Consider the following 288,358-nt stretch of genomic DNA (forward strand, 5'->3'; position numbering starts at 1 on the left):
GGTTTATTTGACTATTTCTGTGTGGCACCACAATACTACGTGATACAATCCAGAAAAGGACCAGGATCTGGCCAACAAGAATGCGAGAAATGCGATTGTATGAGCCTGATGAGGGCAAATCCCAGACCTAACCTAGACCTAACATACGTTATCTTCTAAAATATTAATCGAAACCAGGTTTAATCGACTCTTTCAGTGTGGTACCACATTACTACGTGATACAATCCAGAAAGGGACCAGGATCTGTTCAAAAAGTATGTGAAGAATGCGAAAGTATGAGTCTGATGATGGCAAATCCCAGACCTAACCTAGACCTAACATGCGTTATCCTCTAAAATATTGATCGTGGCCAGGTTTAATTGACTGTTTCTGTGTGGTACCACGTTGCTACGTGATTCACACCAGAAGAAGACCAGCATCTGTTCAACAAGTATGCGAGAAATGCGATTGTATGAGCCTGATGAGGGCAAATCCCAGAGCTAACCTAGACCTAACATGCGTTATCCTGTAAAATGTTGATCGAAACCAGGTTTAATCGACTCTTTCAGTGTGGTACCACATTACTACGTGATACAATCCGGAAAAAGATCGGGATATGGCCAACAAGAATGCGAAATATGCGATTGCATGAGTCAGATGACGGCAATTCCCAGACCTAACCCAGACCTAGCATGCGTTATCCTCTAAAATATTGGTCGTGGCCAGGTATAATTGACTATTTCTGTGTGGTACTACAATACTACGTGATTCGAACCAGAAGAATACCAGGATCTGGGCAACAAGAATGTGAAATATACGATTGTATGAGCCTGATGGGGGCAAATCCCAGACCTAACCTAGACGTAACATGCGTTATCCTCGAAAATGTTGATCGAAACCATGTTTAATCGACTCTTTCAGTGTGGTACCACATTACTACGTGATAAAATACAGAAAAGGACCAGGATCTGGCCAACAAGAATGCGAAATATGCGATTGCATGAGCCTGATGAGGGCAAATCCCAGACCTAACCTAGACCTAACATGCCGTATCCCCTAAAATATTGATCGAAACCGGGTTTTATCGACTGTTCCAGTGTGGTACCACATTACTACCTGATCCAAACCAGAAAAAACCCAGGATCTGTTCAACAAGTATGTGAAGAATGCGGAAGTATGAGCCTGGAGAGGGCAAGTCCCAGATCTAACCCGGACCTAGCATGCGTTATCCTCTAAAATATTGATCGTGGCCTGGTTTAATTGACCGATTCTGTGTGGTACCACAATACTACGTGATACAATCCAGAAGAGGAACAGGATCTGGCCAACAAGAATGCGAAATATGCGATTGTATGAGGCTGATGAGGGCAAATCCCAGACCTAGCCTAGACCTAACATGCGCTATCCTCTAAAATATTGATCGAGACCAGGCTTAATCGACTGTTTCTGTGAGTTACCACAATACTACGTGATTCAAACCCGAAGAAGACCGGGATCTGGCCAACAAGAATGCGAAATATGCGATTGTATGAGCCTGATGAGGGCAAATCCCAGACTTAGCCTAGACCTAACATGCGCTATCCTCTAAAATATTGATCGAAACCAGGTTTAATCGACTGTTTTAGTGTGGTACAACATTACTACGTGATCCAAACCTGAAAAAACCCAGGATCTGTTCAACAAGTATGTGAAGAATGCGAAAGTATGAGCCTGATTAAGGCAAGCCCCAGACCTAACCCAGACCTAACATGCGTTACCCTCTAAAATATTGATCGTGACCAGGCTTAATCGACTGTTTTAGTGTGGTACCACATTACTACGTGATCCAAACCAGAAAAACCCAGGATCTGCTCAACAAGTATGCGAAGTATGCGAAAGTATGAGCATCATGAGAGCAAATCCCAGAACTAACCCAAACCTAGCCTGCGTTATCCTCTAAAATATTGATCGGAACCAGGTTTAATCGACTGTTTCAGTGTGGTACCACATTACTACGTTATACAAACTAGAAAAAACCCAAGATCTGGTTAACATGTTTGTTAGATATGCGAATGTATGAGCCAAACGAAGGCAAATCCCAGACCTAGCCCAGACCTAGCATGCGTTATCCGCTAAAATATTGATCGAGACCAGGCTTTATCGACTGTTTTAGTGTGGTACCCGATTCCTACGTGATCCAAACCATACAAAGCCCAGGATCTGGTTAACAAGTATGCAAGAAATGCGAAAGTATGAGCCTGATGATGGCAAATACCAGTCTTAACCCAGACCTAACATGCGTTATCCTCTAAAATATTGATCGAGACCAGGCTTAATCGACTGTTTTAGTGTGGTACCACATTACTACGTGGTACAAACCAGAAAAAAACCAGGACCTGATCATCAAGTATGTGAAGAATGCGAAAGTATGGGTCTGATGGGGGCAAATGCCAGACCTAACCCAGACCTAACATGCGTCATCCTCTAAAATATTGATCGAAACCAGGCTTAATCGACTGTTCCAGTATGGTACCATATTACTACCTGAACCAAACCAGAAAAAACCCAGGATCTGTTCAATAGGTATTTGAAGAGTGCGAAAGTATGAGCTTGATAAGGGCAAATCCCAGAACTAACCCAGACCTAACATGCGTTATCCTCTAAAATATTGATCGCAACCAGGTTTAATCGACTGTTTTAGTGTGGTACCACATTACTACGTGATACAAACCACACAAAGCTCAGGGTCTGGCCAACAAGTGTGCGAAATATGCGAAAGTATGAGCCTGATGGGTGCAAATCCCAGACCTAACCCAGACCTAACATGCGTTATCCTCTAAAATATTGATCGAGACCAGGCTTAATCGACTGTTTCAATGTGGTACCACATTACTACGTGATCCAAACCAGAAAAAACCCAGGATCTGTTCAACAAGTATGTGAAGAGTGCGAAAGTATGAGCATGATGAAGGCAAATACCAGACCTAACCCAGACCAAACCGGTGTTATCCTCTAAAATATTGATCGAAACTAGGTTTAATGGACAGTTTCAATGTAGTACCAAATTACCACGTAATCCAAACCAGAAAAAACCCAGGATCTGCTCAAAAAGTATGTGAAGATTGCGAAAGTATGAGTCTGATGCGGCCATAAACCAGACCCAACCCAGACAGAACCGGTGTTATCCTCCAAAATATTGATCGAAACTAGGTTTAATTGACCATTTCAGTGTGGTACCACATTACTACGTGATCAAAACCAGAAACAACCCACGATCTGGACAACATGTTTGTTAAAAATGCGAAAGTATGAGTCTGATGATGGCAAATACCAAACTTAACCCAGCCCTAGCATGCGTTATCCTTTAAAATATTGATCCAGACCAGGCTTTATCGACTGTTTCAGTGTGGTACCACATTACTACGTGATCCAAACCATACAGAGCCCAGGATCTGGCCAACAAATATGCGAGAAATGCGAAAGTATGAGCCTGATGATGGCAAATACCAGACTTAACCCAGACCTAACATGCGTTATCCTCTAAAATATTGATCCAAACCAGGTTTAGTCGACTGTTTTAGTGTGGTACCATATTACTACGTGATCCAAACCAGAAAAACCCAGGATCTGCTCAACAAGTATGCGAAGTATGCGAAAGTATGAGCATCATGAGAGCAAATCCCAGAACTAACCCAAACCTAGCCTGCGTTATCCTCTAAAATATTGATCGGAACCAGGTTTAATCGACTGTTTCAGTGTGGTACCACATTACTACGTTATACAAACTAGAAAAAACCCAAGATCTGGTTAACATGTTTGTTAGATATGCGAATGTATGAGCCAAACGAAGGCAAATCCCAGACCTAGCCCAGACCTAGCATGCGTTATCCGCTAAAATATTGATCGAGACCAGGCTTTATCGACTGTTTTAGTGTGGTACCCGATTCCTACGTGATCCAAACCATACAAAGCCCAGGATCTGGTTAACAAGTATGCAAGAAATGCGAAAGTATGAGCCTGATGATGGCAAATACCAGTCTTAACCCAGACCTAACATGCGTTATCCTCTAAAATATTGATCGAGACCAGGCTTAATCGACTGTTTTTGTGTGGTACCACATTACTACGTGGTACAAACCAGAAAAAAACCAGGACCTGATCATCAAGTATGTGAAGAATGCGAAAGTATGGGTCTGATGGGGGCAAATGCCAGACCTAACCCAGACCTAACATGCGTCATCCTCTAAAATATTGATCGAAACCAGGCTTAATCGACTGTTCCAGTATGGTACCATATTACTACCTGAACCAAACCAGAAAAAACCCAGGATCTGTTCAATAGGTATTTGAAGAGTGCGAAAGTATGAGCTTGATAAGGGCAAATCCCAGAACTAACCCAGACCTAACATGCGTTATCCTCTAAAATATTGATCGAGACCAGGCTTAATCGACTGTTTCAATGTGGTACCACATTACTACGTGATCCAAACCAGAAAAAACACAGGATCTGTTCAACAAGTATGTGAAGAGTGCGAAAGTATGAGCCTGATGAAGGCAAATACCAGACCTAACCCAGACCTAACATGCGTTATCCTCTAAAATATTGATCGAAACTAGGTTTAATGGACAGTTTCAATGTAGTACCAAATTACCACGTAATCCAAACCAGAAAAAACCCAGGATCTGCTCAAAAAGTATGTGAAGATTGCGAAAGTATGAGTCTGATGCGGCCATAAACCAGACCCAACCCAGACAGAACCGGTGTTATCCTCCAAAATATTGATCGAAACTAGGTTTAATTGACCATTTCAGTGTGGTACCACATTACTACGTGATACAAACCAGACAAAAACCAGGATCTGATCAACAAGTATGTGAAGAATGCGAAAGTATGGGTCTGATGGGGGCAAATGCCAGACCTAACCCAGACCTAGCATGTGTTATCCTCTAAAATATTGATCGTGGCCAGGTTTAATCGACTGTTTCAGTGTGGTACCACATTACTACGTGATCCAAACCATACAGAGCCCAGGATCTGGCCAACAAATATGCGAGAAATGCGAAAGTATGAGCCTGATGATGGCAAATACCAGACTTAACCCAGACCTAACATGCGTTATCCTCTAAAATATTGATCCAAACCAGGTTTAGTCGACTGTTTTAGTGTGGTACCATATTACTACGTGATCCAAAACAGAAAAAGCCCAGGATCTGGCCAACAAGTATGCGAAATATGCTAATGTATGAGTCTGATGAGGGCAAATCACGGACCTAACCCAGACCTAGCATGCGTTATCCTCTAAAATATTGATAGTGGCCAAGCTTAATTGACTGTTTCTGTGTGGTACCACATTACTACGTGACACAATCCAGAAAAGGTCCTGGATCTATTCAAAAAGTATGTGAAGTATGCGAAAGTATGAGTCTGATGATGGCAAATACCAGGCATAACCCAGACCTAGCATGCGTCATCCTCTAACATATTGTTCGTGCCAAGATTTAATTGACTGTTTCTGTGTTGTACCACAATCCTACGTGATTCCAACCAGAAGAAGACCAGGATCTGGCCAACAAGTGTGCGAAATATGCGAAAGTATGAGCCTAATGAGAGCAAATTCCAGACCTAACCCAGACCTAACATGCGTTATCCCGTAAAATGTTGATCGCAACCAGGTTTAATCGACTGTTTTAGTGTGGTACCACATTACTACGTGATACAAACCACACAAAGCTCAGGGTCTGGCCAACAAGTGTGCGAAATATGCGAAAGTATGAGCCTGATGGGATCAAATCCCAGACCTAACCCAGACCTAACATGCGTTATCCTCTAAAATATTGATCGAGACCAGGCTTAATCGACTGTTTCAATGTGGTACCACATTACTACGTGATCCAAACCAGAAAAAACCCAGGATCTGTTCAACAAGTATGTGAAGATTGCGAAAGTATGAGTCTGATGCGCCCATAAACCAGACCCAACCCAGACAAAACCGGTGTTATCCTCTAAAATATTGATCGAAACTAGGTTTAGTTGACTATTTCAGTGTGGTACCACATTACTACGTGATCAAAACCAGAAACAACCCACGATGCGGACAACATGTTTGTTAAAAATGCGAAAGTGTGAGCCTGATGATGGCAAAAACCAGACTTAACCCAGACCTAACATGCGTTATCCTCTAAAATATTGATCGAAACCAGGTTTAGTCGACTGTTTCAGTGTGGTACCACATTAGTACCTGATCCGAACCAGAAAGAACCCAGGATCTGTTCAACAAGTATGTGAAGAATGCGAAAGTATGAGTCTGATGTGAGCAAATCCCAGACCTAGCCTCGACCTAACATGCGTTATCCTCTAAAATATTGACCGTGGCCTGGTTTAATCGACTATTTCTGAGTGGTACCACAATACTACGTGATTCAAACCGGATGAAGACCAGGATCTGGCCCACAAGGATGCGAAATATGCGATTGTATGAGCTTGATGAGGGCAAATCCCTGACGTAACCTAAACATAACATGCGTTATCTTCTGAAATATTAATCGAAACCAGGTTTAATTGACACTTTCAGTGTGATACCACATTACTACGTGATACAATCCAGAAAAGGACCAGGATCTGTTCAAAAAGTATGTGAAGAATGCGAAAGTATGAGTCTGATGAAGGCAAATACCAGACTTAACCCAGACCTAGCATGCGTCATCCTCTAAAATATTGATCGAGACCAGGCTTAATCGACTGTTTCAGTGTGCTACCACATTACTACGTGATCGAAAACATACAAAGCCCAGGATCTGGCCAACAAATATGCGAGAAATGCGAAAGTGTGAGCCTGATGATGGCAAATACCAGACTTAACCCAGACCTAACATGCGTTATCCTCTAAAATATTGATCGAAACCAGGTTTAGTCGACTGTTTTAGTGTGGTACCATATTACTACGTGATCCAAACCAGAAAAAGCCCAGGATCTGGGCAACAAGTATGCGAAATATGATAAAATATGAGCCTGATGAGCGCAAATCCCAGAACTGACCTAGTCCTTACATGCGTTATCCTCTAAAATATTGATCGTGGCCAGGCTTAATTGACTGTTTCTGTGTGGTACCACATTACTACGTGATACAATCCAGAAAAGGACCAGGATCTGTTCAAAAAGTATGTGAAGAATGCGAAAGTATGAGTCTGATGAAGGCAAATACCAGACTTAACCCAGACCTTGCATGCGTCATCCTCTAAAATGTTGATCGAGACCAGGCTTAATCGACTGTTTCAGTGTGGTACCACATTACTACCTGATCCAAAACATACAAAGCCCAGGATCTGGCCAACAAATATGCGAGAAATGCGAAAGTATGAGCCTGATGATGGCAAATACCAGACTTAATCCAGACCTAACATGCGTTATCCTCTAAAATATTGATCGAAACCAGGTTTAGTCGACTGTTTTAGTGTGGTATCATAATACTACGTGACCCAAATCAGATGAAGCCCAGGATCTGGGCAACAACTATGCGAAATATGCGAAAGTATGAGTCTGATGTGGGCAAATCCCAGACCTAACCTAGACCTAACATGCGATATCTTCTAAAACATTAATCGAGACCAGGTTTAATTGACTCTTTCAGTGTGGTACCACATTACTACGTGATACAATCCAGAAAAGGTCCAGGATCTATTCAAAAAGTATGTGAAGTATGCGAAAGTATGAGTCTGATGATGGCAAATACCAGACATAACCCAGACCTAGCATGCGTTACCCTCTAAATATTGATCGATACCATGCTTAATCGACTGTTTCAGTGTGGTACCACATTACTAAGTGATCCAAACCATACAAAGCCCAGGCCATACAAAGATCTGGCCAACAAGTATGCGAGAAATGCGAAAGTATGAGCCTGATGATGGCAAAAACCAGACTTAACCCAGACCTAACATGCGTTATCCTCTAAAATATTGATCGAAACCAGGTTTAGTCGACAGTTTTAGTGTGGTACCATATTACTACGTGATCCAAACCAGAAAAAGCCCAGGATCTGGGCAACAAGTATGCGAAATATGCGAAAGTATGAGTCTGATGTGGGCAAATCCCCGACCTAGCCTCGACCTAGCATGTGTTATCCTCTAAAATATTGATCGAAACCGAGTTTAATCGACTGTTCCAGTGTGGTACCACATTACTACCTGATCCAAACCAGAAAAAACCCAGGTTCTGGCCAACAAGTATGTGAAGAATGCGACATTATGAGCCTGATGAGGGCAAGTCCCAGACCTAACCCAGACCTGGCATGCGTCATCCTCTAAAATATTAATCGTAGTCAGGTTTAATTGACTATTTCTGTGTGGTACCACAATACTCTGTGATTCAAATCAGAAGAAGACCAGGATCTGGCCAACATGAATGCGAAATATGCGATTGTATCAGCCTGATGTGGGCAAATCCCAGACCTAACTCAGACCTAGGCATGCGTCATCCTGTAAAATATTGATCGAAACCGGGTTTAATCGACTGCTCCAGTGTGGTACCATATTACTACCTGATCCAAACCAGAAAAAACCCAGGATCTGTTCAACAGGTATGTGAAGAATGCGAAAGTATTTGCCTGATCCCCTCAGGGGCTGCCAGCCTTTCAGCTGCAGTACGGGCTTAACGAACCCGGGGTACCCGAGTCATACACACACCGTATGCCTCCTGTTGGTCGTCACAACGACCCATTCACAATTCCCTATTGGTTTTGTGAATGGTACGTGACGGCAGGAGGAAGGGGGGTCTTGGCTTAACCGCCTGGGCCACGAGTATGGCGACTCTATAAAATCGCCCTCCAATCCTAAGCTATGGTGCGCGGCGATGGGATGCATGGTTGGGGGAGAAGGCCCAATCCTAAGCGACCACCTCCGGGGAACCTGCCGAACCCCCGGAGTATATAGGCTTACCCGGGTAAGGCGGCTCTGCCCGGGCGGACCTTTTCTTCCGACCTGCTCGTGGGAATATTATGGAGTTCAATATTAAAACGGGGATGGGACGGGGTAAGTCAGAGGGGGAGGACGAAGGCGGTGTTGGGACTGGAGTGACGGCGCTCGCGCCGCCTCCAGCGCCTGGCCCGGCTTCGTGGAAGGTGGAGGAGGACGACGAGACTGCGTCAGTCTCGTCCTTCTCCTCCACCAGGAGCCACATAGGCTCTAAGAGGAAGAGGACGGGGCAGGCCGTCGTCGAGGTGGGCGGGGCGATGAGCCCGTCGGTGAGGCTGAGTTGCCTCAGGGACGAGGTGACCGAGGAGATATCGGAGAGGATCTCCTCGTCCCTGAGGCGGGTGGAGAAAGTCGCCGCTGCCTGCGCCTTTAAGGGGCAGAAAAGCGGTGGCGCGGAGGCCCTGAAGGCCGCGGCGGAGGAAATGAGGGAGGCGGCGCGGGAGCTCAGAGGGCGGAACGCCCGTCTGCAGCTCCTATTGGAGGAGGAGCGACAGGGGAGGAGGAGGGCAGAGGCGCTGTGGAACAGCGCGGCCCTCCCTCCCATCCTCCCTCCTCCTCCACCGCCGCGTCCCTCGGCGGAGGTAAATAAGCGGAGTGCGGCGGCAGTGGTGCGGGGCACCGCGGGCCCCTCCACCCGCACTCCGCCCGTGAAGAAGTCCCCGTTCTCCTCAGAAGACGATCTTCTGAGGAGGATTGGGGACATGATTGATGGCAAGCTGGCCGCCTTCCGGGAGGAGCTCCTCGCCGGAAGAGTGGTCAGCAGGAAGGCGGTGCCTCCCCGACCTGTTCCGGTACAGTCGGGGAAGGCAAAGAAGGGCGGAGTGAAGGCTCCGCCCAGCGTTGCGGCACCAGGGCCCCGGGTCGCGACCCCCAAGGGGGGTGGTGTACCCGTGGTCGCGGTGGTCGCGTCCTCCACAGCACCCTCCCAAGGGGGGGTGGCGTGGAGTGAGGTGGTGGGGCGGAAGGCGAAGCGGGCGGCGAGGAAGGCCTCGCAACCGCAGCCTCCGCCTCCGCCGCCGGCGGCCAAGGTAAAGGCCGCGAAGGTCGGGAAGGCGCGACCAGGTCGTCCCCCAAAAACGGCAGCGGTGACGCTGACCGTTGCGCAGGGGGGCGACCTGACCCTCGCGGAGGCGATGCGGCTCGCCAGGGAGAATATCTCCCTGGAAGAGCTGGGCATCGCCTCCGTGAGGGCGAAGAGGGCCGTGACCGGGGGTCTCTTGCTGGAGATCCCCGGTGCAGAAGGCGGCGCGAAGGCGGATCGTCTCGCCCAGAGGCTCCGGGAGCAGCTGGGCGAGCGAGGTGTCCGGGTCGCCCGGCCCACGAAGCGCACGGAGATGCGCGTTTGTGGGCTGGACGACTCGGTCAGCGCACAGGATGTGTCCCGTGCCCTTGCGAGGGCGGGGGACTGTCCTGTGGAGGACCTGCGGATCGGAGAGATCCGCAGGTCGCCCTCCGGCCTCGGGTCGGTGTGGGCCCGGTGCCCCCTCTCCGCCGCCCGTAAGGTGGCGGAATCCGGGAGGGTGTTGGTGGGGTGGGTTTCGGCGCGAGTGGAAATCCTCGCGCCGCGCCCGCTCCAGTGTCACCGCTGCCTCGAATTGGGGCACGTGAGGCAGTGGTGCACCTCGCCGGTGGACCGCAGCGGTCAGTGTTACCGCTGCGGTGCCAAAGAGCACCGTGCGAGCCAGTGCTCGGCGGCCCCCCACTGCCCGCTGTGTGCGGACATGGGGAGGCCAGCCGATCACAGGGTGGGGACCAAGAAGTGCTCCCCCCCCCCCTCCTGGAAGGAGAGGAAGAGGCGGGCTGCACCGGCTCCGGTGCCGAGGGCGGTGGCATCGTCCTCCATGGAGGTGGACGGTGCTACGGGGACGGACGGCCGGGAGGAGGCTGGCGCGGCCATTAATTAATGCCGCCCCGCCTCCTCCTCCAGGCCAACCTCAACCACTGCCGCGCGGCACAGGACTTGATGTCCCAAGTCCTCGCGGAGTGGGGGGTTGGCCTGGCGGTCGCCGCCGAGCCGTACCGCGTCCCTGATCACCCTCATTGGGTGGGCGACGCGGACGGCTTGGTGGCGACGGTATGGGGAGGGGGCGACGGGTCCCCACCGTTCTCCTTGTTGGAGCGCGGTCGGGGATTCGTCGCCGTGGACTGGGGGGGAGTCGCTGTGGTGGGGTGCTACATTTCGCCCCGTAGCGGTCACGCTGCGTTCGAGCTGTACTTGGCCGAGGTCGCGGCATGCGTGCAGCGCTACGCGGCCCGGCCGGTGCTGGTCCTGGGGGATTTTAATGCCAAGTCGGTGGCTTGGGGATCCCCCAGGACCTCCGTTCGCGGCGGGATCCTGGGCGATTGGGCGGCGGGGCTCGACCTCCGGGTACTGAACCGGGGGTCGGAGCACACATGCGTGCGGCGATATGGGGGGTCCATCGTGGATGTTGGATTCGCGACCCCCAACGCCGTGCGCATGGTGTCAGGTTGGCACGTGGTCGCGGGGGCAGAGACACTCTCCGATCACCGGTACATCCGGATGGAGGTCTCTGCCGCCGCGAGTGCATCCCGACACGGCCGCCTGCGTGGCACCCCACCACGCCGCTGGGCGCTTCGGCGCCTGGACATGGACGCCTTGATGGCAGCTGCCCTCGCTGCAACTTGGTCGCAGGGAGCGGCCGAGTTGCCGAGCATAGAGGAGGAGGTCGCCCGGCTCGGAGCATTGGTCGCGGGTATTTGCGACGCGGCGATGCCTCGGGTCGGGCGGGCTTCTCCTCGCCGGGCGGTGTACTGGTGGTCGGACGCGATCGCGGAGTTGCGAGTCGCGACTGTCCGCGCCCGACGCCAGTACACCCGCGCGCGCCGTCGTCAACGTACAGGCGACGGCGTGGCGCGAGCGAGGGCAGCTGTAGACCTGTATGGAGCATACCGCGTGGCGCGGGTTGCTCTGCAGGTCGCCATCAAACGGGCCAAGACCCAGGCATGGAAGGAGCTCCTCCAGACCCTTGATGACGATCCATGGGGGCGCCCATATATGGTGGTGCTGAATAAGCTCCGTCCGTGGGCGCCCCCCGTCACCGAGGGTCTTGACCCCCGGCTGCTGGAGGACGTGGTCAATACACTCTTCCCAATTGGGGAGAGGGGACCGCGTCCTCCGGCGGCGGCGGCTGTCCCAGTGGAGTGGACGGCCGAGCTGGGGGTCACGCAGGAGGAGCTGGCAGCGGCCGTCAGACGGCTCGGGGTTCGTAACACGGCCCCGGGTCCGGATGGTGTGCCCGGCCGGGTTTGGGTCTTGACCCAGGGCGTCCTTGGGGCCGACCTCAGGCGGTTGTTCGACCGCTGCCTGAGGGACGGGCGATTCCCCTCCAGTTGGAAGGTGGCGAGGATGGTCCTCCTCCGGAAGGAGGGTCGGCCCGCGGAGTCTCCCTCCGCATACCGGCCCATTTGTCTCCTCGACGAGGTGGGCAAGCTCTTCGAGCGTGTGATTGCTGCCCGCCTCGTCGAGCACCTGTCGCGGGGTGATCCCGGTCTGGCCGACTGCCAGTTCGGTTTCCGGGGGGGCCGATCGACTATCGACGCGATAGGTCGTGTGAGGGCCCTCTCGGAGGCGGCCGTCTCCCGGGGAGGGGTGGCATTGGCAATATCCTTGGATATTGCCAATGCCTTTAACACCCTCCCCTGGGAAGGGATAAGGAGGGGACTTGAATATCATCGAGTCCCCCCTTGTCTCAGGGCGGTCGTCGGGGATTATCTCCGCGGCAGGTGGATCGAGTATCCGGGCCGGGATGGTGATATGCGGAGGGAGGTGTACTGCGGTGTTCCGCAGGGGTCGGTCCTCGGGCCACTCCTGTGGAACATCGCGTACGACTCGGTGTTGCGGGCCGGCCTCCCCGACGGCGTCAGCACGGTGTGTTATGCGGATGACACACTGGTGCTGGCCGTCGGGGCGCACTGGGGGAGGGCCATGCGTCGCGCGGAGGAGGGGTCGCAACGCGTCGTCGACCGGATCAGGGGGATGGGGATGACGGTGGCGGTCCATAAGACCGAGGTGATTGCGTTTCATTCACCTCGGCAGGATCCGCCACCCCCTCTGATCCGGGTGGGTGGGGCTGACATCGAGGTGAAGCCCCAGATCAGGTATCTGGGGCTGATCCTCGATAGCCACTGGCGTTTCGAGAAGCATTTCCGCTGCCTGGTCCCCCGGTTGGAAAGGATGGTTGCGGCTCTGGGCCGGATCCTGCCCAACCTGGGGGGCCCGGCGGGCCGAGTTCGTCGCCTCTATGTGGCAATGGTCCAGTCGGTGGCCCTATACGGGGCCCCCGTCTGGGCGGACGACCTGGCTGCCTCCCGGCGCAGCATGACTATGCTGCGTCGGGTGCAGAGGCGCATGGCGCTCAGGGTCGTCCGCGGGTATCGGACCATGTCACATGAGGCGGCGACTGTTCTAGCGGGGATGCCGCCCATGGACCTGCTCGCGCGGTCGCACGCGGTGATGTACCGGCACCGCGTCGACCGTCGCGCGGGGGTGGGGGCGGTCCCGGGCGGGCAGGAACCTGCTTGGGGCGATTTGAAGCGCCAGGCCCGGCAGTCCGTGTTGCTCGCGTGGCAGGAGCGGCTGGCTCTGCCAACCGCGGGGCACCGGACTGTCGGGGCTGTTCGGCCACTCCTGAAGGAGTGGCTGGACAGAGGCCATGGCAGCCTCACCTACCGGCTGGCACAGGTATTTTCCGGGCATGGCAGCTTCGGAAGATACCTGTGCCGGATAGGGAAGGAGCCGACGGCGCGTTGCTGCCACTGCGACGCTGAGCAGGACACGGCGGATCATACCCTGGAGGTATGCCCCGCGTGGGAGGGGGAGCGACGTGTCCTGGTCGGTGTCGTCGGGCGGGATGTCTCGCTGCCGGGCGTGGTGCGCGCCATGCTCGGCAGCGAGGAGAAGTGGAGGGCCGTGGCCTCCTTCTGCGAGAACGTAATGTTGCAGAAGGAGGCCGCGGGGAGGGAGCGCGAGCTCCAGCGGCGCGCTGAAGCTCGCGCTCGTGCGGTGGCCCGAGGTCGTCGCCCGGTCGCGAGGCGTCGCGGGCGGCCGCCTCGGCGTGGCGGATGACCTAGGCTGGGAGGAGGGTCCTGAGGGGACCCTCCTCCCGTCAGGCGGCGCCGGGTCGGACCGGTTGGGGGTAGGAGTGCCTCCCCCTACCGGTCCGACGCAAGGGGAGGCACCCTCGGCGGTCTGGTGCGGCCATGAACGCCCGGCCGCCGAGGGGTGGAAACGGGGTCGCGGGCGGTTGCGAGTTGGGGCTCGCAGCCGCCACTAGACGCGGCCCCGGGACGGATAGCGGCGGGATGGAGTGGCCCCGTCCCGCCGCTATGAGGCAGTGTGTCTACTGGGGGGACCGATTGTCCCCCCGGGGGAAGGGCGCGCAAGCGCGGGCACGGGGAGGATACCGGAAGAATGCTTTGAGCGATTCCCGGTATCCTCCCAAAGCGTGCCGAAGGGTCACCGTGGGGTTTTTAGTGGGTAGGTCCCGCGCCTGTCGTTGTACGGGCGCGGGGAATCCCACACACCCCTCCCACCTCTCCCCAAGGAGGTGGGTGGGAGTCTTTCGAAGATTTTCCACACGACAAAAAAAAAAAAAAAAAAAAAAAAAAAAAAAAGTATTTGCCTGATGAGGGCAAATCCCAGTCCCAACTCAGACCTAGCATACGTCATCCTCTAAAATATTGATCGCGGCCAGGTTTAATTGACTATTTCTGTGTGGCACCACAATAATACGTGATACAATCCAGAAGAGGAACAGGATCTGGCCCACAAGAATGCGAAATATGCGATTGCATGAGCCAGATGACGGCAAATCCCAGACCTAACCTAGACCTAACATGCGTTATCCTCTAAAATATTGATCGTGGCCATATTTAATTGACTGTTTCTGTGTGGTACCACAATACTACGTGATTCAAACCAGAAGCAGACCAGGATCTGTTCAACAAGTATGTGAAGAATGCGAAAGTATGAGCCTGGTGAGGGCAAGCCCCAGACCTAACCCAGACCTAGCATGCGTTATCCTCTCAAATATTGATCGTGGCCAGGTTTAATTGACTGTTTCTGTGTGGTACCACAATAATACGTGATACAATCCAGAAGAGGAACAGGATCTGGCCCACAAGAATGCGAAATATGCGATTGCATGAGCCAGATGACGGCAAATCCCAGACCTAACCTAGACCTAACATGCGTTATCCTGTAAAATATTGATCGTGGCCATATCTAATTGACTGTGTCTGTGTGGTACCACAATACTACGTGATTCATACCAGAAGAAGACCAGGATCTATCCAACAAGAATGCGAAATATGCGATTGTATGAGCCAGATGAGTGCAAGTCCCAGACCTAACCCAGACCTAGCATGCGTTATCCTCTAAAATATTGATCGTGGCCAGGCTTAATTGCCTGTTTCTGTGTGGTACCACAATACTACGTGATTCAATCCAGAAGAAGACCAGGATCTGGCCTACAAGAATGTGAAATATGCGATTGTATGAGCCTGATGAGGGCAAATCCCAGATCTAACCTAGACCTAACATGCGTTATCCCCTACAATATAGATCGTGGCCAGGCTTAATTGACTGTTTCTGTGTGGTACCACAATACTACGTGATTCAAACCAGAAGAACACCAGGATCTGGCCTACAAGAATGTGAAATATGCGATTGTATGAGCCTGATGAGGGCAAATCCCAGATCTAACCTAGACCTAACATGCGTTATCCTCTAAAATATTGATCGAAACCAGGTTTAATCGACTCTTTCAGTGTGGTACCATAGTACTACGTGATACAATCCGGAAAAGGATCAGGATCTGGCCAACAAGAATGCGAAATATGCGATTGCATGAGCCAGATGACGGCAAATCCCAGACCTAACCTAGACCTAACATGCGTTATCCTCTAAAATATTGGTCGTGGCCAGGTATAATTGACTATTTCTGTGTGGTACTACAATACTACGTGATTCAAACCAGAAGAAGACCAGGATCTGGGCAACAAGAATGTGAAATATACGATTGTATGAGCCTGATGGGGGCAAATCCCAGACCTAACCTAGATGTAACATGCGTTATCCTCTAAAATGTTGATCGAAACCATGTTTAATCGACTCTTTCAGTGTGGTACCACATTACTACGTGATACAATCCAGAAAAGGACCAGGATCTGGCCAACAAGAATGCGAAATATGCGATTGCATGAGCCTGATGAGGGCAAATCCCAGACCTAACCTAGACCTAACATGCCGTATCCCCTAAAATATTGATCGAAACCGGGTTTTATCGACTGTTCCAGTGTGGTACCACATTACTACCTGATCCAAACCAGAAAAAACCCAGGATCTGTTCAAAAAGTATGTGAAGAATGCGAAAGTATGAGTCTGATTATGGCAAATCCCAGACCTAACCTAGACCTAACATGCGTTATCCTCTAAGATATTGATCGTGGCCAGGTTTAATTGACTGTTTCTGTGTGGTACCACGTCGCTACGTGATTCACACCAGAAGAAGACCAGCATCTGTTCAACAAGTATGCGAGAAATGCGATTGTATGAGCCTGATGGGGGCAAATCCCAGACCTAACCTAGACGTAACATGCGTTATCCTCTAAAATGTTGATCGAAACCGGGTTTTATCGACTGTTCCAGTGTGGTACCACATTACTACCTGATCCAAACCAGAAAAAACCCAGGATCCGTTCAACAAGTATGTGAAGAATGCGGAAGTATGAGCCTGGAGAGGGCAAGTCCCAGATCTAACCCGGACCTAGCATGCGTTATCCTCTAAAATATAGACCGTGGCCAGGTTTAATTGACTATTTCTGAGTGGTACCACAATACTACGTGATTCAAACCAGAAGAAGAGCAGGATCTGGCCAACAAGAATGCGAAATATGCGATTGCATGAGCCAGATGACGGCAAATCCCAGACCTAACCTAGACCTAACATGCGGTATCCTCTAAAATATTGATCGTGGCCGGGCTTAATCGACTGTTTCAGTGTGGTACCACATTACTACGTGATCCAAACCATACAAAGCCCAGAATCTGGCCAACATGTGTCCGAAATATACGAAAGTATGAGCCTGTTGAGAGCAAATTCCAGACCTAACCTAGACCTAACATGCGTTATCCTATAAAATATTGATCGTGGCCAGGTTTTATTGACTGTTTCAGTGTGGTACCACATTACTGCGTGATCCAAAGCAGAAAAAACCAACGATCTGGTCAACAAGTGTGCGAAATATACGAAAGTATGAGCCTGATGAGAGCATATTCCAGACCTAACCTGGACTTAACATGCGTTATCCTCTAAAATAGTGGTCGAAACCGAGTTTAATCGACTGTTTCAGTGTGGTACCACGTTACTACCTGATCCAAACCAGAAAAAACACAGGATCTGTTCAACAAGAATGCCAAATATGGGATTGCATGAGCCTGATGACGGCAAATCCAAGACCTAACCTAGACCTAACATGCGTTATCCTCTGAAATATTGATCGTGGCCAGGTTTAATCGACTGTTTCAGTGTGGTACCACATTACTACCTGATCCAATGCAGAAAAAACCCAGGATCTGTTCAACAAGTATGTGAAGAATGCGAAAGTATGAGCCTGATGAGGGCATGTCCCAGACCTAACCCGGACCTAGCATGCGTTATCATCTAAAATAGTGATCGAAACCATGTTTAATCGACTCTTTCAGTGTGGTACCACATTACTACGTGATACAATCCAGAAAAGGACCAGGATCTGGCCAACAAGTATGCGAAATATGCGATAGCATGAGCCTGATGAGGGAAAATCCCAGACCTAACCTAGACCTAACATGCGTTATCCTCTAAAATAATGATCGAAACCATGTTTAATCGACTGTTTCAGTGTGGTACCACATTACTACGTGATACAATCCAGAAAAGGATCAGGATCCGGCCAACAAGTATGCGAAATATGCGATTGCATGAGCCAGATGATGGCAAATCCCAGACCTAACCCGGACCTAGCATGCGTTATCCTCTAAAATATTGATCGTGGCCAGATTTAATTTACAGTTTCTGTGTGGTACCACAATACTACGTGATTCAAACCAGAGGAAGACCAGGATCTGGCCAACAAGAATGCGAAATATGCGATTGCATGAGCCAGATGACGGCAAATTCCAGACCTAGCCTAGACCTAACATGCGTTATCCTCTAAAATATTGATCGTGGCCAGGTTTCATTGACTGTTTCTGTGTGGTACCACAACACTACGTGATTCAAACCAGAAGAACACCAGGATCGGTTCAACAAGTATGTGAAGAATGCTAAAGTATGAGTCTGATGAGGGCAAATCCCAGACCTAACCCGGACCTAGCATGCGTTATCCTCTAAAATATTGATCGTGGCCAGGTTTAATTTACAGTTTCTGTGTGGTACCGCAATACTACGTGATTCAAACCAGAGGAAGACCAGGATCTGGCCAACAAGAATGCGAAATATGCGATTGCATGAGCCAGATGACGGCAAGTCCCAGACCTAACCTAGACCTAACATGCGTTATCCTCTAAAATATTGATCGTGGCCATATTTAATTGACTGTTTCTGTGTGGTACCACAATACTACGTGATTCAAACCAGAAGCAGACCAGGATCTGTTCAACAAGTATGTGAAGAATGCGAAAGTATGAGCCTGGTGAGGGCAAGCCCCAGACCTAACCCAGACCTAGCATGCGTTATCCTCTCAAATATTGATCGTGGCCAGGTTTAATTGACTGTTTCTGTGTGGTATCACAATAATACGTGATACAATCCAGAAGAGGAACAGGATCTGGCCCACAAGAATGCGAAATATGCGATTGCATGAGCCTGATGACGGCAAATCCCAGACCTAACCTAGACCTAACATGCGTTATCCTCTAAAATATTGATCGTGGCCATATCTAATTGACTGTGTCTGTGTGGTACCACAATACTACGTGATTCAAACCAGAAGAAGACCAGGATCTATCCAACAAGAATGCGAAATATGGGATTGTATGAGCCAGATGAGTGCAAGTCCCAGACCTAACCCAGACCTAGCATGCGTTATCCTCTAAAATATTGATCGTGGCCAGGCTTAATTGCCTGTTTCTGTGTGGTACCACAATACTACGTGATTCAATCCAGAAGAAGACCAGGATCTGGCCTACAAGAATGTGAAATATGCGATTGTATGAGCCTGATGAGGGCAAATCCCAGATCTAACCTAGACCTAACATGCGTTATCCCCTAAAATATAGATCGTGGCCAGGCTTAATTGACTGTATCTGTGTGGTACCACAATACTACGTAATTCAAACCAGAAGAACACCAGGATCTGGCCTACAAGAATGTGAAATATGCGATTGTATGAGCCTGATGAGAGCAAATCCCAGAGCTAACCTAGACCTAACATGCGTTATCCTCTAAAATATTGATCGAAACCAGGTTTAATCGACTCTTTCAGTGTGGTACCATATTACTACGTGATAGAATCCGGAAAAGGATCAGGATCTGGCCAACAAGAATGCGAAATATGCGATTGCATGAGCCAGATGACGGCAAATCCCAGACCTAACCTAGACCTAACATGCGGTATCCTCCAAAATATTGATCGTGGCCAGGCTTAATTGACTGTTTCTGTGTGGTACCACGTTGCTACGTGATTCATACCAGAAGAAGACCAGCATCTGTTCAACAAGTATGCGAGAAATGCGATTGTATGACCCTGATGAGGGCAAATCTCAGAACTAACCTAGACCTAACATGCGTTATCCTGTAAAATGTTGATCGAAACCAGGTTTAATCGACTCTTTCAGTGTGGTACCACATTACTACGTGATACAATCCGGAAAAAGTTCGGGATCTGGCCAACAAGAATGCGAAATATGCGATTGCATGAGTCAGATGACGGCAATTCCCAGATCTAACCCGGATCTATCATGCGTTATCCTCTAAAGTATTGATCGTTGCCTGGTTTAATTGACCGATTCTGTGTGGTACCACAATACTACGTAATACAATCCAGAAGAGGAACAGGATCTGACCCACGAGAATGCGAAATATGCGATTGCATGAGCCTGATGACGGCAAATCCCAGACCTAACCTAGACCTAACATGGGGTATCCTCTAAAATATTGATCGTGGCCAGGCTTAATCGACTGTTTCAGTGTGGTACCACAATACTACGTGATTCAAACCACAAGAAGACCAGGATCTGTCCAACAAGAATTCGAAATATGCGATGGTATGAGCCAGATGAGTGCAAGTCCCAGGCCTAACCCAGACCTAGCATGCGTTATCCTCTAAAATATAGACCGTGGCCAGGTATAATTGACTATTTCTGTGTGGTACTACAATACTACGTGATTCAAACCAGAAGAAGACCAGGATCTGGGCAACAAGAATGTGAAATATACGATTGTATGAGCCTGATGGGGGCAAATCCCAGACCTAACCTAGATGTAACATGCGTTATCCTCTAAAATGTTGATCGAAACCATGTTTAATCGACTCTTTCAGTGTGGTACCACATTACTACGTGATACAATCCAGAAAAGGACCAGGATCTGGCCAACAAGAATGCGAAATATGCGATTGCATGAGCCTGATGAGGGCAAATCCCAGACCTAACCTAGACCTAACATGCCGTATCCCCTAAAATATTGATCGAAACCGGGTTTTATCGACTGTTCCAGTGTGGTACCACATTACTACCTGATCCAAACCAGAAAAAACCCAGGATCTGTTCAAAAAGTATGTGAAGAATGCGAAAGTATGAGTCTGATTATGGCAAATCCCAGACCTAACCTAGACCTAACATGCGTTATCCTCTAAGATATTGATCGTGGCCAGGTTTAATTGACTGTTTCTGTGTGGTACCACGTCGCTACGTGATTCACACCAGAAGAAGACCAGCATCTGTTCAACAAGTATGCGAGAAATGCGATTGTATGAGCCTGATGGGGGCAAATCCCAGACCTAACCTAGACGTAACATGCGTTATCCTCTAAAATGTTGATCGAAACCGGGTTTTATCGACTGTTCCAGTGTGGTACCACATTACTACCTGATCCAAACCAGAAAAAACCCAGGATCCGTTCAACAAGTATGTGAAGAATGCGGAAGTATGAGCCTGGAGAGGGCAAGTCCCAGATCTAACCCGGACCTAGCATGCGTTATCCTCTAAAATATAGACCGTGGCCAGGTTTAATTGACTATTTCTGAGTGGTACCACAATACTACGTGATTCAAACCAGAAGAAGAGCAGGATCTGGCCAACAAGAATGCGAAATATGCGAAAGTATGAGCCTGATGAGAGCATATTCCAGACCTAACCTGGACTTAACATGCGTTATCCTCTAAAATAGTGGTCGAAACCGAGTTTAATCGACTGTTTCAGTGTGGTACCACGTTACTACCTGATCCAAACCAGAAAAAACACAGGATCTGTTCAACAAGAATGCCAAATATGGGATTGCATGAGCCTGATGACGGCAAATCCGAGACCTAACCTAGACCTAACATGCGTTATCCTCTGAAATATTGATCGTGGCCAGGTTTAATCGACTGTTTCAGTGTGGTACCACATTACTACCTGATCCAATGCAGAAAAAACCCAGGATCTGTTCAACAAGTATGTGAAGAATGCGAAAGTATGAGCCTGATGAGGGCATGTCCCAGACCTAACCCGGACCTAGCATGCGTTATCATCTAAAATAGTGATCGAAACCATGTTTAATCGACTCTTTCAGTGTGGTACCACATTACTACGTGATACAATCCAGAAAAGGACCAGGATCTGGCCAACAAGTATGCGAAATATGCGATAGCATGAGCCTGATGAGGGAAAATCCCAGACCTAACCTAGACCTAACATGCGTTATCCTCTAAAATAATGATCGAAACCATGTTTAATCGACTGTTTCAGTGTGGTACCACATTACTACGTGATACAATCCAGAAAAGGATCAGGATCCGGCCAACAAGTATGCGAAATATGCGATTGCATGAGCCAGATGATGGCAAATCCCAGACCTAACCCGGACCTAGCATGCGTTATCCTCTAAAATATTGATCGTGGCCAGATTTAATTTACAGTTTCTGTGTGGTACCACAATACTACGTGAATCAAACCAGAGGAAGACCAGGATCTGGCCAACAAGAATGCGAAATATGCGATTGCATGAGCCAGATGACGGCAAATTCCAGACCTAGCCTAGACCTAACATGCGTTATCCTCTAAAATATTGATCGTGGCCAGGTTTCATTGACTGTTTCTGTGTGGTACCACAACACTACGTGATTCAAACCAGAAGAACACCAGGATCGGTTCAACGAGTATGTGAAGAATGCTAAAGTATGAGTCTGATGAGGGCAAATCCCAGACCTAACCCGGACCTAGCATGCGTTATCCTCTAAAATATTGATCGTGGCCAGGTTTAATTTACAGTTTCTGTGTGGTACCGCAATACTACGTGATTCAAACCAGAGGAAGACCAGGATCTGGCCAACAAGAATGCGAAATATGCGATTGCATGAGCCAGATGACGGCAAGTCCCAGACCTAACCTAGACCTAACATGCGTTATCCTCTAAAATATTGATCGTGGCCATATTTAATTGACTGTTTCTGTGTGGTACCACAATACTACGTGATTCAAACCAGAAGCAGACCAGGATCTGTTCAACAAGTATGTGAAGAATGCGAAAGTATGAGCCTGGTGAGGGCAAGCCCCAGACCTAACCCAGACCTAGCATGCGTTATCCTCTCAAATATTGATCGTGGCCAGGTTTAATTGACTGTTTCTGTGTGGTATCACAATAATACGTGATACAATCCAGAAGAGGAACAGGATCTGGCCCACAAGAATGCGAAATATGCGATTGCATGAGCCTGATGACGGCAAATCCCAGACCTAACCTAGACCTAACATGCGTTATCCTCTAAAATATTGATCGTGGCCATATCTAATTGACTGTGTCTGTGTGGTACCACAATACTACGTGATTCAAACCAGAAGAAGACCAGGATCTATCCAACAAGAATGCGAAATATGGGATTGTATGAGCCAGATGAGTGCAAGTCCCAGACCTAACCCAGACCTAGCATGCGTTATCCTCTAAAATATTGATCGTGGCCAGGCTTAATTGCCTGTTTCTGTGTGGTACCACAATACTACGTGATTCAATCCAGAAGAAGACCAGGATCTGGCCTACAAGAATGTGAAATATGCGATTGTATGAGCCTGATGAGGGCAAATCCCAGATCTAACCTAGACCTAACATGCGTTATCCCCTAAAATATAGATCGTGGCCAGGCTTAATTGACTGTATCTGTGTGGTACCACAATACTACGTAATTCAAACCAGAAGAACACCAGGATCTGGCCTACAAGAATGTGAAATATGCGATTGTATGAGCCTGATGAGAGCAAATCCCAGAGCTAACCTAGACCTAACATGCGTTATCCTCTAAAATATTGATCGAAACCAGGTTTAATCGACTCTTTCAGTGTGGTACCATATTACTACGTGATAGAATCCGGAAAAGGATCAGGATCTGGCCAACAGGAATGCGAAATATGCGATTGCATGAGCCAGATGACGGCAAATCCCAGACCTAACCTAGACCTAACATGCGGTATCCTCCAAAATATTGATCGTGGCCAGGCTTAATTGACTGTTTCTGTGTGGTACCACGTTGCTACGTGATTCATACCAGAAGAAGACCAGCATCTGTTCAACAAGTATGCGAGAAATGCGATTGTATGACCCTGATGAGGGCAAATCTCAGAACTAACCTAGACCTAACATGCGTTATCCTGTAAAATGTTGATCGAAACCAGGTTTAATCGACTCTTTCAGTGTGGTACCACATTACTACGTGATACAATCCGGAAAAAGTTCGGGATCTGGCCAACAAGAATGCGAAATATGCGATTGCATGAGTCAGATGACGGCAATTCCCAGATCTAACCCGGACCTATCATGCGTTATCCTCTAAAGTATTGATCGTGGCCTGGTTTAATTGACCGATTCTGTGTGGTACCACAATACTACGTAATACAATCCAGAAGAGGAACAGGATCTGACCCACGAGAATGCGAAATATGCGATTGCATGAGCCTGATGACGGCAAATCCCAGACCTAACCTAGACCTAACATGGGGTATCCTCTAAAATATTGATCGTGGCCAGGCTTAATCGACTGTTTCAGTGTGGTACCACAATACTACGTGATTCAAACCACAAGAAGACCAGGATCTGTCCAACAAGAATTCGAAATATGCGATGGTATGAGCCAGATGAGTGCAAGTCCCAGGCCTAACCCAGACCTAGCATGCGTTATCCTCTAAAATATAGACCGTGGCCAGGTTTAATTGACTATTTCTGAGTGGTACCACAATACTACGTGATTCAAACCAGAAGAAGAGCAGGATCTGGCCAACAAGAATGCGAAATATGCGATTGTATGAGCCTGATGAGGGCAAATCCCAGATCTAACCTAGACCTGACATGCGTTATCCTCTAAAATATTGATCGAAACCAGGTTTAATCGACTCTTTCAGTGTGGTACCACATTACTATGTGATACAATCCAGAAAAGGATCAGTATCTGGCCAACAAGAATGCGAAATATGCGATTGCATGAGCCAGATGACGGCAAATCCCAGACCTAACCTAGACCTAACATGCGGTATCCTCTAAAATATTGAGCGTGGCCCGGCTTAATCGTCTGTTTCAGTGTGGTACCACATTACTACGTGATCCAAACCATACAAAGCCCAGAATCTGGCCAACATGTGTCCGAAATATACGAAAGTATGAGCCTGTTGAGAGCAAATTCCAGACCTAACCTAGACCTAACATGCGTTATCCTATAAAATATTGATCGTGGCCAGGTTTTATTGACTGTTTCAGTGTGGTACCACATTACTGCGTGATCCAAAGCAGAAAAAACCAACGATCTGGTCAACAAGTGTGCGAAATATACGAAAGTATGAGCCTGATGAGAGCATATTCCAGACCTAACCTGGACTTAACATGCATTATCCTCTAAAATAGTGGTCGAAACCGAGTTTAATCGACTGTTTCAGTGTGGTACCACATTACTACCTGATCCAAACCAGAAAAAACACAGGATCTGTTCAACAAGAATGCCAAATATTGGATTGCATGAGCCTGATGACGGCAAATCCGAGACCTAACCTAGACCTAACATGCGTTATCCTCTGAAATATTGATCGTGGCCACGTTTAATCGACTGTTTCAGTGTGGTACCACATTACTACCTGATCCAATGCAGAAAAAACCCAGGATCTGTTCAACAAGTATGTGAAGAATGCGAAAGTATGAGCCTGATGAGGGCATGTCCCAGACCTAACCTGGACCTAGCATGCGTTATCATCTAAAATAGTGATCGAAACCATGTTTAATCGACTCTTTCAGTGTGGTACCACATTACTACGTGATACAATCCAGAAAAGGACCAGGAACTGGCCAACAAGTATGCGAAATATGCGATAGCATGAGCCTGATGAGGGCAAATCCCAGACCTAACCTAGACCTAACATGCGTTATTCTCTAAAATAATGATCGAAACCATGTTTAATCGACTGTTTCAGTGTGGTACCACATTACTACGTGATACAATCCAGAAAAGGACCTGGATCTGGCCAACAAGTGTGCGAAATATGCGATTGCATGAGCCTGATGAGGGCAAATCCCAGACCTAACCTAGACCTAACATGCGGTATCCTCTAAAATATTGATCGTGGCCAGTCTTAATGGACTGTTTCAGTGTGGTACCTCATTATTACGTGATACAATCCAGAAAAGGACCTGGATCTGGCCAACAAGTGTGCGAAATATGCGATTGCATGAGCCTGATGAGGGCAAATCCCAGACCTAACCTAGACCTAGCATGCGTTATCCTCTAAAATATAGACCGTGGCCAGGTTTAATTGACTATTTCTGAGTGGTACCACAATACTACGTGATTCAAACCAGAAGAAGAGCAGGATCTGGCCAACAAGAATGCGAAATATGCGATTGCATGAGCCTGATGAGGGCAAATCCCAGACCTAACCTAGACCTAACATGCCGTATCCCCTAAAATATTGATCGAATCCGGGTTTTATCGACTGTTGCAGTGTGGTTCCACATTACTACCAGATCCATAGCAGAAAAAACCCAGGATCTGTTCAACAAGTATGTGAAGAATGCGAAAGTATGATCCTGATGAGGGCAAGTCCCAGACCTAACCTAGACCTAACATGCGGTATCCTCTAAAATATTGATCGTGGCCAGGCTTAATGGGCTGTTTCAGTGTGGTACCTCATTATTACGTGATACAATCCAGAAAAGGACCTGGATCTGGCCAACAAGTGTGCGAAATATGCGATTGCATGAGCCTGATGAGGGCAAATCCCAGACCTAACCTAGACCTAACATGCGGTATCCTCTAAAATATTGATCGTGGCCAGTCTTAATGGACTGTTTCAGTGTGGTACCTCATTATTACGTGATGCAATCCAGAAAAGGATCAGGATCTGGCCAACAAGAATGCGAAATATGCGATTGCATGAGCGAGATGACGGCAAATCCCAGACCTAACCTAGACCTAACATGCGGTATCCTCTAAAATATTGATCGTGGCCAGGCTTAATCGACTGTTTCAGTGTGGTACCACATTACTACGTGAACAATCCAGAAAAGGACCAGGATCTGGCCAACAAGTATGCGAAATATGCGATTGCATGAGCCTGATGAGGGCAAATCCCAGACCTAACCTAGACCTAACATGCGTTATTCTATAATATATTGATCGTGGCCAGGTTTTATTGACTGTTTCAGTGTTGTACCACACTACTACGTGATCCAAACCAGAAAAAACCAACGTTCTGGTCAACAACTGTGCGAAATATACGAAAGTATGAGCCTGATGAGAGCATATTCCAGACCTAACCCACACTTAACATGCCGTATCCCCTAAAATATTGATCGAAACCGGGATTTATCGATTGTTCCAGTGTGGTACCACATTACTACCTGATCCAAACCAGACAAAACCCAGGATCTGTTCAACAAGTATGTGAAGAATGCGAAAGTATGAGCCTGATGAGTGCAAGTCCCAGACCTAACCCAGACCTAGCATGCGTTATCCTCTAAAATATTGATCGTGGCCAGGTTTAATTGACTGTTTCTGTGTGGTACCACAATACTACGTGATTCAAACCTGAAGAACACCAGGATCTGTTCAACAGGAATGTGAAGAATGCTAAAGTGTGAGTCTGATGAGGGCAAATCCCAGACCTAACCTAGACCTAACATGCGGTATCCTCTAAAATATTGATCGTGGCCAGGTTTTATTGACTGTTTCAGTGTGGTACCACATTACTACGTGATTCAAACCAGAAGAAGACCAGGATCTGTTTAACGAGTATGTGAAGAATGCGAAGGTATGATTCTGATGAGGGCAAATCCCAGACCTAACCTAGACCTAACATGCGTTATCCTCTAAGATATTCATCGAAACCATGTTTAATCGACTCTTTCAGTGTGGTACCACATTACTACGTAATAGAATCCGGAGAAGGATCAGGATCTGGCCAACAAGTATGCGAAATATGCGATTGCATGAGCCTCATGAGGGCAAATCCCAGACCTAACCTAGACCTAGCATGCGTTATCCTCTAAAATAATGATCGAAACCAGGTTTAATTGACTGTTTCTGTGTGGTACCACAATACTACGTGATTCAAACCAGAAGGAGTCCAGGATATGTTCAACAAGTATGTGAAGAACGCGAAAGTATGAGCCTGATGAGGGCAAATCCCAGACCTAACCCAGACCTAGCATGCGTTATCCTCTAAAATATTTATCGTGGCCAGGTTTAATTGACTGTTTCTGTGTGTTACCACATTACTACGTGATCCAAACCAGAAAAAACCCAGGATCTGCTCAAAAAGTATGTGAAGAATGTGAAAGTATGAGTCTGATGCGGTTATATCCCAGACCAAACCCAGACCAAACCGGTGTTATCCTCTAAAACATTGATCGAAACTAGGTTTAATTGACAGATTCAGTGTGGTACCACATTACTACGTGATCCAAAGCAGAAAAAAACCCACGATCTTGTCAATATATTTGTTAGAAATGCGAAAGTATGAGCCAAATGAGGGCAAGTCCCAGTCCTAACCCAAATCTAGCATGCGTTATCCACTAAAATATTGATCGAAACCGGGTTTAATCGACTGTTCCAGTGTGGTACAGCATTACTACGTGATTCAAACCAGAAGGAGACCAGGATCTGTTCAACAACTATGTGAAGAATGCGATTGTATGAGCCTGATGAGAGCATATTCCAGACCTAACCCAGACCTAGCATGCGTTATCCTCTAAAATATTGATCGTGGCCAGATTTAATTGGCTGTTTCTGTGTGGTACCACAATACTACGTGATTCAAACCAGAAGAAGACCAGGATCTGGCCACCAAGAATGCGAAATATGCGATTGCATGAGCGAGATGACGGCAAATCCCAGACCTAACCTAGACCTAACATGCGGTATCCTCTAAAATATTGATCGTGGCCAGGCTTAATCGACTGTTCCAGTGTGGTACCACATTACTACCTGCTCCAAACCAGAAAAAACCCAGGATCTGTTCAACAAGTATGTGAAGAATGCGAAAGTATGATTCTGATGAGGGCAAATCCCAGACCTAACCTAGACCTAACATGCCGTATCCCTTAAAATATTGATCGAAACCGGGTTTTATCGACTGTTGCAGTGTGGTACCACATTACTGCCTGATCGAAACCAGAAAAAACCCAGGATCTGTTCAACAAGTATGTGAAGAATGCGAAAGCAGGAGTCTGATGCGGTTATAACCCAGACCTAACCCAGACCTAGCATGCGTTATTCTCTAAAATACTGATCGTGGCCAGGTTTAATTGACTATTTCTGTGTGGTACCACATTAGTACGTGATCCAAACCAGAAAAAACCCAGGATCTGCTGAAAAAGTATGTGAAGAATGCGAAAGTATGAGTCTGATGCGGGTATAACCCAGACCTAACCCAGACCAAACCGGTGTTATCCTATAAAATATTGATCGAAACTAGGTTTAATTGACTGTTTCCGAGTGGTACCACATTACTACGTGATCCAAACCAGAAAAAGCCCACGATCTGGCCAACATGTTTGTTAGAAATGCGAAAGTATGAGCCAAATGGGGGCAAGTCCCAGACCTAACTCAGACCTAACATGCGTTATCCTCTAAAATATTGGTCGTGACCAGGTTTAATCGACTGTTTTAGTGTAGTATCACATTACTACGTGATCCAAACCAGAAAAAACCCAGGATCTGCTCAACAAGTATGTGAAAAACGCGAAAGTATGAGCCTGATGAGGGCAAGACCCAGACCTAACCCCGACCTAGCATGCATTATCCTCTAAAATATAGATCGAAACCGGGTTTAATCGACTGTTCCAGTGTTGTACTACATTACTACCTGATCCAAGCCAGAAAAAACCCAGGATCTGTTCAACAAGTATGTGAAGAATGCGAAAGTATGATTCTGACGAGGGCAAATCCCAGACCTCACTCATACCCAACATGCGTTATCCACTAAAATATTGTTCGAGACCAGGCTTAATCGACTGTTTTAGTGTGGTACCACATTACTACGTGATCCAAACTAGAAAAAACCCAGGATCTGTTCAACAAGTATGTGAAGAATGCGAAAGCAGGAGTCTGATGAGGGCAAATCCCAGACCTAACCCAGACCTAGCATGTGTTATTCTCTAAAATACTGATCGTGGCCAGGTTTAGTTGACTGTTTCTGTGTGGTACCACAATAGTACGTGATTCAAACCAGAAGAAGACCAGGATCTGGCCACCAAGAATGCGAAATATGCGATTGTATGAGCATGATGAGTGCAAGTCCCAGACCTAACCTAGACCTAACATGCGTTATCCTCTAAAATATTGATCGAAACCAGGTTTAATCGACTCTTTCAGTGCGGTACCACATTACTAGGTGATACAAACCAGAAAAAACCCAGGATCTGCTCAAAAAGTATGTGAAGAATGCGAAGACATGAGTCTCAATAGGGCAAATCCCAGACCAAACCTAGACCAAACATGCGTTATCCTCTAAAATATTGATCGAAACCAGGTTTAATCGACTCTTTCAGTGTGGTACCACATTACTACGTGATCCAAACCATACAAAGCCCAGGATCTGGCCAACAAGTATGCGAGAAATGCGAAAGTATGAGCCTGATGGTGGCAAATACCAGACTAAACCCAGACCTAATATGCGTTATTCTCTAAAATATTGTTCGAGACCAGGCTTCGTCGACTGTTTCTGTGTGGTACCACAATACTACGTGATTCAAAGCAGAAGAAGTCCAGGATCTGTTCAACATCTATGTGAAGAATGCGAAAGTATTAGTCTGATGAGGGCAAATCCCAGTCCCAACCCAGACCTAGCATGCGTGGCCAGATTTAATTGGCTGTTTCTGTGTGGTACCACAATACTACGTGATTCAAACCATACAAAGCTCAGGATCTGGCCAACTAGTTTGCGAGAAATGCGCAAGTATGAGCCTGATAATGGCAAATACCAGACTTAACCCAGACCTAACATGCGTTATCCTCTAAAATATTGATCGAGACCAGGCTTAATCGACTGTTTCAGTGTGGTACCACATTACTACGTGATTCAAACCAGAAGAAGACCAGGATCTGGCCACCAAGATTGCGAAATATGCGATTGTATGAGCCTGATGAGGGCAAATCCCAGACCTAACCCAGACCTAGCATGCGTTATCCTCTAAATTATCGATCGTGGCCAGGTTTAATTGACTGTTTCTCCGTGGTAGCACAATACTACGCGATTCAAACCAGAAGAAGACCAGGATCTGGCCACCAAGAATGCGAAATATGCGATAGTATGAGCCTGATGAGGGCAAATCCCAGACCTAACCTAGACCTAACATGCGTTATCCTCTAAAATATTGATCGAAACCAGGTTTAATCGACAGTTTCAGTGTGGTACCACATTACTACGTTATACAATCCAGAAAAGGACCAGGATCTGGCCAACAAGAATGCGAAATATGCGATTGCATGAGCCTGATGACGGCAAATCCCAGACCTAACCCAGACCTAGCATGCGTTATCCTCTAAATTATTGATCGTGGCCATGTTTAATTGACTGTTTCTGTGTGGTACCACAATACTACGTGATTCAAACCAGAAGGAGTCCAGGATATGTTCAACAAGTATGTGAAGAACGCGAAAGTATGAGCCTGATGAGGGCAAATCCCAGACCTAACCCAGACCTAGCATGCGTTATCCTCTAAAATATTTATCGTGGCCAGGTTTAATTGACTGTTTCTGTGTGTTACCACATTACTACGTGATCCAAACCAGAAAAAACCCAGGATCTGCTCAAAAAGTATGTGAAGAATGTGAAAGTATGAGTCTGATGCGGTTATATCCCAGACCAAACCCAGACCAAACCGGTGTTATCCTCTAAAACATTGATCGAAACTAGGTTTAATTGACAGATTCAGTGTGGTACCACATTACTACGTGATCCAAAGCAGAAAAAAACCCACGATCTTGTCAATATATTTGTTAGAAATGCGAAAGTATGAGCCAAATGAGGGCAAGTCCCAGTCCTAACCCAAATCTAGCATGCGTTATCCACTAAAATATTGATCGAAACCGGGTTTAATCGACTGTTCCAGTGTGGTACAGCATTACTACGTGATTCAAACCAGAAGGAGACCAGGATCTGTTCAACAACTATGTGAAGAATGCGATTGTATGAGCCTGATGAGAGCATATTCCAGACCTAACCCAGACCTAGCATGCGTTATCCTCTAAAATATTGATCGTGGCCAGATTTAATTGGCTGTTTCTGTGTGGTACCACAATACTACGTGATTCAAACCAGAAGAAGACCAGGATCTGGCCACCAAGAATGCGAAATATGCGATTGTATGAGCCTGATGAGGGCAAATCCCAGAACTAGCCTAGACCTAACATGCGCTATCCTCTAAAATATCGATCGAGACCAGGCTTAATCGACTGTTTCACTGTGGTACCACAATACTACGTGATTCAAACCAGAAGGAGTCCAGGATATGTTCAACAAGTATGTGAAGAACGCGAAAGTATGAGCCTGATGAGGGCAAATCCCAGACCTAACCCAGACATAGCATGCGTTATCCTCTAAAATATTTATCGTGGCCAGGTTTAATTGACTGTTTCTGTGTGGTACCACAATACTACGTGGTTGAAACCAGAAGAAGAGGAGGATCTTGTCAACAAGAATGCGAAATATGCGATTGTATGAGCCTGATGAGGGCAAAACCCAGAGCTAACCTAGACCTAACATGCGTTATCCTCTAAAATATTGAGCTATACCAGGTTTAATTGACTCTTTCAGTGTGGTACCACATTACTACGTAATAGAATCCGGAGAAGGATCAGGATCTGGCCAACAAGTATGCGAAATATGCGATTGCATGAGCCTGATGAGGGCAAATCCCAGACCTAACCTAGACCTAACATGCCGTATCCCCTAAAATATTGATCGAATCCGGGTTTTATCGACTGTTGCAGTGTGGTTCCACATTACTACCAGATCCATAGCAGAAAAAACCCAGGATCTGTTCAACAAGTATGTGAAGAATGCGAAAGTATGATCCTGATGAGGGCAAGTCCCAGACCTAACCCGGACCTAGCATGCGTTATCCTCTAAAATATTGATCGTGGCCCGGTTTAATTGACTGTTTCTGTGTGGTACCACAATACTACGTGGTTCAAACCAGAAGAAGAGGAGGATCTGGCCAACAAGAATGCGAAATTTGCGATTGTATGAGCCAGATGAGTGCAAGTCTCAGACCTAACCCAGACCTAGCATGCGTTATCCTCTAAAATATTGATCGTGGCCAGGCTTAATTGACTGTTTCTGTGTGGCAGCACAATACTACGTGATTTAAACCAGACGAAGACCAGGATCTGGCCAACAAGAATGTGAAATATGCGATTGTATGAGCCTGATGAGGGCAAATCCCAGAGCTAACCTAGACCTAACATGCGTTATCCTCTAAAATATTGAGCTATACCAGGTTTAATTGACTCTTTCAGTGTGGTACCACATTACTACGTAATAGAATCCGGAGAAGGATCAGGATCTGGCCAACAAGTATGCGAAATATGCGATTGCATGAGCCTGATGAGGGCAAATCCCAGACATAACCTAGACCTAACATGCCGTATCCCCTAAAATATTGATCGAATCCGGGTTTTATCGACTGTTGCAGTGTGGTTCCACATTACTACCAGATCCATAGCAGAAAAAACCCAGGATCTGTTCAACAAGTATGTGAAGAATGCGAAAGTATGATCCTGATGAGGGCAAGTCCCAGACCTAACCTAGACCTAACATGCGGTATCCTCTAAAATATTGATCGTGGCCAGGCTTAATGGACTGTTTCAGTGTGGTACCTCATTATTACGTGATACAATCCAGAAAAGGACCTGGATCTGGCCAACAAGTATGCGAAATATGCGATTGCATGAGCCTGATGAGGGCAAATCCCAGACCTAACCTAGACCTAACATGCGGTATCCTCTAAAATATTGATCGTGGCCAGTCTTAATGGACTGTTTCAGTGTGGTACCTCATTATTACGTGATACAATCCAGAAAAGGATCAGGATCTGGCCAACAAGAATGCGAAATATGCGATTGTATGAGCCAGATGAGTGCAAGTCTCAGACCTAACCCAGACCTAGCATGCGTTATCCTCTAAAATATTGATCGTGGCCAGGCTTAATTGACTGTTTCTGTGTGGCACCACAATACTACGTGATTTAAACCAGACGAAGACCAGGATCTGGCCAACAAGAATGTGAAATATGCGATTGTATGAGCCTGATGAGGGCAAATCCCAGAGCTAACCTAGACCTAACATGCGTTATCCTCTAAAATATTGAGCTAAACCAGGTTTAATTGACTCTTTCAGTGTGGTACCACATTACTACGTAATAGAATCCGGAGAAGGATCAGGATCTGGCCAACAAGTATGCGAAATATGCGATAGCATGAGCCTGATGAGGGCAAATCCCAGACCTAACCTAGACCTAACATGCCGTATCCCCTAAAATATTGATCGAATCCGGGTTTTATCGACTGTTGCAGTGTGGTTCCACATTACTACCAGATCCATACCAGAAAAAACCCAGGATCTGTTCAACAAGTATGTGAAGAATGCGAAAGTATGATCCTGATGAGGGCAAGTCCCAGACCTAACCTAGACCTAACATGCGGTATCCTCTAAAATATTGATCGTGGCCAGGTTTAATTGACTGTTTCATTGTTGTACCACATTACTACGTGGTTGAAACCAGAAGAAGAGGAGGATCTTGTCAACAAGAATGCGAAATATGCGATTGTATGAGCCTGATGAGGGCAAATCCCAGACCTAACCTAGACCTAACATGCGTTATCCACTAAAATATTGATCGAAGCCAGGTTTAATCGACTCTTTAGGTGTGGTACCACATCACTACGTGATACAATCCAGAAAAGGACCAGGAACTGGCCAACAAGAATGCGAAATATGCGATTGCATGAGCCTGATGACGGCAAATCCCAGACCTAACCTAGACCTAACACGCGCTATCCTCTAAAATATTGATCGTGGCCAGGTTTAATTGACTGTTTCTGTGTGGTACCACAATACTACGTGGTTGAAACCAGAAGAAGAGGAGGATCTTGTCAACAAGAATGCGAAATATGCGATTGTATGAGCCAGATGAGTGCAAGTCTCAGACCTAACCCAGACCTAGCATGCGTTATCCTCTAAAATATTGATCGTGGCCAGGCTTAATTGACTGTTTCTGTGTGGTACCACAATACTACGTGATTTAAACCAGACGAAGACCAGGATCTGGCCAACAAGAATGTGAAATATGCGATTGTATGAGCCTGATGAGGGCAAATCCCAGAGCTAACCTAGACCTAACATGCGTTATCCTCTAAAATATTGAGCTAAACCAGGTTTAATCGACTCTTTCAGTGTGGTACCACATTACTACGTGATACAATCCAGAAAAGGATCAGGATCTGGCCAACAAGAATGCGAAATATTCGATTGCATGAGTCAGATGACGGCAAATCCCAGACCTAACCTAGACCTAACATGCGTTATTCTATAATATATTGATCGTGGCCAGGTTTTATTGACTGTTTCATTGTTGTACCACATTACTACGTGATCCAAACCAGAAAAAACCAACGTTCTGGTCAACAAGTGTGCGAAATATACGAAAGTATGAGCCTAATGAGAGCATATTCCAGACCTAACCTAGACTTAACATGCCGTATCCCCTAAAATATTGATCGAAACCGGGATTTATCGACTGTTCCAGTGTGGTACCACATTACTACCTGATCCAAACCAGAAAAAACCCAGGATCTGTTCAACAAGTATGTGAAGAATGCGAAAGCATGAACCTGATGAGTGCAAGTCCCAGACCTAACCTAGACCTAGCATGCGTTATCCTCTAAAATATTGATCGTGGCCAGGTTTAATTGACTGTTTCTGTGTGGTACCACAATACTACGTGATTCAAACCTGAAGAACACCAGGATCTGTTCAACAAGTATGTGAAGAATGCTAAAGTGTGAGTCTGATGAGGGCAAATCCCAGACCTAACCCGGGCCTAACATGCGGTATCCTCTAAAATATTGATCGTGGCCAGGTTTTATTGACTGTTTCGGTGTGGTATCACATTACTACGTGATTCAAACCAGAAGAAGACCAGGATCTGGCCAACAAGAATGTGAAATATGCGATTGTATGAGCCTGATGAGGGCAAATCCCAGAGCTAACCTAGACCTAACATGCGTTATCCTCTAAAATATTGAGCTAAACCAGGTTTAATCTACTCTTGCAGTGTGGTACCACATTACTACGTGATACAATCCAGAAAAGGACCAGGATCTGGCGAACAAGTATGCGAAATATGCGATTGCATGAGCCGGATGACGGCAAATCCCAGACCAAACCTAGACCTAACATGCGGTATCCTGTAAAATATTGATCGTGGCCAGGCTTAATCAACTGTTTCAGTGTGGTACCACATTACTTCGTGATCCAAACCATACAAAGCCCAGGATCTGGCCAACAAGTATGCGAAATATACGAAAGTATGAGCCTGGTGAGAGCAAATTCCAGACCTAACCTAGACCTAACATGCGTTATCCTATAAAATATTGATCGAAACCAGGTTTAATTGACACTTTCAGTGTGGTACCACATTACAACGTGATACAATCTAGAAAAGGACCAGGAACTGGCCAACAAGAATGCGAAATATGCGATTGCATGGGCCTGATGACGGCACATCCCAGACCTAACCTGGACCTAACATACGCTATCCTCTAAGACATTGATCGTGGCCAAGTTTAATTGACTGTTGCAGTGTGGTACCACATTACTGCCTGATCGAAACCAGAAAAAACTCAGGATCTGTTCAACAAGTATGTGAAGAATGCGGAAGCAGGAGTCTGATGCGGTTATAACCCAGACCTAACCCAGACCTAGCATGCGTTATTCTCTAAAATACTGATCGTGGCCAGGTTTAATTGACTATTTCTGTGTGGTACCACATTAGTACGTGATCCAAACCAGAGAAAACCCAGGATCTGCTGAAAAAGTATGTGAAGAATGCGAAAGTATGAGTCTGATGCGGGTATAACCCAGACCTAACTCAGACCAAACCGGTGTTATCCTATAAAATATTGATCGAAACTAGGTTTAATTGACTGTTTCAGAGTGGTACCACATTACTACGTGATCCAAACCAGAAAAAGCCCACGATCTGGTCAACATGTTTGTTAGAAATGCGAAAGTATGAGCCAAATGGGGGCAAGTCCCAGACCTAACTCAGACCTAACATGCGTTATCCTCTAAAATATTGGTCGTGACCAGGTTTAATCGACTGTTTTAGTGTAGTATCACATTACTACGTGATCGAAACCAGAAAAAACCCAGGATCTGCTCAACAAGTATGTGAAGAATGCGAAAGCAGGAGTCTGATGAGGGCAAATCCCAGACCTAACCCCGACCTAGCATGCATTATCCTCTAAAATATAGATCGAAACCGGGTTTAATCGACTGTTCCAGTGTTGTACTACATTACTACCTGATCCAAGCCAGAAAAAACCCAGGATCTGTTCAACAAGTATGTGAAGAATGCGAAAGTATGATTCTGACGAGGGCAAATCCCAGACCTCACTCAGACCTAACATGCGTTATCCACTAAAATATTGTTCGAGACCAGGCTTAATCGACTGTTTTAGTGTGGTACCACGTTACTACGTGATCCAAACTAGAAAAAACCCAGGATCTGTTCAACAAGTATGTGAAGAATGCGAAAGCAGGAGTCTGATGAGGGCAAATCCCAGACCTAACCCAGACCTAGCATGTGTTATTCTCTAAAATACTGATCGTGCCCAGGTTTAGTTGACTGTTTCTGTGTGGTACCACAATAGTACGTGATTCAAACCAGAAGAAGACCAGGATCTGGCCACCAAGAATGCGAAATATGCGATTGTATGAGCATGATGAGTGCAAGTCCCAGACCTAACCTAGACCTAACATGCGTTATCCTCTAAAATATTGATCGAAACCAGGTTTAATCGACTCTTTCAGTGCGGTACCACATTACTAGGTGATACAAACCAGAAAAAACCCAGGATCTGCTCAAAAAGTATGTGAAGAATGCGAAGATATGAGTCTCAATAGGGCAAATCTCAGACCTAACCCAGACCTAGCATGCGTTATCCTCTAAAATATTGATCGAAACCAGGTTTAATCGACTCTTTCAGTGCGGTACCACATTACTAGGTGATACAAACCAGAAGAAACCCAGGATCTGCTCATAAAGTATGTGAAGAATGCGAAAGTACGAGCCAAATGACGGCAAATCCCAGACCTAACCTAGACCTAACATGCGGTATCCTCTAAAATATTGATCGCGGCCAGGTTTATTTGACTGTTTCTGTGTGGTACCACAATACTACGTGATTCAAACCAGAAGAACACCAGGAGCTGTTCAACAGGTATGTGAAGAATGCTAAAGTGTGAGTCTGATGAGGGCAAATCCCAGACCTAACCTAGACCTAACATGCGGTATCCTCTAAAATATTGATCGTGGCCAGGTTTTATGGACTGTTTCAGTGTGGTACCACATTACTACGTGATTCAAACCAGAGGAAGACCAGGATCTGTTTAACAAGTATGTGAAGAATGCGAAGGTATGATTCTGATGAGGGCAAATCCCAGACCTAACCTAGACCTAACATGCGTTATCCTCTAAGATATTGATCGAAACCATGTTTAATCGACTCTTTCAGTGTGGTACCACATTACTACGTAATAGAATCCGGAGAAGGATCAGGATCTGGCCAACAAGTATGCGAAATATGCGATTGCATGAGCCTCATGAGGGCAAATCCCAGACCTAACCTAGACCTAGCATGCGTTATCCTCTAAAATAATGATCGAAACCAGGTTTAATTGACTGTTTCTGTGTGGTACCACAATACTACGTGATTCAAACCAGAAGAAACCCAGGATCTGCTCATAAAGTATGTGAAGAATGCGAAAGTACGAGCCAAATGAGGGCAAATCCCAGACCAAACCTAGACCTAACATGCGTTATCCTCTAAAATATTGATCGAAACCAGGTTTAATCGACTCTTTCAGTGTGGTACCACATTACTACGTGATCCAAACCATACAAAGCCCAGGATCTGGCCAACAAGTATGCGAGAAATGCGAAAGTATGAGCCTGATGGTGGCAAATACCAGACTAAACCCAGACCTAATATGCGTTATTCTCTAAAATATTGTTCGAGACCAGGCTTCGTCGACTGTTTCTGTGTGGTACCACAATACTACGTGATTCAAAGCAGAAGAAGTCCAGGATCTGTTCAACATCTATGTGAACAATGCGAAAGTATTAGTCTGATGAGGGCAAATCCCAGTCCTAACCCAGACCTAGCATGCGTGGCCAGATTTAATTGGCTGTTTCTGTGTGGTACCACAATACTACGTGATTCAAACCAGAAAAGGACCAGGATCTGGCCACCAAGAATGCGAAATATGCGATTGCATGAGCCTGATGACGGCAAATCCCAGACCTAGCCCAGACCTAACATGCGTTATCCTCTAAAATATTGATCGTGGCCAGGTTTTATTGACTGTTTCAGTGTGGTACCACATTACTACGTGATCCAAACCATACAAGGCTCAGGATCTGGCCAACTAGTTTGCGAGAAATGCGAAAGTATGAGCCTGATAATGGCAAATACCAGACCTAACCCAGACCTAACATGCGTTATCCTCTAAAATATTGATCGAGACCAGGCTTAATCGACTGTTTCAGTGTGGTACCACATTACTAGCTGACCCAAACCAGAAAAAACCCAGGATCTGTTCAACAAGTATGTGAAGAATGCGAAAGTATGATTCTGATGAGGGCAAATCCCAGACCTAACCTAGACCTAACATGCGTTATCCACTAAAATATTGATCGAAACCAGGTTTAATCGACTCTTTAGGTGTGGTACCACATCACTACGTGATACAATCCAGAAAAGGAACAGGATCTGGCCAACAAGTATGCGAAATATGCGATTGCATGAGCCTGATGACGGCAAATCCCAGACCTAACATAGACCTAACATGCGTTATCCTCTAAAATATTGATCGTGGCCAGGTTTAATTGACTGTTTCTGTGTGGTACCACAATACTACGTGGTTCAAACCAGAAGAAGAGGAGGATCTGGCCAACAAGAATGCGAAATATGCGATTGTATGAGCCAGATGAGTGCAAGTCTCAGACCTAACCCAGACCTAGCATGCGTTATCCTCTAAAATATTGATCGTGGCCAGGCTTAATTGACTGTTTCTGTGTGGTACCACAATACTACGTGATTTAAACCAGACGAAGACCAGGATCTGGCCAACAAGAATGTGAAATATGCGATTGTATGAGCCTGATGAGGGCAAATCCCAGAGCTAACCTAGACCTAACATGCGTTATCCTCTAAAATATTGAGCTAAACCAGGTTTAATCGACTCTTTCAGTGTGGTACCACATTACTACGTGATACAATCCAGAAAAGGATCAGGATCTGGCCAACAAGAATGCGAAATATGCGATTGCATGAGTCAGATGACGGCAAATCCCAGACCTAACCTAGACCTAACATGCGGTATCCTCTAAAATATTGATCGCGGCCAGGTTTATTTGACTGTTTCTGTGTGGTACCACAATACTGCGTGATTCAAACCAGAAGAACACCAGGAGCTGTTCAACAGGTATGTGAAGAATGCTAAAGTGTGAGTCTGATGAGGGCAAATCCCAGACCTAACCTAGACCTAACATGCGGTATCCTCTAAAATATTGATCGTGGCCAGGTTTTATGGACTGTTTCAGTGTGGCACCACATTACTACGTGATTCAAACCAGAGGAAGACCAGGATCTGTTTAACAAGTATGTGAAGAATGCGAAGGTATGATTCTGATGAGGGCAAATCCCAGACCTAACCTAGACCTAACATGCGTTATCCTCTAAGATATTGATCGAAACCATGTTTAATCGACTCTTTCAGTGTGGTACCACATTACTACGTAATAGAATCCGGAGAAGGATCAGGATCTGGCCAACAAGTATGCGAAATATGCGATTGCATGAGCCTCATGAGGGCAAATCCCAGACGTAACCTAGACCTAGCATGCGTTATCCTCTAAAATAATGATCGAAACCAGGTTTAATTGACTGTTCCTGTGTGGTACCACAATACTACGTGATTCAAACCAGAAGAACACCAGGATCGGTTCAACAAGTATGTGAAGAATGCGAAAGTATGATCCTGATGAGGGCAAGTCCCAGACCTAACCCGGACCTAGCATGCGTTATACTCTCAAATATTGATCGTGGCCAGGTTTAATTGACTGTTTCTGTGTGGTACCACAATACTACGTGATTCAAACCTGAAGAACACCAGGAGCTGTTCAACAGGTATGTGAAGAATGCTAAAGTGTGAGTCTGATGAGGGCAAATCCCAGACCTAACCTAGACCTAACATGCGGTATCCTCTAAAATATTGATCGTGGCCAGGTTTTATGGACTGTTTCAGTGTGGTACCACATTACTACGTGATTCAAACCAGAGGAAGACCAGGATCTGTTTAACAAGTATGTGAAGAATGCGAAGGTATGATTCTGATGAGGGCAAATCCCAGACCTAACCTAGACCTAACATGCGTTATCCTCTAAGATATTCATCGAAACCATGTTTAATCGACTCTTTCAGTGTGGTACCACATTACTACGTAATAGAATCCGGAGAAGGATCAGGATCTGGCCAACAAGTATGCGAAATATGCGATTGCATGAGCCTCATGAGGGCAAATCCCAGACCTAACCTAGACCTAGCATGCGTTATCCTCTAAAATAATGATCGAAACCTTGTTTAATTGACTGTTTCTGTGTGGTACCACAATACTACGTGATTCAAACCAGAAGAACACCAGGATCGGTTCAACAAGTATGTGAAGAATGCGAAAGTATGATCCTGATGAGGGCAAGTCCCAGACCTAACCCGGACCTAGCATGCGTTATCCTCTAAAATATTGATCGTGGCCAGGTTTAATTGACTGTTTCTGTGTGGTACCACAATACTACGTGATTCAAACCAGAAGAACACCAGGATCGGTTCAACAAGTATGTGAAGAATGCTAAAGTATGAGTCTGATGAGGGCAAATCCCAGACCTAACCCGGACCTAGCATGCGTTATACTCTAAAATATTGATCGTGGCCAGGTTTAATTTACAGTTTCTGTGTGGTACCACAATACTACGTGATTCAAACCAGAGGAAGACCAGGATCTGGCCAACAAGAATGCGAAATATGCGATTGTATGAGCCAGATGAGTGCAAGTCTCAGACCTAACCCAGACCTAGCATGCGTTATCCTCTAAAATATTGATCGTGGCCAGGCTTAATTGACTGTTTCAGTGTGGTACCACAATACTACGTGATACAAACCAGAAGAAACCCAGGATCTGCTCAACAAGTATGTGAAGAATGCGAAAGTATGAGGCTGATGTGGGCAAATCCCAGACCTAACCTAGACCTAACATGCGTTATCCTGTGAAATATTGATCGAAACCGGGTTTAATCGACTCTTTCAGTGTGGTACCACATTACTACGTAATAGAATCCGGAGAAGGATCAGGATCTGGCCAACAAGTATGCGAAATATGCGATTGCATGAGCCTGATGAGGGCAAATCCCAGACCTAACCTAGACCTAACATGCCGTATCCCCTAAAATATTGATCGAATCCGGGTTTTATCGACTGTTGCAGTGTGGTTCCACATTACTACCAGATCCATAGCAGAAAAAACCCAGGATCTGTTCAACAAGTATGTGAAGAATGCGAAAGTATGATCCTGATGAGGGCAAGTCCCAGACCTAACCCGGACCTAGCATGCGTTATCCTCTAAAATATTGATCGTGGCCCGGTTTAATTGACTGTTTCTGTGTGGTACCACAATACTACGTGATTCAAACCAGAAGAACACCAGGATCGGTTCAACAAGTATGTGAAGAATGCTAAACTATGAGTCTGATGAGGGCAAATCCCAGACCTAACCCGGACCTAGCATGCGTTATCCTCTAAAATATTGATCGTGGCCAGGTTTAATTTACAGTTTCTGTGTGGTACCACAATACTACGTGATTCAAACCAGAGGAAGACCAGGATCTGGCCAACAAGAATGCGAAATATGCGATTATATGAGCCTGATGAGGGCAAATCCCAGACCTGACCTAGACCTAACATGCGTTATCCTCTAAAATATTCATCGAAACCAGGTTTAATCGACTCTTTCATTCTGGTACCAGATTACTACCTGATCCAAACCAGAAAAGAACCCAGGATTTGTTAAACAAGTATTTGAAGAAAGCGAAAGTATGAGTCGGATGAGGCCAAATTCCAGGCCTAACCCAGACCTAGCTCGCGTTATCCTCTAAAATATTGATCGTGGCCAGGTTTAATTGACAGTTTCTGTATGGTACCACAATACTACGTGATTCAAACCGGATAAGACCAGGATCTGGCCAACATGAATGCGAAATATGCGATTGTATGAGACTGGTGAGGGCAAATCCCAGACCTAACCTAGACCTAACATGCGTTATCCTGTAAAATATTGCTCGATACCGTGTTTAATCGACTCTTTCAGTGTGTTACCACATTACTCCGTGATCCAACCCAGGAAAAACCCAGGATCTGTTCAACAAGTATGTGAAGTATGCGAAAGTATGAGCCAAATGAGGGCAAATCCCAGACCTAACCCAGACCTAGCATGCGTTATCCTCTAAAATATGGATCGAAACCGGGTTTAATCGACTGTTCCAGTGTGGTAACCCATCACTGCCTGATCAAAACCAGAAAAAACCCGGGATCTGGCCTACAAGTGTGCGAAATATGCGAAAGTATGACCCTGATGAGGGCAAGTCCCAAACCTAACCCAGACCTAACATGCGTTATCCTCTAAAATATTGATCATGGCAAGGTTTAATTGACTGTTTCAGTGTGGTACCACATTACTCCGTGATCCAACCCAGGAAAAACCCAGGATCTGTTCAACAAGTATGTGAAGTATGCGAAAGTATGAGCGAAATGAGGGCAAATCCCAGACCTAACCTCGACCTAACATGCGCTATCCTCTAAAATATTGATCGCAACCAGGCTTAATCGACTGTTTCATTGTGGTACCACATTACGACGTGATCCAAACCAGAAAAAACCCAGGATCTGGCCAACAAGTGTGCGAAATATGCGAAAGTATGAGCCTGATGAGGGCAAGTCCCAAACCTAACCCAGACCTAACATGCGTTATCCTCTAAAATATTGATCGAAAATAGGTTTAATTGACTGTTTCAGTGTGGTACCAGATTACTACGTGTTCCAAACCAGTTTAAACACACGATCTGGTCAAAATGTTTGTTAAAAATGCGAAAGTGTGAGCTAAATGGGGGCAAATCCCAGACCTAACCCAGACCTAGCATGCGTTATCCTCGAAAATATTGATCGAAGCCGGGTTTAATCGACTGTTCCAGTGTGGTACCATATGACTACCTGATCCAAACCAGAAAAAACTCAGGATCTGTTCAACAAGAATGTGAAGTATGCGAAAGTATGAGCCAAATGAGGGTAAATCCCAGACCTAACCCAGACCTAGCATGCGTTATCCTCTAAAATATGGATCGAAACCGGGTTTAATCGTCTGTTCCAGTGTGGTACCCCATTACTGCCTGATCCAAACCAGAAAAAACCCAGGATCTGGCCAACAAGTGTGCGAAATATGCGAAAGTATGAGCCTGATGAGGGCAAGTCCCAAAACTAAACCAGTCCTTACATGCGTTATCCTCTAAAATATTGATCATGGCCAGGTTTAATTGACTGTTTCTGTGTGTTACCATTATACTACGTGACTCAATCCAGAAGAAGACCAGGATCTGGCCAACAAGAATGCGAAATATGCGATTATATGAGCCTGATGAGGGCAAATCCCAGACCTGACCTAGACCTAACATGCGTTATCCTCTAAAATATTCATCGAAACCAGGTTTAATCGACTCTTTCATTCTGGTACCACATTACTACCTGATCCATACCAGACAAAAACCCAGGATCTGGCCAACAAGTGTGCGAAATATGCGAAAGTATGAGCCTGATGGGAGCAATTCCCAGACCTGACCTAGACCTAACATGCGTTATCCTGTAAAATATTGATCGCAAATAGGTTTAATTGACTGTTTCAGTGTGGTACCAGATTACTACGTGTTCCAAACCAGTACAAACACACGATCTGGTCAACAGGAATGCGAAATATGCGATTGCATGAGCCTGATGAGGGCAAATCCCAGACCTAACCCAGACCTAGCATGCGTTATCCTCTATAATATTCATCATGGCCAGGTTTAATTGACTGTTTCTGTGTGGTACCACAATACTACGTGACTCAATCCAGGAGAAGACCAGGATCTGGCCAACAAGAATGCGAAATATGCGATTATATGAGCCTGATGAGGGCAAATCCCAGACCTGACCTAGACCTAACATGCGTTATCCTCTAAAATGTTCATCGAAACCAGGTTTAAACGACTCTTTCATTCTGGTACCACATTACTACCTGATCCAAACCAGAAAAAGCCCAGGATCTGGCCAACAAGTATGCGAATTATGCGAAAGTATGAGCCTGATGGGAGCAAATCCCATGCCTAACCCAGACCTAACATGCGTTATCCTCTGAAATATTGATCGAAAATAGGTTTAATTGACTGTTTCAGTGTGGTACCAGATTACTACGTGTTCCAAACCAGTTTAAACACACGATCTGGTCAACATGTTTGTTAAAAATGCGAAAGTGTGAGCCAAATGAGGGCAAATCCCAGACCTAACCCAGACCTAGCATGCGTTATCTTCTAAAATATTGATCGAAGCCGGGTTTAATCGACTGTTCCAGTGTGGTACCATATAACTACCTGATCCAAACCAGAAAAAACTCAGGATCTGTTCAACAAGTATGTGAAGAATGCGAAAGTATGAGGCTGATGTGGGCAAATCCCAGACCTAACCCAGACCTAGCATGCGTTATCATCTAAAATATTGATCGTGGCCAGGCTTAATTGACTGTTTCTGTGTGGTACCACAATACTACGTGATACAATCCCGAAAAAGACCAGGATCTGGCCAACAAGTGTGCGAAATATGCGAAAGTATGAGCCTGATGATAGTAAGTGCCAGACCTAACTTAGACCTAACAGGCGTTATCCTCTAAAATATTAATCGAAACCGGGTTTAATCGACTGTTCCAGTGTGGTACCATATTACTACCTGATCCAAACCGGAAAAAAACCCAGGATCTGTTAAACAAGTATTTTAAGAAAGCGAAAGTATGAGTCGGATGAGGCCAAATCCCAGGCCTAACCCAGACCTAGCACGCGTTATCTTCTAAAATATTGATCGTGGCCAGGTTTAATTGACTGTTTCTGTGTGGTACCACAATACTACGTGACTCAATCCAGGAGAAGACCAGGATCTGGCCAACAAGAATGCGAAATATGCGATTATATGAGCCTGATGAGGGCAAATCCCAGACCTGACCTAGACCTAACATGCGTTATCCTCTAAAATGTTCATCGAAACCAGGTTTAAACGACTCTTTCATTCTGGTACCACATTACTACCTGATCCAAACCAGAAAAAGCCCAGGATCTGGCCAACAAGTATGCGAATTATGCGAAAGTATGAGCCTGATGGGAGCAAATCCCATGCCTAACCCAGACCTAACATGCGTTATCCTCTGAAATATTGATCGAAAATAGGTTTAATTGACTGTTTCAGTGTGGTACCAGATTACTACGTGTTCCAAACCAGTTTAAACACACGATCTGGTCAACATGTTTGTTAAAAATGCGAAAGTGTGAGCCAAATGAGGGCAAATCCCAGACCTAACCCAGACCTAGCATGCGTTATCCTCTAAAATATTGATCGAAGCCGGGTTTAATCGACTGTTCCAGTGTGGTACCATATAACTACCTGATCCAAACCAGAAAAAACTCAGGATCTGTTCAACAAGTATGTGAAGAATGCGAAAGTATGAGGCTGATGTGGGCAAATCCCAGACCTAACCCAGACCTAGCATGCGTTATCATCTAAAATATTGATCGTGGCCAGGCTTAATTGACTGTTTCTGTGTGGTACCACAATACTACGTGATACAATCCCGAAATAGACCAGGATCTGGCCAACAAGTGTGCGAAATATGCGAAAGTATGAGCCTGATGATAGTAAGTGCCAGACCTAACTTAGACCTAACAGGCGTTATCCTCTAAAATATTGATCGAAACCGGGTTTAATCGACTGTTCCAGTGTGGTACCATATTACTACCTGATCCAAACCGGAAAAAAACCCAGGATCTGTTAAACAAGTATTTTAAGAAAGCGAAAGTATGAGTCGGATGAGGCCAAATCCCAGGCCTAACCCAGACCTAGCACGCGTTATCCTCTAAAATATTGATCATGGCCAGGTTTAATTGACTGTTTCTGTGTGTTACCACAATACTACGTGACTCAATCCAGAAGAAGAGCAGGATCTGGCCAACAAGAATGCGAAATATGCGATTATATGAGCCTGATGAGGGCAAATCCCAGACCTGACCTAGACCTAACATGCGTTATCGTCTAAAATATTCATCGAAACCAGGTTTAATCGACTCTTTCATTCTGGTACCACATTACTACCTGATCCATACCAGACAAAAACCCAGGATCTGGCCAACAAGTGTGCGAAATATGCGAAAGTATGAGCCTGATGAGAGCAAATCCCAGACCTGACCTAGACCTAACATGCGTTATCCTGTAAAATATTGATCGCAAATAGGTTTAATTGACTGTTTCAGTGTGGTACCAGATTACTACGTGTTCCAAACCAGTACAAACACACGATCTGGTCAACAGGAATGCGAAATATGCGATTGCATGAGCCTGATGAGGGCAAATCCCAGACCTAACCCAGACCTAGCATGCGTTATCCTCTATAATATTCATCATGGCCAGGTTTAATTGACTGTTTCTGTGTGGTTCCACAATACTACGTGGCTCAATCCAGGAGAAGATCAGGATCTGGCCAACACGAATGCGAAATATGCGACTATATGAGCCTGATGAGGGCAAATCCCAGACCTGACCTAGACCTAACATGCGTTATCCTCTAAAATGTTCATCGAAACCAGGTTTAAACGACTCTTTCATTCTGGTTCCACATTACTACCTGATCCAAACCAGAAAAAACTCAGGATCTGTTCAACAAGTATGTGAAGTATGCGAAAGTATGAGCCAAATGAGGGCAAATCCCAGACCTAACCCAGACCTAGCATGCGTTATCCTCTAAAATATGGATCGAAACCGGGTTTAATCGACTGTTCCAGTGTGGTACCCCATTACTGCCTGAACCAAACCAGAAAAAACCCAGGATCTGGCCAACAAGTGTGCGAAATATGCGAAAGTATGAGCCTGATGAGGGCAAGTCCCAAACCTAAACCAGTCCTAACATGCGTTGTCCTCTAAAATATTGATCATGGCCAGGGGTAATTGACTGTTTCTGTGTGGTACCACAATACTACGTGATACAATCCCGAAAAAGACCGGGATCTGGCCAACAAGTGTGCGAAATATGCGAAAGTATGAGCCTGATGATAGTAAGTGCCAGACCTAACTTAGACCTAACAGGCGTTATCCTCTAAAATATTGATCGAAACCGGGTTTAATCGACTGTTCCAGTGTGGTACCATATTACTACCTGATCCTAACCGGAAAAACACCCAGGATCTGTTAATCAAGTATTTTAAGAAAGCGAAAGTATGAGTCGGATGAGGCCAAATCCCAGGCCTAACCCAGACCCAGCATGCGTTATCCTCTAAAATATTGATCGTGGCCAGGTTTAATTGACTGTTTCTGTGTCGTACCACAATACTGCGTGACTCAATCCAGGAGAAGACCAGGATCTGGCCAACACGAATGCGAAATATGCGATTATATGAGCCTGATGAGGGCAAATCCCAGACCTGACCTAGACCTAACATGCGTTATCCTGTAAAATGTTCATCGAAACCAGTCGTTTAAACGACTCTTTCATTCTGGTACCACATTACTACCTGATCCAAACCAGAAAAAGCCCAGGATCTGGCCAACAAGTATGCGAATTATGCGAAAGTATGAGCCTGATGGGAGCAAATCCCATGCCTAACCCAGACCTAACATGCGTTATCCTCTGAAATATTGATCGAAAATAGGTTTAATTGACTGTTTCAGTGTGGTACCAGATTACTACGTGTTCCGAACCAGCATAAACACACGATCTGGTCAACATGTTTGTTAAAAATGCGAAAGTGTGAGCCAAATGAGGGCAAATCCCAGACCTAACCCAGACCTAACAGGCGTTATCCTCTAAAATATTGATCGAAACCGGGTTTAATCGACTGTTCCAGTGTGGTACACCATTACTGCCTGATCCAAACCAGAAAAAACCCGGCCTCTGGCCAAAAAGTGTGCGAAATATGCGATTGCATGAGCCTGATGATGGCAAATCCCAGACCTAACCTAGACCTAACATGCGTTATCCTCTAAAATATTGATCCTGGCCAGGCTTAATTGACTGTTTCTGTGTGGTACCAAATTACTACGTGATTCAAACCAGAAGAAGACCAGGATCTGGCCAACGTGAATGCAAAATATGCGATTGTATGAGACTGGTGAGGGCAAATCCCAGACCTAACCCAAACCTAGCATGCGTTATCCTCTCAAATATTGGTCGAGACCAGGATTCATCGACTGTTCCAGTGTGGTACCATATTACTACCTGTTCCGAACCAGAAGACACCCAGGATCTGTTCAACAAATATGTGAAGAATGCGAAAGTATGAGCCTGATTGGTCCCCCGGTTGGAAAGGATGGTTGCGGCTCTGGGCCGGATCCTGCCCAACCTGGGGGGCCCGGCGGGCCGAGTTCGTCGCCTCTATGTGGCAATGGTCCAGTCGGTGGCCCTATACGGGGCCCCCGTCTGGGCGGACGACCTGGCTGCCTCCCGGCGCAGCATGACTATGCTGCGTCGGGTGCAGAGGCGCATGGCGCTCAGGGTCGTCCGCGGGTATCGGACCATGTCACATGAGGCGGCGACGGTTCTAGCGGGGATGCCGCCCATGGACCTGCTCGCGCGGTCGCACGCGGTGATGTACCGGCACCGCGTCGACCGTCGCGCTGGGGTGGGGGCGGTCCCGGGCGGGCAGGAACCTGCTTGGGGCGATTTGAAGCGCCAGGCCCGGCAGTCCGTGTTGCTCGCGTGGCAGGAGCGGCTGGCTCTGCCAACCGCGGGGCACCGGACTGTCGGGGCTGTTCGGCCACTCCTGAAGGAGTGGCTGGACAGAGGCCATGGCAGCCTCACCTACCGGCTGGCACAGGTATTTTCCGGGCATGGCAGCTTCGGAAGATACCTGTGCCGGATAGGGAAGGAGCCGACGGCGCGTTGCTGCCACTGCGACGCCGAGCAGGACGCGGCGGATCATACCCTGGAGGTATGCCCCGCGTGGGAGGGGGAGCGCCGTGTCCTGGTCGGCGTCGTCGGGCGGGATGTCTCGCTGCCGGGCGTGGTGCGCGCCATGCTCGGCAGCGAGGAGAAGTGGAGGGCCGTGGCCTCCTTCTGCGAGAACGTAATGTTGCAGAAGGAGGCCGCGGGGAGGGAGCGCGAGCTTCAGCGGCGTGCTGAAGCGCGCGCTCGTGCGGTGGCCCGAGGTCGTCGCCCGGTCGCGAGGCGTCGCGGGCGGCCGCCTCGGCGTGGCGGATGACCTAGGCTGGGAGGGGGGTCCTGAGGGGACCTTCCTCCCGGCAGGCGGCGCCGGGTCGGACCGGTTGGGGGTAGGAGTGCCTTCCCCTACCGGTCCGACGCAAGGGGAGGCACCCTCGGCGGTCTGGTGCGGCCATGAACGCCCGGCCGCCGAGGGGTGGAAACGGGGTCGCGGGCGGTTGCGAGTTGGGGCTCGCAGCCGCCACTAAACGCGGCCCCGGGACGGATAGCGGCGGGATGGAGTGGCCCCGTCCCGCCGCTATGAGGCAGTGTGTCTACTGGGGGGACCGATTGTCCCCCCGGGGGATGGGCGCGAAAGCGCGGGCACGGGGAGGATACCGGAAGAATGCTTCGAGCGATTCCCGGTATCCTCCCAAAGCGTGCCGAAGGGTCACCGTGGGGTTTTTAGTGGGTAGGTCCCGCGCCTGTCGTTGTACGGGCGCGGGGAATCCCACACACCCCTCCCACCTCTCCCCAAGGAGGTGGGAGGGAGTCTTTCGAAGATTTTCCCCACGACAAAAAAAAAAAAAAAAAAAAAAAAAAAAAAAAAAAAAAAAAGTATGAGCCTGATGAGGGCAAGTACCAGACCTAACCTAGACCTAACATGCGTTATCCTGTAAAATATTGATCGAAACCGGGATTAATCGACTGTTCCAGTGTGGTACACCATTACTGCCTGATCCAAACCAGAAAAAACCCGGCCTCTGGCCAAAAAGTGTGCGAAATATGCGATTGCATGAGCCTGATGATGGCAAATCCCAGACCTAACCTAGACCTAACATGCGTTATCCTCTAAAATATTGATCCTGGCCAGGCTTAATTGACTGTTTCTGTGTGGTACCAAATTACTACGTGATTCAAACCAGAAGAGGACCAGGATCTGTTCAACAAGTATGTGAAGAATGCGAAATTATCAGCCTGATGAGGGCAAATCCTAGGCATAACCCGGACCTAGCATGCGTTATCCTCTAAAATATTGATCGTGGCCAGGTTTAATTGACTGTTTCTGTGCGTTACCACAATACTACGTGATTCAAACCAGAAGAAGACCAGGATCTGGCCAACAAGAATGCCAAATATGCGATTGTATGAGCCAGATGAGGGCAAATTCCAGACCTAACCCAGACCTTACATGCGTTATCCTCTATAATATTGATCGAAACCAGGTTTAATCGACTGTTTTATTGTGGTACCACATTACTACGTGATACAAACCAGAAAAAACCCAGGATCTGCTCAACAAGTATGTGAAGAATGCGAAAGTATGAGGCTGATGTGGGCAAATCCCAGACCTAACCTAGACCTAACATGCGTTATCCTGTAAAATATTGATCGAAACCGGGTTTAATCGACTGTTCCAGTATGGTACCATATTACTACCTGATCCAAACCAGAAAAAACCCAGGATCTATCCAACCAGTTTGTTAAAAATGCGAAAGTATGAGCCAAATGAGGGCAAATACCAGACCTAACCTAGACCTAACATGCGCTATCCTCTAAAATATTGATCGCAACCGCGTTTAATCGACTGTTCCAGTGTGGTACCACATTACTGCCTGATCCAACCCAGAAAAAACCCAGGAGCTGTTTAACAACTAGGTGAAGAATGCGAAGGTATGAGGCTGATATGGGCAAATCCTAGACCTAACCCAGACCTAGCAAGCATTATCATCTAAAATATTGATCGAAAATAGGTTTAATTGACTGGTTCAGTGTGGTACCACATTATTGCCTGATCCAAACCGGAAAAAACCCAGGATCTGGCCAACAAGTATGCGAAATATGCGATAGTATGAGCCTGATGAGGGCAAATACCAGACCTAACCCAGGCCTAGCATGGGGTATCCTCTAAAATATTGATCGAAACCGGGTTTAATCGACTATTCCAGTGTGGTACCAGATTACTACGTGTTCCAAACCAGTTTAAACACACGATCTGGTCAACATGTTTGTTAAAAATGCGAAAGTGTGAGCCAAATGAGGGCAAATCCCAGACCTAACCCAGACCTAGCATGCGTTATCTTCTAAAATATTGATCGAAGCCGGGTTTAATCGACTGTTCCAGTGTGGTACCATATAACTACCTGATCCAAACCAGAAAAAACTCAGGATCTGTTCAACAAGTATGTGAAGAATGCGAAAGTATGAGGCTGATGTGGGCAAATCCCAGACCTAACCCAGACCTAGCATGCGTTATCATCTAAAATATTGATCGTGGCCAGGCTTAATTGACTGTTTCTGTGTGGTACCACAATACTACGTGATACAATCCCGAAAAAGACCAGGATCTGGCCAACAAGTGTGCGAAATATGCGAAAGTATGAGCCTGATGATAGTAAGTGCCAGACCTAACTTAGACCTAACAGGCGTTATCCTCTAAAATATTAATCGAAACCGGGTTTAATCGACTGTTCCAGTGTGGTACCATATTACTACCTGATCCAAACCGGAAAAAAACCCAGGATCTGTTAAACAAGTATTTTAAGAAAGCGAAAGTATGAGTCGGATGAGGCCAAATCCCAGGCCTAACCCAGACCTAGCACGCGTTATCTTCTAAAATATTGATCGTGGCCAGGTTTAATTGACTGTTTCTGTGTGGTACCACAATACTACGTGACTCAATCCAGGAGAAGACCAGGATCTGGCCAACAAGAATGCGAAATATGCGATTATATGAGCCTGATGAGGGCAAATCCCAGACCTGACCTAGACCTAACATGCGTTATCCTCTAAAATGTTCATCGAAACCAGGTTTAAACGACTCTTTCATTCTGGTACCACATTACTACCTGATCCAAACCAGAAAAAGCCCAGGATCTGGCCAACAAGTATGCGAATTATGCGAAAGTATGAGCCTGATGGGAGCAAATCCCATGCCTAACCCAGACCTAACATGCGTTATCCTCTGAAATATTGATCGAAAATAGGTTTAATTGACTGTTTCAGTGTGGTACCAGATTACTACGTGTTCCAAACCAGTTTAAACACACGATCTGGTCAACATGTTTGTTAAAAATGCGAAAGTGTGAGCCAAATGAGGGCAAATCCCAGACCTAACCCAGACCTAGCATGCGTTATCCTCTAAAATATTGATCGAAGCCGGGTTTAATCGACTGTTCCAGTGTGGTACCATATAACTACCTGATCCAAACCAGAAAAAACTCAGGATCTGTTCAACAAGTATGTGAAGAATGCGAAAGTATGAGGCTGATGTGGGCAAATCCCAGACCTAACCCAGACCTAGCATGCGTTATCATCTAAAATATTGATCGTGGCCAGGCTTAATTGACTGTTTCTGTGTGGTACCACAATACTACGTGATACAATCCCGAAATAGACCAGGATCTGGCCAACAAGTGTGCGAAATATGCGAAAGTATGAGCCTGATGATAGTAAGTGCCAGACCTAACTTAGACCTAACAGGCGTTATCCTCTAAAATATTGATCGAAACCGGGTTTAATCGACTGTTCCAGTGTGGTACCATATTACTACCTGATCCAAACCGGAAAAAAACCCAGGATCTGTTAAACAAGTATTTTAAGAAAGCGAAAGTATGAGTCGGATGAGGCCAAATCCCAGGCCTAACCCAGACCTAGCACGCGTTATCCTCTAAAATATTGATCATGGCCAGGTTTAATTGACTGTTTCTGTGTGTTACCACAATACTACGTGACTCAATCCAGAAGAAGAGCAGGATCTGGCCAACAAGAATGCGAAATATGCGATTATATGAGCCTGATGAGGGCAAATCCCAGACCTGACCTAGACCTAACATGCGTTATCGTCTAAAATATTCATCGAAACCAGGTTTAATCGACTCTTTCATTCTGGTACCACATTACTACCTGATCCATACCAGACAAAAACCCAGGATCTGGCCAACAAGTGTGCGAAATATGCGAAAGTATGAGCCTGATGAGAGCAAATCCCAGACCTGACCTAGACCTAACATGCGTTATCCTGTAAAATATTGATCGCAAATAGGTTTAATTGACTGTTTCAGTGTGGTACCAGATTACTACGTGTTCCAAACCAGTACAAACACACGATCTGGTCAACAGGAATGCGAAATATGCGATTGCATGAGCCTGATGAGGGCAAATCCCAGACCTAACCCAGACCTAGCATGCGTTATCCTCTATAATATTCATCATGGCCAGGTTTAATTGACTGTTTCTGTGTGGTTCCACAATACTACGTGGCTCAATCCAGGAGAAGATCAGGATCTGGCCAACACGAATGCGAAATATGCGACTATATGAGCCTGATGAGGGCAAATCCCAGACCTGACCTAGACCTAACATGCGTTATCCTCTAAAATGTTCATCGAAACCAGGTTTAAACGACTCTTTCATTCTGGTTCCACATTACTACCTGATCCAAACCAGAAAAAACTCAGGATCTGTTCAACAAGTATGTGAAGTATGCGAAAGTATGAGCCAAATGAGGGCAAATCCCAGACCTAACCCAGACCTAGCATGCGTTATCCTCTAAAATATGGATCGAAACCGGGTTTAATCGACTGTTCCAGTGTGGTACCCCATTACTGCCTGAACCAAACCAGAAAAAACCCAGGATCTGGCCAACAAGTGTGCGAAATATGCGAAAGTATGAGCCTGATGAGGGCAAGTCCCAAACCTAAACCAGTCCTAACATGCGTTGTCCTCTAAAATATTGATCATGGCCAGGGGTAATTGACTGTTTCTGTGTGGTACCACAATACTACGTGATACAATCCCGAAAAAGACCGGGATCTGGCCAACAAGTGTGCGAAATATGCGAAAGTATGAGCCTGATGATAGTAAGTGCCAGACCTAACTTAGACCTAACAGGCGTTATCCTCTAAAATATTGATCGAAACCGGGTTTAATCGACTGTTCCAGTGTGGTACCATATTACTACCTGATCCTAACCGGAAAAACACCCAGGATCTGTTAATCAAGTATTTTAAGAAAGCGAAAGTATGAGTCGGATGAGGCCAAATCCCAGGCCTAACCCAGACCCAGCATGCGTTATCCTCTAAAATATTGATCGTGGCCAGGTTTAATTGACTGTTTCTGTGTCGTACCACAATACTGCGTGACTCAATCCAGGAGAAGACCAGGATCTGGCCAACACGAATGCGAAATATGCGATTATATGAGCCTGATGAGGGCAAATCCCAGACCTGACCTAGACCTAACATGCGTTATCCTGTAAAATGTTCATCGAAACCAGTCGTTTAAACGACTCTTTCATTCTGGTACCACATTACTACCTGATCCAAACCAGAAAAAGCCCAGGATCTGGCCAACAAGTATGCGAATTATGCGAAAGTATGAGCCTGATGGGAGCAAATCCCATGCCTAACCCAGACCTAACATGCGTTATCCTCTGAAATATTGATCGAAAATAGGTTTAATTGACTGTTTCAGTGTGGTACCAGATTACTACGTGTTCCGAACCAGCATAAACACACGATCTGGTCAACATGTTTGTTAAAAATGCGAAAGTGTGAGCCAAATGAGGGCAAATCCCAGACCTAACCCAGACCTAACAGGCGTTATCCTCTAAAATATTGATCGAAACCGGGTTTAATCGACTGTTCCAGTGTGGTACACCATTACTGCCTGATCCAAACCAGAAAAAACCCGGCCTCTGGCCAAAAAGTGTGCGAAATATGCGATTGCATGAGCCTGATGATGGCAAATCCCAGACCTAACCTAGACCTAACATGCGTTATCCTCTAAAATATTGATCCTGGCCAGGCTTAATTGACTGTTTCTGTGTGGTACCAAATTACTACGTGATTCAAACCAGAAGAAGACCAGGATCTGGCCAACGTGAATGCAAAATATGCGATTGTATGAGACTGGTGAGGGCAAATCCCAGACCTAACCCAAACCTAGCATGCGTTATCCTCTCAAATATTGGTCGAGACCAGGATTCATCGACTGTTCCAGTGTGGTACCATATTACTACCTGTTCCGAACCAGAAGACACCCAGGATCTGTTCAACAAATATGTGAAGAATGCGAAAGTATGAGCCTGATTGGTCCCCCGGTTGGAAAGGATGGTTGCGGCTCTGGGCCGGATCCTGCCCAACCTGGGGGGCCCGGCGGGCCGAGTTCGTCGCCTCTATGTGGCAATGGTCCAGTCGGTGGCCCTATACGGGGCCCCCGTCTGGGCGGACGACCTGGCTGCCTCCCGGCGCAGCATGACTATGCTGCGTCGGGTGCAGAGGCGCATGGCGCTCAGGGTCGTCCGCGGGTATCGGACCATGTCACATGAGGCGGCGACGGTTCTAGCGGGGATGCCGCCCATGGACCTGCTCGCGCGGTCGCACGCGGTGATGTACCGGCACCGCGTCGACCGTCGCGCTGGGGTGGGGGCGGTCCCGGGCGGGCAGGAACCTGCTTGGGGCGATTTGAAGCGCCAGGCCCGGCAGTCCGTGTTGCTCGCGTGGCAGGAGCGGCTGGCTCTGCCAACCGCGGGGCACCGGACTGTCGGGGCTGTTCGGCCACTCCTGAAGGAGTGGCTGGACAGAGGCCATGGCAGCCTCACCTACCGGCTGGCACAGGTATTTTCCGGGCATGGCAGCTTCGGAAGATACCTGTGCCGGATAGGGAAGGAGCCGACGGCGCGTTGCTGCCACTGCGACGCCGAGCAGGACGCGGCGGATCATACCCTGGAGGTATGCCCCGCGTGGGAGGGGGAGCGCCGTGTCCTGGTCGGCGTCGTCGGGCGGGATGTCTCGCTGCCGGGCGTGGTGCGCGCCATGCTCGGCAGCGAGGAGAAGTGGAGGGCCGTGGCCTCCTTCTGCGAGAACGTAATGTTGCAGAAGGAGGCCGCGGGGAGGGAGCGCGAGCTTCAGCGGCGTGCTGAAGCGCGCGCTCGTGCGGTGGCCCGAGGTCGTCGCCCGGTCGCGAGGCGTCGCGGGCGGCCGCCTCGGCGTGGCGGATGACCTAGGCTGGGAGGGGGGTCCTGAGGGGACCTTCCTCCCGGCAGGCGGCGCCGGGTCGGACCGGTTGGGGGTAGGAGTGCCTTCCCCTACCGGTCCGACGCAAGGGGAGGCACCCTCGGCGGTCTGGTGCGGCCATGAACGCCCGGCCGCCGAGGGGTGGAAACGGGGTCGCGGGCGGTTGCGAGTTGGGGCTCGCAGCCGCCACTAAACGCGGCCCCGGGACGGATAGCGGCGGGATGGAGTGGCCCCGTCCCGCCGCTATGAGGCAGTGTGTCTACTGGGGGGACCGATTGTCCCCCCGGGGGATGGGCGCGAAAGCGCGGGCACGGGGAGGATACCGGAAGAATGCTTCGAGCGATTCCCGGTATCCTCCCAAAGCGTGCCGAAGGGTCACCGTGGGGTTTTTAGTGGGTAGGTCCCGCGCCTGTCGTTGTACGGGCGCGGGGAATCCCACACACCCCTCCCACCTCTCCCCAAGGAGGTGGGAGGGAGTCTTTCGAAGATTTTCCCCACGACAAAAAAAAAAAAAAAAAAAAAAAAAAAAAAAAAAAAAAAAAGTATGAGCCTGATGAGGGCAAGTACCAGACCTAACCTAGACCTAACATGCGTTATCCTGTAAAATATTGATCGAAACCGGGATTAATCGACTGTTCCAGTGTGGTACACCATTACTGCCTGATCCAAACCAGAAAAAACCCGGCCTCTGGCCAAAAAGTGTGCGAAATATGCGATTGCATGAGCCTGATGATGGCAAATCCCAGACCTAACCTAGACCTAACATGCGTTATCCTCTAAAATATTGATCCTGGCCAGGCTTAATTGACTGTTTCTGTGTGGTACCAAATTACTACGTGATTCAAACCAGAAGAGGACCAGGATCTGTTCAACAAGTATGTGAAGAATGCGAAATTATCAGCCTGATGAGGGCAAATCCTAGGCATAACCCGGACCTAGCATGCGTTATCCTCTAAAATATTGATCGTGGCCAGGTTTAATTGACTGTTTCTGTGCGTTACCACAATACTACGTGATTCAAACCAGAAGAAGACCAGGATCTGGCCAACAAGAATGCCAAATATGCGATTGTATGAGCCAGATGAGGGCAAATTCCAGACCTAACCCAGACCTTACATGCGTTATCCTCTATAATATTGATCGAAACCAGGTTTAATCGACTGTTTTATTGTGGTACCACATTACTACGTGATACAAACCAGAAAAAACCCAGGATCTGCTCAACAAGTATGTGAAGAATGCGAAAGTATGAGGCTGATGTGGGCAAATCCCAGACCTAACCTAGACCTAACATGCGTTATCCTGTAAAATATTGATCGAAACCGGGTTTAATCGACTGTTCCAGTATGGTACCATATTACTACCTGATCCAAACCAGAAAAAACCCAGGATCTATCCAACCAGTTTGTTAAAAATGCGAAAGTATGAGCCAAATGAGGGCAAATACCAGACCTAACCTAGACCTAACATGCGCTATCCTCTAAAATATTGATCGCAACCGCGTTTAATCGACTGTTCCAGTGTGGTACCACATTACTGCCTGATCCAACCCAGAAAAAACCCAGGAGCTGTTTAACAACTAGGTGAAGAATGCGAAGGTATGAGGCTGATATGGGCAAATCCTAGACCTAACCCAGACCTAGCAAGCATTATCATCTAAAATATTGATCGAAAATAGGTTTAATTGACTGGTTCAGTGTGGTACCACATTATTGCCTGATCCAAACCGGAAAAAACCCAGGATCTGGCCAACAAGTATGCGAAATATGCGATAGTATGAGCCTGATGAGGGCAAATACCAGACCTAACCCAGGCCTAGCATGGGGTATCCTCTAAAATATTGATCGAAACCGGGTTTAATCGACTATTCCAGTGTGGTACCCCATTTCTGCCTGATCCAAACCAGAAAAAACCCACGATCTGGCCAACATGTGTGCGAAATATGCGAAAGTATGAGCCAAATGAGGGCAAATAGCTGACCTAACCCAGACCTAGCATGGGTTATCCTCTAAAATATTGATCGAAACCGGGTTTAATCGACTGTTCCAGTGTGGTACCCCATTTCTGCCTGATCCAAACCAGAAAAAACCCACGATCTGGCCAACATGTGTCCGAAATATGCGAAAGTATGAGCCAAATGAGGGCAAATACCAGACCTAACCCAGACCTAGCATGGGTTATCCTCTAAAATATTGATCGAAACCGGGTTTAATCGACTGTTCCAGTGTGGTACCCCATTTCTGCCTGATCAAAACCAGAAAAAACCCACGATCTGGCCAACATGTGTGCGAAATATGCGAAAGTATGAGCCTGATGTGGGCAAGTCCCAAACCTAACCCAGACCTAGCATGCGTTATCCTCAAAAATATTGATCGTGGCCAGGTTTAGTTGACTGATTCTGTGTGGTACCATGTTACAACGTGACACAATCCAGAAAAAACCCAGGATCTGTTCTTCAAGTGTGCGAAATATACGAAAGTATGAGCCTGATGAGGGCAAATCCCAGACCTGACCTAGACCTAACATGCGTTATCCTCTAAAATATTCATCGAAACCAGGTTTAATCGACTCTTTCAGTGCGGTACCACATTACTACCTGATCCAAACCAGAAAAAGCCTAGGATCTGGCCAACAAGTATGCGAATTATGCGAAAGTATGAGCCTGATCGGTGAAAATCCCATGCCAAACCTTGACCTTACATGCGTTATCCTCTATAATATTGATCGAAACCAGGTTTAATCGACGGTTTTAGCGTGGTACCACATTGCTACGTGAACCAAACCAGAAAGATCTCCGGATCTGCTCAACAAGTATGTTAAGAATGCGAAAGTATGAGGCTGATGTGGGCAAATCCCAGCCCTAACCCAGACCTAGCATGCATTATCATCTAAAATATTAATCGTGGCCAGGCTTAATTGACTGGTTCTGCGTGGTACCACATTACTACGTGATACAATCCAGAAAAAAACCAGGATTTGTACAACAATAGTGCGAAAGATGCGATTGCATGAGCCTCTTGAGAGCAAATCCTAGACCTAACCTAGACATAACATGCGTCATCCTCTAAAATATTGATCGAAACCGGGTTTAATCGACGGTTTTATTGTGGTACCACATTGTTACGTGATCCAAACCAGAAAAAATCCAGGATCTGCTCAACAAGTATGTGAAGAATGCGAAAGTATGAGTCTGATGTGGGCAAATCCCAGACCTAGCCCAGACCTAGCATGCATTATCATCTAAAATATTGATCGTGGCCAGGGTTAATTAACTGTTCCTGCGTGGTACCACATTACTACGTGATACAATCCAGAAAGAGACCAGGATCTGGGCAACAAGAATGCGAAATTTGCGATTGCATGAGCCTAATGAGGGCAAATCGTAGACCTAACCGGGACCTAACATGCGTTATCCTCAAAAATATTGATCGTGGCCAGGTTTAGTTGACTGATTCTGTGTGGTACCATATTACTACGTGATACAATCCAGAAAAAAACCAGGATTTGGCCAACAATAGTGCGAAAGATGCGATTGCATGAGCCTCTTGAGAGCAAATCCTAGACCTAACCTAGACATAACATGCGTTATCCCATAAAATATTGATCGAAACCGGGTTTAATCGACTGTTCCAGTGTGGGACCACATTACTACCTGATCCAAACCTGAGAAAACCCAGTATCTGTTCAACAAGTATGTGAGGAATGCGAAAGTATGAGCCAAATGAGGGCAAATACAAGACCTATCTCAGACCTAGCATGCGTTATCCTGTAAAATATTCATCGAAACCAGGTTTAATTGACTGTTTCTGTGTGGTACCAGATTACTACGTGACACAATCCAGAAAAAACCCAGGATCTGGCCAACAAGTGTGCGAAATATGCGAAAGTATGAGCCAAATGAGGGCAAATACCAGACCTAACCCAGACCTAACATGCGTTATCCTCTAAAATATTGATCGCAACCGAGTTTAATCGAGTGTTCCAGTGTGGGACCACATTACTACCTGATCCAAAACAGAAAAAACCCAGGATCTGTTCAACAAGTATGTGAGGAACGCGAAAGTATGAGCCAAATGAGGGCAAATACAAGACCTAACCCAGACCTAGCATGCGTTATCCTGTAAAATATTGATCGACACCAGGTTTAATTGACTGTTTCTGTGTGGTACCAGATTCCTACGTGATGCAATCCGGAAAAGGACCAGGATCTGGCCGACATGAATGCGAAATTTGCGATTGCATGAGCCTGATGAGGGCAAATCCCAGACCTAACCCAGACCTAGCATGGCTTATCCTCTAAAATATTGATCGAAACCGGGTTTAATCGACTGTTCCAGTGTGGTACCCCATTACTGCCTGATCCAAACCAGAAAAAACCCAGGATCTGGCCAACAAGTGTGCGAAATATGCGAAAGTATGAGCCAAATGAGGGCAAATACCAGACCTAACCCAGACCTAACATGCGTTATCCTCTAAAATATTGATCGCAACCGAGTTTAATCGACTGTTCCAGTGTGGGACCACAATACTACCTGATCCAAACCAGAAAAAACCCAAGATCTGAACAAAAAGTGTGCGAAATATGCGAAAGTATGAGCCTGCTGAGAGCAAACCCTAGACCTAACCTAGACCTAACATGCGTCATCCTCTAAAATATTGATCGAAACCGGGTTTAATCGACTGCTCCAGTGTGGTACCATATTATAGCCCGATCCAAACCAGAAGAAACCCAGGGTCTGGCCAAAAAGTGTGCGAAATATGCGAAAGTATGAGCCTGATGAGGGCAAATCCCAGACCTAACCCAGACCTAGCATGGGTTATCCTCTAAAATATTGATCGAAACCGGGTTTAATCGACTGTTCCAGTGTGGTACCCCATTACTGCCTGATCCAAACCAGAAAAAACCCAGGATCTGAACAAAAAGTGTGCGAAATATGCGAAAGTATGAGCCTGCTGAGAGCAAACCCTAGACCTAACCTAGACCTAACATGCGTCATCCTCTAAAATATTGATCGAAACCGGGTTTAATCGACTGCTCCAGTGTGGTACCATATTACTACCTGATCCAAACCAGAAAAAACCCAGGATCTGTTCAACAAGTATGTGAAGAATGCGAAAGTATGAGCCAAATGAGGGCAAATACCAGACCTAACCCAGACCAAGCATGGGTTATCCTCTAAAATATTGATCGAAACCGGGTTTTATCGACTGTTCCAGTGTGGTACCCCATTACTGCCTGATCCAAACCAGAAAAAACCCAGGATCTGTTCAACATGTTTGTTAAAAATGCGAAAGTATGAGCCAAATGAGGGCAAATACCAGACCTAACGCAGACCTAGCATGGGATATCCTCTAAAATATTGTCCGAGACCAGGCTTAATCGACTGTTTCATTATGGTACCACATTACTACGTGATCCAACCCAGAAAAAACCTAGGATCTGTTCATCAAGTATGTGAAGAATGCGAAAGTATGAATCTGATGAGGTCAAATCTCGGTCCTAACCCAGACCTAGCACGCGTTATCCTCAAAAATATTGATCGTGGCCAGGTTTAGTTGACTGATTCTGTGTGGTACCATATTACTACGTGACACAATCCAGAAAAAGACCAGGATCTGGCCAATATGAATGCGAAATATGCGATTGCATGAGCCTGATGATGGCAAATCCCAGACCTAACCCAGACATAACATGCGTTATCCTCAAAAATATTGATCGTGGCCAGGTTTAGTTGACCGATTCTGTGTGGTACCATATTACTACGTGACACAATCCAGAAAAAGACCAGGTTCTGGCCAACAAGAATGCGAAATATGCGAAGGTATGAGCCTGATGAGGGCAAATCCCAGACCTGACCTAGACCTAACATGCGTTATCCTCTAAAATATTCATCGAAACCAGGTTTAATCGACTCTTTCAGTGCGGTACCACATTACTACCTGATCCAAACCAGAAAAAGCCCAGGATCTGGCCAACAAGTATGCGAATTATGCGAAAGTATGAGCCTGATTGGTGAAAATACCATGCCAAACCTTGACCTTACATGCGTTATCCTCTATAATATTGATCGAAACCAGGTTTAATCGACGGTTTTAGCGTGGTACCACATTGCTACGTGATCCAAACCAGAAAGATCTCCGGATCTGCTCAACAAGTATGTGAAGAATGCGAAAGTATGAGGCTGATGTGGGCAAATCCCAGCCCTAACCCAGACCTAGCATGCATTATCATCTAAAATATTGATCGTGGCCAGGCTTAATTGACTGTTTCTGCGTGGTACCACATTACTACGTGATACAATCCAGAAAAAGACCAGGATTTGGCCAACAATAGTGCGAAAGATGCGATTGCATGAGCCTGTTGAGAGCAAATCCTAGACCTAACCTAGACATAACATGCGTCATCCTCTAAAATATTGATCGAAACCGGGTTTAATCGACGGTTTTATTGTGGTACCACATTGCTACGTGATCCAAACCAGAAAAAATCCAGGATCTGCTCAACAAGTATGTGAAGAATGCGAAAGTATGAGTCTGATGTGGGCAAATCCCAGACCTAGCCCAGACCTAGCATGCATTATCATCTAAGATAATGATCGTGGCCAGGCTTAATTAACTGTTCCTGCGTGGTACCACATTACTACGTGATACAATCCAGAAAGAGACCAGGATCTGGGGAACAAGAATGCGAAATTTGCGATTGCATGAGCCTAATGAGGGCAAATCGTAGACCTAACCAAGACCTAACATGCGTTGTCCTCTAAAATATTGATCGAAACCGGGTTTAATCGACTGTTCCAGTGTGGTACCCCATTTCTGCCTAATCCAAACCAGAAAAAGCCCAGGATCTGGCAAACATGTGTGCGAAATATGCGAAAGTATGAGCCTGATGAGGGCAAGTCCCAGACCTAACCTAGACCTAACATGCGTTATCCTCTAAAATATTGACCGAGACCAGGCTTAATCGACTGTTTCATTGTGGTACCACATTACTACGTGATCCAACCCAGAAAAAACCCAGGTTCTGCTCGAAAAGTATGTGATGATTGCGAAAGTATGAGCGAAATGAGGGTAAATCCCAGGCCTAACCCAAACCTAGCATGCGTTATCCTCTAAAATATTGATCGAAACCGGGTTTAATCGACTGTTCCAGTGTGGTACCCCATTACTGCCTGATCCAAACCAGAAAAAACCCAGGATCTGTTCTACAAGTATGTGAAGAATGCGAAAGTATGAGCCTGATGAGAGCAAATCCCAGATCTAACCCAGACCTAACATGCGTTATTCTCTAAAATATCGTTCGAGACCAGGATTAATTGAATGTATTAGTGTGGTACCACGTTACTACGTGATCCAGACCAGTAAAAGCCCATGGATCTGGCCAACAAGTATGCGAAATATGCGCTAGCATGAGCCTGATGATGGCAAATCCCAGACCTACTCTAGACCTAGCATGCGTTATCCTCTAAAATATTGATCGAAAATGGGTTTAATTGACTGTTTCAGTGTGGTACCAGATTACTACGTGTTCCAAACCAGAAAAAACCCATCATCTGGTCAACATGTTTGTTAAAAATGCGTAAGTATGAGCCAAATGAGGGCAATTACCAGACCTAACCCAGACCTAGCATGCGTTATCCTGTAAAATATTGATCGAAACCGGGTTTAATCGACTGTTCCAGTGTGGTACCATATTACTACCTGATCCAAACCAGAAAAAACCCAGGATCTGGCCAACAAGTGTGCGAAATATGCGAAAGTATAAGCCTGATGAGAGCAAATCCCAGACTTTAACCTAGACCTGACATACGTAATCCTCTAAAATATTGACCGAGACCAGGCTTAATCGACTGTTCCAGTGTGGTACCACATTACTATCTGATCCAAACCAGAAAAAACCCAGGATCTGCTCGAAAAGTATGTGATGATTGCGAAAGTATGAGCGAAATGAGGGTAAATCCCAGGCCTAACCCAAACCTAGCATGCGTTATCCTCTAAAATATTGATCGAAACCGGGTTTAATCGACTGTTCCAGTGTGGTACCACATTACTACCTGATCCAAACCAGAAAAAGCCCAGGATATGGCCAAGAAGTATGCGATTTATGCGAAAGTATGAGGCTGATGTGGGCAAAACCCAGACCTAACCCAGGCCTAGCAAGCGTTATCATCTAAAATATTGATCGTGGCCAGGCTTAATTGACTGTTTCTGCGTGGTACCACATTACTACGTGATACAATCCAGAAAAAGACCAGGATCTGGTCAACATGTTTGTTAAAAATGCGAAAGTATGAGACAAATGAGAGCAAATCCCAGACATAACCCGGACCAAGCATGCGTTATCCTCTAAAATATTGATCGTGGCCAGGCTTAATTGACTGTTTCTGTGTGGCACCACATTACTACGTGATTCAAACCAGAAGAAGACCAGGATCTGGCCAACAAGAATGCCAAATATGCGATTGTATGAGCCAGATGAGGGCAAATTCCAGACCTAACCCAGACCTAGCATGTGTTATCATCTAAAATATTGATCGTGGCCAGGCTTAATTGACTGTTTCTGCGTGGTACCACATTCCTACGTGATACAATCCAGAAAAAGGCCAGGACCTGGCCAACAAGAAATCGAAATATGCGATTGCATGAGCCTGATGAGGGCAAATCGCAGACCTAACCTAGGCCTAGCCTGCGTTGTCCTCTAAAATATTGATCGAAACCAGGTTTAATCGACTGTTTTAGTGTGTTACCACATTGCTACGTGATCCAAACCAGAAAAAACCCAGGATATGCTTAAAAAGGTATGTATTGATTGCGAAAGTATGGGCGAAATGAGGGTAAATCCCAGACCTATCCCAAACCTAGCATGCGTCATCCTCTAAAATATTGATCGAAACCAGGTTTCAGTATGCTACCGCATTACTACGTGATCCAAACCAGAAAAAGCCCAGGATCTGGCCAACAAGTGTGTGAAGAATGCGAAAGTATGAGCCTGATGAGGGCAAATACCAGACCTAACCCAGACCTAACATGCGTTATCCTCTAAAATATTGATCGAGACCAGGCTTAATCGACTGTTTTAGTGTGGTACCACATTGCTACGTGATCCAAACCAGAAAAAACCCAGGTTCTGCTCGAAAAGTATGTGATGATTGCGAAAGTATGAGCGAAATGAGGGTAAATCCCAGGCCTAACCCAAACCTAGCATGCGTTATCCTCTAAAATATTGATCGAAACCGGGTTTAATCGACTGTTCCAGTGTGGTACCACATTACTAGCTGATCCAAACCAGAAAAAGCCCAGGATATGGCCAAGAAGTATGCGATTTATGCGAAAGTATGAGGCTGATGTGGGCAAAACCCAGACCTAACCCAGGCCTAGCAAGCGTTATCATCTAAAATATTGATCGTGGCCAGGCTTAATTGACTGTTTCTGCGTGGTACCACATTACTACGTGATACAATCCAGAAAAAGACCAGGATCTGGTCAACATGTTTGTTAAAAATGCGAAAGTATGAGACAAATGAGAGCAAATCGCAGACATAACCCGGACCTAGCATGCGTTATCCTCTAAAATATTGATCGTGGCCAGGCTTAATTGACTGTTTCTGGGTGGCACCACATTACTACGTGATTCAAACCAGAAGAAGACCAGGATCTGGCCAACAAGAATGCCAAATATGCGATTGTATGAGCCAGATGGGGGCAAATTCCAGACCTAACCCAGACCTAGCATGTGTTATCATCTAAAATATTGATCGTGGCCAGGCTTAATTGACTGTTTCTGCGTGGTACCACATTCCTACGTGATACAATCCAGAAAAAGACCAGGATATGCTTAAAAAGGTATGTATTGATTGCGAAAGTATGGGCGAAATGAGGGTAAATCCCAGACCTATCCCAAACCTAGCATGCGTCATCCTCTAAAATATTGATCGAAACCAGGTTTCAGTATGCTACCCCATTACTACGTGATCCAAACCAGAAAAAGCCCAGGATCTGGCCAACAAGTGTGTGAAGAATGCGAAAGTATGAGCCTGATGAGGGCAAATACCAGACCTAACCCAGACCTAACATGCGTTATCCTCTAAAATATTGATCGAGACCAGGCTTAATCGACTGTTTTAGTGTGGTACTACATTGCTACGTGATCCAAACCAGAAAAAACCCAGGATCTGCTCGAAAAGTATGTGATGATTGCGAAAGTATGAGCGAAATGAGGGTAAATCCCAGGCCTAACACAAACCTAGCATGCGTTATCCTCTAAAATATTGATTGAAACCGGGTTTAATCGACTGTTCCAGTGTGGTACCACATTACTAGCTGATCCAAACCAGAAAAAGCCCAGGATATGGCCAAGAAGTATGCGATTTATGCGAAAGTATGAGGCTGATGTGGGCAAAACCCAGACCTAACCCAGGCCTAGCAAGCGTTATCATCTAAAATATTGATCGTGGCCAGGCTTAATTGACTGTTTCTGCGTGGTACCACATTACTACGTGATCCAAACCAGAAAAAACCCAGGATATGCTTAAAAAGGTATGTATTGATTGCGAGAGTATGGGCGAAATGAGGGTAAATCCCAGACCTATCCCAAACCTAGCATGCGTCATCCTCTAAAATATTGATCGAAACCAGGTTTCAGTATGCTACCACATTACTACGTGATCCAAACCAGAAAAAGCCCAAGATCTGGCCAACAAGTGTGTGAAGAATGCGAAAGTATGAGCCTGATGAGGGCAAATACCAGACCTAACCCAGACCTAGCATGCGTTATCCTCTAAAATATTGATCGAGACCAGGCTTAATCGACTGTTTCAGTGTGGCACCACATTACTACGTGATTCAAACCAGAAGAAGACCAGGATCTGGCCAACAAGAATGCGAAATATGCGATTGCATGAGCCTGATGAGGGCAAGTCCCAGACCTAACCCAGACCTAGCATGCGTTATCCTCTAAAATATTGATCGAGACCAGGCTTAATCTACTGTTTCAGTGTGGTACCAGATTACTACGTGATCCAAACCATACAATGCCCAAGATCTGGCCAACAAGTATACAAAAAATTCGAAATTATGAGCCAGAGGAGGGCAAATCCCAGACCCAACCCTGTCATAACCAGCATTATCCTCTAAAACATTGATCGAGACCAGGATTAATCCACTGTGTCAGTGTGGCACCACATTACCACGTGATCCAAACCGGAGAAAGCCCATGGATCTGGCCAACAAGTATGCGAAAACTGCGAAAGTGTGAGCCAGAGGAGGGCAAATCCCAGACCTAACCCAGACCTAGCCTGCGTTATCCTCTAAAATATTGATCGAAAATGGGTTTAATTGACTGTTTCAGTGTGGTACCAGATTACTACGTGTTCCAAACCAGAAAAAACCCATCATCTGGTCAACATGTTTGTTAAAAATGCGTAAGTATGAGCCACATGAGGCCAAATCCCAGACCTAACCCAGACCTAGCCTGCGTTATCCTGTAAAATATTGATCGAAACCAGGTTTAATCGTCTGTTTCAGTATGCTACCACATTACTACGTGATCCAAACCAGAAAAAGCCCAGGTTCTAGACAACAAGTATGCGAAAAATGCGGAAGTGTGAGCCAGATGAGGGCAAATCCCAGGCCTAACCCAGACCTAACCGGTGTTATCCTCTAAAATATTAATCGATGCCAGGTTTAATTGACTGTTCCTGTGCGGTACCACGTTACTACGTGGTCCACACCAGAAAAAACCCAGGATCTGGCCAACAAGCATGCTTAAAAACGCAAAAGCATGAGCCAGATGCGGTTATAACCCCGACCTAACCCCGACCAAACCGGTGTTATCCTCTAAAATATTGATCGTGTCCAGGTTTAGTTGACTGTTCCAGTGTAGTACCACATTACCACGTGATCCAAACCGGAGAAAGCCCACGGATCTGGCCAACAAGTTTGCGAAAACTGCGAAAGTGTGAGCCAGATGAGGGCAAATCCCAGACCTAACCCTGTCATAACCGGCATTATCCTCTAAAACATTGATCGAGACCAGGATTAATCCACTGTCTCAGTGTGGTACCACATTACCACGTGATCCAAACCGGAGAAAGCCCATGGATCTGGCCAACAAGTATGCGAAAACTGCGAAAGTGTGAGCCAGATGAGGGCAAATCCCAGACCTAACCCAGGCCTAGCCTGCGTTATCCTGCAAAATATTGACCGAAACCAGGTTTAATCGTCTGTGTCAATGTGCTACCAGATTACTACGTGATCCAAACCAGAAAAAGGCCAGGATATGGCCAAGAAGTCTGCGATTTATGCGAAAGTATGAGGCTGATGTGGGCAAAACCCAGACCTAACCCAGGCCTAGCATGCGTTATCATCTAAAATATTGATCGTGGCCAGGCTTAATTGACTGTTTCTGCGTGGTACCATATTACTACGTGATACAATACAGAAAATACCAGGTTCTGGTTAACAAGTGTGCGAAATATGCGATTATATGAGCCTGCTGAGGGCAAATCCCAGACCTGACCTAGACCTAACATGCGTTATCCTCTAAAATATTCATCGAAACCAGGTTTAATCGACTGTTCCAGTGTGGTACCACATTACTATCTGATCCAAACCAGAAAAAGTCCAGGATCTGGCCAAGAGGTATGCGAATTATGCGATAGTATGAGCCAGATGGGAGCAAATCCCGTGCCTAACCTAGACCTTACATGCGTTATCCTCCATAATATTGATCGAAACCAGGTTTAATCGACTGTTTTAGTGTGGTACCACATTGCTACGTGATCCAAACCAGAAAAAACCCAGGATCTGCTCGAAAAGTATGTGATGATTGCGAAAGTATGAGCGAAATGAGGGTAAATCCCAAGCCTAACCCAAACCTAGCATGCGTTATCCTCTAAAATATTGATCGAAACCGGGTTTAATCGACTGTTCCAGTGTGGTACCACATTACTACCTGATCCAAACCAGAAAAAGCCCAGGATATGGCCAAGAAGTATGCGATTTATGCGAAAGTATGAGGCTGATGTGGGCAAAACCCAGACCTAACCCAGGCCTAGCAAGCGTTATCATCTAAAATATTGATCGTGGCCAGGCTTAATTGACTGTTTCTGCGTGTTACCACATTACTACGTGATACAATCCAGAAAAAGACCAGGATCTGGTCAACATGTTTGTTAAAAATGCGAAAGTATGAGACAAATGAGAGCAAATCCCAGACATAACCCGGACCAAGCATGCGTTATCCTCTAAAATATTGATCGTGGCCAGGCTTAATTGACTGTTTCTGTGTGGCACCACATTACTACGTGATTCAAACCAGAAGAAGACCAGGATCTGGCCAACAAGAATGCCAAATATGCGATTGTATGAGCCAGATGAGGGCAAATTCCAGACCTAACCCAGACCTAGCATGTGTTATCATCTAAAATATTGATCGTGGCCAGGCTTAATTGACTGTTTCTGCGTGGTACCACATTCCTACGTGATACAATCCAGAAAAAGACCAGGACCTGGCCTACAAGAAATCGAAATATGCGATTGCATGAGCCTGATGAGGGCAAATCGCAGACCTAACCTAGGCCTAGCCTGCGTTGTCCTCTAAAATATTGATCGAAACCAGGTTTCATCGACTGTTTTAGTGTGTTACCACATTGCTACGTGATCCAAACCAGAAAAAACCCAGGATATGCTTAAAAAGGTATGTATTGATTGCGAAAGTATGGGCGAAATGAGGGTAAATCCCAGACCTATCCCAAACCTAGCATGCGTCATCCTCTAAAATATTGATCGAAACCAGGTTTCAGTATGCTACCGCATTACTACGTGATCCAAACCAGAAAAAGCCCAGGATCTGGCCAACAAGTGTGTGAAGAATGCGAAAGTATGAGCCTGATGAGGGCAAATACCAGACCTAACCCAGACCTAACATGCGTTATCCTCTAAAATATTGATCGAGACCAGGCTTAATCGACTGTTTTAGTGTGGTACCACATTGCTACGTGATCCAAACCAGAAAAAACCCAGGTTCTGCTCGAAAAGTATGTGATGATTTCGAAAGTATGAGCGAAATGAGGGTAAATCCCAGGCCTAACCCAAACCTAGCATGCGTTATCCTCTAAAATATTGATCGAAACCGGGTTTAATCGACTGTTCCAGTGTGGTACCACATTACTAGCTGATCCAAACCAGAAAAAGCCCAGGATATGGCCAAGAAGTATGCGATTTATGCGAAAGTATGAGGCTGATGTGGGCAAAACCCAGACCTAACCCAGGCCTAGCAAGCGTTATCATCTAAAATATTGATCGTGGCCAGGCTTAATTGACTGTTTCTGCGTGGTACCACATTACTACGTGATACAATCCAGAAAAAGACCAGGATCTGGTCAACATGTTTGTTAAAAATGCGAAAGTATGAGACAAATGAGAGCAAATCCCAGACATAACCCGGACCTAGCATGCGTTATCCTCTAAAATATTGATCGTGGCCAGGCTTAATTGACTGTTTCTGCGTGGTACCACATTCCTACGTGATACAATCCAGAAAAAGACCAGGATCTGGCCAACAAGAAATCGAAATATGCGATTGCATGAGCCTGATGAGGGCAAATCGCAGACCTAACCTAGGCCTAGCATGCGTTGTCCTCTAAAATATTGATCGAAACCAGGTTTAATCGACTGTTTTAGTGTGCTACCACATTACTACGTGATCCAAACCAGAAAAAGCCCAGGATCTGGCCAACAAGTGTGAGAAGAATGCGAAAGTATGAGCCTGATGAGGGCAAATACCAGACCTAACCCAGACCTAACATGCGTTATCCTCTAAAATATTGATCGAAACCAGGTTTAATCGACTGTTTCAGTGTGGCACCACATTACTACGTGATTCAAACCAGAAGACCGGGATCTGGCCAACAAGAATACGAAATATGCGATTGCATGAGCCTGATGAGGGCAAGTCCCAGACCTAACCCAGACCTAGCATGCGTTATCCTCTAAAATATTGATCGAGACCAGGCTTAATCTACTGTTTCAGTGTGGTACCAGATTACTACGTGATCCAAACCATACAATGCCCAAGATCTGGCCAACAAGTATACAAAAAATTCGAAATTATGAGCCAGAGGAGGGCAAATCCCAGAACTAACCCTGTCATAACCAGCATTATCCTCTAAAACATTGATCGAGACCAGGATTAATCCACTGTCTCAGTGTGGCACCACATTACCACGTGATCCAAACCGGAGAAAGCCCATGGATCTGGCCAACAAGTATGCGAAAACTGCGAATGTGTGAGCCAGAGGAGGGCAAATCCCAGACCTAACCCAGACCTAGCCTGCGTTATCCTGTAAAATATTGATCGAAACCAGGTTTAATCGTCTGTTCCTGTGCGGTACCACGTTACTACGTGGTCCACACCAGAAAAAACCCAGGATCTGGCCAACAAGCATGCTTAAAAACGCAAAAGCATGAGCCAGATGCGGTTATAACCCCGACCTAACCCCGACCAAACCGATGTTATCCTCTAAAATATTGATCGTGTCCAGGTTTAGTTGACTGTTCCAGTGTAGTACCACATTACCACGTGATCCAAACCGGAGAAAGCCCATGGATCTGGCCAACAAGTTTGCGAAAACTGCGAAAGTGTGAGCCAGATGAGGGCAAATCCCAGACCTAACCCTGTCATAACCGGCATTATCCTCTAAAACATTGATCGAGACCAGGATTAATCCACTGTCTCAGTGTGGTACCACATTACCACGTGATCCAAACCGGAGAAAGCCCATGGATCTGGCCAACAAGTATGCGAAAACTGCGAAAGTGTGAGCCAGATGGGGGCAAATTCCAGACCTAACCCAGACCTAGCATGTGTTATCATCTAAAATATTGATCGTGGCCAGGCTTAATTGACTGTTTCTGCGTGGTACCACATTCCTACGTGATACAATCCAGAAAAAGACCAGGATATGCTTAAAAAGGTATGTATTGATTGCGAAAGTATGGGCGAAATGAGGGTAAATCCCAGACCTATCCCAAACCTAGCATGCGTCATCCTCTAAAATATTGATCGAAACCAGGTTTCAGTATGCTACCACATTACTACGTGATCCAAACCAGAAAAAGCCCAGGATCTGGCCAACAAGTGTGTGAAGAATGCGAAAGTATGAGCCTGATGAGGGCAAATACCAGACCTAACCCAGACCTAACATGCGTTATCCTCTAAAATATTGATCGAGACCAGGCTTAATCGACTGTTTTAGTGTGGTACCACATTGCTACGTGATCCAAACCAGAAAAAGCGCAGGATCTGGCAAACAAGTATGCGAAAGGCGGAAGTGTGAGCCACATGAGGCCAAATCCCAGACCTAACCCAGACCTAGCCTGCGTTATCCTGTAAAATATTGATCGAAACCAGGTTTAATCGTCTGTTTCAGTATGCTACCACATTACTACGTGATCCAAACCAGAAAAAGCCCAGGTTCTAGACAACAAGTATGCGAAAAATGCGGAAGTGTGAGCCAGATGTGGGCAAATCCCAGGCCTAACCCAGACCTAACCGGTGTTATCCTCTAAAATATTAATCGATGCCAGGTTTAATTGACTGTTCCTGTGCGGTACCACGTTACTACGTGATCCAGACCAGTAAAAGCCCATGGATCTGGCCAACAAGTATGCGAAATATGCGCTAGCATGAGCCTGATGATGGCAAATCCCAGACCTACTCTAGACCTAGCATGCGTTATCCTCTAAAATATTGATCGAAAATGGGTTTAATTGACTGTTTCAGTGTGGTACCAGATTACTACGTGTTCCAATCCAGAAAAAACCCATCATCTGGTCAACATGTTTGTTAAAAATGCGTAAGTATGAGCCACATGAGGCCAAATCCCAGACCTAACCCAGACCTAGCCTGCGTTATCCTGTAAAATATTGATCGAAACCAGGTTTAATCGTCTGTTTCAGTATGCTACCACATTACTACGTGATCCAAACCAGAAAAAGCCCAGGTTCTAGACAACAAGTATGCGAAAAATGCGGAAGTGTGAGCCAGATGAGGGCAAATCCCAGGCCTAACCCAGACCTAACCGGTGTTATCCTCTAAAATATTAATCGATGCCAGGTTTAATTGACTGTTCCTGTGCGGTACCACGTTACTACGTGGTCCACACCAGAAAAAACCCAGGATCTGGCCAACAAGCATGCTTAAAAACGCAAAAGCATGAGCCAGATGCGGTTATAACCCCGACCTAACCCCGACCAAACCGGTGTTATCCTCTAAAATATTGATCGTGTCCAGGTTTAGTTGACTGTTCCAGTGTAGTACCACATTACCACGTGATCCAAACCGGAGAAAGCCCACGGATCTGGCCAACAAGTTTGCGAAAACTGCGAAAGTGTGAGCCAGATGAGGGCAAATCCCAGACCTAACCCTGTCATAACCGGCATTATCCTCTAAAACATTGATCGAGACCAGGATTAATCCACTGTCTCAGTGTGGTACCACATTACCACGTGATCCAAACCGGAGAAAGCCCATGGATCTGGCCAACAAGTATGCGAAAACTGCGAAAGTGTGAGCCAGATGAGGGCAAATCCCAGACCTAACCCAGGCCTAGCCTGCGTTATCCTGCAAAATATTGACCGAAACCAGGTTTAATCGTCTGTGTCAATGTGCTACCAGATTACTACGTGATCCAAACCAGAAAAAGCCCAGGATCTGGCCAACAAGTATGCGAAAAAAGCGGAAGTGTGAGCCAGATGAGGGCAAATCCCAGACGTAACCCAGACCTAACCGGTGTTATCCTCTAAAATATTGATCGTATCCAGGTTTAATCCACTGTCTCAGTGTGGAACCACATTACCACGTGATCCAACCCGGAGAAAGCCCAGGATCTGGCCAACAAGTATACAAAAACTGCGAAAGTGTGAGCCAGATGAGGGCAAATCCCAGACCTAACCCAGGCCCAGCCTGCGTTATCCTGCAAAATATTGATCGAAACCAGGTTTAATCGTGTGTGTCAATGTGCTACCAGATTACTACGTGATCCAAACCAGAAAAAGGCCAGGATATGGCCAAGAAGTCTGCGATTTATGCGAAAGTATGAGGCTGATGTGGGCAAAACCCAGACCTAACCCAGGCCTAGCATGCGTTATCATCTAAAATATTGATCGTGGCCAGGCTTAATTGACTGTTTCTGCGTGGTACCATATTACTACGTGATACAATACAGAAAATACCAGGTTCTGGTTAACAAGTGTGCGAAATATGCGATTATATGAGCCTGCTGAGGGCAAATCCCAGACCTGACCTAGACCTAACATGCGTTATCCTCTAAAATATTCATCGAAACCAGGTTTAATCGACTGTTCCAGTGTGGTACCACATTACTACGTGATACAATCCAGAAAAAGACCAGGATCTGGTCAACATGTTTGTTAAAAATGCGAAAGTATGAGACAAATGAGAGCAAATCCCAGACATAACCCGGACCAAGCATGCGTTATCCTCTAAAATATTGATCGTGGCCAGGCTTAATTGACTGTTTCTGTGTGGCACCACATTGCTACGTGATCCAAACCAGAAAAAACCCAGGTTCTGCTCGAAAAGTATGTGATGATTTCGAAAGTATGAGCGAAATGAGGGTAAATCCCAGGCCTAACCCAAACCTAGCATGCGTTATCCTCTAAAATATTGATCGAAACCGGGTTTAATCGACTGTTCCAGTGTGGTACCACATTACTAGCTGATCCAAACCAGAAAAAGCCCAGGATATGGCCAAGAAGTATGCGATTTATGCGAAAGTATGAGGCTGATGTGGGCAAAACCCAGACCTAACCCAGGCCTAGCAAGCGTTATCATCTAAAATATTGATCGTGGCCAGGCTTAATTGACTGTTTCTGCGTGGTACCACATTCCTACGTGATACAATCCAGAAAAAGACCAGGACCTGGCCAACAAGAAATCGAAATATGCGATTGCATGAGCCTGATGAGGGCAAATCGCAGACCTAACCTAGGCCTAGCCTGCGTTGTCCTCTAAAATATTGATCGAAACCAGGTTTCATCGACTGTTTTAGTGTGTTACCACATTGCTACGTGATCCAAACCAGAAAAAACCCAGGATATGCTTAAAAAGGTATGTACTGATTGCGAAAGTATGGGCGAAATGAGGGTAAATCCCAGACCTATCCCAAACCTAGCATGCGTCATCCTCTAAAATATTGATCGAAACCAGGTTTCAGTATGCTACCGCATTACTACGTGATCCAAACCAGAAAAAGCCCAGGATCTGGCCAACAAGTGTGTCAAGAATGCGAAAGTATGAGCCTGATGAGGGCAAATACCAGACCTAACCCAGACCTAACATGCGTTATCCTCTAAAATATTGATCGAGACCAGGCTTAATCGACTGTTTTAGTGTGGTACCACATTGCTACGTGATCCAAACCAGAAAAAACCCAGGTTCTGCTCGAAAAGTATGTGATGATTTCGAAAGTATGAGCGAAATGAGGGTAAATCCCAGGCCTAACCCAAACCTAGCATGCGTTATCCTCTAAAATATTGATCGAAACCGGGTTTAATCGACTGTTCCAGTGTGGTACCACATTACTAGCTGATCCAAACCAGAAAAAGCCCAGGATATGGCCAAGAAGTATGCGATTTATGCGAAAGTATGAGGCTGATGTGGGCAAAACCCAGACCTAACCCAGGCCTAGCAAGCGTTATCATCTAAAATATTGATCGTGGCCAGGCTTAATTGACTGTTTCTGCGTGGTACCACATTACTACGTGATACAATCCAGAAAAAGACCAGGATCTGGTCAACATGTTTGTTAAAAATGCGAAAGTATGAGACAAATGAGAGCAAATCCCAGACATAACCCGGACCTAGCATGCGTTATCCTCTAAAATATTGATCGTGGCCAGGCTTAATTGACTGTTTCTGCGTGGTACCACATTCCTACGTGATACAATCCAGAAAAAGACCAGGATCTGGCCAACAAGAAATCGAAATATGCGATTGCATGAGCCTGATGAGGGCAAATCGCAGACCTAACCTAGGCCTAGCATGCGTTGTCCTCTAAAATATTGATCGAAACCAGGTTTAATCGACTGTTTTAGTGTGCTACCACATTACTACGTGATCCAAACCAGAAAAAGCCCAGGATCTGGCCAACAAGTGTGAGAAGAATGCGAAAGTATGAGCCTGATGAGGGCAAATACCAGACCTAACCCAGACCTAGCATGCGTTATCCTCTAAAATATTGATCGAGACCAGGCTTAATCGACTGTTTCAGTGTGGCACCACATTACTACGTGATTCAAACCAGAAGACCGGGATCTGGCCAACAAGAATACGAAATATGCGATTGCATGAGCCTGATGAGGGCAAGTCCCAGACCTAACCCAGACCTAGCATGCGTTATCCTCTAAAATATTGATCGAGACCAGGCTTAATCTACTGTTTCAGTGTGGTACCAGATTACTACGTGATCCAAACCATACAATGCCCAAGATCTGGCCAACAAGTATACAAAAAATTCGAAATTATGAGCCAGAGGAGGGCAAATCCCAGAACTAACCCTGTCATAACCAGCATTATCCTCTAAAACATTGATCGAGACCAGGATTAATCCACTGTCTCAGTGTGGCACCACATTACCACGTGATCCAAACCGGAGAAAGCCCATGGATCTGGCCAACAAGTATGCGAAAACTGCGAATGTGTGAGCCAGAGGAGGGCAAATCCCAGACCTAACCCAGACCTAGCCTGCGTTATCCTGTAAAATATTGATCGAAACCAGGTTTAATCGTCTGTTCCTGTGCGGTACCACGTTACTACGTGGTCCACACCAGAAAAAACCCAGGATCTGGCCAACAAGCATGCTTAAAAACGCAAAAGCATGAGCCAGATGCGGTTATAACCCCGACCTAACCCCGACCAAACCGATGTTATCCTCTAAAATATTGATCGTGTCCAGGTTTAGTTGACTGTTCCAGTGTAGTACCACATTACCACGTGATCCAAACCGGAGAAAGCCCATGGATCTGGCCAACAAGTTTGCGAAAACTGCGAAAGTGTGAGCCAGATGAGGGCAAATCCCAGACCTAACCCTGTCATAACCGGCATTATCCTCTAAAACATTGATCGAGACCAGGATTAATCCACTGTCTCAGTGTGGTACCACATTACCACGTGATCCAAACCGGAGAAAGCCCATGGATCTGGCCAACAAGTATGCGAAAACTGCGAAAGTGTGAGCCAGATGGGGGCAAATTCCAGACCTAACCCAGACCTAGCATGTGTTATCCTCTAAAATATTGATCGTGGCCAGGCTTAATTGACTGTTTCTGCGTGGTACCACATTCCTACGTGATACAATCCAGAAAAAGACCAGGATATGCTTAAAAAGGTATGTATTGATTGCGAAAGTATGGGCGAAATGAGGGTAAATCCCAGACCTATCCCAAACCTAGCATGCGTCATCCTCTAAAATATTGATCGAAACCAGGTTTCAGTATGCTACCACATTACTACGTGATCCAAACCAGAAAAAGCCCAGGATCTGGCCAACAAGTGTGTGAAGAATGCGAAAGTATGAGCCTGATGAGGGCAAATACCAGACCTAACCCAGACCTAACATGCGTTATCCTCTAAAATATTGATCGAGACCAGGCTTAATCGACTGTTTTAGTGTGGTACCACATTGCTACGTGATCCAAACCAGAAAAAACCCAGGATCTGCTCGAAAAGTATGTGATGATTGCGAAAGTATGAGCGAAATGAGGGTAAATTCCAGGCCTAACACAAACCTAGCATGCGTTATCCTCTAAAATATTGATCGAAACCGGGTTTAATCGACTGTTCCAGTGTGGTACCACATTACTAGCTGATCCAAACCAGAAAAAGCCCAGGATATGGCCAAGAAGTATGCGATTTATGCGAAAGTATGAGGCTGATGTGGGCAAAACCCAGACCTAACCCAGGCCTAGCAAGCGTTATCATCTAAAATATTGATCGTGGCCAGGCTTAATTGACTGTTTCTGCGTGGTACCACATTACTACGTGATACAATCCAGAAAAAGACCAGGATCTGGTCAACATGTTTGTTAAAAATGCGAAAGTATGAGACAAATGAGAGCAAATCCCAGACATAACCCGGACCTAGCATGCGTTATCCTCTAAAATATTGATCGTGGCCAGGCTTAATTGACTGTTTCTGTGTGGCACCACATTACTACGTGATTCAAACCAGAAGAAGACCAGGATCTGGCCAGCAAGAATGCCAAACATGCGATTGTATGAGCCAGATGAGGGCAAATTCCAGACCTAACCCAGACCTAGCATGTGTTATCATCTAAAATATTGATCGTGGCCAGGCTTAATTGACTGTTTCTGCGTGGTACCACATTCCTACGTGATACAATCCAGAAAAAGACCAGGATCTGGCCAACAAGAAATCGAAATATGCGATTGCATGAGCCTGATGAGGGCAAATCGCAGACCTAACCTAGGCCTAGCATGCGTTGTCCTCTAAAATATTGATCGAAACCAGGTTGAATCGACTGTTTTAGTGTGTTACCACATTGCTACGTGATCCAAACCAGAAAAAACCCAGGATATGCTTAAAAAGGTATGTATTGATTGCGAAAGTATGGGCGAAATGAGGGTAAATCCCAGACCTATCCCAAACCTAGCATGCGTCATCCTCTAAAATATTGATCGAAACCAGGTTTCAGTATGCTACCACATTACTACGTGATCCAAACCAGAAAAAGCCCAAGATCTGGCCAACAAGTGTGTGAAGAATGCGAAAGTATGAGCCTGATGAGGGCAAATACCAGACCTAACCCAGACCTAGCATGCGTTATCCTCTAAAATATTGATCGAGACCAGGCTTAATCGACTGTTTCAGTGTGGCACCACATTACTACGTGATTCAAACCAGAAGAAGACCAGGATCTGGCCAACAAGAATGCGAAATATGCGATTGCATGAGCCTGATGAGGGCAAGTCCCAGACCTAACCCAGACCTAGCATGCGTTATCCTCTAAAATATTGATCGAGACCAGGCTTAATCTACTGTTTCAGTGTGGTACCAGATTACTACGTGATCCAAACCATACAATGCCCAAGATCTGGCCAACAAGTATACAAAAAATTCGAAATTATGAGCCAGAGGAGGGCAAATCCCAGACCTAACCCTGTCATAACCAGCATTATCCTCTAAAACATTGATCGAGACCAGGATTAATCCACTGTCTCAGTGTGGCACCACATTACCACGTGATCCAAACCGGAGAAAGCCCATGGATCTGGCCAACAAGTATGCGAAAACTGCGAAAGTGTGAGCCAGAGGAGGGCAAATCCCAGACCTAACCCAGACCTAGCCTGCGTTATCCTGTAAAATATTGATTGAAACCGGGTTTAATCGTCTGTGTCAATGTGCTACCAGATTACTACGTGATCCAAACCAGAAAAAGCGCAGGATCTGGCAAACAAGTATGCGAAAGGCGGAAGTGTGAGCCACATGAGGCCAAATCCCAGACCTAACCCAGACCTAGCCTGCGTTATCCTGTAAAATATTGATCGAAACCAGGTTTAATCGTCTGTTTGAGTATGCTACCACATTACTACGTGATCCAAACCAGAAAAAGCCCAGGTTCTAGACAACAAGTATGCGAAAAATGCGGAAGAGTGAGCCAGATGTGGGCAAATCCCAGGCCTAACCCAGACCTAACCGGTGTTATCCTCTAAAATATTAATCGATGCCAGGTTTAATTGACTGTTCCTGTGCGGTACCACGTTACTACGTGGTCCACACCAGAAAAAACCCAGGATCTGGCCAACAAGCATGCTTAAAAACGCAAAAGCATGAGCCAGATGCGGTTATAACCCCGACCTAACCCCGACCAAACCGGTGTTATCCTCTAAAATATTGATCGTGTCCAGGTTTAGTTGACTGTTCCAGTGTAGTACCACATTACCACGTGATCCAAACCGGAGAAAGCCCACGGATCTGGCCAACAAGTTTGCGAAAACTGCGAAAGTGTGAGCCAGATGAGGGCAAATCGCAGACGTAACCCAGACCTAACCGGTGTTATCCTCTAAAATATTGATCGTATCCAGGTTTAATCCACTGTCTCAGTGTGGAACCACATTACCACGTGATCCAACCCGGAGGAAGCCCAGGATCTGGCCAACAAGTATACAAAAACTGCGAAAGTGTGAGCCAGATGAGGGCAAATCCCAGACCTAACCCAGGCCCAGCCTGCGTTATCCTGCAAAATATTGATCGAAACCAGGTTTAATCGTCTGTGTCAATGTGCTACCAGATTACTACGTGATCCAAACCAGAAAAAGGCCAGGATATGGCCAAGAAGTCTGCGATTTATGCGAAAGTATGAGGCTGATGTGGGCAAAACCCAGACCTAACCCAGGCCTAGCATGCGTTATCATCTAAAATATTGATCGTGGCCAGGCTTAATTGACTGTTTCTGCGTGGTACCACATTACTACGTGATACAATCCAGAAAAAGACCAGGATCTGGTCAACATGTTTGTTAAAAACGCGAAAGTATGAGACAAATGAGAGCAAATCCCAGACATAACCCAGACCTAGCATGCGTTATCCTCTAAAATATTGATCGTGGCCAGGCTTAATTGACTGTTTCTGGGTGGCACCACATTACTACGTGATTCAAACCAGAAGAAGACCAGGATCTGGCCAACAAGAATGCCAAATATGCGATTGTATGAGCCAGATGGGGGCAAATTCTAGACCTAACCCAGACCTAGCATGTGTTATCATCTAAAATATTGATCGTGGCCAGGCTTAATTGACTGTTTCTGCGTGGTACCACATTCCTACGTGATACAATCCAGAAAAAGACCAGGATATGCTTAAAAAGGTATGTATTGATTGCGAAAGTATGGGCGAAATGAGGGTAAATCCCAGACCTATCCCAAACCTAGCATGCGTCATCCTCTAAAATATTGATCAAAACCAGGTTTCAGTATGCTACCAGATTACTACGTGATCCAAACCAGAAAAAGCCCAGGATCTGGCCAACAAGTGTGTGAAGAATGCGAAAGTATGAGCCTGATGAGGGCAAATACCAGACCTAACCCAGACCTAACATGCGTTATCCTCTAAAATATTGATCGAGACCAGGCTTAATCGACTGTTTTAGTGTGGTACCACATTGCTACGTGATCCAAACCAGAAAAAACCCAGGATCTGCTCGAAAAGTATGTGATGATTGCGAAAGTATGAGCGAAATGAGGGTAAATCCCAGGCCTAACCCAAACCTAGCATGCGTTATCCTCTAAAATATTGATCGAAACCGGGTTTAATCGACTGTTCCAGTGTGGTACCACATTACTAGCTGATCCAAACCAGAAAAAGCCCAGGATATGGCCAAGAAGTATGCGATTTATGCGAAAGTATGAGGCTGATGTGGGCAAAACCCAGACCTAACCCAGGCCTAGCAAGCGTTATCATCTAAAATATTGATCGTGGCCAGGCTTAATTGACTGTTTCTGCGTGGTACCACATTACTACGTGATACACCCCAGAAAAAGACCAGGATCTGGTCAACATGTTTGTTAAAAATGCGAATGTATGAGACAAATGAGAGCAAATCCCAGACATAACCCGGACCTAGCATGCGTTATCCTCTAAAATATTGATCGTGGCCAGGCTCAATTGACTGTTTCTGTGTGGCACCACATTACTACGTGATTCAAACCAGAAGAAGACCAGGATCTGGCCAGCAAGAATGCCAAATATGCGATTGTATGAGCCAGATGAGGGCAAATTCCAGACCTAACCCAGACCTAGCATGTGTTATCATCTAAAATATTGATCGTGGCCAGGCTTAATTGACTGTTTCTGCGCGGTACCACATTCCTACGTGATACAATCCAGAAAAAGACCAGGATCTGGCCAACAAGAAATCGAAATATGCGATTGGATGAGCCTGATGAGGGCAAATCGCAGACCTAACCTAGGCCTAGCATGCGTTGTCCTCTAAAATATTGATCGAAACCAGGTTTAATCGACTGTTTTAGTGTGTTACCACATTGCTACGTGATCCAAACCAGAAAAAACCCAGGATATGCTTAAAAAGGTATGTATTGATTGCGAAAGTATGGGCGAAATGAGGGTAAATCCCAGACCTATCCCAAACCTAGCATGCGTCATCCTCTAAAATATTGATCGAAACCAGGTTTCAGTATGCTACCACATTACTACGTGATCCAAACCAGAAAAAGCCCAAGATCTGGCCAACAAGTGTGTGAAGAATGCGAAAGTATAAGCCTGATGAGGGCAAATACCAGACCTAACCCAGACCTAGCATGCGTTATCCTCTAAAATATTGATCGAGACCAGGCTTAATCGACTGTTTCAGTGTGGCACCACATTACTACGTGATTCAAACCAGAAGAAGACCAGGATCTGGCCAACAAGAATGCGAAATATGCGATTGCATGAGCCTGATGAGGGCAAGTCCCAGACCTAACCCAGACCTAGCATGCGTTATCCTCTAAAATATTGATCGAGACCAGGCTTAATCTACTGTTTCAGTGTGGTACCAGATTACTACGTGATCCAAACCATACAATGCCCAAGATCTGGCCAACAAGTATACAAAAAATTCGAAATTATGAGCCAGAGGAGGGCAAATCCCAGACCTAACCCTGTCATAACCAGCATTATCCTCTAAAACATTCATCGAGACCAGGATTAATCCACTGTCTCAGTGTGGCACCACATTACCACGTGATCCAAACCGGAGAAAGCCCATGGATCTGGCCAACAAGTATGCGAAAACTGCGAAAGTGTGAGCCAGAGGAGGGCCAATCCCAGACCTAACCCAGACCTAGCCTGCGTTATCCTGTAAAATATTGATTGAAGCCGGGTTTAATCGTCTGTGTCAATGTGCTACCAGATTACTACGTGATCCAAACCAGAAAAAGCGCAGGATCTGGCAATCACGTATGCGAAAGGCGGAAGTGTGAGCCACATGAGGCCAAATCCCAGACCTAACCCAGACCTAGCCTGCGTTATCCTGTAAAATATTGATCGAAACCAGGTTTAATCGTCTGTTTCAGTATGCTACCACATTACTACGTGATCCGAACCAGAAAAAGCCCAGGTTCTAGACAACAAGTATGCGAAAAATGCGGAAGTGTGAGCCAGATGAGGGCAAATCCCAGGCCTAACCCAGACCTAACCGGTGTTATCCTCTAAAATATTAATCGATGCCAGGTTTAATTGACTGTTCCTGTGCGGTACCACGTTACTACGTGGTCCACACCAGAAAAAACCCAGGATCTGGCCAACAAGCATGCTTAAAAACGCAAAAGCATGAGCCAGATGCGGTTATAACCCCGACCTAACCCCGACCAAAGCGGTGTTATCCTCTAAAATATTGATCGTGTCCAGGTTTAGTTGACTGTTCCAGTGTAGTACCACATTACCACGTGATCCAAACCGGAGAAAGCCCACGGATCTGGCCAACAAGTTTGCGAAAACTGCGAAAGTGTGAGCCAGATGAGGGCAAATCCCAGACCTAACCCTGTCATAACCGGCATTATCCTCTAAAACATTGATCGAGACCAGGATTAATCCACTGTCTCAGTGTGGTACCACATTACCACGTGATCCAAACCGGAGAAAGCCCATGGATCTGGCCAACAAGTATGCGAAAACTGCGAAAGTGTGAGCCAGATGAGGGCAAATCCCAGACCTAACCCAGGCCTAGCCTGCGTTATCCTGCAAAATATTGACCGAAACCAGGTTTAATCGTCTGTGTCAATGTGCTACCAGATTACTACGTGATCCAAACCAGAAAATGCCCAGGATCTGGCCAACAAGTATGCGAAAAAAGCGGAAGTGTGAGCCAGATGAGGGCAAATCCCAAACGTAACCCAGACCTAACCGGTGTTATCCTCTAAAATATTGATCGTATCCAGGTTTAATCCACTGTCTCAGTGTGGAACCACATTACCACGTGATCCAACCCGGAGAAAGCCCAGGATCTGGCCAACAAGTATACAAAAACTGCGAAAGTGTGAGCCAGATGAGGGCAAATCCCAGACCTAACCCAGGCCCAGCCTGCGTTATCCTGCAAAATATTGATCGAAACCAGGTTTAATCGTCTGTGTCAATGTGCTACCAGATTACTACGTGATCCAAACCAGAAAAAGCCCAGGATATGGCCAAGAAGTATGCGATTTATGCGAAAGTATGAGGCTGATGTGGGCAAAACCCAGACCTAACCCAGGCCTAGCATGCGTTATCATCTAAAATATTGATCGTGGCCAGGCTTAATTGACTGTTTCTGCGTGGTACCACATTACTACGTGATACAATCCAGAAAAAGACCAGGATCTGGTCAACATGTTTGTTAAAAATGCGAAAGTATGAGACAAATGAGAGCAAATCCCAGACATAACCCGGACCTAGCATGCGTTATCCTCTAAAATATTGATCGTGGCCAGGCTTAATTGACTGTTTCTGGGTGGCACCACATTACTACGTGATTCAAACCAGAAGAAGACCAGGATCTGGCCAACAAGAATGCCAAATATGCGATTGTATGAGCCAGATGGGGGCAAATTCCAGACCTAACCCAGACCTAGCATGTGTTATCATCTAAAATATTGATCGTGGCCAGGCTTAATTGACTGTTTCTGCGTGGTACCACATTCCTACGTGATACAATCCAGAAAAAGACCAGGACCTGGCCAACAAGAAATCGAAAGATGCGATTGCATGAGCCTGATGAGGGCAAATCGCAGACCTAATCTAGGCCTAGCATGCGTTGTCCTCTAAAATATTGATCGAAACCAGGTTTAATCGACTGTTTTAGTGTGTTACCACATTGCTACGTGATCCAAACCAGAAAAAACCCAGGATATGCTTAAAAAGGTATGTATTGATTGCGAAAGTATGGGCGAAATGAGGGTAAATCCCAGACCTATCCCAAACCTAGCATGCGTCATCCTCTAAAAGTGAACGAAACCAGGTTTCAGTATGCTACCACATTACTACGTGATCCAAACCAGAAAAAGCCCAGGATCTGGCCAACAAGTGTGTGAAGAATGCGAAAGTATGAGCCTGATGAGTGCAGATCCCAGACCAAAGCTAGACCTAACATGCGTTATCCTCTAAAATATTGATCGAAACCAGGTTTAATCGACTCTTTCAGTGTGGTACCACATTACTACATGATACAAACCAGAGAAAACCAAGGATCTGCTCAACAAGTATGTGAAGAATGCGAAAGTATGAATCTGATGAGGTCAAATCTCGGTCCTAACCCAGACCTAGCATGCGTTATCCTCTAAAATAAGGATCGAAACCGGGTTTAATCGACTGTTCCAGTGTGGTACCCCATCACTGCCTGATCCAAACCAGAAAAAACCCAGGATCTGGCCAACAAGTGTGTGATATATCCGAAAGTATGAGCCTGATTAGGGCAAATCCCAGACCTAACATGCGTTATCCCCTAAAATATTGATCGTGGCCAGGTTTAATTGACTGTTCCAGTGTGATACCATATTACTACCTGGTCCAAACCAGAAAAAAACCAGGATCTGGCCAACAAGTGTGCGAAATATGCGAAAGTATGAGCCTGATGAGGGCAAGCCCGAAACCTAACCCAGACATAACATGCGTTACCCTCTAAAATATTGTTCGAGACCAGGCTTAATCGACACTTTCAGTGTAGTACCACATTACTACGTGATACAACACAGAAAAGGAACAGGATCTGGCCAACATGAATGCGAAATATGCGATTGTATGAGACTGGTGAGGGCAAATCCCAGACCTAACCTAGACCTAACATGCGTTATCCTGTAAAATATTGCTCGAAACCGGGTTTAATCGACTTTTTCAGTGTGTTACCACATTACTACCTGATCCAAGACAGAAAAACCCAGGATCTGTTCAACAAGTATGCGAAGAGTGCGAAAGAATGAGTCTGACAAGGTGAAATCCCAGACCTAACCCAGACATAGCCTGCGTTATCCTGTAAAATATTGACCGTGGTCAGGCTTAATTGACTGTTACTGTGTGGTACCACATTACTACGTGACAGAATCCAGTAAAAGACCAGGCTCTGTCCAACAAGAATGCGAAACATGCGATTGCATGAGCCTGATGAGGGCAAATCCCAGACCTAACCCAGACTAGACCGGTGTTATCCTCTAAAATATTGATCGAAACTAGGTTTAATTGACTGTTTCAGCGTGATGCCACGTTACTACGTGATCCAAAGCAGAAAAATCCCACGATCTGATCAAAATGTTTGTTAAAAATGCAAAAGTATGAGCCTGATGAGGGCAAATCCCAGACCTAACCCAGACTAGACCGGTGTTATCCTCTAAAATATTGATCGAAACTAGGTTTAATTGACTGTTTCAGTGTGGTGCCGCATTACTACGTGATCCAAAGCAGAAAAATCCCACGATCTGATCAAAATGTTTGTTAAAAATGCGAAAGTATGAACCTGATGAGGGAAAATCCCAGACCTGACCTAGACCTAACATGCGTTATCCCCTATAATATTCATCGAAACCAGGTTTCATCGACTCTTTCAGTGTGGTACCACATTACTACCTGATCCAAACCAGAAAAAACCGAGGATATGCTAAAAAAGTATGTGATGATTGCGAAAGTATGAGCGAAATGAGGGTAAATCCCAAACCTAACCCAAACCTAGCATGCGTTATCCTCTAAAATACTGGTCGAGACAAGGATTCATCGACTGTTTTAGTGTGGTACCACATTACTACGTGATCCAAACCAGAAAAAACCTATGATCTGGTCAATATGTTTGTTATAACTGCGAAAGTATGAGCCAAATGAGGGCAAATCCCATACCTAACCCAGACCTAGCATGCGTTATCCTCTAAAATATTGATCGTGGCCAGGTTAAATTGACTGTTTCTGTGTGGTACCACAATACTACGTGATTCAAACCAGAAGAAGACCAGGATCTGGCCAACAAGAATGCCAAATATATAAATGTATGAGCCTGATGAGGGCAAATCCCAGACCTAACCCAGACCTAACATGCGTTATCCTCTAATATATTGATCGAGACCAGGCTTCATCGACTGTTTTAGTGTGGTACCACATTACTACGTGATCTAAGCCATACAAAGCCCAGGATCTGGCCACCAGGTATGCGAGAAATGCGAAAGTATGAGCCTGATGAGGGCAAGTCCCAGACCAAACCCAGACCTTGCATGCGTTGTCCTCTAAAATATTGATCGAAACCGGGTCTAATCGACTGTCCCAGTGTGGTACCACATTACTGGCTGATCCAAACCAGAAAAAAACCAGGATCAGGCGAAGAAGTGTGCGAAATATGCGAAAGTATGAGCCTGATGAGAGCAAATCCTTGGCCTAACCTAGAGATAACATGCGTTGTCCTCTAAAATATTACTCGAAACCGGATTTAAACAACTGTTCCAGTGTGGTACCACATTACTACCTGATCCAAATAAAAAAAAACCCAGGTTCTGGCCAACTAGTGTGCGAAATATGCGAAAGTATGAGCCTGATGAGAGCAAATCCCAGACCTAACCCTGACCTAGCATGCGTTATCCACTAAAATATTGATCGTGGCCAGGTTTAGTTGACTGTTCCTGTATGGTACGACAATACTACGTGATTCAAACCAGAAGAAGACCAGGGTCTGACCAACAAGAATGCCAAATATGCGATTGTACTAGCCAGATGAGGGCAAATCCCAGACCTAGCGTAAACCTAGCATGCGTCATCCTCTAAAATACTGATCGTGGTCAGGGTTAATTGACTGTTCCTGTGTCGTACCACATTACTACGTAATTCAAACCAGAAGAAGACCAGGATCTGTTCAACAAGTATGCGAAGAATGCGAAAGTATCAGTCTGATGAGGGCAAATCCCAGACCTAACTCAGACCTAGCATGCGTTATCCTCTAAAATATTGATCGTGGCCAGGTTAAATTGACTGTTTCTGTGTGGTACCACAATACTACGTGATTCAAACCAGAAGAAGACCAGGATCTGGCCAACAAGAATGCCAAATATGTGATTGTATGAGCCTGATGAGGGCAAATCCCAGACCTAACCCAGACCTAACATGCGTTATCCTCTAAAATATTGATCGAGACCAGGCTTCATCGACTGTTTTAGTGTGGTACCACATTACTACGTGACCTAAGCCATTCAAATCCCAGGATCTGGCCACCAGGTATGCGAGAAAGGCGAAAGTATGAGCCTGATGAGGGCAAGTCCCAGACCTAACCTAGCCCTTACGTGCGTTATCCGCTAAAATATTGATCGTGGCCCAGTTTAATTGACTGTTTCTGTGTGGTACCACAATACTACGCGATTCAAACCAGAGAAAGACCAGGATCTGTCCAACAAGAATGCGAAATATGCGATTGCATGTGCCTGATGAGGGCAAATCCCAGACCTAACCCAGACCTAGCATGCGTTATCCTCGAAAATATTGATCGAAACCGGCTTTAATCGACTGTTCCAGTGTGGTACCATATTACTACCTGATCCAAAACAGAAAAAAGCCAGAATCTGTTCAACAGGTATGTGAAGAATGCGAAAGTTTGAGCCCGATGAGGTCAAATCTCAGACCTAGCACAGACCTAACATGCGCTATCCTCTAAAATATTGGTCGAAACCAGGTTTTTCCGACTGTTCCAGTGTGGTACCACATTACTACCTGATCCAAACAACAAAAAACCCAGGATCTGTTCAACAAGTATGTGAACAATGCGAAAGTATGAGCCTGATGAGGGCAAGTCCCAGACGTAACCCAGACTAGACCGGTGTCATCCTCTAAAATATTGATCGAAACTAGGTTTAATTGACTGTTTCAGTGTAGTGCCACATTACTACGTGACCCAAACCAGAAAATCCCACGATCTGATCAAAATGTTTGTTAAAAATGCAAAAGTATGAGCCAAATGAGGGCAAATCCCAGACCTACCCCAGACCTAGCATGCGTAATCCTCTAAAATATTGATCGTGGCCAGGTTTAATTGACTGTTTCTGTGTGGTACCACATTACTACGAGATGCAATCCCGAAAAGGACCAGGATCTGGCCAACATGAATGCGAAATATGCGATTGCATGAACCTGATGAGGGCAAATCACAGTCCTAACCTAGGCCAAACACGCGTTGTCCTCTAATATATGGATCGAATTCGGGTTTAATCGACTGTTCCAGTGTGGGACCACATTACTACCTGATCCAAACCAGAAAAAAGCCAGGATCTCTTCAACAAGTATGTGAAGAATGCGAAAGTATGACTCTGATGAGGGCAAATCCCAGACCTAACCCTGACCTAGCATACGTTATCCTCTAAAATATTGATCGTGGCCAGGTTTAATTGACTGTTTCTGTGTGGTACCACAATACTACGCGATTCAAGCCAGAGGAAGACCAGAATCTGGCCAACAAGTATGCGAATTATGCGAAAGTATGAGCCTGATGGGAGCAAATCCCATACCTAACCTAGACCTTACATGCGTTATCCTCTATAATATTGATTGAAACCAGGTTTAATCGACTGTTTCAGTGTAGTGCCACATTACTACGTGACCCAAACCAGAAAATCCCACGATCTGATCAAAATGTTTGTTAAAAATGCAAAAGTATGAGCCTGATGGGAGCAAATCCCATACCTAACCTAGACCTTACATGCGTTATCCTCTATAATATTGATTGAAACCAGGTTTAATCGACTGTTTTAGTGTGGCACGACATTACTACGTGATACAAACCAGAAAAAACCCAGGATCTGCTCAACAAGTATGTGAAGAATGCGAAAGTATGAGTCTTATGTGGGCAAATCCCAGACCTAACCCAGACCTAGCATGCGTTATCCTCTAAAATATTGATCGTGGCCAGGCTTAATTGACTGTTTCTGTGTGGTACCACATTACTACGCGATACAATCCAGAAAAAGACGAGGATCTGGCCAACAAGAATGCGATATATGCGATTGCATGTGCCTGATGAGGGCAAATCCCAGACCTAACCCAGACCTAGCATGCGTTATCCTCGAAAATATTGATCGAAACCGGCTTTAATCGACTGTTCCAGTGTGGTACCATATTACTACCAGATCCAAAACAGAAAAAAGCCAGAATCTGTTCAACAGGTATGTGAAGAATGCGAAAGTTTGAGCCCGATGAGGTCAAATCTCAGCCGTAGCACAGACCTAACATGCGTTATCCTCTAAAATATTGGTCGAAACCAGGTCTTTTCGACAGTTGCTGTGTGGTACCACATTACTACCTGATCCAAACGACAAAAAAGCCAGGATCTGTTCAACATGTATGTGAAGAATGCGAAAGTATGACCCTGATGAGGGCAAGTCCCAGACCTAACCCAGACTAGACCGGTGTTATCCTCTAAACTATTGATCGAAACAAGGTTTAATTGACTGTTTCAGTGTAGTGGCACATTACTACGTGACCCAAACCAGAAAATCCCACGATCTGATCAAAATGTTTGTTAAAAATGCAAAAGTATGAGCCAAATGAGGGCAAATCCCAGACCTACCCCAGACCTAGCATGCGTAATCCTCTAAAATATTGATCGTGGCCAGGTTAAATTGACTGTTTCTGTGTGGTACCGCATTACTACGTGATGCAATCCCGAAAAGGACCAGGATCTGGCCGACATGAATGCGAAATATGCGATTGCATGAACCTGATGAGGGCAAATCACAGACCTAACCTAGGCCAAACATGCGTTGTCCTCTAAAATATGGATCGAATTCGGGTTTAATCGACTGTTCCAGTGTGGGACCACATTACTACCTGATCCAAACCAGAAAAAAGCCAGGATCTGTTCAACAAGTATGTGAAGAATGCGAAAGTATGACTCTGATGAGGGCAAATCCCAGACCTAACCCTGACCTAGCATGCGTTATCCTCTAAAATATTGATCGCGGCCAAGCTTAATTGACTGTTTCTCTGTAGTACCACATTACTATGTGATTCAAACCAGAAGAAGACCAGGATCTGTTCAACAAGTATGTGAAGAATGCGATTGAATGAGCCTGATGAGGGCAAATCCGAGACCTAACCCAGACCTAACATGCGTAATCTTCTAAAATATTAATCGAAACCAGGTTCAATCGACTCTTTCAGTATGGTACCATATTACTACGTGATACAATCCAGAAAGAACCAGGATCTGGCCAACAAGAATGCGAAATATGCGATTGTATGAGCCTGATGAGGGCAAATCCCAGACCTAACCCAGACCTAGCATGCGTTATCCTCTAAAATATTGATCGTCGCCAGGTTTAATTGACTGTTACTGTGTGGTAGCACAATACTACGCGATTCAAACCAGAAGAAGACCAGGATCTGGCCAACAAGAATACGAAATATGCGATTGTATGAGGCTGATGAGGGTAAATCCTAGACCTAACCTAGACCTAACATGCGTTGTCCTCAAAAATATTGATCGAAACCAGGTTTAATCGACTGTTTCAGTGTGGTACCACATTACTGCGTGATCCAAACAAGAAAAAGCCCAGGCTCTGTTCTATAAGTATGTGAAGAATGCGAAAGTATGAGTCTGATAAGGGCAAATCCCAGGCCTAACCTAGTCATATCATGCGTTATCCTCTAAAATATTGATCGAAACCAGGTTTTTTCGACTGTTCCAGTGTGGTCCCATATTACTACCTGATCCAAACCAGAAAAAAGCCAGAATCTCTTCAACATGTTTGTTAAAAATGCGAAAGTATGAGTCAAATGATGGCAAATCCCAGACCCAACCCAGACCTAGCATGCGTAGTCCTCTAAAATATTGATCGAAACAGGGTTTAATCGACTGTTCCAGTGTGGTACCATATTACTACGTGATCCAAACCAGAAACATCCCGCGATCTGATCAAAATGTTTGTTAAAAATGCGAAAATATGAGCCAAATGAGGGCAAATCCCAGACCAAACCTAGACCTAACATGCGTTATCCTCTAAAATATTGATCGAAACCGGCTTTAATGGACTGTTCCAGTGTGGTACCATATTACTACCTGATCCAAACCAGAAAAAAGCCAGAAACTGTTCAACAAGTATGTGAAGAATGCGAAAGTATGAGTCTGATAAGGGCAAATCCCATACCTAACCCTGACCAAGCATGCGTTATCCTCTAAAAAATTGATCGAAACAGGGTTTAATCGGCTGTTCCAGTGTGGTACCATATTACTACCTGATCCAAACCAGAAAAAACCCAGGATATGGCCAAAAAGTGTACAAAATAAGCGAAAGTATGAGCCTAATGGGTGCAAATCCCAGACCAAACCTAGACCTCACATGCGTTATCCTCCAAAATATTGATCGAAACCGGCTGTAATCGACTGTTCCAGTGTGGTACCATATTACTACCTGATCCAAACCAGGAAAAAGCCAGAATCTGATCAACAAGTATGTGGAGAATGCGAAAGTATGAGACCGATAAGGTGAAATCTCAGACCTAGCACAAACCTAAGATGCGTTATCCTCTAAAATATTGATCGGGACAAGGTTTAAACGACTGTTTTAGTGTGGTACCGCATTACTACGTGATCCAAACAAGAAAAAACCCAGGATCTGTTCAACAAGTATGAGAAGAATGCGAAAGTATGAGTCTGATGTGGGCAAATCCCAGACCTAACCTAGTCCTAGCATGCGTTATCCTCCAAAAATATTGATCGCGGCCAGGCTTAATTGACAGTTTCTGTGTGGTACCACATTACTACATGATTCAAACCAGAAGAAGACGAGGATCTGGCCAACAAGAATGCGAAATATGCGATTGTATGAGCCTGATGAGGGCAAATGCCAGACCTAACCTAGACCAAACATGCATTATCCTCTAAATTATTGACCGAAACCATGCTTAATCGACACTTTCAGTGTGGTACCACATTACTACGTGAGACAGACCAGAAAAAATCCAGGATCTGCTCAACAAGTATGTGAAGAATGCGAAAGTATGAGCCCGATGTGGTCAAATCTCAGACCTAGCACAGACCTAACATGCGTTATCCTTTAAAATATTGATCGTGGCCAGGTTTAATTAACTATTTCTGTGTGGTACCACAATACTACGTGATTCAAACCAGAAGATGACCAGGATTTGGCCCACAAGAATGCGAAATATGCGATTGTATGAGCCTGATGAGGGCAAATGCCAGACCTAACCTAGACCTAACATGCGTTATCTTCTAAAATATTAATCGAAACCAGGTTTAATCGATTCGTTCAGTGTGGTACCGCATTACTACGTGATACAATCCGGAAAAGGACCAGGATCTGTTCAACAAAAATGCGAAATATGCGATTGTATGAGTCTGATGAGGGCAAATCCGAGACCTTACTTAGACCTAACATGCGTTATCTTCAAAAATACTAATCGAAACCAGGTTTAGTCGACCCTTTCAGTGTGGTACCACATTACTACGTGATACAATCCAGAAAAGGACCAGGATCTGTTCAACAAGGGTATGGAATATGCGATTGCATGAGCCTGATGAGGGCAAGTGCCAGACCTAACATAGACCAACATGCGTTATCCTACAAAATATTGATCGAAACCAGGTTTAACCGACCGTTTCAGTGTGGTACCACATTACTACGTGATACAATCCAGAAAAAACCCAGGATCTGCTCATCAAGTATGTGAAGAATGCGAAAGTATGAGTCCGATGAGGTCAAATCTCAGACCTAGCACAGACCTAACGTGCGTTATCCTCTAAAATATTGATCGGGACCAGGTTTAAACGACTGTTTCAGTGTGGTACCACATTACTACGTGATCCAAACAAGAAAAAGCCCAGGCTCTGTTCAACAAGTATGTGAAGAATGCGAAAGTATGAGTCTGATGAGGGCAAATCCCAGACCTAACCTAGTCCTATCATGCGTTACCCTCTAAGTTATTGATAGTGGCCAGGTTTAATTGACTGTTTCTGTGTGGTACCACAATACTACGTGATTCAAACCAGAAGAAGACCAGGATGTGGCCAACAAGTGTGCGAAATATGCGAAAGTAAGAGCCTGAGGAGAGCAAATCCCTGACCTATCCTAGACCTTACATGCGTTATCTTCTAAAATATTAATCGAAACCAGGTTTAATCGACTCTTTCATTCTGGTACCACATTACTACCTGATCCAAACCAGAGAAGAACCCAGGATCTGTCAAACAGGTATGTGAAGAATGCGAAAGTATCAGTCCGATGTGGGCAACTCACAAACCTAACCCAGACCTAGCATGCGTTATCCTCGAAAATATTGATCGAAACCGGCTTTAATCGACAGTTCCAGTGCGGTACCATATTACTACGTGATCTAAACCAGAAAAAACCCATGATCTGGTCAACATGTTTGTTAGAAATGCGAAAGTATGAGCCTGATGAGGGCAAATCCCGGACCTATCCCAGACCTAACATGCGTTATCCTCTAAAATATTGATCGAGACCAGGCTTCATCGACTGTTTCTGTGTGGTACCACAATACTACGTGATTCAAACCAGAAGAAGACCAGGATCTGGCCAACAAGAATGCCAAATATGTGATTGTATGAGTCTGATGAGGGCAAATCCTAGACCTAACCCAGACCTAACATGCGTTATCCTCTAAAATATTGATCGAGACCAGGCTTCATCGACTGTTTTAGTGTGGTACCACATTACTACGTGATCTAAGCCATACAAAGCCCAGGATCTGGCCACCAGGTATGCGAGAAATGCGAAAGTATAAGCCTGATGAGAGCGAATCCCTGACCTAACCTAGACATAACATGCGTTGTCCTCTAAGTTATTGATCGAAACCGGATTTAAACAACTGTTCCTGTGTGGTACCACATTACTACGTGATCCGAACCAGAAGAAACCCATGATCTGGTCAACATTTTTGTTAGAAATGCGAAAGTATGAGCCAAATGGGGGCAAATCCCAGACCTAACCCAGACCTAGCATGCGTAGTCCTCTAAAATATTGATCGAAACCGGGTTTAATCGACTGTCCCAGTGCCCTGGATCTGAAAGTATGGGCCTGATGGGAGCAAATCCCATACCTAACCTAGACCTAACATGCGTTATCCTATAAAATATTGATCGAAACCAGGCTTAATCGACTGTTTGAGTATGGTACCACATTACTACGTCATACAAACCAGAGAAAACCCAGGATCTGCTCTACAAGTATGTGAAGAATGCGAAAGTATGAGTCTGATGTGGGCAAATCCCAGACCTAACCCAGCCATAGCACGCGTTATCCTCTAAAACATTGATCGTGGCCAGGCTTAATTAACTGTTTCTGTGCGGTACCACAATACTACGCCATTCAAACCAGAAGAAGACCAGGATCTGGCCAACAAGTATGCGAATTATGCGAAAGTATGAGCCTGATGGGAGCAAATCCCATGCCTAACCTAGACCTAACATGCGTTATCCCCTAAAATATTGATCGAAACCGGGTTTAATCGACTGTTCCCGTGTGGTACCATATTACTACCTGATCCAAACCAGAAAAAAACCCAGGATCTGTTAAACAAGTATTTGAAAAAAGCGAAAGAATGAGTCGGATGAGGCCAAATCCCAGGCCTAACCCAGACCTAGCACGCGTTATCCTCTAAAATATTGATCGTGGCGAGGTTTAATTGACTGTTTCTGTGTGGTACCACAATACTACGTGATTCAAACCAGAAGAAGACCAGGGTCTGGCCAACAAGAATGCCAAATATGTGATTGTATGAGCCTGATGAGGGCAAATCCCAGACCTAACCCAGACCTAACATGCGTTATCCTCTAAAATATTGATCGAGACCAGGCTTCATCGATTGTTTTAGTGTGGTACCACATTACTACGTGATCTAAGCCATACAAAGCCCAGGGCCACCAGGTTTGCGAGAAATGCGAAAGTATGAGCCTGATGAGGGCAAATCCCAGACCTAACCCAGACCTAGCATGTGTTATCCTCTATAATATGGATGGAAACCGGGTTTAATCGACTGTTCCAGTGTGGTACCCCATTACTGCCTGATCCAAACCAGAAAATACCCAGGATCTGGCCAACAAGTGTGCGAAATATGCGAAAGTATGAGCCTGATGAGGGCATGTCCCAAACCTAACCCAGACCTAGCACGCGTTATCTTCTAAAATATTGATCGTGGCCAGGTTTAATTGACTGTTTCTGTGTGGTACCACAATACTACGTGATTCAAACCTGAAGAAGACCAGGATCTGGCCAACAAGAATGCCAAATATGTGATTGTATGAGCCTGATGAGGGCAAATCCCAGACCTAACCCAGACCAAACATGCGTTATCCTCTTTAATATTGATCGAGACCAGGCTTCATCGACTGTTTTAGTGTGGTACCACATTACTACGTGATCTAAGCCATACAAAGCCCAGGGCCACCAGGTTTGCGAGAAATGCGAAAGTATGAGCCTGATGAGGGCAAATCCCATTCCTAACCCAGACCTAGCATGCGTTATCCTCTAAAATATTGATCGTGGCCAGGTTAAATTGACTGTTTCTGTGTGGTACCACAATACTACGTGATTCAAACCAGAAGAAGACCAGGATCTGGCCAACAAGAATGCCAAATATGTGATTGTATGAGCCTGATGAGGGCAAATCCCAGACCTAACCCAGACCTAACATGCGTTATCCTCTAAAATATTGATCGAGACCAGGCTTCATCGACTGTTTTAGTGTGGTACCACATTACTACCTGATCCAAACCAGAAAAAAACCCAGGTTCTGCTCAACAAGTATGTGAAGAATGCGAAAGTATGAGTCTTATGTGGGCAAATCCCAGACCTAACCTAGACCTTACATGCGTTATCCTCTATAATATTGATTGAAACCAGGTTTAATCGACTGTTTTAGTGTGGCACGACATTACTACGTGATACAAACCAGAAAAAACCCAGGATCTGCTCAACAAGTATGTGAAGAATGCGAAAGTATGAGTCTTATGTGGGCAAATCCCAGACCTGGCCCAGACCTAGCATGCGTTATCCTCTAAAATATTGATCGTGGCCAGGCTTAATTGACTGTTTCTGTGTGGTACCACATTACTACGCGATACAATCCAGAAAAAGACGAGGATCTGGCCAACAAGAATGCGAAATATGCGATTGCATGTGCTTGATGAGGGCATATCCCAGACCTAACCCAGACCTAGCATGCGTTATCCGCGAAAATATTGATCGAAACCGGCTTTAATCGACTGTTCCGGTGTGGTACCATATTACTACCTGATCCAAAACAGAAAAAAGCCAGAATCTGTTCAACAGGTATGTGAAGAATGCGAAAGTTTGAGCCCGATGAGGTCAAATCTCAGACCTAGCACAGACCTAACATGCGTTATCCTCTAAAATATTGGTCGAAACCAGGTTTTTTCGACTGTTCCAGTGAGGTACCACATTACTACCTGATCCAAACAACAAAAAACCCAGGATCTGTTCAACAAGTATGTGAAGAATGCGAAAGTATGAGCCTGATGAGGGCAAGTCCCAGACCTAACCCAGACTAGACCGGTGTTATCCTCTAAAATATTGATCGAAACTAGGTTTAATTGACTGTTTCAGTGTAGTGCCACATTACTACGTGACCCAAACCAGAAAATCCCACGATCTGATCAAAATGTTTGTTAAAAATGCAAAAGTATGAGCCAAATGAGGGCAAATCCCAGACCTACCCCAAACCTAGCATGCGTAATCCTCTAAAATATTGATCGTGGCCAGGTTTAATTGACTGTTTCTGTGGGGTACCACATTACTACGTGATGCAATCCCGAAAAGGACCAGGATCTGGCCAACATGAATGCGAAATATGCGATTGCATGAATCTGATGAGGGCAAATCACAGACCTAACCTAGACCAAGCATGCGTTGTCCTCTAAAATATTGATCGAAACCAGGTTTAATCGACTGTTTCAGTGTGGTACCACATTACTACCTGATCCAAGCCAGAAAAAACCCAGGATCTGTTCAACAAGTATGTGAACAGTGCGAAAGTATAAGCCTGATGAGGGCAAGTCCCAGACCTAACCTAGACCTAACATGCGGCATCCTCTAAAGTATTGATCCTGGCCAGGTTTAATTCACTGTTACAGTGTGGTACCAAACTACTACCTGATTCAAACCAGAAGAAGACCAGGATCTGGCCAACAAGAATGCCAAATATGCGATTGTATGAGCCAGATGAGGGCAAATTCCAGACCTAACCCAGACCTTACATGCGTTATCCTCTATAATATTGATCGAAACCAGGTTTAATCGACTGTTTTGTGTGATACTACATTACTACGTGATACAAACCAGAAAAAACCCAGGATCTGCTCAACAAGTATGTGAAGAATGCGAATGTATGAGGCTGATGTGGGCTAATCCCAGACCTATCCCAGACCTAGCATGCATTATCATCTAGAATATTGATCGTGACCAGGCTTAATTGACTGTTTCTGCGTGGTACCACATTACTACGTGATACAATCCAGAAAAAGACCAGGATCTGGCCAACAAGAATACGAAATATGCGATAGCATGAGCCTGATGAGGGCAAATCGCACACCTGACCTAGACCTAACATGCGTTGTCCTCTAAAATATTCATCGAAACCAGGTTTAATTGACTGTTTCAGTGTAGTGCCACATTACTACGTGACCCAAACCAGAAAATCCCACGATCTGATCAAAATGTTTGTTAAAAATGCAAAAGTATGAGCCAAATGAGGGCAAATCCCAGACCTACCCCAAACCTAGCATGCGTAATCCTCTAAAATATTGATCGTGGCCAGGTTTAATTGACTGTTTCTGTGGGGTACCACATTACTACGTGATGCAATCCCGAAAAGGACCAGGATCTGGCCAACATGAATGCGAAATATGCGATTGCATGAATCTGATGAGGGCAAATCACAGACCTAACCTAGACCAAGCATGCGTTGTCCTCTAAAATATTGATCGAAACCGGGTTTAATCGACTGTTCCAGTGTGGGACCACATTACTACCTGATCCAAACCAGAAAAAACCCAGTATCTGTTCAACGAGTATGTGAAGAATGCGAAAGTATGAGTCTGATGCGGTTATAACCGAGACCTAACCCAGACCAAACCGGTGTTATCCTCTAAAATATTGATCGAAACTAGGTTTAATTGACTGTATCAGTGTGGCACCACATTACTACGTGATCCAAACCAGAAAAAACCCATGATCTGGCCAACATGTTTGTTAAAAATGCGAAATTATGAGCCTAATGAGGGCAAATACCAGACCTAACCCAGAACTAGCATGGGTTATCCTCTAAAGTATTGATCGAGACCAGGCTTAATCGACACTTTCAGTGTGGTACCACATTGCTACGTGATACAAACCAGAAAATGCCCAGGATCTGGCCAACAAGTATGCGAATTATGCGAAAGTATGAGCCTGATGGGTGCAAATCCCATGCCTAACCTAGACCTTACATGCTTTATCCTCTATAATATTGATCGAAACCAGGTTTAATCGACAGTTTCTGTGTGGTACCACAATACTACGTGACTCAATCCAGAAGAAGACCAGGATCTGGCCAACAAGAATGCGAAATATGCGATTATATGAACCTGATGAGGGCAAATCCGAGAACTAACCAAGGCCTAACCGGCGTTATCCTCTAAACGATTGATCGTATCCAGGTTTAATTGACTGTTTCAGTGTGGTACCAGACTACTACGTGTTCCAAACCAGAAGAAACCCACGATCTGGTCAACAAGTATGTGAAAAATTCGAAAGTATGAGCCAGCTGGGTGCAAATCACAGACGAAACTCAGACCTAACCGGTGTTATCCTCTAAAATATTGATCGTATACAGGTTTAATTGACTGTTTCAATTTGGTACCACATTACTACGTGATGGATACCAGTAAAAGCCCAGGATCTGGCCATCAAGTATGCGAAAAATGCAGAAGTATGAATTTGATGAGGGCTAATCCCAGAATTAACCAAGGCCTAACCGGTGTTAACCTATAAAAGATTGATCGCATCCAAGTTTAATTGACTGTTTCAGTGTGCTACCACATTACTTCGTGATCCAAACCTTACAAAGCCCAGGATCTGGCCTACAAGTATGCGAAAAATGCGAAAGTGTGAGCCAGTTGAGGGCAAATCCCACACCTAACCCAGTCCAAACCGGCGTTATCCTCAAAAGAATTGATCGTATCCAGGGTTAATTGACTGTCTCAGTGTGGTACAAGATTACTACGTGGTCCACACCAGAAAAAACCCAGGATCTGGCCAACAAGTATGCGAAAAATGCGAGAGTATGAGCCAGATGAGGGCAAATCCCAGACCAAACCCAGTCCTAACCGGCGTTATCCTCTAAAATATAGATCGAGACCAGGATTCATCGACTGTTTTAGTGTGATACCACATTACTACGTGATCCAAACCAGAAGCAGACCAGGATCTGTTCAATAAGTATGTGAAGAATGCGAACGTATCAGTCCGATGAGGGCAAATCCCAGACCTAACTTAGACCTAACATGCGTTATCCTCTAAAATATTGATCGAAACCAGGTTTAATTGACTGTTTCTGTGTGGTACCACAATACTACGTGATTCAAACCAGAAGAAGACCAGGATCTGGCCAACAAGAATGCGAAATATGCGATTATATGAGCCTGATGAGGGCAAATTCCAGACCTAACCCAGACCTTACATGCGTTATCCTCTATAATATTGATCGAAACCAGGTTTAATCGACTGTTTTGTGTGGTACTACATTACTACGTGATACAAACCAGAAAAAACCCAGGATCTGCTCAACAAGTATGTGAAGAATGCGAATGTATGAGGCTGATGTGGGCTAATCCCAGACCTATCCCAGACCTAGCATGCATTATCATCTAGAATATTGATCGTGACCAGGCTTAATTGACTGTTTCTGCGTGGTACCACATTACTACGTGATACAATCCAGAAAAAGACCAGGATCTGGCCAACAAGAATACGAAATATGCGATAGCATGAGCCTGATGAGGGCAAATCGCACACCTGACCTAGACCTAACATGCGTTGTCCTCTAAAATATTCATCGAAACCAGGTTTAATCGACTCTTTCAGTGTGGTACCACATTACTACCTGATCCAAACCAGAAAATGCCCAGGATCTGGCCAACAAGTATGCGAAATATGCGAAAGTATGAGCCTGCTGAGGGCAAATCCCAGACCTAACCTCGACCTAACATGCGTTATCCTCTAAAATATTGATCGAAACCGGGTTTAATCGACTGTTCCAGTGTGGGACCACATTACTACCTGATCCAAACCAGAAAAAACCCAGTATCTGTTCAAAGAGTATGTGAAGAATGCGAAAGTATGAGTCTGATGCGGTTATAACCGAGACCTAACCCAGACCAAACCGGTGTTATCCTCTAAAATATTGATCGAAACTAGGTTTAATTGACTGTATCAGTGTGGCACCACATTACTACGTGATCCAAACCAGAAAAAACCCATGATCTGGCCAACATGTTTGTTAAAAATGCGAAATTATGAGCCAAATGAGGGCAAATACCAGACCTAACCCAGAACTAGCATGGGTTATCCTCTAAAGTATTGATCGAGACCAGGCTTAATCGACACTTTCAGTGTGGTACCACATTGCTACGTGATACAAACCAGAAAATGCCCAGGATCTGGCCAACAAGTATGCGAATTATGCGAAAGTATGAGCCTGATGGGTGCAAATCCCATGCCTAACCTAGACCTTACATGCTTTATCCTCTATAATATTGATCGAAACCAGGTTTAATCGACAGTTTCTGTGTGGTACCACAATACTACGTGACTCAATCCAGAAGAAGACCAGGATCTGGCCAACAAGAATGCGAAATATGCGATTATATGAACCTGATGAGGGCAAATCCGAGAACTAACCAAGGCCTAACCGGCGTTATCCTCTAAACGATTGATCGTATCCAGGTTTAATTGACTGTTTCAGTGTGGTACCAGACTACTACGTGTTCCAAACCAGAAGAAACCCACGATCTGGTCAACAAGTATGTGAAAAATTCGAAAGTATGAGCCAGCTGGGTGCAAATCACAGACGAAACTCAGACCTAACCGGTGTTATCCTCTAAAATATTGATCGTAAACAGGTTTAATTGACTGTTTCAGTTTGGTACCATATTACTACGTGATGGATACCAGTAAAAGCCCAGGATCTGGCCATCAAGTATGCGAAAAATGCAGAAGTATGAATTTGATGAGGGCAAATCCCTGAACTAACCAAGGCCTAACCGGTGTTAACCTATAAAAGATTGATCGCATCCAAGTTTAATTGACTGTTTCAGTGTGCTACCACATTACTTCGTGATCCAAACCTTACAAAGCCCAGGATCTGGCCTACAAGTATGCGAAAAATGCGAAAGTGTGAGCCAGTTGAGGGCAAATCCCACACCTAACCCAGTCCAAACCGGCGTTATCCTCAAAAGTATTGATCGTATCCAGGGTTAATTGACTGTTTCAGTGTGGTACCAGATTACTACGTGATCCAAACCAGAAAATGCCCAGGATCTGGCCAACAAGTATGCGAAAAAAGCGGAAGTATGAGCCAGATGGGGGCAAATCACAGACCTAACTCAGACCTAACCGGTGTTAACCTCTAAAAGATTGATCGAGACAAGGTTTAATCCACTGTCTCAGTGTGGAACCACATTACCACGTGACCCAAACTGGAGAAAGCCCATGGATCTGGCCAACCAGTATGCGAAAAATGCGAAAGTATGAGCCAGATGGGGGCAAATCACAGGCCTAACTCAGACCCAACCGGTGTTATCCTCTAAAATATTGATCGTATATAGGATTAATTGACTTTTTCAGTGTGGTACCACATTACTACGTGATGGATACCAGTAAAAGCCCAGGATCTGGCCATCAAGTATGTGAAAAATGCAGAAGTATGAACCTGATGAGGGCAAATCCCTGAACTAACCAATGCCTAACCGGTGTTAACCTCTAAATGATTGATCGAGACAAGGTTTAATCCACTGTCTCAGTGTGGTACCACATTACCACGTGATCCAAACCATACAAAGCCCAGGATCTGGCCTACAAGTATGCGAAAAATGCGAAAGTGTGAGCCAGATGAGGGCAAATCCCACACCTAACCCAGACCTAACCGACGTTATCCTCAAAAGAATTGATCGTACCCAGGTTTAAGTGACTGTTTCAGTGTGGTACCAGACTACTACGTGATACAAACCAGAAGAAACCCACGATCTGGTCAACAAGTATGTGAAAAATTGCCAGATGAGGGCAAATCCCAGAACTAACTAAGGCCTAACCGGCGTTATCCTCTAAACGATTGATCGTGTCCAGGTTTCATTGATTGTTTCAGTGTGGTACCACGTTACTTCGTGATCCGAGCCACACAAATCCCAGGATCTGGCCAACAAGTATGCGAAAAATGCGAAAGTATGAGCCAGATGAGGGCAAATCCCAGACGTAACCCAGACCTAACCAGCGTTATCCTTTAAAATATTGATCGAAACCAGGTTTAGTCGTCTGTTTCAGTGTGCTACCACATTACTACGTGATCCAAACCATACAAAGCCCAGGATCTGGCCAACAAGTATGCGAAAAATGCGAAAGTATGAGCCAGATGAGGGCAAATCCCAGACGTAACCCAGACCTAACCAGCGTTATCCTCTAAAATATTGATCGAAACCAGGTTTAGTCGTCTGTTTCAGTGTGCTACCACATTACTACGTGATCCAAACCATACAAAGCCCAGGATCTGGCCAACAAGTATGCGAAAAATGCGAAAGTATGAGCCAGATGAGGGCAAGTCCCAGAGCTAACCCAGTCCTAACCAGCGTTATCCTCTAAAATATTGATCGAAACCAGGTTTAATCGTCTGTTTCAGTGTGCTACCACCTTACTACGTGATCCAAACCAGAAAAACCCCAGGACCTGGCCAACAAGTATGCGAAAAAATACGAAAGTATGAGCCAGATGAAGGCAAATATAAGACATAACCCAGACATAACCGGCGTTATCCCCTAAAATATTGATCTTATCCAGGCTTAATTGACTGTCTCAGTGTGGTTCCACATTACTACGTGATCCAAGCCATACAAAGCCCAGGATCTGGCCAACACGTATACGAAAAATGCAGAAGTATGAACCTGATGGCGGCAAATCCCTGAACTAACCAAGGCCTAACCGGCGTTATTCTCTAAAATATCGATCGAGACCAGGATTGATCGACTGTTTTAGTGTGGTACCACATTACTACGTGATCCAAACCAGAAAAAACCCATGATCTGGCCAACATGAATGCGAAATATGCGATTGCATGAGACTGATGAGGGCAAATGCCAGACCTGGCCTAGACCTAACATGCGTTATCCTCTAAAATATTCATCGAAACCAGGTTTAATCGACTGTTTTAGTGCGGTACCACATTGCTACGCGATCCAAACCAGAAAAAACCCAGGATCTGCTCAAAAAGTATGTGATGATTGCGAAAGTATGAGCGAAATGAGGGTAAATCCCAGACCTAACCCAAACCTAGCATCCGTTATCCTCTAAAATATTGATCGAGACCAGGATTCATCGACTGTTTTAGTGTGGTACCAGATTACTACGTGATACAAACCAGAAAAAACCCAGGATCTGTGCAACAAGTATGCGAAATATGCGATTGCATGAGCCTGATGAGGGCAAATCACAGACCTAACCTAGACCTAACATGCGTCATCCTCTAAAATATTGTTCGAAACAGGGTTTAATCGACTGTTCCAGTGTGGTACCATATTACTACCTGATCCAAACCAGTATAAACACATGATCTGGTCAACGTGTTTGATAAAAATGCGAAAGTATGAGCCAAATGAGGGCAAATCCCAGACCTAACCCAGACCTAGCATGCGTTATCCTCTAAAGTATTGATCGTATCCAGGTTTAATAGACTGTTTCAGTATGGTGCCACATTACCTCGTGATCCAAACCATACAAAGCCCAGGATCTGGCTAACAAGTATGCGAAAAATGCGAAAGTGTGAGCCAGATGAGGGCAAATACCAGACCTAACCCAGACCTAACGGGCGTTATCCTCAAAAGTATTGATCGTATCCAGGTTTAGTTGACTGTTCCCGTGTGGTACCAGATTACTACGTGATCCAAACCAGGAAAAGCCCAGGACCTGGCCAACAAGTATGCGAAAAAAGCGGTAGTGTGAACTAGATGAGGGAAAATCCCTGACCTAACCCAGACCAAACCGGTGTTGTCCTCTAAAATATTGACCGAAACCAGGTTTAATCGACTGTTCCAGTGTGGTACCACATTACTGCCTGATCCAAACCAGAAAAAACCCAGGATATGGCCAAAAAGTGTGCGAAATATGCGAACGTATGAGCCTGTTGAGAACAAATCCTAGACCTAACCTAGACCTAACATGCGTCATCCTCTAAAATATTGATCGAAACCGCGTTTAATCGACTGTTCCAGTGTGGTACCACATTACTGCCTGATCCAAACCAGAAAAAACCCAGCATCCGGCCAAAAAGTGTGCGAAATATTCGAAAGTATGATCCTGTTGAGAACAAATCCTAGACCTAACCTAGACCTAACATGCGTCATCCTCTAAAATATTGTTCGAAACCGGGTTTAATCGACTGTTCCAGTGTGGTACCATATTACTACCTGATCCAAACCAGTATAAACACATGATCTGGTCAACGTGTTTGATAAAAATGCGAAAGTATGAGCCAAATGAGGGCAAATCCCAGACCTAACCCAGACCTAGCATGCGTTATCCTCTAAAATATTGATCGTATCCAGGTTTAATAGACTGTTTCAGTATGGTGCCACATTACCTCGTGATCCAAACCATACAAAGCCCAGGATCTGGCTAACAAGTATGCGAAAAATGCAAAAGTGTGAGCCAGATGAGGGCAAATACCAGACCTAACCCAGACCTAACGGGCGTTATCCTCAAAAGTATTGATCGTATCCAGGTTTAGTTGACTGTTCCAGTGTGGTACCAGATTACTACGTGATCCAAACCAGAAAAAGCCCAGGACCTGGCCAACAAGTATGCGAAAAAAGCGGAAGTGTGAACTAGATGAGGGAAAATCCCTGACCTAACCCAGACCAAACCGTTGTTGTCCTCTAAAATATTGACCGAAACCAGGTTTAATTGACCGTTTCAGTGTGGTACCACACTACTACGTGATCCAAACCAGAAGAATCCCACGATATGGTCAACAAGTATGTGAAATATGCGAAAGTATGAGCCTGAAGAGGGCAAATCCCAGACCTGGCCTAGACCTAACATGCGTTATCCTCTAAAAAATTGATCGAAACTAGGTTTAATTGACTGTGTCAGTGTGGTACCACATTATTACGTGATCCAAACCAGAAAAAGCCCATGATCTGGCCAACATGTTTGTTAAAAATGCGAAATTATGAGACAAATGAGGGCAAATACCCGACCTAACCCAGACCTAGCATGGATTATCCTCTAAAATATTGATCGAGACCAGGCTTAATCGACGCTTTCAGTGTGGTACCACATTACTACGTGATACAACACAGAAAAGTACCAGGATCTGGCCAAGAGGAATGCGAAATATGCGATTGCATGAGCCTGATGAGGGCAAATCCCAGACCTAACCCAGACCTATCATGCGTTATCCTCTAGAATATTGATCATGGCCAGGTTTAATTGACTGTTTCTGTGTGGTACCACAATACTACGTGACTCAATCCAGAAGAAGACCAGGATCTGGCCAACAAGAATGCGAAATATGCGATTATATGAGTCTGATGAGGGCAAATCCCAGTCCTGCCCTAGACCTAACATGCGTTATCCCCTAAAATATTCATCGAAACCAGGTTTAATCGACTCTTTCAGTGTGGTACCACATTACTACCTGATCCAAACCAGAAAATGCCCAGGATCTGGCCGACAAGTATGCGAATTATGCGAAAGTATGAGCCTGATGGGTGCAAATCCCATGCCTAACCTAGACCTTACATGCGTTGTCCTCTATAATATTGACCGAAACCAGGATTAATCGACTGTTTTAGTGTGGTACCACAATACTACGTTACTCAATCCAGAAGGAGACCAGGATCTGGCCAACAAGAATGCGAAATATGCGATTATATGAGCCTGATGAGGGCATATCCCAGACCTGGCCTAGACCTAACATGCGTTATCCTCTAAAATATTCATCGAAACCACGTTTAATCGACTCTTTCAGTGTGGTACCACATTACTACCTGATCCAAACCAGAAAAAGCCCAGGATCTGGCCAACAAGTATGCGAATTATGCGAAAGTATGAGCCTGATGGGTGAAAATCCCATGCCTAACCTAGACCTAACATGCGTTATCCTCTTAAATATTGATCGAAACCAGGTTTAATCGACTGTTTCAGCGAGATACCACATTACTACGAGATCCAAACCAGAAAAAGCCCAGAATCTGGCCAACGAGAATGCGAAATATGCGATTATATGAGCCTGATGAGGGCAAATCCCAGATCTGACCTAGACCTAGCATGCGTTATCCTCTAAAATATTGATCGTGGTCAGGCGTAATTGACTGTTTCTGTGTGGTACCACATTACTACGTGATCCAAACCAGAAAAAACCCAGGATCTGCTCAAAAAGTATGTGATGATTGCGAAACTATGAGCGAAATGAGGGTAAATCCCAGACCTAACCCAAACCTAGCATCCGTTATCCTCTAAAATATTGATCGAGATCAGGATTCATCGACTGTTTTAGTGTTGTACCACATAACTACGTGGTCCAAACCAGAAAAAGCCCAGGATCTGTTCAACAAGTATGTGAAGAGTGCGAAAGTATGAGTCTGATGAGGGCAAATCCCAGACCTAACCCAGACCTAGCATGCGTTATCCTCTAAAATATTGATCGTGGTCAGGCTTAATTGACTGTTTCTGTGTGGTACCACATTACTACGTGACACAATCCAGAAAAAGGCCAGGATCTGGCCAACAAGAATGCGAAATATGCGAAAGTATGATCCTGATGAGGGCAAATCCCAGACCTAACCTCGACCTAATATGCGTTATCCTCTAAAATATTGATCGAGACCGGGTTTAATCGACTGTTCCAGTGTGGGACCACATTACTACCTGATCCAAACCAGAAAAAACCCAGTATCTGTTCAACAAGTATGTGAAGAATGCGAAAGTATGAGTCTGATGCGGTTATAACCGAGACCTAACCCAGACCAAATCGGTGTTATCCTCTAAAATATTGACCGAAACTAGCTTTAATTGACTGTATCAGTGTGGTACCACATTACTACGTGATCCAAACCAGAAAAAACCCTTGATCTGACCAACATGTTTGTTAAAAATGCGAAATTATGAGCCAAATGAGGGCAAATACCAGAACTAACGCAGACCTAGCATGGGTTATCCTCTAAAAAATTGATCGAGACCAGGCTTAATCGACACTTTCAGTGTGGTACCACATTACTACGTGATACAACACAGAAAAGGACCAGGACCTGGCCAACAGGAATGCGAAATATGCGATTGCATGAGCCTGATGAGGGCAAATCCCAGACCTAACACAGACCTACCATGCGTTATCCTCTAAAATATTGATCATGGCCAGGTTTAATTGACTGTTTCTGTGCGGTACCACAATACTACGTGACTCAATCCAGAAGAAGACCAGGATCTGGCCAACAAGAATGCGGAATATGCGATTATATGAGCCTGATGAGGGCAAATCCCAGACCTGACCTAGACCTAACATGCGTTATCCTCTAAAATATTCATCGAAACCAGGTTTAATCGACTCTTTCAGTGTGGTACCACATTACTACCTGATCCAAACCAGAAAATGCCCAGGATCTGGCCGACAAGTATGCCAATTATGCAAGAGTATGAGCCTGATGGGTGCAAATCCCATGCCTAACCTAGACCTTACATGCGTTGTCCTCTATAATATTGACCGAAACCAGGTTTAATCGACTGTTTTAGTGTGGTACCACAATACTACGTTACTCAATCCAGAAGGAGACCAGGATCTGGCCAACAAGAATGCGAAATATGCGATTATATGAGCCTGATGAGGGCATATCCCAGACCTGGCCTAGACCTAACATGCGTTATCCTCTAAAATATTCATCGAAACCACGTTTAATCGACTCTTTCAGTGTGGTACCACATTACTACCTGATCCAAACCAGAAAAAGCCCAGGATCTGGCCAACAAGTATGCGAATTATGCGATTGGATGAGCCTGATGAGGGCAAATACCAGACCTAACACAGACCTACCATGCGTTATCCTCTAAAATATTGATCATGGCCAGGTTTAATTGACTGTTTCTGTGTGGTACCACAATACTACGTTACTCAATCCAGAAGAAGACCAGGATCTGGCCAACAAGAATGCGAAATATGCGATTATATGATCCTGATGAGGGCAAATCCCAGACCTGGCCTAGACCTAACATGCGTTATCTTCTAAAATATTCATCGAAACCAGGTTTAATCGACTGTTTCAGCGAGGTACCACATTACTATGTGATTCAAACCAGAAAAAGCCCAGGATCTGGCCAACAAGAATGCGAAATATGCGAATATATGAGCCTGATGAGGGCAAATCCCAGACCTGACCTAGACCTAACATGCGTTATCCTCTAAAATATTGATCGTGGTCAGGCTTAATTGACTGTTTCTGTGTGGTACCACAATACTACGTGACTCAATCCAGAAGAAGACCAGGATCTGGCCAACAAGAATGCGAAATATGCGATTATATGAGCCTGATGAGGGCAAATCCCAGACCTGACCTAGACCTACCATGCGTTATCCTCTAAAATATTCATCGAAACCAGGTTTAATCGACTCTTTCAGTGTGGTACCACATTACTACCTGATCCAAACCAGAAAATGCCCAGGATCTGGCCAACAAGTATGCGAATTATGCGATTGCATTAGCCTGATGAGGGCAAATCACAGACCTAACCTAGACCTAACATGCGTTATCCTCTTAAATATTCATCGAAACCAGGTTTAATCGACTCTTTCAGGGTGGTACCACATTCCTACGTGATCCAAACCAGAAAAAACCCAGGATCTGCTCAAAAAGTATGTGATGATTGCGAAAGTATGAGCGAAATGAGGGTAAATCCCAGACCTAACCCAAACCTAGCATGCGTTATCGTCTAAAATATTGATCGAGACCAGAATTCATCGACTGTTTTAGTGTTGTACCACATTACTACGTGATCCAAACCAGAAAAAGCCCAGGATCTGTTCAACAAGTATGTGAAGAGTGCGAAAGTATGAGTCTGATGAGGGCAAATCCCAGACCTAACCCAGACCTAGCATGCGTTATCCTCTAAAATATTGATCGTGGTCAGGCTTAATTGACTGTTTCTGTGTGGTACCACATTACTACGTGATACAATCCAGAAAAAGACCAGGATCTGGCCAACAAGAATGCGAAATATGCGATTGCATGAGCCTGATGAGGGCAAATCACAGACCTAACCTAGACTTAACATGAGTTTTCCTCTAAAATATTGATCGAAACCGGGTTTAATCGACTGTTTCAGTGTGGTACCACATTACTACCTGATCCAAGCCAGAAAAAACCCAGGATCTGTTCAGCAAGTATGTGAACAGTGCGAAAGTATGAGCCTGATGAGGGCAAGTCCCAGACCTAACCTAGACCTAACATGCGTCATCCTCTAAAATATTGATCGAAACCGGGTTAAATCGATTGTTTCAGTGTGGTACCACATTCCTACGTGATCCAAACCAGAAAAGGAACAGGATCTGGCCAACATGAATGCGAAATATGCGATTGCATGAGACTGATGATGGCAAATGCCAGATCTAACCTAGACCTAACATGCGCTATCCTCTAAAATATTGATCGCAACCGCGTTTAATCGACTGTTCCAGTGTGGTACCACATTACTGCCTGATCCAAACCAGAAAAAACCCAGGATATGGCCAAAAAGTGTGCGAAATATGCGAACGTATGAGCCTGTTGAGAACAAATCCTAGACCTAACCTAGACCTAACATGCGTCATCCTCTAAAATATTGATCGAAACCGCGTTTAATCGACTGTTCCAGTGTGGTACCACATTACTGCCTGATCCAAACCAGAAAAAACCCAGCATCCGGCCAAAAAGTGTGCGAAATATTCGAAAGTATGAGCCTGTTGAGAACAAATCCTAGACCTAACCTAGACCTAACATGCGTCATCCTCTAAAATATTGTTCGAAACCGGGTTTAATCGACTGTTCCAGTGTGGTACCATATTACTGCCTGATCCAAACCAGTATAAACACATGATCTGGTCAACGTGTTTGATAAAAATGCGAAAGTATGAGCCAAATGAGGGCAAATCCCAGACCTAACCCAGACCTAGCATGCGTTATCCTCTAAAATATTGATCGTATCCAGGTTTAATAGACTGTTTCAGTATGGTACCACATTACCTCGTGATCCAAACCATACAAAGCCCAGGATCTGGCTAACAAGTATGCGAAAAATGCGAAAGTGTGAGCCAGATGAGGGCAAATACCAGACCTGGCCTAGACCTAACGTGCGTTATCCTCTAAAAAATTGATCGAAACTAGGTTTAATTGACTGTGTCAGTGTGGTACCACATTATTACGTGATCCAAACCAGAAAAAGCCCATGATCTGGCCAACATGTTTGTCAAAAATGCGAAATTATGAGCCAAATGAGGGCAAATACCAGACCTAACCCAGACCTAGCATGGATTATCCTCTAAAATATTGATCGAGACCAGGCTTAATCGACGCTTTCAGTGTGGTACCACATTACTACGTGATACAACACAGAAAAGTACCAGGATCTGGCCAAGAGGAATGCGAAATATGCGATTGCATGAGCCTGATGAGGGCAAATCCCAGACCTAACCCAGACCTATCATGCGTTATCCTCTAGAATATTGATCATGGCCAGGTTTAATTGACTGTTTCTGTGTGGTACCACAATACTACGTGACTCAATCCAGAAGAAGACCAGGATCTGGCCAACAAGAATGCGAAATATGCGATTATATGAGTCTGATGAGGGCAAATCCCAGTCCTGCCCTAGACCTAACATGCGTTATCCCCTAAAATATTCATCGAAACCAGGTTTAATCGATTCTTTCAGTGTGGTACCACATTACTACCTGATCCAAACCAGAAAATGCCCAGGATCTGGCCGACAAGTATGCGAATTATGCGAAAGTATGAGCCTGATGGGTGCAAATCCCATGCCTAACCTAGACCTAACATGCGTTATCCTCTTAAATATTGATCGAAACCAGGTTTAATCGACTGTTTCAGCGAGATACCACATTACTACGTGATCCAAACCAGAAAAAGCCCAGAATCTGGCCAACAAGAATGCGAAATATGCGATTATATGAGCCTGATGAGGGCAAATCCCAGACCTGACCTAGACCTAGCATGCGTTATCCTCTAAAATATTGATCGTGGTCAGGCTTAATTGACTGTTTCTGTGTGGTACCACATTACTACGTGATCCAAACCAGAAAAAACCCAGGATCTGCTCAAAAAGTATGTGATGATTGCGAAAGTATGAGCGAAATGAGGGTAAATCCCAGACCTAACCCAAACCTAGCATCCGTTATCCTCTAAAATATTGATCGAGACCAGGATTCATCGACTGTTTTAGTGTTGTACCACATTACTACGTGATCCAAACCAGAAAAAGCCCAGGATCTGTTCAACAAGTATGTGAAGAGTGCGAAAGTATGAGTCTGATGAGGGCAAATCCCAGACCTAACCCAGACCTAGCATGCGTTATCCTCTAAAATATTGATCGTGGTCAGGCTTAATTGACTGTTTCTGTGTGGTACCACATTACTACGTGACACAATCCAGAAAAAGACCAGGATCTGGCCAACAAGAATGCGAAATATGCGAAAGTATGAGCCTGATGAGGGCAAATCCCAGACCTAACCTCGACCTAATATGCGTTATCCTCTAAAATATTGATCGAAACCGGGTTTAATCGACTGTTCCAGTGTGGGACCACATTACTACCTGATCCAAACCAGAAAAAACCCAGTATCTGTTCAACAAGTATGTGAAGAATGCGAAAGTATGAGTCTGATGCGGTTATAACCGAGACCTAACCCAGACCAAATCGGTGTTATCCTCTAAAATATTGACCGAAACTAGGTTTAATTGACTGTATCAGTGTGGTACCACATTACTACGTGATCCAAACCAGAAAAAACCCAGGATCTGCTCAACAAGTATGCGAATTATGCGAAAGTATGAGCCTGATGGGTGAAAATCCCATGCCTAACCTAGACCTAACATGCGTTATCCTCTTAAATATTGATCGAAACCAGGTTTAATCGACTGTTTCAGCGAGATACCACATTACTACGTGATCCAAACCAGAAAAAGCCCAGAATCTGGCCAACAAGAATGCGAAATATGCGATTATATGAGCCTGATGAGGGCAAATCCCAGACCTAACCCAGACCTAGCATGCGTTATCCTCTAAAATATTGATCGTGGTCAGGCTTAATTGACTGTTTCTGTGTGGTACCACATTACTACGTGACACAATCCAGAAAAAGACCAGGATCTGGCCAACAAGAATGCGAAATATGCGATTGCATGAGCCTGATGAGGGCAAATCACAGACCTAACCTAGACCTAACATGAGTTGTCCTCTAAAATATTGATCGAAAGCAGGTTTAATCGACTGTTTCAGTGTGGTACCACATTACTACCTGATCCAAGCCAGAAAAAACCCAGGATCTGTTCAGCAAGTATGTGAACAGTGCGAAAGTATGAGCCTGATGAGGGCAAGTCCCAGACCTAACCTAGACCTAACATGCGTCATCCTCTAAAATATTGATCGGAACCGGGTTTGATCGATTGTTTCAGTGTGGTACCACATTCCTACGTGATCCAAACCAGAAAAGGACCAGGATCTGGCCAACATGAATGCGAAACATGCGATTGCATGAGACTGATGAGGGCAAATGCCAGATCTAACCTAGACCTAACATGCGCTATCCTTTAAAATATTGATCGCAACCGCGTATAATCGACTGTTCCAGTGTGGTACCACATTACTGCCTGATCCAAACCAGAAAAAACCCAGGATATGGCCAAAAAGTGTGCGAAATATGCGAACGTATGAGCCTGTTGAGAACAAATCCTAGACCTAACCTAGACCTAACATGCGTCATCCTCTAAAATATTGATCGAAACCGCGTTTAATCGACTGTTCCAGTGTGGTACCACATTACTGCCTGATCCAAACCAGAAAAAACCCAGCATCCGGCCAAAAAGTGTGCGAAATATTCGAAAGTATGAGCCTGTTGAGAACAAATCCTAGACCTAACCTAGACCTAACATGCGTCATCCTCTAAAATATTGTTCGAAACCGGGTTTAATCGACTGTTCCACTGTGGTACCATATTACTACCTGATCCAAACCAGTATAAACACATGATCTGGTCAACGTGTTTGATAAAAATGCGAAAGTATGAGCCAAATGAGGGCAAATCCCAGACCTAACCCAGACCTAGCATGCGTTATCCTCTAAAATATTGATCGTATCCAGGTTTAATAGACTGTTTCAGTATGGTGCCACATTAACTCGTGATCCAAACCATACAAAGCCCAGGATCTGGCTAACAAGTATGCGAAAAATGCGAAAGTGTGAGCCAGATGAGGGCAAATACCAGACCTAACACAGACCAAACCGGTGTTGTCCTCTAGAATATTGACCGAAACCAGGTTTAATTGACCGTTTCAGTGTGGTACCACACTACTACGTGATCCAAACCAGAAAAATCCCACGATATGGTCAGCAAGTATGTGAAATATGCGAAAGTATGAGCCTGAAGAGGGCAAATCCCAGACCTAACCCAGACCTAACATGCGTTATCCTCTAAAAAATTGATCGAAACTAGGTTTAATTGACTGTATCAGTGTGGTACCACATTATTACGTGATCCAAACCAGAAAAAGCCCATGATCTGGCCAACATGTTTGTTAAAAATGCGAAATTATGAGCCATATGAGGGCAAATACCCGACCTAACCCAGACCTAGCATGGATTATCCTCTAGAATATTGATCATGGCCAGGTTTAATTGACTGTTTCTGTGTGGTACCACAATACTACGTGACTCAATCCAGAAGAAGACCATGATCTGGCCAACAAGAATGCGAAATATGCGATTATATGAGTCTGATGAGGGCAAATCCCAGTCCTGCCCTAGACCTAACATGCGTTATCCCCTAAAATATTCATCGAAACCAGGTTTAATCGACTCTTTCAGTGTGGTACCACATTACTACCTGATCCAAACCAGAAAATGCCCAGGATCTGGCCCACAAGTATGCGAATTATGCGAAAGTATGAGCCTGATGGGTGCAAATCCCATGCCTAACCTAGACCTTACATGCGTTGTCCTCTATAATATTGACCGAAACCAGGTTTAATCGACTGTTTTAGTGTGGTACCACAATACTACGTTACTCAATCCAGAAGGAGACCAGGATCTGGCCATCAAGAATGCGAAATATGCGATTATATGAGCCTGATGAGGACAAATCCCAGACCTGACCTGGACCTAACATGCGTTATCCTCTAAAATATTGATCGAGACCAGGCTTAATCGACGCTTTCAGTGTGGTACCACATTACTACGTGATACAACACAGAAAAGGACCAGGATCTGGCCAACAAGTATGCGAATTACGCGAAAGTATGAGCCTGATGGGTGCAAATCCCATGCCTAACCTAGACCTTACATGCGTTATCCTCTATAATATTCATCGAAACCAGGTTTAATCGACTGTTTTAGTGTGGTACCACAATACTACGCGACTCAATCCAGAGGAAGGCCAGGATCTGGCCAACAAGAAAGCGAAATATGCGATTATATGAGCCTGATGAGGGCAAATCCCAGACCTGACCTAGACCTAGCATGCGTTATCCTCTAAAATATTGATCGTGGTCAGGCTTAATTGACTGTTTCTGTGTGGTACCACATTACTACGTGATCCAAACCAGAAAAAACCCAGGATCTGCTCAAAAAGTATGTGATGATTGCGAAAGTATGAGCGAAATGAGGGTAAATCCCAGACCTAACCCAAACCTAGCATCCGTTATCCTCTAAAATATTGATCGAGATCAGGATTCATCGACTGTTTTAGTGTTGTACCACATTACTACGTGATCCAAACCAGAAAAAGCCCAGGATCTGTTCAACAAGTATGTGAAGAGTGCGAAAGTATGAGTCTGATGAGGGCAAATCCCAGACCTAACCCAGACCTAGCATGCGTTATCCTCTAAAATATTGATCGTGGTCAGGCTTAATTGACTGTTCCAGTGTGGGACCACATTACTACCTGATCCAAACCAGAAAAGACCCAGTGTCTGTTCAACAAGTATGTGAAGAATGCGAAAGTATGAGTCTGATGCGGTTATAACCGAGACCTAACCCAGACCAAATCGGTCTTATCCTCTAAAATATTGACCGAAACTAGGTTTAATTGACTGTATCAGTGTGGTACCACATTACTACGTGATCCAAACCAGAAAAAACCCTTGATCTGACCAACATGTTTGTTAAAAATGCGAAATTATGAGCCAAATGAGGGCAAATACCAGACCTAACGCAGACCTAGCATGGGTTATCCTCTAAAAAATTGATCGAGACCAGGCTTAATCGACACTTTCAGTGTGGTACCACATTACTACGTGATACAACACAGAAAAGGACCAGGATCTGGCCAACAGGAATGCGAAATATGCGATTGCATGAGCCTGATGAGGGCAAATCCCAGACCTAACACAGACCTACCATGCGTTATCCTCTAAAATATTGATCATGGCCAGGTTTAATTGACTGTTTCTGTGCGGTACCACAATACTACGTGACTCAATCCAGAAGAAGACCAGGATCTGGCCAACAAGAATGCGGAATATGCGATTATATGAGCCTGATGAGGGCAAATCCCAGACCTGACCTAGACCTAACATGCGTTATCCTCTAAAATATTCATCGAATCCAGGTTTAATCGACTCTTTCAGTGTGGTACCACATTACTACCTGATCCAAACCAGAAAATGCCCAGGATCTGGCCGACAAGTATGCGAATTATGCGAAAGTATGAGCCTGATGGGTGCAAATCCCATGCCTAACCTAGACCTTACATGCGTTATCCTCTATAATATTGAACGAAACCAGGTTTAATCGACTGTTTTAGTGTGGTACCACAATACTACGTGATCCAAACCAGAAAAAACCCATGATCTGGCCAACATGTTTGTTAAAAATGCGAAATTATGAGCCAAATGAGGGCAAATACCAGACCTAACGCAGACCTAGCATGGGTTATCCTCTAAAATATTGATCGAGACCAGGCTTAATCGACACTTTAGTGTGGTACCACAATACTACGTTACTCAATCCAGAAGAAGACCAGGATCTGGCCAACAAGAATGCGAAATATGCGATTATATGATCCTGATGAGGGCAAATCCCAGACCTGGCCTAGACCTAACATGCGTTATCTTCTAAAATATTCATCGAAACCAGGTTTAATCGACTGTTTCGGCGAGGTACCACATTACTATGTGATTCAAACCAGAAAAAGCCCAGGATCTGGCAAACAAGAATGCGAAATATGCGATTATATGAGCCTGATGAGGGCAAATCCCAGACCTGACCTAGACCTAACATGCGTTATCCTCTAAAATATTGATCGTGGTCAGGCTTAATTGACTGTTTCTGTGTGGTACCACATTACTACGTGACACAATCCAGAAAAAGCCCAGGATCTGGCCAACAAGAATGCGAAATATGCGATTATATGAGCCTGATGAGGGCAAATCCCAGACCTGACCTGGACCTAACATGCGTTATCCTCTAAAATATTGATCGAGACCAGGCTTAATCGACGCTTTCAGTGTGGTACCACATTACTACGTGATACAACACAGAAAAGGACCAGGATCTGGCCAACAAGTAGGCGAATTACGCGAAAGTATGAGCCTGATGGGTGCAAATCCCATGCCTAACCTAGACCTTACATGCGTTATCCTCTATAATATTCATCGAAACCAGGTTTAATCGACTGTTTTAGTGTGGTACCACAATACTACGCGACTCAATCCAGAGGAAGGCCAGGATCTGGCCAACAAGAAAGCGAAATATGCGATTATATGAGCCTGATGAGGGCAAATCCCAGACCTGACCTAGACCTAACATGCGTTATCCTCTAAAATATTGATCGAGACCAGGCTTAATCGACGCTTTCAGTGTGGTACCACATTACTACGTGATACAACACAGAAAAGGACCAGGATCTGGCCAACAGGAATGCGAAATATGCGATTGCATGAGCCTGATGAGGGCAAATCCCAGACCTAACACAGACCTACCATGCGTTATCCTCTAAAATATTGATCATGGCCAGGTTTAATTGACTGTTTCTGTGTGGTACCACAATACTACGTGACTCAATCCAGAAGAAGACCAGGATCTGGCCAACAAGAATGCGAAATATGCGATTATATGAGCCTGATGAGGGCAAATCGCAGACCTAGCCTAGACCTAACATGCGTTGTCCTCTAAAATATTCAACAAAACCAGGTTTAATCGACTGTTTTATTGTGGTACCAGATTACTACGTGATACAAACCAGAAAAAACCCAGGATATGCTTTAAAAGTATGTGATGATTGCGAAAGTATGAGCGAAATGAGGGTAAATCCCAGACCTAAACCAAACCTAGCATGCGTTATCCTCTAAAATATTGGTCGAAACCAGGTTTAATCGACTGTTTCAGTGTGGGACCACATTACTACCTGATCCAAACCAGAAAAAACCCAGGATCTGCTCAAAAACTATGGGAAATATGCGAAAGTATGAGCCTGATTAGGGCAAATCCCAGACCTAACCCAAACCTAGCATGCGTTATCCTCTAAAATATTGGTCGAAACCAGGTTTAATCGACTGTTTCAGTGTGGGACCACATTACTACCTGATCCAAACCAGAAAAAACCCTGGATCTGCTCAAAAAGTATGGGAAATATGCGAAAGTATGAGCCTGATTAGGGCAAATCCCAGACCTAACCTAGACCTAACACGCGTTATCCTCTAAAATATTGATCGAAACCGGGTTTAATCGACTGTTTTAGTGTGGTACCACATTGCTACGTGATCCAAACCAGAAAAAACCCAGTATCTGTTCAACAAGTATGTGAAGAATGCGAAAGTATGAGTCTGATGCGGTTATAACCGAGACCTAACCCAGACCAAATCGGTCTTATCCTCTAAAATATTGACCGAAACTAGGTTTAATTGACTGTATCAGTGTGGTACCACATTACTACGTGATCCAAACCAGAAAAAACCCTTGATCTGACCAACATGTTTGTTAAAAATGCGAAATTATGAGCCAAATGAGGGCAAATACCAGACCTAACGCACACCTAGCATGGGTTATCCTCTAAAAAATTGATCGAGACCAGGCTTAATCGACACTTTCAGTGTGGTACCACATTACTACGTGATACAACACAGAAAAGGACCAGGATCTGGCCAACAGGAATGCGAAATATGCGATTGCATGAGCCTGATGAGGGCAAATCCCAGACCTAACACAGACCTACCATGCGTTATCCTCTAAAATATTGATCATGGCCAGGTTTAATTGACTGTTTCTGTGCGGTACCACAATACTACGTGACTCAATCCAGAAGAAGACCAGGATCTGGCCAACAAGAATGCGGAATATGCGATTATATGAGCCTGATGAGGGCGAATCCCAGACCTGACCTAGACCTAACATGCGTTATCCTCTATAATATTGAACGAAATCAGGTTTAATCGACTGTTTTAGTGTGGTACCATAATACTACGTGATCCAAACCAGAAAAAACCCATGATCTGGCCAACATGTTTGTTAAAAATGCGAAATTATGAGCCAAATGAGGGCAAATACCAGACCTAACGCAGACCTAGCATGGGTTATCCTCTAAAATATTGATCGAGACCAGGCTTAATCGACGCTTTCAGTGTGGTACCACATTACTACGTGATACAACACAGAAAAGGACCAGGATCTGGCCAACAGGAATGCGAAATATGCGATTGCATGAGCCTGATGAGGGCAAATCGCAGACCTAGCCTAGACCTAACATGCGTTATCCTCTAAAATATTCATCGAAACCAGGTTTAATCGACTCTTTCAGTGTGGTACCACATTACTACCTGATCCAAACCAGAAAATGCCCAGGATCTGGCCAACAAGTATGCGAATTATGCGAAAGTATGAGCCTGATGGGTGCAAACCCCATGCCTAACCTAGACCTTACATGCGTTATCCTCTATAATATTCATCGAAACCAGGTTTAATCGACTGTTTTAGTGTGGTACCACAATACTACGCGACTCAATCCAGAGGAAGGCCAGGATCTGGCCAACAAGAATGCGAAATATGCGATTATATGAGCCTGATGGGGGCAAATCCCAGACATGGCCTGGACCTAACATGCGTTATCCTCTAAAATATTCATCGAAACCAGGTTTAATCGACTCTTTCAGTGTGGTACCACGTTACTACCTGATCCAAACCAGAAAATGCCCAGGATCTGGCCAACAAGTATGCGAATTATGCGAAAGTATGAGCCTGATGGGTGCAAATCCCATGCCTAACCTAGACCTTACATGCGTTATCCTCTATAATATTGATCGTAGCCAGGTTTAATAGACTGTTTCTGTGTGGTACCACAATACTACGTGATTCAAACCAGAAGAAGACCAGGATCTGGCCAACAAGAATACGAAATATGCGATTGCATGAGCCTGATGAGGGCAAATCGCAGACCTAGCCTAGACCTAACATGCGTTATCCTCTAAAATATTCATCGAAACCAGGTTTAATCGACTCTTTCAGTGTGGTACCACATTACTACCTGATCCAAACCAGAAAATGCCCAGGATCTGGCCAACAAGTATGCGAATTATGCGAAAGTATGAGCCTGATGGGTGCAAATCCCATGCCTAACCTAGACCTTACATGCGTTATCCTCTATAATATTGATCGTAGCCAGGTTTAATAGACTGTTTCTGTGTGGTACCACAATACTACGTGATTCAAACCAGAAGAAGACCAGGATCTGGCCAACAAGAATACGAAATATGCGATTGCATGAGCCTGATGAGGGCAAATCGCAGACCTAGCCTAGACCTAACATGCGTTGTCCTCTAAAATATTCAACAAAACCAGGTTTAATCGACTGTTTTATTGTGGTACCAGATTACTACGTGATACAAACCAGAAAAAACCCAGGATATGCTTTAAAAGTATGTGATGATTGCGAAAGTATGAGCGAAATGAGGGTAAATCCCAGACCTAAACCAAACCTAGCATGCGTTATCCTCTAAAATATTGGTCGAAACCAGGTTTAATCGACTGTTTCAGTGTGGGACCACATTACTACCTGATCCAAACCAGAAAACACCCAGGATCTGCTCAAAAAGTATGGGAAATATGCGAAAGTATGAGCCTGATTAGGGCAAATCCCAGACCTAACCTAGACCTTACACGCGTTATCCTCTAAAATATTGATCGAAACCGGGTTTAATCGACTGTTTTAGTGTGGTACCACATTGCTACGTGATCCAAACCAGAAAAAACCCAGTATCTGTTCAACAAGTATGTGAAGAATGCGAAAGTATGAGTCTGATGCGGTTATAACCGAGACCTAACCCAGACCAAGCCGGTGTTATCCTCTAAAATATTGATCGAAACTAGGTTTAATTGACTGTATCAGTGCGGTACCACAATACTACGTGATTCAAACAAGAAGAAGACCAGGATCTGGCCAACAAGAATGCGAAATATGCGATTATATGAGCCTGATGAGGGCAAATCTCAGACCTGACCTAGACCTAACATGCGTTGTCCTCTAAAATATTCATCGAAACCAGGTTTAATCGACTCTTTCAGTGTGGTACCACATTACTACCTGATCCAAACCAGAAAATGCCCAGGATCTGGCCAACAAGTATGCGAATTATGCGAAAGTATGAGCCTGATGGGTGCATATCCCAGACCTGACCTAGACCTAACATGCGTTATCCTCTAAAATATTAATCGAGACCAAGCTTAATCGACTGTTTCAGTGTGGCACCAGATTACTACGTGATCCAAACCAGTAACGGCCCAGGCTCAGGCCATCAAGTATGCAAGAAATACGGAAATATGAACCTGATGAGGGCAAATCCGAGAACTAACCAAGGCCTAACCGGCGTTATCCTCTAAACGATTGATCATGGCCAGGTTTAATTGACTGTTTCTGTGTGGTACCACAATACTACGTGACTCAATCCAGAAGAAGACCAGGATCTGGGCAACAAGAATGCGAAATATGCGATTATATGAGCCTGATGAGGGCAAATCCCAGAGCTGACCTAGACCTAACATGCGTTATCCTCTAAAATATTCATCGAAACCAGGTTTAATCGACTCTTTCAGTGTGGTACCACATTACTACCTGATCCAAACCAGAAAATGCCCAGGATCTGGCCAACAAGTATGCGAATTATGCGAAAGTATGAGCCTGATGGGTGCAAATCCCATGCCTAACCTAGACCTTACATGCGTTATCCTCTATAATATTCATCGAAACCAGGTTTAATTGACTGTTTCAGTGTGGTACCAGACTACTACGTGTTCCAAACCAGAAGAAACCCACGATCTGGTCAACAAGTATGTGAAAAATTCGAAAGTATGAGCCAGATGAGGGCAAATCCCAGACGTAACCCAGACCTAACCAGCGTTATCCTCTAAAATATAGATCGAGACCAGGATTAATCCACTGTCTCAGTGTGGAACCACATTACCACGTGATCCAAACCGGAGAAAGCCCAGGATCTGGCCTACAAGTATGCGAAAAATGCGAAAGTGTGAGCCAGTTGAGGGCAAATCCCACACCTAACCCAGTCCAAACCGGCGTTATCCTCAAAAGTATTGATCGTATCCAGGGTTAATTGACTGTTTCAGTGTGGTACCAGATTACTACGTGATCCAAACCAGAAAATGCCCAGGACCTGGCCAACAAGTATGCGAAAAAAGCGGAAGTGTGAGCCAGATGAGGGCAAATCCCAAACCTAACGCAGACCTAACCGGTGATATCACCTAAAATATTGATCGAGGCCAGGTATAATTGACTGCTCCTGTGTGGTTCCACGTTACTACGTGGTCCACACCAGAAAAAAGCCAGGATCTTGCCAACAAGTATGCGAAAAATGCGAGAGTATGAGCCAGATGAGGGCAAATCCCAGACCAAGCCCAGTCCTAACCGGCGTTATCCTCTATAATATAGATCGAGACCAGGATTAATCCACTGTCTCAGTGTGGAACCACATTACCACGTGATCCAAACCGGAGAAAGCCCATGGATCTGGCGAACAAGTATGCGAAAAAAGCGAAAGTATGAGCCAGATGGGGGCAAATCACAGACGTAACTCAAACCTAACCGGCATTATCCTCTAAACAATTGATCGTGTCCAGGTTTAATTGACTGTTTCACTGTGGTACCAGATTACTGCGTGATCCAAACCATACAAAGCCCGGGATCTGGCCAACAAGTAAGCGAAAAATGCAAAAGTATGAGCCTGAAGAGGGCAAATCCCAGACCTAACCCAGACCTAACATGCGTTATTCTCTAAAATGTTGATTGAGACCAGAATTAATCGACTGTTTCAGTGTGGTACCACATTACTACGAGGTGGATACCAGTAAAAGCCCAGGATATGGCCATCAAGTATGCGAAAAATGCAGTAGTATGAACCTGATGAGGGCAAATCCCTGAACTAACCAAGGCCTAACCGGTGATAACCTCTAAAAGATTGATCGAGACAAGGTTTAATCCACTGTCTCAGTGTGCAACCACATTACCACGTGATCCAAACCATACAAAGCCCAGGATCTGGCCTACAAGTATGCGAAAAATGCGAAAGTGTGAGCCAGATGAGGGCAAATCCCACACCTAACCCAGACCAAACCGACGTTATCTTCAAAAGAATTGATCGTATCCAGGTTTAATTGACTGTTTCAGTGTGGTACCAGACTACTACGTGATCCAAACCAGAAGAAACCCACGATCTGGTCAACAAGTATGTGAAAAATTGCCAGATGAGTGCAAATCCCAGAACTAACTAAGGCCTAACCGGCCTTATCCTCTAAACGATTGATCGTGTCCAGGTGTCATTGATTGTTTCAGTGTGGTACCACGTTACTTCGTGATCCAAACCATACAAATCCCAGGATCTGGCCAACAAGTATGCGAACAATGCGAAAGTATGAGCCAGATGAGGGCAAATCCCAGACGTAACCCAGACCTAACCAGCGTTATCCTTTAAAATATTGATCGAAACCAGGTTTAGTCGTCTGTTTCAGTGTGCTACCACATTACTACGTGATCCAAACCATACACAGCCCAGGATCTGGCCAACAAGTATGCGCAAAATGCGAAAGTATAAGCCAGATGAGGGCAAATCCCAGACGTAACCCAGACCTAACCAGCGTTATCCTTTAAAATATTGATCGCAACCAGGTTTAGTCGTCTGTTTCAGTGTGGAACCACATTGCCACGTGATCCAAACCAAACAAAACCCAGGATCTGGCCAACCAGTATGCGAAAAATGCGAAAGTATGAGCCAGATGAGGGCAAATCCCAGACGTAACACAGACCTAACCAGCGTTATCATTTAAAATATTGACCGAAACCAGGTTTAGTCGTCTGTTTCAGTGTGCTACCACATTACTACGTGATGGAAACCAGAAAAAGCCCAGGATCTGGCCAACAAGTATGCGAAAAATGCGAAAGTATGAGCCAGATGAGGGCAAATCCCAGACGTAACCCAGACCTAACCAGCGTTATCCTTTAAAATATTGATCGAAACCAGGTTTAGTCGTCTGTTTCAGTGTGCTACCACATTACTACGTGATCCAAACCATACAAAGCCCAGGATCTGGCCAACAAGTATGCGAAAAATGCGAAAGTATGAGCCAGATGAGGGCAAATCCCAGACGTAACCCAGTCCTAACCAGCGTTATCCTCTAAAATATTGATCGAAACCAGGTTTTATCGTCTGTTTCAGTGTGCTACCACCTTACTACGTGATCCAAACCAGAAAAACCCCAGGACCTGGCCAACAAGTATGCGTAAAAATACGAAAGTATGAGCCAGATGAAGGCAAATACAAGACATAACCCAGACATAACCGGCGTTATCCCCTAAAATATTGATCTTATCCAGGCTTAATTGACTGTCTCAGTGTGGTACCACATTACTACGTGATCCAAGCCATACAAAGCCCAGGATCTGGCCAACACGTATACGAAAAATGCAGAAGTATGAACCTGATGGCGGCAAATCCCTGAACTAACCAAGGCCTAACCGGCGTTATTCTCTAAAATATCGATCGAGACCAGGATTGATCGACTGTTTTAGTGTGGTACCAGATTACTACGTGATACAAACCAGAAATAACCCAGGATCTGTGCAACAAGTATGCGAAATATGCGATTGCATGAGCCTGATGAGGGCAAATCACAGACCTAACCTAGACCTAACATGCGTTATCCTCTTAAATATTCATCGAAACCAGGTTTAATCGACTCTTTCAGTGTGGTACCACATTCCTACGTGATCCAAACCAGAAAAAACCCAGGATCTGCTCAAAAAGTATGTGATGATTGCGAAAGTATGAGCGAAATGAGGGTAAATCCCAGACCTAACCCAAACCTAGCATGCGTTATCCTCTAAAATATTGATCGAGACCAGGATTCATCGACTGTTTTAGTGTTGTACCACAGTACTACGTGATCCAAACCAGAAAAAGCCCAGGATCTGTTCAACAAGTATGTGAAGAGTGCGAAAGTATGAGTCTGATGAGGGCAAATCCCAGACCTAACCCAGACCTAGCATGCGTTATCCTCTAAAATATTGATCGTGGTCAGGCTTAATTGACTGTTTCTGTGTGGTACCACATTACTACGAGACACAATCCAGAAAAAGACCAGGATCTGGCCAACAAGAATGCGAAATATGCGATTGCATGAGCCTGATGAGGGCAAATCACAGACCTAACCTAGACCTAACATGCGTTGTCCTCTAAAATATTGATCGAAACCAGGTTTAATCGACTGTTTCAGTGTGGTACCACATTACTACCTGATCCAAGCCAGAAAAAACCCAGGATCTGTTCAGCAAGTATGTGAACAGTGCGAAAGTATGAGCCTGATGTGGGCAAGTCCCAGACCTAACCTAGACCTAACATGCGTTATCATCTAAAATATTGATCGAAACCGGGTTTGATCGACTGTTTCAGTGTGGTACCACATTCCTACGTGATGCAATCCGGAAAAGGACCAGGATCTGGCCAACATGAATGCGAAATATGCGATTGCATGAGACTGATGAGGGCAAATGCCAGACCTAACCTAGACCTAACATGCGCTATCCTGTAAAATATTGATCGCAACCGCGTTTAATCGACTGTTCCAGTGTGGTACCACATTACTGCCTGATCCAAACCAGAAAACACCCAGGATCTGCTCAAAAAGTATGGGAAATATGCGAAAGTATGAGCCTGATTAGGGCAAATCCCAGACCTAACCTAGACCTTACACGCGTTATCCTCTAAAATATTGATCGAAACCGGGTTTAATCGACTGTTTTAGTGTGGTACCACATTGCTACGTGATCCAAACCAGAAAAAACCCAGTATCTGTTCAACAAGTATGTGAAGAATGCGAAAGTATGAGTCTGATGCGGTTATAACCGAGACCTAACCCAGACCAAGCCGGTGTTATCCTCTAAAATATTGATCGAAACTAGGTTTAATTGACTGTATCAGTGCGGTACCACAATACTACGTGATTCAAACAAGAAGAAGACCAGGATCTGGCCAACAAGAATGCGAAATATGCGAGTATATGAGCCTGATGAGGGCAAATCTCAGACCTGACCTAGACCTAACATGCGTTGTCCTCTAAAATATTCATCGAAACCAGGTTTAATCGACTCTTTCAGTGTGGTACCACATTACTACCTGATCCAAACCAGAAAATGCCCAGGATCTGGCCAACAAGTATGCGAATTATGCGAAAGTATGAGCCTGATGGGTGCATATCCCAGACCTGACCTAGACCTAACATGCGTTATCCTCTAAAATATTAATCGAGACCAAGCTTAATCGACTGTTTCAGTGTGGCACCAGATTACTACGTGATCCAAACCAGTAACGGCCCAGGCTCAGGCCATCAAGTATGCAAGAAATACGGAAATATGAACCTGATGAGGGCAAATCCGAGAACTAACCAAGGCCTAACCGGCGTTATCCTCTAAACGATTGATCATGGCCAGGTTTAATTGACTGTTTCTGTGTGGTACCACAATACTACGTGACTCAATCCAGAAGAAGACCAGGATCTGGGCAACAAGAATGCGAAATATGCGATTATATGAGCCTGATGAGGGCAAATCCCAGAGCTGACCTAGACCTAACATGCGTTATCCTCTAAAATATTCATCGAAACCAGGTTTAATCGACTCTTTCAGTGTGGTACCACATTACTACCTGATCCAAACCAGAAAATGCCCAGGATCTGGCCAACAAGTATGCGAATTATGCGAAAGTATGAGCCTGATGGGTGCAAATCCCATGCCTAACCTAGACCTTACATGCGTTATCCTCTATAATATTCATCGAAACCAGGTTTAATTGACTGTTTCAGTGTGGTACCAGACTACTACGTGTTCCAAACCAGAAGAAACCCACGATCTGGTCAACAAGTATGTGAAAAATTCGAAAGTATGAGCCAGATGAGGGCAAATCCCAGACGTAACCCAGACCTAACCAGCGTTATCCTCTAAAATATAGATCGAGACCAGGATTAATCCACTGTCTCAGTGTGGAACCACATTACCACGTGATCCAAACCGGAGAAAGCCCAGGATCTGGCCTACAAGTATGCGAAAAATGCGAAAGTGTGAGCCAGTTGAGGGCAAATCCCACACCTAACCCAGTCCAAACCGGCGTTATCCTCAAAAGTATTGATCGTATCCAGGGTTAATTGACTGTTTCAGTGTGGTACCAGATTACTACGTGATCCAAACCAGAAAATGCCCAGGACCTGGCCAACAAGTATGCGAAAAAAGCGGAAGTGTGAGCCAGATGAGGGCAAATCCCAAACCTAACGCAGACCTAACCGGTGATATCACCTAAAATATTGATCGAGGCCAGGTATAATTGACTGCTCCTGTGTGGTTCCACGTTACTACGTGGTCCACACCAGAAAAAAGCCAGGATCTTGCCAACAAGTATGCGAAAAATGCGAGAGTATGAGCCAGATGAGGGCAAATCCCAGACCAAGCCCAGTCCTAACCGGCGTTATCCTCTATAATATAGATCGAGACCAGGATTAATCCACTGTCTCAGTGTGGAACCACATTATCACGTGATCCAAACCGGAGAAAGCCCATGGATCTGGCGAACAAGTATGCGAAAAAAGCGAAAGTATGAGCCAGATGGGGGCAAATCACAGACGTAACTCAAACCTAACCGGCAGTATCCTCTAAACAATTGATCGTGTCCAGGTTTAATTGACTGTTTCACTGTGGTACCAGATTACTGCGTGATCCAAACCATACAAAGCCCGGGATCTGGCCAACAAGTATGCGAAAAATGCAAAAGTATGAGCCTGAAGAGGGCAAATCCCAGACCTAACCCAGACCTAACATGCGTTATTCTCTAAAATGTTGATTGAGACCAGAATTAATCGACTGTTTCAGTGTGGTACCACATTACTACGAGGTGGATACCAGTAAAAGCCCAGGATATGGCCATCAAGTATGCGAAAAATGCAGTAGTATGAACCTGATGAGGGCAAATCCCTGAACTAACCAAGGCCTAACCGGTGATAACCTCTAAAAGATTGATCGAGACAAGGTTTAATCCACTGTCTCAGTGTGCAACCACATTACCACGTGATCCAAACCATACAAAGCCCAGGATCTGGCCTACAAGAATGCGAAAAATGCGAAAGTGTGAGCCAGATGAGGGCAAATCCCACACCTAACCCAGACCAAACCGACGTTATCTTCAAAAGAATTGATCGTATCCAGGTTTAATTGACTGTTTCAGTGTGGTACCAGACTACTACGTGATCCAAACCAGAAGAAACCCACGATCTGGTCAACAAGTATGTGAAAAATTGCCAGATGAGTGCAAATCCCAGAACTAACTAAGGCCTAACCGGCCTTATCCTCTAAACGATTGATCGTGTCCAGGTTTCATTGATTGTTTCAGTGTGGTACCACGTTACTTCGTGATCCAAACCATACAAATCCCAGGATCTGGCCAACAAGTATGCGAACAATGCGAAAGTATGAGCCAGATGAGGGCAAATCCCAGACGTAACCCAGACCTAACCAGCGTTATCCTTTAAAATATTGATCGAAACCAGGTTTAGTCGTCTGTTTCAGTGTGCTACCACATTACTACGTGATCCAAACCATACACAGCCCAGGATCTGGCCAACAAGTATGCGCAAAATGCGAAAGTATAAGCCAGATGAGGGCAAATCCCAGACGTAACCCAGACCTAACCAGCGTTATCCTTTAAAATATTGATCGCAACCAGGTTTAGTCGTCTGTTTCAGTGTGGAACCACATTGCCACGTGATCCAAACCAGACAAAACCCAGGATCTGGCCAACCAGTATGCGAAAAATGCGAAAGTATGAGCCAGATGAGGGCAAATCCCAGACGTAACCCAGACCTAACCAGCGTTATCATTTAAAATATTGACCGAAACCAGGTTTAGTCGTCTGTTTCAGTGTGCTACCACATTACTACGTGATGGAAACCAGAAAAAGCCCAGGATCTGGCCAACAAGTATGCGAAAAATGCGAAAGTATGAGCCAGATGAGGGCAAATCCCAGACGTAACCCAGACCTAACCAGCGTTATCCTTTAAAATATTGATCGAAACCAGGTTTAGTCGTCTGTTTCAGTGTGCTACCACATTACTACGTGATCCAAACCATACAAAGCCCAGGATCTGGCCAACAAGTATGCGAAAAATGCGAAAGTATGAGCCAGATGAGGGCAAATCCCAGACGTAACCCAGTCCTAACCAGCGTTATCCTCTAAAATATTGATCGTGTCCAGGTTTAATTGACTGTTTCACTGTGGTACCAGATTACTGCGTGATCCAAACCATACAAAGCCCGGGATCTGGCCAACAAGTATGCGAAAAATGCAAAAGTATGAGCCTGAAGAGGGCAAATCCCAGACCTAACCCAGACCTAACATGCGTTATTCTCTAAAATGTTGATTGAGACCAGAATTAATCGACTGTTTCAGTGTGGTACAACATTACTACGAGGTGGATACCAGTAAAAGCCCAGGATATGGCCATCAAGTATGCGAAAAATGCAGTAGTATGAACCTGATGAGGGCAAATCCCTGAACTAACCAAGGCCTAACCGGTGATAACCTCTAAAAGATTGATCGAGACAAGGTTTAATCCACTGTCTCAGTGTGCAACCACATTACCACGTGATCCAAACCATACAAAGCCCAGGATCTGGCCTACAAGAATGCGAAAAATGCGAAAGTGTGAGCCAGATGAGGGCAAATCCCACACCTAACCCAGACCAAACCGACGTTATCTTCAAAAGAATTGATCGTATCCAGGTTTAATTGACTGTTTCAGTGTGGTACCAGACTACTACGTGATCCAAACCAGAAGAAACCCACGATCTGGTCAACAAGTATGTGAAAAATTGCCAGATGAGTGCAAATCCCAGAACTAACTAAGGCCTAACCGGCCTTATCCTCTAAACGATTGATCGTGTCCAGGTTTCATTGATTGTTTCAGTGTGGTACCACGTTACTTCGTGATCCAAACCATACAAATCCCAGGATCTGGCCAACAAGTATGCGAACAATGCGAAAGTATGAGCCAGATGAGGGCAAATCCCAGACGTAACCCAGACCTAACCAGCGTTATCCTTTAAAATATTGATCGAAACCAGGTTTAGTCGTCTGTTTCAGTGTGCTACCACATTACTACGTGATCCAAACCATACACAGCCCAGGATCTGGCCAACAAGTATGCGCAAAATGCGAAAGTATAAGCCAGATGAGGGCAAATCCCAGACGTAACCCAGACCTAACCAGCGTTATCCTTTAAAATATTGATCGCAACCAGGTTTAGTCGTCTGTTTCAGTGTGGAACCACATTGCCACGTGATCCAAACCAGACAAAACCCAGGATCTGGCCAACCAGTATGCGAAAAATGCGAAAGTATGAGCCAGATGAGGGCAAATCCCAGACGTAACCCAGACCTAACCAGCGTTATCATTTAAAATATTGACCGAAACCAGGTTTAGTCGTCTGTTTCAGTGTGCTACCACATTACTACGTGATGGAAACCAGAAAAAGCCCAGGATCTGGCCAACAAGTATGCGAAAAATGCGAAAGTATGAGCCAGATGAGGGCAAATCCCAGACGTAACCCAGACCTAACCAGCGTTATCCTTTAAAATATTGATCGAAACCAGGTTTAGTCGTCTGTTTCAGTGTGCTACCACATTACTACGTGATCCAAACCATACAAAGCCCAGGATCTGGCCAACAAGTATGCGAAAAATGCGAAAGTATGAGCCAGATGAGGGCAAATCCCAGACGTAACCCAGTCCTAACCAGCGTTATCCTCTAAAATATTGATCGAAACCAGGTTTTATCGTCTGTTTCAGTGTGCTACCACCTTACTACGTGATCCAAACCAGAAAAACCCCAGGACCTGGCCAACAAGTATGCGTAAAAATACGAAAGTATGAGCCAGATGAAGGCAAATACAAGACATAACCCAGACATAACCGGCGTTATCCCCTAAAATATTGATCTTATCCAGGCTTAATTGACTGTCTCAGTGTGGTACCACATTACTACGTGATCCAAGCCATACAAAGCCCAGGATCTGGCCAACACGTATACGAAAAATGCAGAAGTATGAACCTGATGGCGGCAAATCCCTGAACTAACCAAGGCCTAACCGGCGTTATTCTCTAAAATATCGATCGAGACCAGGATTGATCGACTGTTTTAGTGTGGTACCAGATTACTACGTGATACAAACCAGAAATAACCCAGGATCTGTGCAACAAGTATGCGAAATATGCGATTGCATGAGCCTGATGAGGGCAAATCACAGACCTAACCTAGACCTAACATGCGTTATCCTCTTAAATATTCATCGAAACCAGGTTTAATCGACTCTTTCAGTGTGGTACCACATTCCTACGTGATCCAAACCAGAAAAAACCCAGGATCTGCTCAAAAAGTATGTGATGATTGCGAAAGTATGAGCGAAATGAGGGTAAATCCCAGACCTAACCCAAACCTAGCATGCGTTATCCTCTAAAATATTGATCGAGACCAGGATTCATCGACTGTTTTAGTGTTGTACCACAGTACTACGTGATCCAAACCAGAAAAAGCCCAGGATCTGTTCAACAAGTATGTGAAGAGTGCGAAAGTATGAGTCTGATGAGGGCAAATCCCAGACCTAACCCAGACCTAGCATGCGTTATCCTCTAAAATATTGATCGTGGTCAGGCTTAATTGACTGTTTCTGTGTGGTACCACATTACTACGAGACACAATCCAGAAAAAGACCAGGATCTGGCCAACAAGAATGCGAAATATGCGATTGCATGAGCCTGATGAGGGCAAATCACAGACCTAACCTAGACCTAACATGCGTTGTCCTCTAAAATATTGATCGAAACCAGGTTTAATCGACTGTTTCAGTGTGGTACCACATTACTACCTGATCCGAGCCAGAAAAAACCCAGGATCTGTTCAGCAAGTATGTGAACAGTGCGAAAGTATGAGCCTGATGTGGGCAAGTCCCAGACCTAACCTAGACCTAACATGCGTCATCATCTAAAATATTGATCGAAACCGGGTTTGATCGACTGTTTCAGTGTGGTACCACATTCCTACGTGATGCAATCCGGAAAAGGACCAGGATCTGGCCAACATGAATGCGAAATATGCGATTGCATGAGACTGATGAGGGCAAATGCCAGACCTAACCTAGACCTAACATGCGCTATCCTGTAAAATATTGATCGCAACCGCGTTTAATCGACTGTTCCAGTGTGGTACCACATTACTGCCTGATCCAAACCAGAAAAAACTCAGGATATGGCCAAAAAGTGTGCGAAATATGCGAACGTATGAGCCTCTTGAGAACAAATCCTAGACCTAACCTAGACCTAACATGCGTCATCCTCTAAAATATTGATCGAAACCGCGTTTAATCGACTGTTCCAGTGTGGTACCACATTACTGCCTGATCCAAACCAGAAAAAACCCAGCATCTGGCCAAAAAGTGTGCGAAATATGCGAAAGTATGAGCCTGTTGAGAAAAAATCCTAGACCTAACCTAGACCTAACATGCGTCATCCTCTAAAATATTGTTCGAAACCGGGTTTATTCGACTGTTCCAGTGTGGTACCATATTACTACCTGCTCCAAACCAGTATAAACACATGATCTGGTCAACGTGATTGATAAAAATGCGAAAGTATGAGCCAAATGAGGGCAAATCCCAGACCTAACCCAGACCTAGCATGCGGTATCCTCTAAAATATTGATCAAACTAGGTTTAATTGACTGTATCAGTGTGGTACCACATTACTACGTGATCCAAACCAGAAAAAACCCATTATCTGGCAAACATGTTTGTTAAAAATGCGAAATTATGAGCCAAATGAAGGCAAATACCAGACCTAACCCAGACCTAGCATGGGTTATCCTCTAAAATATTCATCGAAACCAGGTTTAATCGACTCTTTCAGTGTGGTACCACATTACTACCTGATCCAAACCAGAAAAAGCCCAGGATCTGGCCAACATGTATGCGAATTAAGCGAAAGGATGAGCCTGATGGGTGCAAATCCCATGCCTAACCTAGACCTTACATGCGTGATCCTCTATAATATTTATCGAAACCAGGTTTAATCGACTGTTTTAGTGTGGTACCACATTGCTACGTGATGCAATCCAGAAAAGGACCAGGATCTGGCCAACATGAATGCGAAATATGCGATTGCATGAGCCTGATGAGGGCTTATGCCAGACCTAACCTAGACCTAACATGCGCTATCCTCTAAAATATTGATCGCAACCGCGTTTAATCGACTGTTCCAGTGTGGTACCACATTACTGCCTGATCCAAACCCGAAAAAACCCAGGATATGGCCAAAACGTGTGCGAAATATGCGAACGTATGAGCCTGTTGAGAACAAATCCTAGACCTAACCTAGACCTAACATGCGACATCCTCTAAAATATTGATCGAAACCAGGTTTAATCGACTGTTTCAGTGTGGTACCACATTACTACGTGATCCAAACCATACCAAGCTCAGGGTCTGGCCAACAAGTATGGGACAAATGCGAAAGCATGAACCTGATGATGGCAAATACCAGACTTAACCCAGACCTAACATGCGTTATCCTCTAAAATATTGATCGAAACCAGGTTTAATCGACTCTTTCAGTGTGGTTCCACATTACTACGTGGTGGATACCAGTAAAAGCCCAGGATATGGCCATCAAGTATGCGAAAAATGCAGTAGTATGAACCTGATGAGGGCAAATCCCTGAACTAACCAAGGCCTAACCGGTGTTAACCTCTAAAAGATTGATCGAGACAAGGTTTAATCCACTGTCTCAGTGTGGAACCACATTACCACGTGACCCAAACTGGAGAAAGCCCATGGATCTGGCCAACCAGTATGCGAAAAATGCGAAAGTATGAGCCAGATGGGGGCAAATCACAGACCTAACTCAGACCTAACCGGTGTTATCCTCTAAAATATTGATCGTATATAGGATTAATTGACTTTTTCAGTGTGGTACCACATTACTACGTGATGGATACCAGTAAAAGCCCAGGATCTGGCCATCAAGTATGTGAAAAATGCAGAAGTATGAACCTGATGAGGGCAAATCCCTGAACTAACCAATGCCTAACCGGTGTTAACCTCTAAAAGATTGATCGAGACAAGGTTTAATCCACTGTCTCAGTGTGGAACCACATTACCACGTGATCCAAACCATACAAAGCCCAGGATCTGGCCTACAAGTATGCGAAAAATGCGAAAGTGTGAGCCAGATGAGGGCAAATCCCACACCTAACCCAGACCAAACCGACGTTATCCTCAAAAGAATTGATAGTATCCAGGTTTAATTGACTGTTTCAGTGTGGTTCCAGACTACTACGTGATCCAAACCAGAAGAAACCCACGATCTGGTCAACAAGTATGTGAAAAATTGCCAGATGAGGGCAAATCCCAGAACTAACTAAGGCCTAACCGGCGTTATCCTCTAAACGATTCATCGTGTCCAGGTTTCATTGATTGTTTCAGTGTGGTACCACGTTACTTCGTGATCCAAACCATACAAAGCCCAGGATCTGGCCAACAGGTATGCGAAAAATGCGAAAGTATGAGCCAGATGAGGGCAAATCCCAGACGTAACCCAGACCTAACCAGCGTTATCCTTTAAAATATTGATCGAAACCAGGTTTAGTCGTCTGTTTCAGTGTACTACCACATTACTACGTGATCCAAACCATACAAAGCCCAGGATCTGGCCAACAAGTATGCGAAAAATGCGAAAGTATGAGCCAGATGAGGGCAAATCCCAGACGTAACCCAGACCTAACCAGCGTTATCCTTTAAAATATTGATCGCAACCAGGTTTAGTCGTCTGTTTCAGTGTGGAACCACATTGCCACGTGATCCAAACCAGACAAAACCCAGGATCTGGCCAACCAGTATGCGAAAAACGCGAAAGTGTGAACCAGATGAGGGAAAATCCCAGACCTAACTCAGACCTAACCGGTGTTATCCTCTAAAATATCGATCGAGTCCAGGATTAATCGATTGTTTTAGTGTGGCACCACATTACTACGTGATGCAATCCGGAAAAGGACCAGGATCTGGCCAACATGAATGCGAAATATGCGATTGCATGAGACTGATGAGGGCAAATGCCAGACCTAACCTAGACCTAACATGCGCTATCCTGTAAAATATTGATCGCAACCGCGTTTAATCGACTGTTCCAGTGTGGTACCACATTACTGCCTGATCCAAACCAGAAAACACCCAGGATCTGCTCAAAAAGTATGGGAAATATGCGAAAGTATGAGCCTGATTAGGGCAAATCCCAGACCTAACCTAGACCTTACACGCGTTATCCTCTAAAATATTGATCGAAACCGGGTTTAATCGACTGTTTTAGTGTGGTACCACATTGCTACGTGATCCAAACCAGAAAAAACCCAGTATCTGTTCAACAAGTATGTGAAGAATGCGAAAGTATGAGTCTGATGCGGTTATAACCGAGACCTAACCCAGACCAAGCCGGTGTTATCCTCTAAAATATTGATCGAAACTAGGTTTAATTGACTGTATCAGTGCGGTACCACAATACTACGTGATTCAAACAAGAAGAAGACCAGGATCTGGCCAACAAGAATGCGAAATATGCGAGTATATGAGCCTGATGAGGGCAAATCTCAGACCTGACCTAGACCTAACATGCGTTGTCCTCTAAAATATTCATCGAAACCAGGTTTAATCGACTCTTTCAGTGTGGTACCACATTACTACCTGATCCAAACCAGAAAATGCCCAGGATCTGGCCAACAAGTATGCGAATTATGCGAAAGTATGAGCCTGATGGGTGCATATCCCAGACCTGACCTAGACCTAACATGCGTTATCCTCTAAAATATTAATCGAGACCAAGCTTAATCGACTGTTTCAGTGTGGCACCAGATTACTACGTGATCCAAACCAGTAACGGCCCAGGCTCAGGCCATCAAGTATGCAAGAAATACGGAAATATGAACCTGATGAGGGCAAATCCGAGAACTAACCAAGGCCTAACCGGCGTTATCCTCTAAACGATTGATCATGGCCAGGTTTAATTGACTGTTTCTGTGTGGTACCACAATACTACGTGACTCAATCCAGAAGAAGACCAGGATCTGGGCAACAAGAATGCGAAATATGCGATTATATGAGCCTGATGAGGGCAAATCCCAGAGCTGACCTAGACCTAACATGCGTTATCCTCTAAAATATTCATCGAAACCAGGTTTAATCGACTCTTTCAGTGTGGTACCACATTACTACCTGATCCAAACCAGAAAATGCCCAGGATCTGGCCAACAAGTATGCGAATTATGCGAAAGTATGAGCCTGATGGGTGCAAATCCCATGCCTAACCTAGACCTTACATGCGTTATCCTCTATAATATTCATCGAAACCAGGTTTAATTGACTGTTTCAGTGTGGTACCAGACTACTACGTGTTCCAAACCAGAAGAAACCCACGATCTGGTCAACAAGTATGTGAAAAATTCGAAAGTATGAGCCAGATGAGGGCAAATCCCAGACGTAACCCAGACCTAACCAGCGTTATCCTCTAAAATATAGATCGAGACCAGGATTAATCCACTGTCTCAGTGTGGAACCACATTACCACGTGATCCAAACCGGAGAAAGCCCAGGATCTGGCCTACAAGTATGCGAAAAATGCGAAAGTGTGAGCCAGTTGAGGGCAAATCCCACACCTAACCCAGTCCAAACCGGCGTTATCCTCAAAAGTATTGATCGTATCCAGGGTTAATTGACTGTTTCAGTGTGGTACCAGATTACTACGTGATCCAAACCAGAAAATGCCCAGGACCTGGCCAACAAGTATGCGAAAAAAGCGGAAGTGTGAGCCAGATGAGGGCAAATCCCAAACCTAACGCAGACCTAACCGGTGATATCACCTAAAATATTGATCGAGGCCAGGTATAATTGACTGCTCCTGTGTGGTTCCACGTTACTACGTGGTCCACACCAGAAAAAAGCCAGGATCTTGCCAACAAGTATGCGAAAAATGCGAGAGTATGAGCCAGATGAGGGCAAATCCCAGACCAAGCCCAGTCCTAACCGGCGTTATCCTCTATAATATAGATCGAGACCAGGATTAATCCACTGTCTCAGTGTGGAACCACATTATCACGTGATCCAAACCGGAGAAAGCCCATGGATCTGGCGAACAAGTATGCGAAAAAAGCGAAAGTATGAGCCAGATGGGGGCAAATCACAGACGTAACTCAAACCTAACCGGCAGTATCCTCTAAACAATTGATCGTGTCCAGGTTTAATTGACTGTTTCACTGTGGTACCAGATTACTGCGTGATCCAAACCATACAAAGCCCGGGATCTGGCCAACAAGTATGCGAAAAATGCAAAAGTATGAGCCTGAAGAGGGCAAATCCCAGACCTAACCCAGACCTAACATGCGTTATTCTCTAAAATGTTGATTGAGACCAGAATTAATCGACTGTTTCAGTGTGGTACCACATTACTACGAGGTGGATACCAGTAAAAGCCCAGGATATGGCCATCAAGTATGCGAAAAATGCAGTAGTATGAACCTGATGAGGGCAAATCCCTGAACTAACCAAGGCCTAACCGGTGATAACCTCTAAAAGATTGATCGAGACAAGGTTTAATCCACTGTCTCAGTGTGCAACCACATTACCACGTGATCCAAACCATACAAAGCCCAGGATCTGGCCTACAAGAATGCGAAAAATGCGAAAGTGTGAGCCAGATGAGGGCAAATCCCACACCTAACCCAGACCAAACCGACGTTATCTTCAAAAGAATTGATCGTATCCAGGTTTAATTGACTGTTTCAGTGTGGTACCAGACTACTACGTGATCCAAACCAGAAGAAACCCACGATCTGGTCAACAAGTATGTGAAAAATTGCCAGATGAGTGCAAATCCCAGAACTAACTAAGGCCTAACCGGCCTTATCCTCTAAACGATTGATCGTGTCCAGGTTTCATTGATTGTTTCAGTGTGGTACCACGTTACTTCGTGATCCAAACCATACAAATCCCAGGATCTGGCCAACAAGTATGCGAACAATGCGAAAGTATGAGCCAGATGAGGGCAAATCCCAGACGTAACCCAGACCTAACCAGCGTTATCCTTTAAAATATTGATCGAAACCAGGTTTAGTCGTCTGTTTCAGTGTGCTACCACATTACTACGTGATCCAAACCATACACAGCCCAGGATCTGGCCAACAAGTATGCGCAAAATGCGAAAGTATAAGCCAGATGAGGGCAAATCCCAGACGTAACCCAGACCTAACCAGCGTTATCCTTTAAAATATTGATCGCAACCAGGTTTAGTCGTCTGTTTCAGTGTGGAACCACATTGCCACGTGATCCAAACCAGACAAAACCCAGGATCTGGCCAACCAGTATGCGAAAAATGCGAAAGTATGAGCCAGATGAGGGCAAATCCCAGACGTAACCCAGACCTAACCAGCGTTATCATTTAAAATATTGACCGAAACCAGGTTTAGTCGTCTGTTTCAGTGTGCTACCACATTACTACGTGATGGAAACCAGAAAAAGCCCAGGATCTGGCCAACAAGTATGCGAAAAATGCGAAAGTATGAGCCAGATGAGGGCAAATCCCAGACGTAACCCAGACCTAACCAGCGTTATCCTTTAAAATATTGATCGAAACCAGGTTTAGTCGTCTGTTTCAGTGTGCTACCACATTACTACGTGATCCAAACCATACAAAGCCCAGGATCTGGCCAACAAGTATGCGAAAAATGCGAAAGTATGAGCCAGATGAGGGCAAATCCCAGACGTAACCCAGTCCTAACCAGCGTTATCCTCTAAAATATTGATCGTGTCCAGGTTTAATTGACTGTTTCACTGTGGTACCAGATTACTGCGTGATCCAAACCATACAAAGCCCGGGATCTGGCCAACAAGTATGCGAAAAATGCAAAAGTATGAGCCTGAAGAGGGCAAATCCCAGACCTAACCCAGACCTAACATGCGTTATTCTCTAAAATGTTGATTGAGACCAGAATTAATCGACTGTTTCAGTGTGGTACAACATTACTACGAGGTGGATACCAGTAAAAGCCCAGGATATGGCCATCAAGTATGCGAAAAATGCAGTAGTATGAACCTGATGAGGGCAAATCCCTGAACTAACCAAGGCCTAACCGGTGATAACCTCTAAAAGATTGATCGAGACAAGGTTTAATCCACTGTCTCAGTGTGCAACCACATTACCACGTGATCCAAACCATACAAAGCCCAGGATCTGGCCTACAAGAATGCGAAAAATGCGAAAGTGTGAGCCAGATGAGGGCAAATCCCACACCTAACCCAGACCAAACCGACGTTATCTTCAAAAGAATTGATCGTATCCAGGTTTAATTGACTGTTTCAGTGTGGTACCAGACTACTACGTGATCCAAACCAGAAGAAACCCACGATCTGGTCAACAAGTATGTGAAAAATTGCCAGATGAGTGCAAATCCCAGAACTAACTAAGGCCTAACCGGCCTTATCCTCTAAACGATTGATCGTGTCCAGGTTTCATTGATTGTTTCAGTGTGGTACCACGTTACTTCGTGATCCAAACCATACAAATCCCAGGATCTGGCCAACAAGTATGCGAACAATGCGAAAGTATGAGCCAGATGAGGGCAAATCCCAGACGTAACCCAGACCTAACCAGCGTTATCCTTTAAAATATTGATCGAAACCAGGTTTAGTCGTCTGTTTCAGTGTGCTACCACATTACTACGTGATCCAAACCATACACAGCCCAGGATCTGGCCAACAAGTATGCGCAAAATGCGAAAGTATAAGCCAGATGAGGGCAAATCCCAGACGTAACCCAGACCTAACCAGCGTTATCCTTTAAAATATTGATCGCAACCAGGTTTAGTCGTCTGTTTCAGTGTGGAACCACATTGCCACGTGATCCAAACCAGACAAAACCCAGGATCTGGCCAACCAGTATGCGAAAAATGCGAAAGTATGAGCCAGATGAGGGCAAATCCCAGACGTAACCCAGACCTAACCAGCGTTATCATTTAAAATATTGACCGAAACCAGGTTTAGTCGTCTGTTTCAGTGTGCTACCACATTACTACGTGATGGAAACCAGAAAAAGCCCAGGATCTGGCCAACAAGTATGCGAAAAATGCGAAAGTATGAGCCAGATGAGGGCAAATCCCAGACGTAACCCAGACCTAACCAGCGTTATCCTTTAAAATATTGATCGAAACCAGGTTTAGTCGTCTGTTTCAGTGTGCTACCACATTACTACGTGATCCAAACCATACAAAGCCCAGGATCTGGCCAACAAGTATGCGAAAAATGCGAAAGTATGAGCCAGATGAGGGCAAATCCCAGACGTAACCCAGTCCTAACCAGCGTTATCCTCTAAAATATTGATCGAAACCAGGTTTTATCGTCTGTTTCAGTGTGCTACCACCTTACTACGTGATCCAAACCAGAAAAACCCCAGGACCTGGCCAACAAGTATGCGTAAAAATACGAAAGTATGAGCCAGATGAAGGCAAATACAAGACATAACCCAGACATAACCGGCGTTATCCCCTAAAATATTGATCTTATCCAGGCTTAATTGACTGTCTCAGTGTGGTACCACATTACTACGTGATCCAAGCCATACAAAGCCCAGGATCTGGCCAACACGTATACGAAAAATGCAGAAGTATGAACCTGATGGCGGCAAATCCCTGAACTAACCAAGGCCTAACCGGCGTTATTCTCTAAAATATCGATCGAGACCAGGATTGATCGACTGTTTTAGTGTGGTACCAGATTACTACGTGATACAAACCAGAAATAACCCAGGATCTGTGCAACAAGTATGCGAAATATGCGATTGCATGAGCCTGATGAGGGCAAATCACAGACCTAACCTAGACCTAACATGCGTTATCCTCTTAAATATTCATCGAAACCAGGTTTAATCGACTCTTTCAGTGTGGTACCACATTCCTACGTGATCCAAACCAGAAAAAACCCAGGATCTGCTCAAAAAGTATGTGATGATTGCGAAAGTATGAGCGAAATGAGGGTAAATCCCAGACCTAACCCAAACCTAGCATGCGTTATCCTCTAAAATATTGATCGAGACCAGGATTCATCGACTGTTTTAGTGTTGTACCACAGTACTACGTGATCCAAACCAGAAAAAGCCCAGGATCTGTTCAACAAGTATGTGAAGAGTGCGAAAGTATGAGTCTGATGAGGGCAAATCCCAGACCTAACCCAGACCTAGCATGCGTTATCCTCTAAAATATTGATCGTGGTCAGGCTTAATTGACTGTTTCTGTGTGGTACCACATTACTACGAGACACAATCCAGAAAAAGACCAGGATCTGGCCAACAAGAATGCGAAATATGCGATTGCATGAGCCTGATGAGGGCAAATCACAGACCTAACCTAGACCTAACATGCGTTGTCCTCTAAAATATTGATCGAAACCAGGTTTAATCGACTGTTTCAGTGTGGTACCACATTACTACCTGATCCGAGCCAGAAAAAACCCAGGATCTGTTCAGCAAGTATGTGAACAGTGCGAAAGTATGAGCCTGATGTGGGCAAGTCCCAGACCTAACCTAGACCTAACATGCGTCATCATCTAAAATATTGATCGAAACCGGGTTTGATCGACTGTTTCAGTGTGGTACCACATTCCTACGTGATGCAATCCGGAAAAGGACCAGGATCTGGCCAACATGAATGCGAAATATGCGATTGCATGAGACTGATGAGGGCAAATGCCAGACCTAACCTAGACCTAACATGCGCTATCCTGTAAAATATTGATCGCAACCGCGTTTAATCGACTGTTCCAGTGTGGTACCACATTACTGCCTGATCCAAACCAGAAAAAACTCAGGATATGGCCAAAAAGTGTGCGAAATATGCGAACGTATGAGCCTCTTGAGAACAAATCCTAGACCTAACCTAGACCTAACATGCGTCATCCTCTAAAATATTGATCGAAACCGCGTTTAATCGACTGTTCCAGTGTGGTACCACATTACTGCCTGATCCAAACCAGAAAAAACCCAGCATCTGGCCAAAAAGTGTGCGAAATATGCGAAAGTATGAGCCTGTTGAGAAAAAATCCTAGACCTAACCTAGACCTAACATGCGTCATCCTCTAAAATATTGTTCGAAACCGGGTTTATTCGACTGTTCCAGTGTGGTACCATATTACTACCTGCTCCAAACCAGTATAAACACATGATCTGGTCAACGTGATTGATAAAAATGCGAAAGTATGAGCCAAATGAGGGCAAATCCCAGACCTAACCCAGACCTAGCATGCGGTATCCTCTAAAATATTGATCAAACTAGGTTTAATTGACTGTATCAGTGTGGTACCACATTACTACGTGATCCAAACCAGAAAAAACCCATTATCTGGCAAACATGTTTGTTAAAAATGCGAAATTATGAGCCAAATGAAGGCAAATACCAGACCTAACCCAGACCTAGCATGGGTTATCCTCTAAAATATTCATCGAAACCAGGTTTAATCGACTCTTTCAGTGTGGTACCACATTACTACCTGATCCAAACCAGAAAAAGCCCAGGATCTGGCCAACATGTATGCGAATTAAGCGAAAGGATGAGCCTGATGGGTGCAAATCCCATGCCTAACCTAGACCTTACATGCGTGATCCTCTATAATATTTATCGAAACCAGGTTTAATCGACTGTTTTAGTGTGGTACCACATTGCTACGTGATGCAATCCAGAAAAGGACCAGGATCTGGCCAACATGAATGCGAAATATGCGATTGCATGAGCCTGATGAGGGCTTATGCCAGACCTAACCTAGACCTAACATGCGCTATCCTCTAAAATATTGATCGCAACCGCGTTTAATCGACTGTTCCAGTGTGGTACCACATTACTGCCTGATCCAAACCCGAAAAAACCCAGGATATGGCCAAAACGTGTGCGAAATATGCGAACGTATGAGCCTGTTGAGAACAAATCCTAGACCTAACCTAGACCTAACATGCGACATCCTCTAAAATATTGATCGAAACCAGGTTTAATCGACTGTTTCAGTGTGGTACCACATTACTACGTGATCCAAACCATACCAAGCTCAGGGTCTGGCCAACAAGTATGGGACAAATGCGAAAGCATGAACCTGATGATGGCAAATACCAGACTTAACCCAGACCTAACATGCGTTATCCTCTAAAATATTGATCGAAACCAGGTTTAATCGACTCTTTCAGTGTGGTTCCACATTACTACGTGGTGGATACCAGTAAAAGCCCAGGATATGGCCATCAAGTATGCGAAAAATGCAGTAGTATGAACCTGATGAGGGCAAATCCCTGAACTAACCAAGGCCTAACCGGTGTTAACCTCTAAAAGATTGATCGAGACAAGGTTTAATCCACTGTCTCAGTGTGGAACCACATTACCACGTGACCCAAACTGGAGAAAGCCCATGGATCTGGCCAACCAGTATGCGAAAAATGCGAAAGTATGAGCCAGATGGGGGCAAATCACAGACCTAACTCAGACCTAACCGGTGTTATCCTCTAAAATATTGATCGTATATAGGATTAATTGACTTTTTCAGTGTGGTACCACATTACTACGTGATGGATACCAGTAAAAGCCCAGGATCTGGCCATCAAGTATGTGAAAAATGCAGAAGTATGAACCTGATGAGGGCAAATCCCTGAACTAACCAATGCCTAACCGGTGTTAACCTCTAAAAGATTGATCGAGACAAGGTTTAATCCACTGTCTCAGTGTGGAACCACATTACCACGTGATCCAAACCATACAAAGCCCAGGATCTGGCCTACAAGTATGCGAAAAATGCGAAAGTGTGAGCCAGATGAGGGCAAATCCCACACCTAACCCAGACCAAACCGACGTTATCCTCAAAAGAATTGATAGTATCCAGGTTTAATTGACTGTTTCAGTGTGGTTCCAGACTACTACGTGATCCAAACCAGAAGAAACCCACGATCTGGTCAACAAGTATGTGAAAAATTGCCAGATGAGGGCAAATCCCAGAACTAACTAAGGCCTAACCGGCGTTATCCTCTAAACGATTCATCGTGTCCAGGTTTCATTGATTGTTTCAGTGTGGTACCACGTTACTTCGTGATCCAAACCATACAAAGCCCAGGATCTGGCCAACAGGTATGCGAAAAATGCGAAAGTATGAGCCAGATGAGGGCAAATCCCAGACGTAACCCAGACCTAACCAGCGTTATCCTTTAAAATATTGATCGAAACCAGGTTTAGTCGTCTGTTTCAGTGTACTACCACATTACTACGTGATCCAAACCATACAAAGCCCAGGATCTGGCCAACAAGTATGCGAAAAATGCGAAAGTATGAGCCAGATGAGGGCAAATCCCAGACGTAACCCAGACCTAACCAGCGTTATCCTTTAAAATATTGATCGCAACCAGGTTTAGTCGTCTGTTTCAGTGTGGAACCACATTGCCACGTGATCCAAACCAGACAAAACCCAGGATCTGGCCAACCAGTATGCGAAAAACGCGAAAGTGTGAACCAGATGAGGGAAAATCCCAGACCTAACTCAGACCTAACCGGTGTTATCCTCTAAAATATCGATCGAGTCCAGGATTAATCGATTGTTTTAGTGTGGCACCACATTACTACGTGATGCAAACCAGAAAAAACCCAGGATCTGGCCAACAAGTATGCGAAAAAAGCGGAAGTGTGAGCCAGATGAGGGCAAATCCCAAACCTAACGCAGACCTAACCGGTGATATCACCTAAAATATTGATCGAGGCCGGGTTTAATTGACTGCCCCTGTGCGGTTCCACGTTACTACGTGGTCCACACCAGAAAAAACCCAGGATCTGGCCAACAAGTATGCGAAAAATGCGAAAGTATGAGCCAGATGTGGGCAAATCGCAGACCTAACCCAGACCTAACCGGTGTTATTCTCTAAAATATTGATCGTGTCCAGATTTAATTGACTGTATCAGTGTGGTACCACATTACTACGTGATCCAAACCAGAAGAAGACCAGGATCTGGCCAACAAGAATGCGAAATATGCGATTATATGAGCCTGGTGAGGGGGGAAATCCCAGACCTGGCCTAGACCTAACATGCGTTATCCTCTAAAATATTCATCGAAACCAGGTTTAATCGACTGTTTTAGTGTGGTACCACATTGCCACGTGATCCAAACCAGACAAAACCCAGGATCTGGCCAACCAGTATGCGAAAAATGCGAAAGTATGAGCCAGATGAGGGCAAATCCCAGACGTAACCCAGACCTAACCAGCGTTATCCTTTAAAATATTGATCGAAACCAGGTTTAGTCGTCTGTTTCAGTGTGCTACCACATTACTACGTGATCCAAACCATACAAAGCCCAGGATCTGGCCAACAAGTATGCGAAAAATGCGAAAGTATGAGCCAGATGAGGGCAAGTCCCAGAGCTAACCCAGTCCTAACCAGCGTTATCCTCTAAAATATTGATCGAAACCAGGTTTAATCGTCTGTTTCAGTGTGCTACCACCTTACTACGTGATCCAAACCAGAAAAACCCCAGGACCTGGCCAACAAGTATACGAAAAAATACGAAAGTATGAGCCAGATGAAGGCAAATACAAGACATAACCCAGACATAACCGGCGTTATCCCCTAAAATATTGACCTTATCCAGGTTTAATTGACTGTCTCAGTGTGGTACCACATTACTACGTGATCCAAGCCATACAAAGCCCAGGATCTGGCCAACACGTATACGAAAAATGCAGAAGTATGAACCTGATGGCGGCAAATCCCTGAACTAACCAAGGCCTAACCGGCGTTATTCTCTAAAATATCGATCGAGACCAGGATTGATCGACTGTTCTAGTGTGGTACCACATGACTACGTGATCCAAACCAGAAATAGCCCAGGATCTGGCCAACAAGTATGCCAAAAATGCGAAAGTGTGAGCCTGATGAGGGCAAATACCAGACGTAACCCAGACCTAACCGGTGTAATCCTCTAAAATATTGATCGTGTCCAGGTTTAACTGACTGTTTCAGTGTGATACCACATTACTACGTGATCCAAACCAGAAAAGGCACAGGCTCTGGCCATCAAGTATGCAAAAAATTCGAAAGTATGAGCCAGATGAGGGCAAATGCCAGACACAACCCAGATCTAACCGTCGTTATCCCCTAAAATATTCATCGTATCCAGGTTTAATTGACTGTTTCAGTGTGGTACCACATTACTACGTGATGGAAACCACAAAAAGCCCAGGATCAGGCCAACAAGTGTGCGAAAAATGCGAAAGTATGAGCCAGATGAGGGCAAATCCCAGACGTAACCCAGACCTGACCAGCGTTATCCTTTAAAATATTGATCGAAACCAAGTTTAGTCGTCTGTTTCAGTGTGCTACCACATTACTACGTGATCCAAACCATACAAAGCCCAGGATCTGGCCAACAAGTATGCGAAAAATGCGAAAGTATGAGCCAGATGAGGGCAAATCCCAGACGTAACCCTGCCTAACCAGCGTTATCGTTTAAAATATTGATCGAAACCAGGTTTAGTCGTCTGTTTCAGTGTGCTACCACATTACTACGTGATCCAAACCATACACAGCCTATGATCTGGCCAACAAGTATGCGAAAAATGCGAAAGTATGAGCCAGATGAGGGCAAATCCCAGACGTAACCCAGACCTAACCAGCGTTATCCTTTAAAATATTGATCGCAACCAGGTTTAGTCGTCTGTTTCAGTGTGGAACCACATTGCCACGTGATCCAAACCAGACAAAACCCATGGATCTGGCCAACAAGTATGCGAAAAAAGCGGAAGTGTGAACCAGATGAGGGAAAATCCCGGACCAAACTCAGACCTAACCGGTGTTATCCTCTAAAATATCGATCGAGTCCAGGATTAATCGATTGTTTTAGTGTGGCACCACATTACTACGTGATGCAAACCAGAAAAAACCCAGGATCTGGCCAACAAGTATGCGAAAAAAGCGGAAGTGTGAGCCAGATGAGGGCAAATCCCAAACCTAACGCAGACCTAACCGGTGATATCACCTAAAATATTGATCGAGGCCGGGTTTAATTGACTGCCCCTGTGCGGTTCCACGTTACTACGTGGTCCACACCAGAAAAAACCCAGGATCTGGCCAACAAGTATGCGAAAAATGCGAAAGTATGAGCCAGATGTGGGCAAATCGCAGACCTAACCCAGACCTAACCGGTGTTATTCTCTAAAATATTGATCGTGTCCAGATTTAATTGACTGTATCAGTGTGGTACCACATTACTACGTGATCCAAACCAGAAAAAACCCATGATCTGGCCAACATGTTTGTTAAAAATGCGAAATTATGAGCCAAATGAGGGCAAATACCAGACCTAACCCAGACCTAGCATGGGTTATCCTCTAAAATATTGATCGAGACCAGGCTTAATCGACACTTTCAGTGTGGTACCACATTACTACGTGATACAACACAGAAAAGGACCAGGATCTGGCCAACAGGAATGCGAAATATGCGATTGCATGAGCCTGATGAGGGCAAATCCCAGACCTAACACAGACCTACCATGCGTTATCCTCTAAAATATTGATCATGGCCAGGTTTAATTGACTGTTTCTGTGTGGTACCACAATACTACGTTACTCAATCCAGAAGAAGACCAGGATCTGGCCAACAAGAATGCGAAATATGCGATTATATGATCCTGATGAGGGCAAATCCCAGACCTGGCCTAGACCTAACATGCGTTATCTTCTAAAATATTCATCGAAACCAGGTTTAATCGACTGTTTCAGCGAGGTACCACATTACTATGTGATTCAAACCAGAAAAAGCCCAGGATCCGGCCAACAAGAATGCGAAATATGCGATTATATGAGCCTGATGAGGGCAAATCCCAGACCTGTCCTAGACCTAACATGCGTTATCCTCTAAAATATTGATCGTGGTCAGGCTTAATTGACTGTTTCTGTGTGGTACCACATTACTACGTGACACAATCCAGAAAAAGACCAGGATCTGGCCAACAAGAATGCGAAATATGCGAAAGTATGAGCCTGATGAGGGCAAATCCCAGACCTAACCTCGACCTAACATGTGTTATCCTCTAAAATATTGATCGAAACCGGGTTTAATCGACTGTTCCAGTGTGGGACCACATTACTACCTGATCCAAACCAGAAAAAACCCAGTATCTGTTCAACAAGTATGTGAAGAATGCGAAAGTATGAGTCTGATGCGGTTATAACCGAGACCTAACCCAGACCAAACCGGTGTTATCCTCTAAAATATTGATCGAAACTAGGTTTAATTGACTGTATCAGTGTGGTACCACATTACTACGTGATCCAAACCAGATAAAACCCATGATCTGGCCAACATGTTTGTTAAAAATGCGATATTATGAGCCAAATGAGGGCAAATACCAGACCTAACGCAGACCTAGCATGGGTTATCCTCTAAAATATTGATCGAGACCAGGCTTAATCGACACTTTCACTGTGGTACCACATTACTACGTGATACAACACAGAAAAGGACCAGGATCTGGCCAACAGGAATGCGAAATATGCGATTGCATGAGCCTGATGAGGGCAAATCCCAGACCTAACACAGACCTACCATGCGCTATCCTCTAAAATATTGATCATGGCCAGGTTTAATTGACTGTTTCTGTGTGGTACCACAATACTACGTGACTCAATCCAGAAGAAGACCAGGATCTGGCCAACAAGAATGCGAAATATGCGATTATATGAGCCTGATGAGGGCAAATCCCAGACCTGACCTAGACCTAACATGCGTTATCCTCTATAATATTCATCGAAACCAGGTTTAATCGACTGTTTTTGTGTGGTACCACAATACTACGCGACTCAATCCAGAGGAAGACCAGGATCTGGCCAACAAGAATGCGAAATGTGCGATTATATGAGCCTGATGGGGGCAAATCCCAGACCTGGCCTGGACCTAACATGCGTTATCCTCTAAAATATTCATCGAAACCATGTTTAATCGACTCTTTCAGTGTGGTACCACATTACTACCTGATCCAAACCAGAAAATGCCCAGGATCTGGCCAACAACAATACGAAATATGCGATTGCATGAGCCTGATGAGGGCAAATCGCAGACCTAGCCTAGACCTAACATGCGTTGTCCTCTAAAATATTCATCAAAACCAGGTTTAATCGACTGTTTTATTGTGGTACCAGATTACTACGTGATACAAACCAGAAAAAACTCAGGATATGCTTTAAAAGTATGTGATGATTGCGAAAGTATGAGCGAAATGAGGGTAAATCCCAGACCTAACCCAAACCTAGCATGCGTTATCCTCTAAAATATTGGTCGAAACCAGGTTTAATCGACTGTTTCAGTGTGGGACCACATTACTACCTGATCCAAACCAGAAAAAACCCAGGATCTGCTCAAAAAGTATGTGTAGAATGCGAAAGTATGAGTCTGATGCGGTTATAACCGAGACCTAACCCAGACCTACCATGCGTTATCCTCTAAAATATTGATCATGGTCAGGTTTAATTGACTGTTTCTGTGTGGTACCACAATACTACGTGACTCAATCCAGGAAAAGCCCAGGATCTGGGGAACAAGTATGCGTATTATGCGAAAGTATGAGCCTGATGGGAGCAAATTCCACGCCTAACCTAGACCTTACATGCGTTGTCCTCTATAATATTGATCGAAACCAGGTTTAATCAACTGTTTTAGTGTGGTACCACATTGCTACGTGATCCAAACCAGAAAAAACCCAGGATATGCTTTAAAAGTATGTGATGATTGCGAAAGTATGAGCGAAATGCGGGTAAATACCAGACATAACCCACACCTAACCAGCGTTATCCCCTAAAGTATTGATCGTTTCCAGGTTTAATTGACTGTTCCAGTGTGGTACCAGATTACTACGTGATCCAAACCATACAAAGCCCAGGATCTGGCCAACACGTATGCGAAAAATGCGAAAGTGTGAGCCAGATGGGGGCAAATCCCAGACCTAACCTAGACCTAACCGGCGTTATCCTCTAAAATATTGATCGAGACCAGGTTTAATTGACCGTTTCAGTGTAGTACCACACTAGTACGTGATCCAAACCAGAAGAATTCCACGATCTGGTCAACAAGTATGTGAAATATGCGAAAGTATGAGCCAGATGAGGGCAAATCCCAGACCTAACCCAGACCTAACCGGCATTATCCTCTAAAATATTGATCGAGACCAGGATTAATCCACTGTCTCAGTGTGGTACCACATTACCACGTGATCCAAACCGGACAAAGCCCATAGATCTGGCCAACATGAATGCGAAATATGCGATTGCATGAGCCTGATGAGGGCAAATGCCAGACCTAACCTAGAGCTAACATGCGCTATCCTCTAAAATATTGATCGCAACCGCGTTTAATCGACTGTTCCAGTGTGGTACCACATTACTGCCTGATCCAAACCCGAAAAAACCCAGGATATGGCCAAAACGTGTGCGAAATATGCGAACGTATGAGCCTGTTGAGAACAAATCCTAGACCTAACCTAGACCTAACATGCGTCATCCTCTAAAATATTGGTCGAAACCGCGTTTAATCGACTGTTCCAGTGTGGTACCACATTACTGCCTGATCCGAACCAGAAAAAACCCAGCATCTGGCCAAAAAGTGTGCGAAATATGCGAAAGTATGAACCTGTTGAGAACAAATCCTAGACCTAACCTAGACCTAACATGCGACATCCTCTAAAATATTGATCGAAACCAGGTTTAATCGACTGTTTCAGTGTGGTACCACATTACTACGTGATCCAAACCATACCAAGCTCAGGGTCTGGCCAACAAGTATGGGAGAAATGCGAAAGCATGAACCTGATGATGGCAAATACCAGACTTAACCCAGACCTAACATGCGTTATCCTTTAAAATATTGATCGAAACCAGGTTTAATCGACTCTTTCAGTGTGGTTCCACATTACTACCCGATCCAAGCCAGAAAAAACCCAGGATCTGTTCAACAAGTATGTGAAGAGTGCGAAAGTATGGGCCTGATGACAGCAAATCCCAGACATAACCTAGACCTAACATGCGTCATCCTCTAAAATATTGATCGAAACCGGGTTTAATCGACTGTTCCAGTGGGGTACCACATTACTACCTGATCCAAACCAGAAAAAACCCAGGATCTGTTCAACAAGTATGTGAAGAATGCGATAGTATGAGTCTGTTGAGGGCAAATCCCAGACCTAACCCAGACCTAGCATGCGTTATCCTCTAAAATATTAATCGAAACCGGGTTTAATCGACTGTTCCAGTGTGGTACCACATTATTACGTGATGGAAACCAGAAAAAGCCCAGGATCGGGCCATCAAGTATGCTGTTTAAAGATTTGCATAATGCCGAGCGATTGTCCTCGGCCGCGATTACCGTTTATCTTGTTAACGTACAATTCGAAGGAGATTATCTCTAATAGGATTTGTGCAGCAAACAGTGATAGAAAAACGTGTGTATTACTAGTTTTTCTGGCATCGGTAACGGCTCACTACCTTCGATTCGAGTGTGCTAACGGTGTTGATGACGTCAGTACCGTGAGAGAGTAGTGCGCTAAGAATCAGACGGAGAAAGTCTACCGAAATTTAGACAGCGCCGCGTAACGACTAATTAGAGTAACGCGGCCGCGGGTTCGGCTGTCAATCCTTGCAGTCCTACGTAGACTTCCAACTATAGCGGATCGGCTCCCGATTGCACTCGAACGGAAAGATTTACAAAAGGAAAGTTCGAATTATTTGATATTCAGAACGATTCTGCCTGTAGTTAAAGGGTGTAAAGAGTAGATGTTCAGTCTGGTGCGGGTCCACTGATTGACCTCGCACAGCTGTGAATTCGATAAAACTCGAGAAAAGTGTGGAAATAATCCGCCTTTTCCTTGACAAACGGATCGGTTTAGATTCGGTCAAGTACGCCCCGGAATCTTGTATGGGATTTCCCAAATCGAGATTCCACGAAATCAGTCCTGCGACAGGATATCGAGAAAATACACCAGCAAGGTGTTCGATATCCTGTGGAGTGATCGAGAATATACACCAGTGAGGTGTTCGATCCCTCCGTGCAGAATTGTGCGGTCGTCTCGATCGTATAAACGATCGAGGCATAAGAAAGTTGGCAAAAATTACGCTTCAATTTTCTTGTGATTACCGCCAGGCTGAGGAGACACCAAAGGAAGGCACCTACGTGGTGAACCATCCAGGTGGGTCCATTGTAGTCGAGTCGACGTCCACAAAGGACGTCTGACTTTTCCGGTCTGCGAGTCCTTACTCCTACGGATCCCGCCGGTGTAACGTTTAGAGGAGCACCTGTGCGGAGGAGTAACGGAGTCGTGGGTCAGGCCCCCACGTGGTTCGAATGCTGCTAAGTGCAACGAATAGATGTGCAACGTGCAGTGAACCACGTGCAGTCGGGCTCCGTAGTGCAACCCCTGACCAATAAGTCGTCTGTTGAAACAGCCAAGAGCAGCCACAGTTCGACGGTTGGGCTGCTGCACTGCACTGCGTTTCGGCGCATAGACTCAGTGGACAGACTCACGGGAAAAGTGCATTTGGAGCCTTACAACCTCCACTTGCAATCCCGTCCACAAGGTAATCGACTGCAAACGGCGTAGATAAGGAATTTATTCTTTATCAAAAGCCACAATTATAAATACAGTCCACTAGCGAGCTCGTATATTACGAGCGAGCGTAATTCTCCGCTCCTATACATTCGATTCCCGAAGCCAGGAGCGTGAGGACACAAACACGGCATAGATACGTATAACGTGTTTACGTGTGTCTAACACATAGCCGTGTTTTTCTGATTATAGGAACCTTGGCCTACCTCAACCCGGCGAGTTCGGCGTCCGGCAGAGACGAGGCAGGCAACGTCCCAGCACGAATATAGACAATCCTAATTTATTCTTTGGTTTCCGATTGTTATTTTTATTACAATTTTACGTTTGTAATAAAAGGTCGGCGTAGAAGGCCGACGAAAAGAAAACCAGACGTTCGTAATAATTTTCCCTGAAAACTCCTATACCTCTATCCGGAACTCGTCGTTAAAAGCATCAGCTTTTTAACATATGCAAAAAAAAAAAGTATGAACCTGATGAGCGCAAATCCCAGACCAAACCCAGACCTAACCGGTGTTATCCTCTAAAATATTGATCGTGTCCAAGTTTAATTAACAGGTTCATTGTGATACCACACGAACGTGTTCCACACCATAAAAAGCACAGGATCTGGTCAACAAGTATGTGAAAAATGCGAAAGTATGAGCCAGATGAGGGCAAATCCCATAACTAAGGCCTAACCGGCGTTATCCTCTAAACGGCTGATCGTGTCCAGGATTAATTGCATGTATTAATGTGGTACCACATTACTACGTGATCCAGACCAGTAATAGCCCAGGATCTGGCCAACAAGTGTGCGAAAAACGCGAAAGCGTAAGCCAGATGAGGGTAAATCCCAGACCTAACCCAGACCTGATCTGCGTTATACTCTAAAATATTGATCGAGACCAGGATTAATCCACTGTCTCAGTGTGGTACCACATTACCACGTGATCCAAACCGGTGAAAGCCCATAGATCTGGCCAACAAGTATGCGAAAAATGCGAAAGTATGAGCCAGATGTGGGCAAATCACAGACCTAACCTAGACCTAACATGCGTCATCCTCTAAAATATTGGTCGAAACCGCGTTTAATCGACTGTTCCAGTGTGGTACCACATTACTGCCTGATCCGAACCAGAAAAAACCCAGCATCTGGCCAAAAAGTGTGCGAAATATGCGAAAGTATGAACCTGTTGAGAACAAATCCTAGACCTAACCTAGACCTAACATGCGACATCCTCTAAAATATTGATCGAAACCAGGTTTAATCGACTGTTTCAGTGTGGTACCACATTACTACGTGATCCAAACCATACCAAGCTCAGGGTCTGGCCAACAAGTATGGGAGAAATGCGAAAGCATGAACCTGATGATGGCAAATACCAGACTTAACCCAGACCTAACATGCGTTATCCTTTAAAATATTGATCGAAACCAGGTTTAATCGACTCTTTCAGTGTGGTTCCACATTACTACCCGATCCAAGCCAGAAAAAACCCAGGATCTGTTCAACAAGTATGTGAAGAGTGCGAAAGTATGGGCCTGATGACAGCAAATCCCAGACATAACCTAGACCTAACATGCGTCATCCTCTAAAATATTGATCGAAACCGGGTTTAATCGACTGTTCCAGTGGGGTACCACATTACTACCTGATCCAAACCAGAAAAAACCCAGGATCTGTTCAACAAGTATGTGAAGAATGCGATAGTATGAGTCTGTTGAGGGCAAATCCCAGACCTAACCCAGACCTAGCATGCGTTATCCTCTAAAATATTAATCGAAACCGGGTTTAATCGACTGTTCCAGTGTGGTACCACATTATTACGTGATGGAAACCAGAAAAAGCCCAGGATCGGGCCATCAAGTATGCTGTTTAAAGATTTGCATAATGCCGAGCGATTGTCCTCGGCCGCGATTACCGTTTATCTTGTTAACGTACAATTCGAAGGAGATTATCTCTAATAGGATTTGTGCAGCAAACAGTGATAGAAAAACGTGTGTATTACTAGTTTTTCTGGCATCGGTAACGGCTCACTACCTTCGATTCGAGTGTGCTAACGGTGTTGATGACGTCAGTACCGTGAGAGAGTAGTGCGCTAAGAATCAGACGGAGAAAGTCTACCGAAATTTAGACAGCGCCGCGTAACGACTAATTAGAGTAACGCGGCCGCGGGTTCGGCTGTCAATCCTTGCAGTCCTACGTAGACTTCCAACTATAGCGGATCGGCTCCCGATTGCACTCGAACGGAAAGATTTACAAAAGGAAAGTTCGAATTGTTTGATATTCAGAACGATTCTGCCTGTAGTTAAAGGGTGTAAAGAGTAGATGTTCAGTCTGGTGCGGGTCCACTGATTGACCTCGCACAGCTGTGAATTCGATAAAACTCGAGAAAAGTGTGGAAATAATCCGCCTTTTCCTTGACAAACGGATCGGTTTAGATTCGGTCAAGTACGCCCCGGAATCTTGTATGGGATTTCCCAAATCGAGATTCCACGAAATCAGTCCTGCGACAGGATATCGAGAAAATACACCAGCAAGGTGTTCGATATCCTGTGGAGTGATCGAGAATATACACCAGTGAGGTGTTCGATCCCTCCGTGCAGAATTGTGCGGTCGTCTCGATCGTATAAACGATCGAGGCATAAGAAAGTTGGCAAAAATTACGCTTCAATTTTCTTGTGATTACCGCCAGGCTGAGGAGACACCAAAGGAAGGCACCTACGTGGTGAACCATCCAGGTGGGTCCATTGTAGTCGAGTCGACGTCCACAAAGGACGTCTGACTTTTCCGGTCTGCGAGTCCTTACTCCTACGGATCCCGCCGGTGTAACGTTTAGAGGAGCACCTGTGCGGAGGAGTAACGGAGTCGTGGGTCAGGCCCCCACGTGGTTCGAATGCTGCTAAGTGCAACGAATAGATGTGCAACGTGCAGTGAACCACGTGCAGTCGGGCTCCGTAGTGCAACCCCTGACCAATAAGTCGTCTGTTGAAACAGCCAAGAGCAGCCACAGTTCGACGGTTGGGCTGCTGCACTGCACTGCGTTTCGGCGCATAGACTCAGTGGACAGACTCACGGGAAAAGTGCATTTGGAGCCTTACAACCTCCACTTGCAATCCCGTCCACAAGGTAATCGACTGCAAACGGCGTAGATAAGGAATTTATTCTTTATCAAAAGCCACAATTATAAATACAGTCCACTAGCGAGCTCGTATATTACGAGCGAGCGTAATTCTCCGCTCCTATACATTCGATTCCCGAAGCCAGGAGCGTGAGGACACAAACACGGCATAGATACGTATAACGTGTTTACGTGTGTCTAACACATAGCCGTGTTTTTCTGATTATAGGAACCTTGGCCTACCTCAACCCGGCGAGTTCGGCGTCCGGCAGAGACGAGGCAGGCAACGTCCCAGCACGAATATAGACAATCCTAATTTATTCTTTGGTTTCCGATTGTTATTTTTATTACAATTTTACGTTTGTAATAAAAGGTCGGCGTAGAAGGCCGACGAAAAGAAAACCAGACGTTCGTAATAATTTTCCCTGAAAACTCCTATACCTCTATCCGGAACTCGTCGTTAAAAGCATCAGCTTTTTAACATATGCAAAAAAAAAAAGTATGAACCTGATGAGCGCAAATCCCAGACCAAACCCAGACCTAACCGGTGTTATCCTCTAAAATATTGATCGTGTCCAAGTTTAATTAACAGGTTCATTGTGATACCACACGAACGTGTTCCACACCATAAAAAGCACAGGATCTGGTCAACAAGTATGTGAAAAATGCGAAAGTATGAGCCAGATGAGGGCAAATCCCATAACTAACTAAGGCCTAACCGGCGTTATCCTCTAAACGGCTGATCGTGTCCAGGATTAATTGAATGTATTAATGTGGTACCACATTACTACGTGATCCAGACCAGTAATAGCCCAGGATCTGGCCAACAAGTGTGCGAAAAACGCGAAAGCGTAAGCCAGATGAGGGTAAATCCCAGACCTAACCCAGACCTGATCTGCGTTATACTCTAAAATATTGATCGAGACCAGGATTAATCCACTGTCTCAGTGTGGTACCACATTACCACGTGATCCAAACCGGTGAAAGCCCATAGATCTGGCCAACAAGTATGCGAAAAATGCGAAAGTATGAGCCAGATGTGGGCAAATCACAGACCTAACCTAGACCTAACATGCGTCATCCTCTAAAATATTGGTCGAAACCGCGTTTAATCGACTGTTCCAGTGTGGTACCACATTACTACGTAATCCAAACCTGAAGAAACCCACGATCTGGTCAACAAGTATGTGAAAAAGGCGAAAGTATGAGCCGGATGAGGGCAAATCCCAGACCTAACCCAGACCTAACCGGTGATATCCTGTAAAATATTGATGGAGGCCAGGTTTAATTGACTGTTCCTGTGCGGTTCCATGTTACTACGTGGTCCACACCAGAAAAAACCCAGGATCAGGCCAACAAGTATGCATAAAAACGCAAAAGTATGAGCCAGATGCGATTATGACCCTGACCGAACCCAGACCAAACCGGCGTTAACCTCTAAAAGATTGATCGTATCCAGGTTTAATTGACTGTCTCAGTGTGGTACCACATTACTACGTGATGGATACCAGTAAAAGCCCAGGATCTGGCCATCAAGTATGCAAAAAATTCGAAAGTGTGAGCCAGATGAGGGCAAATCCCAGACCTAACCCAGACCTAGCATGCGTTATCCTCTAAGATATTGATCGAAACCAGGTTCAATCGACTCTTTCACTGTGGTACCACATTACTACCTGTTCCAAGCCAGAAAAAAACCTGGATCTGTTCAACAAGTATGTGAAGAATGCGATAGTATGAGTCTGTTGAGGGCAAATCCCAGACCTAACCCAGACCTACCGTGCGTTATCGTCTAAGATATTGATCGAAACCAGGTTCAATCGACTCTTTCAGTGTGGTACCACATTACTACCTGATCCAAGACAGAAAAAACCCATGATCTGTTCTACAAGTATGTGAACAATGCGAAAGTATGAGTCTGATGAGGGCAAATCCCAGACCTAACCCAGACCCAGCTTGCGTTATCCTCTAAAATATTAATCGAGACCAAGCTTAATCGACTGTTTCAGTGTGGTACCAGATTACTACGTGATCCAAACCAGAAATGGCCCAGGCTCAGGCCATCAAGAATGCAAGAAATACGGAAATATGAACCTGATGAGGGCAAATCCGAGAACTAACCCAGACCTAACTAGTGTTATCCTCTAAAATATTGATCGTATCCAGGTTTAATTGACTGTTCCAGTGTGGTTCCAGATTACTACGTGATCCAAACCATACATAGCCCAGGATATGGCCAACACGTATGCGAAAAATGCGAAAGTGTGAGCCAGATGAGAGCAAATCCCAGACCTAACCCAGACCTAACGGTCGTTATCCTCAAAAGTATTGATCGTATCCAGGTTTAATTGACTGTTCCAGTGTTGTACCAGATTACTACGTGATCCAAACCAGAAACAGCCTAGGATCTGACCAACAAGTATGCCAAAAATGCGAAAGCGTGTGCCAGATGAGGGCAAATCCCAGACGTAACCCAGACCTAACCAGCGTTATCCTCTAAAATATTGATCGAAACCAGGTTTAATCGTCTGTTTCAGTGTGGTACCACATTACTACGTGATGGAAACCAGAAAAAGCCCAGGATCTGGCCATCAAGTATGCAAAAAATTCGAAAGTATGAGCCGGATGAGGGCAAATCCCAGACCTAACCCAGACCTAACCGGTGATATCCTCTAAAATATTGATGGAGGCCAGGTTTAATTGACTGTTCCTGTGCGGTTCCATGTTACTACGTGGTCCACACCAGAAAAAACCCAGGATCTGGCCAACAAGTATGCATAAAAACGCAAAAGTATGAGCCAGATGCGATTATAACCATGACCGAACCCAGACCAAACCGGCGTTAACCTCTAAAAGATTGATCGTATCCAGGTTTAATTGACTGTCTCAGTGTGGTACCACATTACTACGTGATGGATACCAGTAAAAGCCCAGGATCTGGCCATCAAGTATGCAAAAAATTCGAAAGTGTGAGCCAGATGAGGGCAAATCCCAGACCTAACCTAGACCTAACCGGCGTTATCCCCTAAAATATTGATCGTATCCAGGTTTAATTGACTGCATCAGTGTGGTACCACATTACTACGTGATGGAAACCAGAAAAAGCCAAGGATCTGACCATCAAGTATGCAAAAAATTCGAAAGTTTGAGCCAGATGAGGGCAAATACCTGACCTAACCCAGACCTAACCGGCATTATCCTCTAAAATATTGATCAAGACCAGGATTAATTGACTGTTCCAGTGTGGTACCACACTACTACGTGATCCAAAACCAGAAGAATCCCACGATATGGTCAACAAGTATGTGAAATATGCGAAAGTATGAGCCCAAAGAGGGAAAATCCCAGACTTACCCCAGACCTACCTTACGTTATCCTCTAAAATATTGAACGAGACAAGGTTTAATCGACCATTTCAGTGTGGTACCACATTACTACGTGATCCAAACCAGAAAAGGCACAGGCTCTGGCCATCAAGTATGCAAAAAATTCGAAAGTATGAGCCAGATGAGGGCAAATCCCAGACCTAACCGGCGTTATCCTCTAAAATATTGATCGTATCCAGGTTCAGTTGACTGTTCCAGTGTGGTACCAGATTACTACGAGATCCAAACTATACAAAGCCCAGGATCTGGCCAACAAGTATGCGAAAAATTCGAAAGTATCAGCCAGGCACGGTTATAACCCAGACCTAACCAGTGCCATTCGCTAAAATATCATACGAAACCAGGTTAATTGACTGTCACAGTGTGGTACCACATTACTACGTGATCCAAACCAGAAAAGGCCCAGGATCTGGTACACAAGTATGAGAAAAATGCGAAAGTATGGGCCAGATGAGGGCAAATCCCAGACATAACCCACACCTAACCAGCGTTATCCCCTAAAGTATTGATCGTTTCCAGGTTTAATTGACTGTTCCAGTGTGGTACCAGATTACTACGTGATCCAAACCATACAAAGCCCAGGATCTGGCCAACACGTATGCGAAAAATGCGAAAGTATGAACCTGATGAGCGCAAATCCCAGACCAAACCCAGACCTAACCGGTGTTATCCTCTAAAATATTGATCGTGTCCAAGTTTAATTAACAGGTTCATTGTGATACCACACGAACGTGTTCCACACCATAAAAAGCACAGGATCTGGTCAACAAGTATGTGAAATATGCGAAAGTATGAGCCAGATGAGGGCAAATCCCAGACCTAACCCAGACCTAACCGGCATTATCCTCTAAAATATTGATCGAGACCAGGATTAATCCACTGTCTCAGTGTGGTACCACATTACCACGTGATCCATACCGGACAAAGCCCATAGATCTGGCCAACATGAATGCGAAATATGCGATTGCATGAGCCTGATGAGGGCAAATGCCAGACCTAACCTAGAGCTAACATGCGCTATCCTCTAAAATATTGATCGCAACCGCGTTTAATCGACTGTTCCAGTGTGGTACCACATTACTGCCTGATCCAAACCCGAAAAAACCCAGGATATGGCCAAAACGTGTGCGAAATATGCGAACGTATGAGCCTGTTGAGAACAAATCCTAGACCTAACCTAGACCTAACATGCGTCATCCTCTAAAATATTGGTCGAAACCGCGTTTAATCGACTGTTCCAGTGTGGTACCACATTACTGCCTGATCCGAACCAGAAAAAACCCAGCATCTGGCCAAAAAGTGTGCGAAATATGCGAAAGTATGAACCTGTTGAGAACAAATCCTAGACCTAACCTAGACCTAACATGCGACATCCTCTAAAATATTGATCGAAACCAGGTTTAATCGACTGTTTCAGTGTGGTACCACATTACTACGTGATCCAAACCATACCAAGCTCAGGGTCTGGCCAACAAGTATGGGAGAAATGCGAAAGCATGAACCTGATGATGGCAAATACCAGACTTAACCCAGACCTAACATGCGTTATCCTTTAAAATATTGATCGAAACCAGGTTTAATCGACTCTTTCAGTGTGGTTCCACATTACTACCCGATCCAAGCCAGAAAAAACCCAGGATCTGTTCAACAAGTATGTGAAGAGTGCGAAAGTATGGGCCTGATGACAGCAAATCCCAGACATAACCTAGACCTAACATGCGTCATCCTCTAAAGTATTGATCGAAACCGGGTTTAATCGACTGTTCCAGTGGGGTACCACATTACTACCTGATCCAAACCAGAAAAAACCCAGGATCTGTTCAACAAGTATGTGAAGAATGCGATAGTATGAGTCTGTTGAGGGCAAATCCCAGACCTAACCCAGACCTAGCATGCGTTATCCTCTAAAATATTAATCGAAACCGGGTTTAATCGACTGTTCCAGTGTGGTACCACATTATTACGTGATGGAAACCAGAAAAAGCCCAGGATCGGGCCATCAAGTATGCTGTTTAAAGATTTGCATAATGCCGAGCGATTGTCCTCGGCCGCGATTACCGTTTATCTTGTTAACGTACAATTCGAAGGAGATTATCTCTAATAGGATTTGTGCAGCAAACAGTGATAGAAAAACGTGTGTATTACTAGTTTTTCTGGCATCGGTAACGGCTCACTACCTTCGATTCGAGTGTGCTAACGGTGTTGATGACGTCAGTACCGTGAGAGAGTAGTGCGCTAAGAATCAGACGGAGAAAGTCTACCGAAATTTAGACAGCGCCGCGTAACGACTAATTAGAGTAACGCGGCCGCGGGTTCGGCTGTCAATCCTTGCAGTCCTACGTAGACTTCCAACTATAGCGGATCGGCTCCCGATTGCACTCGAACGGAAAGATTTACAAAAGGAAAGTTCGAATTGTTTGATATTCAGAACGATTCTGCCTGTAGTTAAAGGGTGTAAAGAGTAGATGTTCAGTCTGGTGCGGGTCCACTGATTGACCTCGCACAGCTGTGAATTCGATAAAACTCGAGAAAAGTGTGGAAATAATCCGCCTTTTCCTTGACAAACGGATCGGTTTAGATTCGGTCAAGTACGCCCCGGAATCTTGTATGGGATTTCCCAAATCGAGATTCCACGAAATCAGTCCTGCGACAGGATATCGAGAAAATACACCAGCAAGGTGTTCGATATCCTGTGGAGTGATCGAGAATATACACCAGTGAGGTGTTCGATCCCTCCGTGCAGAATTGTGCGGTCGTCTCGATCGTATAAACGATCGAGGCATAAGAAAGTTGGCAAAAATTACGCTTCAATTTTCTTGTGATTACCGCCAGGCTGAGGAGACACCAAAGGAAGGCACCTACGTGGTGAACCATCCAGGTGGGTCCATTGTAGTCGAGTCGACGTCCACAAAGGACGTCTGACTTTTCCGGTCTGCGAGTCCTTACTCCTACGGATCCCGCCGGTGTAACGTTTAGAGGAGCACCTGTGCGGAGGAGTAACGGAGTCGTGGGTCAGGCCCCCACGTGGTTCGAATGCTGCTAAGTGCAACGAATAGATGTGCAACGTGCAGTGAACCACGTGCAGTCGGGCTCCGTAGTGCAACCCCTGACCAATAAGTCGTCTGTTGAAACAGCCAAGAGCAGCCACAGTTCGACGGTTGGGCTGCTGCACTGCACTGCGTTTCGGCGCATAGACTCAGTGGACAGACTCACGGGAAAAGTGCATTTGGAGCCTTACAACCTCCACTTGCAATCCCGTCCACAAGGTAATCGACTGCAAACGGCGTAGATAAGGAATTTATTCTTTATCAAAAGCCACAATTATAAATACAGTCCACTAGCGAGCTCGTATATTACGAGCGAGCGTAATTCTCCGCTCCTATACATTCGATTCCCGAAGCCAGGAGCGTGAGGACACAAACACGGCATAGATACGTATAACGTGTTTACGTGTGTCTAACACATAGCCGTGTTTTTCTGATTATAGGAACCTTGGCCTACCTCAACCCGGCGAGTTCGGCGTCCGGCAGAGACGAGGCAGGCAACGTCCCAGCACGAATATAGACAATCCTAATTTATTCTTTGGTTTCCGATTGTTATTTTTATTACAATTTTACGTTTGTAATAAAAGGTCGGCGTAGAAGGCCGACGAAAAGAAAACCAGACGTTCGTAATAATTTTCCCTGAAAACTCCTATACCTCTATCCGGAACTCGTCGTTAAAAGCATCAGCTTTTTAACATATGCAAAAAAAAAAAGTATGAACCTGATGAGCGCAAATCCCAGACCAAACCCAGACCTAACCGGTGATATCCTCTAAAATATTGATCGTGTCCAGGTTTAATTGACAGGTTCATTGTGATACCACACGAACGTGTTCCACACCATAAAAAGCCCAGGATCTGGCCAACAAGTACGTGAAAAATGCGAAAGTATGAACCTGATGATGGCAAATACCAGACTTAACCCAGACCTAACATGCGTTATCCTCTAAAATATTGATCGAGACCAGGCTTAATCGACTGTTACAGTGTGGTACAACATTACTACCTGATCCAAGCCAGAAAAAACCCAGGATCTGTTCCACAAGTATGTGAAGAATGCGATAGTATGAGTCTGTTGAGGGCAAATCCCAGACCTAACCCAGACCTAGCATGCGTTATCCTCTAAAATATTGATCGAAACCGGGTTTAATCGACTGTTGCAGTGTGGTACCATATTACTACCCGTCCAAACCAGAAAAAGCAAGGATCTGTTCAACAAGTATGTGAAGAATGCGAAAGTATGAGCCCGATGAGGTCAAATCTCAGACCTAGCACAGACATAACATGCGTTATACTCTAAAATATTAATCGGGACCAGGTTTAAACGAGTGTTTCAGCGAGGTACCACATTACTACGTGATCCAAACAAGAAAAAGCCTAGGATTTGGCCAACAAGTATGCGAAATAAGCGAAAGTATGAGCCTGATGGGAGCAAATCTCATACCTAACCTAGACCTTACATGCGTTATCATTAATAATATTGATCGAAACAAGTTTTAATCGACTGTGCCAGTGTGGAACCACATTACTACCTGATCCAAGCCAGAAAAAACCCAGGATCTGTTCAACAAGTATGTGAAGAATGCGATAGTATGAGTCTGTTGAGGGCAAATCCCAGACCTAACCCAGACGTAGCATGCGTTATCCTCTAAAATATTGATCGTAGCAAGGCTTAATTGACTGTTTCTGTGTGGTACCACATTTCTACGTGACACAATCCAGAAAAAGACCAGGACCTGGCCAACAAGAATGCGAAATATGCGATTGCATGAGCCTGATGAGGGCAAATCCCAGACCTAACCCAGACCTAGCATGCGTTATCCTCTAAGATATTGATTGAAACCAGGTTCAATCGACTCTTTCAGTGTGGTACCACATTACTACCTGTTCCAAGCCAGAAAAAAACCAGGATCTGTTCAACAAGTATGTGAAGAAAGCGATAGTATGAGTCTGTTGAGGGCAAATCCCAGACCTAACCCAGACCTAGCATGCGTTATCCTCTAAAATATTGATCGTAGCAAGGCTTAATTGACTGTTTCTGTGTGGTACCACATTTCTACGTGACACAATCCAGAAAAAGACCAGGACCTGGCCAACAAGAATGCGAAATATGCGATTGCATGAGCCTGATGAGGGCAAATCCCAGACCTAACCCAGACCTAGCATGCGTTATCCTCTAAGATATTGATTGAAACCAGGTTCAATCGACTCTTTCAGTGTGGTACCACATTACTACCTGTTCCAAGCCAGAAAAAAACCAGGATCTGTTCAACAAGTATGTGAAGAAAGCGATAGTATGAGTCTGTTGAGGGCAAATCCCAGACCTAACCCAGACCTAGCATGCGTTATCCTCTAAAATATTGATCGTAGCAAGGCTTAATTGACTGTTTCTGTGTGGTACCACATTTCTACGTGACACAATCCAGAAAAAGACCAGGACCTGGCCAACAAGAATGCGAAATACGCGATTGCATGAGCCTGATGAGGGCAAATCCCAGACCTAACCCAGACCTAGCATGCGTTATCCTCTAAGATATTGATCGAAACCAGGTTCAATCGACTCTTTCAGTGTGGTACCACATTACTACCTGATCCTAGACAGAAAAAACCCATGATCTGTTCTACAAGTATGTGAACAATGCGAAAGTATGAGTCTGATGAGGGCAAATCCCAGACCTAACCCAGACCCAGCATGCGTTATCCTCTAAAATATTAATCGACACCAAGCTTAATCGACTGTTTCAGTGTGGTACCAGATTTCTACGTGATCCAAACCAGAAATGGCCCAGGCTCAGGCCATCAAGAATGCAAGAAATACGGAAATATGAACCTGATGAGGGCAAATCCGAGAACTAACCAAGGCCGAACCGGCGTTATCCTCTAAACGATTGATCGTATCCAGGTTTAATTGACTGTTTCAGTGTGGTACCAGACTACTACGTGATCCAAACCAGAAGAAACCCACGATCTGGTCAACAAGTATGTGAAAAATTCGAAACTATGAGCCAGATGGGGGCAAATCACAGACGTAACTCAGACCTAACCGGTGTTATCCTCTAAAATATTGATCGTATACAGGTTTAATTGACTGTTTCAGTTTGGTACCACATTACTACGTGATGGATACCAGTAAAAGCCTAGGATCTGGCCATCAAGTATGCGAAAAATGCAGAAGTATGAACTTGATGAGGGCAAATCCCTGAACTAACCAAGGCCTAACCGGTGTTAACCTATAAAAGATTGATCGTGTCCAGGATTAATTGAATGTATTAATGTGGTACCACATTACTACGTGATCCAGACCAGTAATAGCCCAGGATCTGGCCAACAAGTGTGCGAAAAACGCGAAAGCGTGAGCCAGATCACCTCAGGGGCTGCCAGCCTTTCAGCTGCAGTACGGGCTTAACGAACCCGGGGTACCCGAGTCATACACACACCGTAAGCCTCCTGTTGGTCGTCACAACGACCCATTCACAATTCCCTATTGGTTTTGTGAATGGTACGTGACGGCAGGAGGAACGGGTGTCTTGGCTTAACCGCCTGGGCCAGGAGTATGGCGGCTCTATAAAATCGCCCTCCAATCCTAAGCTATGGTGCGCGGCGATGGGATGCATGGTTGGGGGAGAAGGCCCAATCCCAAGCGATCACCTCCGGGGAACCTGCCGAACCCCCGGAGTATATAGGCTTACCCTGGTAAGGCGGCTCTGCCCGGGCGGACCTTTTCTTCCGACCTGCTCGTGGGAATATTATGGAGTTCAATATTAAAACGGGGATGTGACGGGGTAAGTCAGAGGGGGAGGACGAAGGCGGTGTAGGGGCTGGAGTGACGGCGCTCGCGCCGCCTCCAGCGCCTGGCCCGGCTTCGTGGAAGGTGGAGGAGGACGACGAGACTGCGTCAGTCTCGTCCTTCTCCTCCACCAGGAGCCTCATAGGCTCTAAGAGGAAGAGGGCGGGGCAGGCCGTCGTCGAGGTGGGCGGGGCGATGAGCCCGTCGGTGAGGCTGAGTTGCCTCAGGGACGAGGTGACCGAGGAGATATCGGAGAGGATCTCCTCGTCCCTGAGGCGGGTGGAGAAAGTCGCCGCTGCCTGCGCCTTTAAGGGGCAGAAAAGCGGTGGCGCGGAGGCCCTGAAGGCCGCGGTGGAGGAAATGAGGGAGGCGGCGCGGGAGCTCAGAGGGCGGAACGCCCGTCTGCAGCTCCTGTTGGAGGAGGAGCGACAGGGGAGGAGGAGGGCAGAGGCGCTGTGGAACAGCGCGGCCCTCCCTCCCATCCTCCCTCCTCCTCCACCGCCGCGTCCCTCGGCGGAGGTAAATAAGCGGAGTGCGGCGGCAGTGGTGCGGGGCACCGCGGGCCCCTCCACCCGCACTCCGCCCGTGAAGAAGTCCCCGTCCTCCTCAGAAGACGATCTTCTGAGGAGGATTGGGGACATGATTGATGGCAAGCTGGCCGCCTTCCGGGAGGAGCTCCTCGCCGGAAGAGCGGTCAGCAGGAAGGCGGTGCCTCCCCGACCTGTTCCGGTACAGTCGGGGAAGGCAAAGAAGGGCGGAGTGAAGGCTCCGCCCAGCGTTGCGGCACCAGGGCCCCGGGTCGCGACCCCCAAGGGGGGTGGTGTACCCGTGGTCGCGGTGGTCGCATCCTCCACAGCACCCTCCCAGGGGGGGGTGGCGTGGAGTGAGGTGGTGGGGCGGAAGGCGAAGAGGGCGGCGAGGAAGGCCTCGCAACCGTAGCCTCCGCCTCCGCCGGCGGCGGCCAAGGTAAAGGCCGCGAAGGTCGGGAAGGCACGACCAGGTCGTCCCCCAAAAACGGCAGCGGTGACGCTGACCGTTGCGCAGGGGGGCGACCTGACCCTCGCGGAGGCGATGCGGCTCGCCAGGGAGAATATCTCCCTGGAAGAGCTGGGCATCGCCTCCGTGAGGGCGAAGAGGGCCGTGACCGGGGGTCTCTTGCTGGAGATCCCCGGTGCAGAAGGCGGCGCGAAGGCGGATCGTCTCGCCCAGAGGCTCCGGGAGCAGCTGGGCGAGCGAGGTGTCCGGGTCGCCCGGCCCACGAAGCGCACGGAGATGCGCGTTTGTGGGCTGGACGACTCGGTCAGCGCACAGGATGTGTCCCGTGCCCTTGCGAGGGCGGGGGACTGTCCTGTGGAGGACCTGCGGATCGGAGAGATCCGCAGGTCGCCCTCCGGCCTCGGGTCGGTGTGGGCCCGGTGCCCCCTCTCCGCCGCCCGTAAGGTGGCGGAATCCGGGAGGGTGTTGGTGGGGTGGGTTTCGGCGCGAGTGGAAATCCTCGCGCCGCGCCCGCTCCAGTGTCACCGCTGCCTCGAATTGGGGCACGTGAGGCAGTGGTGCACCTCGCCGGTGGACCGCAGCGGTCAGTGTTACCGCTGCGGTGCCAAAGAGCACCGTGCGAGCCAGTGCTCGGCGGCCGCCCACTGCCCGCTGTGTGCGGACATGGGGAGGCCAGCCGATCACAGGGTGGGGAGCAAGATGTGCTCCCCCCCCTCCCGGAAGGAGAGGAAGAGGCGGGCTGCACCGGCTCCGGTGCCGAGGGCGGTGGCATCGTCCTCCATGGAGGTGGACGGTGCTACGGGGACGGACGGCCGGGAGGAGGCTGGCGCGGCCATTAATTAATGCCGCCCCGCCTCCTCCTCCAGGCCAACCTCAACCACTGCCGCGCGGCACAGGACTTGATGTCCCAAGTCCTCGCGGTGTGGGGGGTTGGCCTGGCGGTCGCCGCCGAGCCGTACCGCGTCCCTGATCACCCTCATTGGGTGGGCGACGCGGACGGCTTGGTGGCGACGGTATGGGGAGGGGGCGACGGGTCCCCACCGTTCTCCTTGTTGGAGCGCGGTCGGGGATTCGTCGCCGTGGACTGGGGGGGAGTCGCTGTGGTGGGGTGCTACATTTCGCCCCGTAGCGGTCACGCTGCGTTCGAGCTGTACTTGGCCGAGGTCGCGGCATGCGTGCAGCGCTACGCGGCCCGGCCGGTGCTGGTCCTGGGGGATTTTAATGCCAAGTCGGTGGCTTGGGGATCCCCCAGGACCTCCGTTCGCGGCGGGATCCTGGGCGATTGGGCGGCGGGACTCGACCTCCGGGTATTGAACCGGGGGTCGGAGCACACATGCGTGCGGCGATATGGGGGGTCCATCGTGGATGTTGGATTCGCGACCCCCAACGCCGTGCGCATGGTGTCGGGTTGGCACGTGGTCGCGGGGGCAGAGACACTCTCCGATCACCGGTACATCCGGATGGAGGTCTCTGCCGCCGCGAGTGCATCCCGACACGGCCGCCTGCGTGGCACCCCACCACGCCGCTGGGCGCTTCGGCGCCTGGACAAGGACGCCCTGATGGCAGCTGCCCTCGCTGCAACTTGGCCGCAGGGAGCGGCCGAGTTGCCGAGCATAGAGGAGGAGGTCGCCCGGCTCGGAGCATTGGTCGCGGGTATTTGCGACGCGGGGATGCCTTGGGTCGGGCGGGCTTCTCCTCGCCGGGCGGTGTACTGGTGGTCGGACGCGATCGCGGAGTTGCGAGTCGCGACTGTCCGCGCCCGACGCCAGTACACCCGCGCGCGCCGTCGTCAACGTATAGGCGACGGCGTGGCGCGAGCGAGGGCAGCTGATGACCTGTATGGAGCATACCGCGTGGCGCGGGTTGCTCTGCAGGTCGCCATCAAACGGGCCAAGACCCAGACATGGAAGGAGCTCCTCCAGACCCTTGATGACGATCCATGGGGGCGCCCATATAAGGTGGTGCTGAATAAGCTCCGCCCGTGGGCGCCCCCCGTCACCGAGGGTCTTGACCCCCGGCTGCTGGAGGACGTGGTCAATACACTCTTCCCAATTGGGGAGAGGGGACCGCGTCCTCCGGCGGCGGCGGCTGTCCCAGTGGAGTGGACGGCCGAGCTGGGGGTCACGCAGGAGGAGCTGGCAGCGGCCATCAGACGGCTCGGGGTTCGTAACACGGCCCCGGGTCCGGATGGTGTGCCCGGCCGGGTTTGGGTCTTGACCCAGGGCGTCCTTGGGGCCGACCTCAGGCGGTTGTTCGACCGCTGCCTGAGGGACGGGCGATTCCCCCCCAGTTGGAAGGTGGCGAGGATGGTCCTCCTCCGGAAGGAGGGTCGGCCCGCGGAGTCTCCCTCCGCATACCGGCCCATTTGTCTCCTCGACGAGGTGGGCAAGTTCTTCGAGCGTGTGATTGCTGCCCGCCTCGTCGAGCACCTGTCGCGGGGTGATCCCGGTCTGGCCGACTGCCAGTTCGGTTTCCGGGGGGGCCGATCGACTATCGACGCGATAGGTCGTGTGAGGGCCCTCTCGGAGGCGGCCGTCTCCCGGGGAGGGGTGGCATTGGCAATATCCTTGGATATTGCCAATGCCTTTAACACCCTCCCCTGGGAAGAGATAAGGAGGGGACTCGAATATCATCGAGTCCCCCCTTGTCTCAGGGCGGTCGTCGGGGATTATCTCCGCGGCAGGTGGATCGAGTATCCGGGCCGGGATGGTGATATGCGGAGGGAGGTGTACTGCGGTGTTCCGCAGGGGTCGGTTCTCGGGCCACTCCTGTGGAACATCGCGTACGACTCGGTGTTGCGGGCCGGCCTCCCCGACGGCGTCAGCACAGTGTGTTATGCGGATGACACACTGGTGCTGGCCGTCGGGGCGCACTGGGGGAGGGCCATGCGTCGCGCGGAGGAGGGGTCGCAACGCGTCGTCGACCGGATCAGGGGGATGGGGATGACGGTGGCGGTCCATAAGACCGAGGTGATTGCGTTTCATTCACCTCGGCAGGATCCGCCACCCCCTCTGATCCGGGTGGGTGGGGCTGACATCGAGGTGAAGCCCCAGATCAGGTATCTGGGGCTGATCCTCGATAGCCACTGGCGTTTCGAGGAGCATTTCCGCTGCCTGGTCCCCCGGTTGGAAAGGATGGTTGCAGCTCTGGGCCGGATCCTGCCCAACCTGGGGGGCCCGGCGGGACGAGTTCGCCGCCTCTATGTGGCAATGGTTCAGTCGGTGGCCCTATACGGGGCCCCCGTCTGGGCGGACGACCTGGCGGCCTCCCGGCGCAGCATGACTATGCTGCGTCGGGTGCAGAGGCGCATGGCGCTCAGGGTCGTCCGCGGGTATCGGACCATGTCTCATGAGGCGGCGACGGTTCTAGCGGGGATGCCGCCCATGGACCTGCTCGCGCGGTCGCACGCGGTGATGTACCGGCACCGCGTTGACCGTCGCGCGGGGGTGGGGGCGGTCCCGGGCGGGCAGGAACCTGCTTGGGGCGATTTGAAGCGCCAGGCCCGGCAGTCCGTGCTGCTCGCGTGGCAGGAGCGGCTGGCTCTGCCAACCGCGGGGCACCGGACTGTCGGGTCTGTTCGGCCACTCCTGAAGGAGTGGCTGGACAGAGGCCATGGCAGCCTCACCTACCGGCTGGCACAGGTATTTTCCGGGCATGGCAGCTTCGGAAGATACCTGTGCCGGATAGGGAAGGAGCCGACGGCGCGTTGCTGCCACTGCGACGCTGAGCAGGACACGGCGGATCATACCCTGGAGGTATGCCCCGCGTGGGAGGGGGAGCGCCGTGTCCTGGTCGGCGTCGTCGGGCGGGATGTCTCGCTGCCGGGCGTGGTGCGCGCCATGCTCGGCAGCGAGGAGAAGTGGAGGGCCGTGGCCTCCTTCTGCGAGAACGTAATGCTGCAAAAGGAGGCCGCGGGGAGGGAGCGCGAGCTTCAGCGGCGCGCTGAAGCTCGCGCACGTGCGGTGGCCCGAGGTCGTCGCCCGGTCGCGAGGCGTCGCGGGCGGCCGCCTCGGCGTGGCGGATGACCTAGGCTGGGAGGGGGGTCCTGAGGGGCCCTCCTCCCACCAGGCGGCGCCGGGTCGGACCGGTTGGGGGTAGGAGTGCCTCCCCCTACCGGTCCGACGCAAGGGGAGGCACCCTCGGCGGTCTGGTGCGGCCATGAACGCCCGGCCGCCGAGGGGTGGAAACGGTGTCGCGGGCGGTTGCGAGTTGGGGCTCGCAGCCGCCACTAAACGCGGCCCCGGGACGGATAGCGGCGGGACGGAGTGGCCCCGTCCCGCCGCTATGAGGCAGTGTGTCTACTGGGGGGGCCGATTGTCCCCCCGGGGGATGGGCGCGAAAGCGCGGGCACGGGGAGGATACCGGAAGAATGCTTCGAGCGATTCCCGGTATCCTCCCAAAGCGTGCCGAAGGGTCACCGTGCGGTTTTTAGTGGGTAGGTCCCGCGCCTGTCGTTGTACGGGCGCGGGGAATCCCACACACCCCTCCCACCTCTCCCCAAGGAGGTGGGAGGGAGTCTTTCGAAGATTTTCCCCACGACAAAAAAAAAAAAAAAAAAAAAAAAAAAAAAAAAAAGTATGCGAAAAATGCGAAAGTATGAGCCAGATGAGAGCAAATCCCAGACCTAACCCAGACCTAACCGGTGTTATCATCTAAAATATTGATCGCATCCAGGTTTAATTGACTGCTCCAGTGTGGTACGAGATTACTACGTGATCCAAGCTATACAAAGACAGGATCTGGCCAACACGTATGCGAAAAATGCAAAAGTGTGAGCCAGATGAGGGCAAATCCCAGACCTAACCCAGACCTAACATGCGTTATTCTCTAAAATATTAAACGAGACCAGAATTAATCGACTGTTTTAGTGTGGTACCACATTACTTCGTGATCCAAACCATACAAAGCCCAGGATCTGGCCAACACGTATGCGAAAAATGCGAAAGTGTGAGCCAGATGGGGGCAAATCACAGAACTAACCCAGACCTAACCGGTGTTATCCTCTAAAATATTGATCGCATCCAGGTTTAATTGACTGCTCCAGTGTGGTACCAGATTACTACGTGATCCAAACCATACAAAGCCCAGGATCTGGCCAACACGTATGCGAAAAATGCAAAAGTGTGAGCCAGATGAGGGCAAATCCCAGACCTAACCCAGACCTAACATGCGTTATTCTCTAAAATATTGATCGAGACCAGAATTAATCGACTGTTTTAGTGTGGTACCACATTACTACGTGATCCAAACCAGAAAAATCCCAGGATCTGATCCACAAGTATGTGAAAAATGCGAAAGTATGAGCCAGATGAGAGGAAATCCCAGACCTAACCCAGACCTAACCGGTGTTATTATCTAAAATATTGATCGCATCCAGGTTTAATTGACTGCTCCAGTGTGGCACGAGATTACTACGTGATCCAAGCTATACAAAGACAGGATCTGGCCAACAGGTATGCGAAAAAAGCGAAAGTGTGAGGCAGATGGGGGCATATCATACACCAAACCCAGTCCTAACCGGCGTTATCATCTAAGATATTGACCGAGACCAGGATTAATCCACTGTCTCAGTGTGGAACCACATTACCACGTGATCCAAACCAGAAAAATCCCAGGATCTGGCAAACAAGTAAGCGAAAAATGCGAAAGCATGAGTCAGATAAGGGCAAATCCCAGTCCTAACCGGTGTTATCCTCTAAAATATTGATCGCATCCAGGTTTAATTGGCTGTTCCAGTGTGGTACCAGATTACTACGTGATCCAAACCATACAAAGCCCAGTATATGGCCAACACGTATGAGAGAAATGCTAAAGTGTGAGCCAGATGGAGGCAAATCACAGACCAAACCCAGTCCTAACCGGCGTTATCCTCTAAAATATTGATCGAGACCAGGATTAATCCACTGTCTCAGTGTGGAACCACATTACCACGTGATACAAACCTGAGAAAGCCCATGGATCTGGCCAACAAGTATGCGAAAACTGCGAAAGTATGAGACAGATGGGGGCAAATCACAGACCTAACCCAGACAAAACATGCGTTATTCTCTGAAATATCGATCGAGACCAGGATTAATCGACTGTTTTAGTGTGGTGCCACATTACTACGTGATCCAAACCAGAAAAAGCCCAGGATCTAGCCAACAAGTATGCGAAAAATGCGAAAGCATGAGCCAGATAAGGGCAAATCCCAGTCCTAACCGGTGTTATCCTCTAAAATATTGATCGCATCCAGGTTTAATTGGCTGTTCCAGTGTGGTACCAGATTACTACGTGATCCAAACAATACAAAGCCAGGATCTGGCCAACACGTATGCGAAAAATGCAAAAGTGTGAGCCAGATGGGGGCAAATCACAGAACTAACCCAGACCTAACCGCTGTTATCCTCTAAAATATTGATCGCATCCAGGTTTAATTGACTGCTCCAGTGTGGTACCAGATTACTACGTGACCCAAACCATACAAAGCCCAGGATCTGGCCAACACCTATGCGAAAAATGCAAAAGTGTGAGCCAGATGAGGGCAAATCCCAGACCTAACCCAGACCTAACATGCGTTATTCTCTAAAATATTGATCGAGACCAGAATTAATCGGCTGTTTTAGTGTGGTACCACATTACTACGTAATCCAAACCAGAAAAATCCCAGGATCTGGTCCACAAGTATGTGAAAAATGCGAAAGTATGAGCCAGATGAGAGCAAATCCCAGACCTAACCCAGACCTAACCGGTGTTATCCTCTAAAATATTGATCGCATCCAGGTTTAATTGACTGCTCCAGTGCGGTACGAGATTACTACGTGATCCAAGCTATACAAAGACAGGATCTGGCCAACACGTATGCGAAAAATGCAAAAGTGTGAGCCAGATGAGGGCAAATCCCAGACCTAACCCAGACCTAACATGCGTTATTCTCTAAAATATTGAACGAGACCAGAATTAATCGACTGTTCTAGTGTGGTACCACATTACTTCGTGATCCAAACCATACAAAGCCCAGGATCTGGCCAACACGTATGCGAAAAATGCGAAAGTGTGAGCCAGATGGGGGCAAATCACAGAACTAACCCAGACCTAACCGGTGTTATCCTCTAAAATATTGATCGCATCCAGGTTTAATTGACTGCTCCAGTGTGGTACCAGATTACTACGTGATCCAAACCATACAAAGCCCAGGATCTGGCCAACACGTATGCGAAAAATGCAAAAGTGTGAGCCAGATGAGGGCAAATCCCAGACCTAACCCAGACCTAACATGCGTTATTCTCTAAAATATTGATCGAGACCAGAATTAATCGACTGTTTTAGTGTGGTACCACATTACTACGTGATCCAAACCAGAAAAATCCCAGGATCTGGTCCACAAGTATGTGAAAAATGCGAAAGTATGAGCCAGATGAGAGCAAATCCCAGACCTAACCCAGACCTAACCGGTGTTATCATCTAAAATATTGATCGCATCCAGGTTTAATTGACTGCTCCAGTGTGGCACGAGATTACTACGTGATCCAAGCTATACAAAGACAGGATCTGGCCAACACGTATGCGAAAAAAGCGAAAGTGTGAGGCAGATGGGGGCATATCATACACCAAACCCAGTCCTAACCGGCGTTATCCTCTAAGATATTGACCGAGACCAGGATTAATCCACTGTCTCAGTGTGGAACCACAGTACCACGTGATCCAAACCAGAAAAATCCCAGGATCTGGCAAACAAGTAAGCGAAAAATGCGAAAGCATGAGCCAGATAAGGGCAAATCCCAGTCCTAACCGGTGTTATCCTCTAAAATATTGATCGCATCCAGGTTTAATTGGCTGTTCCAGTGTGGTACCAGATTACTACGTGATCCAAACCATACAAAGCCCAGTATATGGCCAACACGTATGAGAGAAATGCTAAAGTGTGAGCCAGATGGAGGCAAATCACAGACCAAACCCAGTCCTAGCCGGCGTTATCCTCTAAAATATTGATCGAGACCAGGATTAATCCACTGTCTCAGTGTGGAACCACATTACCACGTGATACAAACCTGAGAAAGCCCATGGATCTGGCCAACAAGTATGCGAAAACTGCGAAAGTATGAGACAGATGGGGGCAAATCACAGACCTAACCCAGACAAAACATGCGTTATTCTCTGAAATATCGATCGAGACCAGGATTAATCGACTGTTTTAGTGTGGTGCCACATTACTACGTGATCCAAACCAGAAAAAGCCCAGGATCTAGCCAACAAGTATGCGAAAAATGCGAAAGCATGAGCCAGATAAGGGCAAATCCCAGTCCTAACCGGTGTTATCCTCTAAAATATTGATCGCATCCAGGTTTAATTGGCTGTTCCAGTGTGGTACCAGATTACTACGTGATCCAAACAATACAAAGCCAGGATCTGGCCAACACGTATGCGAAAAATGCAAAAGTGTGAGCCAGATGGGGGCAAATCACAGAACTAACCCAGACCTAACCGCTGTTATCCTCTAAAATATTGATCGCATCCAGGTTTAATTGACTGCTCCAGTGTGGTACCAGATTACTACGTGACCCAAACCATACAAAGCCCAGGATCTGGCCAACACCTATGCGAAAAATGCAAAAGTGTGAGCCAGATGAGGGCAAATCCCAGACCTAACCCAGACCTAACATGCGTTATTCTCTAAAATATTGATCGAGACCAGAATTAATCGACTGTTTTAGTGTGGTACCACATTACTACATAATCCAAACCAGAAAAATCCCAGGATCTGGTCCACAAGTATGTGAAAAATGCGAAAGTATGAGCCAGATGAGAGCAAATCCCAGACCTAACCCAGACCTAACCGGTGTTATCCTCTAAAATATTGATCGCATCCAGGTTTAATTGACTGCTCCAGTGCGGTACGAGATTACTACGTGATCCAAGCTATACAAAGACAGGATCTGGCCAACACGTATGCGAAAAATGCAAAAGTGTGAGCCAGATGAGGGCAAATCCCAGACCTAACCCAGACCTAACATGCGTTATTCTCTAAAATATTGAACGAGACCAGAATTAATCGACTGTTCTAGTGTGGTACCACATTACTTCGTGATCCAAACCATACAAAGCCCAGGATCTGGCCAACACGTATGCGAAAAATGCGAAAGTGTGAGCCAGATGGGGGCAAATCACAGAACTAACCCAGACCTAACCGGTGTTATCCTCTAAAATATTGATCGCATCCAGGTTTAATTGACTGCTCCAGTGTGGTACCAGATTACTACGTGATCCAAACCATACAAAGCCCAGGATCTGGCCAACACGTATGCGAAAAATGCAAAAGTGTGAGCCAGATGAGGGCAAATCCCAGACCTAACCCAGACCTAACATGCGTTATTCTCTAAAATATTGATCGAGACCAGAATTAATCGACTGTTTTAGTGTGGTACCACATTACTACGTGATCCAAACCAGAAAAATCCCAGGATCTGGTCCACAAGTATGTGAAAAATGCGAAAGTATGAGCCAGATGAGAGCAAATCCCAGACCTAACCCAGACCTAACCGGTGTTATCATCTAAAATATTGATCGCATCCAGGTTTAATTGACTGCTCCAGTGTGGCACGAGATTACTACGTGATCCAAGCTATACAAAGACAGGATCTGGCCAACACGTATGCGAAAAAAGCGAAAGTGTGAGGCAGATGGGGGCATATCATACACCAAACCCAGTCCTAACCGGCGTTATCCTCTAAGATATTGACCGAGACCAGGATTAATCCACTGTCTCAGTGTGGAACCACATTACCACGTGATCCAAACCAGAAAAATCCCAGGATCTGGCAAACAAGTAAGCGAAAAATGCGAAAGCATGAGCCAGATAAGGGCAAATCCCAGTCCTAACCGGTGTTATCCTCTAAAATATTGATCGCATCCAGGTTTAATTGGCTGTTCCAGTGTGGTACCAGATTACTACGTGATCCAAACCATACAAAGCCCAGTATATGGCCAACACGTATGAGAGAAATGCTAAAGTGTGAGCCAGATGGAGGCAAATCACAGACCAAACCCAGTCCTAGCCGGCGTTATCCTCTAAAATATTGATCGAGACCAGGATTAATCCACTGTCTCAGTGTGGAACCACATTACCACGTGATACAAACCTGAGAAAGCCCATGGATCTGGCCAACAAGTATGCGAAAACTGCGAAAGTATGAGACAGATGGGGGCAAATCACAGACCTAACCCAGACAAAACATGCGTTATTCTCTGAAATATCGATCGAGACGAGGATTAATCGACTGTTTTAGTGTGGTGCCACATTACTACGTGATCCAAACCCGAAAAAGCCCAGGATCTAGCCAACAAGTATGCGAAAAATGCGAAAGCATGAGCCAGATAAGGGCAAATCCCAGTCCTAACCGGTGTTATCCTCTAAAATATTGATCGCATCCAGGTTTAATTGGCTGTTCCAGTGTGGCACCAGATTACTACGTGATCCAAACAATACAAAGCCAGGATCTGGCCAACACGTATGCGAAAAATGCAAAAGTGTGAGCCAGATGAGGGCAAATCCCAGACATAACCCACACCTAACTGGCGTTATCCCCTAAAATATTGATCGTATCCAGGTTTGATTGACTGTTTCAATGTGATACCACAATAATTCGTGATCCAAACCAGAAAAAACCCTGGGTTTGGGCAACAAGTTTGCGAAGTATGCGAAAGTATGAGCCAGATGAGGGCAAATCCCAGACATAACCCACACCTAACCGGCGTTATCCCCTAAAATATTGATCGTATCCAGGATTAATTGACTGTTTCAGTGTCGTACCACATTACTTCGTTATCCAAACCATACAAAGCCCAGGATCTGGCCAACAAATATGCGAAAAATTCGAAAGTGTGCGCCAGATGAGGGCAAGTCCCAGACCTAACCCAGACGTAACCTGCGTTATGCTCAAAAGTATTGATCGTATCCAGGTTTAATTCACTGTTCCAGTGTGGTACCAGATTACTGGGTGATCCAAACCATACAAAGCCCAGGATCTGGCCAACAAGTATACAAAAAATGCGAAAGTATCAGCCAGACATGGTTATAACCCAGACCTAACCGGTGTTATCATCTAAAATATTGATCGCATCCATGTTTAATTGACTGCTCCAGTGTGGTACGAGATTACTACGTGATCCAAGCTATACAAAGACAGGATCTGGCCAACACGTATGCGAAAAATGCAAAAGTATGAGACTGATGAGGACAAATCCCAGATCTAAACCAGACCTAACATGCGTTATTCTCTAAAATATCGATCGAGACCAGGATTAATTGACTGTATTAGTGTGGTACCACATTACTACGTGATCCAAACCATACAAAGCCCAGGATCTGGCCAACAAGTATGCAAAAAATGCGAATGTGTGAGCCAGATGAGAGCAAATCCGAGACCTAACCCAGACCTAACCGGTGTAATCCTCTAAAATATTGATCGCATCCAGGCTTAATTGACTACTCCAGTGTGGTACAAGATTAATACGTGGTCCAAGCCATACAAAGACCAGGATCTGGCCAACACGTATGCGAAAAAAGCGAAAGTGTGAGCCAGATGGGGGCATATCACATACCAAACCCAGTCCTAACCGGCGTTATCCTCTAAGATATCGACCGAGACCAGGATTAATCCACTGTCTCAGTGTGAAACCACATTACCACGTGATCCAAACCTGCGAAAGCCCATGGATCTGGCCAACAAGTATGCGAAAACTGCGAAATTATGAGCCAGATGAGGGCAAATCCCAGACCTAACCCAGACATAACATGCGTTATTCTCTAAGATATTGACCGAGACCAGGATTAATCCACTGTCTCAGTGTGGAACCACATTACCACGTGATCCAAACCTGAGAAAGCCCATGGATCTGGCCAACATGTATGCGAAAACTGCGAAATTATGAGCCAGATGGTGGCAAATCCCAGACATAACCCACACCTAACCTGCGTAATCCCCTAAAATATTGATCGTACCCAGGTTCAATTGACTGTTTTAGTGCGGTACCACATTACTTCGTGATCCAAACTGGAGAAAGCCTATGGATCTGGCCAACAAGTATGCGAAAAATGCGAAAGTATGAGCCAGATGAGGGCAAATCCCAGACCTAACCCAGACCTAACCGGCGTTATCCTCTAAAATATTGATCGAGACCAGGATTAATACACTGTCTCAGTGTGGTTCCACATTACTACGTGATCCAAACCAGAAAAATCCCAGGATCTGGCAAACAAGTATGCGAAAAATGCGAATGCATGAGCCAGATAATGGCAAATCCCTGTCCTAACCGGTGTTATCCTCTAAAATATCGATCGCATCCAGGTTTAATTGACTGTTCCAGTGTGGTACCACATTACTTCGTGATCCAAACTGGAGAAAGCCTATGGATCTGGCCAACAAGTATGCGAAAAATGCGAAAGTATGAGCCAGATGATGGCAAATCCCAGACCTAACCCAGACCTAACCGGCGTTATCCTCTAAAATATTGATCGAGACCAGGATTAATCCACTGTCTCAGTGTGGAACCACATTACCACGTGATCCAAACCTGAGAAAGCCCATGGATCTGGCCAACAAGTATGCGAAAACTGAGTAAGTATGAGCCAGATAGGGGCAAATCACAGACATAACCCAGACCTAACCGGCGTTATCCTCTAAAAGATTGCTCGTGTCCAGGTTTAATTGACTGTTTCAGTGTGGTACCACACTACTACGTGATGGAAACCAGAAAAACGCCAGGATCTGGCCATCAAGTATGCGAAAAATGCGAAGGTATGAGCCAGACGAGGGCGAATCCCAGACCTAACCCAGACCTAACCGGCGTTATCCTCTAAAATATTGATCGAGACAAGATTTAATCCACTGTCTCAGTGTGGAACCACATTACCACGTGATCCAAACCGGAGAAAGCCCATGGATCTGGCCAACAAGAATGCGACAAATGCGAAAGTATGAGCCAGATGAGGGCAAATCCCAGACATAACCCAGACCTAACCGGCGTTATCCCATAAAATATTGATCGTATCCAGGTTTAATTGACTGTTTCAGTGTGGTACAACATTAATTCATGATCCAAACCACAAAAAACCCTGGGTCTGGTCAACTAGTATGCGAAAAATGCGAAAGTATGAGCCAGATGAGGGCAAATACCAGACATAACCAAGACCTAACCGGCGTTATCCCCTAGAATATTGATCGTATCCAGGTTTAATTGACTGTTCCAGTGTGGTACCAGATTACTACGTGATCCAAACCATACAAAGCCCAGGATCTGGCCAACAAGTATACAAAAACTGCGAAAATATGAGCCTGAAGAGGACAAATCCCAGATCTAAACCAGACCTAACATGCGTTATTCTCTAAAATATCGATCGAGACCAGGGTTAATTGACTGTTTCAGTGTGATACCACATTAATTCGTGATCCAAACCAGAAAAAACCCTGGGTCTGGTCAACAAGTATGCGAACAATGCGAACGTATGAACCAGATGAGGGCAAATCCCAGACCTAACCCAGACCTAACCGGCGTTATCCCCTAGAATATTGATCGTATCCAGGTTTAATTGACTGTTTCAGTGTGGTACTACATTAAATCGTGATCCAAACCAGAAAAAACCCTGGGTCTGCTCAACAAGTATGCGAAAAATGCGAAAGTATGAGCCAGATGAGGGCAAATCCCAGACATAACCCAGACCTAACCGGTGTTATCCTCTAAACTATTGATCGCTACCAGGTTTAATTGACTGTACCAGTGTGGTACCAGATTACTAGGTGATCCAAACTATACAAAGCCCAGTATCTGGCCAACACGTATGCGAAAATCGCGAAAGTGTGAGCCAGATGAGGGCAAATCCCAGACCTAACCCAGAGCTAACCAGCGTTATCCTCTAAAATATAGTTCGAGACCAGGATTAATCCACTGTATCAGTGAGGAACCACATTACCACGTGATCCAAACCGGAGAAAGCCCATGGATCTGGCCAACAAGTATGCGAAAAATTCGAAAGAATGAGCCAGATGAGGGCAAATCCAAGACCTAACCCAGACCTAACCTGCGTTATCCTCAAAACTATTGATCGTATCCAGGTTTAATTGACTGTTTATGTGTGGTACCACATTAATTCGTGATGCAAACCAGAAAAAACCCTGGGTCTGCTCAACAAGTATGCGAAAAATGCGAAAGTATGAGCCAGGTGAGGGCAATCCCAGACCTAACCCAGACCTAACCTGCGTTATCCCCTAAAATATTGATCGAAACCAGGTTTAATGGACCGTTTCAGTGCGGTACCACATTACTTCGTGATCCAAACCAGAAAAAACCCTGGGTCTGGTCAACACGAATGCGAAAAATGCGAAGGTATGAGCCAGACGAGGGCGAATCCCAGACCTAACCCAGACCTAACCGGCGTTATCCTCTAAAATATTGATCGAGACAAGGTTTAATCCACTGTCTCAGTGTGGAACCACATTACCACGTGATCCAAACCGGAGAAAGCCCATGGATCTGGCCAACAAGAATGCGACAAATGCGAAAGTATGAGCCAGATGAGGGCAAATCCCAGGCATAACCCACACCAAACCGGCGTTATCCCCTAAAATATGGATCGTATCCAGGATTAATTGACTGTTTCAGTGTGGTACCACAATACTACGTTATCCAAACCAGAAAAAACCCAGGATGTGGCCTACAAGAATGAGAAAAACGCTAAAGCGTGAGCCAGATGAGGGCAAATCCCAGACCTAACCCAGACCTAACCGGCGTTATCCCCTAAAATATTGATCGCACCCAGGTTTAATTGACAGTTTCAGTGTGGTACCACATTAATTCGTGATCCAAACCCGAAAAAACCCTGGCTCTGGTCAACTAGTATGCGAAAAATGCGATAGTATGACCCTGATGAGGGCAAATCCCAGAACTAACCATGGCCTAACCGGCGTTGTCCCCTAAAATATTGATCGAGACCAGGATTAATCCACTGTCTCAGTGTGGTACCACATTACCACGTGATCCAAACCGGAGAAAGCCCATGGATCTGACCAACAGGTATGCGAAAAATGCGAAAGTATGAACATGATGAGGGCAAATCCCAGACCAAACCCAGACCTAACCGGCGTTATCCTCAAAACTATTGATCGAATCCAGGTTTAATTGACTGCTCCAGTGTGGTACCACATTACTACGTGATGGAAACCAGAAAAAGCCCAGGATCTGGCCATCAAGTATGCAAAAAATTCGAAAGAATGAGCCAGATGAGGGCAAATCCAAGACCTAACCCAGACCTAACATGCGTTATTCTCTAAAATATTGATCGAGACCAGAATTAATCGACTGTTTTAGTGTGGTACCACATTACTACGTGATCCAAACCAGAAAAATCCCAGGATCTGGTCCACAAGTATGTGAAAAATGCGAAAGTATGAGCCAGATGAGAGCAAATCCCAGACCTAACCCAGACCTAACCGGTGTTATCATCTAAAATATTGATCGCATCCAGGTTTAATTGACTGCTCCAGTGTGGCACGAGATTACTACGTGATCCAAGCTATACAAAGACAGGATCTGGCCAACACGTATGCGAAAAAAGCGAAAGTGTGAGGCAGATGGGGGCATATCATACACCAAACCCAGTCCTAACCGGCGTTATCCTCTAAGATATTGACCGAGACCAGGATTAATCCACTGTCTCAGTGTGGAACCACAGTACCACGTGATCCAAACCAGAAAAATCCCAGGATCTGGCAAACAAGTAAGCGAAAAATGCGAAAGCATGAGCCAGATAAGGGCAAATCCCAGTCCTAACCGGTGTTATCCTCTAAAATATTGATCGCATCCAGGTTTAATTGGCTGTTCCAGTGTGGTACCAGATTACTACGTGATCCAAACCATACAAAGCCCAGTATATGGCCAACACGTATGAGAGAAATGCTAAAGTGTGAGCCAGATGGAGGCAAATCACAGACCAAACCCAGTCCTAGCCGGCGTTATCCTCTAAAATATTGATCGAGACCAGGATTAATCCACTGTCTCAGTGTGGAACCACATTACCACGTGATACAAACCTGAGAAAGCCCATGGATCTGGCCAACAAGTATGCGAAAACTGCGAAAGTATGAGACAGATGGGGGCAAATCACAGACCTAACCCAGACAAAACATGCGTTATTCTCTGAAATATCGATCGAGACCAGGATTAATCGACTGTTTTAGTGTGGTGCCACATTACTACGTGATCCAAACCAGAAAAAGCCCAGGATCTAGCCAACAAGTATGCGAAAAATGCGAAAGCATGAGCCAGATAAGGGCAAATCCCAGTCCTAACCGGTGTTATCCTCTAAAATATTGATCGCATCCAGGTTTAATTGGCTGTTCCAGTGTGGTACCAGATTACTACGTGATCCAAACAATACAAAGCCAGGATCTGGCCAACACGTATGCGAAAAATGCAAAAGTGTGAGCCAGATGAGGGCAAATCCCAGACCTAACCCAGACCTAACATGCGTTATTCTCTAAAATATTGATCGAGACCAGAATTAATCGACTGTTTTAGTGTGGTACCACATTACTACATAATCCAAACCAGAAAAATCCCAGGATCTGGTCCACAAGTATGTGAAAAATGCGAAAGTATGAGCCAGATGAGAGCAAATCCCAGACCTAACCCAGACCTAACCGGTGTTATCCTCTAAAATATTGATCGCATCCAGGTTTAATTGACTGCTCCAGTGCGGTACGAGATTACTACGTGATCCAAGCTATACAAAGACAGGATCTGGCCAACACGTATGCGAAAAATGCAAAAGTGTGAGCCAGATGAGGGCAAATCCCAGACCTAACCCAGACCTAACATGCGTTATTCTCTAAAATATTGAACGAGACCAGAATTAATCGACTGTTCTAGTGTGGTACCACATTACTTCGTGATCCAAACCATACAAAGCCCAGGATCTGGCCAACACGTATGCGAAAAATGCGAAAGTGTGAGCCAGATGGGGGCAAATCACAGAACTAACCCAGACCTAACCGGTGTTATCCTCTAAAATATTGATCGCATCCAGGTTTAATTGACTGCTCCAGTGTGGTACCAGATTACTACGTGATCCAAACCATACAAAGCCCAGGATCTGGCCAACACGTATGCGAAAAATGCAAAAGTGTGAGCCAGATGAGGGCAAATCCCAGACCTAACCCAGACCTAACATGCGTTATTCTCTAAAATATTGATCGAGACCAGAATTAATCGACTGTTTTAGTGTGGTACCACATTACTACGTGATCCAAACCAGAAAAATCCCAGGATCTGGTCCACAAGTATGTGAAAAATGCGAAAGTATGAGCCAGATGAGAGCAAATCCCAGACCTAACCCAGACCTAACCGGTGTTATCATCTAAAATATTGATCGCATCCAGGTTTAATTGACTGCTCCAGTGTGGCACGAGATTACTACGTGATCCAAGCTATACAAAGACAGGATCTGGCCAACACGTATGCGAAAAAAGCGAAAGTGTGAGGCAGATGGGGGCATATCATACACCAAACCCAGTCCTAACCGGCGTTATCCTCTAAGATATTGACCGAGACCAGGATTAATCCACTGTCTCAGTGTGGAACCACATTACCACGTGATCCAAACCAGAAAAATCCCAGGATCTGGCAAACAAGTAAGCGAAAAATGCGAAAGCATGAGCCAGATAAGGGCAAATCCCAGTCCTAACCGGTGTTATCCTCTAAAATATTGATCGCATCCAGGTTTAATTGGCTGTTCCAGTGTGGTACCAGATTACTACGTGATCCAAACCATACAAAGCCCAGTATATGGCCAACACGTATGAGAGAAATGCTAAAGTGTGAGCCAGATGGAGGCAAACCACAGACCAAACCCAGTCCTAGCCGGCGTTATCCTCTAAAATATTGATCGAGACCAGGATTAATCCACTGTCTCAGTGTGGAACCACATTACCACGTGATACAAACCTGAGAAAGCCCATGGATCTGGCCAACAAGTATGCGAAAACTGCGAAAGTATGAGACAGATGGGGGCAAATCACAGACCTAACCCAGACAAAACATGCGTTATTCTCTGAAATATCGATCGAGACGAGGATTAATCGACTGTTTTAGTGTGGTGCCACATTACTACGTGATCCAAACCCGAAAAAGCCCAGGATCTAGCCAACAAGTATGCGAAAAATGCGAAAGCATGAGCCAGATAAGGGCAAATCCCAGTCCTAACCGGTGTTATCCTCTAAAATATTGATCTAATCCAGGTTTAATTGGCTGTTCCAGTGTGGCACCAGATTACTACGTGATCCAAACAATACAAAGCCAGGATCTGGCCAACACGTATGCGAAAAATGCAAAAGTGTGAGCCAGATGAGGGCAAATCCCAGACATAACCCACACCTAACTGGCGTTATCCCCTAAAATATTGATCGTATCCAGGTTTGATTGACTGTTTCAATGTGATACCACAATAATTCGTGATCCAAACCAGAAAAAACCCTGGGTTTGGGCAACAAGTTTGCGAAGTATGCGAAAGTATGAGCCAGATGAGGGCAAATCCCAGACATAACCCACACCTAACCGGCGTTATCCCCTAAAATATTGATCGTATCCAGGATTAATTGACTGTTTCAGTGTCGTACCACATTACTTCGTTATCCAAACCATACAAAGCCCAGGATCTGGCCAACAAATATGCGAAAAATTCGAAAGTGTGCGCCAGATGAGGGCAAGTCCCAGACCTAACCCAGACGTAACCTGCGTTATGCTCAAAAGTATTGATCGTATCCAGGTTTAATTCACTGTTCCAGTGTGGTACCAGATTACTGGGTGATCCAAACCATACAAAGCCCAGGATCTGGCCAACAAGTATACAAAAAATGCGAAAGTATCAGCCAGACATGGTTATAACCCAGACCTAACCGGTGTTATCATCTAAAATATTGATCGCATCCATGTTTAATTGACTGCTCCAGTGTGGTACGAGATTACTACGTGATCCAAGCTATACAAAGACAGGATCTGGCCAACACGTATGCGAAAAATGCAAAAGTATGAGACTGATGAGGACAAATCCCAGATCTAAACCAGACCTAACATGCGTTATTCTCTAAAATATCGATCGAGACCAGGATTAATTGACTGTATTAGTGTGGTACCACATTACTACGTGATCCAAACCATACAAAGCCCAGGATCTGGCCAACAAGTATGCAAAAAATGCGAATGTGTGAGCCAGATGAGAGCAAATCCGAGACCTAACCCAGACCTAACCGGTGTAATCCTCTAAAATATTGATCGCATCCAGGCTTAATTGACTACTCCAGTGTGGTACAAGATTAATACGTGGTCCAAGCCATACAAAGACCAGGATCTGGCCAACACGTATGCGAAAAAAGCGAAAGTGTGAGCCAGATGGGGGCATATCACATACCAAACCCAGTCCTAACCGGCGTTATCCTCTAAGATATCGACCGAGACCAGGATTAATCCACTGTCTCAGTGTGAAACCACATTACCACGTGATCCAAACCTGCGAAAGCCCATGGATCTGGCCAACAAGTATGCGAAAACTGCGAAATTATGAGCCAGATGAGGGCAAATCCCAGACCTAACCCAGACATAACATGCGTTATTCTCTAAGATATTGACCGAGACCAGGATTAATCCACTGTCTCAGTGTGGAACCACATTACCACGTGATCCAAACCTGAGAAAGCCCATGGATCTGGCCAACATGTATGCGAAAACTGCGAAATTATGAGCCAGATGGTGGCAAATCCCAGACATAACCCACACCTAACCTGCGTAATCCCCTAAAATATTGATCGTACCCAGGTTCAATTGACTGTTTTAGTGCGGTACCACATTACTTCGTGATCCAAACTGGAGAAAGCCTATGGATCTGGCCAACAAGTATGCGAAAAATGCGAAAGTATGAGCCAGATGAGGGCAAATCCCAGACCTAACCCAGACCTAACCGGCGTTATCCTCTAAAATATTGATCGAGACCAGGATTAATACACTGTCTCAGTGTGGTTCCACATTACTACGTGATCCAAACCAGAAAAATCCCAGGATCTGGCAAACAAGTATGCGAAAAATGCGAATGCATGAGCCAGATAATGGCAAATCCCTGTCCTAACCGGTGTTATCCTCTAAAATATCGATCGCATCCAGGTTTAATTGACTGTTCCAGTGTGGTACCACATTACTTCGTGATCCAAACTGGAGAAAGCCTATGGATCTGGCCAACAAGTATGCGAAAAATGCGAAAGTATGAGCCAGATGATGGCAAATCCCAGACCTAACCCAGACCTAACCGGCGTTATCCTCTAAAATATTGATCGAGACCAGGATTAATCCACTGTCTCAGTGTGGAACCACATTACCACGTGATCCAAACCTGAGAAAGCCCATGGATCTGGCCAACAAGTATGCGAAAACTGAGTAAGTATGAGCCAGATAGGGGCAAATCACAGACATAACCCAGACCTAACCGGCGTTATCCTCTAAAAGATTGCTCGTGTCCAGGTTTAATTGACTGTTTCAGTGTGGTACCACACTACTACGTGATGGAAACCAGAAAAACGCCAGGATCTGGCCATCAAGTATGCGAAAAATGCGAAGGTATGAGCCAGACGAGGGCGAATCCCAGACCTAACCCAGACCTAACCGGCGTTATCCTCTAAAATATTGATCGAGACAAGATTTAATCCACTGTCTCAGTGTGGAACCACATTACCACGTGATCCAAACCGGAGAAAGCCCATGGATCTGGCCAACAAGAATGCGACAAATGCGAAAGTATGAGCCAGATGAGGGCAAATCCCAGACATAACCCAGACCTAACCGGCGTTATCCCATAAAATATTGATCGTATCCAGGTTTAATTGACTGTTTCAGTGTGGTACAACATTAATTCATGATCCAAACCACAAAAAACCCTGGGTCTGGTCAACTAGTATGCGAAAAATGCGAAAGTATGAGCCAGATGAGGGCAAATACCAGACATAACCAAGACCTAACCGGCGTTATCCCCTAGAATATTGATCGTATCCAGGTTTAATTGACTGTTCCAGTGTGGTACCAGATTACTACGTGATCCAAACCATACAAAGCCCAGGATCTGGCCAACAAGTATACAAAAACTGCGAAAATATGAGCCTGAAGAGGACAAATCCCAGATCTAAACCAGACCTAACATGCGTTATTCTCTAAAATATCGATCGAGACCAGGGTTAATTGACTGTTTCAGTGTGATACCACATTAATTCGTGATCCAAACCAGAAAAAACCCTGGGTCTGGTCAACAAGTATGCGAACAATGCGAACGTATGAGCCAGATGAGGGCAAATCCCAGACCTAACCCAGACCTAACCGGCGTTATCCCCTAGAATATTGATCGTATCCAGGTTTAATTGACTGTTTCAGTGTGGTACTACATTAAATCGTGATCCAAACCAGAAAAAACCCTGGGTCTGCTCAACAAGTATGCGAAAAATGCGAAAGTATGAGCCAGATGAGGGCAAATCCCAGACATAACCCAGACCTAACCGGTGTTATCCTCTAAACTATTGATCGCTACCAGGTTTAATTGACTGTACCAGTGTGGTACCAGATTACTAGGTGATCCAAACTATACAAAGCCCAGTATCTGGCCAACACGTATGCGAAAATCGCGAAAGTGTGAGCCAGATGAGGGCAAATCCCAGACCTAACCCAGAGCTAACCAGCGTTATCCTCTAAAATATAGTTCGAGACCAGGATTAATCCACTGTATCAGTGAGGAACCACATTACCACGTGATCCAAACCGGAGAAAGCCCATGGATCTGGCCAACAAGTATGCGAAAAATTCGAAAGAATGAGCCAGATGAGGGCAAATCCAAGACCTAACCCAGACCTAACCTGCGTTATCCTCAAAACTATTGATCGTATCCAGGTTTAATTGGCTGTTTATGTGTGGTACCACATTAATTCGTGATGCAAACCAGAAAAAACCCTGGGTCTGCTCAACAAGTATGCGAAAAATGCGAAAGTATGAGCCAGGTGAGGGCAATCCCAGACCTAACCCAGACCTAACCTGCGTTATCCCCTAAAATATTGATCGAAACCAGGTTTAATGGACCGTTTCAGTGCGGTACCACATTACTTCGTGATCCAAACCAGAAAAAACCCTGGGTCTGGTCAACACGAATGCGAAAAATGCGAAGGTATGAGCCAGACGAGGGCGAATCCCAGACCTAACCCAGACCTAACCGGCGTTATCCTCTAAAATATTGATCGAGACAAGGTTTAATCCACTGTCTCAGTGTGGAACCACATTACCACGTGATCCAAACCGGAGAAAGCCCATGGATCTGGCCAACAAGAATGCGACAAATGCGAAAGTATGAGCCAGATGAGGGCAAATCCCAGGCATAACCCACACCAAACCGGCGTTATCCCCTAAAATATGGATCGTATCCAGGATTAATTGACTGTTTCAGTGTGGTACCACAATACTACGTTATCCAAACCAGAAAAAACCCAGGATGTGGCCTACAAGAATGAGAAAAACGCTAAAGCGTGAGCCAGATGAGGGCAAATCCCAGACCTAACCCAGACCTAACCGGCGTTATCCCCTAAAATATTGATCGCACCCAGGTTTAATTGACAGTTTCAGTGTGGTACCACATTAATTCGTGATCCAAACCCGAAAAAACCCTGGCTCTGGTCAACTAGTATGCGAAAAATGCGATAGTATGACCCTGATGAGGGCAAATCCCAGAACTAACCATGGCCTAACCGGCGTTGTCCCCTAAAATATTGATCGAGACCAGGATTAATCCACTGTCTCAGTGTGGTACCACATTACCACGTGATCCAAACCGGAGAAAGCCCATGGATCTGACCAACAGGTATGCGAAAAATGCGAAAGTATGAACATGATGAGGGCAAATCCCAGACCAAACCCAGACCTAACCGGCGTTATCCTCAAAACTATTGATCGAATCCAGGTTTAATTGACTGCTCCAGTGTGGTACCACATTACTACGTGATGGAAACCAGAAAAAGCCCAGGATCTGGCCATCAAGTATGCAAAAAATTCGAAAGAATGAGCCAGATGAGGGCAAATCCAAGACCTAACCCAGACCTAACCTGCGTTATCCTCAAAACTATTGATCGTATCCAGGTTTAATTGACTGCTCCAGTGTGGTACCAGATTACTACGTGATCCAAACCATACAAAGTCCAGGATCAGGCCAACACGTATGCGAAAAATTCGAAAGTATCAGCCAGGCACGGTTATAACCCAGACATAACTAGTGTCATTCGCTAAAATATCAACCGAAACCAGGTTAAATTGACTGTCACAGTGGGGTACCACATTACTACCCGATCCAAATCAGAAAAAACACAGGATCTGGCCATCAAGTATGCGAAAAACGCGAAAGTATGAGTCAGATGCGGGTATAACCCATACCTAACCGGTGTTATCCTCTGAAATATTGATCGTATCCAGGTTTAATTGACTGTTTCAGAGCGGTACCACATTACTACGTGATCCAAACCATACAAAGCCCAGGATCTGGCCAACAAGTATGCAAAAAATTCGAAAGCATGAGGCAGATGAGGGCAAATCCCGCGCATAACCCAGACCTAACCGGCGTTATCCACTAAAATATTGATCGTATCCAGGTTTAATTGACTGTTTCAGAGTGGTACCACATTACTACGTGATCCAAACCAGAAAAAACCCTGTGTCTGGTCAACAAGTATGCGAAAAATGCGAAAGTATGAGCCAGATGCGGCTATAACCCAGACTAACCCAGACCTAACCGGTGTTATCCTCTAAAATATTGATTGTGGCAAGGTTGAAATGACAGTTCCTGTGCGGTTCCACATTACTTCGTGATCCAAACCAGAAAAGGCCCAGGCTCTGGCCAACAAGTATGCGAGAAATGCGAAAGTGTGGGCCAGATGAGGGCAAATCCCACACCTAACCCAGACCAAGCCGGCGTTATCCTCAAAAGTATTGATCATATCCAGGTTTAATTGACTGTTTCAGTGTGGTGCCAGATTACTACGTGATCCAAACCATACAAAGCCCAGGATCTGGCCATCAAGTATGCGAAAAATTCAAAAGTTTCAGCCAGGCACGGTTATAGCCCAGACCTAACCGTTGTTATCCGCTAAAATATCAACCGAAACCAGGTTAAATTAACTGTCTCTGTGTGGTATCACATTACTACGTTATCCAAATCAGAAAAAACCCTGGAGCTGGCCATCAAGTATGCGAAAAATGCGAAAGTATGAGCCTGATGAGGGCAAATCCCAGACATAACCCAGACCTAACCGGCGTTAACCTCTACAAGATTGATCGTGTCCAGGTTTACTTGACTGTTTCAGTGTGGTACCACATTACTACGTGATGGATACCAGTAAAAGCCCTGGATCTGGCCATCAAGTATGCAAAAAATTCGAAAGTATGAACCAGATGAGTGCAAATCCCAGACCTAACCCAGACCTAACCTGCGTTATCCTCTAAAATATTGATCGAAACCAAGTTAATCGTCTGTTTCAGTGTGGTACCACATTACTTCGCGATCCAAACCAGAAAAAATCCTGGGTCTGGTCAACAAGTATGCGAAAAATGCGAAAGTATGAGCCAGATGCGGGTATAATCCAGACCTAACCCAGACCTAACCGGTGTTATCCTCTAAAACATTGATCGAAACCAGGTTTAATTGACTGATTCGATGTGATACCACATTCCTACGTCTTCCAAACCAGAAAAATCCCAGGATCTGACAAACAAGTATGCGAAATATGCGCAAGTATGAGCCCGATGAGAGCAAATCCCAGACCTAACCTAGACCTAACATGCGTTATCCTCTAAAATATTGATCGAGACCAGGCTTAATCGACTGTTTCAGTGTGGTACCACATTACTACGTGATCCAACCCAGAAAAAAACCAGGATATGTTCAACAAGTATTTGAAGAATGCGAAAGTATGAGTCTGATGCGGTTTTAACCCAGACCTAACCCAGACCAAACCGGTGTTATCCTCTAAAATATTGATCGAAACTAGGTTTAATTGACTGTTTCATCCGGCTCATACTTTCGAATTTTTTGTATACTTGTTGGCCAGATCCTGGGCTTTTACTGGTCTGGATCACGTAGTAATGTGGTATCACACTGATCCTGTCAATTAAACCTGGACACGATCAATGTTTTAGAGGAAAACACCGGTTTGGTCTGGGTTAGCTCTGGGATTTGCCCTGACCATGTACATACTTTCGCATTTTTCGCATACCTGTTGGTCAGATCCATGGGCTTTCTCCGGTTTGGATCACGTGGTAATGTGGTACCACAATAAAACTGTCGATAAATCCTGGTCTCGATCGATATTTTAGGGAATAACGCATGTTAGGTCTGGGTTAGATCTGGGATTTGCCATCATCTGGCTCATGCTTTCGAATTTTTTGCATAGTTGTTGGCCAGATGCTGGGATTTTTTTGGTTTGGATCACGTAGCAATGTGGTACCACTCTGGAACAGTCAATTAAACCCGGATACGATCAATATTTTAGGGGATAACGCCGGTTAGGTGTGGGTTATGTCAGGGATTTGCCCTAATCTGGCTCACAATTTCGAATTTTTTGCATACTTGATGGCCAGATCCTGGGCTTATTCTGGTTTCAATCACGTAGTAATGTGGTACCACACTGAAACTGTCAATTAAACCTGGACACGATCAATACTTTAGAGGAAAACGCCGGTTAGGCCTTGGCTAGTTCTGGGATTTGCCCGCATTATGTCCATACTTCCACATTTTTTGCATACTTGATGGCCAGAGCCTGGGCGTTTTCTGGTTTGGATCACGTAGTAATGTGGTACCACACTGAAATAATCAATTGTACCTGGACACTATCAATATTTTAGGGGATAACGCCGGTTAGGTCTGGGTTATGTCTGGGATTTGCCCTCGTCTGGCTCATACTTTCGAATTTTTGGCATACTTGATGGCCAGATCCTGGGCCTTTTCTGGTTTCCATTATGTAGTAATGTGGTACCACACTGAATCAGTCAATTAAACCTGGATACGATCAATAGTTTAGGGGATAACACCGGTTAGGTCTGGGTTAGGTCTGGGAGTTGCCCTCATCTGGCTCACACTTTCGCATTTTTCGCATACTTGTTGGCCAGATCATGGGCATTGTATTGTATGGATCACGAAGTAATGCGGCACCACACTGAAACAGTCAATTAACCCTGTATACGATCAATATTTTAGAGGATGACGCATGTTAGGTCTGGGTTAGGTCTGGGATTTGCCCTCATCTGGCTCATACTTTCGAAATTTTTGCATAATTGATGGCCAGATCCTGGACTTTTTCAGGTTTCCATTATGTAGTAATGTGGTACCACACTGAATCAGTCAATTAAACCTGGATACGATCAATATTTTAGGTGATAACGCCGGTTAGGTCCGGGTTAGGTCTAGGATTTGCCCTCATCTGGCTCATACTTTCGCATTTTTCGCATACTTGTTGGCCAGATCATGGGCTTTGTATTGTTTGGATCACGAAGTAATGCGGTGCCACACTGAAACAGTCAATTAAACCTGTATACGATCAATATTTTAGAGGATGACGCATGTTAGGTCTGGGTTAGGTCGGGGATTTGCACTCATCTGGTTTATACTTTCGAATATTTTGCATACTTGTTGGCCAGATCATGGGCATTGTATTGTATGGATCACGAAGTAATGCGGTACCACACTGAAACAGTCAATTAAAGCTGTATACGATCAATATTTTAGAGGATGACGCATGTTAGGTCTGGGTTAGGTCTGGGATTTACCCTCATCTGGCTCACACTTTCCCATTTTTCACGTACTTGTTGGCCAGATCCTGGGCTTTTTATGGTTTGGAACACGTTGTAATGTGGTATCACACTGAAACTGTCAACTAAACCTGGACACGATCAATATTTTAGAGGATAACACCGGTTAGGTCTGGGTTAGGTCTGGGAGTTGCCCTCATCTGGCTCTCACTTTCGCATTTTTCGCATACCTGTTGGCCAGATCCTGGGCTTTGTATGGTTCGGATCACGAAGTAATGTGGTACCACACTGAAATAATCACTTGTACCTGGACACTATCAATATTTTAGGGGATAACGCCGGTTAGGTCTGGGTTATGTCTGGGATTTGCCCTCGCCTGGCTCATACTTTCGCATTTTTCTCATACTTGTGGACCAGACCCAGGGTTTTCTCTGGATTGGATCACGAAGAATTGTGGTACCACACTGGAACAGTCAATTAAACCTGGATACGATCAATATTTTAGAGGATGACGCATGTTAGGTCTGGGTTAGGTCTGGGATTTGTCCTCATCAGGCTCACACTTTCCCATTTTTTACGTACTTGTTGGCCAGATCCTGGGCTTTGTATGGTTTGTATCACGAAGTACTGTGGTACCATACTGGAGCAGTCAATTAAACCTGGATACGGTCAATATTTTAGGTGATAACGCCGGTTAGGTCTGGGTTATGTCTGGGACTTGCCCTCATCTGTCTCATACTTTCGAATTTTTGGCATACTTGATGGCCAGATCCTGGGCTTTTTCTGGTTTCCATTATGTAGTAATGTGGTACCACACTGAATCAGTCAATTAAACCTGGATACGATCAATATTTTAGGTGATAACGCCGGTTAGGTCTGGGTTATGTCTGGGACTTGCCCTCATCTGTCTCATACTTTCGAATTTTTGGCATACTTGATGGCCAGATCCTGGGCTTTTTCTGGTTTCCATTATGTAGTAATGTGGTACCACACTGAATCAGTCAATTAAACCTGGATACGATCAATATTTTAGGGGATAACGCCGGTTAGGTCTGGGTTATGTCTGGAATTTGCCATCATCTGGCTCACACTTTCACACTTTTCGCATACTTGTTGGCCAGATCCAGGGCTTTGTATGGTTCGGATCACGAAGTAATGCGGTACCACACTGAAACAGTCAATTAAACCTGTATACGATCAATATTTTAGAGGATGACGCATGTTAGGTCTGGGTTAGGTCGGGGATTTGCACTCGTCTGGTTCATGCTTTCGAATATTTTACATACTTGATGGCCAGATCCTGGGCTTTTACTGGTATCCACCACGTAGTAATGTGGTACCACACTGAAACAGCAATTAAACCTGGGTACGACCAATATTTTAGAGGATAACACCGGATAGCTCTGGGTTAGGTCTGGGATTTGCCCTCATCTGGCTCACACTTCCGCATGTATCGCATACTTGTTGGCCAGATCCTGGGCTTTTTCTGGTTTGGATCACGTAGTAATCTGGTACCACAGTGGAACAGTCAATTAAACCTGGATACGATCAATACTTTTGAGGATAACGCCGGTTAGCTCTGGGTTAGGTCTGGGATTTGCCCTCATCTGGCTCACACTTTCGCATTTTTCGCATACTTGTTGGCCAGATCCTGGGCTTTGTATGGTTTGGATCACGAAGTACTGTGGTACCATACTGAAGCAGTCAATTAAACCTGGATACGATCAATATTTTAGGGGATAACGCCGGTTAGGTGTGGGTTATATCTGGGGTTTGCCCTCTTCTGGCCCATACTTTCGCATTTTTCGCATACTTGTTGGCCAGATCCAGGGTTTTTTCTGGTTTTGATCACGTAGTAATGTGGTACTGCAGTGGAACACTCATTTAAACCTGGCCCCGATCAATATTTTGGAGGATACCACCGGTTAGGCCGGGATTTGCCCACATCTGGCTCATGCTTTCGCATTTATCGCATACTTGATGGCGAGATCCTGGGCTTTTACTGGAGTCCACCACGTAGTTATGTGGTACCACACTGAAACAGTCAATTAAACCCGGATGCGATCAATATTTTAGAGGATAACACCGGTTAGGTGTGGGTTATGTCTGGGATTTGCCCTCATCTGGCACACACTTACGCACTTTTCGCATACTTGTTGGCCAAATCCTGGGCTTTGTATGGTTTGGATCACGAAGTAATGTGGTACCACACTGAAATAGTCAATTGTAGCTGGATACTATCAATATTTTAGGGGATAACGCCGGTAAGGTCTGGGTTAGGTCGGGGATTTGCACTCATCTGGTTCATGCTTTCGAATATTTTACATACTTGATGGTCAGATCCTGGGCCTTTTCTGGTTTCCATTATGTAGTAATGTGGTACCACACTGAAACAGTCAATTAAACCTGAACACGATCAATTTTTTAGAGGATAACACCGGTTAGGTGTGGGTTATGTCTGGGATTTGCCCTCGTCTGGCTCATACTTTCGGACTCTTCACATACTTGTTGAACAGATCCTGGGTTTTTTCTGGGTTGGATCACGTAGTAATGTAGTACCACACTGAAACAGTCGATTAAGCCTGGTCCCGATCAATATTTTAGAGGATAACGCATGTTAGGTCTAGGTTAGGTCTGGGATATGCACTCATCAGGCTCATACTTTCGCATATTTCGCACACTTTTTGGCCACGTCCTGGGTTTTTTCTGGTTTGGATCAGGTAGTAATGTGGTACCACACTGGAACAGTCGATTAAACCCGGTTTCGGTCAATATTTTAGAGGATAACGCATGCTAGGTTTGGGTTGGGTCTGGGATTTGCCCTGGTTTGTCTCATACTTTCGCAATCATCACATACTTTTTGAGCAGAACCTTGGTTTTTTTCTGGTTTGTATCACGAAGTACTGTGGTACCATACTGGAGCAGTCAATTAAATCTGGATACGATCAATATTTTAGGGGATAACGCCGGTTAGGTCTGGGTTATGTCTGGGACTTGCCCTCATCTGGCTCACACTTTCGCATTTTTCGCATACTTGTTGGCCAGATCCTGGGCTTTGTATGGTTTGTATCACGAAGTACTGTGGTACCATACTGGAGCAGTCAATTAAACCTGGATACGATCAATATTTTAGGGGATAACGCCGGTTAGGTCTGGGTTATGACTGGGATTTGCCCTCATCTGGCTCATACTTTCGAATTCTTTGCATACTTGATGGCCAGATCCTGGGCTTTTTCTGGTTTCCATTATGTAGTAATGTGGTACCACACTGAATCAGTCAATTAAACCTGGATACGATCAATATTTTAGGTGATAACGCCGGTTAGGTCTGGGTTATGTCTGGGACTTGCCCTCATCTGTCTCATACTTTCGAATTTTTGGCATACTTGATGGCCAGATCCTGGGCTTTTTCTGGTTTCCATTATGTAGTAATGTGGTACCACACTGAATCAGTCAATTAAACCTGGATACGATCAATATTTTAGGGGATAACGCCGGTTAGGTCTGGGTTATGTCTGGAATTTGCCATCATCTGGCTCACACTTTCACACTTTTCGCATACTTGTTGGCCAGATCCTGGGCTTTGTATGGTTCGGATCACGAAGTAATGCGGTACCACACTGAAACAGTCAATTAAACCTGTATACGATCAATATTTTAGAGGATGACGCATGTTAGGTCTGGGTTAGGTCGGGGGTTTGCCCTCATCTGGCTCATACTTTCGCATTTTTCGCATACGTGTTGGCCAGATCCTGGGCTTTGTATGGTTCGGATCACGAAGTAATGCGGTACCACACTGAAACAGTCAATTAAACCTGTATACGATCAATATTTTAGAGGATGACGCATGTTAGGTCTGGGTTAGGTCGGGGGTTTGCCCTCATCTGGCTCATACTTTCGCATTTTTCGCATACGTGTTGGCCAGATCCAGGGTTTTTTCTGGTTTTGATCACGTAGTAATGTGGTAGTGCAGTGGAACACTCATTTAAACCTGGCCCCGATCAATATTTTGGAGGATAACACCGGTTAGGCCGGGATTTGCCCACATCTGGCTCATGCTTTCGCATTTTTCGCATACTTGTTGGCCAGATCCTGGGAATTTGCTGGATTGGATCACATAGTAATGTGGTACCACACTAAAACAGTCGATAAATTCTGGTCTCGATCAATATTTTAGATAATAACGCATGTTAGGTCTGGGATTTGTCCTCATCAGGCTCACACTTTCCCATTTTTCACGTACTTGTGGGCCACATCCTGGGCTTTTTATGGTTTGGAACACGTAGTAATGTGGTATCACACTGAAACTGTCAATTAAACCTGGACACGATCAGTATTTTGGAGGATAACACCGGTTAGGTCTGGGTTAGGTCTGGGATTTGCCCTCATCTGGCTCATGCTTTCGCATTTTTCGCATACTTGTTGGCCAGATCATGGGCTTTCTATTGTTTGGATCACGAAGTAATGCGGTACCACACTGAAACAGTCAACTAAACCTGTATACGATCAATATTTTAGAGGATGACGCATGTTAGGTCTGGGTTAGGTCGGGGATTTGCACTCATCTGGTTCATGCTTTCGAATATTTTACATACTTGATGGCCAGATCCTGGGCTTTTACTGGTATCCACCACGTAGTAATGTGGTACCACACTGAAACAGCAATTAAACCTGGGTACGACCAATATTTTAGAGGATAACACCGGATAGGTTTGGGTTAGGTCTGGGATTTGCCCTCATCTGGCTCACACTTCCGCTTTTATCGCATACTTGTTGGCCAGATCCTGGATTTTTTCTGGTTTGGATCATGTAGTAATCAGGTACCACACTGGAACAGTCAATTAGACCTGGATACGATCAATACTTTTAAGGATAACGCCGGTTAGGTCTGGGTTAGGTCTGGGATTTGCCCTAATCTGGCTCATACTTTCGAATTTTTTGCATACTTGATGGCCAGATCCTGGGCTTTTTCTAGTTTCCATCATGTAGTAATGTGGTACCACACTGAAACAGTCAATTAAACCTGGACACGATCAATATTTTAAAGGATAACACCGGTTAGGTGTGGGATTTGTATGGGATTTGCCCTCATCTGGCTCATACTTCCGCTTTTATCGCATACTTGTTGGCCAGATCCTTGGCGTTTTCTGGTTTGGATCACGTTTTAATGTGGTACCACACTGAAACAGTCAATTAAACCTGGATACGATCAATATTTTAGGGGATAACGCCGGTTAGGTGTGGGTTATGTCTGAGATTTGCCCTCGTCTGGCTCATACTTTCGCATTTTTCTCATACTTGTGGACCAGACCCAGGGTTTTCTCTGGATTGGATCACGAAGAATAGCTGTACCACACTGAAACAGCAATGAAACCTGGGTACGACCAATATTTTAGAGGATAACACCGGTTAGGTCTGGGTTAGGTCTGGGATTTGCCCTCATCTGGCTCACACTTCCGCTTTTATCGCATACTTGTTGGCCAGATCCTGGGCTTTTTCTGGTTTGGATCACGTAGTAATCTGGTACCACACTGGAACAGTCAATTAAACCTGGATACGATCAATACTTTTGAGGATAACGCCGGTTAGCTCTGGGTTAGGTCTGGGATTTGCCCTCATCTGGCTCACACTTTCGCAATTTTCGCATACTTGTTGGCCAGATCCTGGGCTTTGTATGGTTTGGATCACGAAGTACTGTGGTACCATACTGAAGCAGTCAATTAAACCTGGATACGATCAATATTTTAGGGGATATCGCCGGTTAGGTGTGGGTTATATCTGGGGTTTGCCCTCATCTGGCTCAAACTTTCGCATTTTTCGCATACTTGTTGGCCAGATGCAGGGTTTTTTCTGGTTTTGATCACGTAGTAATGTGGTACTGCAGTGGAACACTCATTCAAACCTGGCCCCGATCAATATTTTGGAGGATAACATCGGTTAGGCCGGGATAGGTCTGGGTTATAACCGCATCAGACTCATACTTTCGCATTCTTCACATACTTTTTGAGCAGATCCTGGGTTTTCTTCTGGTTTGTATCACGTAGTAATCTGGTACCACACTAAAACAGTCGATTAAACCTGGTTTAGATCAATATTTTAGAGGATAACGCATGTTAGGTCTAGGATAGGTCTGGGATTTGCCCTCATCAGGCTCATGCAATCGCATACTTCGCAGTATTGTGGGCCAGATCCTGGTCTTTTTCTGGATTGTGTCACCTAGTAATGTGGTACCACACTGAAACAGTCAATTAAAACTAGTTTCGATCAATATTTTAGAGGATAACGCATGTTAGGTCTAGGATAGGTCTGGGATTTGCCCACATCAGGCTCATGCAATCGCATTCTTCACATACTTGTTGAACAGATCCTGGGTTTTTTCTGGTTTGGATCAGGTAGTAATGTGGTCCCACACTGGAACAGTCGATTAAACCCGGTTTCGATCAATATTTTAGAGGATAACACATGCTAGGTCTGGGTTAGGTCTGGGATTTGCCCTCATCATACTCATACTTTCGCACTCTTCACATACTTGTTGAACAGATCCTGGGTTTTTTCTGGCTTGGATCAGGTAGTAATGTGGGACCACACAGAAAGAGTGGATTAAACCTGGTTTCGATCAATATTTTAGAGGATAACGCATGTTAGGTCTAGGATAGGTCTGGGATTTGCCCACATCAGGCTCATGCAATCGCATATTTTGCATTCCTGTTAGCCTGATCTTGGTCTTTTTCTGGATTGTGTCACGTAGTAATGTGGTACCACACAGAAACAGTCACTTAAACCTGGCCACGATCAATATTTTAGAGGATAGCGCATGCTGGGTATGGGTTAGGTCTGGGATTTGCCCTTATCAGACCCATACTTTCGCATATTTCGCACACTTGATGAACAGATCCTGGGCTTTGTATGGCTTGGATCACGTAGTAATGTGGTACCACACTGTAACAGTCGATTAAGCCTTGTCTCGATCAATATTTTAGAGTATAACGCAGATTAGGTCTGGGTTAGGTCTGGGATTTACCCTCATCTGGCTCACGCTTTCGCGTTTTTCGCACACTTGTTGGCCAGATCTTGGGCTTTTACTGGTCTGGATCACCTAGTAATGTGGTACCACATTAAAACAGTCGACTATACCTGGCTTCGATCAATATTTTAGAGGATAACGCATGTTAGGTCTGGGTTAAGTCTGGTATTTGCCATCATCAGGCTCATACTTTCGTATTTCTCCCATACTTGTTGGCCAGATCCTGGGCCTTGTATGGTTTGGATCATGTACTAATGTGGTACCACACTGAAACAGTCGATTAAGCCTGGTCTCGATCTATATTTTAGAGGATAACGCATGTTAGGTCTGGGTTAGGTCTGGGACTTGCCCTCATCAGACTCATACTTTCGCATTCTTCACATCCTTGTTGAACAGATCCTGGGTTTTTTCTGGTTTGGATCAGGTAGTAATGTGGTCCCACACTGGAACAGTCGATTAAACCCGGTTTCGATCAATATTTTAGCGGATGACGCATGTTAGGTCTAGGTTAGGTCTGGGATATGCAATCATCAGGCTCATACTTTCGCATATTTCGCATTCTTGTTGGCCAGATCCTGGTCTTCTTCTGGTCTGAACCACGTAGTAGTATGGTACCACACTGAAACGGTCAATTAAACCTGGGTTCGATCAATATTTAAGTGGATATCGTAGGTTAGGTCTGGGTTAGGTCTGTGATTTGCCCCCATCTGGCTCATACTTACGCATTATTCGCATACTTGTTGGCCAGATCCATGGGCTTTCTCCAGCTTGGATCACGTGGTAATGTGGTATCACACTGAGACAGTGGATTACTCCTGGTCTCGATCAATATTCTAGAGAATAACGCATGTTAGGTCAGGGTTAGGTCTGGGATTTGCCCTTATTATGCTCATACTTTCGCATTCTTCGCGTACTTGTTGAACAGATCCTGGGTTTTTTCTGGTTTGGATCTGGTAGTAATGTGGTACCACACTGGAACAGTCGTTTAAACCCGGTTTCGATCAATATTTTAGAGGATAACGCATGCTAGGTTTGGGTTAGGTCTGGGATTTGCCCTCATCAGGCTCATGCAATCGCATATTTCGCATTCTTGTTGGCCAGATCCTGGTCTTTTTCTGGATTGTGTCACGTAGTAATGTGGTACCCCACAGTAACAGTCAATTAAGCCTGACCACGATCAATATTTTACAGGATAACGCATGCTAGGTCTGGGTAAGGTCTGGAATTTGCCCTCATCAGACTCATACTTTCGCACTCTTCACATACTTGTTGAACAGATCCTGGGTTTTTTCTGGCTTGTATTGTCTGGATCAGGTAGTAATGTGGGACCACACAGAAAGAGTCGATTAAACCTGGTTTCGATGAATATTTTAGAGGATAACGCATGCTAGGTATGGGTTAGGTCTCAGATTTGACCTCATCAGATTCATACTTTCGCATTCTTCACATACATGCTGAACAGATCCTGGGCTTTTTCTGGGTTGGATCACATAGTAATGTGGTATCACACTGAAACAGTCGATTAATCCTGGTCCCGATCAATATTTTAGAGGATAACGCATGTTAGGTCAAGGTTAGGTCTGGGATATGCACTCATCAGGCTCATACTTTCGCATACTTCGCACACTTTTTGGCCATATCCTGGGTTTTTTCTGGTTTAGATCAGGTAGTAATGTGGTACCACACTGGAACAGTCGTTTAAACCCGGTTTAGATCAATATTTTAGAGGATAACGCATGTTAGGTCTAGGATAGGTCTGGGATTTGCCCTCATCTGGCTCATGCAATCGCATAATTCGCATTCTTGTTGGCCAGATCCCGGTCTTTTTCTGGATTGTGTCACGTAGTAATGTGGTACCCCACAGTAACAGTCAATTAAGCCTGACCACGATCAATATTTTACAGGATAACGCTTGCTAGGTCTGGGTAAGGTCTGGAATTTGCCCTCATCAGACTCATACTTTCGCACTCTTCACATACTTGTTGAACAGATCCGGGGTTTTTTCTGGCTTGTATTGTCTGGATCAGGTCGTAATGTGGTACCACACTGAAAGAGTCGCTTAAACCTGGTTTCGATCAATATTTTGGAGGATATCGCATGTTTGGTCTAGGTTAGGTCAGGGATATGCACTCATCAGACTCATACTTTCGCATATTTCACATCCTTGTTGGCCAGATCCTGGTCTTCCTCTTGTTCGAATCAAGTAGTAATGTGGTCCCACACTGGAACAGTGGATTAATCCCGGTTTCGATCAATATTTTAGAGGGTGACGCATGCTAGGTCTAGGTTAGTTCTGGGATATCCACTCATCAGGCTCATACTTTCGCATATTTCGCATCCTTGTTGGCCAGATCCTGGTCTTCTTCTGGTTTGAATCACGTAGTATTGTGGTACCACACAGAAACAGTCAATTAAGCCTGGCCACGATTAAAATGTTAGAGGAGAACGCATGCTAGGTCTGGGTTAGGACTGAGATTTGCCCACATCAGACTCAAACTTTCGCATTCTTCACATACTTTTTGAGCAGATCCTGGGTTTTCTTCTGGTTTGTATCACGTAGTAATGTGCTACCACAATAAAACAGTCGATTAAACCTGGTTTCGATCAATATTCTAGAGGATAACGCATGTAAGGTCTAGGTCAGGTCTGGGATTTGCCCTCATCAGGCTCATGCAATCGCATATTTCGCAGTCTTGTGGGCCAGATCCTGGTCGTTTTCTGGATTGTGTCACGTAGTAATGTGGTACCACACTGAAACAGTCAATTAAACCTAGTTTCGATCAATATTTTAGAGAATAACACCGGTTTGGTCAGGGTTAGGTCTGGGTTAAAACCGCATCAGACTCATACTTTCGCATTCGTCACATACTTTTTGAGCAGATCCTGGGTTTTTTTCTGGTTTGTATCACGTAGAAATCGTGTACCACACTAAAACATTAGATTAAACCTGGTTTCGATCAATATTTTAGAGGATAACGCATGTTAGGTCTAGGATAGGTCTGGGATTTGCCCACATCAGGCTCATGCAATCGCATTCTTCACATACTTGTTGAACAGATCCTGGGTTTTTTCTGGTTTGGATCAGGTAGTAATGTGGTCCCACACTGGAACAGTCGATTAAACCCGGTTTCGATCAATATTTTAGAGGATAACACATGCTAGGTCTGGGTTAGGTCTGGGATTTGCCCTCATCATACTCATACTTTCGCACTCTTCACATACTTGTTGAACAGATCCTGGGTTTTTTCTGGCTTGGATCAGGTAGTAATGTGGGACCACACAGAAAGAGTGGATTAAACCTGGTTTCGATCAATATTTTAGAGGATAACGCATGTTAGGTCTAGGATAGGTCTGGGATTTGCCCACATCAGGCTCATGCAATCGCATATTTTGCATTCCTGTTAGCCTGATCTTGGTCTTTTTCTGGATTGTGTCACGTAGTAATGTGGTACCACACAGAAACAGTCACTTAAACCTGGCCACGATCAATATTTTAGAGGATAGCGCATGCTGGGTATGGGTTAGGTCTGGGATTTGCCCTTATCAGACCCATACTTTCGCATATTTCGTACACTTGATGAACAGATCCTGGGCTTTGTATGGCTTGGATCACGTAGTAATGTGGTACCACACTGTAACAGTCGATTAAGCCTTGTCTCGATCAATATTTTAGAGTATAACGCAGATTAGGTCTGGGTTAGGTCTGGGATTTACCCTCATCTGGCTCACGCTTTCGCGTTTTTCGCACACTTGTTGGCCAGATCTTGGGCTTTTACTGGTCTGGATCACCTAGTAATGTGGTACCACATTAAAACAGTCGACTATACCTGGCTTCGATCAATATTTTAGAGGATAACGCATGTTAGGTCTGGGTTAACTCTGGTATTTGCCATCATCAGGCTCATACTTTCGTATTTCTCCCATACTTGTTGGCCAGATCCTGGGCCTTGTATGGTTTGGATCATGTACTAATGTGGTACCACACTGAAACAGTCGATTAAGCCTGGTCTCGATCTATATTTTAGAGGATAACGCATGTTAGGTCTGGGTTAGGTCTGGGACTTGCCCTCATCAGACTCATACTTTCGCATTCTTCACATCCTTGTTGAACAGATCCTGGGTTTTTTCTGGTTTGGATCAGGTAGTAATGTGGTCCCACACTGGAACAGTCGATTAAACCCGGTTTCGATCAATATTTTAGCGGATGACGCATGTTAGGTCTAGGTTAGGTCTGGGATATGCAATCATCAGGCTCATACTTTCGCATATTTCGCACACTTGTTGGCCAGATCCTGGGTTTTTTCTGGTTTGGAACATGTAGTAATGTGGTACCACACTGGCACAGTCGATTAAACCCGGTTTCGATCAATATTGTAGACCATAACGCATGCTAGGTCTGGGTTAGATCTGGGATTTGCCCTCATGTGGCTCATACTTTGGCATTTTTAACAAACATGTTGACCAGATTGATGGATTTTTCTGGTTTGTATCACGTAGTAATCTAGAACCACACTGAAACAGTAGATTAAACTTGGTTTCGATCAATATTCTATAGGCTAACGCATGTTAGGTCTAGGTTAGGTCCGGGATTAGCCCTCATCAGGCTCATGCAATCGCATATTTCGCATTCTTGTTGGCCAGGTCCTGGTCTTTTTCTAGATTGTGTCACGTAGTAATGTGGTACTACACAGAAACAGTCGATTAAGCCTGGTCTCGATCAATATATTAGAGGATAACGCATGTTAGGTCTGGGTTAAGTCTGGTATTTGCCATCATCAGGTTCATACTTTCGCATTTCTCCCATACTTGTTGGCCAGACCCTGAGCTTTGTATGGTTTGGATCACGTAGTAATGTGGTACCACACTGAAACAGCCGATTATGCCTGGTCTCGATCAATATATTAGAGGATAACGCATGTTAGGTCTGGGTTAAGTCTGGTATTTGCCATCATCAGGTTCATACTTTCGCATTTCTCCCATACTTGTTGGCCAGACCCTGGGCTTTGTATGGTTTGGATCTCATAGTAATGTGGTACCACACAGAATCAGTCAATTAAGCCTGGTCTCGATCAATATTTTAGAGGATAAAGCATGTTTAGTCTAGGTTAGGTCTGGGATATGCACTCATCTGGCTCATACTTTCGCATATTTCGCAATCCTTGGTGGCCAGATCCTGGTCTTCTTCCGGTTTGAATCAGGTAGTATTGTGGTACCACACAGAAACAGTCAATTAAGCCTGGCCACGATCAATATTTTAGAGGATAACGCATGCTAGGTCTGGGTTAGGTCTGGGATTTGCCCTCATCAGACTCATACTTTCGCACTCTTCACATACTTGATGAACAGATCCTGGGTTTTTTCTGGCTTGGATCAGGTCGTAATGTTGTACGACACTGAAACAGTCGATTAAACCTGGTTTCGATCAATATTATAGAGGATAACGCATGTAAGGTCTAGTTAAGGTAAGGTATTTCCTCCCATCAGGCTCATACTTTCGCATATTTCGCACACTTTTTGGCCAGATCCTGGGGTTTTTCTGGTATGTTGCAGGCAGTAATATGTTACCACACTGGAACAGTCGATTAAACCCGGTTTCGATCAATATTTTAGAGGATAACGCATGCTAGGTCTGGGTTAGGTCTGGGATTTGCCCTCATTTGGCTCATACTTTCGCATTCTTCACATACTTGTAGAGCAGATCCCGGGGTTTTCTGGTTTGTATCAAGCAGTAATGTGGTACCGCAATAAAACAGTCGATTAAACCGGGTTTTGATCAATATTATAGAGGATAACGCATGTAAGGTCTAGCTAAGGTATGGTATTTGCTCCCATCAGGCTCATACTTTCGCATATTTCGCACACATTTTGGCCAGATCCTGGGTTTTTTCTGGTTTGGATCAAGCAGTAATGTGGTACCACACTGGAACAGTCGATTAAACCCGGTTTCGATCAATATTTTAGTGGATAACGCATGCTAGGTCTAGGTTAGGTTTGGGATTTGCCCTCATTGGGCTCATACTTGCGCATTCTTCACATACTTGTTGAACAGATCCTGGGTTTTTTCTGGGTTGGATCACATAGTAATGTGGTACCACACGGAAACAGTCGACTAAGCCTGGTCTCGATCAATATTTTAGAGGATAACGAATGTTTGGTCTAGGTTAGGACTGGGATATGCACTCATCTGGCTCATACTTTCGCATATTTCGCATCCTTGTTGGCCAGATCCTGGTCTTCTTCTGGTTTGAATCAGGTAGTATTGTGGTACCACACAGAAACAGTCAGTTAAGCCTGGCCACGATCAATATTTTAGAGGATAACGCATGTTAGGTCTAGGTTAGGTCTTGGATTTGCCCTTACCAGTCTCATACGATCGCATATTTCGCATTCTTGCTGGCCAGTTCCTGGTCCTTTTCTGGATTGTATCACGTAGTATGTGGTACCACACTGAAAGTGTCGATTAAGCCTAGTCTCGATCAATATTTTAGAGGATAACGCATGTTAGGTCTGGGTTAGGTGTGGGACTTCCACCCATCAGATTCATACTTTCGCATTCTTCACATACTTGTTGAAGAGATCCTGGGTTTTTTCTGGTTTGGATCAGGTAGTAATGTGGTACCCCACTGGAGCAGTTGAAAAAAGCTGGTTTCGATCAATATTTTAGAGGATAACGCATGTAGGGGCCAGGTTAGGTCTGGGTTTTGTTCTCATCAGGCTCATACTTTCGCATATTTCGCATACTTGTTGCCCAGATCCTGGGCTTTGTATGGTTTGGATCATGTAGTAATGTGGAACCACACTGAAACAGTCGATTAAGACTGGTCTCGATCTATATTTTAGAGGATAACGTATGTTAGGTCTTGGTTAGGTCTGGGACTTGCCCTCATCAGACTCATACTTTCGCATTCTTCACATACTTATTGAACAGATCCTGGGTTTTTTCTGGTTTGGATCATGTAGTAATGTGGTCCCACACTGGAACATTCGATTAAACCCGTTTCGATCAATATTTTAGAGGATGACGCATGTTAGGTCTAGTTTATGTCTGGGATTTGCTCTCATCAGGCTCATACTTTCGTATTTTTCGCACACTTGTTGGCCAGATCCTGGGTTTTTTCTGGTTTGGAACAGGTAGTAATGTGGTACCACACTGGAACAGCCGACTAAACCCGGTTTCGATCAATATTGTAGAGCATAACGCATGCTAGGTCTGGGTTAGGTCTGGGACTTGCCCTCATCAGACTCATACTATCGCATTCTTCACATACCTGTTGAACAGATCCTGGGCTTTTTCTGGTTTGGATCACGTAGTAATCTGGTACCACACTGGAACAGTCAATTAAACCTGGATACGATCAATACTTTTGAGGATAACGCCGGTTAGCTCTGGGTTAGGTCTGGGGTTTGCCCACATCTGGCTCATGCTTTCGCATTTTTCGCATACTTGTTGGCCAGATCCTGGGAATTTGCTGGATTGGATCACATAGTAATGTGGTACCACACTAAAACAGTCGATAAATTCTGGTCTCGATCGTTATTTTAGATAATAACGCATGTTAGGTCTGGGATTTGTCCTCATCAGGCTCACACTTTCCCATTTTTCACGAATTTGATGGCCAGATCCTGGGTTTTCTCTGGTTTGGATCAGGTAGTAATGTGGTACCACACTGAAACAGTCAATTAAACCTAGTTCCGATCAATATTTTACAGGATAACACCGGTTTGGTCAGGGTTAGGTCTGGGATATAACCGCATCAGACTCATACTTTCGCAATCGTCACATACTTTTTGTGCAGATCCTGGGTTTTTTCTGGTTTGAATCACGTAGTAATCTGGTACCACACTAAAACAGTAGATTAAACCTGGTTTCGATCAATATTTTAAAGGCTATCGCATGTTAGGTCTAGGTTAGATCTGGGATTTGCCCTCATCAGGCTCATGCAATCGCATATTTCGCATTCATGTTGGCCAGATCCTGGTCTTTTTCTAGATTGTGTCACGCAGTAATGTGGTACCACACAGAATCAGTCAATTAAGCCTGGCCACGAACAATATTTTAGAGGATACCGCATGCTAGGTCTGGGTTAGGTCTCAGATTTGACCTCATCAGTTTCATACTTTCGCATTCTTCACATACTTGTTGAACAGATCCTGGGTTGGATCACGTAGTAATGTGGTACCACACTGAAACAGTCGATTAAGCCTGGTCCCGATCAATATTTTAGAGGATAACGCATGTTAGGTCAAGGCTAGGTCTGGGATATGCACTCATCAGGCTCATACTTTCGCATACTTCGCACACTTTTTGGCTATATCCTGGGTTTTTTCTGGTTTAGATCAGGTAGTAATGTGGTACCACACTGGAACGGTCAATTAAGCCTGGCCACGATCAATATTGTAGAGGATAACACCGGTTTGGTCTGTGTTAGGTCTGGGTTATAAACGCATCAGACTCATACTTTCGCAATCTTCACATACTTTCTGAGCATATCCTGTGTTTTTTCTGGATTGTATCACGTAGTAATCTGGTACCACACTAAAACAGTAGATTAAACCTGGCCACGAGCAATATTTCAGAGGATAACGAATGCGAGGTCTGGGTTAGGTTTGGGATTTGCCATCATTGGGCTCATACTTTCGCATTTTTAACAAACATGTTGACCAGATCATGGGTTTCTCTGGTTTGGATCACGTAGTAATGTGGTACCACACTGAAATAGTCAATTAAACTTAGTATCGATCAATATTTTTGAGGATAACACCGGTTTGGTCTGGGTTAGGTCTGGGTTATAAACGCATCAGACTCATACTTTCGCAATCTTCACATACTTGTTGAACATATCCAGTGTTTTTTCTGGTTTGGATCACGTAGTAATCTGGTACCACACTAAAACAGTAGATTAAACCTGGTTTCGATCAATATTTTAGAGGCTATCGCACGTTAGGTCTAGGTTAGATCTGGGATATGCCCTCATCAGGCTCATGCAATCGCATATTTCGCATTCTTCTTGGCCAGATCCTAGTCTTTTTCTGGATTGTGCCACGTAGTAATGTGGTACCACACTGGAACAGTCGATTAAACCCATTTTCGATCAATATTTTAGAGGATAACGCGTGCTAGGTTTGGGTTAGGTCTGGAATTTGCCCAAATTTGGCTCATACTTTCACAATCATCACATACTTTTTGAGAAGATCCTGGGTTTTTTCTGGTTTGGATCAGGTAGTAATGTGGTACCACACTGGAACAGTCGTTTAAACCCGGTTTCGATCAATATTTTAGAGGATAACGCATGCTAGGTTTGGGTTAGGTCTGGAATTTGCCCAAATTTGGCTCATACTTTCGCAATCATCACATACTTTTTGAGAAGATCCTGGGTTTTTTCTGGTCTGTATCACGTAGTAATGTGGTACCACACTAAAACAGTCGATTAAACCTGGTTTAGATCAATATTTTAGAGGATAACGCATGTTAGGTCTAGGATAGGTCTGGGATTTGCCCTCATCAGGCTCATGCAATCGCATATTTCGCATTCTTGTTGGCCAGATCCCGGTCTTTTTCTGGATTGTGTCACGTAGTAATGTGGTACCCCACAGTAACAGCCAATTAAGCCTGACCACGATCAATATTTTACAGGATAACGCATGCTAGGTCTGGGTTAGGTCTGGAATTTGCCCTCATCAGACTCATACTTTCGCACTCTTCACATACTTGTTGAACAGATCCTGGGTTTTTTCTGGTTCGGATCACGTAGTAATGTGGTACCACACTGAAACAGACAATTAAATCTGGCTTCGATCAATATTATAGAGAGATAACGCATGCTAGGTCTGGGTCAGGTCTGGGAGGTGACCTCATCAGACTCATACTTTCGCAATCATCACATACTTTTTGAGAAGATCCTGGGTTTTTTCTGGTCTGTATCACGTAGTAATGTGGTACCACACTAAAACAGTCGATTAAACCTGGTTTAGATCAATATTTTAGAGGATAACGCATGTTAGGTCTAGGTTAGGTCTGGGATTTGCTCTCACCAGTCTCATACAATCGCATATTTCGCATTCTTGTTGGCCAGATCCTGGTCTTTTTCTGGATTCTGTCACGTAGTAATGTGGTACCACACAGTAACAGTTAATTAAGCCTGACCACGATCAATATTTTACAGGGTAACGCATGCTAGGTCTGGGTTAGGTCTGGGAGGTGACCTCATCAGACTCATACTTTCGCATTCTTCAAATACTTGTTGAACCGATCCTGGGTTTTTTCTGGTTTGTATCACGTAGTAATTTGATACCACACTGAAGAAGTCGATTAAACCTGGTTTCGATCAAAATTTTATAGGATAACACCGGTTTGGTCTGTGTTAGGTCTGGGTTATAACCGCATCAGACTCATACTTTCGCATTCTTCACATACTTTTTGAGCAGATCCTGGGTTTTCTTCTGGTTTGTATCACGTAGTAATCTGGTACCACACTAAAACAGTCGATTAAACCTGGTTTAGATCAATATTTTAGAGGATAACGCATGTTAGGTCTAGGATAGGTCTGGGATTTGCCCTCATCAGGCTCATGCAATCGCATACTTCGCAGTATTGTGGGCCAGATCCTGGTCTTTTTCTGGATTGTGTCACCTAGTAATGTGGTACCACACTGAAACAGTCAATTAAAACTAGTTTCGATCAATATTTTAGAGGATAACGCATGTTAGGTCTAGGATAGGTCTGGGATTTGCCCACATCAGGCTCATGCAATCGCATTCTTCACATACTTGTTGAACAGATCCTGGGTTTTTTCTGGTTTGGATCAGGTAGTAATGTGGTCCCACACTGGAACAGTCGATTAAACCCGGTTTCGATCAATATTTTAGAGGATAACACATGCTAGGTCTGGGTTAGGTCTGGGATTTGCCCTCATCATACTCATACTTTCGCACTCTTCACATACTTGTTGAACAGATCCTGGGTTTTTTCTGGCTTGGATCAGGTAGTAATGTGGGACCACACAGAAAGAGTGGATTAAACCTGGTTTCGATCAATATTTTAGAGGATAACGCATGTTAGGTCTAGGATAGGTCTGGGATTTGCCCACATCAGGCTCATGCAATCGCATATTTTGCATTCCTGTTAGCCTGATCTTGGTCTTTTTCTGGATTGTGTCACGTAGTAATGTGGTACCACACAGAAACAGTCACTTAAACCTGGCCACGATCAATATTTTAGAGGATAGCGCATGCTGGGTATGCGTTAGGTCTGGGATTTGCCCTTATCAGACCCATACTTTCGCATATTTCGCACACTTGATGAACAGATCCTGGGCTTTGTATGGCTTGGATCACGTAGTAATGTGGTACCACACTGTAACAGTCGATTAAGCCTTGTCTCGATCAATATTTTAGAGTATAACGCAGATTAGGTCTGGGTTAGGTCTGGGATTTACCCTCATCTGGCTCACGCTTTCGCGTTTTTCGCACACTTGTTGGCCAGATCTTGGGCTTTTACTGGTCTGGATCACCTAGTAATGTGGTACCACATTAAAACAGTCGACTATACCTGGCTTCGATCAATATTTTAGAGGATAACGCATGTTAGGTCTGGGTTAAGTCTGGTATTTGCCATCATCAGGCTCATACTTTCGTATTTCTCCCATACTTGTTGGCCAGATCCTGGGCCTTGTATGGTTTGGATCATGTACTAATGTGGTACCACACTGAAACAGTCGATTAAGCCTGGTCTCGATCTATATTTTAGAGGATAACGCATGTTAGGTCTGGGTTAGGTCTGGGACTTGCCCTCATCAGACTCATACTTTCGCATTCTTCACATCCTTGTTGAACAGATCCTGGGTTTTTTCTGGTTTGGATCAGGTAGTAATGTGGTCCCACACTGGAACAGTCGATTAAACCCGGTTTCGATCAATATTTTAGCGGATGACGCATGTTAGGTCTAGGTTAGGTCTGGGATATGCAATCATCAGGCTCATACTTTCGCATATTTCGCATTCTTGTTGGCCAGATCCTGGTCTTCTTCTGGTCTGAACCACGTAGTAGTGTGGTACCACACTGAAACGGTCAATTAAACCTGGGTTCGATCAATATTTAAGTGGATATCGTAGGTTAGGTCTGGGTTAGGTCTGTGATTTGCCCCCATCTGGCTCATACTTACGCATTATTCGCATACTTGTTGGCCAGATCCATGGGCTTTCTCCAGCTTGGATCACGTGGTAATGTGGTATCACACTGAGACAGTGGATTACTCCTGGTCTCGATCAATATTCTAGAGAATAACGCATGTTAGGTCAGGGTTAGGTCTGGGATTTGCCCTTATTATGCTCATACTTTCGCATTCTTCGCGTACTTGTTGAACAGATCCTGGGTTTTTTCTGGTTTGGATCTGGTAGTAATGTGGTACCACACTGGAACAGTCGTTTAAACCCGGTTTCGATCAATATTTTAGAGGATAACGCATGCTAGGTTTGGGTTAGGTCTGGGATTTGCCCTCATCAGGCTCATGCAATCGCATATTTCGCATTCTTGTTGGCCAGATCCTGGTCTTTTTCTGGATTGTGTCACGTAGTAATGTGGTACCCCACAGTAACAGTCAATTAAGCCTGACCACGATCAATATTTTACAGGATAACGCATGCTAGGTCTGGGTAAGGTCTGGAATTTGCCCTCATCAGACTCATACTTTCGCACTCTTCACATACTTGTTGAACAGATCCTGGGTTTTTTCTGGCTTGTATTGTCTGGATCAGGTAGTAATGTGGGACCACACAGAAAGAGTCGATTAAACCTGGTTTCGATGAATATTTTAGAGGATAACGCATGCTAGGTATGGGTTAGGTCTCAGATTTGACCTCATCAGATTCATACTTTCGCATTCTTCACATACATGCTGAACAGATCCTGGGCTTTTTCTGGGTTGGATCACATAGTAATGTGGTATCACACTGAAACAGTCGATTAATCCTGGTCCCGATCAATATTTTAGAGGATAACGCATGTTAGGTCAAGGTTAGGTCTGGGATATGCACTCATCAGGCTCATACTTTCGCATACTTCGCACACTTTTTGGCCATATCCTGGGTTTTTTCTGGTTTAGATCAGGTAGTAATGTGGTACCACACTGGAACAGTCGTTTAAACCCGGTTTAGATCAATATTTTAGAGGATAACGCATGTTAGGTCTAGGATAGGTCTGGGATTTGCCCTCATCTGGCTCATGCAATCGCATAATTCGCATTCTTGTTGGCCAGATCCCGGTCTTTTTCTGGATTGTGTCACGTAGTAATGTGGTACCCCACAGTAACAGTCAATTAAGCCTGACCACGATCAATATTTTACAGGATAACGCTTGCTAGGTCTGGGTAAGGTCTGGAATTTGCCCTCATCAGACTCATACTTTCGCACTCTTCACATACTTGTTGAACAGATCCGGGGTTTTTTCTGGCTTGTATTGTCTGGATCAGGTCGTAATGTGGTACCACACTGAAAGAGTCGCTTAAACCTGGTTTCGATCAATATTTTGGAGGATATCGCATGTTTGGTCTAGGTTAGGTCAGGGATATGCACTCATCAGACTCATACTTTCGCATATTTCACATCCTTGTTGGCCAGATCCTGGTCTTCCTCTTGTTCGAATCAAGTAGTAATGTGGTCCCACACTGGAACAGTGGATTAATCCCGGTTTCGATCAATATTTTAGAGGGTGACGCATGCTAGGTCTAGGTTAGTTCTGGGATATCCACTCATCAGGCTCATACTTTCGCATATTTCGCATCCTTGTTGGCCAGATCCTGGTCTTCTTCTGGTTTGAATCACGTAGTATTGTGGTACCACACAGAAACAGTCAATTAAGCCTGGCCACGATTAAAATGTTAGAGGAGAACGCATGCTAGGTCTGGGTTAGGACTGAGATTTGCCCACATCAGACTCAAACTTTCGCATTCTTCACATACTTTTTGAGCAGATCCTGGGTTTTCTTCTGGTTTGTATCACGTAGTAATGTGTTACCACAATAAAACAGTCGATTAAACCTGGTTTCGATCAATATTCTAGAGGATAACGCATGTAAGGTCTAGGTCAGGTCTGGGATTTGCCCTCATCAGGCTCATGCAATCGCATATTTCGCAGTCTTGTGGGCCAGATCCTGGTCGTTTTCTGGATTGTGTCACGTAGTAATGTGGTACCACACTGAAACAGTCAATTAAACCTAGTTTCGATCAATATTTTAGAGAATAACACCGGTTTGGTCAGGGTTAGGTCTGGGTTAAAACCGCATCAGACTCATACTTTCGCATTCGTCACATACTTTTTGAGCAGATCCTGGGTTTTTTTCTGGTTTGTATCACGTAGAAATCGTGTACCACACTAAAACATTAGATTAAACCTGGTTTCGATCAATATTTTAGAGGATAACGCATGTTAGGTCTAGGATAGGTCTGGGATTTGCCCACATCAGGCTCATGCAATCGCATTCTTCACATACTTGTTGAACAGATCCTGGGTTTTTTCTGGTTTGGATCAGGTAGTAATGTGGTCCCACACTGGAACAGTCGATTAAACCCGGTTTCGATCAATATTTTAGAGGATAACACATGCTAGGTCTGGGTTAGGTCTGGGATTTGCCCTCATCATACTCATACTTTCGCACTCTTCACATACTTGTTGAACAGATCCTGGGTTTTTTCTGGCTTGGATCAGGTAGTAATGTGGGACCACACAGAAAGAGTGGATTAAACCTGGTTTCGATCAATATTTTAGAGGATAACGCATGTTAGGTCTAGGATAGGTCTGGGATTTGCCCACATCAGGCTCATGCAATCGCATATTTTGCATTCCTGTTAGCCTGATCTTGGTCTTTTTCTGGATTGTGTCACGTAGTAATGTGGTACCACACAGAAACAGTCACTTAAACCTGGCCACGATCAATATTTTAGAGGATAGCGCATGCTGGGTATGGGTTAGGTCTGGGATTTGCCCTTATCAGACCCATACTTTCGCATATTTCGTACACTTGATGAACAGATCCTGGGCTTTGTATGGCTTGGATCACGTAGTAATGTGGTACCACACTGTAACAGTCGATTAAGCCTTGTCTCGATCAATATTTTAGAGTATAACGCAGATTAGGTCTGGGTTAGGTCTGGGATTTACCCTCATCTGGCTCACGCTTTCGCGTTTTTCGCACACTTGTTGGCCAGATCTTGGGCTTTTACTGGTCTGGATCACCTAGTAATGTGGTACCACATTAAAACAGTCGACTATACCTGGCTTCGATCAATATTTTAGAGGATAACGCATGTTAGGTCTGGGTTAACTCTGGTATTTGCCATCATCAGGCTCATACTTTCGTATTTCTCCCATACTTGTTGGCCAGATCCTGGGCCTTGTATGGTTTGGATCATGTACTAATGTGGTACCACACTGAAACAGTCGATTAAGCCTGGTCTCGATCTATATTTTAGAGGATAACGCATGTTAGGTCTGGGTTAGGTCTGGGACTTGCCCTCATCAGACTCATACTTTCGCATTCTTCACATCCTTGTTGAACAGATCCTGGGTTTTTTCTGGTTTGGATCAGGTAGTAATGTGGTCCCACACTGGAACAGTCGATTAAACCCGGTTTCGATCAATATTTTAGCGGATGACGCATGTTAGGTCTAGGTTAGGTCTGGGATATGCAATCATCAGGCTCATACTTTCGCATATTTCGCACACTTGTTGGCCAGATCCTGGGTTTTTTCTGGTTTGGAACATGTAGTAATGTGGTACCACACTGGCACAGTCGATTAAACCCGGTTTCGATCAATATTGTAGACCATAACGCATGCTAGGTCTGGGTTAGATCTGGGATTTGCCCTCATGTGGCTCATACTTTGGCATTTTTAACAAACATGTTGACCAGATTGATGGATTTTTCTGGTTTGTATCACGTAGTAATCTAGAACCACACTGAAACAGTAGATTAAACTTGGTTTCGATCAATATTCTATAGGCTAACGCATGTTAGGTCTAGGTTAGGTCCGGGATTAGCCCTCATCAGGCTCATGCAATCGCATATTTCGCATTCTTGTTGGCCAGGTCCTGGTCTTTTTCTAGATTGTGTCACGTAGTAATGTGGTACTACACAGAAACAGTCGATTAAGCCTGGTCTCGATCAATATATTAGAGGATAACGCATGTTAGGTCTGGGTTAAGTCTGGTATTTGCCATCATCAGGTTCATACTTTCGCATTTCTCCCATACTTGTTGGCCAGACCCTGAGCTTTGTATGGTTTGGATCACGTAGTAATGTGGTACCACACTGAAACAGCCGATTATGCCTGGTCTCGATCAATATATTAGAGGATAACGCATGTTAGGTCTGGGTTAAGTCTGGTATTTGCCATCATTAGGTTCATACTTTCGCATTTCTCCCATACTTGTTGGCCAGACCCTGGGCTTTGTATGGTTTGGATCTCATAGTAATGTGGTACCACACAGAATCAGTCAATTAAGCCTGGTCTCGATCAATATTTTAGAGGATAAAGCATGTTTAGTCTAGGTTAGGTCTGGGATATGCACTCATCTGGCTCATACTTTCGCATATTTCGCAATCCTTGGTGGCCAGATCCTGGTCTTCTTCCGGTTTGAATCAGGTAGTATTGTGGTACCACACAGAAACAGTCAATTAAGCCTGGCCACGATCAATATTTTAGAGGATAACGCATGCTAGGTCTGGGTTAGGTCTGGGATTTGCCCTCATCAGACTCATACTTTCGCACTCTTCACATACTTGATGAACAGATCCTGGGTTTTTTCTGGCTTGGATCAGGTCGTAATGTTGTACGACACTGAAACAGTCGATTAAACCTGGTTTCGATCAATATTATAGAGGATAACGCATGTAAGGTCTAGTTAAGGTAAGGTATTTCCTCCCATCAGGCTCATACTTTCGCATATTTCGCACACTTTTTGGCCAGATCCTGGGGTTTTTCTGGTATGTTGCAGGCAGTAATATGTTACCACACTGGAACAGTCGATTAAACCCGGTTTCGATCAATATTTTAGAGGATAACGCATGCTAGGTCTGGGTTAGGTCTGGGATTTGCCCTCATTTGGCTCATACTTTCGCATTCTTCACATACTTGTAGAGCAGATCCCGGGGTTTTCTGGTTTGTATCAAGCAGTAATGTGGTACCGCAATAAAACAGTCGATTAAACCGGGTTTTGATGAATATTATAGAGGATAACGCATGTAAGGTCTAGCTAAGGTATGGTATTTGCTCCCATCAGGCTCATACTTTCGCATATTTCGCACACATTTTGGCCAGATCCTGGGTTTTTTCTGGTTTGGATCAAGCAGTAATGTGGTACCACACTGGAACAGTCGATTAAACCCGGTTTCGATCAATATTTTAGTGGATAACGCATGCTAGGTCTAGGTTAGGTTTGGGATTTGCCCTCATTGGGCTCATACTTGCGCATTCTTCACATACTTGTTGAACAGATCCTGGGTTTTTTCTGGGTTGGATCACATAGTAATGTGGTACCACACGGAAACAGTCGACTAAGCCTGGTCTCGATCAATATTTTAGAGGATAACGAATGTTTGGTCTAGGTTAGGACTGGGATATGCACTCATCTGGCTCATACTTTCGCATATTTCGCATCCTTGTTGGCCAGATCCTGGTCTTCTTCTGGTTTGAATCAGGTAGTATTGTGGTACCACACAGAAACAGTCAGTTAAGCCTGGCCACGATCAATATTTTAGAGGATAACGCATGTCAGGTCTAGGTTAGGTCTTGGATTTGCCCTTACCAGTCTCATACGATCGCATATTTCGCATTCTTGCTGGCCAGTTCCTGGTCCTTTTCTGGATTGTATCACGTAGTATGTGGTACCACACTGAAAGTGTCGATTAAGCCTAGTCTCGATCAATATTTTAGAGGATAACGCATGTTAGGTCTGGGTTAGGTGTGGGACTTCCACCCATCAGATTCATACTTTCGCATTCTTCACATACTTGTTGAAGAGATCCTGGGTTTTTTCTGGTTTGGATCAGGTAGTAATGTGGTACCCCACTGGAGCAGTTGAAAAAAGCTGGTTTCGATCAATATTTTAGAGGATAACGCATGTAGGGGCCAGGTTAGGTCTGGGTTTTGTTCTCATCAGGCTCATACTTTCGCATATTTCGCATACTTGTTGCCCAGATCCTGGGCTTTGTATGGTTTGGATCATGTAGTAATGTGGAACCACACTGAAACAGTCGATTAAGACTGGTCTCGATCTATATTTTAGAGGATAACGTATGTTAGGTCTTGGTTAGATCTGGGACTTGCCCTCATCAGACTCATACTTTCGCATTCTTCACATACTTATTGAACAGATCCTGGGTTTTTTCTGGTTTGGATCATGTAGTAATGTGGTCCCACACTGGAACATTCGATTAAACCCGTTTCGATCAATATTTTAGAGGATGACGCATGTTAGGTCTAGTTTATGTCTGGGATTTGCTCTCATCAGGCTCATACTTTCGTATTTTTCGCACACTTGTTGGCCAGATCCTGGGTTTTTTCTGGTTTGGAACAGGTAGTAATGTGGTACCACACTGGAACAGCCGACTAAACCCGGTTTCGATCAATATTGTAGAGCATAACGCATGCTAGGTCTGGGTTAGGTCTGGGACTTGCCCTCATCAGACTCATACTATCGCATTCTTCACATACCTGTTGAACAGATCCTGGGTTTTTCTGGCTTGGATCAGGTAGTAATGTGGGACCACACAGAAAGATTCGATTTAACCTGGTTTCGATCAATATTTTAGAGGATAACGCATGTTAGGTCTAGGTTAGGTCTGGGATTTGCCCTCACCAGTCCCATAGAATCGCATGTTTCGCATTCTTTTTGGCAAGATCCTGGTCTTCTTCTGGTCTGAATCACGTAGTATTGTGGTACCACGCAGAAACAGTGAATTTAACCTGGCCACGGTCAATATTTTGGAGGATAACGCATGCTAGGTCTGGGTTAGGTCTGAGATTTGACCTCATCAGACTCATACTTTTGCATTCTTCAAATATTTGTTGAACATATCCTTGGTTTTTTCTGGGTTGGATCACGTAGTAATGTGGTACCACACTGAAACAGTCAATTAAGCCTGGTCTCGATCAATATTTTAGAGGATAAAGAATGTTTAGTCTAGGTTAGGTCTGGGATATGCACTCATCTGGCTCATACTTTCGCATATTTCGCAATCCTTGGTGGCCAGATCCTGGTCTTCTTCCGGTTTGAATCAGGTAGTATTGTGGTACCACACAGAAACAGTCAATTAAGCCTGGCCACGATCAATATTTTAGAGGATAACGCATGCTAGGTCTGGGTTAGGTCTGGGATTTGCCCTCATCAGACTCATACTTTCGCACTCTTCACATACTTGATGAACAGATCCTGGGTTTTTTCTGGCTTGGATCAGGTCGTAATGTTGTACGACACTGAAACAGTCGATTAAACTTGGTTTCGATCAATATTATAGAGGATAACGCATGTAAGGTCTAGTTAAGGTAAGGTATTTCCTCCCATCAGGCTCATACTTTCGCATATTTCGCACACTTTTTGGCCAGACCCTGGGTTTTTTCTGGTTTGGATCAGGCGGAAATGTGGTACCACACTGGAACAGTCGATTAAACCCGGTTTCGATCAATAGTTTAGAGGATAACCCATGCTAGGTCTGGGTTAGGTCTGGGATTTGCCCTCATCTTACTCATACTTTCCCACTCTTCACATACCTGTTCAACAGATCCTGGGTTTTTTCTGGCTTGGATCAGGTAGTAATGTGGGACCACACAGAAAGATTCGATTAAACCCGGTTTCGATCAATATTTTAGAGGATAACGCATGTTTGGTCTAGGTTAGGTCTGGGATATGCAATCATCAGGCTCATACTTTCGCATATTTCGCATTCTTGTTGGCCAGATCCTGGTCTTCTTCTGGTCTGAACCACGTAGTAGTGTGGTACCACACTGAAACGGTCAATTAAACCTGGGTTCGATCAATATTTAAGTGGATATCGTAGGTTAGGTCTGGGTTAGGTCTGTGATTTGCCCCCATCTGGCTCATACTTACGCATTATTCGCATACTTGTTGGCCAGATCCATGGGCTTTCTCCAGCTTGGATCACGTGGTAATGTGGTACCACACTGAGACAGTGGATTACTCCTGGTCTCGATCAATATTCTAGAGAATAACGCATGTTAGGTCAGGGTTAGGTCTGGGATTTGCCCTTATTATGCTCATACTTTCGCATATTTCGCAATCCTTGGTGGCCAGATCCTGGTCTTCTTCCGGTTTGAATCAGGTAGTATTGTGGTACCACACAGAAACAGTCAATTAAGCCTGGCCACGATCAATATTTTAGAGGATAACGCATGCTAGGTCTGGGTTAGGTCTGGGATTTGCCCTCATCAGACTCATACTTTCGCATTCTTCACATACTTGTTGAACAGATCCTGGGTTTTTTCTGGATTGTGTCACGTAGTAATGTGGTACCCCACAGTAACAGTCAATTAAGCCTGACCACGATCAATATTTTACAGGATAACGCATGCTAGGTCTGGGTAAGGTCTGGAATTTGCCCTCATCAGACTCATACTTTCGCACTCTTCACATACTTGTTGAACAGATCCTGGGTTTTTTCTGGCTTGTATTGTCTGGATCAGGTAGTAATGTGGGACCACACAGAAAGAGTCGATTAAACCTGGTTTCGATGAATATTTTAGAGGATAACGCATGCTAGGTATGGGTTAGGTCTCAGATTTGACCTCATCAGATTCATACTTTCGCATTCTTCACATACATGCTGAACAGATCCTGGGCTTTTTCTGGGTTGGATCACATAGTAATGTGGTATCACACTGAAACAGTCGATTAATCCTGGTCCCGATCAATATTTTAGAGGATAACGCATGTTAGGTCAAGGTTAGGTCTGGGATATGCACTCATCAGGCTCATACTTTCGCATACTTCGCACACTTTTTGGCCATATCCTGGGTTTTTTCTGGTTTAGATCAGGTAGTAATGTGGTACCACACTGGAACAGTCGTTTAAACCCGGTTTAGATCAATATTTTAGAGGATAACGCATGTTAGGTCTAGGATAGGTCTGGGATTTGCCCTCATCTGGCTCATGCAATCGCATAATTCGCATTCTTGTTGGCCAGATCCCGGTCTTTTTCTGGATTGTGTCACGTAGTAATGTGGTACCCCACAGTAACAGTCAATTAAGCCTGACCACGATCAATATTTTACAGGATAACGCTTGCTAGGTCTGGGTAAGGTCTGGAATTTGCCCTCATCAGACTCATACTTTCGCACTCTTCACATACTTGTTGAACAGATCCGGGGTTTTTTCTGGCTTGTATTGTCTGGATCAGGTCGTAATGTGGTACCACACTGAAAGAGTCGCTTAAACCTGGTTTCGATCAATATTTTGGAGGATATCGCATGTTTGGTCTAGGTTAGGTCAGGGATATGCACTCATCAGACTCATACTTTCGCATATTTCACATCCTTGTTGGCCAGATCCTGGTCTTCCTCTTGTTCGAATCAAGTAGTAATGTGGTCCCACACTGGAACAGTGGATTAATCCCGGTTTCGATCAATATTTTAGAGGGTGACGCATGCTAGGTCTAGGTTAGTTCTGGGATATCCACTCATCAGGCTCATACTTTCGCATATTTCGCATCCTTGTTGGCCAGATCCTGGTCTTCTTCTGGTTTGAATCACGTAGTATTGTGGTACCACACAGAAACAGTCAATTAAGCCTGGCCACGATTAAAATGTTAGAGGAGAACGCATGCTAGGTCTGGGTTAGGACTGAGATTTGCCCACATCAGACTCAAACTTTCGCATTCTTCACATACTTTTTGAGCAGATCCTGGGTTTTCTTCTGGTTTGTATCACGTAGTAATGTGCTACCACAATAAAACAGTCGATTAAACCTGGTTTCGATCAATATTCTAGAGGATAACGCATGTAAGGTCTAGGTCAGGTCTGGGATTTGCCCTCATCAGGCTCATGCAATCGCATATTTCGCAGTCTTGTGGGCCAGATCCTGGTCTTTTTCTGGATTGTGTCACGTAGTAATGTGGTACCACACTGAAACAGTCAATTAAACCTAGTTTCGATCAATATTTTAGAGAATAACACCGGTTTGGTCAGGGTTAGGTCTGGGTTAAAACCGCATCAGACTCATACTTTCGCATTCGTCACATACTTTTTGAGCAGATCCTGGGTTTTTTTCTGGTTTGTATCACGTAGAAATCGTGTACCACACTAAAACATTAGATTAAACCTGGTTTCGATCAATATTTTAGAGGATAACGCATGTTAGGTCTAGGATAGGTCTGGGATTTGCCCACATCAGGCTCATGCAATCGCATTCTTCACATACTTGTTGAACAGATCCTGGGTTTTTTCTGGTTTGGATCATGTAGTAATGTGGTCCCACACTGGAACAGTCGATTAAACCCGGTTTCGATCAATATTTTAGAGGATAACACATGCTAGGTCTGGGTTAGGTCTGGGATTTGCCCTCATCATACTCATACTTTCGCACTCTTCACATACTTGTTGAACAGATCCTGGGTTTTTTCTGGCTTGGATCAGGTAGTAATGTGGGACCACACAGAAAGAGTGGATTAAACCTGGTTTCGATCAATATTTTAGAGGATAACGCATGTTAGGTCTAGGATAGGTCTGGGATTTGCCCACATCAGGCTCATGCAATCGCATATTTTGCATTCCTGTTAGCCTGATCTTGGTCTTTTTCTGGATTGTGTCACGTAGTAATGTGGTACCACACAGAAACAGTCACTTAAACCTGGCCACGATCAATATTTTAGAGGATAGCGCATGCTGGGTATGGGTTAGGTCTGGGATTTGCCCTTATCAGACCCATACTTTCGCATATTTCGCACACTTGATGAACAGATCCTGGGCTTTGTATGGCTTGGATCACGTAGTAATGTGGTACCACACTGTAACAGTCGATTAAGCCTTGTCTCGATCAATATTTTAGAGTATAACGCAGATTAGGTCTGGGTTAGGTCTGGGATTTACCCTCATCTGGCTCACGCTTTCGCGTTTTTCGCACACTTGTTGGCCAGATCTTGGGCTTTTACTGGTCTGGATCACCTAGTAATGTGGTACCACATTAAAACAGTCGACTATACCTGGCTTCGATCAATATTTTAGAGGATAACGCATGTTAGGTCTGGGTTAAGTCTGGTATTTGCCATCATCAGGCTCATACTTTCGTATTTCTCCCATACTTGTTGGCCAGATCCTGGGCCTTGTATGGTTTGGATCATGTACTAATGTGGTACCACACTGAAACAGTCGATTAAGCCTGGTCTCGATCTATATTTTAGAGGATAACGCATGCTGGGTATGGGTTAGGTCTGGGATTTGCCCTTATCAGACCCATACTTTCGCATATTTCGCACACTTGATGAACAGATCCTGGGCTTTGTATGGCTTGGATCACGTAGTAATGTGGTACCACACTGTAACAGTCGATTAAGCCTTGTCTCGATCAATATTTTAGAGTATAACGCAGATTAGGTCTGGGTTAGGTCTGGGATTTACCCTCATCTGGCTCACGCTTTCGCGTTTTTCGCACACTTGTTGGCCAGATCTTGGGCTTTTACTGGTCTGGATCACCTAGTAATGTGGTACCACATTAAAACAGTCGACTATACCTGGCTTCGATCAATATTTTAGAGGATAACGCATGTTAGGTCTGGGTTAAGTCTGGTATTTGCCATCATCAGGCTCATACTTTCGTATTTCTCCCATACTTGTTGGCCAGATCCTGGGCCTTGTATGGTTTGGATCATGTACTAATGTGGTACCACACTGAAACAGTCGATTAAGCCTGGTCTCGATCTATATTTTAGAGGATAACGCATGTTAGGTCCGGGTTAGGTCTGGGACTTGCCCTCATCAGACTCATACTTTCGCATTCTTCACATCCTTGTTGAACAGATCCTGGGTTTTTTCTGGTTTGGATCAGGTAGTAATGTGGTCCCACACTGGAACAGTCGATTAAACCCGGTTTCGATCAATATTTTAGCGGATGACGCATGTTAGGTCTAGGTTATGTCAGGGATTTGCTCTCATCAGGCTCATACTTTCGCATATTTCGCACACTTCTTGGCCAGATCCTGGGTTTTTTCTGGTTTGGAACATGTAGTAATGTGGTACCACACTGGCACAGTCGATTAAACCCGGTTTCGATCAATATTGGAGACCATAACGCATGCTAGGTCTGGGTTAGATCTGGGATTTGCCCTCATTTGGCTCATACTTTGGCATTTTTAACAAACATGTTGACCAGATTGATGGATTTTTCTGGTTTGTATCACGTAGTAATCTAGAACCACACTGAAACAGTAGATTAAACTTGGTTTCGATCAATATTCTATAGGCTAACGCATGTTAGGTCTAGGTTAGGTCCGGGATTAGCCCTCATCAGGCTCATGCAATCGCATATTTCGCATTCTTGTTGGTCAGGTCCTGGTCTTTTTCTAGATTGTGTCACGTAGTAATGTGGTACTACACAGAGACAGTCGATTAAGCCTGGTCTCGATCAATATATTAGAGGATAACGCATGTTAGGTCTGGGTTAAGTCTGGTATTTGCCATCATCAGGTTCATACTTTCGCATTTCTCCCATACTTGTTGGCCAGACCCTGAGCTTTGTATGGTTTGGATCACGTAGTAATGTGGTACCACACTGAAACAGCCGATTATGCCTGGTCTCGATCAATATATTAGAGGATAACGCATGTTAGGTCTGGGTTAAGTCTGGTATTTGCCATCATCAGGTTCATACTTTCGCATTTCTCCCATACTTGTTGGCCAGACCCTGGGCTTTGTATGGTTTGGATCTCATAGTAATGTGGTACCACACAGAATCAGTCAATTAAGCCTGGTCTCGATCAATATTTTAGAGGATAAAGCATGTTTAGTCTAGGTTAGGTCTGGGATATGCACTCATCTGGCTCATACTTTCGCATATTTCGCAATCCTTGGTGGCCAGATCCTGGTCTTCTTCCGGTTTGAATCAGGTAGTATTGTGGTACCACACAGAAACAGTCAATTAAGCCTGGCCACGATCAATATTTTAGAGGATAACGCATGCTAGGTCTGGGTTAGGTCTGGGATTTGCCCTCATCAGACTCATACTTTCGCACTCCTCACATACTTGATGAACAGATCCTGGGTTTTTTCTGGCTTGGATCAGGACGTAATGTTGTACGACTCTGAAACAGTCGATTAAACCTGGTTTCGATCAATATTATAGAGGATAACGCATGTAAGGTCTAGTTAAGGTAAGGTATTTCCTCCCATCAGGCTCATACTTTCGCATATTTCGCACACTTTTTGGCCAGATCCTGGGGTTTTTCTGGTATGTTGCAGGCAGTAATATGTTACCACACTGGAACAGTCGATTAAACCCGGTTTCGATCAATATTTTAGAGGATAACGCATGCTAGGTCAGGGTTAGGTCTGGGATTTGCCCTCATTTGGCTCATACTTTCGCATTCTTCACATACTTGTAGAGCAGATCCCGGGGTTTTCTGGTTTGTATCAAGCAGTAATGTGGTACCGCAATAAAACAGTCGATTAAACCGGGTTTTGATCAATATTATAGAGGATAACGCATGTAAGGTCTAGCTAAGGTATGGTATTTGCTCCCATCAGGCTCATACTTTCGCATATTTCGCACACATTTTGGCCAGATCCTGGGTTTTTTCTGGTTTGGATCAAGCAGTAATGTGGTACCACACTGGAACAGTCGATTAAACCCGGTTTCGATCAATATTTTAGAGGATAACGCATGCTAGGTCTAGGTTAGGTTTGGGATTTGCCCTCATTGGGCTCATACTTGCGCATTCTTCACATACTTGTTGAACAGATCCTGGGTTTTTTCTGGGTTGGATCACATAGTAATGTGGTACCACACGGAAACAGTCGACTAAGCCTGGTCTCGATCAATATTTTAGAGGATAACGAATGTTTGGTCTAGGTTAGGACTGGGATATGCACTCATCTGGCTCATACTTTCGCATATTTCGCATCCTTGTTGGCCAGATCCTGGTCTTCTTCTGGTTTGAATCAGGTAGTATTGTGGTACCACACAGAAACAGTCAGTTAAGCCTGGCCACGATCAATATTTTAGAGGATAACGCATGTTAGGTCTAGGTTAGGTCTTGGATTTGCCCTTACCAGTCTCATACGATCGCATATTTCGCATTCTTGCTGGCCAGTTCCTGGTCCTTTTCTGGATTGTATCACGTAGTATGTGGTACCACACTGAAAGTGTCGATTAAGCCTAGTCTCGATCAATATTTTAGAGGATAACGCATGTTTAGTCTAGGTTAGGTCTGGGATATGCACTCATCTGGCTCATACTTTCGCATATTTCGCAATCCTTGGTGGCCAGATCCTGGTCTTCTTCCGGTTTGAATCAGGTAGTAATGTGGTACCCCACTGGAGCAGTTGAAAAAAGCTGGTTTCGATCAATATTTTAGAGGATAACGCATGTAGGGGCCAGGTTAGGTCTGGGTTTTGTTCTCATCAGGCTCATACTTTCGCATATTTCGCATACTTGTTGCCCAGATCCTGGGCTTTGTATGGTTTGGATCATGTAGTAATGTGGAACCACACTGAAACAGTCGATTAAGACTGGTCTCGATCTATATTTTAGAGGATAACGTATGTTAGGTCTTGGTTAGGTCTGGGACTTGCCCTCATCAGACTCATACTTTCGCATTCTTCACATACTTATTGAACAGATCCTGGGTTTTTTCTGGTTTGGATCATGTAGTAATGTGGTCCCACACTGGAACATTCGATTAAACCCGTTTCGATCAATATTTTAGAGGATGACGCATGTTAGGTCTAGTTTATGTCTGGGATTTGCTCTCATCAGGCTCATACTTTCGTATTTTTCGCACACTTGTTGGCCAGATCCTGGGTTTTTTCTGGTTTGGAACAGGTAGTAATGTGGTACCACACTGGAACAGTCGACTAAACCCGGTTTCGATCAATATTGTAGAGCATAACGCATGCTAGGTCTGGGTTAGGTCTGGGACTTCCCTCATCAGACTCATACTTTCGCATTCTTCACATACCTGTTGAACAGATCCTGGGTTTTTCTGGCTTGGATCAGGTAGTAATGTGGGACCACACAGAAAGATTCGATTTAACCTGGTTTCGATCAATATTTTAGAGGATAAGGCATGTTAGGTCTAGGTTAGGTCTGGGATTTGCCCTCACCAGTCCCATAGAATCGCATGTTTCGCATTCTTTTTGGCAAGATCCTGGTCTTCTTCTGGTCTGAATCACGTAGTATTGTGGTACCACGCAGCAACAGTGAATTTAACCTGGCCACGGTCAATATTTTGGAGGATAACGCATGCTAGGTCTGGGTTAGGTCTGAGATTTGACCTCATCAGACTCATACTTTTGCATTCTTCAAATATTTGTTGAACATATCCTTGGTTTTTTCTGGGTTGGATCCCGTAGTAATGTGGTACCACACTGAAACAGTCAATTAAGCCTGGTCTCGATCAATATTTTAGAGGATAAAGCATGTTTAGTCTAGGTTAGGTCTGGGATATGCACTCATCTGGCTCATACTTTCGCATATTTCGCAATCCTTGGTGGCCAGATCCTGGTCTTCTTCCGGTTTGAATCAGGTAGTATTGTGGTACCACACAGAAACAGTCAATTAAGCCTGGCCACGATCAATATTTTAGAGGATAACGCATGCTAGGTCTGGGTTAGGTCTGGGATTTGCCCTCATCAGACTCATACTTTCGCACTCTTCACATACTTGATGAACAGATCCTTGGTTTTTTCTGGCTTGGATCAGGTCGTAATGTTGTACGACACTGAAACAGTCGATTAAACCTGGTTTCGATCAATATTATAGAGGATAACGCATGTAAGGTCTAGTTAAGGTAAGGTATTTCCTCCCATCAGGCTCATACTTTCGCATATTTCGCACACTTTTTGGCCAGACCCTGGGTTGTTTCTGGTTTGGATCAGGCGGAAATGTGGTACCACACTGGAACAGTCGATTAAACCCGGTTTCGATCAATATTTTAGAGGATAACCCATGCTAGGTCTGGGTTAGGTCTGGGATTTGCCCTCATCTTACTCATACTTTCCCACTCTTCACATACCTGTTCAACAGATCCTGGGTTTTTTCTGGCTTGGATCAGGTAGTAATGTGGGACCACACAGAAAGATTCGATTAAACCCGGTTTCGATCAATATTTTAGAGGATAACGCATGCTAGGTTTGGGTTAGGTCTGGGATTTGCCCTCATCAGGCTCATGCAATCGCATATTTCGCATTCTTGTTGGCCAGATCCTGGTCTTTTTCTGGATTGTGTCACGTAGTAATGTGGTACCCCACAGTAACAGTCAATTAAGCCTGACCACGATCAATATTTTACAGGATAACGCATGCTAGGTCTGGGTAAGGTCTGGAATTTGCCCTCATCAGACTCATACTTTCGCACTCTTCACATACTTGTTGAACAGATCCTGGGTTTTTTCTGGCTTGTATTGTCTGGATCAGGTAGTAATGTGGGACCACACAGAAAGAGTCGATTAAACCTGGTTTCGATGAATATTTTAGAGGATAACGCATGCTAGGTATGGGTTAGGTCTCAGATTTGACCTCATCAGATTCATACTTTCGCATTCTTCACATACATGCTGAACAGATCCTGGGCTTTTTCTGGGTTGGATCACATAGTAATGTGGTATCACACTGAAACAGTCGATTAATCCTGGTCCCGATCAATATTTTAGAGGATAACGCATGTTAGGTCAAGGTTAGGTCTGGGATATGCACTCATCAGGCTCATACTTTCGCATACTTCGCACACTTTTTGGCCATATCCTGGGTTTTTTCTGGTTTAGATCAGGTAGTAATGTGGTACCACACTGGAACAGTCGTTTAAACCCGGTTTAGATCAATATTTTAGAGGATAACGCATGTTAGGTCTAGGATAGGTCTGGGATTTGCCCTCATCTGGCTCATGCAATCGCATAATTCGCATTCTTGTTGGCCAGATCCCGGTCTTTTTCTGGATTGTGTCACGTAGTAATGTGGTACCCCACAGTAACAGTCAATTAAGCCTGACCACGATCAATATTTTACAGGATAACGCTTGCTAGGTCTGGGTAAGGTCTGGAATTTGCCCTCATCAGACTCATACTTTCGCACTCTTCACATACTTGTTGAACAGATCCGGGGTTTTTTCTGGCTTGTATTGTCTGGATCAGGTCGTAATGTGGTACCACACTGAAAGAGTCGCTTAAACCTGGTTTCGATCAATATTTTGGAGGATATCGCATGTTTGGTCTAGGTTAGGTCAGGGATATGCACTCATCAGACTCATACTTTCGCATATTTCGCATCCTTGTTGGCCAGATCCTGGTCTTCTTCTGGTTTGAATCACGTAGTATTGTGGTACCACACAGAAACAGTCAATTAAGCCTGGCCACGATTAAAATGTTAGAGGAGAACGCATGCTAGGTCTGGGTTAGGACTGAGATTTGCCCACATCAGACTCAAACTTTCGCATTCTTCACATACTTTTTGAGCAGATCCTGGGTTCTCTTCTGGTTTGTATCACGTAGTATAGTGCTACCACAATAAAACAGTCGATTAAACCTGGTTTCGATCAATATTCTAGAGGATAACGCATGTAAGGTCTAGGTCAGGTCTGGGATTTGCCCTCATCAGGCTCATGCAATCGCATATTTCGCAGTCTTGTGGGCCAGATCCTGGTCTTTTTCTGGATTGTGTCACGTAGTAATGTGGTACCACACTGAAACAGTCAATTAAACCTAGTTTCGATCAATATTTTAGAGAATAACACCGGTTTGGTCAGGGTTAGGTCTGGGTTAAAACCGCATCAGACTCATACTTTCGCATTCGTCACATACTTTTTGAGCAGATCCTGGGTTTTTTTCTGGTTTGTATCACGTAGAAATCGTGTACCACACTAAAACATTAGATTAAACCTGGTTTCGATCAATATTTTAGAGGATAACGCATGTTAGGTCTAGGATAGGTCTGGGATTTGCCCACATCAGGCTCATGCAATCGCATTCTTCACATACTTGTTGAACAGATCCTGGGTTTTTTCCGGTTTGGATCAGGTAGTAATGTGGTCCCACACTGGAACAGTCGATTAAACCCGGTTTCGATCAATATTTTAGAGGATAACACATGCTAGGTCTGGGTTAGGTCTGGGATTTGCCCTCATCATACTCATACTTTCGCACTCTTCACATACTTGTTGAACAGATCCTGGGTTTTTTCTGGCTTGGATCAGGTAGTAATGTGGGACCACACAGAAAGAGTGGATTAAACCTGGTTTCGATCAATATTTTAGAGGATAACGCATGTTAGGCCTAGGATAGGTCTGGGATTTGCCCACATCAGGCTCATGCAATCGCATATTTTGCATTCCTGTTAGCCTGATCTTGGTCTTTTTCTGGATTGTGTCACGTAGTAATGTGGTACCACACAGAAACAGTCACTTAAACCTGGCCACGATCAATATTTTAGAGGACAGCGCATGCTGGGTATGGGTTAGGTCTGGGATTTGCCCTTATCAGACCCATACTTTCGCATATTTCGCACACTTGATGAACAGATCCTGGGCTTTGTATGGCTTGGATCACGTAGTAATGTGGTACCACACTGTAACAGTCGATTAAGCCTTGTCTCGATCAATATTTTAGAGTATAACGCAGATTAGGTCTGGGTTAGGTCTGGGATTTACCCTCATCTGGCTCACGCTTTCGCGTTTTTCGCACACTTGTTGGCCAGATCTTGGGCTTTTACTGGTCTGGATCACCTAGTAATGTGGTACCACATTAAAACAGTCGACTATACCTGGCTTCGATCAATATTTTAGAGGATAACGCATGTTAGGTCTGGGTTAAGTCTGGTATTTGCCATCATCAGGCTCATACTTTCGTATTTCTCCCATACTTGTTGGCCAGATCCTGGGCCTTGTATGGTTTGGATCATGTACTATTGTGGTACCACACTGAAACAGTCGATTAAGCCTGGTCTCGATCTATATTTTAGAGGATAACGCATGTTAGGTCTGGGTTAGGTCTGGGACTTGCCCTCATCAGACTCATACTTTCGCATTCTTCACATCCTTGTTGAACAGATCCTGGGTTTTTTCTGGTTTGGATCAGGTAGTAATGTGGTCCCACACTGGAACAGTCGATTAAACCCGGTTTCGATCAATATTTTAGCGGATGACGCATGTTAGGTCTAGGTTATGTCAGGGATTTGCTCTCATCAGGCTCATACTTTCGCATATTTCGCACACTTGTTGGCCAGATCCTGGGTTTTTTCTGGTTTGGAACATGTAGTAATGTGGTACCACACTGGCACAGTCGATTAAACCCGGTTTCGATCAATATTGTAGACCATAACGCATGCTAGGTCTGGGTTAGATCTGGGATTTGCCCTCATTTGGCTCATACTTTGGCATTTTTAACAAACATGTTGACCAGATTGATGGATTTTTCTGGTTTGTATCACGTAGTAATCTAGAACCACACTGAAACAGTAGATTAAACTTGGTTTCGATCAATATTCTATAGGCTAACGCATGTTAGGTCTAGGTTAGGTCCGGGATTAGCCCTCATCAGGCTCATGCAATCGCATATTTCGCATTCTTGTTGGCCAGGTCCTGGTCTTTTTCTAGATTGTGTCACGTAGTAATGTGGTACTACACAGAAACAGTCGATTAAGCCTGGTCTCGATCAATATATTAGAGGATAACGCATGTTAGGTCTGGGTTAAGTCTGGTATTTGCCATCATCAGGTTCATACTTTCGCATTTCTCCCATACTTGTTGCCCAGACCCTGAGCTTTGTATGGTTTGGATCACGTAGTAATGTGGTACCACACTGAAACAGCCGATTATGCCTGGTCTCGATCAATATATTAAAGGATAACGCATGTTAGGTCTGGGTTAAGTCTGGTATTTGCCATCATCAGGTTCATACTTTCGCATTTCTCCCATACTTGTTGGCCAGACCCTGGGCTTTGTATGGTTTGGATCTCATAGTAATGTGGTACCACACAGAATCAGTCAATTAAGCCTGGTCTCGATCAATATTTTAGAGGATAAAGCATGTTTAGTCTAGGTTAGGTCTGGGATATGCACTCATCTGGCTCATACTTTCGCATATTTCGCAATCCTTGGTGGCCAGATCCTGGTCTTCTTCCGGTTTGAATCAGGTAGTATTGTGGTACCACACAGAAACAGTCAATTAAGCCTGGCCACGATCAATATTTTAGAGGATAACGCATGCTAGGTCTGGGTTAGGTCTGGGATTTGCCCTCATCAGACTCATACTTTCGCACTCCTCACATACTTGATGAACAGATCCTGGGTTTTTTCTGGCTTGGATCAGGTCGTAATGTTGTACGACACTGAAACAGTCGATTAAACCTGGTTTCGATCAATATTATAGAGGATAACGCATGTAAGGTCTAGTTAAGGTAAGGTATTTCCTCCCATCAGGCTCATACTTTCGCATATTTCGCACACTTTTTGGCCAGATCCTGGGGTTTTTCTGGTATGTTGCAGGCAGTAATATGTTACCACACTGGAACAGTCGATTAAACCCGGTTTCGATCAATATTTTAGAGGATAACGCATGCTAGGTCTGGGTTAGGTCTGGGATTTGCCCTCATTTGGCTCATACTTTCGCATTCTTCACATACTTGTAGAGCAGATCCCGGGGTTTTCTGGTTTGTATCAAGCAGTAATGTGGTACCGCAATAAAACAGTCGATTAAACCGGGTTTTGATCAATATTATAGAGGATAACGCATGTAAGGTCTAGCTAAGGTATGGTATTTGCTCCCATCAGGCTCATACTTTCGCATATTTCGCACACATTTTGGCCAGATCCTGGGTTTTTTCTGGTTTGGATCAAGCAGTAATGTGGTACCACACTGGAACAGTCGATTAAACCCGGTTTCGATCAATATTTTAGAGGATAACGCATGCTAGGTCTAGGTTAGGTTTGGGATTTGCCCTCATTGGGCTCATACTTGCGCATTCTTCACATACTAGTTGAACAGATCCTGGGTTTTTTCTGGGTTGGATCACATAGTAATGTGGTACCACACGGAAACAGTCGACTAAGCCTGGTCTTGATCAATATTTTAGAGGATAACGAATGTTTGGTCTAGGTTAGGACTGGGATATGCACTCATCTGGCTCATACTTTCGCATATTTCGCATCCTTGTTGGCCAGATCCTGGTCTTCTTCTGGTTTGAATCAGGTAGTATTGTGGTACCACACAGAAACAGTCAGTTAAGCCTGGCCACGATCAATATTTTAGAGGATAACGCATGTTAGGTCTAGGTTAGGTCTTGGATTTGCCCTTACCAGTCTCATACGATCGCATATTTCGCATTCTTGCTGGCCAGTTCCTGGTCCTTTTCTGGATTGTATCACGTAGTATGTGGTACCACACTGAAAGTGTCGATTAAGCCTAGTCTCGATCAATATTTTAGAGGATAACGCATGTTTAGTCTAGGTTAGGTCTGGGATATGCACTCATCTGGCTCATACTTTCGCATATTTCGCAATCCTTGGTGGCCAGATCCTGGTCTTCTTCCGGTTTGAAGCAGGTAGTAATGTGGTACCCCACTGGAGCAGTTGAAAAAAGCTGGTTTCGATCAATATTTTAGAGGATAACGCATGTAGGGGCCAGGTTAGGTCTGGGTTTTGTTCTCATCAGGCTCATACTTTCGCATATTTCGCATACTTGTTGCCCAGATCCTGGGCTTTGTATGGTTTGGATCATGTAGTAATGTGGAACCACACTGAAACAGTCGATTAAGACTGGTCTCGATCTATATTTTAGAGGATAACGTATGTTAGGTCTTGGTTAGGTCTGGGACTTGCCCTCATCAGACTCATACTTTCGCATTCTTCACATACTTATTGAACAGATCCTGGGTTTTTTCTGGTTTGGATCATGTAGTAATGTGGTCCCACACTGGAACATTCGATTAAACCCGTTTCGATCAATATTTTAGAGGATGACGCATGTTAGGTCTAGTTTATGTCTGGGATTTGCTCTCATCAGGCTCATACTTTCGTATTTTTCGCACACTTGTTGGACAGATCCTGGGTTTTTTCTGGTTTGGAACAGGTAGTAATGTGGTACCACACTGGAACAGTCGACTAAACCCGGTTTCGTTCAATATTGTAGAGCATAACGCATGCTAGGTCTGGGTTAGGTCTGGGACTTGCCCTCATCAGACTCATACTTTCGCATTCTTCACATACCTGTTGAACAGATCCTGGGTTTTTCTGGCTTGGATCAGGTAGTAATGTGGGACCACACAGAAAGATTCGATTTAACCTGGTTTCGATCAATATTTTAGAGGATAACGCATGTTAGGTCTAGGTTAGGTCTGGGATTTGCCCTCACCAGTCCCATAGAATCGCATGTTTCGCATTCTTTTTGGCAAGATCCTGGTCTTCTTCTGGTCTGAATCACGTAGTATTGTGGTACCACACAGAAACAGTGAATTTAACCTGGCCACGGTCAATATTTTGGAGGATAACGCATGCTAGGTCTGGGTTAGGTCTAAGATTTGACCTCATCAGACTCATACTTTTGCATTCTTCAAATATTTGTTGAACATATCCTTGGTTTTTTCTGGGTTGGATCCCGTAGTAATGTGGTACCACACTGAAACAGTCAATTAAGCCTGGTCTCGATCAATATTTTAGAGGATAAAGCATGTTTAGTCTAGGTTAGGTCTGGGATATGCACTCATCTGGCTCATACTTTCGCATATTTCGCAATCCTTGGTGGCCAGATCCTGGTCTTCTTCCGGTTTGAATCAGGTAGTATTGTGGTACCACACAGAAACAGTCAATTAAGCCTGGCCACGATCAATATTTTAGAGGATAACGCATGCTAGGTCTGGGTTAGGTCTGGGATTTGCCCTCATCAGACTCATACTTTCGCACTCTTCACATACTTGATGAACAGATCCTTGGTTTTTTCTGGCTTGGATCAGGTCGTAATGTTGTACGACACTGAAACAGTCGATTAAACCTGGTTTCGATCAATATTATAGAGGATAACGCATGTAAGGTCTAGTTAAGGTAAGGTATTTCCTCCCATCAGGCTCATACTTTCGCATATTTCGCACACTTTTTGGCCAGACCCTGGGTTTTTTCTGGTTTGGATCAGGCGGAAATGTGGTACCACACTGGAACAGTCGATTAAACCCGGTTTCGATCAATATTTTAGAGGATAACCCATGCTAGGTCTGGGTTAGGTCTGGGATTTGCCCTCATCTTACTCATACTTTCCCACTCTTCACATACCTGTTCAACAGATCCTGGGTTTTTTCTGGCTTGGATCAGGGAGTAATGTGGGACCACACAGAAAGATTCGATTAAACCCGGTTTCGATCAATATTTTAGAGGATAACGCATGCTAGGTCTGGGTTAGGTCTGGGATTTGCCCTCATTTGGCTCATACTTTCGCATTCTTCACATACTTGTAGAGGAGATCCTGGGTTTTTTCTGGTTTGTATCAAGCAGTAATGTGGTACCGCAATAAAACAGTCGATTAAACCGGGTTTTGATCAATATTATAGAGGATAACGCATGTAAGGTCTAGTTAAGGTATGGTATTTGCTCCCATCAGGCTCATACTTTCGCATATTTCGCACACATTTTGGCCAGATCCTGGGTTTTTTCTGGTTTGGATCAGGCGGAAATGTGGTACCACACTGGAACAGTCGATTAAACCCGGTTTAGATGAATATTTTAGGGGGTAACGCATGCTAGTTCTGTGTTAGGTCAGGGATTTGCCCTCACTAGGCTCATACTTTCGCATTCTTCACATACCTGTTGAACAGATCCTGGGTTTTTTCTGGGCTGGATCACGTAGTAATGTGGTACAACACTGTAACAGTCGATTAAGCCTGGTGTCGATCAATATTTTAGAGGATAACGCATGTTTGGTCTAGGTTAGGTCTGGGATATGCACTCATCGGGCTCATACTTTCGCATAATTCGCATACTTGTTGCCCTGATCCTGGGCTTTTTCTGGTTTCGATCACGTAGTATTGTGGTACCACACAGAAACAGTCAATTAAACCTGGCCACGATCAATATTTTAGAGGTTAACGCACGCTAGGTCTGGTTAAGGTCTGGGATTTGACCTCATCAGACTCATACGTTCGCACTCTTCAAATACTTGTAGAACAGATCCTGGGTTTTCTCTGGGTTGGATCACCTAGTAATGTGGTACCACACTGAAACAGTCGATTAAGCCTGGTCTCGATCAATATTTTAGAGGATAACGCATTTAAGGTCTAGGTTAGGTCTGGGATATGCACTCATCAGGCTCATACTTTCGCATATTTCGCATTCTTGTTGGCCAGATCCTGGTCTTCTTCTGGTTTCAATCACGTAGTATTGTGGTACCACGCAGAAACAGTCAATCAATCCTAGCCATGATCAATATTTTAGAGGATAACGCATGCTAGGTCTGGGTTAGGTCTGGGATTTGACCTCATCAGACTCATACTTTCGCATTCTTCAAATACTTGTTGAACAGATCCTGGGTTTTTTTCTGGTTTGGATCAGGAAGTAATATGGTACCACACTGGCACAGTCGATTAAACCCGGTTTCGATCAATATTATAGAGGATAACGCATGCTAGTTCTGTGTTAGGTCAGGGATTTGCCCTCACTAGGCTCATACTTTCGCATTCTTCACATACTTGTTGAACAGATCCTGGTTTTTTTCTGGCTTGGATCACGTAGTAATGTGGTACCACACTGAAACAGTCGATTAAGCCTGGTCTCGATGAATATTTTAGAGGATAACGCATGTTAGGTCTGGGTTAGGTCTGGGACTTGCCCTCATCAGGCTCATACTTTCGCATTCTTCACATACTTGTTGAACAGATCCTGGGTTTTTTCTGGTTTGGATCAGGTAGTAATATGTGAGCTGTACTTGGCCGAGGTCGCGGCATGCGTGCTGCGCTACGCGGCCCGGCCGGTGCTGGTCCTGGGGGATTTTAATGTCAAGTCGGTGGCTTGGGGATCCCCCAGGACCTCCGTTCGCGGCGGGATCCTGGGCGATTGGGCGGCGGGGCTCGACCTCCGGGTATTGAACCGGGGGTCGGAGCACACATGCGTGCGGCGATATGGGGGGTCCATCGTGGATGTTGGATTCGCGACCCCCAACGCCGTGCGCATGGTGTCGGGTTGGCACGTGGTCGCGGGGGCAGAGACACTCTCCGATCACCGGTACATCCGGATGGAGGTCTCTGCCGCCGCGTGTGCATCCCGACACGGCCGCCTGCGTGGCACCCCACCACGCCGCTGGGCGCTTTGGCGCCTGGACAAGGACGCCCTGATGGCAGCTGCCCTCGCTGCAACTTGGCCGCAGGGAGCGGCCGAGTTGCCGAGCATAGAGGAGGAGGTCGCCCGGCTCGGAGCATTGGTCGCGGGTATTTGCGACGCGGCGATGCCTCGGGTCGGGCGGGCTTCTCCTCGCCGGGCGGTGTACTGGTGGTCGGACGCGATCGCGGAGTTGCGAGTCGCGACTGTCCGCGCCCGACGCCAGTACACCCGCGCGCGCCGTCGTCAACGTACAGGCGGCGGCGTGGCGCGAGCGAGGGCAGCTGATGACCTGTATGGAGCATACCGCGTGGCGCGTGTTGCTCTGCAGGTCGCCATCAAACGGGCCAAGACCCAGGCATGGAAGGAGCTCCTCCAGACCCTTGATGACGATCCATGGGGGCGCCCATATAAGGTGGTGCTGAATAAGCTCCGCCCGTGGGCGCCCCCCGTCACCGAGGGTCTTGACCCCCGGCTGCTGGAGGACGTGGTCAATACACTCTTCCCAATTGGGGAGAGGGGACCGCGTCCTCCGGCGGCGGCGGCTGTCCCAGTGGAGTGGACGGCCGAGCTGGGGGTCACGCAGGAGGAGCTGGCAGCGGCCATCAGACGGCTCGGGGTTCGTAACACGGCCCCGGGTCCGGATGGTGTGCCCGGCCGGGTTTGGGTCTTGACCCAGGGCGTCCTTGGGGCCGACCTCAGGCGGTTGTTCGACCGCTGCCTGAGGGACGGGCGATTCCCCCCCAGTTGGAAGGTGGCGAGGATGGTCCTCCTCCGGAAGGAGGGTCGGCCCGCGGAGTCTCCCTCCGCATACCGGCCCATTTGTCTCCTCGACGAGGTGGGCAAGCTCTTCGAGCGTGTGATTGCTGCCCGCCTCGTCGGGCACCTGTCGCGGGGTGATCCCGGTCTGGCCGACTGCCAGTTCGGTTTCCGGGGAGGCCGATCGACTATCGACGCGATAGGTCGTGTGAGGGCCCTCTCGGAGGCGGCCGTCTCCCGGGGAGGGGTGGCATTGGCAGCATGACTATGCTTCGTCGGGTGCAGAGGCGCATGGCGCTCAGGGTCGTCCGCGGGTATCGGACCATGTCACATGAGGCGGCGACGGTTCTAGCGGGGATGCCGCCCATGGACCTGCTCGCGCGGTCGCACGCGGTGATGTACCGGCACCGCGTCGACCGTCGCGCGGGGGTGGGGGCGGTCCCGGGCGGGCAGGAACCTGCTTGGGGCGATTTGAAGCGCCAGGCCCGGCAGTCCGTGTTGCTCGCGTGGCAGGAGCGGCTGGCTCTGCCAACCGCGGGGCACCGGACTGTCGGGGCGGTTCGGCCACTCCTGAAGGAGTGGCTGGACAGAGGCCATGGCAGCCTCACCTACCGGATGGCACAGGTGTTTTCCGGGCATGGCAGCTTCGGAAGATACCTGTGCCGGATAGGGAAGGAGCGGACGGCGCGTTGCTGCCACTGCGACGCTGAGCAGGACACGGCGGATCATACCCTGGAGGTATGCCCCGCGTGGGAGGGAGAGCGCCGTGTCCTGGTCGGCGTCGTCGGGCGGGATGTCTCGCTGCCGGGCGTGGTGCGCGCCATGCTCGGCAGCGAGGAGAAGTGGAGGGCCGTGGCCTCCTTCTGCGAGAACGTAATGTTGCAGAAGGAGGCCGCGGGGAGGGAGCGCGAGCTTCAGCGGCGCGCTGAAGCTCGCGCTCGTGCGGTGGCCCGAGGTCGTCGCCCGGTCGCGAGGCGTCGCGGGCGGCCGCCTCGGCGTGGCGGATGACCTAGGCTGGGAGGGGGGTCCTGAGGGGACCCTCCTCCCGCCAGGCGGCGCCGGGTCGGACCGGTTGGGGGTAGGAGTGCCTCCCCCTACCGGTCCGACGCAAGGGGAGGCACCCTCGGCGGTCTGGTGCGGCCATGAACGCCCGGCCGCCGAGGGGTGGAAACGGGGTCGCGGGCGGTTGCGAGTTGGGGCTCGCAGCCGCCACTAAACGCGGCCCCGGGACGGATAGCGGCGGGATGGAGTGGCCCCGTCCCGCCGCTATGAGGCAGTGTGTCTACTGGGGGGACCGATTGTCCCCCCGGGGGATGGGCGCGAAAGCGCGGGCACGGGGAGGATACCGGAAGAATGCTTCGAGCGATTCCCGGTATCCTCCCAAAGCGTGCCGAAGGGTCACCGTGGGGTTTTTAGTGGGTAGGTCCCGCGCCTGTCGTTGTACGGGCGCGGGGAATTCCACACACCCCTCCCACCACTCCCCAAGGAGGTGGGAGGGAGTCTTTCGAAGATTTTCCCCACGACAAAAAAAAAAAAAAAAAAAAAAGTATTAGCCTGATGTGGGCAAATCCCAAACCTAATCCAGACCTAACATGCGGTATCCTCTAAAATATTGATCGAAACCAGGATTAATCGACTGTTTCAGTGTGGTACCACACTAATGCGTGATACAAAGCATACAAAGCCAAGGATCTGGCCAGCAAGTATGCGAAAAATGCGAAAGTATGAGCCTGATGAGGGCAATTCCCAGGCCTCACCCAGACCTAACATGCGTTATCCTCTAACATATTCATCGAAACCAGGATAAATCGACTGTTTCAGTGTGGTACCGCATTAATGCGTGATCCAAACCATACAAAGCCCAGGATCTGGCCAGCAAGTATGCGAAAAATGCGAAAGTACAAGCCAGATGAGGGCAAATTCCAGACCAAACACAGACCTAACACACGTTACCCTCTAAAATATTTATCGAACCCAGGTTACAACGACTGCTTCAGTGTGGTACCACATTAGTACCTGATCCAAACCAGGAAAAACCCAGGGTCTGGACAATAAGTATGCGAAAAATGCGAAAGTATGAGCCAGATCAGGGCAAATCCCAGACCTAACCCAGCCCTAACCGTCGTCATTATCTAAAATATTGAACGATGCCAGGACTAATCGACTGTTTCAGTGTGGTACCACATTACTACGTAGTCCGAACTAGAAAAAGCCCAGCATCTGGCCAACATGTATGCGAAAAATGCGACAGTACGAGCCAGATGAGGGCAAATCCCAAACTTAAACCAGACCTAACATGCGTTATCCTCTAAAATATTGATCGAAACCATGATTAATCGACTGTTTCAGTGTTGTACCACATAACTACGTAGTACAAACTAGAAAAAGCCCAGGATCTGGCCAACAAGTATGCGAAAAATGCGACAGTACGAGCCAGATGAGGGCAAATCACAAACCTTACCCAGACCTAACATGCGTTATCCTCTAAAATATTGATCGAAACCGGGATTAATCGACTGTTTCAGTGTGGTACCACGTTACTACGTAGTCCGAACTAGAAAAAGCCCAGCATCTGGCCAACAAGTATGCGAAAAATGCGACAGTACGAGCCAGATGAGGGCAAATCCCAAACTTAAACCAGAATTAACATGCGTTATCCTCTAAAATATTGATTGAAACCAGGATTAATCGACTGTTTCAGTGCGGTACCACATAACTACGTAGTACAAACTAGAAAAAGCCCAGGATCTGGCCAACAAGTATGCGAAAAATGCGACAGTACGAGCCAGATGAGGGCAAATCCCAGACGTAACCTAGACCTGACCGGTGTTACCCTCTAAAATATTGATCGATCCCAGGTTTAATCGTCTGTTTCAGTGTGCTACCACATTACTACGTGGTCCAAATCAGAGATAGCCCAGTATCTGGCCAACAAGTATGCGAAAAATGCAAAAGTATGAGCCAGATAAGGGCAAATCCCGGACCTAACTTAGACCTGACCGGTGTTATCCTCTAAAATATTGAACGAGGCCAGGGTTAATCTACTGTTTCAGTGTGGTACCACATTACTACGTGATCCAAACCATACAAAGCCCTGGATCTGGCCAGCATGTATGCAAAAATGCGAAAGTATGAGCCTGATGAGGGCATATCCCAGACCTGACCCAGACCTACCATGCGTTATCCTCTAAAATATTGATCGAATCCAGGTGTAGTCGACCGTTTTAGTGTGGTACCACGTTAGTACGTTATTGAAAACAGAGAAAACCCAGGATCTGGCCAACAAGTATTCGAAAAATACGAAAGTATGAGCCTGATGAGGGCAAATCCGAGACCCAAACCAGACCTAACCGGTGTTATCCTCTAAAATATTGATCGAAACCAGGATTAATCGACTGTTTCAGTATGGTACCACATTTTGCGTGATCCAAACCAGACAACGGCAAGGATCTGGCCAGCAAGTATGCGAAAAATGCGAAAGTATGAGCGTGATGAGGGCAAATCCTAGGCCTAACCCAGACCTACCACGCGTTACCCTCTAAAATATTGATCGATCCCAGGTTTAATCGTCTGTTTCAGTGTGCTACCACATTACTACGTGGGCCAAATCAGAGATAGCCCAGGATCTGGCCAGCAAGTATGCGAAAAATGCGAAAGTACAAGCCAGATGAGGGCAAATTCCAGACCAAACACAGACCTAACACACGTTACCCTCTAAAATATTTATCGAACCCAGGTTACAACGACTGCTTCAGTGTGGTACCACATTAGTACCTGATCCAAACCAGGAAAAACCCAGGGTCTGGACAATAAGTATGCGAAAAATGCGAAAGTATGAGCCAGATCAGGGCAAATCCCAGACCTAACCCAGCCCTAATCGTCGTCATTATCTAAAATATTGAACGATGCCAGGACTAATCGACTGTTTCAATGTGGTACCACATTACTACGTAGTCCGAACTAGAAAAAGCCCAGCATCTGGCCAACATGTATGCGAAAAATGCGACAGTACGAGCCAGATGAGGGCAAATCCCAAACTTAAACCAGACCTAACATGCGTTATCCTCTAAAATATTGATCGAAACCATGATTAATCGACTGTTTCAGTGTTGTACCACATAACTACTTAGTACAAACTAGAAAAAGCCCAGGATCTGGCCAACAAGTATGCGAAAAATGCGAAAGTACGAGCCAGATGAGGGCAAATCACAAACCTTACCCAGACCTAACATGCGTTATCCTCTAAAATATTGATCGAAACCGGGATCAATCGACTGTTTCAGTGTGGTACCACGTTACTACGTAGTCCGAACTAGAAAAAGCCCAGCATCTGGCCAACAAGTATGCGAAAAATGCGACAGTACGAGCCAGATGAGGGCAAATCCCAAACTTAAACCAGAATTAACATGCGTTATCCTCTAAAATATTGATTGAAACCAGGATTAATCGACTGTTTCAGTGCGGTACCACATAACTACGTAGTACAAACTAGAAAAAGCCCAGGATCTGGCCAACAAGTATGCGAAAAATGCGACAGTACGAGCCAGATGAGGGCAAATCCCAGACGTAACCTAGACCTGACCGGTGTTACCCTCTAAAATATTGAACGATGCCAGGACTATTCGACTGTTTCAGTGTGGTACCACATTACTACGTGGTCCAAACTAGAAAAAGCCCAGGATCTGGCCAACAAGTATGCAAAAAAGCGAAGGTATGAGCCAGATGATTACAAATCCCAGACCTAACCCAGCCCTAACCGGCGTTATTATCAAAAATATTGATCGAGACCAAGATTAATCGACTGTTTCAGTGTGGTACCACATTACTACGTGATCCAAACCATACAAAGCCCAGGATCTGGCCAACGCGTATGCGAAAAATGCGGAAGTATGAGCTCCATCAGGGCAAATCCCAGGAGTAACCCAGAATTAACATGCGTTATCCTCTAAAATATTGATCGAACCCAGGTTACAACTACTGCTTCAGTGTGGTAGCACATTAGTACGTGATCCAAACCAGGAAGAACCCAGGGTCTGGACAATAAGTATGTGAAAAATGCGAAAGTATGAGCCTGATGAGGGCAAATCCCAGGCCTAACCCAGACCTAACATGCGTTGTCCTCTAAAATATTGATCGGGACCAGGATTAATCGACTGTTTCAGTGTGGTACCACTTTACTACGCCATCCAAACCAGAGAAAGCCCAGGATGTGGCCAACTAGTTTTCGAAAAATGCGAAAGTATGAGCCAGATGAGGGCAAATAAGAGACCTGACCCAGACCTGACCGGTGTTATCCTCTAAAATATTGAAAGTGACCCGGTTTAATCGACTGTTTCAGTGTGGTACCACTTTACTACGCCATCCAAACCAGAGAAAGCCCAGGACCTGGCCAACTAGTATGCGAAAAATGCGACAGTACGAGCCAGATGAGGGCAAATACCAAACCTAAACCAGACCTAACATGCGTTATCCTCTAAAATATTGATCGAAACCAGGATTAATCGACTGTTTCAGTGTGGTACCACATTTTGCGTGATCCAAACCAGAAAAAGGCCAGGATCTGGCCAACAAGTATGCGAAAAATGCAAAAGTATGAGCCAGATGTAAGCAAATCCCAGGCCTAACCCAGACCTAACATGCGTTATCCTCTAAAATATTGAACGGGGCCAGGGTTAACCGACTGTTTCAGTGTGGTACCACATTACTACGTGGTCGAACCCAGAAAAAGCCCAGGATCTGGCCAACAAGTATGCGAAAATTGCGAAAGTACGAGCCAGATGAGGGCAAATCCCAGACCTAACCCAGACCTAATATGCGTCTTCCTCTAAAATATTTATAGAAACCAGGTTTTGTCGACCGTTTTTGGGTGGTACCACGTTAGTACGTTATTGAAATCAGAGATAGCCCAGGATCTGGCCAACAAGTATGCGAAAAATGCGAAAGTATGAGCCAGATGAGGGCAAATCCCAAACCTAACCCAGACCTAACATACGTTATCCTCTAAAATATTGATCGAGGACAGGTTTAGTCGACAGTTTCAGTGTGGTACCACATTAGTATGTTATTCAATACAGAGAAAACCCAGGATCTAGCCAACAAGTATGCGAAAAACGCAATAGCATCAACCAGACACGGTTATAACCCAGACCTAACCTAGACCTAACCGGTGTTATCCGGCAAAATATCGGACGGAACCAGGTTCAATTTGCTGTGACAGTGTGGTACCGCAGTACCACGTTTTCCTAACCAGAAAAAACCCAGGATCTGACCAACAAGTATAACAAATGCGAAAGTATGAGCCAGATCAGGGCAAATCCCAGACCTAACCCAGACCTAACACGCGTTAGCATCTAAAATATTGATCGAAACCAGGTTTTAATCGACTGTTTCGGTGTGGTACCTCATTACTACGCCATCCAAACCAGAAAAAGGCCAGGATCCAGCCAACAAGCATGCGAAAAATGCAAAAGTATGAGCCACATGAGGGCAAATCCCAGACATAACCTAGACCTGACCGGTGTTATCCTCTAAAATATTGAACGATGCCAGGACTATTCGACTGTTTCAGTGTGGTACCACATTACTACGTGTTCCAAACCAGAAAAAGCCCAGGATCTGGCCAACAAGTATGCAAAAAAGCGAAGGTATGAGCCAGATGATTACAAATCCCAGACCTAACCCAGCCCTAACCGGCGTTATTATCAAAAATATTGATCGAGACCAGGATTAATCGACTGTTTCAGTGTGGTACCACATTACTACGTGATCCAAACCATACAAAGCCCAGGATCTGGCCAACACGTATGCGAAAAATGCGGCAGTATGAGCTCCATCAGGGCAAATCCCAGGAGTAACCCAGAATTAACATGCGTTATCCTCTAAAATATTGATCGAACCCAGGTTACAACTACTGCTTCAGTGTGGTACCACATTAGTACGTGATCCAAACCAGGAAGAACCCAGGGTCTGGACAATAAGTATGTGAAAAATGCGAAAGTATGAGCCTGATGAGGGCAAATCCCAGGCCTAACCCAGACCTAACATGCGTTGTCCTCTAAAATATTGATCGGGACCAGGATTAATCGACTGTTTCAGTGTGGTACCACTTTACTACGCCATCCAAACCAGAGAAAGCCCAGGATGTGGCCAACTAGTTTTCGAAAAATGCGAAAGTATGAGCCAGATGAGGGCAAATAAGAGACCTGACCCAGACCTGACCGGTGTTATCCTCTAAAATATTGAAAGTGACCCGGTTTAATCGACTGTTTCAGTGTGGTACCACTTTACTACGCCATCCAAACCAGAGAAAGCCCAGGACCTGGCCAACTAGTATGCGAAAAATGCGACAGTACGAGCCAGATGAGGGCAAATACCAAACCTAAACCAGACCTAACATGCGTTATCCTCTAAAATATTGATCGAGGCCAGGGTTAATCTACTGTTTCAGTGTGGTACCACATTACTACGTGATCCAAACCATACAAAGCCCTGGATCTGGCCAGCAAGTATGCGAAAAATGCGAAAGTACAAGCCAGATGAGGGCAAATTCCAGACCAAACACAGACCTAACACACGTTACCCTCTAAAATATTTATCGAACCCAGGTTACAACGACTGCTTCAGTGTGGTACCACATTAGTACCTGATCCAAACCAGGAAAAACCCAGGGTCTGGACAATAAGTATGCGAAAAATGCGAAAGTATGAGCCAGATCAGGGCAAATCCCAGACCTAACCCAGCCCTAACCGTCGTCAATATCTAAAATATTGAACGATGCCAGGACTAATCGACTGTATCAGTGTGGTACCAGATTACTACGTAGTCCGAACTAGAAAAAGCCCAGCATCTGGCCAACATGTATGCGAGAAATGCGACAGTACGAGCCAGATGAGGGCAAATCCCAAACTTAAACCAGACCTAACATGCGTTATCCTCTAAAATATTGATCGAAACAATGATTAATCGACTGTTTCAGTGTGGTGCCACATTAATGCGTGATACAAAGCATACAAAGCCCAGGATCTGGCCAGCAAGTATGCGAAAAATGCGAAAGTATGAGCCTGAAGAGGGCAAATCCCAGGCCTAACCCAGACCTAACACGCATTACCCTCTAAAATATTGATCGATCCCAGGTTTAATCGTCTGTTTCAGTGTGCTACCACATTACTACGTCGTCCAAATCAGAGATAGCCCAGTATCTGGCCAACAAGTATGCGAAAAATGCGAAAGTATGAGCCAGATGAGGGCAAATCCCCAACCTAACCCAGACCTAACATCCGTTGTCCTCTAAAATATTGATCGAGGACAGGTTTAGTCGACAGTTTCAGTGTGGTACCACATTAGTATGTTATTCAATACAGAGAAAACCCAGGATCTAGCCAACAAGTATGCGAAAAACGCAATAGCATCAACCAGACACGGTTATAACCCAGACCTAACCTAGACCTAACCGGTGTTATCCGGCAAAATATCGACCGAAACCAGGTTCAACTTACTGTGACAGTGTGGTGCCACATTACTACGAGGTCCAAACCAGAAAAAGCCCAGGATCTGGCCAACAAGTATGCGAAAACTGCGAAAGTACGAGCGAGATGTGGGCAAATCCCAAACCTAGCCCAGCCCTAACCGGCGTCATTATCTAAAATACTGGTCGAGACCAGGATTAATCGACTGTTTCTGTGTGGTACCACATTACTACGTGATCCAAACCATACAATGCCCAGGATCTGGCCAACACGTATGCGATAAATGCGGAAGTATGAGCTCCATCAAGGCAATTCCCAGAAGTAACCCAGAATTAACATGCGTTATCCTCTAAAATATTGATCGAAACCAGGATTAATCGACTGTATCAGTGTGGTACCGCATTTATGCGTGATCCAAACCAGAAAAAGGCCAGGATCCAGCCAACAAGCATGCGAAAAATGCAAAAGTATGAGCCACATGAGGGCAAATCCCAGACATAACCTAGACCTGACCGGTGTTATCCTCTAAAATATTGAACGATGCCAGGACTATTCGACTGTTTCAGTGTGGTACCACATTACTACGTGTTCCAAACCAGAAAAAGCCCAGGATCTGGCCAACAAGTATGCAAAAAAGCGAAGGTATGAGCCAGATGATTACAAATCCCAGACCTAACCCAGCCCTAACCGGCGTTATTATCAAAAATATTGATCGAGACCAGGATTAATCGACTGTTTCAGTGTGGTACCACATTACTACGTGATCCAAACCATACAAAGCCCAGGATCTGGCCAACACGTATGCGAAAAATGCGGCAGTATGAGCTCCATCAGGGCAAATCCCAGGAGTAACCCAGAATTAACATGCGTTATCCTCTAAAATATTGATCGAACCCAGGTTACAACTACTGCTTCAGTGTGGTACCACATTAGTACGTGATCCAAACCAGGAAGAACCCAGGGTCTGGACAATAAGTATGTGAAAAATGCGAAAGTATGAGCCTGATGAGGGCAAATCCCAGGCCTAACCCAGACCTAACATGCGTTGTCCTCTAAAATATTGATCGGGACCAGGATTAATCGACTGTTTCAGTGTGGTACCACTTTACTACGCCATCCAAACCAGAGAAAGCCCAGGATGTGGCCAACTAGTTTTCGAAAAATGTGAAAGTATGAGCCAGATGAGGGCAAATAAGAGACCTGACCCAGACCTGACCGGTGTTATCCTCTAAAATATTGAAAGTGACCCGGTTTAATCGACTGTTTCAGTGTGGTACCACTTTACTACGCCATCCAAACCAGAGAAAGCCCAGGACCTGGCCAACTAGTATGCGAAAAATGCGACAGTACGAGCCAGATGAGGGCAAATACCAAACCTAAACCAGACCTAACATGCGTTATCCTCTAAAATATTGATCGAAACCAGGATTAATCGACTGTTTCAGTGTGGTACCACATTTTGCGTGATCCAAACCAGAAAAAGGCCAGGATCTGGCCAACAAGTATGCGAAAAATGCAAAAGTATGAGCCAGATGTAAGCAAATCCCAGGCCTAACCCAGACCTAACATGCGTTATCCTCTAAAATATTGAACGGGGCCAGGGTTAACCGACTGTTTCAGTGTGGTACCACATTACTACGTGGTCGAACCCAGAAAAAGCCCAGGATCTGGCCAACAAGTATGCGAAAATTGCGAAAGTACGAGCCAGATGAGGGCAAATCCCAGACCTAACCCAGACCTAATATGCGTCTTCCTCTAAAATATTTATAGAAACCAGGTTTTGTCGACCGTTTTTGGGTGGTACCACGTTAGTACGTTATTGAAATCAGAGATAGCCCAGGATCTGGCCAACAAGTATGCGAAAAATGCGAAAGTATGAGCCAGATGAGGGCAAATCCCAAACCTAACCCAGACCTAACATACGTTATCCTCTAAAATATTGATCGAGGACAGGTTTAGTCGACAGTTTCAGTGTGGTACCACATTAGTATGTTATTCAATACAGAGAAAACCCAGGATCTAGCCAACAAGTATGCGAAAAACGCAATAGCATCAACCAGACACGGTTATAACCCAGACCTAACCTAGACCTAACCGGTGTTATCCGGCAAAATATCGGACGGAACCAGGTTCAATTTGCTGTGACAGTGTGGTACCGCAGTACCACGTTTTCCTAACCAGAAAAAACCCAGGATCTGACCAACAAGTATAACAAATGCGAAAGTATGAGCCAGATCAGGGCAAATCCCAGACCTAACCCAGACCTAACACGCGTTAGCATCTAAAATATTGATCGAAACCAGGTTTTAATCGACTGTTTCGGTGTGGTACCTCATTACTACGCCATCCAAACCAGAGAAAGCCCAGTATCAGGCCAACAAGTATTCGAAAATACGAAAGTATGAGCCTGATGAGGGCAAATCCAAGACCCAACCCAGACCTAACCGGTGTTATCCTCTAAAATATTGATCGAAACCAGGATTAATCGACTGTTTCAGTATGGTACCACATTTTGCGTGATCCAAACCAGACAAAGGCAAGGATCTGGCCAACAAGCATGCGAAAGATGCAAAAGTATGAGCCAGATGAGGGCAAATCGCGGACCTAACTTAGACCTGACCGGTGTTATCCTCTAAAACATTGAACGAGGCCAGGGTTAATCTACTGTTTCAGTGTGGTACCACTTTACTACGAGGTCCAAACCAGAAAAAGCCCTGGATCTGGCCAGCAAGTATGCGAAAACTGCGAAAGTACGAGCCAGATGAGGGCAAATCCCAAACCTAACCCAGACCTAACGTGCGTTATCCTCTAAAATATTGATCGAAACCAGGATTAATCGACTGTTTCAGTGCGGTACCGCATTAATGCGTGATCCAAACTATACAAAGCCCAGCATCTGGCCAGCAAGTATGCGAAGAATGCGAAAGTATGAGCCTGATGAGGGCAAATCCCAGGCCTAACCCAGACCTAACATGCGTTATCCTCTAAAATATTGATCGAAACCAGGATTAATCGACTGTTTCAGTGTGGTACCACTTTAATGCGTGATACAAAGCATACAAAGCCCAGGATCTGGCCAGCAAGTATGCGAAAAATGCGAAAGTATGAGCGTGATGAGGGCAAATCCCAGGCCTAACCCAGACCTAACTCGCGTTACCCTCTAAAATATTGATCGATCCCAGGTTTAATCGTCTGTTTCAGTGTGCTACCACATTACTACGTGGTACAAATCAGAGATAGCCCAGGATCTGGCCAACAAGTATGCGAAAAATGCGAAAGTATGAGCCAGATGAGGGCAAATCCCAAACCTAACCCAGACCTAACATCCGTTTTCCTCAAAAATATTGATCGAGGACAGGTTTAGTCGACAGTTTCAGTGTGGTACCACATTAGAATGTTATTCAATACAGAGAAAACCCAGGATCTAGCCAACAAGTATGCGAAAAACGCAATAGCATCATCCAGACACGGTTATAACCCAGACCTAACCTAGACCTAACCGGTGTTATCCGGCAAAATATCGAACGGAACCAGGTTCAATTTGCTGTGACAGTGTGGTACCGCAGTACCACGTTTTCCTAACCAGAAAAAACCCAGGATCTGACCAACAAGTATAACAAATGCGAAAGTATGAGCCAGATCAGGGCAAATCCCAGACCTAACCCAGACCTAACACGCGTTAGCATCTAAAATATTGATCGAGACCAGGTTTTAATCGACTGTTTCGGTGTGGTACCTCATTACTACGCCATCCAAACCAGAGAAAGCCCAGTATCAGGCCAACAAGTATTCGAAAAATGCGAAGGTATGAGCCTGATGAGGGCAAATCCGAGACCTAACCCAGAACTAACCGGTGTTATCCTCTAAAATATTGAAAGAGGCCAGGATTAATAGACTGTTTCAGTGTGGTACCACATTACTACGTGATCCAAACCAGAGAAAGCCCAGTATCTGGCATGCAAGTATGCAAAAATGCGAAAGTATGAGCCTGATGAGAGCAAATCCCAGACCTAACCCAGACCTAATATGCGTCTTCCTCTAAAATATTTATAGAAACCAGGTTTTGTCGACTGTTTTTGGGTGGTACCACGTTAGTACATTATTGAAAACAGAGAAAACCCAGGATCTGGACAACAAGTATGCAGAAAAGCGAAGGTATGAGCCAGATGATGACAAATCCCAGACCTAACCCAGCCCTATCCGGCGTATTATCTAAAATATTGATCGAGACCAGGATTAATCGACTGTTTCAGTGTGGTACCACTTTACTACGAGGTCCAAACCAGAAAAAGCTCAGGATCTGGCCAGCAAGTATGCGAAAACTGCGAAAGTACGAGCCAGATGAGGGCAAATCCCAAACCTAACCCAGACCTAACGTGCGTTATCCTCTAAAATATTGATCGAAACCAGGATTAATCGACTGTTTCAGTGCGGTACCGCATTAATGCGTGATCCAAACTATACAAAGCCCAGCATCTGGCCAGCAAGTATGCGAAGAATGCGAAAGTATGAGCCTGATGAGGGCAAATCCCAGGCCTAACCCAGACCTAACATGCGTTATCCTCTAAAATATTGATCGAAACCAGGATTAATCGACTGTTTCAGTGTGGTACCACTTTAATGCGTGATACAAAGCATACAAAGCCCAGGATCTGGCCAGCAAGTATGCGAAAAATGCGAAAGTATGAGCGTGATGAGGGCAAATCCCAGGCCTAACCCAGACCTAACTCGCGTTACCCTCTAAAATATTGATCGATCCCAGGTTTAATCGTCTGTTTCAGTGTGCTACCACATTACTACGTGGTACAAATCAGAGATAGCCCAGTATCTGGCCAACAAGTATGCGAAAACTGCGAAAGTACGAGCCAGATGTGGGCAAATCCCAAACATAGCCCAGCCCTGACCGGCGTCATTATCTAAAATACTGATCGAGACCAGGATTAATCGACTGTTTCTGTGTGGTACCACATTACTACGTGATCCAAACCATACAAAGCCCAGGATCTGGCCAACACGTATGCGATAAATGCGGAAGTATGAGCTTCATCAAGGCAAATCCCAGAAGTAACCGAGAATTAACATGCGTTATCCTCTAAAATATTGATCGAAACCAGGATTAATCGACTGTATCAGTGCGGTACCCCATTTATGCGTGATCCAAACCAGAAAAAGGCCAGGATCCAGCCAACAAGCATGCGAAAAATGCAAAAGTATGAGCCACATGAGGGCAAATCCCAGACCTAACCTAGACCTGACCGGTGTTATCCCCTAAAATATTGAACGATGCCAGGACTAATCGACTGTTTCAGTGTGGTACCACATTACTACGTAGACCGAACTAGGAAAGGCCCGGCATCTGGCCAACAGGTATGCGAAAAATGCGACAGTACGAGCCAGATGAGGGCAAATCCCAAACTTAAACCAGACCTAACATGCGTTATCCTCTAAAATATTGATCGAAACCTGGATTAATCGACTGTTTCAGTGTGGTACCACACTAATGCGTGTTACAAAGCATACAAAGCCCAGGACCTGGCCAGCAAGTATGCGAAAAATGCGAAAGTATGAGCCTGATGAGGGCAAATCCCAGGCCTAACCCAGACCTAACATGCGTTATCCTCTAAAATATTGATCGGGACCAGGATTAATCGACTGTTTCAGTGTGGCACCACATTACTACGTGGTCCAAATCAGAGATAGCCCTGTATCTGGCCAGCAAGTATGCGAAAAATGCGAAAGTATGAGCCAGATGAGGGCAAATCCCAGACCTAACCTAGACCTGACCGGTGTTATCCTCTAAAATACTGAACGACGCCAGGGTGAATCGACTGTTTCAGTGTGGTACCACATAACTACGAGATCCAAACCCTACAAAGCCGAGGATCTGACCAGCAAGTATTCGAAAAATGCGAAAGTATGAGCCTGATGAGGGCAAATCAGAGTCCTAACCCAGACCTAGCCGGTGTTATCCTCTAAAATATTGAAAGAGGCTAGGATTAATCGACTGTTTCAGTGTGGTACCGCATTACTACGTGATCCAAGCCATACAAAGCCCAGGATCTGGCCAACACGTATGCGAAAAATGCGGAAGTATGAGCTCCATCAGGGTAAATCCCAGAAGTAACCCAGAATTAACATGCGTTATCCTCTAAAATATTGATCGAACCCAGGTTACAACCACTGCTTCAGTGTGGTACCACATTAGTACGTGATCCAAACCAGGAAAAACCCAGGGTCTGGACAATAAGTATGTGAAAAATGCGAAAGTATGAGCCAGATGAGGGCAAATAAGAGACCTGACAGGTGTTATCCTCTAAAATATTGAAAGAGACCCGGTTTAATCGACTGTTTCAGTGTGGTACCACATTACTACGTGATCCAAACCATACAAAGACCAGGATCTGGCCAGCAAGTATGCGAAAAATGCGAAAGTATGAGCCAGATGAGGGCAAATCCCAGACCTAACCTAGACCTGACCGGTGTTATCCTCTAAAATATTGAAAGAGGCTGGATTAATCGACTGTTTCAGTGGGGTACCGCATTACTACGTGATCCAAACCATACAAAGCCCAGGATCTGGCCAACACGTATGCGAAAAATGCGGAAGTATGAGCTCCATCAGGGCAAATCCCAGAAGTAACCCAGAATTAACATGCGTTATCCTCTAAAATATTGATCGAACCCAGGTTACAACGACTGCTTCAGTGAGGTACCACATTAGTACTCGATCCAAACCACGAAAAACCCAGGGTCTGGACAATAAGTGTGTGAAAAATGCGAAAGTATGAGCCAGATGAGGGCAAATAAGAGACCTGACCCAGACCTGACCAGTGTTATCCTCTAAAATATTGAAAGAGACCCGGTTTAATCGACTGTTTCAGTGTGGTACAACTTTTCTACGGCATCCAAACCAGAGAAAGCCCAGGATCTGGCCAACTAGTATGCGAAAAATGCGACAGTACGAGCCAGATGTGGGCAAATACCAAACCTAAACCAGACCTAACATGCGTTATCATCTAAAATATTGATCGAAACCAGGATTCATCGACTGTTTCAGTGTGGTACCACATTTTGCGTGATCCAAACCAGAAAAAGGCCAGGATCTGGCCAACAAGCATGCGAAAAACGCAATAGCATCAACCAGACACGGTTATAACCCAGACCTAACCTAGACCTAACCGGTGTTATCCGGCAAAATATCGGACGGAACCAGGTTCAATTTGCTGTGACAGTGTGGTACCGCAGTACCACGTTTTCCTAACCAGAAAAAACCCAGGATCTGACCAACAAGTATAACAAATGCGAAAGTATGAGCCAGATCAGGGCAAATCCCAGACCTAACCCAGACCTAACACGCGTTAGCATCTAAAATATTGATCGAAACCAGGTTTTAATCGACTGTTTCGGTGTGGTACCTCATTACTACGCCATCCAAACCAGAGAAAGCCCAGTATCAGGCCAACAAGTATTCGAAAATACGAAAGTATGAGCCTGATGAGGGCAAATCCAAGACCCAACCCAGACCTAACCGGTGTTATCCTCTAAAATATTGATCGAAACCAGGATTAATCGACTGTTTCAGTATGGTACCACATTTTGCGTGATCCAAACCAGACAAAGGCAAGGATCTGGCCAACAAGCATGCGAAAGATGCAAAAGTATGAGCCAGATGAGGGCAAATCGCGGACCTAACTTAGACCTGACCGTTGTTATCCTCTAAAACATTGAACGAGGCCAGGGTTAATCTACTGTTTCAGTGTGGTACCACATTACTACGTGATCCAAACCATACAAAGCCCTGGATCTGGCCAGCATGTATGCAAAAATGCGAAAGGATGAGCCTGATGAGGGCATATCCCAGACCTGACCCAGACCTACCATGCGTTATCCTCTAAAATATTGATCGAGACCAGGTGTAGTCGACCGTTTTAGTGTGGTACCACGTTAGTACGTTATTGAAAACAGAGAAAACCCAGGATCTGCCCAAAAAGTATGCAAAAAAGCGAAGGTATGAGCCAGATGAGGGCAAATCCCAGACCAAACCCAGACCTAACACGCGTTACCCTCTAAAATATTTATCGAACCCAGGTTACAACGACTGCTTCAGTGTGGTACCACATTGGTACGTGATCCAAACCAAGAAAGACCCAGCGTCTGGAAAATAGGTATGTGAAAAATGCGAAAGTATATGCCAGATGAGGGCAAATCCCAGACCTAACCCAGCCATAACCGGCGTCATTATCTAAAATATTGATCGAGACTAGGATTAATCGACAGTTTCAGTGTGGCACCACATTACTACGTGGTCCAAATCAGAGATAGCCCAGGATCTGGCCAACAAGTATGCGAAAAATGCGAAAGTATGAGCCAGATGAGGGCAAATCCCAAACCTAACCCAGACCTAACATCCGTTTTCCTCAAAAATATTGATCGAGGACAGGTTTAGTCGACAGTTTCAGTGTGGTACCACATTAGAATGTTATTCAATACAGAGAAAACCCAGGAACTAGCCAACAAGTATGCGAAAAACGCAATAGCATCATCCAGACACGGTTATAACCCAGACCTAACCTAGACCTAACCGGTGTTATCCGGCAAAATATCGAACGGAACCAGGTTCAATTTGCTGTGACAGTGTGGTACCGCAGTACCACGTTTTCCTAACCAGAAAAAACCCAGGATCTGACCAACAAGTATAACAAATGCGAAAGTATGAGCCAGATCAGGGCAAATCCCAGACCTAACCCAGACCTAACACGCGTTAGCATCTAAAATATTGATCGAGACCAGGTTTTAATCGACTGTTTCGGTGTGGTACCTCATTACTACGCCATCCAAACCAGAGAAAGCCCAGTATCAGGCCAACAAGTATTCGAAAAATGCGAAGGTATGAGCCTGATGAGGGCAAACCCGAGACCTAACCCAGAACTAACCGGTGTTATCCTCTAAAATATTGAAAGAGGCCGGGATTAATAGACTGTTTCAGTGTGGTACCACATTACTACGTGATCCAAACCAGAGAAAGCCCAGTATCTGGCATGCAAGTATGCAAAAATGCGAAAGTATGAGCCTGATGAGAGCAAATCCCAGACCTAACCCAGACCTAATATGCGTCTTCCTCTAAAATATTTATAGAAACCAGGTTTTGTCGACTGTTTTTGGGTGGTACCACGTTAGTACATTATTGAAAACAGAGAAAACCCAGGATCTGGACAACAAGTATGCAGAAAAGCGAAGGTATGAGCCAGATGATGACAAATCCCAGACCTAACCCAGCCCTATCCGGCGTATTATCTAAAATATTGATCGAGACCAGGATTAATCGACTGTTTCAGTGTGGTACCACTTTACTACGAGGTCCAAACCAGAAAAAGCTCAGGATCTGGCCAGCAAGTATGCGAAAACTGCGAAAGTACGAGCCAGATGAGGGCAAATCCCAAACCTAACCCAGACCTAACATGCGTTATCCTCTAAAATATTGATCGAAACCAGGATTAATCGACTGTTTCAGTGTGGTACCACACTAATGCGTGTTACAAAGCATACAAAGCCCAGGACCTGGCCAGCAAGTATGCGAAAAATGCGAAAGTATGAGCCTGATGAGGGCAAATCCCAGGCCTAACCCAGACCTAACATGCGTTATCCTCTAAAATATTGATCGGGACCAGGATTAATCGACTGTTTCAGTGTGGCACCACATTACTACGTGGTCCAAATCAGAGATAGCCCTGTATCTGGCCAGCAAGTATGCGAAAAATGCGAAAGTATGAGCCAGATGAGGGCAAATCCCAGACCTAACCTAGACCTGACCGGTGTTATCCTCTAAAATACTGAACGACGCCAGGGTGAATCGACTGTTTCAGTGTGGTACCACATAACTACGAGATCCAAACCCTACAAAGCCGAGGATCTGGCCAGCAAGTATTCGAAAAATGCGAAAGTATGAGCCTGATGAGGGCAAATCCGAGTCCTAACCCAGACCTAGCCGGTGTTATCCTCTAAAATATTGAAAGAGGCTAGGATCAATCGACTGTTTCAGTGTGGTACCGCATTACTACGTGATCCAAGCCATACAAAGCCCAGGATCTGGCCAACACGTATGCGAAAAATGCGGAAGTATGAGCCAGATGTGGGCAAATCCCAGACCTAACCTAGACCTGACCGTTGTTATCCTCTAAAATACTAAACGACGCCAGGGTGAATGGACTGTTTCAGTGTGGTACCACATAACTACGTGATCCAAACCATACAAAGCCGAGGATCTGGCCTGCAAGTATTCGAAAAATGCGAAAGTATGAGCCTTATGAGGGCAAATCCGAGTCCTAACCCAGACCTAGCCGGTGTTATCCTCTAAAATATTGAAAGAGGCTAGGATTAATCGACTGGTTCAGTGTGGTACCGCATTACTACGTGATCCAAACCATACAAAGCCCAGGATCTGGCCAACACGTATGCGAAAAATGCGGTAGTATGAGCTCCATCAGGGCAAATCCCAGAAGTAACCCAGAATTAAAATCCGTTATCCTATAAAATATTGATCGAACCCAGGTTACAACGACTGCTTCAGTGTGGTACCACATTAGTACGTGATCCAAACCAGGAAAAACCCAGGGTCTGGACAATAAGTATGTGAAAAATGCGAAAGTATGAGCCAGATGAGGGCAAATAAGAGACCTGACCCAGACCTGACCGGTGTTATCCTCTAAAATATTGAAAGAGACCCGGTTTAATCGACTGTTTCAGTGTGGTACCACATTACTACGTGATCCAAACCATACAAAGACCAGGATCTGGCCAGCAAGTATGCGAAAAATGCGAAAGTATGAGCCAGATGAGGGCAAATCCCAGACCTAACCTAGACCTGACCGGTGTTATCCTCTAAAATATTGAAAGAGGCTGGATTAATCGACTGTTTCAGTGGGGTACCGCATTACTACGTGATCCAAACCATACAAAGCCCAGGATCTGGCCAACACGTATGCGAAAAATGCGGAAGTATGAGCTCCATCAGGGCAAATCCCAGAAGTAACCCAGAATTAACATGCGTTATCCTCTAAAATATTGATCGAACCCAGGTTACAACGACTGCTTCAGTGAGGTACCACATTAGTACTCGATCCAAACCACGAAAAACCCAGGGTCTGGACAATAAGTGTGTGAAAAATGCGAAAGTATGAGCCAGATGAGGGCAAATAAGAGACCTGACCCAGACCTGACCAGTGTTATCCTCTAAAATATTGAAAGAGACCCGGTTTAATCGACTGTTTCAGTGTGGTACAACTTTTCTACAGCATCCAAACCAGAGAAAGCCCAGGATCTGGCCAACTAGTATGCGAAAAATGCGACAGTACGAGCCAGATGTGGGCAAATACCAAACCTAAACCAGACCTAACATGCGTTATCATCTAAAATATTGATCGAAACCAGGATTAATCGACTGTTTCAGTGTGGTACCACATTTTGCGTGATCCAAACCAGAAAAAGGCCAGGATCTGGCCAACAAGCATGCGAAAAATGCAAAAGTATGAGCCAGATGAGGGCAAATCCCGAACCTAACCTAGACCTGACCGGTGTTATCCTCTAAAATATTGAACGAGGCCAGGGTTAGTCGACTGTTTCAGTGTGGTACCACATTACTACGTAGTCCGAACTAGAAAAAGCCCAGGATCTGGATAACAAGCATGCGAAAAATGTGACAGTATGAGCCACATGAGGGAAAATCCCAAACCTAAGCCAGACCTAACACGCGTTACCCTCTAAAATATTGATCGAAACCAGGTGTAATCGACCGTTTTAGTGTGGTACCACGTTAGTACGTTATTGAAAACAGAGAAAACCCAGGATCTGGCCAACAAGTATGCAGAAAAGCGAAGGCATGAGCCAGATCAGGGCAAATCCCAGACCAAACCCAGACCTAACACGCGTTACCCTCCAAAATACTTATCGAACCCAGGTTACAACGGCTGCTTCAGTGTGGTACCACATTAGTACGTGATCCAAACCAGGAAAAACCCAGGGCTGGAAAGTAGGTATGTGAAACATGCGAAAGTATATGCTAGATGAGGGCAAATCCCAGACCTAACCCACCCCTAACCGGCGTCATTATCTAAAATATTGATCGAGACCAGGATTAATCGACTCTTTCAGTGTGGCACCATATTACTACGTGGTCCAAGTCAGAGATAGCCCAGGATCTGGCCAACAAGTATGCGAAAAATGCGAAAGTATGAGCCTGATGACGGCAAATCGCAGACCTAACCGCGATCTAGCTTGCGTTATCCTCTAAAATATTGATCGAGACCAGGATTAATCGCCTGCTTCAGTGTGGTACCACATTATAGCGTGATCCAAACGAGGAAAAACCCAGGATCTGGCTAACAAGCATGCGAAAAATGTGACAGTATGAGCCAGACGTGGGCAAATCCCAAACCTAAACCAGACCTAACACGCGTTACCCTCTAAAATTTTGATCGAAACCAGGATAAATCGACTGTATCAGTGTGGTACCACATTTATGCGTGATCCAAACCAGAAAAAGGCCAGGATCCGGCCAAGAAGCATGCGAAAAATGCAAAAGTATGAGCCAGATGAGGGCAAATCCCAGACCTAACCTAGACCTGACCGGTGTTATCCTCTAAAATATTGAACGAGGCCAGGATTAATCAACTGTCTCAGTGTGGTACCACATTACTACGTTGTCCGAACTAGAAAAAGCCCAGGATCTGGATAACAAGCATGCGAAAAATGTGACAGTATGAGCCACATGAGGGCAAATCCCAAACCTAAGCCAGACCTAACACGCTTTACCCTCTAAAATATTGATCGAGACCAGGTTTAATCGACTGTTTCGGTGTGGTACCTCATTACTACGCCATCCAGACCAGAGAAAGCCCAGGATCTGGCCAACACGTATGCGAAAAATGCGGAAGTATGAGCTTCATCAGGGCAAATCCCAGAAGTAACCCAGAATTAACGTGCGTTATCCTCTAAAATATTGATCGAACCCAGGTTACAACGACTGCTTCAGTGTGGTACCACATTAGTAAGTGATCCAAACCAGGAAAAACCCAGGGTCTGGACAATAAGTATGTGAAAAATGCGAAAGTATGAGCCAGATGTGGGCAAATAAGAGACCTGACCCAGACGTAACCGGTGTTGTCCTCTAAAATATTGATCGAGACCAGGATTAGTCGACTGTTTCTGTGTGGTGCCACATTACTACGTGATCCAAACCATACAAAGCCCAGGATCTGGCCAACACGTATGCGATAAATGCGGAAGTATGAGCTTCATCAAGGCAAATCCCAGAAGTAACCCTGAATTAACATGCGTTATCCTCTAAAATATTGATCGAAACCAGGACTAATCGACTGTACCAGTGTGGTACCACATTTATGTGTGATCTAAACCAGAAAAAGGCCAGGATCCAGCCAACAAGCATGCGAAAAATGCAAAAGTATGAGCCACATGAGGGCAAACCCCAGTCCTAACCTAGACCTGACCGGTGTTATCCTCTAAAAAATTGAACGATGCCAGTACTAATCGACTGTTTGAGTGTGGTACCACATTACTACGTAGACCGAACTAGAAAAAGCCCAGCATCTGGCCAACAAGTATGCGAAAAATGCGACAGTACGAGCCAGATGAGGGCAAATCCTAAACTTAAACCAGACCTAACATGCGTTATCCTCTAAAATATTGATCGAAACCAGGATAATCGACTGTTCCAGTGTGGTACCACATAACTACGTAGTACAAACTAGAAAAAGCCCAGGATCTGGCCAACAAGTATGCGAAAAATGCGACAGTACGAGCCAGATGAGGGCAAATCCCAAACCTAACCCAGACCTAACATCCGTTGTCCTCTAAAATATTGATCGAGGACAGTTTTAGTCGGCCGTTTTAGTGTGGTACTACATTTGTATGTTATTGAATACAGAGAAAACCCAGGATCTAGCCAACAAGTATGCGAAAAATGCAAAAGTATGAACCGCATGAGGGCAAATCCCAGACCTAACCTAGACCTGACCGGTGTCATCCTCTAAAATATTGATCGAGGACAGGTTTAATCGACAGTTTCAGTGTGGTACCACGTTAGTACGTTATTGAAAACAGAGAAAACCCAGGATCTGGCCAACAAGTATGCAGAAAAGCGAAGGCATGAGCCAGATGAGGGCAAATCCCAGACCAAACCCAGACCTAACACGCGTTACCCTCCAAAATACTTATCGAACCCAGGTTACAACGGCTGCTTCAGTGTGGTACAACATTAGTATGTGATCCAAACCAGGAAAAACCCAGGGCTGGAAAATAGGTATGTGAAACATGCGAAAGTATATGCCAGATGAGGGCAAATCCCAGACCTAACCCACCCCTAACCGGCGTCATTATCTACAATATTGATCGAGACCAGGATTAATCGAGTCTTTCAGTGTGGCACCATATTACTACGTGGTCCAAGTCAGATATAGCCCAGGATCTGGCCAACAAGTATGCGAAAAATGCGAAAGTATGAGCCTGATGACGGCAAATCGCAGACCTAACCGCGATCTAGCTTGCGTTATCCTCTAAAATATTGAACGAGGCCAGGGTTAATCTACTGTTTCAGTGTGGTACCACATTACTACGTGATCCAAACCATACAAAGACCTGGATCTGGCCAGCATGTATGCAAAAATGCGAAAGTATGAGCCTGATGAGGGCATATCCCAGACCTGACCCAGACCTACCATGCGTTATCCTCTAAAATATTGATCGAATCCAGGTGTAGTCGACCGTTTTAGTGTGGTACCACGTTAGTACGTTATTGAAAACAGAGAAAACCCAGGATCTGGCCAAAAAGTATTCGAAAAATACGAAAGTATGAGCCTGATGAGGGCAAATCCGAGACCCAAACCAGACCTAACCGGTGTTATCCTCTAAAATATTGATCGAAACCAGGATTAATCGACTGTTTCAGTATGGTACCACATTTTGCGTGATCCAAACCAGACAAAGGCAAGGATCTGGCCAACAAGCATGCGAAAGATGCAAAAGTATGAGCCAGATGAGGGCAAATCCCGGACCTAACCTAGATTTGACCGGTGTTATCCTCTAAAATATTGAACGAGGCCAGGGTTAATCTACTGTTTCAGTGTGGCACCACATTACTACGTGATCCAAACCATACAAAGCCCAGGATCTGGCCAGCATGTATGCAAAAATGCGAAAGTATGAGCCTGATGAGGGCAAATCCCAGACCTAACCCAGACCTACCATGCGTTATCCTCTAAAATATTGATCGAATCCAGGTGTAGTCGACCGTTTTAGTGTGGTACCACGTTAGTACGTTATTCAAAACAGAGAAAACCCAGGATCTGGCCAAAAAGTATGCAAAAAAGCGAAGGTATGAGCCAGATGAGGGCAAATCCCAGACCAAACCCAGACCTAACACGCGTTACCCTCTAAAATATTCATCGAACCCAGGTTACAACGACTGCTTCAGTGTGGTACCACATTAGTACGTGATCCAAACCAAGAAAGACCCAGGGTTTGGAAAATAGGTATGTGAAAAATGCGAAAGCATATTCCAGATGAGGGCAAATCCCAGACCTAACCCAGCCATAACCGGCGTCATTATCTAAAATATTGATCGAGACCAGGATTAATCGACAGTTTCAGAGTGGCACCACATTACTACGTGGCCCAAATCAGAGATAGCCCAGGATCTGGCCTACAAGTATGCGAAAAATGCGAAAGTATGAGCCAGATGAGAGCAAATCCTAAACCTAACCCAGACCTAACATCCGTTTTCCTCAAAAGTATTGATCGGGGACAGGTTTAGTCGACAGTTTCGGTGTGGTACCACATTAGTATGTTATTCAATACAGAGAAAACCCAGGATCTAGCCAACAAGTATGCGAAAAACGCAATAGCATCAACCAGACACGGTTATAACCCAGACCTAACGCAGACCTAACCGGTGTTATCCGGCAAAATATCGAACGGAACCAGGTTCAATTTACTGTGACAGTGTGGTACCGCAGTACCACGTTTTTCTAACCAGAAAAAACCCAGGATCTGACCAACAAGTATGACAAAAGCGAAAGTATGAGCCAGAAGAGGGCAAATCCCAGAACTAACCCAGACCTAACACGCGTTACCCTCTCAAATATTGATCGACACCAGGTTTAATCGACTGTTTCAGTGTGGTACCACATTACTACGTGATCCAAACCATACAAAGCCCAGGATCTGGCCAACACGTATGCGAAAAATGCGGAAGTATGAGCTCCATCAGGGCAAATCCCAGAAGTAACCCAGAATTAACATGCGTTATCCTCTAAAATATTGATCGAACCCAGGTTACAACTACTGCTTCAGTGTGGTACCACATTAGTACGTGATCCAAACCAGGAAGAACCCAGGGTCTGGACAATAAGTATGTGAAAAATGCGAAAGTACGAGCCAGATGAGGGCAAATCCCAGACCTAACCCAGACCTAATATGCGTCTTCCTCTAAAATATTTATAGAAACCAGGTTTTGTCGACCGTTTTTGGGTGGTACCACATTACTGCGTAGTCCGAACTAGAAAAAGCCCAGCATCTGGCCAACAAGTATGCGAAAAATACGACAGTACGAGCCAGATGAGGGCAAATCCCAAACTTAAACCAGAACTAACATGCGTTATCCTCTAAAATATTGATCGAAACCAGGATTAATCGACTGTTTCAGTGTGGTACCACATAACTACGTAGTACAAACTAGAAAAAGCCCAGGATCTGGCCAACATGTATGCGAAAAATGCGACAGTACGAGCCAGATGAGGGCAAATCCCAGACCTAACCTAGACCTGACCGGTGTTATCCTCTAAAATATTGAACGAGGCCAGGGTGAATCGACTGTTTCAGTGTGGTACCACATAACTACGTGATGCAAACCATACAAAGCCCAGGATCTGGCCAGCAAGTATTCGAAAAATGCGAAGGTATTAGCCTGATGTGGGCAAATCCCAAACCTAATCCAGACCTAAAATGCGTTGTCCTCTAAAATATTGATCGAAACCAGGATTAATCGACTGTTTCAATGTGGTACCACACTAATGCGTGATACAAAGCATTCAAAGCCCAGGATCTGGCCAGCAAGTATGCGAAAAATGCGAAAGTATGAGCCTGATGAGGGCAAATCCCAGGCCTAACCCAGACCTAACATGCGTTATCCTCTAACATATTCATCGAAACCAGGATAAATCGACTGTTTCAGTGTGGTACCGCATTAATGCGTGATCCAAACCATACAAAGCCCAGGATCTGGCCAGCAAGTATGCGAAAAATGCGAAAGTACAAGCCAGATGAGGGCAAATTCCAGACCAAACACAGACCTAACACACGTTACCCTCTAAAATATTTATCGAACCCAGGTTACAACGACTGCTTCAGTGTGGTACCACATTAGTACCTGATCCAAACCAGGAAAAACCCAGGGTCTGGACAATAAGTATGCGAAAAATGCGAAAGTATGAGCCAGATCAGGGCAAATCCCAGACCTAACCCAGCCCTAACATGCGTTATCCTCTAAAATATTGATCGAAACCATGATTAATCGACTGTTTCAGTGTTGTACCACATAACTACGTAGTACAAACTAGAAAAAGCCCAGGATCTGGCCAACAAGTATGCGAAAAATGCGACAGTACGAGCCAGATGAGGGCAAATCCCAAACTTAAACCAGATTTAACATGCGTTATCCTCTAAAATATTGATTGAAACCAGGATTAATCGACTGTTTCAGTGTGGTACCACATAACTACGTAGTACAAACTAGAAAAAGCCCCGGATCTGGCCAACAAGTATGCGAAAAATGCGACAGTACGTGCCAGATGAGGGCAAATCCCAGACGTAACCTAGACCTGGCCGGTGTTATCCTGTAAAATATTGAACGAGGCCAGGGTGAATCGACTGTTTCAGTGTGGTACCACATAACTACGTGATGCAAACCATACAAAGCCCAGGATCTGGCCAGCAAGTATTCGAAAAATGCGAATGTATTAGCCTGATGTGGGCAAATCCCAAACCTAATCCAGACCTAACATGCGTTATCCTCTAAAATATTGATCGAAACCAGGTGTAGTCGACCGTTTTAGTGTGGCACCACGTTAGTACGCCATCCAAACCAGAGAAAGCTCAGGATCTGGCCAACAAGTATGCGAAAACTGCGAAAGTACGGGCCAGATGAGGGCAAATCCCAAACCTAACCCAGACCTAACATGCGTTATCCTCTAAAATATTGATCGAAACCAGGATTAATCAACTGTTGCAGTGTGGTGCCACATTAATGCGTGATACAAAGCATACAAAGCCCAGGATCTGGCCAGCAAGTATGCGAAAAATGCGAAAGTATGAGCCTGAAGAGGGCAAATCCCAGGCCTAACCCAGACCTAACACGCATTACCCTCTAAAATATTGATCGATCCCAGGTTTAATCGTCTGTTTCAGTGTGCTACCACATTACTACGTCGTCCAAATCAGAGATAGCCCAGTATCTGGCCAACAAGTATGCGAAAAATGCGAAAGTATGAGCCAGATGAGGGCAAATCCCCAACCTAACCCAGACCTAACATCCGTTGTCCTCTAAAATATTGATCGAGGACAGGTTTAGTCGACAGTTTCAGTGTGGTACCACATTAGTATGTTATTCAATACAGAGAAAACCCAGGATCTAGCCAACAAGTATGCGAAAAACGCAATAGCATCAACCAGACACGGTTATAACCCAGACCTAACCTAGACCTAACCGGTGTTATCCGGCAAAATATCGACCGAAACCAGGTTCAACTTACTGTGACAGTGTGGTGCCACATTACTACGAGGTCCAAACCAGAAAAAGCCCAGGATCTGGCCAACAAGTATGCGATAAATGCGGAAGTATGAGCTCCATCAAGGCAATTCCCAGAAGTAACCCAGAATTAACATGCGTTATCCTCTAAAATATTGATCGAAACCAGGATTAATCGACTGTATCAGTGTGGTACCACATTTATGCGTGATCCAAACCAGAAAAAGGCCAGGATCCAGCCAACAAGCATGCGAAAAATGCAAAAGTATGAGCCACATGAGGGCAAATCCCAGACATAACCTAGACCTGACCGGTGTTATCCTCTAAAATATTGAACGATGCCAGGACTATTCGACTGTTTCAGTGTGGTACCACATTACTACGTGGTCCAAACCAGAAAAAGCCCAGGATCCGGCCAAGAAGCATGCGAAAAATGCAAAAGTATGAGCCAGATGAGGGCAAATCCCAGACCTAACCTAGACCTGACCGGTGTTATCCTCTAAAATATTGAACGAGGCCAGGATTAATCAACTGTCTCAGTATGGTACCACATTACTACGTAGTCCGAACTAGAAAAAGCCCAGGATCTGGATAACAAGCATGCGAAAAATGTGACAGTATGAGCCACATGAGGGCAAATCCCAAACCTAAGCCAGACCTAACACGCGTTACCCTCTAAAATATTGATCGAAACCAGGTGTAATCGACCGTTTTAGTGTGGTACCACGTTAGTACGTTATTGAAAACAGAGAAAACCCAGGATCTGGCCAACAAGTATGCAGAAAAGCGAAGGCATGAGCCAGATGAGGGCAAATCCCAGACCAAACCCAGACCTAACACGCGTTACCCTCCAAAATACTTATCGAACCCAGGTTACAACGGCTGCTTCAGTGTGGTACCACATTAGTATGTGATCCAAACCAGGAAAAACCCAGGGCTGGAAAATAGGTATGTGAAACATGCGAAAGTATATGCCAGATGAGGGCAAATCCCAGACCTAACCCACCCCTAACCGGCGTCATTATCTAAAATATTGATCGAGACCAGGATTAATCGACTCTTTCAGTGTGGCACCATATTACTACGTGGTCCAAGTCAGAGATAGCCCAGGATCTGGCCAACAAGTATGCGAAAAATGCGAAAGTATGAGCCTGATGACGGCAAATCGCAGACCTAACCGCGATCTAGCTTGCGTTATCCTCTAAAATATTGATCGAGACCAGGATTAATCGCCTGCTTCAGTGTGGTACCACATTATAGCGTGATCCAAACGAGGAAAAACCCAGGATCTGGCTAACAAGCATGCGAAAAATGTGACAGTATGAGCCAGACGTGGGCAAATCCCAAACCTAAACCAGACCTAACACGCGTTACCCTCTAAAATATTGATCGAAACCAGGATAAATCGACTGTATCAGTGTGGCACCACATTTATGCGTGATCCAAACCAGAAAAAGGCCAGGATCCGGCCAAGAAGCATGCGAAAAATGCAAAAGTATGAGCCAGATGAGGGCAAATCCCAGACCTAACCTAGACCTGACCGGTGTTATCCTCTAAAATATTGAACGAGGCCAGGATTAATCAACTGTCTCAGTGTGGTACCACATTACTACGTAGTCCGAACTAGAAAAAGCCCAGGATCTGGATAACAAGCATGCGAAAAATGTGACAGTATGAGCCACACGAGGGCAAATCCCAAACCTAAGCCAGACCTAACACGAGTTACCCTCTAAAATATTGAAAGAGACCCGGTTTCATCGACTGTTTCAGTGTGGTACCACTTTACTACGCCAACCAAACCAGAGAAAGCCCAGGATCTGGCCAAATAGTATTCGAAAAATGCGAAAGTATGAGACTTATGAGGGCAAATCCGAGACCTAACCCAGACCTAACCGGTGTTACCCTTTAAAATATTGAAAGAGGCCAGGATTAATCGACTGTTTCAGTGTGGTCCCACATTACTACGCGATCCAAACCAGAGAAAGCCCAGGATCTGGCATGCAAGTATGCAAAAATGCGAAAGTATGAGCCTGATGAGGGCAAATCCCAGACCTAACCCAGACCTAATATGCGTTACCCTCTAAAATATTGATAGAAACCGGGTTTTGTCGACCGTTTTTGGGTGGTACCACATTACTACGTGGTCCAAACCAGAAAAAGTCCAGGATCTGGCCAACAAGTATGCAAAAAAGCGAAGGTATGCGCCAGATGATTACAAATCCCAGACCTAACCCAGCCCTAACCGGCGTTATTATCTGAAATATTGATCGAGACCAGGATTAATCGACTGTTTCAGTGTGGTACCACATTACTAAGTGATCCAAACCATACAAAGCCCAGGATCTGGCCAACACGTATGCGAAAAATGCGGAAGTATGAGCTTCATCAGGGCAAATCCCAGAAGTAACCCAGAATTAACATGCGTTATCCTCTAAAATATAGATCGAACCCAGGTTACAACGACTGCTTCAGTGTGGTACCACATTAGTACGTGATCCAAACCAGGAAAAACCCAGGGTCGGGACAATAAGTATGTGAAAAATGCGAAAGTATGAGCCGGATGAGGGCAAATCCGAGACCTAACCCAGACCTAACCGGTGTTAACATCTAAAACATTGAAAGAGACTCGGTTTAATCGACTGGCTCAGTGTGGTACCACTTTACTACGCCATCCAAACCAGAGAAATCCCAGGATCTGGCCAACTAGTATTCGAAAAATGCGAAAGTATGAGCCGGATGAGGGCAAATCCGAGACCTAACCCAGACCTAACCGGTGTTAACATCTAAAATATTGAAAGAGACCCGGTTTAATCGACTGTCTCAGTGTGGTACCACTTTACTACGCCATCCAAACCAGAGAAATCCCAGGATCTGGCCAACTAGTATTCGAAAAATGCGAAAGTATGAGCCAGATGAGGGTAAATAAGAGACCTGACCCAGACCTAACCGTTGTTATCCTCTAAAATACTGAAAGAGGCCAGGATTAATCGACTGTTTCAGTGTGGTACTACATTATTACGTGATCCAAACCAGAGAAAATCCAGGATCTGGCCAACAAGTGTTCGAAAAACGCAATAGCATCAACCAGGCACGGTTATAACCCAGACCTAACCCAGACCTAACCGGTGTTACCCAGCAAAATATCGGCCGGAACCAGGTTCAATTTACTGTGACAGTGTGGTACCGCAGTACCACGTTTTCCTAACCAGAAGAAACCCAGGATCTGACCAACAAGTACGACAAAAGCGAAAGTACGAGCCAGATGGGGGCAAATCCCAAACTTAAACCAGCCCTAACATGCGTTATCCTCTAAAATACTGAACGAAACCAGGATTAATCGACTGTTTCTGTGTGGTACCACATTACTACGTGATCCAAACCATACAAAGCCCCGGATCTGGCCAACAAGTATGCAATAAATGCGGAGGTATGAGCTTCATCAAGGCAAATCCCAGAAGTAACCCAGGATTAGCATGCGTTATCCTCTAAAATATTGATCGAAACCAGGATTAATCGACTGTATCAGTGTGGTACCACATTTATGCGTGATCCAAACCAGAAAAAGGCCAGGATCCAGCCAACAAGCATGCGAAAAATGCAAAAGTATGAGCCGCATGAGGGCAAATCCCAGACCTAACCTAGACCTGACCGGTGTCATCCTCTAAAATATTGATCGAGGACAGGTTTAATCGACAGTTTCAGTGTGGTACCACATTAGTATGTTATTGAATACGGAGAAAACCCAGGATCTAGCCAACAAGTATGCGAAAAACGCAATAGCATCATCCAGACACGGTTATAACCCAGACCTAACCCAGACCTAACCGGTGTTACCCGGCAAAATATCGGCCGGAACCAGGTTCAATTTACTGTGACAGTGTGGTACCGCAGTACCACGTTTTCCTAACCAGAAGAAACCCAGGATCTGACCAACAAGTACGACAAAAGCGAAAGTATGAGCCAGATGAGGGCAAATCCGAGACCCAACCCAGACTTAACCGGTGTTATCCTCTAAAATATTGAAAGAGACCCGGTTTAATCGACTGTTTCAGTGTGGTACCACTTTACTACGCCATCCAAACCAGAGAAAGCCCTGGATCTGACCAACAAGTATGACAAAAGCGAAAGTATGAGCCAGATCAGGGCAAATCCCAGACCTAACCCAGACCTAACACGCGTTACCCTCTAAAATATTGATCGAGACCAGGTTTAATCGACTGTTTCGGTGTGGTACCTCAATACTACGCCATCCAAACCAGAGAAAGCCCAGTATCTGGCCAACAAGTCGTCGAAAAATGCGGAAGTATGAGCCTGATGAGGGCAAATCCGAGACCCAACCCAGACCTAACCGGTGTTATCCTCTAAAATATTGAAAGAGACCCGGTTTAATCGACTGTTTCAGTGTGGTACCACTTTACTACGCCAACCAAACCAGAGAAAGCCCAGGATCTGGCCAAATAGTATTCGAAAAATGCCAAAGTATGAGCCTGATGAGGGCAAATCCGAGACCTAACCCAGACCTAACCGGTGTTATCCTCTAAAATATTGAAAGAGGCCAGGATTAATCGACTGTTTCAGTGTGGTACTACATTACTACGCGATCCAAACCAGAGAAAGCCCAGGATCTGGCATGCAAGTATGCAAAAATGCGAAAGTATGAGCCTGATGAGGGCAAATCCCAGACCTAACCCAGACCTAATATGCGTTACCCTCTAAAATATTGATAGAAACCGGGTTTTGTCGACCGCTTTTGGGTGGTACCACATTACTACGTGGTCCAAACCAGAAAAAGTCCAGGATCTGGCCAACAAGTATGCAAAAAAGCGAAGGTATGAGCCAGATGATTACAAATCCCAGACCTAACCCAGCCATAACCGGCGTTATTATCTGAAATATTGATCGAGACCAGGATTAATCGACTGTTTCAGTGTGGTACCACATTACTAAGTGTTCCAAACCATACAAAGCCCAGGATCTGGCCAACACGTATGCGAAAAATGCGGAAGTATGAGCTTCATCAGGGCAAATCCCAGAAGTAACCCAGAATTAACATGCGTTATCCTCTAAAATATTGATCGAAACCAGGATTATTCGACTGTTTCAGTGTGGTACCACTTCACTACGCCATCCAAGCCAGAGAAAGCCCAGGATCTGGCCAACTAGTATTCGAAAAATGCGAAAGTATGAGCCTGATGAGGGCAAATAAGAGACCTGACCCAGACCTGACCGGTGTTATCCTCTAAAATATTGAAAGAGACCCGGTCTTATCGACTGTTTCAGTGTGGTACCACTTTACCACGCCATCCAAGCCAGAGAAAGCCCAGGATCTGGCCAACTAGTATTCGAAAAATGCGAAAGTATGAGCCTGATGAGGGCATATGCGAGACCTAACCCAGACCTAACCATTGTTATCCTCTAAAATACTGAAAGAGGCCAAGATTAATCGACTGTTTCAGTGTGGTACCACATTACTACGTTATCCAAACCAGAGAAAGCCCAGGATCTGGCCAACTAGTATGCGAAAAGTGCGACAGTACGAGCCAGATGAGGGCAAATCCCAAACCTAAACCAGACCTAACATGCGTTATCCTCTAAAATATTGATCGAAACCAGGATTTATCGACTGTTTCTGTCTGGTAGCACATTTTGCGTGATCCAAACCAGAAAAGGGCCAGCATCTGGCCAACAAGCATGCGCAAAATGCAAGAGTATGGGCCAGACGAGTGCAAATCCCGGACCTAACCTAGACCTAACCGGTGTTATCCTCTAAAATATTGAACGAGGCCAGGTTTAATCGACTGTTTCGGTGTGGTACCTCAATACTACGCCATCCAAACCAGAGGAAGCCCAGGATCTGGCCAAATAGTATTCGAAAAATGCGAAAGTATGAGCCTGATGAGGGCATATGCGAGACCTAACCCAGACCTAACCATTGTTATCCTGTAAAATACTGAAAGAGGCCAGGATTAATCGACTGTTTCAGTGTGGTACCACATTACTACGTGATCCAAACCAGAGAAAGCCCAGGATCTGGACATCAAGTATGCGAAAAATGCGACAGTACGAGCCAGATGAGGGCAAATCCCAAACCTAAACCAGACCTAACATGCGTTACCCTCTAAAATATTGATAGAAACCGGGTTTTGTCGACCGTTTTTGGGTGGTACCACATTACTACGTGGTCCAAACCAGAAAAAGCCCAGGATCTGGCCAACACGTATGCGAAAAATGCGGAAGTATGAGCTGCAACAGGGCAAATCCCAGAAGTAACCCAGAATTAACATGCGTTATCCTCTACAATATTGATCGAACCCAGATTACGACTGCTTCAGTGTGGTACCACATTAGTACGTGATCCAAACCAGGAAAAACCCAGGGTCTGCACAATAAGTATGTGAAAAATGCGAAAGTATGAGCCTGATGAGGGCAAATCCCAGGCCTTTCCCAGAACTAACATGCGTTATCCTCTGAAATATTGATCGAAACCAGGATTAATCGACTGTTTCAGTGTGCTACCACATTACTACGTGGTCCAAATCAGAGATAGCCCAGGATCTGGCCAACTAGTATTCTAAAAATACGAAATTATGAGCCTAATGAGGACAAATCCGAGACCTAACCCTGACCTAACCGGTGTTATCCTCTAAAATATTCATCGAAACCAGGATTAATCGACTGTTTCAGTATGGTACCACATTAATGCGTGATACAAAGCATACAAAGCCCAGGATCTGGCCAGCAAGTATGCGAAAACTGCGAAAGTATGAGCCTGATGAGGGCAAATCCCATGCCTAACCCAGACCTAACACGCGTTACCCCCTAAAATATTGATCGATCCCATGTTTTATCGTCTGTTCCAGTGTGCTACCACATTACTACGTGGTCCAAATCAGAGATAGCCCAGGATCTGGCCAACTTGTATTCGAAAAATGCGAAAGCATGAGCCTGATGAGGGCAAATCCGAGACCCAACCCAGACCTAACCGTTGTTATCCTTTAAAATACTGAAAGAGGCCAGGATTAATCGACTGTTTCAGTGTGGTACCACATTACTACGTGATCCAAACCATACAAAGCCCAGGATCTGGCCAACACGTATGCGAAAAATCCGAAAGTGTGAGCTTCATCAGGGCAAATCCCAGAAGTAACCCAGAATTAACATGCGTTATCCTCTAAAATATTGATCGAACCCAGGTTACAACGACTGCTTCAGTGTGGTACCACATTAGTACGTGATCCAAACCAGAGAAAGCCCAGGATCTGGCATGCAAGTATGCAAAAATGCGAAAGTATGAGCCTGATGAGGGCAAATCCCAGGCCTAACCCAGACCTAACATGCGTTATCCTCTGAAATATTGATCGAAACCAGGATTAATCGTCTGTTTCAGTGTGGTACCACTTTACTACGCCATCCAAACCAGAGAAAGCCCAGGATCTGGCCAACTAGTATTCGAAAAATGCGAAAGTATGAGCCAGATGAGGGCAAATAAGAGACCTGATCCAGACCTGACCGGTGTTATCCTCTAAAATATTGAAAGAGACCCGGTCTAATCGACTGTTTCAGTGTGGTACCACTTTACCACGCCATCCAAACCAGAGAAAGCCCAGGATCTGGCCAACTAGTATTCGAAAAATGCGAAAGTATGAGCCTGATGAGGGCATATGCGAGACCTAACCCAGACCTAACCATTGTTATCCTCTAAAATACTGAAAGAGGCCAGGATTAATCGACTGTTTCAGTGTGGTACCACATTACTACGTGATCCAAACCAGAGAAAGCCCAGGATCTGGACATCAAGTATGCGAAAAATGCGACAGTACGAGCCAGATGAGGGCAAATCCCAAACCTAAACCAGACCTAACATGCGTTATCCTCTAAAATATTGATCGAGACCAGGATTAATCGACTGTTTCAGTGTGGCACCACATTACTACGTGGTCCAAATCAGAGATAGCCCTCGACCTGGCCAACAAGCATGCGAAAAATGCAAAAGTATGAGCCAGATGAGTGCAAATCCCAGACCCTAGACATGACCGGTGTTATCATCTAAAATATTGAACGAGGCCAGGGTGAATCGACTGTTTCAGTGTGGTACCACATAAGTACGTGATCCAAACCATACAAAGCCCAGGATCTGGCCAACACGTATGCGAAAAATGCGGAAGTATGAGCTTCATCAGGGCAAATCCCAGAAGTAACCCAGAATTAACATGCGTTGTCCTCTAAAATATTGATCGAACTCAGGTTACAACGACTGCTCCAGTGTGGTACCACATTAGTACGTGATCCAAACCAGGAAAAACACAGGGTCTGGACAATAAGTATGTGAAAAATGCGAAAGTATGAGCCAGATGTGGGCAAATAAGAGACCTGACCCAGACCTAACCGGTGTTGTCCTCTAAAATATTGATCGAGACCAGGATTAATCGACTGTTTCTGTGTGGTACCACATTACTACGTGATCCAAACCATACAAAGCCCAGGATCTGGCAAACACGTATGCGATAAATGCGGAAGTATGAGCTTCATCAAGGCAAATCCCAGAAGTAACCCAGAATTAACATGCGTTATCCTCTAAAATATTGATCGAAACCAGGTTACAACGACTGCTCCAGTGTGGTACCACATTAGTACGTGATCCAAACCAGAAAAAGGCCAGGATCAGGCCAACAAGCATGCGCAAAATGCAAGAGTATGGGCCAGATGAGTGCAAATCCCGGACCTAACCTAGACCTGACCGGTGTTATCCTCTAAAATATTGAACGAGGCCAGGTTTAATCGACTGTTTCGGTGTGGTACCTCAATACTTCGCCATCCAAGCCAGAGAAAGCCCAGGATCTGGCCAAATAGTATTCGAATACTGCGAAAGTATGAGCCTGATGAGGGCAAATCCGAGACCTAACCCAGACCTAACCGGTGTTATCCTCTAAAATATTGAAAGAGGCCAGGATTAATCGACTGTTTCAGTGTGCTACCACGTTACTACGTGATCCAAACCAGAGAAAGCCCAGGATCTGGCATGCAAGTATGCAAAAATGCGAAAGTATGAGCCTGATGAGGGCAAATCCCAGACCTAACCCAGACCTAATATGCGTTACCCTCTAAAATATTGATAGAAACCGGGTTTTGTCGACCGTTTTTGGGTGGTACCACATTACTACGTGGTCCAAACCAGAAAAAGCACAGGATCTGGCCAACACGTATGCGAAAAATGCGGAAGTATGAGCTGCAACAGGGCAAATCCCAGAAGTAACCCAGAATTAACATGCGTTATCCTCTAAAATATTGATCGAACCCAGGTTACGACTGCTTCAGTGTGGTACCACATTAGTACGTGATCCAAACCAGGAAAAACCCAGGGTCTGCACAATAAGTATGTGAAAAATGCGAAAGTATGAGCCTGATGAGGGCAAATCCCAGGCCTAACCCAGACCTAACATGCGTTATCCTTTGAAATATTGATCGAAACCAGGATTAGTCGACTGTTTCAGTGTGCTACCACATTACTACGTGGTGCAAATCAGAGATAGCCCAGGATCTGGCCAACTAGTATTCGAAAAATGCGAAAGTATGAGCGTGATGAGGGCAAATCCGAGACCTAACCCAGACCTAACCGTTGTTATCCTTTAAAATACTGAAAGAGGCCAGGATTAATCGACTGTTTCAGTGTGGTACCTCTTTACTACGTCATCCAAACCAGAGAAAGCCTAGGATCTGGCCAACTAGTATTCTAAAAATACGAAAGTATGAGCCTAATGAGGACTAATCCGAGACCTAACCCTGACCTAACCGGTGTTATCCTCTAAAATATTGATCGAAACCAGGATTAATCGACTGTTTCAGTATGGTACCACATTAATGCGTGATACAAAGCATACAAAGCCCAGGATCTGGCCAGCAAGTATGCGAAAACTGCGAAAGTATGAGCCTGATGAGGGCAAATACCACGGCTAACCCAGACCTAACACGCGTTACCCTCTAAAATATTTATCGATCCCATGTTTTATCGTCTGCTTCAGTGTGCTACCACATTACTACGTGGTCCAAATCAGAGATAGCCCAGGATCTGGCCAACTAGTATTCGAAAAATGCGAAAGTATGAGCCTGATGAGGGCAAATCCGAGACCTAACCCAGACCTAACCGTTGTTATCCTTTAAAATACTGAAAGAGGCCAGGTTTAATCGACTGTTTCAGTGTGGTACCACATTACTACGTGGTCCAAACCCGAAAAAGCCCAGGATCTGGCCAACACATATGCGAAAAATGCGGAAGTATGAGCTTCAACAGGGCAAATCCCAGAAGTAACCCAGCATTAACATGCGTTATCCTCTAAAATATTGATCGAACCCAGGTTACAACGACTGCTTCAGTGTGGTACCACATTAGTACGTGATCCAAACCAGAGAAAGCCCAGGATCTGGCATGCAAGTATGCAAAAATGCGAAAGTATGAGCCTGATGAGGGCAAATCCCAGGCCTAACCCAGACCTAACATGCGTTATCCTCTGAAATATTGATCGAAACCAGGATTAATCGTCTGTTTCAGTGTGGTACCACTTTACTACGCCATCCAAACCAGAGAAAGCCCAGGATCTGGCCAACTAGTATTCGAAAAATGCGAAAGTATGAGCCAGATGAGGGCAAATAAGAGACCTGATCCAGACCTGACCGGTGTTATCCTCTAAAATATTGAAAGAGACCCGGTCTAATCGACTGTTTCAGTGTGGTACCACTTTACCACGCCATCCAAACCAGAGAAAGCCCAGGATCTGGCCAACTAGTATTCGAAAAATGCGAAAGTATGAGCCTGATGAGGGCATATGCGAGACCTAACCCAGACCTAACCATTGTTATCCTCTAAAATACTGAAAGAGGCCAGGATTAATCGACTGTTTCAGTGTGGTACCACATTACTACGTGATCCAAACCAGAGAAAGCCCAGGATCTGGACATCAAGTATGCGAAAAATGCGACAGTACGAGCCAGATGAGGGCAAATCCCAAACCTAAACCAGACCTAACATGCGTTATCCTCTAAAATATTGATCGAGACCAGGATTAATCGACTGTTTCAGTGTGGCACCACATTACTACGTGGTCCAAATCAGAGATAGCCCTCGATCTGGCCAACAAGCATGCGAAAAATGCAAAAGTATGAGCCAGATGAGTGCAAATCCCAGACCCTAGACATGACCGGTGTTATCATCTAAAATATTGAACGAGGCCAGGGTGAATCGACTGTTTCAGTGTGGTACCACATAAGTACGTGATCCAAACCATACAAAGCCCAGGATCTGGCCAACACGTATGCGAAAAATGCGGAAGTATGAGCTTCATCAGGGCAAATCCCAGAAGTAACCCAGAATTAACATGCGTTGTCCTCTAAAATATTGATCGAACTCAGGTTACAACGACTGCTCCAGTGTGGTACCACATTAGTACGTGATCCAAACCAGGAAAAACACAGGGTCTGGACAATAAGTATGTGAAAAATGCGAAAGTATGAGCCAGATGTGGGCAAATAAGAGACCTGACCCAGACCTAACCGGTGTTGTCCTCTAAAATATTGATCGAGACCAGGATTAATCGACTGTTTCTGTGTGGTACCACATTACTACGTGATCCAAACCATACAAAGCCCAGGATCTGGCAAACACGTATGCGATAAATGCGGAAGTATGAGCTTCATCAAGGCAAATCCCAGAAGTAACCCAGAATTAACATGCGTTATCCTCTAAAATATTGATCGAAACCAGGTTACAACGACTGCTCCAGTGTGGTACCACATTAGTACGTGATCCAAACCAGAAAAAGGCCAGGATCAGGCCAACAAGCATGCGCAAAATGCAAGAGTATGGGCCAGATGAGTGCAAATCCCGGACCTAACCTAGACCTGACCGGTGTTATCCTCTAAAATATTGAACGAGGCCAGGTTTAATCGACTGTTTCGGTGTGGTACCTCAATACTTCGCCATCCAAGCCAGAGAAAGCCCAGGATCTGGCCAAATAGTATTCGAATACTGCGAAAGTATGAGCCTGATGAGGGCAAATCCGAGACCTAACCCAGACCTAACCGGTGTTATCCTCTAAAATATTGAAAGAGGCCAGGATTAATCGACTGTTTCAGTGTGCTACCACGTTACTACGTGATCCAAACCAGAGAAAGCCCAGGGTCTGGACAACACATATGCGAAAAATGCGGAAGTATGAGCTTCAACAGGGCAAATCCCAGAAGTAACCCAGAATTAACATGCGTTATCCTCTAAAATATTGATCGAAACCAGGACTAATCGACTGTACCAGTGTGGTACCACATTTATGCGTGATCCAAACCAGAAAAAGGCCAGGAACCAGCCAACAAGCATGCGAAAAATGCAAAAGTATGAGCCACATGAGGGCAAATCCCAGACCTAACCTAGACCTGACCGGTGTTATCCTCTGAAATATTGATCGAAAACAGGATTAATCGTCTGTTTCAGTGTGGTACCACTTTACTACGCCATCCAAACCAGAGAAAGCCCAGGATCTGGCCAACTAGTATTCGAAAAATGCGAAAGTATGAGCCAGATGAGGGCAAATCCGAGACCTAACCCAGACCTAACCGTTGTTATCCTTTAAAATACTGAAAGAGGCCAGGTTTAATCGACTGTTTCAGTGTGGTACCACATTACTACGTGGTCCAAACCCGAAAAAGCCCAGGATCTGGCCAACACATATGCGAAAAATGCGGAAGTATGAGCTTCAACAGGGCAAATCCCAGAAGTAACCCAGAATTAACATGCGTTATCCTCTAAAATATTGATCGAACCCAGGTTACAACGACTGCTTCAGTGTGGTACCACATAAGTACGTGATCCAAACCATACAAAGCCCATGATCTGGCCAACACGTATGCGAAAAATGCGGAAGTATGAGCTTCATCAGGGCAAATCCCAGAAGTAACCCAGAATTAACATGCGTTGTCCTCTAAAATATTGATCGAACTCAGGTTACAACGACTGCTCCAGTGTGGTACCACATTAGTACGTGATCCAAACCAGGAAAAACCCAGGGTCTGGACAATAAGTATGTGAAAAATGCGAAAGTATGAGCCAGATGTGGGCAAATAAGAGACCTGACCCAGACCTAACCGGTGTTGTCCTCTAAAATATTGATCGAGACCAGGATTAATCGACTGTTTCTGTGTGGTACCACATTACTACGTGATCCAAACAATACAAAGCCCAGGATCTGGCCAACACGTATGCCATAAATGCGGAAGTATGAGCTTCATCAAGGCAAATCCCAGAAGTAACCCAGAATTAACATGCGTTATCCTCTAAAATATTGATCGAAACCAGGACTAATCGACTGTACCAGTGTGGTACCACATTTATGCGTGATCCAAACCAGAAAAAGGCCAGGAACCAGCCAACAAGCATGCGAAAAATGCAAAAGTATGAGCCACATGAGGGCAAATCCCAGACCTAACCTAGACCTGACCGGTGTTATCCTCTGAAATATTGATCGAAACCAGGATTAATCGTCTGTTTCAGTGTGGTACCACTTTACTACGCCATCCAAACCAGAGAAAGCCCAGGATCTGGCCAACTAGTATTCGAAAAATGCGAAAGTATGAGCCAGATGAGGGCAAATCCCAAACCTAAACCAGACCTAACATGCGTTATCCTCTAAAATATTCATCGAGACCAGGATTAATCGACTGTTTCAGTGTGGCACCACATTACTACGTGGTCCAAATCAGAGATAGCCCTCGATCTGGCCAACAGGCATGCGAAAAATGCAAAAGTATGAGCCAGATGAGTGCAAATCCCAGACCCTAGACATGACCGGTGTTATCATCTAAAATATTGAACGAGGCCAGGGTGAATCGACTGTTTCAGTGTGGTACCACATAAGTACGTGAACCAAACCATACAAAGCCCAGGATCTGGCCAACACGTATGCGAAAAATGCGGAAGTATGAGCTTCATCAGGGCAAATCCCAGAAGTAACCCAGAATTAACATGCGTTGTCCTCTAAAATATTGATCGAACTCAGGTTACAACGACTGCTCCAGTGTGGTACCACATTAGTACGTGATCCAAACCAGGAAATACCCAGGGTCTGGCCAATAAGTATGTGAAAAATGCGAAAGTATGAGCCAGATGTGGGCAAATAAGAGACCTGACCCAGACCTAACCGGTGTTGTCCTCTAAAATATTGATCGAGACCAGGATTAATCGACTGTTTCTGTGTGGTGCCACATTACTACGTGATCCAAACCATACAAAGCCCAGGATCTGGCCAACACGTATGCGATAAATGCGGAAGTATGAGCTTCATCAAGGCAAATCCCAGAAGTAACCCAGAATTAACATGCGTTATCCTCTAAAATATTGATCGAGACCAGGTTACAACGACTGCTCCAGTGTGGTACCACATTAGTACGTGATCCAAACCAGAGAAAGCCCAGGATCTGGCATGCAAGTATGCAAAAATGCGAAAGTATGAGCCTGATGAGGGCAAATCCCAGACCTAACCCAGACCTAATATGCGTTACCCTCTAAAATATTGATAGAAACCGGGTTTTGTCGACCGTTTTTGGGTGGTACCACATTACTACGTGGTCCAAACCAGAAAAAGCACAGGATCTGGCCAACACGTATGCGAAAAATGCGGAAGTATGAGCTGCAACAGGGCAAATCCCAGAAGTAACCCAGAATTAACATGCGTTATCCTCTAAAATATTGATCGAACCCAGGTTACGACTGCTTCAGTGTGGTACCACATTAGTACGTGATCCAAACCAGGAAAAACCCAGGGTCTGCACAATAAGTATGTGAAAAATGCGAAAGTATGAGCCTGATGAGGGCAAATCCCAGGCCTAACCCAGACCTAACATGCGTTATCCTCTGAAATATTGATCGAAACCAGGATTAGTCGACTGTTTCAGTGTGCTACCACATTACTACGTGGTCCAAATCAGAGATAGCCCAGGATCTGGCCAAGTAGTATTCGAAAAATGCGAAAGTATGAGCCTGATGAGGGCAAATCCGAGACCTAACCCAGACCAAACCGTTGTTATCCTTTAAAATACTGAAAGAGGCCAGGATTAATCGACTGTTTCAGTGTGGTACGTCTTTACTACGTCATCCAAACCAGAGAAAGCCCAGGATCTGGCCAACTAGTATTCTAAAAATACGAAAGTATGAGCCTAATGAGGACAAATCCGAGACCTAACCCTGACCTAACCGGTGTTATCCTCTAAAATATTGATCGAAACCAGGATTAATCGACTGTTTCAGTATGGTACCACATTAATGCGTGATACAAAGCATACAAAGCCCAGGATCTGGCCAGCAAGTATGCGAAAACTGCGAAAGTATGAGCCTGATGAGGGCAAATCCCATGCCTAACCCAAACCTAACACGCGTTACCCTCTAAAATATTGATCGATCCCATGTTTTATCGTCTGTTTCAGTGTGCTACCACATTACTACGTAGTCCAAATCAGAGATAGCCCAGGATCTGGCCAACTTGTATTCGAAAAATGCGAAAGTATGAGCCTGATGAGGGCAAATCCGAGACCCAACCCAGACCTAACCGTTGTTATCCTTTAAAATACTGAAAGAGGCCAGGATTAATCGACTGTTTCAGTGTGGTACCACATTACTACGTGATCCAAACCATACAAAGCCCAGGATCTGGCCAACACGTATGCGAAAAATCCGAAAGTGTGAGCTTCATCAGGGCAAATCCCAGAAGTAACCCAGAATTAACATGCGTTATCCTCTAAAATATAGATCGAACCCAGGTTACAACGACTGCTTCAGTGTGGTACCACATTAGTACGTGATCCAAACCAGGAAAAACCCAGGGTCTGGACAATAAGTATGTGAAAAATGCGAAAGTATGAGCCTGATGAGGGCAAATCCGAGACCTAACCCAGACCTAACCGGTGTTAACATCTAAAATATTGAAAGAGACCCGGTTTAATCGACTGTCTCAGTGTGGTACCACTTTACTACGCCATCCAAACCAGAGAAATCCCAGGATCTGGCCAACTAGTATTCGAAAAATGCGAAAGTATGAGCCAGATGAGGGTAAATAAGAGACCTGACCCAGACCTAACCGGTGTTATCCTCTAAAATATTGAAAGAGACCCGGTTTAATCGATTGTTTCAGTGTGGTACCACTTTACTACGCCATCCAAACCAGAGAAATCCCAGGATCTGGCCAACTGGTATTCGAAAAATGCGAATGTATGAGCCTGATGAGGGCAAATCCGAGACCTAACCCAGACCTAACCGTTGCTATCCTCTAAAATACTGAAAGAGGCCAGGATTAATCGACTGTTTCAGTGTGCTACCACATTACTACGTCGTCCAAATCAGAGATAGCCCAGTATCTGGCCAACAAGTATGCGAAAAATGCGAAAGTATGAGCCAGATGAGGGCAAATCCCCAACCTAACCCAGACCTAACATCCGTTGTCCTCTAAAATATTGATCGAGGACTGTTTTAGTCGGCCGTTTTAGTGTGGTACCACATTAGTATGTTATTGAATACAGAGAAAACCCAGGATCTAGCCAACAAGTATGCGAAAAACGCAATAGCATCAACCAGACACGGTTATAACCCAGAACTAACCCAGACCTAACCGGTGTTACCCGGCAAAATATCGGCCGGATCCAGGTTCAATTTACTGTGACAGTGTGGTACCGCAGTACCACGTTTTCCTAACCAGAAGAAACCCAGGATCTGACCAACAAGTACGACAAAAGCGAAAGTACGAGCCAGATGGGGCAAATCCCAAACTTAAACCAGACCTAACATGCGTTATCCTCTAAAATACTGATCGAAACCAGGATTAATCGACTGTTTCTGTGTGGTACCACACTACTACGTGATCCAAACCATACAAAGCCCAGGATCTGGCCAACAAGTATGCGATAAATGCTGAGGTATGAGCTTCATCAAGGCAAATCCCAGAAGTAACCCAGGATTAACATGCGTTATCCTCTAAAATATTGATCGAAACCAGGATTAATCGACTGTATCAGTGTGGTACCACATTTATGCGTGATCCAAACCAGAAAAAGGCCAGGATCTGGCCAGCAAGTATGCGAAAAATGCGAAAGTATGAGCCTGATGAGGGCAAATCCGACGGCTAACCCAGACCTAACACGCGTTACCCTCTAAAATATTGATCGATCCCATGTTTTATCGTCTGCTTCAGTGTGCTACCACATTACTACGTGGTCCAAATCAGAGATAGCCCAGGATCTGGCCAACTAGTATTCGAAAAATGCGAAAGTATGAGCCTGATGAGGGCAAATCCGAGACCTAACCCAGACCTAACCGTTGTTATCCTTTAAAATACTGAAAGAGGCCAGGTTTAGTCGACTGTTTCAGTGTGGTACCACATTACTACGTGGTCCAAACCAGAAAAAGCCCAGGATCTGGCCAACACATATGCGAAAAATGCGGAAGTATGAGCTTCAACAGGGCAAATCCCAGAAGTAACCCAGAACTAACATGCGTTATCCTCTAAAATATTGATCGAACCCAGGTTACAACGACTGCTTCAGTGTGGTACCACATTAGTACGTGATCCAAACCAGGAAAAACCCGGGGTCTGCACAATAAGTATGTGAGAAATGCGAAAGTATGAGCCTGATGAGGGCAAATCCCAGGCCTAACCCAGACCTAACATGCGTTATCCTCTGAAATATTGATCGAAACCAGGATTAATCGTCTGTTTCAGTGTGGTACCACTTTACTACGCCATCCAAACCAGAGAGAGCCCAGGATCTGGCCAACTAGTATTCGAAAAATGCGAAAGTATGAGCCTGATGAGGGCATATGCGAGACCTAACCCAGACCTAACCATTGTTATCCTCTAAAATACTGAAAGAGGCCAGGATTAATCGACTGTTTCTGTGTGGTACCACATTACTACGTGATCCAAACCAGAGAAAGCCCAGGATCTGGACATCAAGTATGCGAAATATGCGACAGTACGAGCCAGATGAGGGCAAATCCCAAACCTAAACCAGACCTAACATGCGTTATCCTCTAAAATATTGATCGAGACCAGGATTAATCGACTGTTTCAGTGTGGCACCACAATCCTACGTGGTCCAAATCAGAGATAGCCCACGATCTGGCCAACAAGCATGCGAAAAATGCAAAAGTATGAGCCAGATGAGTGCAAATCCCAGACCCTAGACATGACCGGTGTTATCATCTAAAATATTGAACGAGGCCAGGGTGAATCGACTGTTTCAGTGTGGTACCACATAAGTACGTGATCCAAACCATACAAAGCCCAGGATCTGGCCAACACGTATGCGAAAAATGCGGAAGTATGAGCTTCATCACGGCAAATCCCAGAAGTAACCCAGAATTAACATGCGTTATCCTCTAAAATATTGATCGAACTCAGGTTACAACGACTGCTCCAGTGTGGTACCACATTAGTACGTGATCCAAACCAGGAAAAACCCAGGGTCTGGACAATAAGTATGTGAAAAATGCGAAAGTATGAGCCAGATGTGGGCAAATAAGAGACCTGACCCAGACCTAACCGGTGTTGTCCTCTAAAATATTGATCGAGACCAGGATTAATCGACTGTTTCTGTGTGGTACCACATTACTACGTGATCCAAACCATACAAAGCCCAGGATCTGGCCAACACGTATGCCATAAATGCGGAAGTATGAGCTTCATCAAGGCAAATCCCAGAAGTAACCCAGAATTAACATGCGTTATCCTCTAAAATATTGATCGAAACCAGGACTAATCGACTGTACCAGTGTGGTACCACATTTATGCGTGATCCAAACCAGAAAAAGGCCAGGAACCAGCCAACAAGCATGCGAAAAATGCAAAAGTATGAACCACATGAGGGCAAATCCCAGACCTAACCTAGACCTGACCGGTGTTATCCTCTAAAATATTGAACGATGCCAGTACTAATCGACTGTTTCAGTGTGGTACCACATTACTACGTAGACCGAACTAGAAAACGTCCAGGATCTGGCCAACAAGTATGCGAAAAATGCGACAGTACGAGCCAGATGAGGGCAAATCCCAAACTTAAACCAGACCTAACATGCGTTATCCTCTAAAATATTGATCGAAACCAGGACTAATCGACAGTTCCAGTGTGGTACCACATAACTACGTAGTACAAACTAGAAAAAGCCCAGGATCTGGCCAACAAGTATGCGAAAAATGCGACAGTACGAGCCAGATGAGGGCAAAACCCAAACTTAAACCAGACCTAACATGCGTTATCCTCTAAAATATTGATCGAAACCAGGATTAATCGACTGTTTCAGTATGGTACCACATTAATGCGTGATACAAAGCATACAAAGCCCAGGATCTGGCCAGCAAGTATGCGAAAACTGCGAAAGTA

The sequence above is a fragment of the Colletes latitarsis genome, chromosome 14, assembly GCF_051014445.1.
Source record: "Colletes latitarsis isolate SP2378_abdomen chromosome 14, iyColLati1, whole genome shotgun sequence".
Taxonomy (NCBI): Eukaryota; Metazoa; Arthropoda; class Insecta; order Hymenoptera; family Colletidae; genus Colletes; species Colletes latitarsis.